At 42.6% G+C, this 288,358-nt stretch overlaps 3 protein-coding genes, 1 long non-coding RNA gene and 3 pseudogenes across 8 annotated transcripts; 4 read left to right on the top strand and 3 right to left on the bottom strand.

Annotated features, from left to right (window-relative positions):
• Positions 1 to 45,824: 45,824 nt before the first annotated feature.
• On the bottom strand, positions 45,825 to 46,215 carry LOC118656071 (annotated as a pseudogene).
• A 16,469-nt stretch (positions 46,216 to 62,684) lies between these two features.
• LHFPL2 (LHFPL tetraspan subfamily member 2) lies at positions 62,685 to 197,516 on the top strand. Of its 2 annotated transcripts, XM_036308832.1 has the most exons (4): positions 62,685 to 62,758; positions 117,651 to 117,708; positions 171,227 to 171,862; positions 193,449 to 197,516. In XM_036308832.1, the coding sequence occupies exons 3-4, from the start codon at positions 171,427 to 171,429 to the stop codon at positions 193,703 to 193,705; spliced, it is 693 nt and encodes a 230-aa protein (XP_036164725.1). In that variant the 5' UTR covers positions 62,685 to 62,758; positions 117,651 to 117,708; positions 171,227 to 171,426; the 3' UTR covers positions 193,706 to 197,516. The 2 variants fall into 2 exon arrangements, with proteins under 2 accessions (XP_036164725.1, XP_036164727.1); XM_036308834.1 differs by lacking the exons at positions 62,685 to 62,758; positions 117,651 to 117,708 and adding an exon at positions 170,918 to 171,035.
• Positions 62,696 to 129,412, top strand: LOC118656070 (ADP-ribosylation factor-like protein 2). Its single transcript, XM_036308835.1, is given in 3 exon segments — positions 62,696 to 62,758; positions 117,651 to 117,708; positions 126,266 to 129,412. A coding segment is annotated over 1 exon segment (522 nt). The 5' UTR covers positions 62,696 to 62,758; positions 117,651 to 117,708; positions 126,266 to 126,303; the 3' UTR covers positions 126,826 to 129,412.
• On the bottom strand, positions 154,802 to 203,691 carry LOC118656073. Its single transcript, XR_004967484.1, has 3 exons — positions 201,803 to 203,691; positions 200,056 to 200,147; positions 154,802 to 163,960 (listed from the first exon to the last, which is right to left on the bottom strand). It is a non-coding gene; the product is annotated as an uncharacterized LOC118656073 (long non-coding RNA).
• Positions 203,692 to 204,759: 1,068 nt separating this feature from the next.
• On the bottom strand, positions 204,760 to 276,392 carry SCAMP1 (secretory carrier membrane protein 1). Of its 4 annotated transcripts, XM_036308828.1 has the most exons (10): positions 276,173 to 276,390; positions 258,978 to 259,055; positions 237,645 to 237,743; positions 236,613 to 236,721; positions 234,390 to 234,518; positions 228,490 to 228,649; positions 224,003 to 224,104; positions 220,111 to 220,228; positions 207,403 to 207,553; positions 204,760 to 205,467 (listed from the first exon to the last, which is right to left on the bottom strand). In XM_036308828.1, exons 1-10 carry the CDS (start codon positions 276,227 to 276,229, stop codon positions 205,445 to 205,447), a joined length of 1,026 nt encoding a protein of 341 aa, XP_036164721.1. In that variant the 5' UTR covers positions 276,230 to 276,390; the 3' UTR covers positions 204,760 to 205,444. The 4 variants fall into 4 exon arrangements, with proteins under 4 accessions (XP_036164721.1, XP_036164723.1, XP_036164722.1 ...); XM_036308830.1 differs by lacking the exon at positions 258,978 to 259,055 and having other exon boundaries at positions 276,173 to 276,392; XM_036308829.1 differs by having other exon boundaries at positions 204,760 to 207,553; positions 276,173 to 276,388.
• On the top strand, positions 208,563 to 210,764 carry LOC118656072 (annotated as a pseudogene).
• LOC118655897 lies at positions 252,092 to 253,200 on the top strand (annotated as a pseudogene).
• Positions 276,393 to 288,358: the final 11,966 nt, after the last annotated feature.

Here is a 288,358-nt window from a genome sequence, read left to right as displayed (position 1 = left end):
TGGGAGGTAACCTGGCCTCTGAGAAAGTAGACTGGCACTCAGAGGAGCTAATGTCCATTTCAAATCTACAGACTATTCTGTAACCCTGATCCAAGCCATGATGATACTTAACAGAAATGACCCAAAGTGGTGAAGATTAATGAGGGGGGAGGAACCCTAACTTTTTATAAGATCATTTCCTTGTTTTAATAATTTTATTATGCCAAATCGCTCAGAGTAATCAAACCTTTCCTTAGTGATCAGGAATCATGCATAATTTCTGATTGTTCTTCTGTGGTATCATTTGGGTATAATTTTCCAAAAAGCAAATTTTTCCTAAAAGCCTGGTATGGGAGTGGTGGATAGGATTTAGTCATTAGAGGTTTTATTCACAAGTACTGTGTTAGGCTTTTCGATATTTTTCAACAAACCCATGAATCTAATGAAAATCTCCTAGAACCGCATTTTTGTTACTTTTCCATTTTAGTTTCAGGATTGTAAACATTCACATTTCTATGCTCTGACTAATGTACAACAATTTTAAAAGCATAGGGTTTGGCTCTTATTGAAACTCTTCTACTGAAGGGATCAAAGGCGTTTTGCTATTGTTTCTTTCCGATTCTCCTGGGACACTGGGAGCTCCTGCAGCCTCCTGAGGTGCACACTTGTAACATGCCTTGGGTTTGCAGAGCTGCTGCTATTATTGTTTAATAATGGATCTCAGGAGTTCTGTCACGAGAAAAAGCACAGCTCAAAAGTTCAAGTAAAGCATGGGTAAGAAGCCAGCAGAACTGAAAATGTGAGAACCCTATATATTGAATTGTGGCACCAAAGAGATATATCCAAGTCCTAAACCGTGTACTTGCGAATGTGACCTTATTTAGAAATAGATTCTTTTAAAAAATATTTTTAAAGTGAGATATAATTTACATATAACATCATATGAGTTTAATTTGTACAGCGTGTTGATTTGATACACTTATGTATTGCAATCTGATTGCTGCCATAACTTTAGCTTATACCTCTATCAATCATATAATTACCCTTTCTTTTTTGTGGTGAGAACACTTAAGATCTGGTGTCTTAGCAGTTTCAAAGTATCTAAGTCAGTTTGTTGCCTGGAAAATAGGGTCACTGCAGATGTAACTAAGTTAAGGTTCTCGAGATGAGGTCATTCTGCATTTAGAGTGGGTCCCACATCGAATGACTGCTGTGCTTACAGGAAAAGGGTAAGGGAGCCTGGACACACAGAGACGCAGGGGAGACGAAGGGAAGATGGAGGCAAAGACTGCAATGATGTGTTTACAACCCAAGGAATGCTAATGCCAGGCAGAGACCAGAAGCTAGGAAACAGGCATGGGATGGATTCTCTGCCTGAGCCTCCGGAAGGACCAGCCCTGCTGACACCTGATTTCAGTCTTCTTGTCCACAGAACTGTATAAGAATCAGTTTCTGTTGTCTTAAGCCACCCAGGTTGTAGTCATGTTTTACTGGCAAAACTATATATATATATATATATATATATATATATATATATATATATATATATCCTCCACAAGAAACTAATTCAAACCCCTTTGCATGTCAAGAGAGGCTGAGCTGCCCTGGCCAGTGGTGCTAAGTGGTTAGAATGGTGGCCTGTGGATGGAAGGGTCATGGGTTGGATTCCTGGCCCAGGGCACATGCCTGGCTTGTGGTTCACTCTTTGTCCTCTGATCAGGGCACGTGTGGAGGCAACCAGTGGATATGTCTCTCTTGCATCGATGTTTCTCTCTCTCTCTCTCTCTCTCTCTCTCTCTCTCTCTCTCTCTCTCTCTCTTTCCCTTTCACTCTCTCTGAAAAAAAAAAGTAATGGATAAAAATATCCTTTGGGGACGATTAACAAAAAACCTCAAGAAAACAAGAGAGGCTGAGCTGAACAGCTTTTGTTCAAGTCCAGCAAAATTGTGAACTAGAAGAAATACTCCTTCAGCGGCTTCCTCCCTTCCCACAGTCCCATTCCATCCTGAGCCCCATGCCTATTCTGCAGCGCCCCTCAGATTTCTCCTTTGTGATTTCCCCTCCTCCAAGTTCCAAAAGCATCCTCCCTCCCTCCTCAAATAGCCCCCGTGCCAAGCCTCCACCAGTGCTCAGCTCACAACAGCTTGCACACTTGCTCACAGCATGGTGGAGGCCAATAATATGGGGTGTCGACCCCCTCAGGAATAGTCTTATTTTTAAAACAGTTGGAAAGGGCTTTACCACAAAGGGCTTCTCTGTACGGATGGAATCTCTGGAATTGGCATGTGGGTGGGGTGGGTGGTTGGGCAGGGGCTCTTCTCCCATCCCCACACCTCTCTGCCTCTCCTCCACCCACCCCTGCCTTCCCCAAGACCCTGGTTTCTGTGGTCTCATTAGAACAAAGGACGGGCCCGCCATCTCCATCTGCACAGCTGCCTGTCCAGGCCCAGCTTCCGCGATGAGCAGGGGCCAGGTTGGCCACAGCAGATGGCCCTGGAGATGAAGGCTTATGGGGAGTGTGGAGAAACTGCTTGTGAGGAAGGGAGATTTGCCATGAGGTCCATGTGTTGAGAGAACTGGCTATGTAATGTTCAGGGCCTGGTGCAAATGAAAACGCAGGGCCCCTTGTTCAAACTGAATAAGAATTTCTGGATGGTGACAGCAGAACATCAAACTATGCCGGGGCCCTTCAAAGCGCTGGGCTCTGTGCCACCACGTAGGCTGCACACCCATGAGGGGGTCACCAAAAGCTTTGACTCAGAACTTTGACTCAGGCTGTGCTGATGTGGGTCCATGAGTGTCTGTTTGTAGAATCGAGTTCATCCCAGAAGTTGGTGCAACACAAAGAGAAGCTGCCTCCATCAGAAATGTGGACGGGCAAGGGAACCTCGAGGGAGGTTCCAATGAGTTTAACGAAAAAACATAAAACAGAAAAGTGATGAGATATTTAAAATTCCTCCACCAGGAGGGGTCCTGGTGGCCGGGCAGCTCTTATTTTTGGCCCTCACACAGTCATCCTGCCTCTGCAGGCCCAGGACCTAAATGACTTTGCATAAGCAAAGAAGGAAGAGGGTCGGAATGGGGAGTTTGGGGTGAGGGAGAAGGTTAGGATGCTGATGCTGAGGGGACCGATGGGGGAAAGGTCCAAAGGGAAGGAAAGGACTTGGGGGGAAAGAGACAAGTTAGGGGACTTTTTTATGTGAAATTCTGTGTGTGGGTGATGTAACCCCCACCTCCATACCCCCAACCCCACTCCCACCCCTCACCTCAGGGAGTCTTTAGTAAGAGAATGATTTCTCAGGAGTCTGTGGAGTGAGCTTCCTTGGAGGGGACCAAGAGAGGGGTGAGAGCCCAGGCTTGGGGGTGAGGGGCAGTGTACGGTAGCCTCGTTAAAATGGAGAAGCACAAGCTTCCACAGAACTGACTGAAATAAAGGGGGTAGTTGGGCTAAGCAGCCTCAGGAAAATCATGATAAAAATTGTTCTGCCCTTTCATTTAGTCCATTAGCTATGAAAAATCATGAAGAAGAAGAAGAAGAAGAAAGGTTGGTAGGCAGAGTCTGGCTGGGGTGGGTCCAGTTACTGAGGAGGGGCGGGTATGCAAGACTGAAGGCGGGTGAGCGCTGGCGGCAGTGTATGGAAGCCCAGGCTCCTTCCTGGCTGATAGCAGATAAGGCCCTGCTGGTCCCCCGGCTAAAGTCATGCGGTTCATTTTCCTCCTGGATCGCCTTGGACTTTAACCCTAACCATATTCAAAATTACTGTCATGTTATATCCCCTCTGGCTCCTGGATATTTTGCTGATGAGTATAACTACATTATTTTTCTAGTCAATAAACACTAGTGAATGACATTTTAGTCTCAAAAGTGCTATCTCCAGAGATCTGTAGATGGAGGGATGTAAGTAAGTCTGGTGGAACTCACCTGTGGTTGAGTTGGTCTGAAGCCAAAGTGCATGCAGTGGAAACGGCCAGTTCTGGAAAGGAACACAGCATAGTTTCTCTTTCCAGTTGCACGCAAAGAAGTTTTATTTGTCCTAAGTAAGTGTCCAACAATGTCCACCTAAATAGGCTCTTCAGGTGAGATGCCTCAAGATACAATGTGTCCCCTAGAAACCCTGGGAGTGTTCCCACTGGTGTTGTTCCATTTCCATAAACTACACAGGTGTGGGTGAAGGGGGGAACATGTTTGATGTTTGGCATTCTTGTGTAGGGTGGGGAAAGGTGCTTCCAGTCACCTGGTTCCCCTCCGAGGCCCCCTCTCTGAGAAACACCACCATTTCTTACCACTCTTTCAATCTGAAATCTCAGCTGACCTCCTCTCTGGGGAGGGTCCCAGGCACAGCACACTTGCACAGGACAAAGCAAAAACCAGACATTCACTCCTCGCCTGTGGTTTCACCTTCAGTTCTCAGGCATAGAATTAACTCAGGTGTGTAATCTTCTAAAGGTATCACTTCAGATCTACTGTACGTGCCTTGGTCTCTGCTTATGGAACTGCTATTTGTATTCATTCAAGTAGGCCAGAAAATATTAATGTTATGAACTCCTAATATGTCACTGTGTTTTTTAAAGTATTGTTTCCTTATACTACAAAAATATAGCAACACTTGATTATAGAACTTTATATTGTAAGTTAGGGTTACATGTGGCATTTGATCCCTGAAAAGGGTGTTTGCTAGTTTAAAATAATTTTCTTTTTCATCCTTTAATACTTGTTGTCCCTCCATTCCAGCCCACCACTCCTCCTGCACCCCCCACCAAGAGAAAGCTGCTGGAGACCAGGGGTCTCATTCCATTGTTGAAAGGACTGAGTGAGATCATCCACTTGGGGATTCCAGCCATCAAGTCAAATGTTTGGGTTTGTTTTGTTTGGTAGATGAAAAAGCCCAAATTGGCTGTCTCCCAGCCATTCTATATAACACTGTGTGAAAGCCAAGACCAACCGTCCTCCCAAGAAACAACAGAAAGTGGATAATCCTGTGAGCGAGGAAGCCAACATTCTCCATCACTTCCCACCAAAGCTTTTCAAATTCCAGCACGTTTGCTTGTCGATATCCCCAGAAGTAGTGGGCGAAGGAACAACCACAGGTGCCAGGTTCATTGACTCATTCATTATTCATTCATTCATTCATTCATTCATTCATTCCAACAAACATTTACTGAGCACCTACCATGTGCCAGATGCTGTTCTGAGCTGTGTGTCTGTAGCTGTGATCAAGATGTTGATATGGAAATAAAAGGTTCAGGACACTCATAAATCATACCATATAGATAAAAAGTCAACCCTGGAGAGAGAGAGTCTTAGAACCTTATGACAAGGCCACTGTCATCAACTGTCTCTGACCTCTACCCTCTATCCCACAACCATCCTGACAAGTGAATATAGCCAATGGCAGAAAATTCACTTCTCAGATAAGACTGCTCTTCCCATCCATCCCAGCTTTATTCCCTAGAATTACCAGAACCACGGTGTCCCTTCTCCTACACGATCACCCTGCCAAACTTAGAAGGCAGCTGCCATTTTCTGTAATTCAATGTGGGGACAAGGATGTGGGAGGCTGGCCTAGACCAAGTCCAAACCGAAGTGCAGAAATGCCAGGGCTTCTCCAGAAATTGCTGGTGTGTGTCCCCACCAGAAGTCTGTTTGAATGAGACTGTGAAGATCCTATCAGGAATTAATTCATCCAGAGAGAGGAATAAAACTGGGGTGCCAGCTCCACCCAGTCACCAAGCCTGGTTCATTCAGAAAGGGGCAAACCTGATCAGAGCTCTGGGTCCCAAAACAGATTTTCTTGTATGTGTACCTACTACAGGAACGGAGTGAGGCAAAATGTCGATTTTTTTCTTTCTTTCTAGGAGGTGGGATTATAATATTTTAATATTTTCTTCATATTTCTTATTATTTTCTGCAGTGAATGTATAATATTCACTGTAGTGATTTTAATATTTCTTAATATTTTATACAGTGAATGTATAAAACCTATTAATAGATTATAATTTTATTTTAAAAATCTTTTAGGAACTGATTTTCTACAGCAATGGAATGAATGTTCTTTTTCACTGTAGGACAAAGGCCCTTTAGTTTCTATAAAAACAACATTCTGTTAATATTAGCAAACATGCATTATAGAAAATGCTGTGAAGGTTAGTAATGATGCATTATAGAATGGCTCCTGTGTTATCTGTGCTATCTGTTGGTATTAGCTCTCTCTCTCACCAACAGTGTGAAAGAAAAGTACCTGGAACCAGGCCCATAAAGACACTTCCAAATGCCTTCATGACTTTCTTTAAACAAACAACCAGCCAGTTTTCATTAGCATCTGTGTAGTTTGGAAAAATAAAAGTAACCACCAATAGCAACTCATTTTCCCTAAAGGACTGCAAAGGATCTCTCAGAGAAGGCTAGAGATGGGCATTAGGGCAGAATTTCTACAGCAGTTAAGCACTGCTTCTCAACACACAATCACATTCAATAAAATTGTTTTTCAGATGTTTAAGAGATTTATAAAACTGATCAAAGACATTCATACACATTAAAATTACTATCTAGACAATGTAGCTTATAGTTATAGTACTCAGGGAAATAGTAACTCGGCATTATATTTGGTGACCAGTCATTATTTAGTGTGTGGGGTAAGATTCCCAGTAAGCATCTAAATGTTTTCAAAACTATGAATCCCATTTTGCTTACCCCGTTGGTTGGGTGGTTATCAGATTTTGTTTCTTTCTAACATGATGAACATCACACAAACATGCTGCTTTCTATTTCAATACTAAGTCAAAGGCTACAGGGTGAAAATGTTCACGCTAAACTGCTTTCAAGACTGACTCACTTGAGATGCGTGTTTCCAGATGGGCCCCGGGATGGGATGGAGTCTCCGTGGAGACCAGAGGTACTGATGGGTTAGAAGTGAACTTGACTCATTGGCAGCTCATTGGCACTCTTTGATCTGGAAAGTGGCCTTTAATGTAACTGAAATAAATATTTCAAAACCAAAGAGGAGAGGGGAGGATTGAAAGCATTAAAATTATTGCCCAAGACTTGTGATTTTTATGGTCCAGTTTTCTTTTCTTCCCCAACTCTTAGTCTTATATAATGACTAGAGGCCCAGTGCACAAAAATTTGTGCACTCGGGGGGTCCCTCAGCCCGGCCTATGCCCTCTTGCAGTGTGGAACCCCTCAGAGGATGTCCACCCCAGTGGGGACCCTCACCCCATGGAGGTTTGGCCAGCCTGGGTGAGGGGCTGATGGCTGTTTTCAGGCTGGCCACACCCCCTTTAGGATGGGGGTCCCCACTGGGGTGCCTGGCCAGTCTGGGTGAGGGGTTGCGGGCCATTTTCAGGCTGGCCAAGCCCTCTGGCGACGTAAGTTCCCAGCCTCTCCTTTTTTTCTTTTTCTTTTTTTAATTTATTCTGGGATTTATTTACCTTCTATAATTGAAACTTTGTTGCCTTTAGCAGAGGCCTGCGGAAAGCTTCGCTTCCTCCATCACCAGGGGCAACCCACTCCTGCTCGCTCCAGCTCTGTGGCCATGGCTGGCTGAAAGCAGGTATCTGGGGTTCATTTACCTTCTACAATTGAAACTTTGTTGTTTTCAGTGGAGCTCAGAGCTAGCCACGGCAGGCAGGGAAGCTTGGTTTCCTCCATCACTGGAGCAAGCAAGCCTCCTGCTCGCTCTAGCTCCGTAGCTGCCGGCCGCCATCGTGGTTGGGTTAATTTGCATATAGTCGCTCTGATTGGCTGGTGGGTGTGGCTTAAGGTGTGGCGAAGGTACGGACAATTTGCATGTTTGTCTTTTATTAGTGTAGATAGCTCCTTCACAGTTGCTACAGAAATATCTGACTTAAGTGTGACACACTGAGGTGACTGCCTGGTTCCTAGAAGGAAGTAAACCTACACTGGGGATTGCTCTTATCTCAGAAGAAAGATAACTTTAGAGAAAAGAAAACATGGAAAAGTTGACTCTGTAGGTTTTTTGATAAAGTATTTGGGGTCCTCTAATATTAACTTTAAATGAACCCTATGTTGCAGCTTAGCTTGTAATCTGATAGTTCACCCAAACATGTGTTAAAGTCAAATCTCTACTGTTAGCACGAGTTCCTCTGTGTGTTGCAGGGCGTCCTTGCTAGAGGCAGAGTTCACTGTTCCAAAGCTCAGGCTCTGGAACCAGACAACCTAGGTTCAAATCCCAGCTTCACTACTCAGTAGTTGTGTGACCTTGAACAAGCCCCTTCATCTCTGTGCTTTGGTTTTCTACATTTGTAAAGAAACAATGACAGTCGTTACCTCATACAATTGGTGTTAGGATTAAGAGTTAATATACATAAACCATAGAGCAGCAGTTCTCAACCTGTGGGTCACGACCCCTTTGGGGGTTGAATGACCCTTTCACAGGGGTCGCCTAAGACCATCAGAAAACACATATATAATTACATATTGTTTTTGTGATTAATCACTATGCTTTAATTATGTTCAATTTGTAACAATGAAAATACATCCTGCATATAAGATATTTACATTAGGATTCATAACAGTAGCAAAATTACAGTTATGAAGTAGCAACGAAAATAATTTTATGGTTGGGGGTCACCACAACATGAGGAACTGTATTGCCGGAAGCTGGTCCATCCTTGCTGCTTGACACAGTCTCTTCAGGGAAGAAACATCTGCACAGCTTATGTTTCAAGGGACCTGGCATATATGGCATATGTTTGCTCCCCCCCACCCCTTAGCGCTATGTGTTTTAAACAGGACCACCTCCCTGAGAAAGGTTGTTTCCCCAGGTGAGGATTTTTTCCCTGGAGTTAGGGATTAACAGGACTAAGGAAGAGAATAAATCAGTGAAACCCCCTAGTGTTACAGAAATACCATGTACTACTTATGAAGAACTTGGACTAAGACTGTTGGCAATAAATTTGGGACTTGTTGGGCCCACATCCCCAGGGGTCTGCCCACCAGGGAAAGCACCAAAGCCTATACCCCTGGAGACTCACCGACACAGGACAGTCCCAGGGAAGGCAAGCAGCAAGGTAAGTGAGAGGACATAACCTTTTCTGGGTAGGATAATCTCCTTCAGTCACTTCCTTGTAGCTTATCAGTAGAGCAGTAACCTTAGAATAGCCCTTATAATGAAAAACAGAGATTAACCTAGACAGGATTAAACTCAACAGAACTAGATTAACAAACTCCCTAGCCTTTGGAATAGAATGGATAGGATTAAAATCAACTGGTATAAATACAGATGTAACAGGACAATAAAGACTGAACCTGACTAGGCTGCTGATCAACTGAACGCTGTCTCCGTGTCATTCCTTCTTCGCCGACTCCGTCCACACCTTTGGGAACCCTTAGACCTGCTGGGGCTGGACCCCAACACTGTATTAAAGGGTCATGGCATTAGGAAGGTTGAGAACCACTGCCATAGAGAATAGTGCTTAGTATACAGTAAATGCCACATAAAAACTCTCTCTTTTTTTGGGGGGGGGGGGGGGGGAGAGGGTGGCAGAGGGGAGAGTACCTAGCTCCCTTTCTACAATGTATGAGAAAATCAGAATAACCACTGTTGTTATTGTGGCTGTTACTGTGATGTAAAGAATGAATATTATTCTCCTTGAAGTTTCTAATTTGTTATCAAACAGAAAATCTGGCATCCAAGAGAATGCAATTCCATATTTTAAAATCACAGCTATGCTTGTTTCTTCATCGGTGTGTGCGTGTGTGTACACTTTCAAATGTGATAGATGTGACTTCTTTAAAGGGAGATTTCATAAATTCTCTACATGGGAAAAAAGGCTGAAAATGTGTCAGCTTCTTTCAAGCTAGTAAAGCAGTGAACCTAAATGAGATTTTAATCTAAACCTTATATAGGAATAACAGCGCTTCCTATAATATTATATCATCTCCAGTTCCCTCCAGCATCCTGTTTACCTTTTTCCCTGCAGCTGTTTGCTGGGTGTTGGCACTGGGAAACCACCTACTAACAAGACCATTTGGCCTTCCTGCTCTGCGTGAAGATCATTCTCCCTTATGACGTGAACTTATTTTTCATTTGTTTTGTGTGGGGGTTTTTTCGTGCACTTTTCCTTCCAACTTTTAGTTCCCTTTAGCTCCTCCGAAAGTCCTAGTGAGATTCTCTTCTCTTTCATTCCCTTCAGTAGTTACGTGGCATTTCCTGCGTGTGGGCCTCACTTCCCCGAATTCTGATGCGCGGCACCAATTTGGAAGGCCTTTTATTTTTCCTGTCCAGGTCGTCTGTGCAAATCATTAAAGCAGGAGGCTGCTATTAGTGACTGGTCAGCACCATGAATGTAGTCTCCCCTCTGTAAAAGTTTACTTTTCGGTTCAGGGTCTTTTATGGGAGAGCTTGTTAAGAGTCTTTACTGCTTAAAAAGGTTGCCTCCTAAAATCTTAAGATTTCCTGTTTCTATACAGGGCAGGGCCCTGAACTCTCAATGGTCCGGCAGCTCCTGAACTTTGCCAGGGGCTCTGAGTGGCACCCAAGAGGAACTGCCTGGGAATTTAAAAGCAAGTGTCTGCTTAGCTGCTATGGCTCTGCCCCATGTAGGGCTGGGACAGAGGTGGTACTGCCAAGGGAGGGGCCTGCACCGATGTCGGGGTCCTGGCAGAGCTGAAGGGGTCTTGGTGGTTTATCAGTTGTGAACAAAGCCACAGTGTGTGTAACATTCGCTTGTGTCCCTCAGCATTGCCCCTGTGGAACTGGGGGCAGTCGGGGGGAGAGGGAGAGAGGGAGCAATGCAGATATGGAGCTCGTGCTGCTTGCTGTGCTGTGAGCAACAAGATTGTCATGAGCAACAGGAGTCTCAGGTCTTCTGCCAGCATCCATGAAACTACGCAAGCTAACTTATAAGTTTGCAATTAGGGCAAAGCTCTCAGACCCCTTGTGACTCATGACAAGTCCTAGCAGGCTGTCCCTGGATCTTGCTCCTAGAAACACCAGGATCTATTTGCTGTCATGATGCTGAGATCCAACTCCCCAACCTCGCTCACATATTCTTCCCAGGCCCAGCCCTGACTCAGGTTCTCTGTGCTCTTATTCTCTGTGCACATTTAGGAGGTGGTTTATTGAAATGTGAGCCCCTTTACCCACCCCACTTCCCTAAAGACCTCCTCCAATAGTGCTTCCTAGAGGCATACACCCTCCCCGGGACCAAATGCAGGGCTTGAAGTACTTCTCTTGTTCAAGTTCTCAGAATAAGTTCTGAGGTTTGATGTTTTTCTCCAACTAATGTCAAATAGCAGGCCTGTAATTTTCCTAAATTTAAGAGTATTTTCCCCTGGCTTTCTGGCTGGCGCAGACTTGTGAAAATATTCTCCATTTCAACCTCACTTCCTCTAACATTGTGCAAGACAGTGTGTGGCAAAGGCTTAGAATATAAAATGTTTCTGACATTTCACTCTGACTTGCCAATTTTTCATTCAATTCTTTTCCTTTTTATTAAGACAAATTAGAAAGCAATCGCTCCATAACCTTTGGCTTTGTTATTTCTTTACCCTTTGTGCTACCCAGTCCTATTTCCCTGTCCATCACTCTTTTCTATTGATTTTGGATGGTTTGGTGTTTGCCTTTGTGCTTTGCAAAGAGAGTCATTGATTTTGAATAGATCTAGAAATGTTGGGAACTGTTGGCGACATAGCCAGTCTTAGTTTTGCTACTGAAAGCATTAGACATTGTTTTGCAAGTGAGTTTATTGTCTCAGTCTGTGATTATGGAAATAAAGACTGCTGACAGCTAGCTGTTGGCAAAGACCTTTAGAGTTATCTGCATAGTCATGACAACGAGAGGCAGGAGTGACCTGTTGAATGTCCTACTGAACCACTGATAGCAAATGTGTCTTCAATTTCAACTCTAGGAAAAAAAAAAAAAGGATATGGCTTAATGCAGTGGTTCTCAACCTTCCTAATGCCGCGACCCTTTAATACAGTTCCTCATGTTGTGGTGACCCCCAACCATAAAATTATTTTCGTTACTACTTTATAACTGTAATTTTGCAACTGTTATGAATCGTAATATAAATATCTGATATGCAGGATGTATTTTCATTGTTACAAATTGAACATAATTAAAGCATAGTGATTAATCACAAAAACAATATGTAATTATATATGTGTTTTCTGATGGTCTTAGGCGACCCCTGTGAAAGGGTTGTTCGACCCCCAGATTGAGAACTGCTGGCTTAATGGAAAGAAAAGTTTGGATGGAGAACCAGGAGATCTGAATGTAGGTGGAGTTCCTCACCAGGCTCTGGAGAGAAAGGCTGCTGAATAACTCACAAATAGAAGGTTTTAGCATACAGACTATTCTAGAATGTCCCTACAGGATCATAGGTTTAGTGAAGGCTACCTTATGTTTTTATCTTCTCACAAATCATCCCCCAGATTCTTACCCAGTCTCTGGAGTACAGCACATGAGTAATTAGTGGCCAAAGGGTAAGCAATGGAAAAGAGTGAAGGAAAAAATTTAAATCATCTTCAGGCTGGACAATTAGATGCTAATCAGTTGAAAACCTATGAGTATATAGGAAGGACGATGTGCGATGAGCTCAGCCAGCTCCCCTGCCCCAAAGATGGCGCCATGAGGATGACCAGAAGGAAGACTTTGATCAGGAAGCTCTCTCAGGTGTTTGCTCTGACTCATCTGGATGCTGCCAGGCTGACCTGCCCAGTGTCTCCATTACTAAGGTCATCCCTGTCAGTGCTCTACCTCTGCAGAAGGAAGGAACTGTTCCTCTCTGTAAGTGCTTACAGGGGCCCAGCAGGTGTGCCTCAGTGACTGAGCATTGACCCATGAACCAAGAGGTCACAGCTGGATTCCAGTCAGGGCACATGCCCGGGTTGTGGGCTTGATCCCCAGGGCTGGGGGTGCAGGAGGCAGCCAATCAAGGATTCTCTCTCATCATTGATGTTTCTCTCTCTCCCTCTCCCTTCCTCTCTGAAATCAATACAAATATTTTTTAAAAAAGAAAGAAATGGGTGACTGAATAATGACAGCTGAGATTACAACCCACAGGTTTATAAGCTAATTCACCTGCCAGTCAAGCAAGACTGTTCAGGGCAAACCTTCTGAGAACTAAGAAATATCTCAGGAACATTCACCCATTTCATTCCAGGAGGAGTCACCCTGGGTTCATTCAGATTCATTCATGCCTTTTATCCTCCTGAATATTCAGGGGAAGCCGGGGTCCTGTGACTGACTAGAAGCCAAAATCTTTTTGAGGTCATTTTATTCTTGATGTTCATCTACTGGGTCATTCTCACATTGGCGAGTCACTGTGTCTCAGGCCAGCCTGCTAGGCACCTCTGCCTCTCCCTCAACTAATCACAGCAGTGGGTAGGGGTCGGGATGCAGGGATGGGGATGCAGGGGTGGGGATGCAGGGGTGGGGGTCGGGCAGAGCAAGCCTTCTCTGGTTGACCACGTGTACAGGTGACTGAGGAGAGACCCTGCTCACACCACACCCAAATTTACCTTACCCAGCTCTTCCTCCCTGTTGCTGAGGTGACTCACATTTACTCCTGGTGGAGTATCTGAAATCCCATAATCTTATAACATTCATTTCAGTTTGTTATCTTCCACAATTTTTATCTCACCCAATATTTGAAGTAAAAGAACCTAGGAAGTGAGTCATCCTGGGTGTAAACTCATTTCAGTGGGGAAAAAACAAAAATAGTCGATTTTAATCTGATAAAGGATACCTACCAAATTCCTACTGAGAATGGATAAGTACATAATGGAATGTTACCCAGAAGTGAAAATAAATGAATTACAGCGATGCAAGAAAATGGCTGTATTAGAAACAATGTTGAGCGAAAAAAAAAAAAAATGATTCCCAGTCTACATATATGCTACAGTCTTTTTATGAGTTATTCAGCATCCTTTCTCTCCAGAGCCTGATGAGGAATTCCACCCACCCTGAGCACATCAAAAAAAGTAATTATCTACATACTGTATACAATAACACAGCAATTTTATTAGGATAAAATCTAGCTAAATGAGCTAGCTAAATAGATATTTTCATAGTACATGTGTGTGAAACACCGTGTATGTGTGTGCATTTCCTGTGGCTGCTGTAACAAATAACCACAAACGTTGTGTCTTAAAATAGCAGATTATCATTCTTTCACAGTTCTGGAGGCCAAAAGCCAGAAATCAGTTTCATGAGGCTAAAATCAAGGTGTGTCCACAGAGCTGTGCTTCCTCCGGAGGCCCTAGGGAAGAATTCATCCTTTGCTTCTTCCAAGCTCCCTGTGGCTGCCAACATTCCTTGGCCACATCGACCCAACGTCTGCCTCCCGGTCACATTACTTTCCCCTCTGCTAGAGTCAAATCTCTCCCTGCCTCCATTTCATAAAAGACACTTGTGATTGCATTTAGGGCCCACTGGGTTGATCCAAGATAATCTCCACATCTCAAGATCCTTACCTTAACCCGATCTTCGGACTCTGCCATGTAAAGTAACATTCACAGGCTCCAGGTGTTAGGGTGTTTTAGGGGTCTATTTTTCAGCCTACCTCTAGGCTGGGTAAAAATACTAAATTCAGGATCAGTGGTCCTGGAACCGGCTTGCACAGTCTTGCAAGAGTTGATTCTGTACATCTCGTCCCAGCTCCACGCTCCAGTTACTTCCGGTTGGTAGCTTGAAATCAGTCCTGTGGGGAAATTTACACCACAGAAATTGACGAGCATTATAAATCAGAGCTTTCTCCCCCCAGAGACCTGGTTTACACTACCAGGAGTGCAGTTACTCTCTCAGAGGAGTTACTCTCTTAGGCAGAGGGTGAAATTGGCTTGGGTAATATTCTAGTTTTTAAATTGTGTAGTTTAAGATCTTTGTCTTATTATTTTTTAAGATTTTTAAATTTTATTTTTCAATTACAGTTTGCATGTTTGTTTAATTATTATGACAACTTTAAATAGATTTACGTATATGTGTGTGTATACCCACACACTATATAGAATATTGAAATTTTTTTATTTGAAGAGATAAAAGGGAAGGAGCAGGAAGTTCCTGATCTTTCAAAAAAAAAAGAACTAAAATAATACCAACTGCTGGGGAGAATGTGAAGATATTAAACCTTTCATATATTGCTGGTAGGAATGTAAAATGGGACAGCCATTCTGGACAATAGTATGGTGATGTTTTACAAAACTAACATACTCTTATGGTACAACTCAGCAATTGCTCTCCTGGGAATTTATCCCAAAGAAATGCTAATTTCTGCTCACACAAAACCTAGGCACAATGTTCATAGCAGTTTTATTTGCAATAGCTAAAAATTGGAAACCACCAAAATGTCCTTCCTTCAATTGGTTCCTGGTTACACATGCTATTGTATTAATTGTTGATACATGTGAAGACTCAAATAAAATTCAAAGGCTTTATACTGAGTGTAAAAAGCCAATCATAAAAGTTCCCATATTGTGTGAGTCCTTTTATATTATATTCTCAAAATAACAAAATTATAGAGATGGAGAACATATTAGCGATTGCAAGAGGCGAGGGAGGGTGGGGGAGAGGGGTGGTGAGACTATAAACAAGTAGCAAGAAGGAGACCTTTGTGGTGATGGGATATTTGGTGTCTTGATCTTGGCAGTGGTTTCATGAATCTGTGCACGTGAAAAAATGGAATAAAACAGAATTACATATACAAATGTGCCCATGTAATTTTCAAGGTTCTGATATTATACTATAGTTACCTAAGATGTAACCATTGAGGAAAACTGGGTAAAAGGTACATGGGGTCTCTCTATTCTATCTTTGCAATTTTCTGTGAACCAATAAGTCAATTCACAAAACTAAACAAAGATAAAAGAAAGTTAAAGTTTCAAAAGGAAAAAAAATAAGTGAAAAGCTGTGATCGCTTTTTATACTCCCCGCCCCCCCCCCCCCCAAATTCAACACAAAACCTAACTTTCATGCTAATATCTCCTTTCATTTTCCCGAAATCACCCTTCAAAATAGGGTCATTTCCAAATCAAACACCCACAACTGTATAGTCTGTTTCTTCGGAGAGCCCGCGTTTCAGATGCCTCTCACCGGTTTCTCCCTGTCTGGCGGCTGCGTATGTACCCTGTGTCTGGCTCCCTCCACCAGGCCTGATCTGGAGCAAGCATCCCTCTGATCTCCCTATGACAATCTGTTCATCAGCACGAGGAGCCAACACAGGGTTTCTGCCTCATCCTGATCTGCTGGAACTTTCCTCCTCTGCAACCTGCTGTTAAATCTCTGTCCAGGTCTGCCTGGCTGACCTTTATCACAGACATGGACCACTGGGCCACAGGTTAAACACATTTTCTGGCGATAGAAGTCACCGAATTTGATGTATCTTCCTTCTGTTTTATTATCATATTTGCATTTTCCCTAGCCAGCTGGTTAATAATAATCATTTGTTCTTCTCTTCTGATAAGTAAATTCCAGCCAGGATCAATAACATTCCCTGAACCGGCCAGAAAATTCCTACTTTGATTAACCAGGAGTAGGATTTACTAATCATGGGCTCTCATTTACTAACCTTGCAGCCCTCACACTGCATTGGAGACTGCCCTGGGATGAGGGAAATTTCAGGCTGATTCTCTTCCCACTGTTTTTCCCTTCCTATTTTCTGCCTGTTGATGAGGCTTCTACTTCTTGCCTATGAATTTTCTTTCTCTTTGGAAATGCATTTTTTTTTTATCTATGTGCCAAAGTTAAAGTAAAATTGTATTATAAGCCTTGTGATGGAAAACGGTGCTCCTCCACCTCCCACTTCATCCCATTCCCCTGAGACACACATTGCAACTCTTTGCTATTTGCCATATGTATACTGCTATTACAGAAATATCGATTTTAGACACGTCAACATTACCTGTTGACTTTCTAACCAATGGTAGAATGGGGATTTAACTTTCACTACCATCCCTACTTCCTCCGATAGAGTAGCATAACTTTTAAAAATTAAATTGATATTTAGTTTTTATATTTTACTAGAGGCCCAGTGCATGAAATCGCACGTGGTAGCTCTCTGCTGCTTGCAGCCCTACCCACCCACCCACCTCCCCGCCATGCTTGCCGCCCTGCCCACCTGCCCTCATGGTGACTGGTTGTTTGGTCGTCACGGTCCTCACAGACACTGGCTTTTTATATATATATGTAGATGTTCTCAGCCAAGCAAAGTAGTATAGAGTGATTATATTTCTGCCTTTTACAACTTATCTGTAGTTATTTGAATTTTCTTTTTCTTAGTCTTGTATATACAGTCATTTGCCGTATAATGATGTTTGGTCAATAATGAACTGCATATATATCGGTGGTCCCATAAGATTTTAACAGAGCTGAAAAATTCCCATCGCCTAGTGGCATCATAGCCATTGTAACATTGTGGCACAATGCAGTCCTCACATGTTTGTGGTGATGTTGGTGTAAACAGACTGGCCAATCATATAAAAGTATAGTATGTACGATTATGTACAGTACATGCTGCTTTATAATGATAATAAATAAATGTTACTAGTTTAAACATTTACTAGCCCTGACCGGTTTGGCTCAGTGGATAGAGAGCATCGGCCTGTGGACTCAAGGGTCCCAGGTTTGATTCCAGTCAAGGGCATGTACCTTGGTTTCGGGCACATCCCCAGTGGGGAGTGTGCAGGAGGCAGCTGATCAATGTTTCTCTCTCATCGATGTTTCTAACTCTCTATCCCTCTCCCTTCCTCTCTGTAAAAAATCAATAAAATATATTTTTTTAAAGAATTATAAACATTTACTATACTGTACTTTTTATTGTGTTTTAGTGTCTACTTTTTCACCTTATGAAAAAAGAAGTTTGTTGTAAATAGCCTCATATATTCCATGTTTACTACATCTCTTGTTTGCATCATTTTCTCTTGCACTTGCTTTAATCTCATGTTGTTTTGTACAGTAACATGCCCAGGAGCAGCAGGCTGTATCTATAGCCTAGGTGTGTCGCAGGCTATGCCCTCTAGGTTTGTGTAAGCGCCCTCTATGATGCTCACACTAGGATGAAATCACCGAACAACGCATTTCTCAGGACGTATCTTTCCTGTTAAGTGGCGTTATCCTTGTCACTGAAATTGTTCTAGGCTCTCCCACAGAACTGTAAAATTCCACTTAAGGGAATTTCCCACGTCTTTAAGTCTATCAGATTGTCTAATCAATTTTTGTTGTTTGTTTGTTTTAACCTGGAGGTTACCTTATACCCTAGAAGGCTTTCTGTCCTAATCTGGGCTGGTTACTCCTCGGGCTCGGGCTTGCTGAACAACCATCCTACTGAGCTTCTACTTCTCTCCTGTGTTAGGCCCCGTGCAGTGGCATTCTTTGAGAAGACACTAAGAGTTAAGAGTGCAAAAATGTATTGAGGAGTGATACCTATGCCAGGGAAGGGCAGAGCAGGGTCAGACAAGAGAGCTGTCAGACTGGGCTGCAAATCTGACAAGGACTCTCAGCCCCACGGGGAGTACCAGCACATGGTGTTCTTTTGAGAGGCCCCATCATGGTAGAAACGCTAGGTCTTTTATCACCACCTTGCTCAGTTGTTGACAAAGGGCCACTCAAAAGCTGAGGCATATCCCAAAGGAGTTCCCAGCTAGAGGCGGTCAGCTGTGACCTCGCTGCCTTCAGTTGAGTAACAAGTCATTTCCTAGAAGAGATCTGAGCAGTTTCTTCCAGGTCTGCATGGATCTTGTTTTGTCAATGCTATCTTTCTTATTCTTGTTTTACGCCCTCATTTTGGTGGAGCATGTTCTCAGTAGTTCCTTAGAGCACTTAGACTGAAAAGTTTTTGAGACCTCAGATGTCTTAAAATGTCATTATTCTATCTCATACTTGACAGTTTGCTTGGGTATAGAATTCGACATCCCTTTGATCCATGATTTTAATGGCACTGCTCTATTGTCTTCTAGATCCTGGTGTTGCTATTGATAACTCAGATGCCATTCTGCCTATTGCTCCTGAAAGTCTCACTTTTTTCCCTACACTTTTTCTCTCTCTGAAAGCTTTTAGATCTTTATTCCCAATATAATTCCCATGGTAATTTAAAATAATATGACTTAGTGGACATTTTTTATTAATTAGGTTGGACACACAATGGGCATGTTCAGTCAGGAAAATAATGCCATTATAAATGAAGAAATATCTTATATTACCTATTTGATCATTTTCTTCAGTCAATATTTTTTCAGTTCTCTCTTTCTTGAACCTCTATTAGTCAGCTATAGAACACTCTGGATTGACTCTATTTTTTTTTTAATTTTTTAACTCCTATTGCCTGTTTTTTAATCTTTTTTCATCAACTCTTTGGAAGATATTTTGTCTTCTAGTCTTTCCATTGAATTTTTAATTTTATCCATTATGGCTTAACTACCCAAGGTATTTTTTTCTATTCTCTAATTGTTCCTTCATAGTATCCAGTTCTGCCGGGGTCCAACCCCAGCAGGTCCAGGGGTCCCCAAAGGTGTAGACGGAGTCGGCGAAGAAGGAAGGACACGGAGACAGTGTTCAGTTGATCAGCAGCCTAGCCAGGATCTCCAGCCAGGATCTCCAGCCAAGTTCTGGTCTGGATCTCCAGAGAGGTTCTGCTTAGGATCTCCAGCTAGGTTCTGTGTCCATGTTCTCTTGCTAGGTTCTCCAGCCAGGTTCTGTAGCCATGTTCCCTCGCTAGGTTCTCCAGCCAGGTTCTGTCCAGGTTCTCCAGCCAGGTTCAGTCACCAGGTTCTAGTCAGGTTCTCTTGCCCATTTCTGTAGTCAGGTTCAGTCCAGGATCTTTTGCCATGTTCTCTCGCTAGGTTCTGTCTCTAGGTTCTGAGGCCAGTTTCTGTCCAGGATCTTTTGCCATGTTCTCTCCAGCGAAGTTCTTCTGTCTCTAGAGAACGTTCTGTGGAGGTTCTGTGCCTCCTGGTTCTGTGCTCTTCTGTCTTCTTACATCTGTATTTATACCAGTTGATTCCAATCCTATCAATCTCTATTCCAAAGGTTAGGGCGTTTCTTATCTCCATTCCAGGGAGTAAAGATTATGTAGCTTAAGCATGATTGTTCATAGTTAAAGTGATTAATTACCCACCTGGCACTTAGTTAAGAGGTTTTATTCCCTCCCTAACTTCAGGGGAAAATCCCTACCTGGGGAAACAACCTTTCTCAGAGACCTTGGTTAAAACACATAGTGCCAAGAAGGTGAGCAAACATATTAAGAACAGTATGCCATATATGCCAGGTCCCTTGAAACAGCAAGCATGGACCGGCTCCCGGCACAGTTCTTGTTTCATAGACCAGATATCTTCTCCCATTTCTTTGAGCTTGTTAGAGTTGTTTTGTGTGTGTGTGTGTGTGTGTGTGTGTGTGTGTGTGGTTTTGTTTGCTTTTTTCAGTTCTGCTCTCTGTATTATCTTAATTTTTTTTGCTTGTATGTTTTGTTTTCTTACAAGTTGGAGATTTTCCTCAAGTATCTGGCAATTCTTAGTTGTCTGGTCAGATTTAAGAGTGAGATATTATAAAGATCATTGAAATGGGTACAGGCGGGGCTTTTTAAATGGTAGGCTCTGCACTAGGGAGATCAAGAGGTGAGCTGGCCTTTTAAAAGGCCAGAATCTGTAGAATTTTTCTTTGGAATCTTTCAGTTTCTTACAAAGAAGAAAACTCCAATCTTCTCTCTGTGTGCTACAATGTTGGCTGTTTTGTTCTGAAAGCTAGGAGGGAAAGGGATGTGGGGCTCTCTATTTAGTATATAGATTTTTACTCAGCTTCCCTATTTTCAATAGGGCATCTTCCTCCCATCCGCCCCTGAGATCTACTGTGTTCTGATATCCTAGAGTGGGGAGCTCCTGGTGTTCCAATTTTCCAGAGAATAAACAGATAATTTCCAAACTGGGGAAAGGGAAGCATACGAGGTATGCTTGCTAGGTGGGGGAGGGGAAAGACATGGGATTTTTAATTCTCTTTATACAACTTTGACTAGCCCTCAGTTTTCATTTCCATAATTAGCCTACATCCTCCATAATACCTGGTACTTCGATTGCTGAGCCTTTCCAGGGTCCTGTCCTGTGAACTGGCTTGCTTCTCACTCACCTGCAGTACTTAGAGTTCAGCTTTCTCAGCTCTGCTGTACCAGTCACTGCTCCCACATCCACTTCTTCCAATAGTTTTATTCCTCCAAGTGGCTATTGTCTTCTATTCTTTGGAAGATATATATGGTGTCTTTACAGCACCCTTCTAGACAGAAGGCATATAAATGCATATGTAATGTACCACGTTTCACTGAAATCCCTGACATGCATTTCCAGCAAAGTTACAGGCAGATCACAGTCATTTCCCTTTACCTTTATTCCAACTCTTGCAAGTATTTGGGCACCCTTATGACACATCTAGTGGGAATTAAAGTTCCAGTTCCTATTTTTAATAGGTGTCCCAGCATCCTATGACTCCCTGAAAATGCTGCCTCCTTCATTGTCCCGGATGTAACACAGTGTTCTTTACACCGCGTGCATGCCCGTCAGGACTCCGGTTCAGTTATTTTCCTTGCTGTTGGGGAGTGTATTCTGCTGTCAGTTTGTCTTGTGATTCATATTCCCAGCTTTGGTATTAAGGTTGGGATAGGGGTAAGCATTGTGTAATGTCACAACTTCCCTGTAGAAATCCACATCATAAGCCCTCAGATTTTTATACTCAAAGGCAAAGGGTTGGCTGCCCAGAGAGAGTAAATGTTTTCACTAAAAGCAAAGGAGCAATTGTTTTACAAACACAAAACTGTGTTCTCTACCTCTCCTAAGAGCCATAAAATAGCTCAGAGGGAAAAGGACTTCAAAAGTTGTCCAATCCAACCACTCATGCTATTCTTAAAGCCTCCCCCACATCCCCCCCCATTGTCCCCTCTACCCTCAAAAGGAGGGTTGGGGCTATACTTGAGCACCCCTGCTGTTTGCTCCTCCTTAGGCAATCTCTTTGCCCTTCATCTACAGCTTATTTGGCACCAAAAATGGGCCCAGGTCTCTGCTAAGAGCTTCACAAACATCTCATTGGATCCTCATCACAGCCCTGGAAGTGTTATTATTCCCATTTTGCAATTCAGAAAACTCAGATTACCTGCTTGCCCAAGATCCCACAGCTGTGAGTGGCAGGGCCTCAGGTGAACAGCCATCTATCTAGCTGTAACTCCTTGTTTTTTTCTATTCGTTCCTTCTTTTGTCAAGCCCACAGAGCCCCTCTCTATAGCCTCCACCCATTTGGGCTATTTCTGTTTCTTGAGAGCCAAACCTCTCTTCCACTTAAGCACTCTTCAGCTATTTCAAGATATTTATCTGATGCCCTTTCCACTCCAGCCTAAAGCTTTCTTTCAAAAAAAAGATCAGTGCATGTTTTAGAGGTATGAGGTGTACTTCTGCCTTCAGTTTCTAAGTTCTTTTCCTGCTTATGGCACTGCAGGGCCACTGGTCCAGTCCTCAGAGGGGGGCAGACACTGGATCTCTTCAGTGTGTGGTTAGAAGCTGGTACCCAGAAAATACCTCTTATTGTCCCCAAATCCATCTTCGTGAACGGCCATGGTGGGCCCTGGATAAGCTGGGAACATCTGGCAGATCAGGCTCTCAAGCTACAGCACACTCAGGAGTGCCTTCAGGAGGAGACCAGCTGAGTCCTGGGCGGGATTAATTGCTTAATAAAAGGGTTCTTAAACAGACTTTGTTGTGTGCCATTAAAGCATCTTCGAATGATAGGATTCACATTGAGCAAATGCCCATGTAAATCCCACCAGCTAGTCTGGTTCCTTGGCTGCAAATAGGTTATTTTCCTGTGCTGTTGCCCAAATTTGCCTAATCATCATCCCGTAGGGAGCTCATTTAAACTACACGGCCCTGGACCTCACCCAGGCCCCCTAACTCAGAATCTGCAGGGGAGGGAGCCTACTGGGTATTTTTTTTGTGTGTGTTTTAACATACTTTTTAATTGATTCAGAGAGGAAGGGACAGGGAGGAAGAGATAGAAACATCAGTGATGAAAGAGAATCATTGATCGACTGCCTCCTGCACACCTCGCACTGGGGATCGACCCTGCAACCAGGGCAGGTACCCTGACTGGGAATCAAACCGTGACCTCCTGGTTCATAGGTCGACACTCAACCACTGAGCCACACTGGTCAGGGACCTGCCATTTTAATAAGTGTCTCCAAGAGATTCTTATCATCACCCAAGTCAGGAAGACAGTTTTGAGAGTTCTCTGCCGGAAATTCTATTTCTTTTCTTTACAAACTGTGGGACAAACAGAGACGAATAAAGATAGTGATGGTTAATTTTATGTATCCACTTGGCTGGGCCATGGTGCCCAGATATGTGGTCCAATATCATTCTGGCTGTTCCTGGGAGGGTGGTGTTGGGTAAGTGGACTTGGAGGAAGGCAGATTGTCCTCCGTGATGTGGGTGGGCACATCCGCATTAGGCCTGAGTAGAACAAAAAGGCAAGAGGGAGTTCAACAGCAACCCTGGCTGTTCCCTGAGTGGGTGGGATATTTGAGAAGAAATAAAGAGAGTTACAGTGTTTTCTGAAGGGATGAGGGGAGTTGAGAGGTAGTTACTACTCTCTGAGTGAGCAAAAGCTCTATGACAACCACGATGTTACCCTGGCCTGACAACCGCTCACACTCCAATGCTTTTGGAAAGCAGCAGGACAGGAGCCGAGGCCTATTTTAACACTTGATTTGTTTTTTAGTCAGACTAACGGAGGTATAACTGACATACAGTAACACTCACCTTTTAAGTAGAATGATGGATGAGTTCTGATGTCTGTAAACACTGCCACGATAAAGGCAGAGTACTTCCATTATCACAACTGTCCCTGAACCCTTTCCAGTCACTTCCCTCTGCCATTCCCAGCCCTCCCATCCCCCAACCTGGCAACAACTGATTTGCTTTGTCCTTCTAGTTTTACATTTTCTAGAATCCCATTTGAATGGAATCACACTGGATGTAGCTTTTTGTGTCTGGCTTCTTTGAGCATAATGCTCTTGAGATTTATCTAATGCTGTTGCATTTCTCAGTAGGTTTTTATTTCGATTGCTGACGAGTATTCCATCCTATGGATGTACCACAGTTTATCCATTCATCAGTCATAGACCCCGGTTGTTCCCAGGTTGGGACTAGTATGAATAACGCTGCTATGAGTATTCCCATTCAGGTCTTGGTGCAGACACGTGTTTTCATTTCTCCTGAGTAAATACCTGGAGTGGGAAGACTGCTTCATAGACCAAGCGTATGTTTACCTTTGCACAAAATTGACCAACTGTTGCTCAAAGTGACTGTACCATTTTGCTCTCACACCAGCAGTACAATGTATGTTTTTTGACAAAGACAATTCATTGTAGAACGAAACACAAACACATGTATTTTGTGCCCTCAGCAGGGACAGAAACTTAGCTTTGTATAAAGCACTGCTTGAGAGTGCCGAACCTGGCGTCCGGCTGGGATGGGTGCATACTAGGCTCAACTAGGGTCAGTATTGCCTCTGTAACTCTGGGAACGTCACTAGGTCTCTCTAAGCCCATTTCACTCATTGGACATGTGGAGATAACACTTTCTCCTGCTTGGGGATGTTGTGAGGATTAAATGAGACAAAACACATGAAGCATTTAATGCAGAACCTGGTGCATCATAAATGATAAATATAAATTATTCTTATCATTCTAATGACCTTCTCTGGAATAGTATGTGTTGCAGCAGGGTTTAACCATATGGAAATATGTATAATAAATTTTACGTCTCTGGGGTTTCTTTGGGGCAATAATTTACAATTCAAGAAAGCCACAGGAAGTTGAAAAGGATGCTTTGTCATTGAAAGAAGATATTTGTAGTTATTTGGAATGAACAACCAGCGAGTCTCTATAAACTTTCTGACCTCAGTTTTCTACTCAGTGAAGCAGGCATTAGAATCCTTGTCCTGCCTCTCTCACAGGCTTGATATGCAGATTGAAGAAAAAACTGAACATTATACACTGGACAGTGTTACAGAAATAGTTGCCACCAATAAAAGTTTTAGAAGAAAACTTTCATGAGAGAAGATTTAGTTAGAAATTATTAGATAAAAGTATCATTTAATTTTTTTTCTTTTTTCTAACTTTACATAGTAAACAATAAACTGAAAGTTGGGAGACATTGCAAGAAAGTGCTATTAACATAAAAGATGTAAGAAACTGGTACCAAAGAGACGGAGCTACTGCTTATGTCTCAAACCAGCACTCATGGTACCTGCAATGTAAAAAGGACCACATGGCGCCGTCATGCCCTACCGCAGGTTAACCGGCTGGATGCACCTCAGTACTTTAGTAGCTATAGGAGAATGGTTTGTCTGTAAAAGCATCTAAACATCTGCTTTCAGTTGCTTACTTGGATGACACATGAGTTTGAACACTTGAGATCCTTTTGGGGGAGCCTATTCATGGCATGAGAAGAGCTGTTTCACAATGGCATTTTTGACAGCACCAGGAACGTTTTAATAGAAATGGAAATTATTTAAGTCTCCATTGGAACCATGTGGGGAGAACAGAACACAAAGTCCACAACTGCACTTGGGAACAGAAGGTTATGAGTGCTCAGCATGGGAGAGAATGAATTGTACCTTCCATAATTTATGAGCAGCGCCAGCAGCGAGCCTGCGCTCCTAAGTCACATTCTTCCTCAGACCTCTGTCTCCAGGGTTTGGTCCTCCCTGGTGGAGGAAGTCTAATTTCACCTCCACTACCCAACAGGAAGCGGAGGGAGAGAAGGCAGGCTTTGACACACCTGCCCCTCAGCCTTATGTAGCTGATGTGGGCTCTCATATGTAGGCACTTAGCATTTCCTATTTAATAAGTTGCTTTTCTACTAAACAAAGTCAGAGCACTTATCATAATTTTTTAAAAACTCAGAAATAAGTGAATTAAGTTGTATTTTTAATTTGCTAGCGGATAAATGTTTTCACTCATTATTTTTTCCATTTTTAGTGTTAACATTCTGATATTACTGTGTAGAATGAAATTATTACGTGTGGACAGACATACAGAACACATGGTTTATTCACAACTCACGAAATATCATGATTCAGAGACACCCACCTTATGATAGTCACTCTCACAAACATGGTCATATTTCATTCTCATGATAATTCTGTGATAAGTACTACATATATAGGGTGTCCCAAAAATACATACACATTTTAATAGGGGATACCTATAGATTCTATTACATTTTGAAAATGAAATGTATTTTGCCCTGGCTGGTGTGGCTCAGTTGGTTTAGCATCATCCCATGCACCACGAGGTCATAGGTTCAATTCCCAGTCAGGGCACATGCCCAGTTTGTGAGCTCAATCCCAGTAGGGGACATGCAGGAGGCAGCTGATGGATGTTACTCTCTCCCATTGATGTTTCTCTCTCCCTCTCTCTTCTTCTCTCTCTCTAAAAATCAATAAAAACATATTTTAAAAAAGAAAATGAAATGTATTTTAATAAACACTGCCTTCAAATTGTGTATACATTTTGGGGGGTAGTATATAATTATAATTATTCAAATAATTATATACATTTTTTGAGACACCTTGTATATATAATTTTACAGATGAGAAAACTGAGGCCCAGAGAGGTAAAATAACTTACCCAACATTTCACAGCTGGTACGCAGGAGAAAATTGAAATTCAGGTCCAGTTATATGGCTGCTGCCAAATTAACAGATGTCTACCCCCAGAGAACTAAGGGCATAAAACATCCTGTTTTTGGTCTATGATCCCAAGGAAAATAGCTGGAATACCTCAATTGTTCTTCAAGGAAATTAACCTCAAAATTGGGGATGCATTTCAAATATCAGTAATTTTCTTAATAATCTGATATAGGTCTGCAATCCCTAATGTCTTAATATCTATAATTTATTTATTTGAAATTATTTATGGCCTATCTCTTAGGATAATGAGTACTTTAAGCTTACTACTAGTTGTGTTATTTACTATTACTTTTATATACATCTAAAACATTTTTCAAACTTCAGTGGGTATTCCCCATTTTTAGTGTTCAGAATGTTGGGGTGCACATTCTTTCTCTATCCATACTTTATGAACTTCATAAAATTTGCTCTTATCTTTCTCCTAAGTGGAGAATACTCGATTTCTGAGTCTCTCCCCATAAGCAATACTCTTCATTGCGAAGTTGATGGGGAACATTTTGCAGAGGAAAGGAAAGCTAAAGCCCGCCCTTCCCAGCCTCCTCTCAGGCCTCCTCTTGTTGGATGTTGTCTGCCCGCCGCTGCCCTGCAGGTCTGCCTTTCGAGCACTTGCTCCTCTCTCTCTTCGCTCAAGAAACTGATAACTAAGTAGACTTCAGGTTTTTCTTGCCCTTCAGTAAGTAGATCTCACTGTTAATAGGCCAAAATACATCCTACCTTTCTGATGGGTGCTATCATCTTAGAAAGCTGTATTACAAAAAAAGTTACGCTACAAAAAAAAAATTCTGAGCAGAATTAAGCAAAGGAGGTAGGAGAGTGAGAAAATGACCACTTTATTTGGCAACCAGTAGTTTTGTGGCCCGCAGAAATACCTTCGGGCTCCTGGGCAGGACCCAGACCGAATGAATGAGGCTCTCTGGGGCGGAGCCCAGGAAACTCTGATTTAACTGGGTGTCCAGTGTGATTCTGAGGCAAGTGGTCAGAAGCCCTGCAATGGTGATGTGGTCAGTCCAACCATTCTCTTCTGGGAAGATGCAGTGCTGCACATTGCAAGCTAATGTTACTTGTGACACCTCACTTGTGATAGAAAATCCTACTTAAAACTAGGGGCAATCTAAGAAAGCCAATCAAATACATGTAAACAATCAAAACAAACAAACAAAACAATGAGCAATAATAAATAAATAAGATTTAAGCCTAAAACATAAACAGACTAAATTTAAACCTAAAAAAAATAAAGATCAGTAGTATTGGAGGCTCTTCTTTTTTTTTTAAATAGTCTAAAACAACCAAACAAAACCCAAAACAAACAAAAACATCCACCCATCTAATCAAATAAATGCTGCCTGAAGGAAGAGCAGTAGCTGCTGTATCTGCCTGCCCATGATTTGGAGAAAGCATTTTAGTTCTTCTCCATAAAGTAGTAGAAAAAAGGTGATATGATTAGAGGTCTGTGGCTCCTCCTTGATGGACCCTCTAGAAAACCTTTGGTTTTTGACCTGCCTGAGGAATGTTTAATTGTCCACATGTACAATCAGATAATCCCCCAAATACCTTTCCCCTGGTCTAACTCAATTCAGATAACTGTTTGTAAGAAACCCTCAGAGAAAACATTCAGGCCAAATGAGCTCATGCCTGGAGTTTGTAAAACAACATGTGCACAAGACCAGAATTTATATCATCATCGAATATGTGCCATTGCCCAGTCCAGCGCCAGGGTGTTCCTTAACAACGTGGCTCCCTTGCCACGGCTGAGTCACTTCCTGGGCCTGGATCCAGGACAGCCTGCAGACCCCTGGCCACCACACAGGCCCCACAAGGAAGCAGTTCTGTACTATTTCTAGGAATGGCGTCTTTTAAAGTTATTTTACACTTATCTCACCCATTTTGCTATCCCAAATGTTTTAAAAAGGAGGGCCAGCAATGCTGAAAGTGATGTTTTATTTTTCCTCAAAATAATTAAAATTTTCTGTTGTGTCCAACTGAGGGAAAAATCAAAGATGTGCTGTGGTGATAATGCCTGACAACCCTGGAGATATTGAGCTAGTCTCTTGGGGCAAAATCCTGGAGATGGATTTGCTTCTTTGGGGGATTAGCCACCTTTGCGCCCTGTTTGGGGGAGGATTAAGACTCTACTTCTTTTCCAGAGAAATTGAAGATGTAGGAAAAGTTGTTCTGGATTAAACCTGCAACCACAAACAATGGATGGTGGCACTTCTGGGTGCTTGAGTTTAGGAGACCACATGACTGTGGTTGAAAGCTCTCACATTACCTTCCCGGTTGTCACTCCTGGAAGGGCTGCCCTCTACCGGGACATGTGACCTATGTGTATACATTCCTATGGAGGAGAAGACTCAGGGAATTACTCTGGGCTCTGCCTCTAGAGCAGTGATGGAGAACCTATGACACCTCTGACACGCGAACTCATTTTTTTGGTTGATTTTTCTTTGTTAAATGGCATTTAAATATATAAAATAAATATCAAAAATATAAGTCTTTGTTTTACTATGGTTGCAAATATCAAAAAATTTCTATATGTGACACGGCACCAGAGTTAAGTTAGGGTTTTTCAAAATGCTGACATGCCAAGTTCAAAAGGTTCGCCATCACTGCTCTAGAGAGAAGGCCACTGTTTTCAGACAGGCCTGCTCAGAAGTGCCCTGGAGGCTGGTCTGGGCTCCCCAGAAGGAGGCACATCCATCCCGGGGACTACAGCATATGCCTGGGCCCAACGACCCCACATGTTGCCTGCCCAAGGACCTCTTTTGGCTTTGTTATAGGTCTGAAATCCCACCATTAGAAATTCATTTGAATTGATAGGTCTCTTTATGAGGTCAAATAAGAATGACCTGGGGGCCTAGAACGTTCTTCCTGTAGCTCTTGTTACCTTTCTAACCTGGTCCTATAAAAACCAGGTAACACTTATTGCAGAAAGCTTTTCCATTCTTGGTCATTGGGCCTTCTATGGGCCTTCACAGTTTAGGGCTGTGTTGCTACTTCCTGTTTGTGGTTAGTGTTCTCTATTGGACTAACTGAGGGTACGAACTGTGTATTGTTCACAGTTGTAGCCCCACTGGGTGGGCACATAGTATTTTCTCTATAAGATCAGTTGAATGAGCCCCAGCATCTTGAACTGTAAAGTGGGATGACAATGGTGATGAGGCCCTTCTCAGAGTGTCTGGGAGTATGAGATGAGATCATCCGTGTCAAAATGTTGGTCGACTGTAAAGAACTGTGCAAATGGAAGTCCCTATAATAACTTGTCAGGAGATGGGAGAGGAGTCCCAAAGGGGGGACATCACAAACCTCAGCATGTGGAATACTTTCCTGGGGCAGTTCTAAGTGGTTACATCACTACACACAGGACTTGCTCTGTCTTTATCCTAAGATTCTTTGCCCTGTGTAAACCTGAAAGAACTTAACCCCAGAGGTGTGCCCAGAGTTCATTTTTTTATAGAATAAACTAGAGGTCTGGTGCATGAGATTTGTGCACTGGCGGGGAGGGGCTCTGTCAGCCCAACCTGTGCCCTTTTGCAGTCTGGAGCCATTGGAGGATGTCTGACTACCGGATGTCCAGGGAGCGGGCCTAAGCTGCTAGTTGAACATCCTTAGCGCTGCCGCGGAGGTTCAGAGCTTCTGGCTTGCCGGAGTCCAACCCCAGCAGGTCCAGGGGTCCCCAAAGGTGTAGACGGAGTCGGCGAAGAAGGAAGGACACGGAGACAGTGTTCAGTTGATCAGCAGCCTAGCCAGGATCTCCAGCCAGGATCTCCAGCCAAGTTCTGGTCTGGATCTCCAGAGAAGTTCTGCTGTTTATTGTCTTGTTACATCCATATTTATACCAGTTGATTTTAATCCTGTCAATTTCTATTACAAAGGTTAGGGCGTTTCTTATCTCCATTCCAGGGAGTAAAGATTATGTAGCTTAAGCATGATTGTTTGTAGTGATTAACTGCCCGCCTGGCACTTAGTTAAGGAGTTTCATCCCCTCCCTGACTTCAGGGAAAAATTCCTACCTGGGGAAACAACCTTTCTAGGAGAGGCAGCCCCTCCCTGACTTCAGGGAAAAATTCCTACCTGGGGAAACAACCTTTCTTGGAGAGGTGACCTTGGTTAAAACACACAGCGCTAAGGGGAGCAAACATATTAAGAACAGTATGCTATATACGCCAGGTCCCTTGAAACATATGCTGTGCAGATGTTTCTTTCCTGCAGCGACTGTGTCAAGCAGCAAGGATGGACCGGCTTCTGGCACTGGCTGAGCGAAGCTTCCCCTGTGGGAGCACACTGACCACCAGGGGGCAGATCCGGCATTGAGTGTCTGCCCCCTGGTGGTCAGTGTGCATCATAGTGATCGGTCATTCTGTTGATTTGCATATTAGCCTTTTATTATACATGTATAGGATAACCCAAGGTTGGAAAATCAGACACTAAGAATCTGTTTGAGGAGAGCATTATGCTAAGTGAAATAAGCCAGTCAATGAAGGAAAAATACCACATGATCTCACTCATTCATGGATAATAGAGACCATTATAAACTTTTGAACAATAATAGATACAGAGGCAGAGCTGCCTCAAACAGATTGTCAAACTGCAGCAGGAAGGCTGGGGAAGGTTGCGGGGCAGGAGGTAGGGGGGTAAGAGATCAACTAAAGGACTTGTATGCATGCATATAAGCATAACCAGTGGACATAAGACATTGGGGGATAGGGGAGGCTAGGGGACTGTCTAGGGCGGGGGGATAAAATGGACACATATGTAATACCCTTTGTAATACTTTAAGCAATAAAAATTAAAAAAAAAAAAAAAAAAAAGAATTTTCCCTTGACATCCCTGAACATAGGTTTCCAATAAAGCAGATCCCCTCCCCCTCAAAAAAAAAAAAAAAAAAAAAAAAAAAAGAATCTGTTTGAGAACTAGTTTGGTAGATAACTGCATTAAATATTAAGGTTAAGAGCCTAAGGTGAAAGGAAATAAGAATTTACTTGTTACCTAGGTGGACCATGATAGAGTGGGGAACTGTAGTGAATTATAAAAAAAATACCACTTGCTTCCTCCCCACTCATCTCCCCTCAGAGAATTTGCTTCCCCTCCCAGCTCTTTCTGTTCTCAGATGTTTGAACAGGGATGGAAAGGCATAGGGTCAAGCCTTCTCACCTTAGAGAAGCAAAGCTGATGCCATTTGGATTGTTAAGAGTTTTGAACAGAGACACTGAGGAGTCTACCTTGGAAATATTAACAGGAAGTCCATGTTGGGCTAGACTGAAGGCCTGGTTCCCACTGACAAAAGACAGCTGGATAAAGTGCCTTAGCCCTGATACAACATTTCACCAGGCCCTGTCTATATGTCAAGGTCAATTCTCAGAAAGAATATTTCATTTAAAAGGTACCTAAATGTAATGGGAATCAAGAGGATTAGAAAGTAATACACCTGGCTCTAGCCAGTTTGGCTCAGTGGATAGAGCATCGGCCTGTGGACTGAAGGATCATGGGTTCCATTCTAGTCAAGGGCACATGCCCAGGTTGTGGGCTTGATCCCCAGTAGGGGGCATGCAGGAGGCAGCCGATCAATGATCTCTCTCTCTCATCATTGATGTTTCTATTTCTCTCTCCCTCTCCCTTCCTCTCTAATATCAATAAAATATATATTTTTAAAAAAGAAAGTAACACACCTGTATTTAAACAAGACAGAAAAATTAATGTTGTTTACTTATGGTAGAACCAAAAGAGATTTTTGTAGAAATTCTGGAGGGACTTTCTAGGCTGGTTCAAGTTCTTTAGAGACTGATGATGCTGGTGTCTTATTATATTTGTCAAGTTTGTATGAAAAATAAATCGCCTGAGGTAAAAGCCAATGTCCTCTGAATGGTGGGAATGGAGGTTAAAAACAGAAAGGGCTCATGTGCAAGAATAAAATCTAGGCATTGAAGGAAGGGGTGAGGAAGGAACAGAGGAAATTTATTATCCATGCTTCTCATCTAGGCATTTAGTTGGGCTACTGTCTGGAGTTGGTGGGAAGAAGGACTTGGATGGGGTTGGGGGTGACAGAGTTGGCTATGGCCATATAATCCAGGTACAGCTTTCTAAGTCATATTTAAAATTGGGTTTTGCCTATTTGGAGTGTGTATTCGTCTTTGAGAGGTGGGAGTCATGGGAAATCTGGACTGTGTCACACTGTAAAACATAAAACACCAGGCTGTGCCTACAAGACTTGAAAATCATATATCTTTAAATACCAAGACTTCCCAAAGACTCTGCTCCATGGTTATGTTTTTACTATTTTTGCAGAGATCTTCAGAGTCCTCCTCCTTAGGCCCATAAGATCCTAGAATCCTTACTTGTATTTGTGCTTTCTTTTCTATTGCTTGTCCTTCATCATTTTTATTTTTTCAAATGTTATATATTGCTTCACTTTCGCTTTTCAGAAAATTTCCTTTTGGATTTTTTTCCATTTTGAAAAATAGTTGGTTCTCTGAAGCCTGCAGCCAGAGAGAAAGAAGGTAATCATCTCCTTCCCAGCGTCTCCACCGTGCTTCGCCTTTGGGCACAGTCCACACACCAGTGTGGTACTCCAGGCCCACCACATCTCAGAGCAACGTGAAGAGTTTGAAAGACCTATAACCCTCAGGCCATTTGCAAAGTGTTCATGCTGTAAGTACAAAGTTTAAGTGCATTTCAATGTCAGCTTATCTCAGATTCCCATTTGTTGTTCATTTAAATGATAAATACACTTAGTTTATTGCTCTAATCTTGTACGGGCTGAACTCAGGATCTGCCTGAACACTCTGGTCCTTTTCCAAGTCCACACACTTTCCAGCGATTGCCTCCTCAGAGCTCTTCGCTGTGATCCAAGGTTCTTCTTTACTTGCCAAGCTGTAGATTATGTGGGGAGGTCGGTGGTGCTGGTGGTTTTCTTTTTGGCTACTTCTTTACTTTCATAAATAAAAAATAAGCTATGCAATACTCTCAGGCAGTAGGTAATCAAATCCATCCATCCTTTCTCTAATCAAATGCTCAGTGAGTGCCCACTGTGAGCCAGGCACAGTGCTTGATCCTGGGGGAGAGGTGATGACAACCATAGAAGTGGCGGCCACAATGTACCCGCTCTCATGGTGCTCACAGCCTAGCACAGGTATCAGAGAGAGAGGTAATACTAGGCCTAAGGTGCAACCCAGTTTGACATCAACCTCAAAGAGGAGGATTGCATTATTCAGAGCTTTCATTTTATTACATCCTCCTGCAGGTCATTCTTGACATCATTGTTAGATTAAAGGCAGTTTCTTCTTATTCTCAGCAGTGATGAAGACCTTTGGCCTGGCTCACCCCTGACCCCCTGCCTTAGTCACCCATGACACTTTGAAAAAAGAAGAAATTGGCGACTATACCCCACCGCAGACCTAGGTATCAAATCTCAGAGCGGAGAGCCCAATTCATATCTTTCTTTAAAATGCATTGAGAGCCACTGTCCTGCCTAATCCTTTCATGCGCAGTTCAAGTCCCACCTCTTCTGAGAAGCCTTCCCTGACCATGCCAGGGAAGAAGTCTTTTCTACCTGCCATTAGGAGTGCACTCAATGGCACCTGACACTCGCACCTTAGATGTTGGCTCGGGAGCTCTGAGACTGCGAAGCCAAGTCTTACCACCTTCTGCTCTCAGGCCACTAGCACAGTGCCTTGCCCACAGTGGCCTTTGTAAATATTTACCAATTATTGGCCCCCGGCTGGAGGGACAAGTGTGACCAAAAATAGATATGGAGCGATGAGGGAAGAAAACCAATACTGGGATCCAGGGCCAGGTGTAGGCCTATAAACAAAGGCAAGCTTCATGAGGGCAGGGCAGGATTGCCAAGGAGCAGGTCGGGTCCAAGTGAGAGGAGAATGGGGTCCTCAGCAGTGGGGAGAGGTGCAGTGAGAGACCGTGATGATGCAGGGGGGCTATGAGCTGCATTTCAGGGTTTGGGCAGACGGCTTTCAACTGGAGAGAGGCTGTCATCTGACCCAGGCAAATAATTGGAGTCCCCACAGGTGCAAAGGTTCTAGAGGAGAGATCCTAGACTTGGGTGGGGGCTGGAAGTAAGGTGAGATGCAGAAAAGGGGCTGCTCCAAGATGGAGTTGGAGGAGGAATCCAGAGTTTGGAGGGAGTGAGCCTCAGAGAGACAGATAAACTTCCTGAGTCATGTTTTAAACATGCATGACTTACTTGAGTATCAGACTTACATATTAATTGTTCCTTTTATTCCCTTACCTAATTCCCAAAGTAGTAGGTCCTTTAAAATGGCTGAGCACACATAAACAGGGCAGGGAGGGCCCGGCTGCCTGCCCGGGACCCTGTCTATTGAGAACTGCCTGTTCTCCCACCGGAGGGAGGACTTGCCTGGGCCAGACCAGCCAGGCAGGAGCCTTTGAAAAGGACCCAAAGAAAACTCGACAAAGGAGCCTTCTGTTTGGGAACAGGCCTGGGGTGCCTGTTTCATCATAAACCCTTCCATTTCTGTGATCCCACAAGTGATAGATATTTTTTAAACAGAGGAACTAGATCTTCCTGATAACACAGTCATTGAAACAGTCCCACCCTTCCACAGCTGGAGAAGTCCTCCAGCCGGAACATTTGATTAGAAGCAAATTAAGAAAACTCAAACAGCCTGCTGTCTTAGGGGGTCCCTCTCTTCTAGATGGGTGGGTCTCCAGGTAGTGGGGACTCTCAGGCCTCTATACTCCGAGATCTGTGGACTCTTAGAAGGAAACCACGCAAATGCCAGCATCTATGCCTCCCTTCCTGCCCTTAAAGTCCTCTGTCCCCAAAGCTCTCCACTTGGTTTGCTGGGCACCTGCTCTGTGGTGTTGGGGGTGGGCTTATACCATGAGCCTGAGGCATAACAACCATTTCCTGCCTGCCCATGGTGAGCAAGCCTTAGCTGTTCTGCATTGAGCCCCTTTAAATGTCTAACAACTATGTGAGATAGGTTTTATAATGCTGATTTTATTTTTAAATGTTTTTATTGATTTTAGAGAGAAAGGAAGAAAGAGGGGGAGAGAGAACATCGATGTGAGAGAAATATTGATTGGTTGTCCTTCCCCCCCCCCCCCCCCCACCCCCGCCAGCCCCGCAACACACACACACACACACACACACACACACACACACACCCCAAATGGAGATTGAGCCCACAACCTGGAATGTGCCCTGACCAAGAATCGAGCCGGTGAACTTTTGGTGCATGGGACGACGCTCAACCAACTGAGCCACACTGGCCAGCGCATATATTACCAATTTTAGAGGGGAGAAAACCAAAGCATTGAAAGGTTAAGCAAGGTGCCCGCTGACATTGGAGGCAAGTTGAAAATAGAGGCTTCCAACCCAAGGCCGTCTGATTGTAATTAATAATAATGATACCAGCTAACATGTATTAAGCATTTATTACCTGTCAAGCATTGTGTCTTTTCTTTCTTTATTTTTATTGAGATATAATTGACATATAGCCTTGTGTATCTTTAAGGTGTACTTGTTGATTTGATACATGTATACATTGCAATATGATTACCACCATGGCGTTAGCTAACACTTCTATCACCTCACATAAGTATCTTTTCTTTTTTATTGTGTGAACAATTAAAATCTGGTCTCTTAGAAGTTTATAATGCAGTCTTGTTGTCTATAATCACTACGCTGTGCATTAGATCTGCAAAACTTACTGGTTGCAAGTTTGTACCTTCAACATCTCCCCAAGTCCCCCAGCCCCAAGCATGGTTATAAGCATTCCGCATGTGCCCACTCGCAACAGTCCTACAAGTAACATTACTGTTATCATTTCCTCCTTTTACTTATGATAAACTGCAGTACAGATCGATTAAATAACTTGTCTTACGTCACAGTATTCCGTGGCATGGCTGGGTTTGAAGATAGACAAGTGGTCCAAGCGCTTCCCCACGGGAATCCTGGATCTTCCTTATTCTTCTTGGCCTACATTGGCCTCTCAGTCTTGTTAAATGGCGTCATTAAATGGCAATGCAGGATGCACAGTGTGACAGGAAATTGAATTGTTTTAGAAAAATGATTATTGGAGTATTTGGGGTCTTAACAGAGAAGCCTGAAACCCTGAGGATTCCCAGTGGAGTGGGCGCTCTGGGCTGGTCACTAGCAAGTATAGAAACAGGCCTTGCTTAGAGTGCAGGACCCAAAATTGGAGCAGACAGAATTTTTACTGACATGAGGAAATGCTCAGCTCAAGGTGTTGAGTGGGAAAAAAAAGAAAGCTAAAAGGCTGTCTACAGTAAGATCTCAGTGATATGGGAAGATGCATAAAATGATAAACTAAGTGAACTTGCAGGGTTTTGTTTTTTTTAAGGATTTTTTTAATTTTTTAAGTCAAGAAAAAAATTCCACTGGGGTACATTTTTCCTCATTCAGAATAGTTCAACAAGGATTTCTGAGCACCTACTGTGCCAGTGGCTCAATGACACAGGTACCTCAGCCTTAATCTCAGCCTTGACCTCAGCCTTGCCCTGAGAAATCTGTGTTCTGATGCTTGCTGGGCTATCTTTTTTTACTTTTTGATAGTGTCTTTTGATCACAAAAGTTTTACATTTTGTTGAAGTGTAATTTATCTATTTTTCTTTTGTTTCTTTAGGGTGCCATATCTAAGAATCTATTTCCAAATCCAAGCTTATGAAGACTTATTCCCATGTTTTCTTCTAAGAGTTTTATAGTTTTAGCTCTTACCAATACAGCTTTAACCCATTTTGAATTAATTATTCTATATGGTGTGAGGTAAGGGTCTAACTTACCCTTCCACTTGGGAGTTTTCTATAAATTGATCATGAGATTTTGACTGGAGAGTATCAGAGAACCTCCCACTCTGCAAATTATTTCATCGTGAATTTATCTCAATGGGGAATATATGCTAATGTAAGTTCTCTCAAGATATAAATAAAATGAAACCTGGAAATGAACCCTTTAAAAGCATTTCCTTACCATCCAACTGCCATGCAGAATGTTTGCTTAGATTACTTTATTAGAAAAAAATGGCCAACAATTAAATCATGGTCCTGCCTAAGGCTTGGACAATAAACTGTGAGATAAGAAACCAACGTTTGGTTCTCTCACTGAATCACTACCTGAAATAGCCTGTGATAATAATTGAACTACCACAGCTGCAGTTTATACTTTGCAAAATGCTATAAACTATTGCTAATAATTTCCATGAAGACTCATGAGATTCAGGGTTTTAAAAGTATAATAAAACTGTGAAGTCATAAAATTCAATTTATGCATATGAACAAGCATTATTAAACGGCTTCATTTTGCAATGCTGAGAAGTGAGAGAAATGAATACATTTTCCCATTGTGATTTCATAAGCTAGCTCCTCGAAAAACATAGTAAATGCACAAACAACCTCTCACACTACAATGTTAGCAGGTTGTTGGCGTTGCTACCTTCAGGCATTGGCAACGTTCCTTTGCTTACGATATCACGAGCTTGGAAGCTTTGGGAAGTGTTCTGGGCTGAGAGAAAGAGAAGCTATGCTTCTGGACCACAGCCAGTTTCAGACAAAGAATAAGAAAGATTTAACAATTTGTTTTGTAAGCTTGAAATGTTTCTCTTGAATTCCTTTTGCGTTATCAGTAGACGTGGTAGTTGCTTTTTTCTTTTGAGGTCTCTGAGGTTAAAATGCACTTTAAAGAATTGTTTATTTTTGAACACGCATATCATCATATTGTCTTTCATCCTATGCTGAAGTGGCTGCTTTCTATCAGGTCAAAGAGAGTTCAGGTTTCTCGGGGAACTCTGCACTGACAGATAAAATCCCACTTTGGAAGTCAGAGAGATAGTTTCTGATGTTAGCTTTATTTTTAGGATGTGTTATCGATTATTTTCTCCATTTTAATTTTGATTCCAGTCAATAAATGCATTAAGAGTTGCACTGAAACTTTATTTTGACTTGAAAATCAATAATCCCATTAGAAATTGAAGGCCTTATCTGGTTTACAAAGTTATAAAGATTTCCAAGGTAGCATTTTGTAGAACTGCAAAAGAGTAAGTCAGGAGATGGAACATTTCCTTTAACTTGTTATTAAGTTGTTGAATTAGCTAATGAGGTGATACCCACAAAGGATACTGATTTAGAGCACGGGTGCATTTCACATGTCCCCATAATAAGTGACAATGATATTTTATTCAACCCAACGTGGATGAACTTCTACAGAGTCTCCCAGCCTCCATCAGAACCTGGGTCATGAAATCTGCTGGGAGAGTCTTTCCCACAGCCTGTTCAAGCTGACATTTTCCATTTGGCTGGAAAGCATTTAGTACAGCAATATTTATCAGCACTATCTACTGTTGGTGTAATTCAAGTGATTGAGACAGAAGTTGGCATCTTCTAGTGCCTGCAGGCCTGTCCTTGGCTTGGGTACCAAAGAAGGTACACCTAGGCCCACCTCCACAATCTGGTGCCAAAAGGAAGGTTTTGACACTGGTCTTTAAAATTTGGGGAGTGGGGGTTGGTGCTCCAGTTTTGCATATCTGTGGCCTATGGCCTTTTCTAGTCTTTGAGGGATAGTCACACTCACCATGCCCCACAGGAATCTGGCCGCTTGTCCCATATTCACTGCCTCTGTGGCTGGCACGATCCTGCCAAGCATTACCCAGCCTAGAAAACTGGGGGTCACCCTTAACCTTCTTTTCTTCACTGACCAGCCAGTCGGTACCGCAAGCCCACCACCGCCAGTGACCTAGGTCCTCATCCCCATGCTCCTGGAAGACAGATCTCTCCATTCCTGCTCTTGCTCTCACGAAATCCATCTCCTTATGTAGCAAGCAGAGCAATCTTTCTAAAACAAGATCTGGCCATTGCTGAGATTTAAAACCTTCAATGGCTCCTTGGGGATCACAGATGGAACTTCATAGGACTTTGCGGAGTACCACTAATACCTACCCTTCCTCCTCAAGTCATTTCTTCTCACCTCTCAATTTTCCTCTCTCTGTGTTCCATCACGAGCTCTCGGTTGCTATGGGGGCCTTTGTGCATGCAGTCTCCTTTGTCTGGGTGGACTGTACCCTACCTTGCACCTTGTGACTTTCTACGTATCCTTGAAACAATGTTATAACTAACTCCCGGAGAACCTTCTCTAACATCTTCTCCTTCCACTGCTTGTTTTCAGTGCCGATGGGCTCCAGTGGCACCTGCTCTTATCTTTAGCACAGTGCTTTTACCTAGATCCTTCTCTGTCATTCCCAAAGCCCGGGTGCCTGTAGAGGACTGGGACAGACACACTTTATGTCCCTAAGCTTAGTACAGTGTATTAGATGAATACTATATATTACAGCTATTTATTTAATGCTGGTCCCATTGGCAATTAAAATATGCATTGCTCTTCATTGAACTACATTCAGCCACTGGATTTTAGATTCTTTGAGGATGGAGTCCATGCTTAGTCATTGTTGTATCCCTCTTACACAGAGCTAATGTTTACTGCAATTATTCCTGGTTGTTGACAGCACAACCATTTCTCCTAGCATTTTTTGTCTTAATTTCTTTTTAGAATTAAGATATTTTTCGCACGTCATAAAATCTACTCATTTCAAGTATATAGTTCAGTTGTTTTTAGTATATTAAGAGTTGAGCAACCATCACCACAATCTAATTTTAGGACATTTTTGTCCCCTCCCCAAAAGAAGTCATACCCATTTTCAAACACTTCTCACTTCCCTCTACCCCCAACCTCCTCTTTAGCCCTAGGCAACTGGTAATCTATTTTCTGTCTCTATAGATTTGCATATTTGAGACATTTTTATAAATGGAATCATACAATATATAGCCTTTGCTACTGGCTTCTTTCACTTAACATAACGTTTTCAAAGTTCATCTGGATTGCAGCATGAATTAGGACTTTATTTTTATGGCTGAAAATGAAATTAATGTATATGAATAATAAAATAAATGTATACATAGCTTTTTGCTTGTTCCTTCATCGGTTGACAGGTATCTGGCTTTTATCTTTGTCTATTATGAAGAATACTGCTTGAACATTTCTATAGGTTTTTCTGTAGACAGGTTTTTATTTCTCTTCAGCATATATCAAGAGAGGAATGTCTGGGACACATGATATTTCTATGTTTCACTTTTTAAGGAGATATCAACTGTTTCTCAAAGTTGCTGCACCACTTACAATCCTATAATCAATGTATGAAGATTTCAACTTCTCCACATTCTTATCAACACATGCTATTATCTGTCTTCTTTATCTTTTTCATACCGGTACAAATAGTGTGGTTTTCATTTGCATTCCCCTGTTAAATATGATGTTGAGCATCTTTTCAGGTACTTACTGAACATTCATATAATTATTTGGAAAAATTATCTCTTAAGATTCTTTGCCCATTTTTTAAATTGGGTTGTCTTTTCATTATTGACTTCCCTTGTCAGATACATGTTTTGTAAATACTTATATCCATTGTATGGTTTTCCCTTCCCCCACATGAATGGTATTTTCTTGTCACACAAAAGTTTTTAGTTTTTATGAAGTACAATTTATGGATGTGGTTTTTTTTGTTACTTGTGATTTTGATGTCATACCTAAGAAATTATTGCCTAACCCAAGATCATGAAGATTTACTTCGGTATGTTCTTCTAGGAGTTGTATAATTTAGCTTTTACATTTAGGTCAATGATCCATTTTGAGCTAATATTTTTGTATGGTGTGAGGTAGGGGTTTTATTCATTTTTTTGCAGGTGCATGTGCATGTGCATGTGCATGTCCACTTGTCCCATTTATTGAAGAGACATCTCTGCATTGAAATGTCTTGGCACTCTTGTTCAATATCAGTTGACCATAAATGTGAGAGTTTATTTCTGGACTTTCAATTTTATTCCATTGATCTATAGGTCTATCCTTATGCCAGTGCCTCAGTGTTTTGATTCTCATATATATATTTTTTTAAAACAAAAAGCATAGGAAAGCTATGTAATTGGCAAATTGGGGAGAGTGGTCTTTTTGAATGGGGAGAAAATTCTTTTGCAGGAATATAAATGTGAAGGGGAGGGAATAAATATTTATTGAGCACTATTATATGTTGGCGTTATAGTAGAGACCTTCACTTGCATTGTAATAACAATCATTTAAGAGTCATAATATCCCCATGTGATAGATAGTATTATCATCATGGAAACTAAATTTTGGAGAGGTTAAATGACTTGCCTAAAATTATTTAGTAACTAATCATGGAACAAATGGAATTTATACATAGTCACTAGGAATTGAGAGCCCACGGTTTTTCTTTTCTTATCATATATCTAGTCAATACAAACTATATCTGAAGGTAGTGGAGGGTTTTGAATTCATTAATATCAAACTTTTGTTTTCATGACACTCTAGGAAATTAAAGAGGCACTTATATAAGTCCTCACCTGAGGATATTTTTTCCATTGATTTTTAGCAAGGATGGGAGGGAGGGAGGGAAGGAGAGAGGAAAGGAGGGAGGAAAGGAGGGAGGGAGGGGAACATTGATGTGAGAAAGACACATGGATTGGTTGCCTCCCACACATGCCCTGCCCAGGGGCAGGGATTGAGCCTGCAACCTAGGTATGTGTCCTTGACTGGGAGTCCAGCCTGTGACCCTTCAGTGAACGGGCCAACACTCTAACCACTGAAAACACCAGCCAGGGCTTATATAAACTATTTTTAAGATAGTTGTCTACCAGCAAAATTTTACAGAATATTTAAAGAACTTACTCTTCAACAATAAAAACTAGTTTTATAGTTCATTTTAATTACATGGCTTATGCTATTCTCATTTATATGACCTCAAAAGTGATTGAACATTATTTCGTATACTTAGCATAGCACAATGCCATTCTGTTGGAAGAAAAGCTAGAACTAATCTAAATTGTGTAGATTGGCCTTGCTCTTAATTCTTGTTTTCTTTGAACACCTTCCCAAGGTTGTTCTGACATGAACTCAGGTTATAGTTGTCAAGTGGGTTCTACGTGAAATAATAGATTAAGAATTGAGAAAGATTTGTGAAGTCAGTGAAAAAATGTTGTTTTGTTGTTGGTTTTTGTTTGCATAATTTGTTTAAGATTCCTTTATTTTTCTTTTCTTAATTGAGGTCACAGAGAGCATCCTTGGGGTCCCAGGGTCTAGGCGGATGTTAAGTTCAGATAATGCAGTTTCAGCCGTGATAGAAACACAGACACTTGTGTTATCTCTTGTCAACTTTTTACCTTCTCTGCTCCACAGGGCAAGGGTTTATTGCTTTCTCTCAGTAAAGATGCTGCACCTAGAAGTGTAGATTGTCCAGTGTTTCTTATGTAAGAATTTCCATGATTCAATTCCTCTCAGAAGTTAGTGCCAGGAAAAACTTTGCCTAACTTGAGAAACAACTATGATTCTTTCACCAGATCGTGGGAACTATATTATTCATTGTATGTCATTCTTACCTTGGCTCTGGAAAGCCCAGAGCTAAACTTAATGCTCAGCTATGGTAAACCGGGACCCTGCTAAGAGGATCCCTTACTTCCTATTATTTTAAATAACGAGTCACCCCAAGACCATTTGGAAGTAGGCAGAATAATTAATAATACCCGATATTTTTATTATCAATAGAAAATAATATATTTTCTAATTCTAGCACTATGTGAAAATAAGGTGCCCAAGAATTGGTGGTTTTACAGATATGCATGCTTGTGCTTCTTGTTTTAAGGAAGAGGACTGACAGAGAAAGTTAGAGAAAAAAGTTCCTTACAGGCAAGGTTTTCAGATTGAAGACTACGTGTTTGAGTCTGGGACAGATTAGGGACAAGCACCCTCTTCACAGTGCATAAATAACTAAATAAATGGCAGTGGTTTTCTCAAATTCTCATCTTCGCATTTTCCAAATAATATTGTAGGCACTAATGAGGGTAATAGTTTTGAGAGCAACACGTAATTCATCATAGTAAAAGACAAAGCTGGAAACACAAGTCGGGGGCCAGATGCACAGTACTGTTGCTTTAAAGGGCTAACACACTGTTTCTCTGGGTGCTTTTATGCCCGTCAGGAATACCGTTAAGAAGCTAATCCCCCAAGCTTCTTTGTATTTTGGACCTCTTCCGAGAGAAAGTTTTGTAATCCAGAAACATGTCTGCAGGTGAAGGTTTGGAGTGAGTAAAGATTCAGCGAATTGAGTTTGTCAGTTACATGTTATCGAGCAGCTAAGAATGTTGCATAAATTGCATGCAACCTATAAAAGGATATTGCAGGAAAACATTCTCACTATATGGAAATTTCCACCTCATTTCAGGGGTAAGTTCATTTGGACGAGGGCCAGATGGATTTGTTCATGGTGGTGGTGACATAATAGGAGGAAATGAATGGAGCACCTTCTTGGGTTGAGTTTAACCAGAGTCACATGGAGTCTAGTTTTGGAACTAGAGGCAGGAAAGCAGACTACTGCTTTAGAAGTTAGTAGCAAATTAAAGTTATTGCTTTGTTTATAGAAGAAAGGAAGACCAAGAAGTAGAGACTATGGCCTGAAGATAAAAGTGGCCAACAGCCCTCAGATTTTACCAGGAGAGACCAAATGCCCAACGTTCTGAGTGTTTGTTTCTTCCACGACTTAGTCACGGTGTATTCTGAGGGCCCTGTTTCTCATTGGCTCTGTTGTCGATGCTTCCTTAATAGATGTGAGTGGAAAGTGGACGTTTTTTTCTATAGATCATTGAGATTTTATCGGGCGCTCACGGCCCCTTATATATGGCTTGGTCCCCCTGCTGCCCCATTAGGTGCCCATTGGTACTTGTAATATGTGTTCCTATTAGAGACATTTAGCTATCCTCATTTATCAGATAGCCTAGCACCTTGGTAATGGGGTTTCAATAAAAACGAAGGAATTTTTTTTGTACATACAGGCTTCATTTTCACTCTTGACTTAGAAACTGCCAGTTGGCAGCAGAAATTGAAATATGACATTACTGTCTTTTGGAGACCTTAGCCAGGCCATTTCTGTGGCCCAAAAGATGGCTTCTGTCTCACGTAGACCAGAACACTGATTTTAATAGGCAGAGCCCTTTTCAATCAGGAGAGGCCCTTCAAGTTTTTGTGCTCAAAATTGCCATTTCTCCACCCATATTTGTCAAGGAAAATGGAGTCTTATAATTTTAGATGGCTTCTTTATACAATTCAATCCATGGACTAAAAAAAAGCAGAATGATAATTTTATGAGACTGATTTTTCATAGGACCCCAAGTTGGTAAACCGTAATTTTGCTAGTTTCCCGGAAGATATTTGCAGTTTAAATAATTTAATTTTATATGTGATTTTTAAAGGACATTGATTTCCAAGTTTGTGTCTGGCACTGAAATTCTGTGATCACAGTATGAGGAAATCTCAGTCTCTCAAAATGGGTGGTGGTGGATTTGAGAGGTAGGGTGTTTTGAAGGTGAATAGGCAAATTTAATCAATCTTTAGTATGCTGACAATCATGAAAACATATCAAGTGTGTCTGCTATAAATGCATATTTTATTTAAATCCCAAACAGATTCATACTCAGAATAGGAAACAAAGTGTTCACACATGAAAACTGTCTAGCCCTGTTGCTCTAAGTTACACCAGGTGGGGTATAGCGTTCAGGAGGCTGAGTGATCTGCACAGGCAAGTGCATTCAGAATCACATTTTCGCCAGGCCCAGGGTAATTTTACCTCATGGCCCATCCGATGGCTCATAATTATCTTCCAAGACCTTGTCATTTGACTAAACTTGGCAGGTTCCCTTTAATTTCTTTCTCATTTATGCCTCATAGTAAGTGTTTCTTGAAAATGTAGCTGAAGCACATGATAAAAACAGCATGCACAATCCCCCAAAGTTCCTGTAATTACCCTTCTTTCCCCCAGTCTGCCTTTCCAGAGAACGTAGCAGGTACTTTCTTCTTGGACTATACCTTTTATCCTGTCTCTCCTTCTCTATTCTCCCTCCCCTTCCAACCCCTAGTTTCTTGATTCCTATTAAGTGTGCTTTATCTATTCTTCAGGTCCAAATGATCCTACCTGGGGATACTTGCTTTGATTTTAGCTCAAATAGCAATAAACATGGTTCTGAGAAAACTTTTTTTTTTTTTTTTTTTTGGTTGCTGACATTTAGCTCTCCTCCTTCATCAGAGGGTTTATTGGTATTAGAGCACAGCAGAAAGGTTCACATGGCTCCACGTGGTGTTTGGAACGTCATTCCAATGGTAGGCTGAGTGATCTGTAGGCTGGACAGACTGCCAAACTCCAAGAGCTTCAGCATTTCCTTAGTTTCAGAATAAACTCCATGATCTGATCTTGGACTGAGACCTCAGGGACATAATTATCTCTCCTCTCGTATCTTCCTGAAGCTTCATGGAAACACCCCTCTCAGGGCCTCTCTGAACCTGCCTCATCTGATGGGTGACACACAGCACCAGCTATCTTGTTGCAGATCTTCTGCTGGGGATAACGGCGATCTCCTCGCACACGTGCTTGTTGGTGTGGAATCATTGCCCAGGTACGTGCAGTATTGCTCGTACTGCCTTCTTCAGTGTCTTGGTATGAACTCGGCCCATCTTGGCTGGTCCCTGGTGAACGAGCCTGAGAGAACTTTAGTTTTAGATCCCAAGTGGTTCTCCTGTGAATTTAATAGCACAAGGGATACATGGGTGTAAATTCCCTAATTTACACATCCCAGTAGGCATTTGCTATGTCAGACATTGTGAAGATACAAAAACATAAGGCTCAACCCTAGCCCTCAAAGAGAATAAAATGTAGCCCTAGCCAGTTTGGCTCAGTGGGTAGAGCGTCAGCCTGCAGACTGAGGGGTCCCGGGTTCGATTCTGGCCAGGGGCACATGCCGGGGTTGTGGGCTTGGTCCTCTGTGTGGGGCATGCATGAGGCAGCCAATCAGTGATTCTCTCTCATCATTGATGTTTCTATCTCTCTCTCCCTCTCCCTTCCTCTCTGAAATCAATAAAAACATATATTTTTTAAAAGAGAATAAAATGTAGATGCGGCATCAATTCAAGTTGCATCCATATGAAACGTGTAATACCACCAAATAATACAAACCATCTGTGATGCCCTGTTCATGTATCCATATCCATTAGGGAAGACATTTTTGTGTTTCTCTTTGTCCACCGATGCATCCCAGTGCCTGAACTGTCCCTTGCACACAGTGAGTGCTCACTAGGTGTGTGGAATGAAGTACAGTCTGCTTCTAAGCATAGACGTAAGTACAGTCTGCTCTATACCCAGCATATTTCTGTAATGAGAGCATATGTAACACAGATTAGCTCATTCATTATTGATATGTAAGGAAAGGATATTAGGAAAATGGGGTGGTTGTGTTGGTCACATGCAATTGTTTTCAGCACCTCATATTTTGCACCATTAAGAGCAGCTGCAAGCAAAAGACACAGCAGAATGTGAGTTGTGGGAGCACCCAATGCTATGCCTGGTGCCCATTCACTCTATATTCTTTCTCTTAGATTGAGTTAGCCATGAGTTCTAACTTGGAAAAGCTTATTGGAAAGGGGGAATGTACCTCTTATTTGTATATTTTGTGCTTATCTTCCTAACTCTGCACCCTCAAACAACATTCAATCTCCTCATCCATTACCTCATCTTTTTATAAAGGTCAGGTCCTATATTTATGTTTACTGTAATATTTCTTAGGAATTTAACATGGCTCATAAATTCTTGCTGGAATGGTTTTTTGGAATGGTTACTGGGGTAGAGTGTGTGTGTGTGTGTGTTTGTGTGTGTGTGTGCGCGCGCGCACTGAGGTCCTGTTCTACCAAGGGAACTTCACTGGGTATTTGGGGAGCTACAAAGAAATATAAGACTTAGGTCCTGCCTTCGAAGAACGACAGCGCTGTTGAGGAGACTGTCACTGTAACCCTCGTGCGTTAGGCCTGCGATAAGCACCTATTTGCATTCGTCTGCTAGGGCTGCCATAACAAAATACGCAGAGCAGGGGGCTTAAGCAACAGACAGGCATTTTCTCTCAGTTCTGGAGACTGGACGTCCAAGAGCAAGGTGTTGGGAGGCTGATTTTAATGAGGCCTCTCTCCTCAACGTGCAGAGAGCCACCTCTCACTGTGTCTTCGCCTGGTTTCTCCTGTGCATGAGTGCGTCCCCGGTGTCTCTCTTTTTAAAATTTTGACTTTTATTTTTTTATTGAATGTGTTGGGTGACATTGGTTGATAACAGTATATAGGTTTCAGGTGTGTAATTCTACAGTGCATCATCTGTATGTTGTATTGTGTTCACCGCGCCAGGAATGGTTGCTGTTTTCTAGGTGTTCTGGTTGCAAGGTTACATAGCTTTTGAGTACTTTGTTCCGAACCCTGTTCCCCCCATAAGTCTTGTTATTTCTAGTGTATGATTTCAAAAATGGGAGGAATGCACACATCCTTTTATAGAAGAAATGTTGTATTACAAACTTCATTTGCAATAAAGATAAGGGGGACTTGGCTCTAAGAGAGATGGAAGAGAGCATTCCAGTTCTGGCAAGCGCATCAGGAACTCCCATGTGGATACAATATGGAACCTTCGCGGGGTGGGGAGGATACCCGGCTGGTGAGAGCACCCAGCTCCTGGGAGCCGGTAGGTGGGTGGCTTTGAATGGAAAAGCTTTTCAGTAATTCAGAATTTTCTGTGTCAGAGTGCTTCTAGAACAGGACGTGGCCTGCCTGAGCGAACCTTTCACTGGAAGGCTTGTACAGATAGATCCAGTGCAAAGAGGGGACCAAGGAGGAGGCCACTGAAAACATGCCGCCTCTAAGAGCACTGAGAACCAGGAAAGTGGCAGTGAGTGGTCTTGCAAAGGACAGGCTACTGGAAAGACCTTGAAAGTGAAGAATCAATGGGATCGCCTATTGGCAGTGCAGGGGAGAGGCCACGCGTTGACTGACTGCGTCCAGGCCACTGGGTGCAGGTGTCCCTGACGATGGGCGGAGTTAGGAACAGGAGGCAGGGGAAAAAGATAAGAAGGGTTTGCTTGGCTAAGTGCCACGTCCCTACGTTTAAATCACAAGGAATATTGTCTCCTTAACTCGGGCCCTTGAACTCTGTGCTCTTTGCCCCGGGGCGGTGTGGGCGTTAGTGAGTCCCTCTCTGGGCAAGGATTCTTCTCAGACTGTCGGCAAAAACGCCTAGGAAATTCACCCCGAAACCTTCATTTGAGGCAGGGGAGGTTGGTGGCTTTGAATAGAAGTGTGTTACCCCAAGCGGTCTATTCACAAATATCCTTCCGGACTGCTCTCCCTTAATTCCTAACCTGGAGACTCGCAGGTCAAGGAAACTTACGCCCCAGCCTCCTCTCCGGAGAGGAAAGCTAGCGCGGGGTCCAGGCAACCCCCCTCCCGCTTCGGGTTCCCGGGATCAGCCGACGGACACCCCCGCTTGGGCCCCGCCTGGGGAACTGCCCGCGCCCTCCGGGGCCCGCTCTCCGCCGGAGTCCGCCTCTCACCCCGACGCCGGCCGGGCGCTGCGCTCTCGCCCCGGGCCGGTTCTGGACACGGTCCCTAGAGGTTCCCCGCGCGCTCGGGGGACCTGAGCTGGACTCCGGAGGCGCCGCCGGACGGAGGGCGCAGTGACCGGCTCCCAGGCCCCCGCCCCTCCCCCGGGGATCCCCTTTCGCCCACACCCTCCCGGGCCCGCAGGACACTCCCCTCCGGAGGCCGGGCCTGCTCCGCCCGCCCGCCGTCGCCCGCCCGCGCCGGGGGAGTCCCGAGCCGACCCCTCCCCCGGACGCCCGGCCGAGAGCGGGACCGCGGCGGCGATGGTGACTGGGCAGCGGCGCGGGGCCGGGTCCTGGGCGGGGAGGCGCGGCGGCCTCTTTCTTTCTCTGCCCCCGCCCCTCTTTCTCCTCCCTCCGCGCTAGCCGGCGGCGGCCCAGGTCGGCGCTCGCTCGCCCGCTCCTCCTCCCCCACCCGCGGACCCTCTCCCCACCCTCCCTCGCCCCCTCCTCTCGCCGCCGCCTCTCTCTCCTCCCGCCTCCTCCTTCCCGAGCGCCGGCGGGGCCGGAGTGAGCGGCTGCGAGGAGGCGTAACGGAAAGCCCCGCTGGGAAGCCTGCGCGCTCGGGGACGCCGAGCCGGGCGGTGAGTGGGCGCCGGACCCCGCGCGCCCTGGGAGGGAGAGCTGCACCCCGGGCGGCGGGGCTGCGGGGTCCCCGCGCGGGTGCCGGCGGAGCCCTGGCGGGGTGCGCGGCGGCTGGAGCGGGAACTCTGCTCCGGCGCCCGCGGAGCCCGCGGGGAGGGAAGGGGACCGGGCGGGGAGCTGCAGGGACGGGTGTTGGACACTGGAGAGGGAGGGAACGGCTGCGTCTGCTCTCGCCGCGCCGGCCGCCGGCAGCAGAAGTGGAAAAAAGTTGTGCCTGGAACTGCGGTTCCCGGGAAGCCGGCGCGACCGGCGACGACCGCGGGCCAGGAGGCGCGCGGGTCGGGGGCGCAGCTCGGCGGGTCTGGGGCGCAGCTCGGCGCGCCTGGTACCGCGCCCGGGGGCCTGGTCTGTGGCGTGTGGGTCGCGCCGGCCACAGACATCAGCTGCTCCTCAGGTCTGGGCTGCATTTTTGTGGGCAGCCAGTGATTTGGGGTGCGGGCTGGAGGAGGTGGGCGGCGAGTGGGGAAGACCACATCTGGAATGGGTGGGTTGAGCCCAGGGGATGGGGCGAAGGACCGGGGGAGACTGTGTGTGCGTTTCTGGGTGTATTTATGTACAAAGTTTCCTCCCTTCTTTCCTTTCCCCTGCCATTCAGCGGTCTAGTGTTCTTTGAACTCGAAGAAGCAGAAGGATTTGCTACAGTCCCGTTCACCTTTTATTTCAGGAGGGTCATGGATTTCAGGAGCGTCCATGAGCTGTTTCAATGGGAGTGAAGACAAGTCGGATCCCCCACCCCCACCCCCATCCTCGCTCCCATCCCGGGCATTTCCTGTATTTCCCGTTTTCTCTGCTTTGATTGTGTGCGTGCCTGTAGGTTGCTATCAGTGACCCACATGTACAAGCAGAACTGTTTGAAATCGCAAAGCGGCCTCTATAGACAACTGTGCGTTGGAACCTGAGGGAGAAGTGTGGGCGGGAGGGGGAGGGGGAGGGGGAGGGGCCCAGGGAGGGGGAGCGGTACGAACCCAGTCCTGGGAGTTAAACCTGAGTCACCCCGAGTGGAGGGAGGGACCTTTGTCGTCTGCAGGTTACTTTTACTTCCCCCACTGCCTGAGCGCTCCAAGCCAGGGCCGAATGGTCATTTCTTTGGCATCGCCCTTTCCTGATCTTTTCTACCGGTCCTCTGTAAAAACGTTTCCTTTTCAAATTTAAGAGATAGGGAACGCATGCTGGTGGGGAGATGAAATGTTTTAAAGACAGGGAAAAGAAATAAAACCCAGGATTCTCATTTCTTTTTGTTGTCATACTGTGATAGCCTTGTTATTCATCTATGTCAGAAATCTGGTTCTGATGAAATAATATTTGAGGAGTTTGAAGTAATACCAGATAAAGCCCCATGTTACAATACTATTTTCCCCAAGGGGTCACACAGAGAGCAGGTGTGTGGCTGGCTGTGGTTTGCAAAGGGTGCAGCAAACATTTTATACTAAAAAAGAAGACAGTGCATATTACTAGAGATGATGGGGGGGGGGGGCGGGGAGCGGGAATCATCTGTCCTCAGAGCGGTCCAATTAGGAATAATTACACTGCAAACAAACATTCTTGAATATAATTTGAGTCATGATACATAAATCAGTAATTTGTCAATAGGAAGGAACAAGGATATTTGTGGAGGAGAGCAATGTGATGCCTTCTGGTAAAATGTAGACTGTTCATCCATGTGATGGGCCCAGAATTGATGGCACCTGCCTACAGAGATGTGTGGACTGATGAATTAAAGAGATTTTACGGAATATAGTGTTTGGGCGAGGCAGGAAGGAGAAGTCCATAGCAGAGACAGAAAAACGATATATAGAAAAGTACATATTTCTTTTAATGAGCAGTGTATATATACAGCTTCTCAACTTTTTTTATTGCAAAGAATTGACAAAGTTGGAGACCAAATATAGGAGACCCAAATTGAGGCTGTTGAGTCCCCAGAGTGCCATGAAAGCAAGTTATTTAATTGTAGCCTTGATTTTTGTGTTTGTAAAATGGTAGTGATAAGAGTTCAAGTGAAAGAATCACCTTGAAGGTTAACTGTGATTACTTTTGTATAGGACTTGGGTGGTGTCTTGGGCTAAGTACTCAGAAATGTTAATGATGGTTGTCAAGTATTTCAAACAGCCTGGAAAAAGCAGTGCCTTTCTAAGAGGTGGAATGTAAAGACACTTGATTTTAGAGTGAGCAACTGCTGCTTACAACAGACCCTGAGTTGAGGCTGTACCCATGCCCCTGCAGTCCCCACCAGGGGTTTTCTGGAACTTGCAGGCTGCATCCTTAGGCCCATTCTGGTCAGCTTTTTCTGGAACTCCGGTTCCAGGGAATGTGTAGTGCAGGCTCTGTGTGGATCTGAGGACCAGAGCACAGGTGTGGTTTGCAATTCCAGGCTTCGCTGCCCTCTTGCAATGGCAAATTCTCAGGTTCCAGGGTCCACCAAAGTAAATATCTTAATTGTATTTGAGGCAAAAAAAAAAAAAAAAAAACCACCCCAAAAAACCAAAAACACTTTACTGGTGGACATTGTGAGTGCTTCTCTTGGGAATCTTAAAAGCAATGTTTGTACTCAAAGCTTACTTCTCTTAGAAAGATACAAATAGTAAGTAAATATCTAATCTCCAGAATTTATTCCGAAGAGCAACTTTAAAGTATCTCTTGAGGTTAATGACACATTGTTCCGTTTTTTACCAAGGTTGTACCTAAGAGCAGAGTAAACAAAAGACATTCTTAGCAAAACAGTATTTTTTGAGCTGGGGAACTATGCTGTATATTGCCTTTCTACTTTGGGAGGAATGCCTGTTTGCTCAATCATCCATTCTTTTATCCTGTCCTTCAGCAAATATCCCTGCAGCCTCTCCCATGGGCTAGGCTGTTCTGGCTTCTGGTAACACAGCAAGAACCAAGAACAAGTCTCTCTCACAGGGCACACATTTCAGTTGGGGAAGCAAAGGACCTCCACAAACCCTGGAAGCTCCCTTTTGGATTCAGGAGAGCCTGCCCCCGGAAAGCAGCCTGCTGGGTGTACCTCTTTCCCACAAGCTCGCCTGATTAGAGGGGAGCAATCTGTGGGGAGGAGGCGAGATGGCAGGGGGCAGCCAGTCCTCCGGGTCCTCCATGGGGATAAGGGACACAGGGAGGCCTATTTCTTCTTGTGCTTTATAAAAGTATGTGTCCAGCCCTAGCTGGTTTGGCTCAGTGGATAGAGCATCGGCCTGCGGACTGAAGGGTCCCCGGTTCAATTCCGGTCAAGGGCACATGCCTGAGTTGCGGGCTCGATCCCCAGTGGGGGGCATGCAGGAGGCAGCCCATCAATGGTTCTCTCTCATCATGGATGTTTCTATCTCTCTCTCCTTCTCCTTTCCTCTCTGAAATCAATAAAAAATATATATTTTTTAAAAAGTACGTGTCCAGTATGTGAGTAGTGGCTGACCAGAACCACCAGCCAACGTGCCATGAAAGCAAGCAGTTTTCCTCAGAGGTGAAACTTCTCAGACTTAGCAAGGCAAAGAAGGAATCAAAGGTCAGATCTTATCATCAACTTATAAAACCTGTGTCCAGGGAAGAGTCTGGTCTGGCATTTGAAATATTTGATGCTCTCTTGTGGTAGAAGGCACGACTGAAAGAGTAAAGGAAAGAGTGCCAACTTGGTTCTTCATGGACCTTCAAGGTTTTGTTGGTTTTTCACTACTTTTAAAATCACGGTAACACCTGATGCAATAATTATGCATATATTTGGAGTCTAGAAGGCTTGCAAAGGTCTGAGGTAGAGAGGACACTCACTGGTAGTGGCTGGGACTGGAGGCATGGTTGTACAGGGAGGGACCTTAGGTTGTAGGGTCTTAGGTGCTGAGCTGGGGAGTAGGAACTTTATCTCAGAAGCTGTGTGGAAGATGGAGAATTTGCAGCAGGTGAATGATATGATCATATTGTACTTCAGGAAGAACTCAGTGACCGCGAGGTGGGCTAGGCGACAAGGTGGCCAGGGCAGGGGACAGAAGGTGAGGTTGGAGGCTGGTGCAGGAATCCCAAGGGCACTTGGTGTGGGAGTGAGGATGGGGCAGATCTGGAGAGACTCCCCATACTTCCTTGGTCATCTCCTGGGCTGGGCACTTAGGAAGAGGGAGTCAGGGTGACTGGTATGGGTCATGGTGCCATTCACTGAGGTAAGCAGCTGTGAGGAACCTCAGTTTGGAGAGATGACAAGGAGTAGTGAGTTGAGTGGAATCCAAAACTGAACTGCGAGCCTTCCAGAGAGAGAGATGCCTGGCAGAGAGTTGGCTACACAGGCAGGAAGGGAGGTCTAGAGCTAGAGATGAGAGATGGAATTATTTTCACAGTAGTGGCCAGTGGTTGCCTGGTTCTGTCAAGATTTACTAAATAGTGCTCAGGGCGAGAGTCATCTGTGTCCTTGCAACTGAGTTTCTTTTCTTTCATCTTTTCAACAGGCCTGACTGGGGATAATCAGGCCCCTGACCTTGACCTTAAATGACCAGGCTCTTACTGGTGTTATTTTGTAGACTTTGTGAGATCTGTTTATGCTCTTTTGAACTGAGATAGTTACAAGGAATGTGTATAGAATGGCTTTGAACATATTTAAACAGCTGGGATGTAAACTGATAAAATTGGTACTCTCCAACCTGCACCCCAGGACACACACATATTTTATGAATAGAACTAGAGGCTCGTTGCATAAATTCATGCATGGGTGGGGTCCCTCGGCCTGGCTGGCAATCAGGGCTGATCCAGCAGGGCCATCTTGCCCAGTCCCAATCAGGGGCTGATTGGGGCCAGCCCAGGGGAAGGGACCGTGGGAGGTTGGCCAGCCACAGGAGGTAGGCTGTGGGAGTGCACTGACCACCAGGGGGCAGCTCCTGCATTGAGCATCTGCCCCCTGGTGGTCAGTGCGTGTCATAGCAACTGGTCGACCGGTAGTCCAGTCAACCGGTCGTAATGGTCACTAAGGTTTTTATATATATAGATGTTTGTGTTCTTCCAAAAAGTCATGTGCTGGATGAAGCCCTAATCCCCAAGGTGTTTGGTATTTGGAGGTGGGCCTTTGGGAGGTAATTAAGTTTAGATGAGGTCACGAAGGTCAAGCCCCCATGATGGGATTAGTGTCCTCACAAGAAGAGGAAGAGAGACCAGGGCACTCCCTCGGCCACGGTGAGAAGGTGGCTGGCCCACTACCAGCCAGGAAGAGGCCCCTCACCTGGAACTGCATCTGACACCTTGATCTTGGTGCCAGCTTCCAGAACAGTGAAAAATAACTGTCTGTTGTGTAAGGACCCCAGTCTGTGGTATTTTGTTATGGCAGCCTGAGCTGATTAACCCACAGGTATATGTTGTATTTAAGAAAACAGTCACCTATGACCCCCCTCTCCCTTGTAAGATGGCCTTCACTTGCAGAGAATGTAAACTAGTTTTGTGTGCATTTATAAAACACTGAACATAGCCAAACAGGTATGTTATCTGCATGTTTTCTTCAACTGTATTACCACCAGCTAGGCCAAGAGAAACACCTAACTTTGACCTTGATTTGACAGGTAAGGAAGGAGAACCTCAGTGTATTTTGGCGTTTTCTTCATGTGGGTTTGTTCTGATTTTGACTTACTACCACAATTAAAGTGGCATTATTGGCATTTAAAATTTTTCCAGTCAAAATTAAGTAAGGCTTCTGATGTGTTTAGTGAGGCTGAACATTTGAGGTTCTATTTAGGTCAGTGCAAACAAACTAACTTTTAAAACTCTTCACGTGGTTTCTAAAATAATAAGTACTAAACTCTGTACTCAGAGTAGTATCTGAATGAAGAGCATTGGGGGTTTCAGCAGGGTCATAACAATGTTTAACATGGAGTGAGGTGACATTAGTATCAAAAGCAGTTCTTTTCTTATGTCTCCTTTATGCACAGAATAGTTCAATAAGGTATTGGTTGAAAAGGTAATACAGTATTTGCCACGCAGGCTGCTGTATGAAGCTAGGATGTTATAACAGTTACTATGTGGTCCTTTAAAGAACTAAGAGCATTTGGTTGTGGATTGAATCTTTCTGATCCTAAAAGCGCACAGACTCTTGGGGACCCCTGGATTGCTGGTGGGCAGCTGCACACATGTTTGTGGTTCTCAAGTCTTTATCTACAACTGCTCAACACTCCTTTCTCCCCAACATTAATTTTCCACCTTAGAGAGGATGGTCGGGTGTCTCCTGGTCTCTATGTGAAGACAGCAAGAAGGCAACCGTCTGCAAGCCACAGAAAAGGGCTCTCACCAGGAACCTTGAGAACTTGTACTAGGCGGCCTGACTTTTGTTTTCATGTCCACAAGGGGCAAGGCTTATCCGCCTTTTTATTTGAAGTTACCATATGGCCCTCAGGGGCTATTGCTGTTAATTTGAATTTCATTCATTTGTGGGATAAATAAAAGAGTGCAAAGTAGACCCCAATGAATGCTTGTTGAATTGCAGGCGGTAGTATTTGATTTGTGCACAACCAGACCATTATTCCTCTTACTGCTGTGGGTTTAGGGGAAGGCCAGTAGGGAGTATCAATCATTATCAGTCTGTGTAACAAGCAATAATGCCTCACCTCACCCATGCCTTTCTAACTAGGGTGCCATTAAAAGGCACACTGGTAGCCACAGACAGACTGGAAGAATGTAGACTGAAATTTTAATTGGTTATCTTGGACTAGTGGGGTCACAGGTGGCTGTTTTCTTATTTTCCTTTTTTCAGAATTTCAATAAGTAGCATGCTACTTTTAAAATCAGAACAAAACTGTTCTTGGTGGTTTTGTGTGTGTGGTGTGTGTGTGTGACAACACTATACATCATCTAACATCTGTGGTACATGCATTATGCAACAGTTCTCTGTCTTGAAAAAGAAATGGAAATTCCTGTTTGTATAACTGCAGTTACCAATCCTGGAAGGCTGGGGGACTGGAACCAGGACTGGGTGCTGTGCCCACAGCAGAGTGGGGCAGCTTCCTCCCAACAATAGGGAAGAACCCACTCCTTATGGGGCAGGGGGTGCTTTGTACGTTTTCATAAACATCGTTGGTGTGATCTGGGATGTGTTTCATTTCTGTATCTAAATGGGTGAACATCTGTTTGATAAGTACTGAGCTAAATCTGACTGATAGGAAGTACTGAATTAAATATGCATTATACTGACATGTTAGGTTTTTTCTTTTTAAAAATTGTTTCAGTGTTCAGCAGAACTTGAACTAGCAGTACGATCTTAAATATCCCTTTAGCAGCAACTCCTCTGCACGCCCGGGAGATTAGAGGGGCTCTCCTTCCTCTGCTGAGTCTATTGTTCAGCATGTTCTTTCTTTCCACATCCAGCCGTGTTGTCAGGGGCACCTGGAGTTCAAGCTTCCTTTCTCCCGGGGCAGGCCGCAGTCGGGCTGAATTTCATATGTTGTTTTCCAGTTTTGAGGCAGTTAGCCAGTAATTTAAGGATGGCTGTAACTGCATAGATAGTAGCCTCCTTTCATCTTCAGATAAGTGGTACATGGCACACACTTACTCGGGACAAATTAACCTCTTAAATTTTTTTTCTTTTGCCCAGGGATCAAAATTTCTCTTCTCTCTCTCTCTCTCTCTCTCTCTCTCTTTTTTTTGCATTTTATTCATTTTTTAAATTTACTTTTTAACTACAGTTGACATACAATATCATATTAGTTTCAGGTATACCGCATAGTGATTAGACATTTATGAATCTTTCGAAGGGATCAAAATTTCTGAAATTAAAAGTAATAACCTGGATAGTCTGGGAATTACAAACTTACCAGTGAGCAGTCTTCTTTTTTAAAGTAAATGACTGACCATTTGTATATGAAATATACGCTTTAGAAAAACATGGCTCCCAACTTTAAAAACAATCTAAAATCACACCCATTTTTTTAAATGGCTGTCTATTCCTAGAAGATGGTTCTACATAGAGAAGTATGTCTCAGCAGATACTTACTCTGTCATTTGCTCATTCTTAGAGCAGTCTTTTCAGGGTTCTTCTGTAGTGGAAGCTTATAATTTACCAGCCTAATTACTGATTCTGCATGGACTCATGCTGTAATATGTAGCATGGTGTGCCGGCTTAGACAGGTGACTGCAGGTCATTTTTTATCTGAATCCTTTTGGTAAATGTGTATGCTTAAGTTGTCTTGTCTGTTTACATGTATTTTTCACTTTGTGCTTAGGTATATAGTTCTTTTCTTGGTTAGTAAAAAAAAGGGGGGGGGAGGGGGCTAGCATCAGAGGGAGCGAAGCTGATGTGTGGAATGCTTAAACTATAATCCAAGCCCCAAAGAGCTGTAGCCATTAGCGGCCACACTGAATGATTTGAGCCCAAGTGGTGGTGGTGATGAAAAGGTGACAAGGTAGTGTGTGTACCGGCTGGAGCGGTGGCGGGCAAACTCGCTAGGTTGGTCTGGTCAGTTATGCTACGGGGACCACTGCTCTCGTGGTCTGGAAACTAGACTCAGGGACACTAAGGGTATGTTAGCTTTCTTAGCAACTACATAGTCAACATAATTTACATGTCTTTAAAAAAATTTCAAACATTTTTAAACAAGAATTGCCACCAGGTTAGATTTCCTCTAGCTTATTATATATTTGTATTGAATTTTTAAAATCTTGGCCACGAGACTTCCCATTTCTTTCGGTGCAATTTCAGCTTTCTCATTCTGTTCTGTTGTTTCAGCCTGTCTGGCTGACGTTGAATTCTGACCCGTCATCTGTCACATCCCCGTGCTGCTCCTCTGTACTCTCTGCTCATCAGTCATTCAAGCTCTTTGAGTCACTGCCTGGTGCTTCTCTGTTCAGCCTCCCCTCGTCATTCTCCGAGTCCTCTTAGTAACCAAGGGTGCATCAGCCTTTGTCGGCAGCTGGAGGGCAGAGGGTTGGGGTCTGTGCCAAGATACAGAGGAAGCTAATCGTACCCGTGACCTCGACCTCATTAACAATGTGCTGGAACCAAGAGAGCCAGCATTCCACAGTATTGTTTGACTTTGGATTGTCTCTACTGATTTATGGTCATGGGTCCCTGCTCCTGCCTTCTAAGGGAGGCAGATGTAAGAGCCAGATGAGAATGTAAGAGACGATCAGTACTTACTGCCTCCTTTTCACTGCCTACGAGTTGGGCTTTGGATTGTCAGCTGGTCCTTGGGCTCTGCTGATGGTGATTTGGCCTCACGACAAACTCAGACTGACAAGACGTGAGTACAGAGTGTGAGGGAAGAAGGCCTCTTAGAGCCTGGAGCATAAGCAGGTGGCTGGTGGCCTGGATGTCCCACAGGTGGGAGTGGTGGCCTGAATGTCCACAGGTGGGAGTGGTGGCCTGGATGTCCCACAGGTGGGAGTGGTGGCCGGGATGTCCACAGGTGGGAGTGGTGGCCTGGATGTCCACAGGTGGGAGTGGTGGCCTGGATGTCCACAGGTGGGAGTGGTGGCCTGGCTGTCCACAGGTGGGGCTGGTGGCCTGGATGTCCACAGGTGGGAGTGGTGGCCTGGATGTCCACAGGTGGGGCTGCTGGCCTGGATGTCCACAGGTGGGAGTGGTGGCCTGGATGTCCACAGGTGGGGTATAGCGTGGCACTCTCCACGCTTTAAAGCAGGCTCCTCAAACTTGGATGTGCAAAAGATTTAGCTGGAATCTTTTCAAAGTGCAGATGGATTCAGCAGGCCTGGGTGGGGCCTGGGGCTCTGAGTTTCTAACCAGCTCCCCCTGAAGTTGATGCTGCTGGTTCTGTGGAACACATGAGTAGCAGGGCCTCACATGAAGCCCAGCGGCGGACAAGACTATGGAATCATCCCCTGGACGCTGAAAGCTGAAAAGGCTGAGATCAGGAAGGCGCCTGTGGGGTCTGACATGGAATTGGTTGCCTGCTACTTAGGGCTGCTCTCTACTGGGAGGAGCCTGCAGGCTCTCTGCCTGTCCCTTCCATTCCGGCTGTGCCCACTGTGCCTGCTGTCAGGAGTAGCAGCTCTGCAGGGAGGGAGGTGGTGGAGGGTCTTCCAGGCAGGATGTAGTTAAAGGGAGAGGTTTTGTTTTGCTAAGTTTTAGTTGCATTGATTTCCTCATTACATGTTGATTATATTCCATATTTAACTAAATGAAAAAGGCTCCAACTTCCTCCAATTAAGCCTGCATTTTTCTCATACACCCTAGCACTTTGAAGTTACGTGATTACCAAGTTTTTTAAAGTTACCTATTGTTTCATTTAGAGCATTTCTTTCTAAAACTCGCCTGACACTCTGCTGGGGTGCTGGCTGGACATACACACTCCCAGACCCCACCCCTGCAGATTTCACCTTCTAGGCCTGGAGTGGGTCCCGGGAGTCTGTATTTCTTAAGCAGAGTGTCTAGATGGTTCTGATCAGGCAGGTGTTAGAAACACCAGGTTAGAGGAACATGCTTTAGAAACCCATCCCTCTGAGCCTGTGGCACTGGTGGTGGGAGGGGCGCCCTTCCCTGTTCCTTTTTTGGCCTCTTGGATACTTGGTGGCAAAGGCTGGCTTCTGCCCTTGGCCCCACTTCCATTTTCATCGTGACACGTGCTTCTATTCTCACAGAGAGGCTCTTTCTTATCTTGCTTGGATGGGACCAAATCAGAGAGCCCTTTGTCAGCAGTGTAAAAAGTCAGTTCTGAGGCCGTTCTTTTTAGGAAGGTTTTACAGACACTGATTATTAACTGCTTTCGGGGTTTCTTGAAAAAACTGGGCTATAAGCCTTGGGCCTCTGCAGAGGTCTTAGGAAAGTCTTGAGGCCGACTTTCCCCACTTTCTCCCCACTTTCTCCCCTACTGTGGTTCAGATGCTGGGGATAATGCACATCCCTTTCCTAAGTAAATGCTGACAGAGATGGATGAAGGGCCCTCACCCTCCACGGGCAGTTTGGTTCTGATCCAGGTGAATTGACAGATTGAGGAGTCGGACTTTCTACATCATTGTATCAATGTTCATCTTCGTTTCTACAAATGCAGGATCCATCTCAGCCCCCCCACCCCACCCCAACCCCCTGGTAGGGGCAGAGTCAGCTTATAAAACAGGGGAAGAGGGAAATGGTCCATGTGATGGGATTGGAGGGCTGTAGAAAGGGTTCCTGACCCAAAAGGTGGAACTCACTGACTGCTATGCCTAAAATCTACCATTAGAGGAATGTGGGTGAAACATTTCTCTTTAAACGTCCTATTCAACATGTAAGCATCCATAGGACAGGTAATATAATAATTATTTATACCTTAACAGGAATAATTTCATAAAATGCTTGTCCAGATCAGCTTGCTAAGGGGGTGGCTTTGATGGGGTGATGGGCACTGTGCAAGGAGTGCAGGCCTGCGTGCAGGGCCACAGCGGGCACTGGGGGCTGGGGCAGCTCATGAAGAGCCCAGGATACCGGGAGGACACTAGGCAGAACTGACTCTCATTCACTGTGTGTGTGTGTGTGAGTGTGTGAGTGTGTGAGTGTGTGTGTGTGTGTGAGTGTGTGTGTGTGTGAGTGTGTGTGTGCGTGTGTGTGTGTGAGTGTGTGTGAATGTGTGTGTGAGTGTGTGCGTGCGTGTGTGTGTGTGAATGTGTGTGTGTGAATGTGTGTGTGTGTGAGTGAGTGTGTGTGTGTGTGAGTGAGTGTGTGTGTGTGTGAGTGTGTGAATGTGTGTGTGTGAGTGTGTGTGTGTGAGTGTGAGCGTGAGTGTGTTGTGTGCGTGTGTGTGTGTGAGTGTGTGTGAATGTGTGTGTGAGTGTGTGAGTGTGTGAGTGTGTGTGTGTGTGAGTGTGTGTGTGTGTGAGTGTGTGTGTGCGTGTGTGTGTGTGAGTGTGTGTGAATGTGTGTGTGAGTGTGTGTGTGTGTGAGTGAGTGTGTGTGTGTGAGTGAGTGTGTGTGTGTGAGTGTGTGAATGTGTGTGTGTGAGTGTGTGTGTGTGAGCGTGAGTGTGTGTGTGCGTGTGTGTGTGTGAGTGTGTGTGAATGTGTGTGTGAGTGTGTGAGTGTGTGAGTGTGTGTGTGTGTGTGAGTGTGTGTGTGTGTGAGTGTGTGTGTGCGTGTGTGTGTGTGAGTGTGTGTGAATGTGTGTGTGAGTGTGTGTGTGTGTGAGTGAGTGTGTGTAGTAGGGACTTTAGTATTCTTGATGACTCTGGCATACTTCTATATAACGTGGCCAGTCACATACACTTGCCCAGTTGAACTGAAAAGCCAGGTGATTTATATGTGAAAATTAAGGTTAAACACCATCATTGCACTTGGGATTGTTTTACTCTTCATCTATTTCATTTTGAGAGAGAAGCTTGGGAAATGACCCTGTTTCTGTGCTGCTCACCAGGGGGACTTGGCCAGCGGCAGAAACCGTCCTTCCTCCCCCGAGAGGCTCTTCCCAGTCAGTTTTGAGGACGAGGGCATGCCTCTTCCGAGACCCTGTGGCACTCAGAAAGGGTGCCTCCGTGCATGTTTTCTCTCCAGCCACGCACACACTTACAGCTTCCAGGAGCCCTCGGCTGCCTCTGGGCGGCTGGGACCTCTGCAAAGGCTCCCCGCTCCTCACCTGCATTTTCCTCACTTCAGCTCCTGCCAGCGGCCTCAGGCCTGCTTACCACCTCTTCACCTCTGTGCCTCCTGGGCTGTCAGCTCCCTGGAGCAGGGAGCGTGCCACATCCGTGCGGCTGCGGGCGTGGCATGGCTATGTCAGCTAGAAGGCCTTCCGAAGCGCTCCGAGGAGGCCGTGGCAGGGGGAACTGTGAGCAGGTGGCAAGGGCCTGGCTCAGTCACCCTGCTGCTGAGTTGTAACACCAGCATTCTGGCCAGGGCTCTTTGACCCAAGCGACACGGTCCGCGGGTCTCCACTGGGACTGTTAAAAGACTGGCTGCTCCCCGTTAACAAACACGGCCCTTTCCTGTTGTTTTTCAGGTGAACTGGGAAGCAGGCTCCGGCGTTCACGGCTGGCACCGGCTGTGCCTCTCGTTAAGCAGCCCCTTCTCGACAGGTAAGGGTTGGCTCCGGGGCCTCCTCATGCTCAGGTTGGTTGTGGGGAAACTCTAGCCACGACGATGCACTCTGGTCACCACCCAACATTCTCATTCATTTAAAAGAAAATTCTTAAATGTAGGGCAGCGTCCCCTCTCAGGAAAGTGTAAGGTGGTCCCTGCCCCTTGGGCAGTTACCGGGTGAAGAGGCTTACCCGGCCGGCTTTCTCCTGGGCATGGCTGGCCTTCTCATCACCGACTGCTCTTCCTTTGTGCTGGGCACCCTCTCCCCTCCACCTGAATAGGTGCGTTAGAATCCTTTCCTCATGAAGACCTTGCCCCAATTTCACTTGTTGTTTATCAAACTGTCTGCTTCTCTGCTCAGCCCACAGGCTGCACCGGCCATGGTGAGCTTTCCTCTCTGGTTTGTGCCTGCCTCTCTCCTCTAGTCTGTGCGGTTCTTTTTGCTGCCAGCTCCCATCTACCATGGTTGCTGGCATGGAACAGACTTTCAATAAATGAATGAATGTTAGTCTGAGAGGGGGAAAATGCCCCAGTAAACTAAACTGTGGCACACACACAAAAAAAATCCTAATGTATTCCTGAGCCCATGAAATGATTTGTAGAGTGCCTTTTTGGATTAATTACATGGTTGTTTGCTCACATTAGCACGCTTAATTGAGAATTTATCATAATATAGTCAGTCAATAGGAGTTTGGATTCTTACCCCTATTGAAAAGGATGTCAGGAGTTGTTGTGCCATTGTTTTCCTCTTGAGTCGTAAGTGATGCTGGGAGGGATCAGTCATGTATTCAGTGACAACCTGCCGCCCTGAGCATCCAGCCCTCTTGGCTGCCCTGGGTGAGACATCTGTCAGCCAGACCCTGGGAGCTGGTCCGCCCTAGGATTGAACATGGATCTAAAGGTAGAGGCCAGGGGTGGGCAAACTTTTTGACTCGAGGGCCACAGTGGGTTCTTAAACTGGGCGGAAGGCCGGAACAAAAGCATGGATGGAGTGTTTGTGTGAACTAATATAAATTCAAAGTACACATCGTTACATAAAAGGGTATGGTCTTTTTTTTCAATAGTTTTATTCATTTCAAAGGGGCCGGATCCGGCCCGCGGGCCGTAGTTTGCCCACGGCTGGTATAGGCAGTAAGGGAGCAAGCGAAAGACTTTCCCAGTTAAAACCCAGAGGGAATAAAAGTATTTCTGAGTGGCTTGAGCATTTGTTTTAAAACACAGTTTAGGTTTAAATAATTTTTTAACAAACACCCTTTAAGTCAGTGCATTTCAGTTTCCCCCGTACTTCTTAGTACGTTGGGTTCTTTGCGAGGTGTGCTGATTGGCTCGACACCATTTTGCTTCATCCTGTGGCTTGGGACTAGCAACCCCCTGGGTGGTGTTTCGCTTGAATGTTGGAGCCAGAATGGGCCTGGGTCCCTTTCAGAAACTGGTTGGTGCCCGAGTTCCTGGAAGCTGGGGGAGGGAGGGTACTTAAATCTAACCAAAGACCCCTCTCACTTAGGAGAACATGGTCTTGTGGTTTTGCTCCTGCATCTTATCCTGTTTTTCCCCGAACACTGCTCGTTATTCAGCCTTTCCAGTTGCTTGGTTCGGGTGTGCGCAGCACTAGAGCAAAGAGAGAGAAGTTATCTTTTGGTTTCTGCATGTGCTTTCCACAGCCTAGTAGAGGCACCAGCCAACAGGTCCCAGGGAAAAGCAGCCACATAACTGTGTGTTCCTCTGCCTGGTGCAGACCCAGCAGTGCAGCTGCTGGAAGGAGCATTTAGTGAGAGACAAGGCAGAAATGTGACTCTCAGCTGACCCCGCTCATGTTCTTCAAGTCCCCTAGGGCTCACATGGAGCGCGGGCTTTAGCTTTCCCCAGGAATTTCCAGTCTCCACGGAGTCAGTTCGTCGGTCACACTTGAAAAATAAACTAAGAAAACGAATTGCCATTTAAAAGCCCAGATGTTAAAATATGAGTGTGTTTGAGCTTTTTGGTGGGTTTTGGAATTTGCGGTATTGCTAAGTATCTGGTGTCGCACCATCTGTGCAGAAACTGAAGGCAGGGTGGTGGTTGCATGTCTGGTCTGCACGCTGCCGAACGCGAGGGGAGTGCTTACCAGGTAACACGAGTTAGCAACGTGCTTGGCTCCTAGGAGGCTCTGTCTCAGGGCCTCCTATTTTAGAATACAGTCGCAGTCAGGCTGGGAAAATGAGTTCGGGCAAGTCATCAAGCTTGTCCCCCTCCACCCAGGGTTCTCACTCGCAGATATGCACTTAGCACACGGCACACCTCTCTGTCGTGGAGCCCTGACGACCCCACATCATCCTAATTAGAGGGGCCAACAAGCGATATCATTCCTGAATGTCCTTAGAGCTTCTAGAGTTTGGTTTTGGACTTCTAAGATGGTGCTCTTCTTTCATGCAGTGAAATGGGCACTGTTCTAAAGACGGGGCTGCTAGTGCCTCCGCAGTAGAACTGTGTATCGGGATGGGTGTGTGATTTAGCTGTTCTGGAGTGCCGGCTTTGAGCCAAAGACACTGTCCAGCATGGGCCCCTGTGTCCAGGGTAGACATTTGAGAACCATCAGAGCACAGGCAACTAGTGGGCACAGCGATTGGTCTGCTGGTCTCAGACTCCAGTGTCATTTAATATATGGATCTCTGACTGGTGATTTCCGTGATTGCCGAAATGCAGACTGCAGTTGGCGACAGACAGACACACACACATACACACATACACACCCTCTCTGTCTCTTTCTCTAAATAAATAAATGGCACATACCACGCGGGTGTCTTGGTGTTTTCAGGTGAGGCCTTTCTCTTTTCTTCTTCTTACAGAAGTAAAGTCTCCAAAATAGGCCTGTGAAGTTGCCCCCAGATGTTGACAGCTCTAGGAGGAGTTTGCCTTTTTCCATTTTCCGAGCACAGTCAATGCACAATGTGACTGGCTGGCTGGTGTGTCCCATACACACTGTTTTATTGATTTGAAAGAAAACGTTCAAGTTCCTGTTTCTAGGAAAAGTTGGTTTTAAATGGACTATCTTGGGCTTTTGCTTTACGGGAGGGTTGGAGGTGGTGTTGTGATCACTCCCATGTCCTCTTTCAGCTAAGAAAGGAAGGACTGTTTCCTATTCCTTTGCATCTTTTTACAATTATGGGCCTGAGTTGGAAGGAAGCCATTGGATGACTAGCGAATCAAGCAACTTCTCCAAATAGGCCAAAGAGAGTGAAAAAACTTCCTCTTCCACTTCTTTTAATGATAACAAGCAACTACCCTTCGTTTTAAATGATGCTTTTTCTCCCTAGAGCATTCCTTACGTGGAGGAGTTTCTGAGGCTTCCAGAATTCTGTTCTCTCAGGTTCCTTCTTGAAGCTGAAGGAAGCTGGCTCCCTTTAGACCGACCCCACCCCACCGATGCTTATCTTTCCTGCCCTTTATTTCCTGGTGGGCAGTCTCCGTGCTCATCTCGCCTGCATTCTATCTGCCTGCCTGGGGTTGCCGCAGGGAAGTCTTCCACCCTTTCTGGTGACAACCTGCAAAAGAAAACAAACAGCAGGAGCTCCCAGGCGGCCCAGCAGGCTGGGGAAATAGTTCCCATTCTCCTTGTTCCTGGGTTCAAAGTGCACGTGACTTTTTATGAGGGTGACCAGCCCTCCCAAGGTGCTGGTTGGAGGGCCTGGGGTTAGCCTGGTGGACAATTAAGCAGTGACCTCCATTTGCCTTGCTTTCTGGCTGAGCTGACATTAATGCTCTGAGTGAGAAGGGGCTGCTGCTCCTTTGAGCATAGCACCAGGCTGGGTGGGGAAACATTTGATCTTGTTCAAAGGGACGTCTCTGAAGCATGAAGATTGAACTGACTGTGACCCCACCCGGGGAAGGAGAAGCGCCTCTGGGGAACCGCCTGGAACCAGCCTGGAGGGAGAAGCCTGCAATTACTAATCCCATTGGCCTGCGGGTCTTCAGGGTCTCATATCCGTTTAAAAGAGAGAGAATTGGGGTTGTAGGTAATAAAATCGGCCTTAAATTAGAGGATCAGGGGGTCATTTCATCTAATTTTGTGGTTGTTACTGAGGAATAAAAGGCAGAGGAGATAATTTCATTAGCTCCTTTGAGATCTTTATCACAGTGAGATGGCCTTTGGGGTTGCAGCGAGCCTCAGCGGGGTGGGGCTGGCCACTTCCTTCTTGGTAAACCTGGAACAGATTTCCATAGCACCAGGGAGGCTTGGGGAGGCACAGGGGTCAGTTAGGCACTGCGGTCAGGAACATGGCGTTTCTCCTGCCCTAATGGAGAGAGAGTGAGGGGCTTACAGAGATTGCTATCGGTCCTGGTCCTGCCATACCACTCTGCCAGTTACTCAAGAACATGCATTCACCCCCAAAATAGAGAAATCCGCCAGACCAGAGAGCCTGCTGCAAGTTGGGGTGGTGTCTCACGTCTGAGGGAGGCTTGCTGTCATCTGTTGTTGACGTGACTTATTTGACGCATGATGGTCATCAAATTCCTTTGAGCTGAGCCGTTTGCAAAGTGTTAGACCACGTGGTGGGGAGTTAACAGAATGATGAGACTGTGCCTTCTGTTTGGCGCTGTTCTGTTCACAGCGCATGTTCATTTCTGTTGCCTCATAGGAGCCCTGCTGGGTAGGCAGGTATTTCTACCCACGTTTACAGAGAAGAGAGGACAGCCCAGAAAGGTTACACTTGCCTTAGGTCTTGCCAGTAGGGAAGGGGGATCTGGGATTCTGTCTGCAGACTTTTTTTTTTCAAATTAAGTCCTCAGTGATCATAATTAGAAGAAACGGAGCAAAGCGGAGGAGGAAGTGAATGATAAAGTGTCCTCCAAGAGAAGAGAGAGGAAATGTGTTTAATCGATAGTTCCCTGGACCAGCCAGCAGCAGGCAGCATTCCCCGGAGCAGCATGCCTGCCTTATGAAGGGAGAAAAGTGATCAAGATGGGCAGGGCAAGGGAGGTGGGAGATGGGGGAGACCAGAGAAGGGTGGATGGAAGGCTGTTTGTATGTCAGAAACAGCCATAGGCAAAGTGTTGAGCAACTTCTGGAGAGCCTGGGTCTGCGATCAGAAAAGTCAGAGGCATCAGTTGTGCACATCACTGCCTCCTGCTGGTTTATTTCTGGGCCCAGCCTGTTCCACACCCATCATCATTCACACCGACTCTCTCATGTCGGATTGCTTCCTAGTCTCCAGCATCTCCCTCTGGACTGCATAAAGTACTGCCTAATATTTGTGAACTTAGCTCTGATTTAAAAAAAAAAAAACCACACACACACACCACAAAAGAACTATTAAGATGTGCTACTAAAATCCTTAACTACCAATAAGTGCATTTAATCATAACTTCGGTTTGTGTAGTTCTTATAAAAATCGATTCCCCCCATTGATTCAAGGGCTGTTACTTCCCTGTACACGTGGATGATGGAGACTGTAGACGTCTCCCTTTCTGGTGGATGTGGTGCCATTGGGAACTCCCAGAAGGTAAAACTCCAGCCAAGTGCTTTCCTGAAATGTTATCTGAGAGGAATTGGTGGTGGGGAGGAGGCGGTTGGGAGGGGCAGACTTCACTTGCTCACTAATGCTTCTCTGCCCTGCGATGCTCCGAGGCGAGAGCCCACTCGCCTTGGCCACGTGCTCTTCCTTTCCTTCATTACTGTGGCTAATCAGGAGTTGGCTGTACTTCAGTGCCTCTTGAAAGCTTTTCTCTCTAGCTGTGTCCTGGAAGTTGAAATGCAGTGTCAGAAATGATGTGAGTTGATGAAGAAGAAATAAACAAACCCAGGCAACACGTGAGGAAGCCTTGGCAGCCCTGCTTCTGTTTTTCTGTAGTTTTGATCTGAAGGCACCAGATTTCCTCCATGTGGAAGGAATAAGGCTGGGAGGGTCCCTGTGCCAGGCAGCCTGAGCTGGGCCTGCCCATGGGCCTTCTAGATTAGGGCTCCACTTAGTCTAATAAACACAGGGATGAAAATGAGTTGTTTATGCTTGGCAGAATGGATATAAGTCACACATGTGCAGCCCAAGCTATATGTATGTGGAGTAAAAATAGCATCTGTTCAGGGAAGTAGAACATTCCAGAATGCTTCAGTCCCCTCCTGGCACCAACGCAGAGCGGAGGTTAGGTGAGCTGGGAGGCACTGGAAAGAGCTTCCTGTCCAAGCCCTTTACTTTCAGTTAATGACACTAAATGACTTGATTAAGCCCCATGAGGGCAGGGACCCTGGTCTGTCTTGTTTATTCACCTTCATGCCTTTGGCCCCTGGCCTGTATTAGGTGCTCAATATGCACTTGTTCTGTGCATGGGTGATACGCATGAAGGTGTGACTTCTGACTCCTCGCCCAGTGCTCTTCGAGGTGTTTTTATAGGCTGAAGAGTCTGGAAGAAGTGGTGCCAAGTGGCTTTTGTGTACTTGAGGCTTTCCTGTGATTACAGGTAGATTAGAAAATTGAGATGCAGCAAGATTAAATGATTCTTTAAAATTATTGGGGAAGACAGGCTTTCTCAGGCGTGGGGTATGGGTGGGGGGCAGGGCTGCCACACGAGGGTCTGGGTCAGAGGTGGGCAGAGGAGAGCTGATGGCCCCAATCGCTCAGCCTCGGATGAATCAAGACAACTGTGGAACAAACAGGCTGGACGTTGCCCCTCTCCCAATGGCTGGGGCCCCAACGCTCCTACTGTGGCCCAGGTGGCCGTGCCCCCTGCAGCGCATCAGACTTGCAGGCTGTGTGTGGAAGGTGCTGTGGATGTGACTGGAAGGTGAGGAGGACTCAGTTCCCTACACTGATGGAGAGATGCCGCTAGCCAGTAGATCAGGATCCCCACCGCTGCCCGGCCTCCTTTGGGAAATTGCAGCCCTGCTGCCAGCAGCCTCAGCCAAGGAACCCGGGTCGTGCTGTGTGCTGTGCTTAGGAACCCACGATGGCCAGCCACGCTGCTTCTTCGTGGCTGGTGAGGAGAAGAATTAAATTATCTCCCAATTTAACTTCCCAGTTACTTCCCCAAAAAAGACTTTGCATTACAAAGGAGTTTTGAAATTTAGAATATTACAGGACTTTAATTCAAGATGAAAGTTGCCAAAGAGATTTTGTAAGGCCAGGAAATTTTGTCTAGACTCACAAACATTAAGAGGTGTCATTACTTGCGTCTTGGGGTTTCATCCACCCACCCTGGTCCTGGCTGGGGGTGTGTATCTCTTTAAATTGACCTGTCGGCTTCACCACCTGGCCTTGAGGTCCAGGGATGAGTGTGCTTCCTCTGGAACCCATGGCAATGGGCTACTTTCAGTTGGAATTTCTGTGCCTCCTCTGGGAGAAAACCCATTTCCTTCTGGAAATCCATTCCTCCCAACAATGCCTCTTGGCGGTTCACCTGACTTCTGCAGATACTGACTTTGTAGGGCGTTTCCTTGCTTCTCTCCAGGAAATGCACAGTGGGGCATCCAATCTCCTGCTGGGGCTTAAGACAAGCTGCAGGCTAACTCTGATTGATGACTAGGGAAAGAGTCAGCTGGGTTATTGGCTTCTGCTCTGCTTTAAAGATCACAGGGCTTATTGATCGAAAGCTGGCAGGCATTCTGTGGGCCAGAGGTGGGTGTCCCAGTCTCTGGAGCAGCCAGAGGAAAGATTGCCATTGCTTCATATTAGAGCTCGAGTAAGAAGAGTCACTTAGTCTTACACAGTGTCATCGATCACACCTTGTTTTCAGTGAAAATCAGGCCTTGGGAAGGATCTCTGCTAGTGCCCTCCTGGTTGAGTTTGAGCGGCTCATGGACACTGCTCCTTGGCCCTGGTGTCATTATTAGTGAGCCTGTGCTGTTGTAGGTTCTAGCATAGTTCTTTGGAAGAGAAGAGTAAATATTTTACTTGAACCCCAAGTATTCTGTGTGCAAAACCATGCAAACGAGAAACATGTTTAATTTTCAAGAAAACATGTGTGTTGATAAAAAGCATATTTGGAAAATCTGGTTTCTTGAACTCATTTACATGTGGGGAGAATCTGATTATTTTCTTCAGGTTTCTTGAAAGTACAAGCAAAAGGGAGGTGGGCTTGTCCGACTTCCCAGCTATGAGCCTCGAGCTTTTGTGAAGGGTAATGTAGAAAGCATTTGTGAAGGGTAATGTAGAAAGGGTAAAGTGGGAAAGCATTTCACATCGTCTCTTGAGGAAGGTACACTTTTTATTTATTTACTTACTGTGTTGCATGTGACAGGGTTTCAGTTCAGTATTTTTGTGTTTTTTAAGCAATCTAGGGGGGACTGTAGAATGTTCATGGAGATTTACAGTACAGTGTTCATGTTTACAAAATTAAAAGCTGAAATGTAACAATTCTGTATTCAGAGGGTTCCAGGTTGCTATACAAAATCGAATGTTGGAAGATTGGTTCGTATTTGTAATTTTCTTATTGCAAAATGAAATAGTATATATGCATTCATTAATTATTCCTCAAATCAGGTGTAAATCACGTAAGTACAGTTTTATGGGGAGTGGGAGTATAAAACTCGAAGTTTGTGGTTATTTTGGAAGCATTTTGCTCCTGATTTTACAACACAAACCAGAGAGGTCTTGGATGTGCCCTGTCGCTCTTTCCTTCCATTTATACCTTCCGTGTTTCCTCTAGAGCAGCGGTTCTCAACCTGTGGGTCGCGACCCCTTTGGGGGTCGAACAACCCTTTCACAGGGGTTGCCTAAGACCATCGGAAAACACATATATAATTACATATTGTTTTTGTGATTAATCACTATGCTTTAATTATGTTCAATTTGTAACAATGAAATTGGGGGTCACCACAACATGAGGAACTATATTAAAGGGTCGCGGCATTAGGAAGGTTGAGAACCACTGCTCTAGAGGCTGTCCTCCCCTGCTGTGCTCTTTCCCAGCACAAGGATTGAATCTCTGGTGATCACCCCAGTTTAATCACTCCATTTGCAGGGCCAGGACCAGAGGGTCTTCAGGAGAGGGCCAAGCTCTTCTCCCAGTGGATGGCCAGGCTCCAAGGATGTCTCAGCCGTGCCTGAGGGCCCTTGCTGGAGCCCAGTTGTACCTCACAGGCAGCCCAGCTCACCCTGAATCTAAAGAGCATGCATTGTCTGTGGCCTAAAAATGTTAATGATTAAATACACAGGGTTGGATTTCGTTTGGTGACTGGGCTGCCTGTTGACGTATCTGAACCAGTTAGCGTTAGAGAGCTAGATGTCATGTTCTTTGGAGAAGAGAGTGTTTGGGAGACAGCCCTTTTCTGCCCCATTTTGCCGCAGGCGGAAGGGACTCCGTGTTTAGGCGGGAGCTATGGTGGGGAAGACCCAGCCTTGAGTCAGGCAGGCCTGGTTCCAGCCCTGCTCCCCACACTCAGGATCTATGATCTTAGTCAGATTACTAGTCTCCAGGGCTTAGTTTTCTCATCTGTAAAATGGGGATGATCATACCCACTTTCTAGAATTGTTATATGAAATGACAAAACCTATGTAAGGCGTACCTGGGGCACAGCAAGTGGTCGTTATCACCACTGTTACCAAAGGAGCAAGTCTCTTTAAGTAGTCCAATAACTTTGGGAAGTGTCCTGAATTATTGCTGGGGGGCTGAGGTGCCCAGTGCATTTTTGTAGTTGTTTTCAGGCATCTCTTTCCATATCAAAGCTGCTGCAGACTCAGCTTCCTGTGTTTACCCTTCCTCTGTAGCAGACAGCTTCTGCACACTGGTATTTCTCAGGGCATCCTTTGCCTTTAGGATCAGAGGAGTTCTAGAGTGTGTGTTTTGACACACTTAAGATTAAATTAGTCCTGTACTCGGATTTATAAGGAGGTGTTTCTTGAGAAGAAAGCCTACCGAATGAAGGCCGTTCTCAGCGGTGATCTGCTCTGTAGGACAGCTAAGATACCTCCTGGGGTAAAATCTTCGTTGCAAAGGGGGTGCAAAGCCAAACAAATTGTATGAAAAGTGTTTATGTTTGACCTGGGAGAACGGCAACACATCACACACCATTAACAGGCCTGGCCTGCTACCAGTCCTTTGCACCAACCCAGCAATGTAATTTATTTCACTGAGGGGATTGTGGTTTTATGTGCCATGTACTGGTGTCATTGAGACCTTATTTTAAGAGGAAAATAGCAATTAATGTTAGATCTAGCAAATAGCTTTACAAATTTGTGGTGGAAGAGACCCAATAAAAAGGATCATTAGGAGTTCCCCAAAGGTGTTCGGAAGAGTTTATAAATGGTGTTTTCAGTCTGGTGAGTGGTCAGCTTTTGGTTTATAAGGATAAACCAGTGTGTGACCACCACAAACAGCAGGACACGTGGGAGTGCTCCTGCAGGGAGGGACGTAACTCCACGGACATGTAGGCAGGCATCTGGGCTGACTTGGGGGCAGGTGGCAGGGGACAGGGCGTGTGTGGTCAGAGTAGGCCACTGTGTGTCATTGCTGCTATTGTTCTCCTGTTGGGAGATGACAGATGGAAGAGCCTGCAGCGAGAGTGCCCTGTTCCTCTGTAACCTGGCTTTGCTTGCATCCATGCATAAGCATTTCAGCTCATTATTCTGAGAAACAAAAGACCAGAGCATATGGCTGGGAGCCACTGAAGTCGGAATCCTCTATGTGTTTTTTGTGTGTGTTTTGTTTGCCTTTAGTATTACTGATGTGGCTGGGCCATCTAAATTAAAAGTGACTCTTAAAATTAAGTTAAAGATTGGTTTTGTGATGAGGATGATGACTTTTCAGACTTTTAGAAGAACTCCTCTTTTAAAGTGGGATATTCCAGTGGAGCCATAGCGTTATGTGCATTTAATTCATAGAGACTCAACTTTACATGTGTCGTTCAAAAACAGGGAGAGGAGCCTAGTGTCTACTCAGTTAGAGCCATGTTTCTCAGCCTTGGTGTTACTGACATTTTGTGCCGAGTAAATCTTTGTTGGGGGCTGTCATGTGCATCACAGGCTGTTTAGCCGAATCCTTGGCCTCTACCAACGAGATGCCAGTAGAACGCCCCTCCCCCAGGCGTGACCATCCAGAATGGCTCCAGACCTTGCCACATGTACTCTGGTGGCTGAGGGAAGGGTGATGGGAAGGGCAAATCATCTTGGCCTTGAACCACTGCCTTAGAGAGTGAGATTGTTACCGATTGGGGTTATCAGCTGGGACCTCATTTCTTCTTGTCAAAGCAAAAAAGATTTTAAGGTCAACGAAAAATGAAAGTAAAGCAAAGTGAGGCTTATTAAAGATACACTCCGAATGAGGAGCGGGCCAGTTGCGAGAGGCAATGGCCGGGCTGCTTTAGCTCACCGGGAAGTCAGAGAAAAGGGGCCTTGGAGACAGGTTCATGGAGTTAGCCAGGGACGAGCTGCTGCCGCCCAGTGCTCCCCGGGTTGTAAGTCTCATGGGGTCCCTTAGAGGTTGGGGGGATGGCGTGGGTGTGCTCTGGGAGGGAGAGCACACCTTCGGTCCTTTGTCCTGAGTGTATTTATCTCTCTCTTGCAGGTGGACATGTCAGGGGAGGATCTTAATAGAATATTCATCAGCTTTCCAGGTGTCTTCTTTCAGGGTCTTGGTCTCCACTGATGGGTTGGTGTCAGGACAGGGGGTCATGAGTCAATGTAGTGGGTCCTGAGGCAGCTGCAGTGTCACTTGTCTGGTTTTGCTGCTGTTCTCGGCCTGGAGCTGAACTACAACTGAGGCCTAGATGTTATCTCTAGGGAGGAATAGGTCAGGGGGTCTAAACCACCTGGCCAGCGATAGGAAAGATCCAGGGGGTCCAAACCGCATGACCAGTGATATGCGAGGGGAGGGGAGGCTCCCTGGGGGTGGGGTTCTTGTGTCCTAGTTTTGCCCTGCTAGGCGTCCGGGGCTTTCTGCCCTGGCCCATCATCCTGTCCTCGCGCTGCCCCTGTCTAACAGCACGAGGCACTTTTCAATCTCTGTTCCCTCAGGTGACATTGGTTCCAGGTCCTCTCCTACAGCATCTTGCCTTACTGAGTACGACTGAGTGAATAAAAGAAAATAAAAACTTAGAGGCACGGCGAGTGCACATTGCAAAGGATCGCTCAGGGACGACGGGCTTTAGGATTTTATTCCTGCGGGGAGTGGGGAGGGGTTATCGGGAGGACGGGCTGCCTCTGTGAAATCTCTCTCTCTCTCGAGGTTTCTGAAGGCCAGAGCTGTAAAAGTGACTGGTCCTTGTACACAAATTCTTGCCTCCTCAGTTCAGAACTTCTTGGGAATGGTGGGGCGCACGGCCAATTTCTAAGCTCCACGTCTGTTTGCTGAGCCTGGATCACACCAAGGGGCTAGTTCCTCACTGTTTCTGACCGATTTTCTGAAGAGCAGTCCCTCGGGTTCCTTCCTCTCAGGCTCGGTGTCCTGAAACGGGCAATCCTGAATATATATGTTCCCGGCTCAGTGCAAAGTACGTTTATCAGAGTGTCTGTATTTTTTTTTCATCCAGTATGGCGGGGGAGGTTCTGGATCTTAAAGCAAGGTTCCTCGCCTGGAATGAGGGCGGGCCTGTCCCCACGCTGACCAGTGGAGTGTGAGAAAAAGGGTCATCATGTGGCTTCCAAGGCCAGGCCTTAAGAGACCATGCAGTTCCCACCTTGCTCGTGGGAGCACCGCCCTTCAAGCCCAGAGCCGCCATGTAAGATGTCCACCCTGTGGCCCCCACCGAACCCAGCCTCCAGCCTCCCCACTGACACGTGAGGGGACCGTCTCTGTCGGGTCCTCCCGCCCAGCCCTCCCGCGCACTGGCACCACCCGGTGAACTCTGCCACTGCCAGAGTGAACAGAGCCTCGCCCGCTGCTGCTTTTTTTTTTTTTTTTTGCTGCTTCTTGCCCAAATTCCTGACCCACAAAATGTGAGGCCCTACAAAAAGGTGTTGGTTTAAGTGACCCCTGAACAATCAGTCACTTTGTCTAGCGTTCCACCACAACCATCTGTCCTAGAAGCTTCTTGAGAGATGGCTTGTTGGTCTTTCTAAAGAACTCTTGAAGGGTAGTCACGACCGTGCACATGTTCTGCCTCACCCGCTGACTTTAATGCCTCTCCCACATAGTCTATTAAACTATGAACAAATATTTTAATCTTAATAAACAGTGCTTAGTAATGACTATTAAACAAATAAAAGTGAAGTCACTCTGGCTGCATGTGGGGAAAGGGTCAGAGTCCTTGCCTTCATGTGGTACCTCATCCCAGATTATTGCTCTCGTGTCCCCGGGCAGCGCTTTGGACCCTCCCTGAAGTCAACAGTTGCACAGAGATTTGTGGTTTTTCTTACAAGGTTACGTCAGTTTGTCCTAAACCCAGTGCTGGGGTTGTGGGCACTCTAAAAAGTGCGTCTCCTGGAAGTGAACAGCACTAAAGTGTAGGTTGTAACCACTGCATCTTTGGGTGTAGGGATGCATTCTGTGTGCTCATGAACACAGAACCACTGATCCTTAAGCTCAGCGGTCGGCAAACTCATTAGTCAACAGCCAAGTATCAACAGTACAACAATTGAAATTTCTTTTGAGAGCCAAATTTTTTAAACTTAAAACTATATAGGTTGGTACATTGTTATTAACTTAATTAGGGTACTCCTAAGGCTTAGGAAGAGCCACACTCAAGGGGCCAAAGAGCCGCATGTGGCTCGTGAGCCGCAGTTTGCCGACCACTGCTTAAGCTGAGCTGATTAGGGAGGAAAAATATACAGTTCTTTGAACTTACCTCTTTTAAACATGAGAACTAAGAGAAACTGTAAATGTGAAATTACTGGCCCTTTTAGGAAAGCCTGGAAGTAGCATAGTATGCATCAGCAAAAGGGAGTCGTGACATTCGGATTCTGAGGTCTGCATGATGAAGCCAGGGTTTGCTTCAGGAAAGTCAGAACTGACCACCCACAGGCAGTGTCATTTCTCCTTAAGTAGGGCAGGTGAGTTGGGGAAGCCGACTTTTTGCAGATGGGTGCAAACATACAAACAAGTCCCGGATGCCGGGAGTATGGACCTGCAGGGTGTCACTATTAATGCTGGTGTCAGGGAGAATAGTCGGACTGATGTCAGGAACTCTCAGCTGTAATATCGCAAGGAGAGGCCGTGCGGAACAGCCAGTGAACATCAGGCTTCCTGAGGGTGAGCTGTGAGGGTCACCCACATTGTGTCCCTTTTAGCACGCTGTCCTTTCTCTCTGGGACGGGTCCGGACACAGACCCGGGGTGAAGGAGGTTGAGCAGCTGTTGGCATGGCTCTGAAATCGGGGTGTGGCTGTCTTGGAAACCTTGCCCAAGCCCTTTTCTTGGCCTTGTGATTTTTGTGTCAAGTGTGCTCAGTAGCAATTCATAGTCAGGGTGGTTACAGTGTTAACCTAGGACAGTGATGGCGAACCTTTTGAGCTCGGCGTGTCAGCATTTTGAAAAACCCTAACTTAACTCTGTCACATATAGAAATTTTTTGATATTTGCAACCATAGCAAAACAAAGACTTATATTTTTGATATTTATTTTATATATTTAAATGCCATTTAACAAAGAAAAATCAACCAAAAAAATGAGTTTGCGTGTCACCTCTGACACGTGTGTCATAGGTTCGCCATCACTGATCTAGGACAAGTGGTTTGGATTTGCCAAGGGAATGGGAGAAAGGGGAAGAGAAGACCAGATAGCAGAGGAGGGGGAGTGGGGAGTAGGTAGTGGGTGGTGGAGGAGACGGTGTGACTGTTTTGTAAGGTTTCCTGGTCTTGAGAGCATGAGCACCATTGGGCACTTCAAATCCCGCGCCCTGGCAGCAGCTTTGCAAAGTCATCTAGGTGAGTCACCTTTGGATGGTCTTTCCAGACTGGCACCCCTTCAGATGGTGGCACCCCTTCAGATGGTGGGGAAGAGGGGGTGGACTGAGGGAGGAGTGTGGGTGTTGTATCTGTTGCATATCCATCAGCTTGACCTTGGTTGTTTATATTTTTAGAACCAAAGGAGTGATCCCTTTGTGTCAGACTATCGGTTCTTATTCATTGTAGCACCAGGTTTTGAAACCGAATTTGATTTTTTTTTGGTGGGGGGCAATCTGTTTTTTTAGATTAGGCTGAATAAAGGGAATGGCTTCTCACCACACTCCCATCAAGAGAACTGATGTGTGCATTGAAGATTGTCTGGCAGGTCCTAAGTTAATTTGAAATCTGGGGTTTAGAGTTTATGAAAGAACAGATTACGAATGCCTACCATATATGGATTTGTTTTTGGAAAACAGTTTTCTGTTAGCTGCTGGAGTTTTAGTCTCATTACCAGTTTAGCAATGCAGAAAAAGGCAGGAGATCTGGGATGTGTCTTCCCTTTGTTTCTCCTTTCTTTTCTTTTTTCTTTTTCTTTTTTTTTAATTTCATCTGCCTTTGCTTTTTAACAGCTACTTCTTGTTTAAATGTTCTTGATGTCCTCTTCTGTTTACTCAACTGGGGCAGGGCTGACCCTCCCCTCTCCCCTTCCCTCCTCCACCACATAGCCGGAGAAGGGGGTTGGATCTGGGAGGGAGATTAGTCTGCCCAAAGACTTTTAGGGAATAGGGACGGGGAATCCTAAATGCCTGCTTAGGCACCACTCCTGAAATGTTAATACTACACGCATTGGAGATATAAGTCAGAGGCTCTTATGCAATTTATGGTGGAGAAAGAGTCTTGAACCTTGATTTATAAACTAACTTGCTAAGATAGAACCAGCTCTGGAGTCAGTTGGTAGTTACAAGGCCAGGCTGCCTGCTTTTGAAACCAGCTCTTAACATTTAGTCGCTGGGTGATCTTTGGGAAGTTACTTGAAGTCTCTTTGCTTCAGTCCCTCATCTATAAACTGGGGTTAATAATACCTCATAGGTTTTTGTGGTGATCAAATGGATTAGAGCAATACTTGGCATGTTTTAAGTATTCAATAGCTACTTCTTATAAAATATCTAAAGGACCCTAAGGCCTTCTCCCTGTTTCTAAACCTTTTAGACTTATTTTTTTCTTTTCCTAAACAGGAGTTATGTGGATGCCTGTATTTTTATATTTACAGAGCCAATATGGGTTTTACTATGATTTTAAGTTCAAATATAATAGAAAGATTTTGGAGTTTTTCTTAGAGACTTATAATGAAATGGATCGAATCTTGTAATGGGAATTGTGTTTGGGTGCCAAATCCTGTGAGAAACAATCGTCATCGTCTGATTGAGGGCTGCTTTTCTAATTCCAGAGGTGGAGCTAGAAAGTAGACTATTTCTCCTTAAAATGAGTGGGTTTTACCCAGAGGCTCAGACACTCCGAGTTTGATAAGAACAAGCTTCCTGACTTTGCCCACCCTCCTGAGACCCACTGGAGATGGAAGGAGACTCGCTGGCCAGTAGAAGGTAGGTAGGGTTGGTCTTGTAACATTTTTCCATTAGACCCTTTTTCCTAGGGGCCAGCTAGATGTGGTCCTGATTCTTTGGCAAGGGCCCAGGCAAGCCAGGCCAGTCTGCCCAGGGGCATTGAGGGAGGCCAGACTAGATTCAGGGCCAGGACTGCCCAGGCATATTTTCCCCACAAATGCTTTTAAAACTCAGGACCTAAAAAAAGAGCCACCCCATCCATCCTCAGGTATGCATGTAGTGGAGCTCAGAGGAGAGAGGCTGGGGTGAGTGTGTCTGTCCTCGAGCAATTAGTGGACCATCCCACATGCATTATGAAGGATGGCTCAGCCTTAATTCATTAGGAAATCACTACCTCCCCAGCTCCTTGGTGCCAGCTTTAAGGGCACTTTAAATGTAGCACCAAATGCTGCTTTAAAGTGGAGTCCAGTGCCTTCGATTTAGGCCCTGGCACCAGGCCTCGGGGCCATTGTGACTCACAGGGCCTGGTTTCATAGAAGTAATTCTGGGTACCGGGGCCGGGAATGGCAGCCTTTGTGTGGAGGAAATGTGCCGTGGGTAAGCATTTGACTGCTTATTAGTTTACTCTTTCAGCCAAATTATTTTCGTTGCTGTTAAAAATTAATTTTAATAATTGCTTTTGGACCAAGCTGTGAATAGCTGAGCCAAGTTTTCATGCCCAATGAACTTTTATAGCAGACTCTCCTCTCTTTATGTGTTATTATGAGGACGGTATTTGTAAAGACTCTAACTGTTTAACAGAAGGCACTAGATAAATAGTACTCATATTTTCAGAGTTTTGGAAGGATGATTATACAGTGCATTCCGTTTCTAAAAGATGCAAATCATACTCCACTACTAACTATTTGCTTTACTGGCTGTTTTCCTATTGTGGATTTCTAAAGAGAAAACTGTGCAAAAGACTAGGGTGGCTTTTATACTTCCATAACATTATTCAACTAGTTTAAAAAGACTCTCTTTAATCTGAGAGGAGATGTTTCCACAGTATCAGAGTTTGAATAGTAATTAGAGAGTAGGAAATGCTCCATTATCAATGGGCAGCTAACTTTGCATTAATTTATAACAAAATGTCTAGTGAAAGCACAGTTCATTACTATAAAAGAATATATTTTTTCTTACTATTCTGTTTCACCTTTTGAAGGAAAAACTCCTTCCTCCCCTCCCCCACAAAAAATTGTTATTTTTCTTGTTTCTGAGAAACATACACTCTCTAGAAAGGAGCATTTTTTTTTTTAGTATATTTTATTGATTTTTTACAGAGAGGAAGGGCGAGAGATAGAGAGTTAGAAACATCGATGAGAGAGAAACATCGATCAGCTGCCTCCTGCACATCTCCTACTGGGGATATGCCCGCAACCCAGGTACATGCCCTTGACCGGAACCGAACCTGGGACCTCTCAGTCCGCAGGCCGACGCTCTATCCACTGAGCCAAACCGGTTTCGGCCTAGAAAGGAGCATTTTACAGTGTCTCGTGGGTTTTTAAAGAGTAAAGCACCTACTGAGTGTGTGTGTGTGTGTGTGTGTGTGTGTGTGTGTGTGTTCTCAGAGCTTGTCTGTACCACATGTGCATTCTGAGTTTTAACAATAGATTTTTAGTATAACTTTAAGTTTGAGCTTCCACACCATCCATATACAGCAGCTGTCAGGATTCTTAAAAATATAAATTAGGCTGCAAATTAGACTACATTTACTCCCTGCTTAAAATCTAATCCTGGCCTGTTGCACATAAGGTAAAATCTAAATTTCTTGTCTAGACACACCAGGACCCGTTGCTCGGCAGCCCCAGCTCATTCTGCCCCAGCCCTGAGACCTTCCTGATCCTCGGCCACCAAGCTCCTGCCCCACTCAGGGCCTTCGCATGGGGCTGTTTCCCCTGAAAAGCTCTTGACCGCAGTCTCTGGTGGTTCCTGGGGCTGGGGCTCAGCTCAGCACCTCCTCCTCAGGCTCTGGTGTATCAGTTATTGAGAACCAGAAGCCTCATGGGCCAAGGTCAGGTGGTGGTTCTTACCCTGTCATGGTGTAGAAACTAACAAGGAACAGAGTCCAAAGTCCAGGCTGAGTTCCACTTTGAAAGGCTTTGTTAGTGCCTCAGCCCAATTTGACCTTGCCCTCCTCCTCACTGTCCTTGGAGCCAGACCACACAGTGTACAGCTACCCGTGCTCTGGCCCAATCGACTGCCCGCTCTGGGGCAGGAACTGGTATCCCTTGCTTGATGAAAACTGCATGTTTTGTTTGGTTTTAAGAACTACTAGTACCTTGGAAGAATTTATACATCCTCCCATTTATTTGATGGCTTGTAGCAATTCATAAACTTTTTTTTTTTTTGCAATAATTAAGCAATAAAACATTAACTGAATCTGAGCTGCACTGAAGATAATTATTGCTCATATTTTTATGATCATCACGCACATGTACACACTCACGACCTTAGGTATAAAGCATTGTTTTATTTTATTTTTGTAGATTGTGGTAATCTTTCCATGTCGATAAATTTAGACACCTTTTTTTAATATCTGAAGACTATTCCATTGTATGAATATGTATGATTTGTTTAACTGATCTCTTATAGGTGAAATATTTCCCTGTTATGAATAGTGCTCCATTAAACATCCTTGTACTATACCTGTCTAATTATCTCATACGGTAAATGGATTAAAACTACTGAGTCACGGTATAACTATTTTGGATTTTCATACAGGTTGACTACCTGCAGAAAGGTTGAATCATTTTTTATTACTCCATAATGAAAGAAAGCCTCGTGTTGATTTTAAATGATAATATTTCCTAAACGTTTTAGCTACTTTTTTTTCTCTCTTGGCAAATAGACTTTGGATAAGTAATTAAGGACAGGTTTAATGATTAATTTTGTAGCTTCTGTGGTTGAAAACCAACAACGTATATCCAATATGAATGTTCCCTTACATTATTCTAGTATGGTTATGTCTTTTTTTTACTTAAAAAAAAAATCATCACATCAGAGGTTATGCAATTACAATAGTGCCCCTTTCAGTCTTTATTTTGGACAATCTGTTGTGTTCACTATTTTCATATTACTCCTAAAACTTTGCTAAAGAGAACTTTTTGACAGTAAAAGTAGCAAATACTATTTTGTAATTTGATAGGATTTTAAAAATTAACTCTTGAGTTCTTCTTTGGAGGTGTAATCTTCAGGGGAGTAGCCTGGCATTTCTACTACAAAGCACCTGCTTTCATGACTGTCTCTGGTTTCTTCCAAAATGTTTTCTCCCTTTGCTTCAGTCTGGGAGCGTTTTCCGAGATTCCTGTGATTAATGACCTGTTGTTCCACTTCTTTGAACTCTATCTCCTTGATCTCATTTGTCCATCCCCTGGTGTCACCTGAAACTTTTTACCAGTTCATTGGTTAATTGCTTATCTTCCTTTTACACTTTCTTGAGTTCATCTAATAATAAGGATATCAGGTATCTTCTTTAAAAAACTTTTTTTAGAGTGTGTTTTTTTTTACTATCCAGAGTGAGTCAGTATTTCAAGTTCATTATGTGCACTCCATGGGCATTGCATAGATCTAGGAAACCTGGACTTTGCCTGATGAGATTATTGCAATAACAAGGTGCAGGCACCTTTAGCTTAGGAGAAAAAAAACACCAATTTAGGATTTCTTTTTTTGAAACTTATCTGGAATTTGAAGGATGACTTTTAAGATAGTTTTGGAGAGTCTTGTCTCCCCATCAGATCAAGCCTTCTAGAGTAGATGACTTCTTCCTGTTGAGTTTTGATTTAAAGCCTGGGCTCACTGACTGGAGGGAAGGGACAGCTATGCGGAGGCTAGTCTAGAGTGAAATGGGCATGAGAGGTGGGAACCGAGAGGAGGGGAGTGATGAGGGTGCACAGAAGAGACATTTTGGAGGAGGTTGGAATAAACGCTGCACATTTTATTTGTGATTAGATCATAGTTTATCTTTAAATGTCCTTTGTTCACAACAAAATGGCAAAATATAAACCTATGGGAGAAGACACACCACGGCTTTGGATGTGGATTGGTGAACACAGACAGGATTGTGATACTCAGGGGGCTGCTGTCTCGTCAGTATTCAGGTCACAGGGGGTCAGAATGCAGGCACTTCCGAGGGGGCACAGTGCATACAGTGCCTCAGGGTTACAGGCTGGGGCTGGCGAGTGTGTGACCATTTATGTTGTTCCCAGTGAACAGCTGGAGCCCCCCAGAGCCTAAGTATGCTCATGGTGAGTCGTGTGGCAATGACTCTTTCAGGACACTAAGGTACCATTTAATGAACTGTTCCTTCAGTGCCATTTAATAACTCACAATCTTATTGCAGTAAGTGGTGGTTAATTACTGATTCTTTGCGCCACCGGGGAACCATTTGGTAATTACTACTTCATTGCTATTTAATAAATTTCTGTCTTGTACATTAAAGAGCCCTGAGCAGTAATTCACGACCTAGTCCCCGGTGGTATAAAAAGTTAATGCTGCTTCTCCAGACGCTCATCGGAAACCAGATGGCCACTTAGGCTCAGGGAAAGGAGAGAGGCAGTCAAATCTTTCAAATCAGTGTCCCCAGGCCTTTGGGTTTCATGGACCAGTTTTTTTTTTCTTTTAAATGTTTAAGGATATACATAAGGTTGTTACATTTTTAATTTTGTCTATTTCTGTTTTCTTAAAGAAGCCTGTCTTGAGGACACTACCTAGAAAGTGGGCTCTTGGTAAATATCAAGTGAGTTGAATCAAGTTATACATTTTAGGACAGAATTGTTGCTGGTGACAACAGTTTAATCTTATTATTGCTTCATCAGAGCTCATATTGGACTTGTTAATTTTGCTAACTGTGCTCTTGAAGGTGGCTGAGTAAAGAAATTTCACTTTATATGGGGATTGTGAGGGTTAAATAGCAACTCTGAAAGCTTTGGAAGGACCTCAAACTAGATTGTAAGCAGAAGGTAAACAATATTGTCTGCTGACAGTTCTATACAGAAATGATTAATCTTTGGATCATATTAAATTGTGAGGAATTCTAACATGTAGAGCTAATTAATCTAAAGATAACCGATCTACAGGTTGTTGTGTCTTGATTCCTAAGTTAAGTTTATGAACGATCAAAGGAGAAAGTATGTCAGTAAGAATGATTTAGTTAAAATTGAGACTTTAACGTAGAAGCGTAAAGACACTGCCTTTCTGAGAATTTGCCTGTCGCAGAAGCCAGGTATGTGAGGTGACCTGTACGAAGTGGTATTGTGATCTTGGTGGGTGTCATGCTGACGTAGAAGATCCTAAAACACCTGGTGAGATCCTGAAGGATGGTGGCAGTAATGAGTGACAGAGAAGTGGCCATGCCACAGGTTCCTGGAATGGCTGATGCCCCCATCAATGCCATCTCTTTCCCATCATGTCACCCTGTCCAGAGGCTGGTGCTGCCTCAGTGGGTGGCTTGCTCCTGATCCCGCCAGCTTTGGAAGTTGCATCGATTGCCTGGATGCCCTGTAGAATGTCTGATTTTGTCAGCTAATCAACAGTTAATGGAAAGACTTTCATCAAACGTCTCCTCCTAATAATGTGCAAAACGTAATTTAAGCCCCAGGCGAGCCGTGGCTTCTGCCACCTGTCTTCAGAAGCCCATGGACACGGGCGAAGCCTGCAGTGGGGCTGGGGGACCTCCTACGGAAGGAATGGAAACGTCTTGCCACATTTTCTGACAAAACACATTTTTAAAAATGAGTTTTCGGACACATTATTTTGTAAGAGCTCATTCAGCATTTACTAAACTATGAAATTGTATAAACACATTTCTCAGGCATAGGGTTAAGTACATTCTGGTAGAAACCTCAGCATGTGTTTAGTCCTAGCAGTTTAGGAGTATGGTTTAAGTAGAAGGGATTTAGAGAATTCATAAATGCAGGGCCTAGAATAAACAGACAGGACTAAAGGAATGTTTCCTGAGCAGCACTGAGGTAGAACCTCAGACCTCAATACTCTCCCTGGGATACTATTGACTTTATTTTAAAGCCAGCCTTCAAGAAGCTACAGAGCAGACAGGTATGTTAATGATGCAAATTCAGAAATTAATTTCAGTGCTCAGAGTGTGCCTGTGATGTTAGCATGAAGACACACGTTTCTTTGATCACATAACAATCTTCTTATTGGTCTCTTTCTGACATTTTACAGTTGGTATTTTCCTTTTCAGCAGCTATATGACCACCATAGCAACAAACTATCGCAGATTGAATTGTCATGCATATCTTCTTCTTTTGGTTCTGAACTTGTATCTGTGTGGGACCATTTTGTGGTTTTAAGCGGTGGGTTAATACTATTGCATTTGCAATATTTAACACGGTTAGGACTTTACATTCCATATAGCTGCATTGCCCATGTGCTGCTCATTTTGCATAGCCCATTTGGTATTTCATCATTTTGTACGTCGTAGTGTGTTGTTCAGCTAACCCCATGTTAGGACATTTGAATTTTCTCCAGTTTGAGGCTGGCATGAATAAGCCTGCTGCAAACATCTCTAAACAGACTGCTTTCCCTCCGTCAGGGTCCCTTCTTGGGGAGATATTTGCCTGAAGAGAAATGCTAGTGAAGAGTATAAACCCTTGTAGCACCTGTCCCTTGTTGCTGCTTCCCTTGCTGCTGGGGCCTTCTGAGGGGCTGTAATGAGGAAGAGAGAAATGACTGGAAGGAAAAGGGATTGTCTCTGAGGTTTGAAACCTTTTGCTGGTAAGAGGACAGTAGTTTTCAGATCTCTAAATGGAGACTTTGCTTGCTGTCAGCTAATCAATAAGTTAGTTCAGTGTGGTGGTTAAGAGCACAGGCTGTGGAGCTGGCCAGGCATGGGTTCCAACCTGTTACTTCACTCCTCTGAGCCTGTTTAGCTTCATGACGTGCACCTGCCTCATTGTGGGTGGTGAGGTTTGAGTGAAATAAGGTGCTGTACAGTGATTAATTGGCACAGGCTTGCCTCGTATTCGGTGCTCAGTGCGCGAGAGCGGCTGGGATTTGCTCTGCCGGCGGGGGGGCCTGTGGCAGCAGACCTCTGGCTTGGGGTTTACAAAGCATTGGCAGGTTGTTCCCCAACGTCCGTGAGCTCTAGGAGTCGTCTTGGGTGCATTCACTGAGCTCCAGGCCTGCGTCCTCTGACCGAGGTAAGCGCTCACCACTGGGCTCATCCTCAGGTTTATATGTGATGCCTGTTGGTGGCGAAGGGTCTAAAGCAAGCATGTCAAATTCACGGCCTCGTTTACTCCCCCACAGACAGCTGTACTCTCTCTAAGAACATAGAAATAAATCTAATAAAGGTATCGACCATCTCTGTGTAGCAAAATTTATGCCATTCTTTTCTGGTGCCATATTTTTTTTTTGTTTGAGTAAAAAAAGGAAGAATTTGAGACGGATGTGTTCCTTTCCAGGCTGTGTTTCCTCAACTTGAATAAAACACCTTTAGAGAAGCTGGCAGATACAAATTTTAGGTTGTTTGGTTTTGTAAGGAAATGTACTTTTTTTGTGTGACATAATCAGGAGTCTTTCTGTCTTGCAGCCACCTAGTTATAACGAGTCACAGAAATGTCAGTGTCATTTGGGCCTTAATTTTTTTTTTTCTATTTCCCATCTTCATTGCTGTCATCATCCCCTTTAACTGTGTGTATTTCTGAATCAATGACTTGCCGTTCTCCAGGGTATGTGTCAAATATGTTCTCCTTTTCTGGTGGAAATTTCAGTGGAAACACTTTTTAAATGAGGTGCCATATTTCCTTAGTATTTTTAGGGGGAAGAGTCTAATAAACTTTTTGTGTTCCACATAAATATATTTTTAAAACAGTTTTTAATTTTTTGTGAGGAGTTTACTCCTCGCATTAAATGCATGTGTTGAGGTCCAGCCGCAACATTTACAACTGTTCTGCAGTGTTTAGGGATGTGGTGACGAGATACCCCTGTGCTTTGGTTCACCTGCTGGATGAACTGGATGACTTCAAGGGCTGGAGAAGTAGCCCCCCTCTCCCCCCTCTCCCCCCTCTCCCCCCTCTCCCCCCTCTCCCCCCTCTCCCCCCTCTCCCCCCTCTCCCCCCTCTCCTTCCCCCTCTCCTCCCTCTCCTCCCTCTCCCCCCTCTCCTTCCCCCTCTCCCCCCTCTCCCTCCTCTCCCCACTCTTCCCCTCCGTCCTCTGGCTTCTGTTTTTTCTCCTGCCCGCCCTGAGGAGTGAGTGTGAGGGGTGGAAGGTGTTGGTGGTTTTGTTTTGTTTTTTCCCTTCTAATGCTGCTGAATTCATTGGTGGTATAAGTTTGCTACATGGGGATGTTGACACTCTAATTAGATTTAGTCTTTACCTGTTAGTTTTTTAAGTACAAACATCTCCGTGTTAAAGAGCCGGTCCCTCACTGTGAATCTGAGAATCATTAGGGTTGTTTGTGGGCACTTGTCCTGCGCAGAGGCTTCCCGAGTGATCATGACTGCACTCCCGCCACCGTCCGCTCTGGGGCCTGCGTGGTCCGAGGGGGTTTTGTGAACATGGTAGAACCATCTCGGCTTCCATCTGAAGGCAAAGCCAATCAGCCCTTCACGGAGAGGCATTCGCGCTGTTACCTTATCCTCACAGAGAAGTCAGGGGTCCAGATATCTATCATCCGCGGTGACATCTCACTTCTCCTTTCATCACCAGACCAAATGGCGGGAGTCGTTGGATGTCATTGTATTTTCACAGGTTTTCCCTTGGCGGCTTCCCCGCCTGGTGTTACTTGATCTTTCTGACTTGGGTGCCCTGTTGGCCTGCAGGGTCTGGCAAATGGCAAACGTGCTGGTCAAGTGTGGCGCCAATTTAAATGTGGTTCCTTTTACTTTTTAGTGTTTTTGGTGTTTCGGTTAGTTTTTCCTTTAAGCGGCTAGTTGGAGTTCAGACACAGGCCATCACAGAGCGCTGTCCTGGCCATTTGCTATTTATGTTCCCCCGTGGGAAGTATTTTCTCAGCCGTCGCATTTACTTGAGTTACCAACTTCATTGTGTTTTGTTAGTGATATCCCACTGAGAGGGTCTGCTTGCATTCGTTAGTCATTTTGTTTCTCCAAAAGATTTATGATTTGGTTTTTGAAACTCAGAAAGTAGAGAAAGTATCTTTTGACTCAGGCAGTAATTTTAGCTTCTCTTTTCATTAACCCCAAACTGAAGCTGTTCACTGATTAACTTTTGCTCTGAAACTTTGGTATGGCCATATATTTGGTTAATATGAAATAACAAGGCTTTTGTTAGAATTGGTATCTAGTTTGCTCACTTGACAAGAATATATCTAAATTTTATTTTATTTTTTACTTGAAAGCCTCATTTCAAAGTGGAAAACCTCCCCTTTAAAATGTCAAAACTATAGGAATTGAGTAGGTGCGCTGCTCTCAACTTTCAAAATAACCTCACGTGTGGAAACGCTCCTTTAATTGAGCTCCCCTGTTGCCTGAAGAAGCTGCTCTTCCTGACAGTATATTGCATGCTCAGTACTAATCTAGGTGAGAGATAAATTGCTGCAAGGCTCAGTTAAGATTTGCTTGGTAACTTAAAAAAATTTTCTTCTAGTCAGAGACTCGACTCTGAATAATCACTTCAAAAATTGTGTTTTTTTTCAAGCGTTTTCTAAAGAGAACTCCGAAAGCTGTCAATTTAAAAATTCCCAGATTGCAGGGCTCAGCGTTCAGAATGGCTGAGGCAGTGACACTGCAGAGGAGGTCTCCCTCACTCTGGCCACTGCGCTGTCGCCTGAGCCACGTCCAGTCGACAGGTGCCCAGGGTAGGCAGTCAGTCCTGAGGGGTGTTATTTGTTTAAGCCTTGAACTGGCAGGCCGAGCCCGTGTTAGACATACGGTCTCCTCTCATTAAAGTTCTGCCTGCTGAGAGGAGGGTTTACCCTCGGCTTTTTAATCTTGGGAAGTTTTTATCTCTAGGAATCATGTAAGACTCAAAATCCAATTCACATAAATTGAGAAAATAAAACTCATAACATTAATTACACCTGTGAGGACAGAGGACCCACCGATGTATCATAAACAAACAAAAAAATACCACTGCCAGAAAAAGGCTGGAGATCAGTTCGGGGGGGGGGGGGGGCTCGGGAGTCGGGTATTCCAGCTGTTAGAGAGCCCCACACTTCCTGCTGCTTGAGAACCTAGGATAACTGGACTTGGAGTGTCTAACAAGTCGGTGACTGAAACTACTGTATGTTCAAATTTTGTGAAATGAGACTCGCTTGTGTTTGAAGACCCCACAAATATAATCATGTGTATCATGAAAACAAGATTTTTTTTTTTTTACTTTGGAATGTGATTTGAAATATAACATGGAAGAAGAGAATTCATGAGGTTAGTGGCCAATTAGTGGATAGACATTCGTGATTACCCATTGCTCTCATGTGTACCAGGAGAAGCACTCTGTGGAACGCAGCTAGAATGCTTTCTCTACTGAATGCGACATAAGCAGGTCTGTTTTGATCAAGTGAATTAAGTTGTCTATGAAAAGCATCTCGTCGTAAGGTTGCCTTGACCCACAGTGCCCAGAGCATCTCTGTTCATGGTGTTCTAAGTGTCTTCATAATTTTTTCCAAAGAAATACTGAACAGTCCTATTTATTAAGTAGTTAAGTACAAACAACCTATTAAGTCTTTGTCCCAGCAACTTAGTTGCCATTGGAAAATGTAATACATATAAATGAAAAAGAATGTTTTTCACTTTATAAAATTTTAAAATTTATTTCATTCTTAAATAACCACTGTTATTTACTAGCGAGTTGTGTCCACCCATTCAGCACTCAAACCTTGGAATTAGCTTGGACATTTCCATTCTCATTTCCTGCTCCACATTGATTTTCAAATATACTTGACTTTTTATCATAACAATTGCAAAAAAAACCCACCAAAAAAACAATTTCACAAAGATGCTGTCATCAAAAGGAATGTAATGCAATCTGCGAATTAACTTGATCTAGTTGTAAGGGGCCAACATTTCACTTATTTTTTATTTGTTTTAAATGATTTTATTGATTTTAGAGAGAGGAAGGGAGAGGGAGAGAGAAATATCAATGATGAAAGAGAATCATTGATTGGCTGCCTCCTGCACGCCCCTTACTGGGGATTAAGCCTACAACCCTAGGCATGTGCCCTGACTGGGAATCAAATTGTGGTCCCCTGGTTCATAGATCAACATTCAACCACTGAGCAACACCGGCCCGGCAACAGTTCACTTATTTTTTCTTTGAAAAAATGTAAATACCGCTTCACTCTCCTGTGAGTTCACTGTGGCTCTTCTGGGCACCTTGCCATATAGTGTTGGGAAAGTTAGTCTTAACCTGTATTTGTTCCTTGTAACTAAATCAGAGTTGCCTTTAAAAGCCTGTGTATTTAACTGCATTATCCAACACTTGTCTTCCATTGTTATTTAGTTGTTGTCAAATTGTCCTGAGTAACAAAAACATTTTGATTCTGCCTCCTAGAAATTCTGACTCTTTGTTTGGGATGGGTGGGTGGAACCAGGCAGCTGTGTTTTTTAAACAAGCTTGCCTGGCATTGCTAATGCATATGAAGTTTGAGAACCACTGAATTCCATCACAAATCTTTAGAGTTTAGGGACCATGTGGCTCTTCACTGAAACCCTTTTCTGCTCTATAATATAGCATAACGTTCATTTGACAGATGTTCATTGTCTTTTACTTCACTTCTCTCTCCTTGCCAACTTTTCTTTTGTTTGGTGCCTTAAAAGGTTGGGGGGCGGGGGCGGAGAGAATGAAGAATTAGAGTTTGTGAGTTTCCAAGCTTCTTATGCACTGTCTTCCCTAATCTGCCCTGCCAATTCCTCTCTCTCCCACATCCTTTTATCCTATTGGGTCAGTCTGTTCATGTCCCCTGAGATGCGCTTGGCACATTTCTCTTCACTTTTCCTTGCTTCTGTCCCATACTAAGAGATGTTAAGATTCCTAAGTGAGAAAAACTCTAGGATTGGGAGAAAATGGAAAAAAATGTATGTGTTAGGATGGAAGAGACTTAGATTATGTTTGACACAGTGCTTCCAGTTTAGAATTGAGGGAACAGGGAAGAGATGTCATGCACCTGAGATCACACAGGAAGTGAAAAGCCAGGCTTATAAGTTCATCTCCTGGCTCCATGCCCAGGGCGGTCCTCCCCCCGCCCCGCCAGGCCATCTGGCTTATTGCGGGTGGATCTTCTGTGAGTTTCCAGATCCCATAGGTGACTCTGTATGGAACAAGGGCTGGGATTTTGCTTGTCATTTGCATTGCTTACAAAATGCTCATGTTTGGTATGTTAAATATTATTTTGTGATTTATGAAGTCAGTACTTACAAATTGAATTTCCTTTTAAATGTTTGGTTTTATAGGAATTTACAGACTGGAACATAAACAACTTAAAATCACTCTTTAAAAAATCCTCACCTGAGGATATGTTTTTATTGATTTTTTTTTAGAGAGAGAGGAAGAAGGGGGAAAGAGAAAAAGAGAAACAGCAATCTGTTGCCTCCTGTATGTGCCCTGACAAGGGATCGAACCTAAAATGTAGGTAAGTGTCCTGACTTGGAATCGAACTTGCAACCTTTTCATGTACGAGATGATGATCCAGTCAACTGAGCCACCTGACCAGGGCAAAGTCAATTACTTTTTGTGTTTTAAAGGGAAGAGGGCAAAAACTTGAGAACAGAAGAGACTATCAACATGATCATAAAAGGAGGAATTGCTTTTTCTGGATGTTTATTTATAAATTGTGTTCTGCCAGTGTCAGAATGTGGTTTGCTGGTCTTGGACAACCATTCCCTGCTGAGAGCCTCTTCCTCCTTCTGGGTTCCTGGTTGGGTTTTGAGTGCTTGGACTCCGGGGGACCTGATGTCTGGGCAGTTGGGACAGGGCTGCAGGGGACAGTTGCAGACAGGCATACGACTCCTTCACCCAGGATTGGAGGGAGGAGATGAAAATCACCAGGACTGCCCAAAGATCAGTAATTTTTTCTGTGCGTCTCTTCCTCACGTTTCTGGTATGATTTAGAAGAGGTAAAAGTGATGTACGGTAAAGGAAAACTGGGCACTGTGAGACTCATGAAAAATACTCTTGGAACTTCTCCATCCCAGGGCTACTTCACTCAGATGTTGGATCATTCATGTCTGCATGCTTCACCCGTTTACTCAGCAGAGGTGAAGTACCTCCGAGGGGTCTCCCTCTGGGTGCTCTTATCTCCTGCGAGATCACCCACACGGCCCTAGCTTAGCTCAGGCGGGCTGGTGTGTGCTGGAAGTCGTCTTGTGGAATGAGGACCCGTTCTCATTGCATCTTCCCTGAGACATAATCTTGTAGCTGTGTGTCTTCTCAAGTCAGTTTCCAATAATGTTTATTTGGCTTTAATTGTAGACACACTATCATGAAGGAGGGAAAAATGTATAATTTGGATGTCATATGATATTGGTTATAATTTATTATAACTCTTGCAACCCATTTCTTCATTTCGGTGCAGAACAGCTGGAGAATTGTGACACTTTCCCCCCTAAAACTGATGAAAGAACATTTCAAATTTATTACCTACTGTAATCAAGAACAACAAATTTAACTTAAATCCACAAATAAGGGTGATATTCCTTAATACCATTGTTGTTCAGGAAAACCCCCCTTTCTCCCAGCGTACCCTTTGCCAGAAATGCTTATAAGGAAAAAATGCAATCAGTTTGAGTTTCTTTTCTGGCTTTTCTTGTCTGGAATCCCCTCTAAGGAGGGGCACTTCAGAAACCTGGAGTGCCGTGGATTGTCCTCATGCCATGCTGAACTGCCAGGACAGCTCTCCGTACCTCTTGTTCCCAAGACACCATCCCCCCTGATAGAAAGTCTGTGTACACTGTGGGGGTGGGGGGTGCGGGGGTGCAGAAATTCGTCCACTCACTGTACTCACATTGCTGTTAAGCACTGATGTGGCTTAAACTGGATTTGACCCGGTGTTTCGGATTCAAGCCAATAGGTGACTCATTATTTCAGATGTTTGGTTTGTGCTGTTATAGTTGAAGCCGTCTGTAAGGAAAATAGAAAAGCCTGCTGTAACAATATAGCCTGTCTCCAGGAAGGAGAATCCTGCGTCCTGCCCGGGGGTGGGGCATCTGCACATGGCTTGTCTAGCTTGTTTTACCTTAGATCCTGGTTTGAAGCAGCCCTGGAACATGTCCATCTGTGCCCCTGTAGGTGGTGTTGCCCAATACTTTTATGTTCTTGCGTGTGAGTGCAGAACATGCTGACATGCTGGGTACACATGAAGTTTGCTGTCTGGTCACTGAGGGATAGCTGTTCCCAGGGGGATAGCCCAGCCAAGGGCTGGTCAGCAGGCTCCCCTCTGGGGGAGGAGAGAACGCGGTGCTCGCACCCATTCAGAAGGTTAACCTCACCAGATGGTTTCCTCTGAAGTTTGACATGTGATGTGTAATATATGTTCTTTCTTTGGTCTTTGGAGACTGCCCATTTTCTATATGTGATTTACTAATTTTGAAATGTTTGGCTTTCTAGAATCAAAGACTTGTAAAATGTTTTTAAATTAACTTTTAAACTATGTTTAAAATTTGTTTGATTGATTGATTTTGAGAGTGAGAGAGCTATAGAGAGATAGATATCAATTTGTTCCATTTATTTATGCATTCATTGGTTGATTCTTTTATGTGCCCTGACCAAGTTTCGAACCCTTGATATGTATATATAGGGAAGACGCTCAAACCAACTGAGCTATCCAGGCAGGACTAAACTATGTTTTTAACTAAAACGTTCTGCTAACTAACACATCGGTGTACTACCCATTGGTTCCTTCCTTCCTTCCTTCCTTCCTTCCTTCCTTCCTTCCTTCCTTCCTTCCTTCCTTCCTGGTTCTTAACTATCCCAGGGAACACTTAGGAAAAATTATTGGAATCTTCCCCAAACAGTATGGCAAAGAAACTGTTCAAGATTTGTAGTGGTGTGGCTATGAATCTACTGTTGCATGCCAGTTTAGACTTATAGCCATTATTTATTATAAAATTTTGATTAACGTATTAGGTGGTGACTATGTGTCTGATGCCTGTTTTGAGAGCTTTCAGCTGAGTGAATACTAGCTATTACCTATTAAGTATTTGCCAGGAGCCATACTTAATCCTCACAGAAGCAATAGACATCATATACTTACTACAGATGCAGTGAATAGCTAATACTCAGAGAGGTTAATTCACATGCCCAAGGCCACTCAGCTAGTAAGAGCTGACATCTACCCATGTCAGCCTGACTTGAAGGCTGTCTCTACACAAACCTCTACTGCGCCTGTCACCCTAAAAACAAGGGGGGGCAGAGCTACCATGCTACCTAGTGCTGAACGTACCTCAGCCTCTCGGCTTGACTAGTGTGACATATACATAGCTGTTCTTTCAGAGAAGCAGGAGAGCATAATAGTTAACCTTGGACAAGCTCCTTAACCTTTTTATGTCTTGCTTTCTCAATCAGTGGTTAAGACAGTGCCTATGGTTGTGAGACTAAAGCAGAGGTGGGCAAACTTTTTGACTCGAGGGCCACAATGGGTTCTTAAACTGGACCGGAGGGCCGGAACAAAAGCATGGATGGAGTGTTTGTGTGAACTAATATAAATTCAAAGTAAACATCATTACATAAAAGGGTACGGTCTTTTATTTTTTTTAGTTTTATTCATTTCAAACGGGCCGGATCCGGCCCGTGGGCCATAGTTTGCCCACGGCTGGACTAAAGTGTTAGAAGAATGGCTCATAATAAGCACTATAAAAGTGTTTGCTATTGTTGTCTATACGCTTGAAGACTGATAGGAATGAGGTCTCTCTCCACCTCCTGTCTTTCTTGCCTCATCAAGCAAGGTGCCCTGGGTCAGCTTGCAGGGATGCTTTAGAGTCAGGCAGGTCATGACAGCTGGCTCGTGAGAGAGGCCTTCTCAGAAACCTGATCTGGTCTTTCCCCTCCAGTCTAGACTGTGCTTGTCGCTCCCAGGTTCTTCACATACTTGTTCTATTCATTCTCTGGTCCCGTTGCCTCTTCTCCCCAAAATGGGTATGCCCTCAACCTCTACCACATGTGCTGTAAGTATATCATTGCCCACTCAAACACTGATTTAGCATCCCAGCCTGTTGGCCATATGTTTCAGCTGGTGTGGCCACAGTGGTATATCATAAATTATGACTTCCTGGAGAAAAGGACCAAGTCTGTGAGGACCTTGTAGAGCAATTTTTTTAAAAGGGCTTTTGATCATGGAAATGATACTGTTATGGGAGCATGAATGGGGAAGCTGGAGGTACATTGGGGAGGCAGCTGGTGCCTTTAAGGTCCCAGCCCCCATCTTCCTCAGGCATAAAACTACAAGGTGGAAATGCTTCCCTAGGGATCTCAGGGCCTTGGGCTCCTGACTTGAATGCATCCCCTTCCTTAATTCAGGGAAGCAGGGGTCTTATTACCCATCCCACTTCAGGGCAGTGAGCTGCTTCTCTTCTGATCCCCACAGGAAGGGAAGTGAGTCAGGCACTCCTGGTGCAGACCCTGTGCTCCCAGGGAAAGGACTCCCTATGGGCAGCCCCTTTGGCATCTCCTTTAGCCCCTGCAATTGTCAGAAACTGGTAGTGACGCAGCCCTGCTGTGCAGTGATGGCTCCCAACCAGTGATGCAGATTATGTGCAAATTGCCGAAACCACATGTGGAAACTGCCTGTTGGTGTTCGTTTTTAATTGTGGTAAAATACACATAACATAAAATCAACCATCTTAACACTTTCAAGTGTACAGTCCAGTGGCATTAAGTACATTTGTGTTTTTGTGCAACCATCTTCACCATCCATCTCCAGAACTCTTTCATCTTGCAAAGTGGAATTCTATACCCATTAAGCAGTAACTCCCCATCCCCCCTCCCCCAGCCCCTGGCAACCATCCTTCTATTTTCTGTTTCTATGAATGTGATTACTCTAAGAATTTGGTATAGGAGGAGTCATACAGTATTTGTGCTTTTGTGACTAGCTTATTTCACCTAGCACGTGTTCCACGGTTCATCCATGTTGTAGCATGTGTCATGATTTCCTTCCTTTTTAAGGTTGAATAATATTCCATTGTACGTGTGAACCACATTTTGTATGTCCACTCATCTGTTGCTTCCACCTTTGGCTACTGCGATTGATGCTGCTATGACTGTGGTGTACTGCCCGTGGGTTTTTGCTCTGATGGACATGGGGAACCTGGGAGTAGATTCTGTTCTGATTGTGTGAAGGAAACTCTGTTTGTACAGTTTGGAATCTTGTGTGAAATTCAGAAAGAACAACCCCCTGAATCACCACGAGTAATTCAGCCGCGTGTGTGTTTACATGTACCTGGATTTTTACCTGGGTGGAGTGATCAGGCAGAAATTACTGTAGATGAAATTAGAAGTGAAGAAAGTGAAAGATGTTCAAAAGGGGTCAGTTTGGTACATAATAGTGAAGCTTTTGTAGAGAGAAAGGGAAAAGAACTCCCCTCTCCCCACCGAGTGGAGTCACCTTGAGAGTAGAAACCACACAGGGACAAACCCAGCTGAGCTCTGGCATTAAAGAACCACTGGCGTGCCTTTTGGAGACAGGAACTCCCTCAGCAGAGTGTGCTGTGGGTTTATAGAGGCCTCTCTGCCCCTCCTCTGGGCACCAGTGAGGGTGGGTGCGCTCTGTCCTTCCTGTCCTATAGGGACAGAATGCCTTCCCATCTCTGGGTACTTCTGGCCTCTCCAGTTCCTTGGCTGAAATTCCACTAACACATGTGTCACTTCCCTTTGACTTCTAACTATAGGTCTGCGTTGCTTGTTAAAAACACTATTGTACTATTTGCTGATTCGGTTATTATGTGCTCCTGACCACTGTGAAAAGACCACCAAGTGGAAATGATTCCAAGGGAACCATTTCTTTTTAGAAACTTTCCAGATGTTGTACACAGCACACCCTTCTCGGCTCTCCTTTGTGGTGCTCAGTCTGGAGTCCAGTTAGAACCAGTCTCTCAGACCGGCGACCACATGTTCACGGCCTCTGGGGGCCCAGAAAGAACCCTAGGAAAATGGGATGAATGTGCATGTTGCCCTTTGTTTTTTTCTCTCCATGCTTTAAATGTTGCTTCAATTAACAAGATGCCTTTTTGTTCCCTGAAGTCCTCACAGCACAAGGTTTCCACTGACTTCTACTCTCCTCACGTACCTTTCACAATGTGTGGTTTTAGCAATGCTGACTTTTCCCAAACAGTGCCTTGATAGTTGTCAGGAAGAAAGAGCTCCCTAAGGCTAGGAGGGTAGGGATGGTGATGGTAAGGATTACAGGGCCAAAAGGATTGCTGACACTTTCTTTGCATTGGTCTCAGGATTTACTTTGGATTTTACATGTCATCCTGTGTTTCTCTCCCAGCTCTTCTGCCTGGCTTTTCCCAGATGATTTCATTGAAAAGCAATGGCAAATTATGGCTTGTCTCTTCTGCTAGACCTTTAACGGAGAGTTTCTTCCCACTAAATGTAAACATTTTAGTAAGCCTTCTGTTTAGTGACTCATTAATTTGATGAGGAAAATGTCCTAATAAAGATAAAGGAACTGTAAACCAGTTTCAAAGCTGCAGAGGGAAAAATGTTAGGGCTCTGCAGGTCAACGACTCCCCCCTGTTCTTTGCATTTCATTTGTTGCTTGTTCCTGGGAACAGACAAACTGGTTTTAGGGGTTATATCCTCATCTTAATTCTCTTCTGTCAACTTGTACTTATACCAAGTCAAGGGGGTTTTACTTCTGTAGAGTGCCTATCCATATGGACAGGGACTGTGTCTGAGGGGATTTTATGAAAACTAGTAACTGAGATTGTCCTCTTTTGCCACCAACTAGTGCATTAAATGTGTCACTAGGTTAGCATCAAGAAAGCTTGGTTAATGTTTACTAGTCAACAGAAATGTCACACATCCTCAGATATAAAGGGTCAGAGATCCCTAAATAGAACCAAAAGCTTGAGAGAATCAGAAACTTCCTTGTGGTTATGTAAGGCATAGTCTGTTACCATGTGCATACCCTTCTTCCGAGGGTATCAACCTTACGCTCTGCATCATTTTGGTAAGACTGTTCCATCATGGATGTAACTATTTTGTGTAATGAAGTATAAACTTATTCCATGTAAAATACCCTTTGTAATAAAAGTATATTGATCTTTATTAAATCCAGGAATAAACCTCATAGATGTTTTAAGCACAATTGTCCAGCAATTTTTTCACTTAAATTTCAAGAGGCAAATGTATGCCTCAGTGATTTTCAACTTTCCTATGAGGGAAGACTGAATTGAATACTAGAGCTGGGGGGAATTGAATAACACTCTGCAAACTTTCTTTGATAGAAACTTTTCTTGCAGTGTTCATTGGTTATAAAAATATATTAAGTGAGAAGGGAAAAAACTAATAACAAATAGTAAAAGAAAATCGAAAGACCAGGTAAATTGACTTTGAGGCTCTAGGTACACTACGAAGAATTTGGATTCAGTTTTATTTACATAATGAATGAGTTAATGCCTTTATCTAAGTTTGTATCTGTTCTCTTGCCAGATACTTATCAAAAGAAAAATATAATAATCCAAAGGTAACCTTTCAATACAACATGCCTTTAAAGCGATCTCCCCCCCTTTTTTGTGTGCTATTACTGACCGAGTCTTCCTAGACTACACCCCCACGCCTCCGAAAGTAAGCTATAATGAGGCAGTAGCTATCATACAGCTGTGTGTGTGAAAGCGGGTGCATTTGTATAACGATGAAGAGCATTTCATAACACATAAGTCAGTTTTCATGATGATAGAAATGTGTTAGCTAGATGTCTTTCTAATTACTTAGACTTATATAAAATGTCCTTTGTAAGGTGTAGTCTTGCATACTATATAGATCGTATTCTGCAGTGACACCTTGCAGGGGCAGGTTTAATGCTGGGCCCCTTTAACTTGCTCATGGGGGTGCAGGTTAAGGAGAGGTGGGGAAGAGAAGTCGAGAGTAGGTGCCATTCAAGCCATTAAAGCCGAGTCTTGACTGATTAAGTCCAAATCTGAAGCTGTTTTTTGCAGTAGACTTTGAACCACACTGTGTATGTAAATTAGATGACTTTCTAATTTTTTTAGGGAAACCTTTATTTTTCTGCTGATTCATATCTAAATGGAAACAATGCAATGGAAAGCATAGTCTGGGTCATTCAGGCCCGACTCTGAATTCTGGCTGCCACCTAACTGCCACTTGACCTTTATGAACTTCACATAAAGAGGGGACAATAAATTATGCCACACACACACACACACACACACACACACACACACAGGTTGGTTGGCAGCATTAAATGAGATAGGATAAACAACACTGTTAGTCCCTCCTCTTTAACACATTAAAGTTGAGTGCCTTGGAAAAGGTGATTTATTTTAAAAGGTCTCCAATGAAATAAGAAAAAGCAAGGCTAATTATAGGATAATGAGAGTGATTCATGCTCTAAGTGCTTTCTCACAATAATTCTGAATTAGGTGCTGTTATTTCATCCCCACTTTACAGATGAGTAAATTGAGGCCAGAGCAGTTAGATAACTGGAGTTAACCACCTGTCTGGCTCCAGAGCTGTTAACTCCCAGCATGGAGCTTTTGAAGAGGATAATGAGGATGGCAGTAATGATAATACCTAGATTTTGACAATGCTTTATCTTTGAGGACTTCTGTGCTCCTTGTTGCTTTTGTTCCTCATAAAGAAAAGAAGAGATGGCCAGATGTTGGATGAGAAAACTGAGATTCCCAGAGGGAGGCTGATGTGCCAGGGTTACTGGATCAGTGTGTGGCTAAAGGTGCAAGAACTTTTCCCCCTTGGTCCTTGTGAGTGTTTATAGAATGAAAGATAGAACAGTACAAAAATCCTTTTAAGAAGTGGGTGCTGTCAATTTTTTAAAATATGGAACAGACACAGGGAGGTTAGTTGTGTCGTTCAAGGTCACATGTCGTGCCGGTGGCCAGCCATAATTAGAAAGGGCAGCTGCAGCCCCGGAGCCACGGCTTCTGAGCGACCGGAGTGGGAGAGTTGAAGTCCTGGCGCATCTCCTTTCTGATGCACTTGGAGCCAGGGTGCATCCCTATGCCTCCTTCTAGGCTTTAGAAACCACCAGGGGGAACTGGCACAGAGGCCCTCATTTGCCAGGAGCTCAAACTGCCCCAGCCACAGCCAGGCGGCCTTTTGCTGAAGGTACCAGGGAGGCCACAGCCAGAAGGGAGATGATAAGGACTCACCCGGCCTGTGGGGGGAGGATGATACAGAGGACCCAGCCTTCGTCTTCCAGGGCTAGCCAGCTCTCTCTGCAATCTGAAGGCTCAGCAGTGTTTTAAAGAAAGCGAGAGAGACAAGAAACCAAATAAGGTTGGACCCAAAGCCTCTTGGAATTATGTGGTGTTTTGCCCTGTAGCCGGGATCCGGTTACAGATGCCTGTGATTATGGCCTTTGCAAACAGTTGTCAGAGAAATTCATACGATGTCCAAAGGCTGCAGAAGAGCAGATGTGTAATTAAATTTCAAGCACAGTTACTCATAATAGCTTACATGTGGACATGGAGTATTTAGGATTCAGGCCCGGGTCCCTATGTCTGGGAGGTGTGGGACGTAGAGACAAAAGCAGAGGGTGAAGATGTCAGCATGTTCTGGTGGTCTTTTCCTGTTGTATCATTTACTCTTGGCTCACAAGCCCTTAAAAGTGGTGAAATTCTTTCATAATAGTTAGCTTGCAGTGTCTAACATTGTCATCACTTGTCCTAGTTACTAAGAAGGCACCAATTGGCTTCTTTGGCCAACAAGCATCAACCATTGCAGCAGGCTATGGAAAATGAGTCTCTGTAGCCAACTTTAATTGGCTGTGCAGCAGACATTTTAATATTGTTAGCAAAATTCAAGGTATCCGGGATTGCCTTGCTTAATATCTGTTTTTCACAATTCATATGGTAAGGACTTTAGTGACTGTAAGCATTACCTTTATTTGATTACTAATACTGAAGGTCAAGATTGAAAGGAAAGAGTAATTATAATAATCTGATAGTTCTTTTGAAGCAACAGCTATAAGGTTTCTTTCTACCTCCAATCAAGAAATAAACTTACTGAATTTGAAAACCCAGTAAGTGCTCATTAGGCGACAAAAACAATTAGAAAGAACATTCCACTATATATAGAATATTCTAGTTCTTGTTAAATTGAAATGCCCTTTTCTGCTGCTTTTCAAATAATAATTGCTAGAAAACACAGCTTATCCTATGTTAATAAGCAGAGGACCCCAAATTGGGTCATGGGACAGATTTTTAGAATAAACTTAACTTTTCTATAAAATCTGAAAGTTCTTGCTGCTGTTTTTTAACGTGCATACCCCCGACATGGGGGACAGCAGTGGGCTGAGCGCCAGCCTTGCGTGGGATCGCCACTGGGACACAAACATGAGTGGGAGTCCTCTTCACAGGCTCAGTGGTCAGAGCGTGCTGTGGTTTTGTGGTGACTGGGACAGAGGGTGGAGGAGGGCGCGGAGCAGGAGGGGCCTGTGGCATCACCACTGGTGTGATGGCCCCGTGCACTGGGCTTCCCTTCCGGCATCTGTGACCCGAGGACACTGCTGTTCCTGTATCCCCCAGAGCTTCTGGAAAGCCAGCGGGGATGGCGCTCCAGAGCCAGTGAGACAACGTGAAAATCAAACGGGACGAGGTGAAAGGACAGTCGGTGTTTGCGTCCTGCTTTATCATCACAGAATCATGATACTTAATCCCACAGCTGCCCGTGGGGTAGCGTGACGATGATCCCGGTTAGAGGCGAGGAATAAAGTCTTAGAGGTTTGAGTAACTGGCCCCTGGGAGAGGAGAGTAAATGGACAGCAATCGGCTATCCTAGAGTCATTCCACCCCCAAACCACAAATGGTGAAGCTGGTACTTAAAGCGAGGAATTTGTTCTCCGGAGTTGGTGCTGTTCCTCCTCCTCAAGCCCTTTAAGGAGGTGAAAATGCTGTGTAAAAATGGCTTATAATTCCCTCCGCTTTGAGCTCTGAGATCCCACAGCCTTTTAGACCACTGGGAGGTGGTACACACAGGATCTGTGCTACTGTTAGCTGTCTGACCTTGGGCAAGGTATTTCTCCGTCTCCCCACGCCCCCCGCCCCAGGGTCCCCATCTGTAAAACAGAGTTAACAGCACAGTGCCTGGCACCTTGAAAGAGCTCAGTCAATTCATGATGATGATGAGGAGGACAATCATTGCTAACGGAGATTTTGGTTTCTGAGGATTCTGTCTCCCTGGACCTGTGCATGGCTGGAATGTTTCTGGGATGTTCCCAGATGGGGAGGAAGAAACCCCTGAAATACATACGACCCAGCTGTGTGTGTATGTGTAGTAGCCCAAGCCGAACAGAGGTACATGTGACTACTTGAAATGGAACTCCATACCAGGAACCTTCCTTCTTGCAAAAAAAAAAAAAAAAGTGGGGGTGGGGCGCGGAGGGAAATTATCAACTAAACCCAGATTGTAGGTGCCCAATTCCAAAACTCCCCGTGTGCTCCCTGCCGGACAGAGCCGGGGCGTGGCCTCATTCGGATCCTTTGTCAAAAAGTGGTCTCCCGCCTCCCCCTCTCTGCCCCTTAGGTGATTGTTTTTTCTGCTCTCTTCTTTGCTTTTGCAAAATCCATAATATTCCCTATTCTTCCTGTGATTGACATTTTGTTTTTTTGTCACAAAGATAATGTGCTGGCATTTCCTGTCTTTACAATGATCCTCCAAAGAGGTGAAGTGCAAAGGACCATGCCCGAGAAGGGAGCATAATGAATATCTTTGTGCTGCTGTCCAAGTTCTTGAGAAACTATTAGAACTGGATTTCTTGGTGTTTGCCAGTTGAGGTCAAGCCAACATCTGTACTTGTCTTTCTTTCCCAGAGGGCATGGCAAGAAAAGAGAAAGGGAAGAGTTCAAGGAATTAAAAACAGAGTTTTCATTAGGATAACATTTGGGGTCAGGTAAATATCTCTGAATTTCATTGAAGAATTCCAAGAGGCCAAGGGCAGAATCTCCAAAAGACTTGTTTCAAGGGCGTAGTTCAGTGGAACATTCCTTTAGACCAGTGGTTCTCAACCTTCTGGCCCTTTAAATACAGTTCCTCATGTTGTGACCCCCAACCATAAAATTATTTTCATTGCTACTTCATAACTGTCATGTTGTTACTGTTATGAATCGTAATGTAAATATCTGATATGCAGGATGGTCTTAGGCGACCCCTGTGAAAGGATCGTTCGACCGCCAAAAGGGTCGCGACCCACAGGTTGAGAACCGCTGCTCTAGACCAATGAAGGAAATCTGAGCATGTTATTGCTTAGGAGACCCTTAGGAAACAGAAATGGAAAAGGATACCAAACCCCACATTTTCTTTTCCTCATTTGGAAGGCGTGGAAGGCCTGGGAAAGAGTTTCCCCAGTGAGCAGGAAATACTTCTTCATTGCACATGAGCTGCTTTCCTTCCAGGAGCAGGAGAGTCGTTTCTTAACCTTGTGGACTTTGGTCGCTAATGTGGACACCCAGGGTGTGTGCAGACGCATCCGGGCGGAGAGCAGCATGACCATCCTCAGGAAGTCAGGCCCGTTTCCCAGCCTGTGGGTCAGCCTGTAGCCTTGCTCTTGGTGGTTCACGTTTGTGTTGTTTAGTTACCAGTTTCAGGGTTCAAATGACCTGGTTTAAAAAGAGGTAAGCTCTTGTTTAACTTCTTAAAGTTGAGAGAAGCAGTCCCCTTTGACTCTGAAGGAAATGAAACCACAAGTCAGGCTACTGGTGGCAATTGTGGAATTTGTGTTCTGGAGATCTTTAAAAGTGGAACATAAGAATTAGGTCACTTAAGTAAGTCGGCTTGGAGGCTAACCAGGATGGCCTCTCGTAGCATTCCAAGTTTATAAAACAACTCATATTAATATTCACGTGTCCTTAGAGCATAAGGGAAATCAGTACTTTGTGGCATTATCTTTTGACTTCTTAAAAACGTGTTGCGTACTCCATGCCTAGAAATGGCTGTGTCTCTCATTTGCATTGTATGCTAATGCTGCTTGTGGAAAGTTAGGAGTGAGTGGGAGTGAATGGGGGGGAAAGGAAGTCAGAAGGGTTGTTGGTTTAGAAGATGACATTCGATCTTCTCAGAGGATAGCACTGAGAGGACACTTGGCTTAGACCGAGCTGACTTGACTGAGCCTATTAACAAACTCCCCAAAGAACTGTACTTAGTGGGAGGGCACTTCCTGTAAAGAATGACTGCATTACTGACTGATCAAGTTTGCTGGATTTAAATGGCCTCTAAAATGCAAAGAGGTTGTTTGGTTCAATGTTATTGGAAGCTATTACCTTAAAAAAGTTAAGAAGATTGTCTGAAGCAAGATTTTTAAATCATCTGGCTCCAGTTTGAGTCTAGAATGACAAACATTAAAAAGTCAAAGAAATGGTTCCTTGTGGAATGTCAAACCACAGTGAACATAGTTCTTGGTGACCTGTTGAATTCCCAGTGTCCCCAGGGCTGTCTACTCCTTCTGCAAATGGCAGCCAGCTCTCTCCTACCACATAGTGACAGACAGTTTCCTCCCTTTCACTGACCTTAAAGAGACACCGTTCAGGGGCTTGCGAGCACCTGTAAGGACTTTTGTTTTTTTAGGAATGGGAGAAATTGAAAGCCATTAAAGATGTTCAGCAGATGGGAAAGCAGAAGATAAAATTGGGAGCCTTGCTTTGTTGGGTTTTTTTTTGCACAGGTAATTTATGAAAACTCTTCTTCCTTTTTATTTAGTAAAGATGTATCTTAGGAATTTAAAATAGGAGGTTAATGTCCTTTGTACTCTGTTTCTTGAAATTGTGCAGTCAATGCAATATGGATTTAAGACTTTCCCAGGGACCTAGGAGCTAAATATGTTATCTTCCCTTTGTTTTTCTCCTCTTCGTCTTTGTTTGTTTGTGTGCTTTCCCTGGGGCGGCAAAAAAAAGGGGGAGAACTCTTAAGCTATAACATTTGGTTTTAGTGCTGTTTTCTTTCCTTGTTCCGTTTATGAAAGGACACATTCATTAAAATAAGACCCTATGTTTTTAGTTCTTTCTCTTTTTCTAACTTTCCTTTTATTTGAAGTTAGTTCTGCCATGTGGTGGTTTTCAAGATGTTTATTTACTATGAAACCCTTTCTTTCAAATGAAATCTTGTGTTTAACCCTAATATACGAAGAAGGTAAACTAGCTGTCCCAGGCCCTCAGCCCCTTCTGCCCAGGGTTCCTGGGTGCCTGAGGCACATCTGATTGGTGGGGGCTGGAGACGGGCCTGGGGGAACCTGATTCTAATCCCCTGGCCTGAACACAGGATTAGGAGGGAGTGCCTCGTTTGCCATCCTCGACTACGCCACCAAGACTTTCTTGTCACTTCTCTTTTCTGGACTCGAGTCCCCTCTTTGATGAAATGATGGCTTTGCACGGACCATCTCCGAGGCCCGTCCTGTGCGGCAGTCGGCAGCTCTGGGTTACATTGAGGGAGCGTTGGGGCAGTGAGAGCAGAAGGCCTGGCACAGGGAAGAATTGTCCTGTTCTATCGTGAAGGGTCTTCAGTTCATGCCAGGGAAAGCTCAGGAACCAAAACTGATTCCTCAGCAGAATGGTCTCAGGAAAACGTCTTCCGGAGATTTCGGTGAGGGACCTGTCACCCGCTTTACAGAAGCATCTTGTGGAGAAAGGGATTTAAGTCAGTTGTGAGCTGTTGTTCATCATGGATTGTAGTAACATTTGTTGGTAAGTGGTGCGCTATTAAAGAGGAAAGGTTTTCTCTCCCTAGAGAAATTATGCCCTATCCCCTTTTCTGTGTGTGTGAGTTTGGAAATGCATCTGAGGCCTAGCTCAGGAATCTGGAGTCAGTCAGCGCATTTGCTTAGGGATGGGGGTGGTGAGGCCCAGGGCAGGGTTCAGTCCTCTGCGGGTCAGCTAGCCGGGTGGGGCTCTGTGGCCAGACTGTACTTTTAGCCCCGACCAACTGCCTCTCCCATGTGTGCCGGGGGTCAGAGGAGCGGGAGAGCGTGGGAGGGCCTGGGGTCCGGCTTTTCCTCCTGGGACCCAGCAGTGCAGGGCTTGGCTTCCCCGCCCAGGGGGATGGAAGGTACCGGCCTCCATCTTTACAAGGAAAACCTGAAAAACTCCCTGTGAGCCAGAGTCTCAGTGTCTGCTGTTTGTGGGTCTCAGACTGAAGACAAAACTCGCCAGGCCAGGTTAGAGCAGAGGTGATTGACTAGCGCTCCATAGTGCTTGGCGCGCATGTACCCTCCTCCTCGCTGGGGATTGGCAGGAGGGCTGGCATGAGAAACCCACTCCTGTTTTAACTCCTTCAAGTCCATGGTTCTCTGCAGGTGTTCTTGCTGCTTCACGGAAACAGTTGTGTGATTAAAACATGAAACACTTGATTTTCATCTGAAACAGAATAGTGTACAGGCATCTTATGAAAGTTGTTTGGGGAAAAAAAATGTTTCCAATGTACACAATTCCCCTAAATAATTGTTCTCTACGAATAGGTTTTTACTATTGACTACAGATGGAACATTTTTCTCTTGTTTCTTAGCATAAATGCAGTCATGTCTGGAGCCTCGTTAGAATTTCACTGTTGCTCAGGAAGCAACTAGATGTAGCTAAAATCTGTTTTCTATGAAAAATAGGAAAGACGAGTAGTCTGAAGTAAAGTATCTCTGACATTTGTCTGATGAGAAAAGTATTAGTTTTTGTTAATACAAAATTCAAACATTACAGAATTATAAAATTTACATCCCTCTTTTTTTTTTTAAAAAAAAATATATTTTATTGACTTTTCCACAGAGAGGAAGGGAGAGAGATAGAGAGTTAGAAACATCGATGAGAGAGAAACATCGACCAGCTGCCTCCTGCACATCCCCTACTGGGGACGTGCCCGCAACCCAGGTACATGCCCTTGACCGGAATCGAACCCGGGACCCTTCAGTCCGCAGGCCGACGCTCTATCCACTGAGCCAAACCGGTTTTGGCATTTACATCCCTCTTAATCTCAGCACCAACCAACCCTTGTGGTAATCACCATCAAGGTACTTTTGATTCGGTTGTGAAGATGGGTATAAAAATTAAAAATTTTAAACTTTTGTTTTTGTTTATCCCCAGAATTAATTTGCTCTAGGTCAGTAGCTACCAAAGGGTTTTAACAGTGAGTGTTTCCTTCAAACAAACTTTAAGTGGAATTCTCATACAGAAAAATGAAAGATAAAAGCAGGGACGTGCTAGTTGTTGTTGGGGAAGAACTGTGCTCACTTCCTCTGGGGCCCTCGCTGCAGACCCCCTGCTGCAGCACCTACCTCGGCGCCCAGCCCCGTTGCTTCAGGGGTTGGGTGGTGCTGAACCTTCACCTCCTGGACTAGCTCCTAACAGGCCACTCAGAGTGCCGTCGGTTTCTCCATCATTGACTTGGGTGGTTATTTTTAGTTAAGCTACAGTTAGTCACAAACTTAAAAGCAAACCGCCTCAGTCAACCAGTGACTTTTTTTCTATCTTGAAATTGGACCATTACATTTAACTCAGCCTTTGAGTTGAGCTCAGTTGCCATATTTGTCACTGCGTTTCAGTCTGTGCCAGGAAGACTTTCTCCGTGTGGATTTAAGTTTTAAAGCTGTGACTACAGTGCTTGCGCCACAGTAAACACTCATGTTCATGGGCATGGTAGGAACGAGTAATTGTGTTCCTGCTTGTTTTCTTCCCCCTGCTAGATAATAAACAATCAGACAGAATTATTTCATGCTGTAGATCATGCCAGAGTGTCTTGTTATCTTTGATCAGACTAGAGGAACTCAGAGTCCTGCAAAAGGAAAAACACAGCCTTGGTGAGCGTGCATTCTTGAATCCATGCTGTGCCCAAATGCTATGAAGATAAGATGGCACTGAAAATTATCTTTCTTAGCATTAAAAGATGTTCATATACAGTGAGTATTTATCAGGCTCTTGCTGTCTAGTGTAGTTTGGCTAAGCCTTGAGATAGAGATCAGATATTTCAATGCACTGGCTCCTTTAATACACATCTCTACTTTTTTATTAGACAATAGCCAGCTCTTCCCTTATTTCAGGGGTAATCTCACCTTTACCCGTGGCTTCAGTCACCTCCTATAAGCTGATCATTTCCCAAATTATATCACCTGCTCTAAACTTTCCTTGGTTCCTGACCAGTTGCCCACTGGAATCCCCCCGACCTGATTGCCCAACAAGATACTTCAAACTTAAAACGTCTCAGTGAGAAAATTTGTCTTTCTACCCTCATCTGATCTCCCTCACCTACTCCTCCCCCCTGCACCCAGTTTCCTGTCTTGGTTGGGACATTATCATCTGCCCACACATGTATTTGTCAACTGACACTTACTGAGAACTCACTCTGTCCAAGGTACTATTCCAGATATTTAGGGGGCAGTACAGCACAGACTAACACATATTAAAGGCCTTGCCTCAATGGCACTTACATTTTAAGTGGACAAACAACTAACTTAAAAATCTGTATCTAGATATGTCTACAGCTTCCTGTCCATCTATCTTTGTGGATGGCTATCAGGCAGTAGTGAGAGCTATGGAGAAAATAAACCAGGGTAAGGATAGCGGATGGAGCTGGAGACCTAAGGATGTGCACTGTGGTTTTTTTGTTTGTTTGTTTTATGTTTTGTTTTGTTTTGTTTTAGCTAAGGCAGTCAGGGAAGGAGGTGGCATTTGAACGGAGACTTGAATGAAGTGAGGGGACAAGCCATATGAATATCTGTGATTTGAGGAGGGCCTGCCTCAAAGGGCCTAGCCCTTCTTAGCCAAGGACTGAGTCATGGCCATTTTTGTCATGATGCTCGAGCTGCACTTTGTAAACATTAGCCAGCAGATGGATGGAGCTGGGTGTGACAGAGGCCATGCCCAGAGCTCTGCCTGAGCTCAGAGAAGGGAGGGTAGGAGGAGGGCAAAGGCAAGAGTCAGTTTCCAGAAGGCTTCCCGGAAGATGACACTTGAGTTGGGTCTTGAGCAGAGTCTCATGTGTGGAGTGAGGAGGCTATAGAGGCAAATGGGGACAGGACAGGCAGAAGCCCTGGGGCCTCAACACTGAGCTTTAGATTTGGGGTGAAAGCCACACGAGGGGGGAGCACCCAACCATGGCCTGTGATGGGGAGTGGTCAACAAAACCCTGGACAAGTGAGCTGGGGACAGGTGTGTTCTAACAGGACAACTTAACCTGATTTGAGTGCTGTCCTCAGGGAAGGAGAGATTAGAGAAAGAACCTCAGGTTTCCTCTCTCTCTCTCCTTCCCAGGTGCCTCCCCGAGGGCATTCATCCAGATCCTCCTTATCCTGTGTCTTTTTTTTTCTGTTTATAAGGACAGTCACAGCGAGGTTCTGCTTCTGAGGGCTGTTACAGGAGCCTCTGCCATCCTGGCTAGAAGATCAGTCATTTATGTTTTGAAAAAGAATATTGCCGTCCGGTGCCTCTGAGAAGGGCCCTGACTGTGAGGTCTGAAAGCTTGAGGGAGGGAAGGCAGGTCTCAGTCTTGGCTTCTGACCCAGAGTGAGGATGGGGAGGCGGGTACCTTGACCTAGACGAGGGAGGACATGCGGTGGCTCCTACAGGGAGGAGCTGGGGCTCTGGGGGTCAGCCGTGGTCTGGGCGCTCATTAGGAATGGGCTGAATGTGTGGTGGGGAGCCTCCTCCCCAGAAAGCTCTGGCTTTCTCCACATGCAGTGTTGGCATTATTTCAGTTTTAGTGTTTATTTGGAAGACTTTATAAATACAGTGATTCGGTGATAAGATTTCCGTTATGTATAATAGTGTTTACTCTTTAATCCTAATTCACTCTGTTTATTTGTGGTGAGGTATATTCCTCTGCTAGGGTAAGCAGAGTTGTTCTAGGACATTTCAGAAGTACGTACCCCCTCTTTATCTCCCTGCTTAGAGGGTAATGCTGTGCTTTTGTTCTCCTTGTGGGGTAGCAGTTGTACTGAGTAGGGTCACTACAGGGCTCCACCGCCAAGGCGTTTTATGGATTTATTTTTATTGATAAATATATTGTACGTTACTGAGCAGCACTTACACTATCATAAGCTTTATGAAGATATTTTATTAAAGGTTTATGTACCTTTGTTTTGTTACAATACAGATTTTTTACAAATTTCTTTTGCAATGTCTTTCCCTGAAAGTAGTAAATGCCTAACCACCCTGCTCTCGTGCAGCTCGTGTTTGCCGTGGTTTTGCTCCTCTGACATTCATTCAGAGGCTGTCCTCACTCAGGCCTACAGGACACAGGCCTCTGGGCTTCCTGTGGTAATTGAGGCTGTCCTCCGGCCCTGCGTCACCCACATGTAACACTGCGTCACTAGCATTAAAGTTTTAGGAAAGCTCAAAGCCTTGATGACATAGACTGACCCTTAAGATACAAATCGCCCTGAGAAGATAGCGGTGACCCTGCTTGTTGTGGCCTGTGTGGTGGCTGCCAGGCCCTTCCTCAGTAGAGGTGGGGGAGGGAGAGGCGCCAGGGCCCCGGGCGGGCGGGCAGGATGGGGAGCAGCCTGCTTGGCTAGAGAGGACCCTTCCTCGGCAGCAGCAAATCAGACCTTGTGTGTTTGGGTCTCTGGTGCCTGGCAGGGACTCAGGTGCCCAATAGGTATTTTTTTGACTGGGGTGAGTCAAATAATGGACAGATAAGTGAAAACGGTAAATTTTTTATTTTTATTTTTTATTTTGTTAAACCTCACTTGAGGATATTTTTCTGTTGATTTCTTGAGAGAGTGGAAGGGACGGGGAGAGATAGAGAGAGAAACATCAATGCAAGAGAGACACATCTATTGGTTGCCTTCTGTACACGTCCCGCCCAGGGCTGGGGATTGAGCCTGCAACCGAGGTACATACCCTTGAACAGGACTCTTCAGTTCGAAGGCTGATGCTCTATCCACTGAGCCAAACTGACCAGCGCACAAAACAGTAAATATTTTAGCGAGGGGAGCCAGACCTCTGAAAGCAAACACTCCATTTCTCCACTAGAGCTGGCTTTGCTTGGAGGCAGATTCCCTTTCTCTGGTTTCTTTCCTTAAATCCTTTAAAGGAAAAGTGTTTCCAAAATCGTGAGTTGGCCTGTCTTGATGGTGTGACCTCTCTGTGCCTTTAACAAGCTTCAGCTGTGTGAAGGTGACGCTACGAAGGTCAAGCAGGCTCACTTCCTGGGCTGCAGGGGGTTTATCATTGACGCCAGTCTGGGAGCAGGGCCTCTACTGCTCAGATACAGGGTGGGGCACAAGTAGGTTTACAGTTGTTCCCATGGAAAATAATACAATAGCTAATAAATGATAATGCAAGAAATAAACTGTGTTTTACATGCTCACAACTGTAAACCTACTTGTGCCCTACCCTGCGTGCTTCAGCCTGCCTGTGTCCATATTACCCTGTTTGGAAATCTTAATGGTACTTTCTTTCCTTCTAGTTATAATCTTGGCATCTGTTTTTCAGAAACATTGTCTGTTACTACTTAAAGCTTATGCCCAGAATTTGAATGCCGACTGCTAAGCAATGTCAACCAGAGGAAAGGCTTGTCAGTGCTTCCCGTCCAAGTTATTCTCGGCCGCCTCTTTGCCTCGCTGCTCTCACCTGTCCGCCTGCACCGACCTGCGCGTGCCCGTCTTCAGTGACCTGCTCTCAAACAAGGGGCGGGGTATTGTGAGACTTACGCATTGCTGGTGCACGACCACGTTCACAGCAGCTCCTGGCTTGCAAAATGATCACATATCTATAGTCAAGGTGTTTTTGTTTTTTTTTAAAAGCCAGGGAATTAAGAGCAGTTTTCATCTGGGAGGATGGTTTCTCAGAATTACCTCGAGTGCTCTTTAATTATGCACACTTGCCCCTCACCCTTCTCCACCGTCCATATTTTAAGGATATTTCAGGATGGAAGGAGTTCACGGAGGGTGGTCCAGACACTGGCATTTTGAAAACACCCACTGAGGAGTCCCCTGGGTGGATATCACCCAGCTTCTCCCGTGCCTGCCGAGCCGTCATTTGTCTCTTATGCTTTCTCCTCATTCTGGAACCCTTGCTGTCACCTTTGCTTGGAGATTTTCTCCATCTTAATAATGCAGCGTTCCTCTCTTCCTCATATTCTGCCTTTGGCCGTCCTGATGCAGGCATCCAATTGTTTATTTAGTAAACAATTATGCAGTGTCCACTCCACGCTGGGCACTGTGCTCAGTGCAGCAGATACAGAGACGAGTCAGCGAGAGTTGGTTATAGTCTCAAGGAGCTTCGGGCCCAGTAGATTTACAGGGAAAGGTTAACAGTTGTGTGAATAAATGTGGTCCTGGCTACGTGTGTGTAACAATAGCAGTGTTTGGATGCACGAACCTGATGAGTTGAAAAATGCAGTTTAATGAGTCTGACTAGTTGCTGCCACATTGGTAGGCTATTCTGTTGTAGCCGGATATTTAAAATTGACCCGTTAACAGCTTCATGTTGATGTGATTTTTTAATCAGGTAGTTTCTCCTTCCTTAAGAGTAAAAGGAAGTTTCTGTGATGAACAGCGTTTGGCTCAAAGTCTATGAGGCCTCTGGAAACTGGAACGTCAGTCATCCGCTCTGGCTGAGTGGCAGGGCAGGCATTGTGGAGGTTCAGGTTCCCAGCATTTCACAGGGGTTAGTTAACGCAGCCCAGCCGTTGGCAGCCTGCCACTCTCTCTACGTGGTAGACAGTTTCGGGAAATTTGACACTCTCGTGTCTTTCCTTGAAAATCTTGCAGGGTTCAGCAGTCCTTCAGTGGCTGACCCATTTCTGTTAAACTCCGGTTGTCAGACTCAAATGTGAGGTTATCCTGGACCTGTTGTCAGAATGGAGTCAATGCATTTCATTAACTTTCAAAAAACAAAATAAAACAAAACAAAAAACCCTACCGTCCTGGTCTTTGAGAAATTTCTACTTTAGCTGCGGAAATGGGACACTGCTCTTTGTGCTTATTATGCTGTCACCAATTCCCCTCAAAGTGGGAACCAATTTCCTGAAGCATTTATTGTATCAACAGGCCATACACCGTCAGGCTGGATTTGGACAGTTATTTGTTTAGTTGACACACGTAAGCAGAGCATTAGAGAGAGTGTCTACTGAACATATAGGGTGCTTCTTAGTGAGGTAGAGGGGTGGTTTGTGAGAGGAGTAGGCCTCTTACAGTATCTTGCTTTTAGCTTATCTCCTTTGGTATTCATTTCCATGCTTCAAGTTTTGGGGGCTCGTTCATGCCCCTGTCCTTGATGAATAAGTTTGATGGTTGGAAACCATCATGTCTTGGTTGTTGCAACATCATTTCGCTGGCAATAGCCTGGACTTGGGAACCAGAAGTCCTAGGTTGGAGCCCAGATTATAACATTTACTAATTGTGTGATTCCCCTTAAGTTGTTCAAATTCCCCCCCGTAAAATGGAAATAATAAACGATGTGTCTGCCCTCACCCCCACTTACCCAGCTACCCATCTACTCACAGTGTGGGTCAAATGAGAATGTGAATTGGAAAATGTCATGTGTGGCTCGGCCATGGGCATTCCCTTGCTTGCCAAAGATGGCGTAGTGAACTAACTATTGCAGGGGGCCTGAAAGGACGCTATGTTGGAGGACAGTTATCAAGACTTTCCCCTTTTACAGCTTCTGTGATCATGGGCAGCTGCCTCTTAACCCACCCTAGTGGCAACCTGGACCACTGGGAGGTGACTCTGCTTAAAAGGACATTCTTTCTTTAGTTAAGTTGAAATTTATCCTTATAACTAACTTCCAAGATAATTTACACTTCTTGGTTCTAGTTGCATGGAGTAATATGAAACAATTCAAATCAGTGTATTTCAAGTCATAAAAAGTTATCATTGAGAAAGGGGTCTTATAACTAACTCTGCTTCCTGTTTTTAGCAATTCTATTCAGTAAGAGCTGGTGCCTATCACATGGGTGTTTAGGCTTTAAAGGCAGCTATTGTTTCTCCTCCTGATCTCCGGAAGTGGACCAGAAGGGCATGAGACTCAAATGGAGTTGAATGGGAAGGAAACATTTTTAACTCAAAAATAACGGTGATTTTAATTTTATTTAGAATACAGTACTTGCAAGAGTAAACAATGCCTCCATTTATTGGGCTATGAATAATTTAAATGGCCAAGTAGACTACTGAGCTGTAAAAATGAAGACAAAATATTGATAAAGAAAAATATTTCTAATTTTTATAAGCTCCCATGTGTTTAACAACCAGTAAGGGAAGAACATTAATTGCACATAAAGAAATGGAAAAATGGTGATAGGGCAGCGTGACAGTGCCTTTGTGCGCACTACACTGATGTTCTTACAGTTGCCACAGGCCACGGGAGGACCCTTAAGTGTCTCATCAGAGATGAAAGGCAGGACCCACTCTCTACATTGAGTTCCATATTGATTACAGAATTTAAAATAAAAACAAGCAAACAAAAAAGCAGCACTGGCCTTGTTGTTTGATGCCCCGGGTTCTGTTCTTGACCCTGTTGCTGTCTAGCAGTGTGACTTTGGGGAAATCAGTCTTTACTCCTCAGAATTAGTTTTTTCTCAAATTAAACTGGGGAACATTTTTCTGCCCTGCCTGTATTATATAGTTTTTAGGATTAAATGTGACAATGTATATGGATTCAAATCTTCACTTACTTGCAGCCATCTAACTTCTGGAAAGTTCTTTAAACGTCTCTGTGCCTGCTACTTTATCTTTAATTTGGGGATAATACTAGCTAGTTTTTTGGGAAGTAAGTGGGTTCATTCCCATGAAGTACATAGAACAGTGCCTGAGAGTTCATGCCTAATGCAATCGCTATTATTTTGTGAAATTTTGAGTGCTGTGTGACTTAGTATATGTTTAGTCTACTATATTTTTTGAAATAATATCTAAAAATAAAAATTATTATAACAACCTATTTAATGACCAAACCCAATCACAGAATTGGCACGTTTTATCTTTTTTTTTTTTTTTTTATCACTTTGGTGGTTTCCCAAGATATGACTTTGTTGTCAGAAAAGCTTAATCATGATACCAAAACTTAATCCCAAGTGCTTTTAACCAGCAGTGTGAGTTTGGACAGCAGTAGGTGGGGGCCAGCATTTGACCCCGCCTTCTCTGTTACTGTTAGGGTCTTGAGATCTGCCTTAACTGTCTAGAGCAGCCGTGGGCAAACTACAGCCCGCGGGCCAGATCCGGCCCGTTTGAAATGAATAAAACTAAAAAAAAAAAAGACCGTACCCTTTTATGTAATGATGTTTACTTTGAATTTATATTAGTTCACACAAACACTCCATCCATGCTTTTGTTCCGGCCCTCCGGTCCAGTTTAAGAACCCATTGTGGCCCTCGAGTCAAAAAGTTTGCCCACCCCTGGTCTAGAGCTTGGCTTGTGTTGTATGTAACAGCCTGGAGTTTAAAAATGTTATCTTTGATTTGAGCTGTTCAAGTTGGGGTATTTTTTGAGCCATGTAACGTTTAGTGGTACTGAAATGTTGATCAAGAACTCCATTTATAGCAGACCCATTCATAATAATCCTAGTGACTTATTTCCCAGAAGCCACTTCTAGATAAAAATACTGATCATGATGTCCCATGACTTTCCCTAAAGGAGTAATATTAAATTGTGGGAAATGCTTGGAATTTAACTAGTAATTAACTTATTAAGAACCATGTTTTTAAAAAAATCACATCTCCCCTAAGCTATTATAAAAAAGGAACTAATGAGTTCAGAATTCTTTTTATATTTATTTTTTTATAAAGTGAAACCCAGTAATGATTGTACAGTATCTTCAAGTCTGTTACTGAACTAAAATAGTTTCTGTAGATAGAGGAGACTTGGAGCCCAGTGCTGGCTTTTTAGCCCCAGGTCCAGTTTGGATAAACACTGCTGCTGCTGCCTAACTAGTTACCGGTTAGAAGTGTAGACTTTCATTGTCAAAGTTTGATGATGGGTATATTTGGAAGTTTGATTATAGAAGATGGGCACATGGCCTTTTCCTATTTTCCTGTTTATCAATAGAATTGAGATTGTTGAATGTTTTCTGTTTGATCCATCTTGGATGGAGCTAAAAATATCTCTTCATTCTTAATTGTCTTTTTACTATTTCTTGCACCCTAAACCCTTTATTTCTAAAGTTTTACTCATATGCTATATTCCATTATAGTCCTAAGTAACATGATTAGGCTAATCATTTTGAAATGAAGAAATTACTTTGAAACATGTAAAAAGCACAAGTTAATTTTTATCTGCTGGTCAATTTCTTTTCCATAGTTTTTCATGAGGGACTGCCAGGTTTCTGTTTGGGAGTTAATGAAGAGACTGTATTGTGAAGGGGTGCTTTCATGGGGCCACTTGGCAGGGAAAGGAGTGCTATGTGGAGACCCTGGATCTGTGTGTGATACGGGGAAAGGTTCTCTGCTTCTTTCAACATCAGGTTCCTCCTCTGTCAGTGGCACTGCCTTTCTGGAAGGTTACAGTCTGATGCCACACATTCCTAGGTGCACCACAGATTTCCAACAAATGGTTAACTGTGATATTTTATGTTAGGAACTCGTTCCATATCTGTTGAATATTTCCAAGCAATTCTGAACAGACATTTTGGGATTCTCTGTTTGTGAATGTATTAATAGACTTAGCATTTTTGAGGTTACCTGAAGACTCTGAGAACACCGAAAGGAACACTTGATTTTTGAATAGACTAATCACTCAATAAATTCTTACTTCTTGCTTCCTCTATTTACTGTGTTAAGAGTTTTAATGACCATTTTTCATTTCTCCAGTTTTGACATCCTTGTGAATTTCGCTTTTAAAAAAGTTAAAGAGCTCTGGCCAGGTAGCTCAGTTGATTAGAGCATCATCCTGATGTGCCAAGGTTGCAGTTCCATCCCTGGTCAGGACAGACAAGAATCAACCAATGCATGCATAAATAAGTGAAATACAAATCAATCAATCTCTCTCTCTCTCTCTCTCTCTCTCTCTCTCTCTCTCTCTCGCTCTCCCTCTCCCTCCCTCCCTCCCTCCCCCCTCCCCTTTCTCCTCCCCTCTCTCTCCCTCCCTCTCTTTGAAATCAATAAATAAAAAAATAAAAAGTTAACAGAGTAACTGAAAAGGATATAAAGTACTGCCAGGATATTTCCTCATTCACAATATCATATTTCATTCCTTAATTTGCTTCTGGGTTACTTGAGCCTGATGGTGGTTACAAAGTGCCCTCCAGGACACAAGTTGCATTTTCATACTGGTGCCCTTGTGAGGGGAAAGGAAGGCATCCTCAGTGCATGTTCTTGGGCTGCACCTCCCCCACTGCCTCTCGGTTTTTCTGGCTCATCAGTGGGTTGGACCCTGTGTTGGTGGTCAGTGCTCCCGGTGGCTGTGTTCTAACGCAAGTTGAAGGGTATACTGCTTGGGAACCAGTATTTGAAACATTACATATTTTAATGAGCCATAAAATTGCACAATGTCTTCTTTGTGTTGTTTTATAACCCAACATGTTGTTCGATTTGTTTCTCCAGGTGGCATTTTTCTGAAATTGTTCACTGCGAATTCCTGGCATTCCCGCAGATACACTAGGTAAGTAAATGAAATCAGATGCCCTTATTGTCAGTGATTCTTTGGAAATGCTTTCCAGGTTGGTAGCAACTTACTTGAAAGAGGTGCAGTGTTTCAAACTTCGGGGCCATGAATGGTAAACACTAGGTGTTGTTATTTTATTTTTTGTTTTTTTTTGGGGGGGGGGGAGACGGTTAGATTGAAACACCACTTGATGATCATACACGAATGTTGTAAAGGACCCTGTAAAGTTTCAACGTGGTATTAAATTTAATGCTATAGTTTCCATGCTTCAGTTCTGACATGATCTGTTCTGTTACTATTCATAAAAACCAGTTTCAGGGCTCTTTATAGTGGGCCTAGCTGGCTAAGTTCTCTTTCCTTTTGAGCTTCTCTGTGGACCATTTCACTGTTTGTTATCTTTTCTCTCTGAAAGGCGAAGTAGAGATGGCCAGTTCAGATTACCCCTTTTATGACTGAGTGTCCACTCAGGTAGAGGAATTGCCTAAATAAAAGTTGAAAACAGTTAACTAACAGGTGATTTATGATTAACTCTATGGATTTTAATTTTTAAAGGCCACTTTTGGGAAATATTAGTAACAATAATGGGGGCTAAGCACGCATTCAAGAAAAGCAAGTCTTGTTCAACCTGTAGTGGTCTCCTTATGAACTTGAGGATGTAGCACAGGCCAAGGGAGCCAGCTTGAGGTATGGATTTGGGACCAATTGATACCCTCCTACAAAGGAGAGTCTGCCATGTGCAGGGGATTTGTAGAGCATCTTCACAGACACCGTGTCATTTGTGGGAAGGTGATTGTTTAAGCTTACAGATTCTGGAGGAGGGAAAATTGGTGTTTTGTCATAAATTGAACTTTGACTTTTCAAATGTTACTAAATTGTTCTAACAACTGCTTGCATTAGATTAGGAAACTTGGTTCTTTATGTGTTGTTTTTTTTTATGGGAACTGTAAACACTTGTGAGTTATGAAATTATTTGAGCACAGTTCTTTATCATGGGAAAGCCATGGCTGGTCTGAGACAGGTGGGTATCCTGAGAAGGCTGATCGTTGGCACCGTTACTGATAATCTTTAATCTGCTCCATATGTATTTAGTGGCGGTGGAAGAAACTGATTTTCCATTAATAAAACTATTAATTAAAAATACATATACCTTTTCCTATATGTTGAAAATAAGGATTTATTGCACGTTTTTCTGAACCAGGTGCTCATAAACCTGTCGAAAATTCGGCTAATAACACTCTGTCATGCATGGTTCAGATCCAGAATTTCAGGTGCCCATCAGCCAGCTGACTTTGGGGTTGGTAGGGAGGCCTGTTTTTTACTCAGTCAGTTCTACGAGCAAAAACAGTCTCAAACAGAAACAGGTCTGTACTGGTGAGGGTGTCCTGGTGAGGGGCGTGTTTATTTCTATTCGGAGGCACTGTCTGCCATCTCGCCCCTTATATAAGGAGTGCCATGTTCACCCCTGAGTTAAGTGGCTCCATATTTCCGATGTATCCCAATGATGATTTAGTCCCCCATGGTGGCTGTTGCCCTGGATTGCTGCCAGGCTGGCCTGTTTATCCAGCTCTGGGGAACAGCCAATTCCTTGCTGCCGTGCCCTCGGGAGCTGCATCACAGTCACCCTTGAAATCCCCATCTCTGAGGATTTAACCAGATAAAACCAGCCTTCTCGGAATCTTTTTAAATTTTGACCGTGAATTCATCCCAGACAAGTACAATAAAACTTGACCAAGTCACACAGACACAGGCACGGCCATTCTGAATTTACAGCGTCTGAATTACAGAGAAATCTGACCTTACCTTCTGTTATACACAGTCACTCACATGCTATCAGCTGGTGGAAGGTTTCTTGTATTGCGGCTGGGGGAGAGCCTCGCTGTCAGGCGGTCCCAGGCTGTAGCCCCGCCTCTGCTGGACTCAGACCTGGGCCGGGATCCCAGCTGTGGGGCGCATTGGCTGTGTGACCTACAGCAGGTTTCTCTACCTGATGGAACTCCCACCTCTTTACACGTGGACGCCGCTTCCTCCCAAAGTGGTTTGGAAGATTGAACGAGGCAAAGAGGGCAATGTGTGGTACACAGTAGACAACAAAGTACTCCCTGTCTGGCTCCCTGATCCTGAGGATCTTGGAAGGAACTGCCCTGCCAGGCACCTGTGCCCTCACTGGTAAAGTGGCAAGGTGACACCTACTCTGTTCTACTCTGTGAAAATTGGGAGTAGCCTTTGAAAATCATGAATTTAGGGTATGTGTTGATATTAGGGACCTTCTAATGGGCAGACTTTAAAAAAATGTAATCAGAACTTCCTGGGCTTGAATCCCAGCCCTATACCTTATAATTAGGTGTATGATCCTGAACAAGTTACTAACACCCTCTCTGGCTCTCACCTGTCTCACAGGTTTGCTGTGAGAGTAAATGATAGAATGGGGCATACAGAAGTAGTACCTAGTGAATCTCAATAAATATGGCTTTTCCTTGCATATAGTTTGACTGTTAATAATATCGAGGTTTTTAAATGCCAGTTTTAGGGTATAGAATTCATTCCCACTAGCATCTTGGAAGAAGATAATTGAAGAGGGGAAGCACTTAATAAGAGAGGGTGTAACAGCCTTCCCCCTTTACTGAGGGGAAAGTGAGTCAAATATGTGGTCTCTGAATAGGAAACTGGTAAAAATAGAATAGAAACAAGACAGTGGTTTTTCAAGATTTGTAAAAAAGCAAATCAAAGTAATCGCATATACTAAAAGCTTAAGGGAATGCAGTTCTGTTCCTACTTTTGTTACTCCTATGTTGACGGCTTGTCTTTTTTCTGGAAAGACGTTCTGCTAGACCTGGGCCTGCCTGAGAGAGGAGTATGGGAGATGCTCCCAGCAGGAGTGCTCTCTTTCTATAGAAAGTTGCTCCCCTTAGGAGACCCTAAACTTACTGAGGGTTGTTCTGAGTCTTTTGTTACATCCTTGGTGCCCAGTACAATGTGTGGCGCTCAGTGAGTATTGGGTGAATGGCTAAAGGATAGGTGATGGTTAGGCTGTAGAGCTGGTTCTATAACATTTCTGTTACTCCTCACCCGAGGATATTTTTCCATTGATTTTTTAGGGGGAGAGAAGAGAGAAGGAAAGACAGAGAGAAACATCAGTGTGAGAGAAACACATCAATTGGTTGCCTCCTGCATGAGCCCTTACCAGGGCCTGGGCTGGGTAGGAGCCTGCAACCGAGGTATGTGCCCTTGACCAGAATTGAACCTGGGACCTTTTGGTCCGCAGGCCGACTCTCTATCCACTGAGTCTAACTGGCTAGGGCCATTTCTGTAACAGTCTCTGAAGAGACCTCTACTTCAGGCACATTGTAGGTTGCCCAGCATAGTGCCTGACACATATCATGTGCCCAGTAAATGTTGGGCAAATGGAGGAGTGAGTATGAGCTTAAGTATAACTCCCAATTTGTTAAGGAGTTTTGGCAGAATGACCCGTTTATAATTTGGGAAGCCATGAAAATTCTTTTAAGCAGAGAAGTAAAGTTGAACATTAAGAAGGCACCACAAGTGGCATATTGACCAGGAGACCAGGTAGGAAGGGGTCATTGGCAAGAAACAATGAGGGCTGGGGGGGCAGGTGGGCGGAGCTGCAGCTAACTGCTCAGTCCCGGGGGCAGTGTCCATGGGTTAGCTTTGGACAGGAGCTGGCAGAGAAAGGGTGTGATTGCCATAGACAAGCTTAAACTACAAGGAATGGATGTTAAGGGAATTCTCATGTACTGGCTTTTGTTCTTTTGAGAAGTGGAAGAAATCATTTGTCTTGGGGAGAGGAGGTGAAGGCGGCGGGGGGTGGGGAGGTTTAAAGAAGAATGAATACTTCCCTACTTGGAAAGGAACTATTCTCTGTGCTGATGTGGCCAGAGTCCATCTTCCTGTGAACTCTGGTGCTCTGAGGGATTACGCCACAGGGGATTCCAGTCCTCTGTTCAATGGGATTGGTCCATAGGACGTTCTGGATTTCACATTAGTAACCACAGTTTTGTTTTGATCAAATGCCAAAGTCTATGAAAAAGACTTTACACAAATCCTGCAGCAGGTGGATTTGGAATACCAGTTGGCACTCCTCTTGTCATTCCGTCTACACCAAGAAATGCCCTTGATCCTTCCATAGACAGCTTGTTACTTTAATGATCCACTTTTAAATTGCTGTTTGAGAGGGAAATGAACTGACCTCAGCTGACTGAATATGCACTGGGATGGAATGGAGGTGTTTCCCTCATTGTCACTGTAAAGTGTACTTATCCTATATAATAAAAGGCTAATATGCAAATCGACCAAATAGCGGAACAACCAGTTACTATGACATGCACTGATCACCAGGGGGCAGATGCTCAATGCAGGAGCTGCCCCCTGTGGTCATTGTGTTCCCACAGGGGGAGCACCACTAGGCCAGAAGCCGGGCTCACAGCTAGCCAGCACAGCTGTGGTGGCGGGAGCCTCTCCTGCCTCTGTGGCAGTGCTAAGGATGTCCGACTGCGGGCTTAGGCCTAAGCCATCAGTTGGACATCCCCCGAGGGTTCCTGGACTGCAAAAGGGTGCAGGCCGGGCTGAGAAACCCCCCTCCCCCCAAGTGCACAAATTTCATGCACTGGGCTTCTAGTGCTTTTATATGATGCTTGTTCAGTTAGGTAAGTAGTACTTGTATACAGTTTTATTTTGTATCCCCTTTTACTTCCCCTGCCAAACCATGGCAGTCCTGCTTACCACCAAACAAAGCTCAAAAGTTCCAAGATCCTTCCCCCATAAACACCCTCTCTGCTCTTTGAAATTTCGTCATGATTTCCTAGCATAAACTGACTTCTTCTGAACTAAATATTGATTTTATCTGCATTCCCTTTTGGATTAATTTAATAACCAAAATAAAGTTTGTGTAATCTTTTTCCTATCTTGTACTCACACGCTGGGGGCAACCACTAGTTACCAGGCGAGGGTCCCATGCAACCTGTAAAGATGGGGTTGGTCCCCCATATCTGTACCTTACATTACCAGCCCAGAACAGCCTATGAGAAACTCTTAAAGCTACTTGGCAAGCTCAGATGGACTTGGAAATGTACCTGATTTTGATCCAAATTATTCTATGCACACAGCCAAGTTGTGTTAGGAAATGGACACTTCCTGTCATTAACTCACAGCTTAGGTCATCTCTTTCAAGTAATGAAGGCAAATAGGACTGAAAATCCACTTTAGACATCTAGTGTGACTAATCTGAAAGAGCTGGTTTCTTTCTTGTTTCCTCACCACCACATTTCTCCCTTCTTGCTTCATTTTCAAACTGCATACCTGACTCAGTTGCAATTCAGTTCATTCCCTCTACCTCCCTTATATTCATGCAGTGGCTATGGATTGGAAAGACAGTCACCCTGTGGTCAACTGCTTTCTTGGATTCTGTCTCATTATTCAAGGTCATGGTAACTAGTTTATTGGCCATTTACAACCACATCAGGTACAGTTAAAGTCTATTCTAGAAATTGCCAGGCATTTTGCTAAGAAGGTAGTTGCAGAGAAAGCCACTGGGGCAAACCCCTAGGAGTTACAGTTTTCTTTAGCTGCTGTATATTCTCTTTCATGCTTGCAGTATTGATATCTGCACATCTCAAAGCAAAGATGGTTTTTCACCTGCCCTCAGGTGTACATTCCTTTCTTCACATAGTTGAGCGCTTAGTCTGTATACAATTTTATGTTCAGTTATTTTTTTGTTTTGTTTAATATGGCATGAAATTTCCCCATATCGTTAAAAGTTTCTTGTTAAAAAAAAGCATTTTGATGGTTGGATATTCTATCTTATGGTACATATTTAAATCATTTGAACCTTCTATTTTTGACAACTAAGTTGTTTTCTGATTTATTTTAAACCATTAAATATAAACTTTGAATATCCTTTTACAGACATCTGTTCAGTTTTTAAAATACTGTATATCTAGGCAAGTTGGGCTCCCATTGGCAGTCTAAGAGTTTTCTTTTATCCCACCCTAAAGATCATCGGATCCTTAAATCTTTGACAATTTGGGAAGTGAGAATGGCATCTCATTTTAATTCTTACTGTTTTTGTTACTAATGAAATTGAATGCTTTTCATAAGTAGAATAGCCATTTATATTTTCTCTTTTGTGATTGTGTCCTCCTTTTCAGGTGAGATTGTCATTTATGACAGCTGATTTATGATCTCACCCTGCATCCTGCCCTAGTACTTCTGTTTCCCCTTTGCCTGTCCAGGGCAGACATGATATAACTCCTGTTGACAGAATACTAATAATAAACACAATATGCTGGCTCATAATAAAGTGTTCACTGACCCCATGAAGTGAATCTTACCTGCTTCTCTTCTAATGTTTCTTGTCACACTGCTTGGCTGACTTTTCTTGCCGGCCTCTTAGTCGTTGTTTCCTTGACCCTCTTCTCCTTTAGCTCCTTGCCTTCTCCAAGTTATCTAGTCCACTCCGGGACTCCAGCTGCCACCCACAGCCCAGACCTCCCCAGACCAAACTCTCCCCCAGGCTGCAGACCCACATAGCCAACTGCCCAGTGGTGGTCGTCCCCTGGTGTCCCACTGGCACTTCTAATGCAGTGTGCCCCAAAATGAACCCGTTCCTCCTCCTGGCTAGAATTATTCTTTATTAGCTAGCTTTTCAACTTCACCTCCCAGGGAACTCGGGCAAGGAATACAAATATTTTCATAAGATTCTTTCAGGGAGTAGAATTAATATTTTTGAGAATGAAAATATGGTGAATTGTCTCCCAAGGATTGAAAGACTTTATTAAGATTGCGAAATATCCTTCCCCAGGGGTACATTTCTTCAGGGGTTATGGGAAATATGGTGCTGGGAAGAATAAAGGGAAATTTAAGACCATGGAAGTTGGAAACAACCAATGAAATTCAATCCATTTTTAGAACACATATGACACACTAACTCCCAGAGATTTAAGACAGCTCAGTTTGCTTCCTGAGCCTTTCAGGCTCATTATGACTATGACACAGAAAGGTTCTTCTGCATGAATATGCTGTGACCGTGTTTTATTTACTGTGTATGTTTACTGCACCTGAATATAGGTGTCCCCATGGGTCTGCCTTCCCTTATCAGTATCAAGTGGTTTTACTGTTGGTACTTTTCCTAGACTGGGTTTCCCCCAAAACAGATTCTACGATAAGGATCTAAGCACAAGTAGTTATTAGGGAGTAATCCTGGCAACCATTGAAGGAATAGGGATTGGGATATGGAGAGAAGAGAGCCAATGAAGGGATGTGTTTGAACGGGTTGCTCAGTCCCTGGTGAATTCCATGAAACAGCCTTTAGAATCATCCCCTCTGAGGAGCTGACAAGCTGGGGTATGTCTCCTCCAACTCACATCTGCCACTGACTGACGTCTGCTCTTGAGGCCAGCCCTGAAGGTGTGCTCCTGCAGGTAGAGGGTCTGCAGGCGGAGGGCCTGGGTGCTTGCTGCATGTACTGGAGTGGGAGCTGAGGGGACATTGGTAGGCACTGGCAGTGCCTGCTGAGTGCACTGCTCTACGTTTTTAACAAGTTCACTTTAGAGGCAGCTCAGAGGGTCAGATACAAAGCATGTGCAGTTTGTTAGCAGTGTGTACTTAAATTACATCAGTACCTGCTAGAAGTCAGAGTGAATTTAAAAGCTATTGAGAATTTGATACTACTGATCCTGACCCTGATACTGGGAAGGGAAGATATAGGGAGAGTCTCTGAGAGGCGTCTTGATGTTGTTTCTCGTGCCTTGGTAGCAAACACCGATAGGCCATTAGAGTAACAAATCGGACAACTGGATTGTTAGGCTCCTTATAGTTGAGGTTTCCTCACTGCTAACCAGCCTACGGAATTATAACTCGGCCTATAAGGAAATTACGAGATTTTTTCCATACACTCAGATCTGGAAGAAAACAAAAATCTGAGGGAAATCTGTGGCCAGCCAAGTCTGAACAGAGCCACCTTCATTAGTTTGAGAAATTCCTGGGGAAAGAAAGAAGGTAGAATCCAGTGCTGTTCGTGGACTTTCTCCGCTATATGCATTTTGATGTTCCCTTTTGTTATACTCACACAACAGTCTTGATGACATATCTTAACATGGAAAAGGTGTCCTACTGTCCTGTTGACTGTGCTGTTAGTGTCCTTTAGGGGATGAGGGGATAAGATCTCGAAGCTATCAGATACGTAATCATTGAGACCTATTGTGTGATGCTGGCAACAAAGAATAGGATTTTATGGGAACAAAGAAAGGAACAATTATGCCATTTGGGGAAGGCATCCAGAACTGAGACATTTGACTTGGGCTTTAAGAATGACTAGTTTTCACTAAGGGATGAAGGAGGAGAAAGGAAGTCCAGGCAGAGAGGAGGGTTGGCAAAGGTAAGGGCCTGAAAGTGCAGAGCCAGCTCAGGAGGCCATGAGTAGTTTGATGTGACTGAAATACCAGTGTAGTGAGGTTGTAAGGCCGGTGGGAGAAGTCCGCTTGTGGAAGTCGTGAGGGCCTTGCCCCTGCTGTCACCGTCTCTCCCACATTAATGTCAAAAGGTGGAAGAAATGGCAGCTGGGAGGGGGCTCTGGGGACCATGAACCTTCTGACCATCTTGAAGAAGATGAAGCAGAAAGAGTGGGAGCTTCGATTGCTCATGCTCGGCCTGGACAACTCTGGCAAAACAACCATCTTCAAGAAGTTCAGCGGGGAAGACATCGACAACACCTCCCAGACACTGGGCTTCAGCATCAAGACCCTGGAGCACCGGGGATTCAAGAACATCTGGGATGTTGTGCAGGAGTCCCTGTGGTCCTACTGGCAGAAAGAGCTACTGAGAGCAGTAGTTCTTGTCTGGGTGGTGGGCAGCACCGACTGCCGGCGCATATAGAACTGCTAGCAGGAGCCCCTGGCTGGAGGCATCCTCATCTTGGCTAACAGGCAGGACCGGCCCGGAGCACTGTCTTCTAATGCCACTCGTGAGGCCCTGGAGCTGGACTCTGTCTGCAGCCACTACTGGTGCATCCAGGGCTGCAGCACTGGCACCAGGGATAACCTGCTGCCCAGCATCGACTGGCTCCTGGATGACCTTTCCCGCCTCATCTTCATGGCTGACTGAGCCACGCCAGGTGCCCCTACCTTGCAGTCTGCTCCCCTACCCACCCACCCAGGCACTCACCAAGCACCACCCGTGGTGGGTGGGAATCAGCCAGCCCAACGAACACTTCCTGTCTCCCTTTATGACCTGCTGCTGACCACTGCTGCTCTATGACCAGCCCCGCTCCCATGGCAGGCGGGCTGCCACCCTGGCTGCTGACCCAGCCAGCCCACCTGCAGGGCTGGGGCTGGGCGGGGGCTGCCTCTGCTGCTATCAGGGCTGGGCCTCACCCTTTGCTCGGCTGTGAGAATAAACTGTTCCTTGTCCAGAAAAAAAAAATGGATACCATTTCTATTGGCTCATGTTCAAGTTCCCACCAAACATCCTGCCATTGTAGAAACAACATAGGTGCAGGATGATGAATGGAGCTTGTAGAACCTGTGTGGTGCACTCATGATTCTTTCTGCCTTAGGAATTTCCACTTCCTCTTTTATCACCCAGGGACTGTTTTTCTGTCATGGAATTCCCCATTCCTCTGCAGATACACTCTTATCCCATCCTTTGAAACTGCATTCAGGCTTCCAAGGAAATGTTTCCCTGATGACTTCATGGCATAAGATGAAGACTTAAAAGTATTTGACACCAAATAAAGAAATGCTGGGCTATCTTGATTCTAATGTAGTAAATTGGCCCCTGATTTGCTGTGTATCTTTGGGAGAATCTCTGTCCTTGAATAAAATGAGTGTAAGAACAATCAATTGTGAGAACCAGTTACAGCAACCAGATCCATAGATGCTTTTGTCTACCCCTTGTCAGTCACTCTCCCCAGTACAAGAGCAAATAGAAAACGTACATGGCTTGTTTTTTCGTTTTGTGTGTAGCATCCAGTGTTGCAGCATGCCTTCGCTGTGCACTGGTGCTCTTCTCCACGTGCAGGGGCTGAGACGGGGGTCTCATCCTTGAATTGGAGGAGACGCTTTTGCTGTTCCTGTCTTGTGAGTGCTCTTGTCATAACTGCCCTAAACGCTGACTTGACTCTGCCCATCCCACGTGACTCTTCACTCTCCACTGGGACCATTATGCTCCCACCAGAGCATTAGATCATTCCCCCCCGCCCCCATATCATAGCTATTGAGAGCTTTCGATGGAGAACCTGGTTTTGAGGATGGGTGAGCTTTTTCTTTCTGATTCAGCAGAAAATTGTGTGGGAGGGTACAGATTGGTGGCCAAATAGGCAGGTTAAGAAATCGTGGTTCTTTAGTGGTTTGTCAGCCCCTTGCGGAAGGATAGCTTTTGGCCTCCTGTTCTGCTATTGGTTATGTTACTTACACTGAATTTTAAACTTGGGAAGTTTAGTCAGAGTGAATCTTAGCATGTATTCTGTATGTCACTCTGGGGAGATGCTGACATGTGGTAGATTTACAAAGGCCACACATCCACTTGGCTCTTCCCACCCAGAGCTGGAGCTGTGCTTTCCTGCCCTTGGAGTCTGGGTAGGCCTTCTGACTTGCTTGGAGTGATAGACGCAGCACAAGTGAGTGCCAGAGCCTTGACCCCAAGAGGTCTGTCAGCGTCTGCCTCGCCCTGTTGGAACTCCCCGAGGCTCTCATCGGCAAGAGGAGGAGCGCTGTGGTGGCCCCTCGCCAGGCAGTGTCAATCGCCAGGCATGTGAATGAAACCTTCGCCAGCTGACTAAATTTTGAGGAGCTTCGTTACACAACAATAGTTAACGGATATAGTAACTTAAGCAGTCGCACCCAACAAAAACTCTGAAATAAGAAAAAAAAAATGGATGTTTAATCAGATACTTTCCATGAGGCTCTTCTGGCTTACAACGAAATTTCTGGACAGGAATTTTCCAGAAACCTGAGGCAAGTGAACAGTTAACAAGAACATAATGTGTTTGGCACGTGATGAACAGCATCAGAAAATGGCGCCTAATTGCAGCCTGAGGGGTCGGGTGAGGGTCGTGCCAGTGCTGGCTCAGGAGCCGGTGGAGAAGCTGTCCCTCCCACCTGCGCTCAGCGACATCGTGCTGAGGGCTGGCGACAGCTATCTGAAGGTGACCAGTGTCACTGGGGCTTCATTCTTTCTGCTTAATGATTAGATTGAAGCAGACACAGCTTCAGGTGTGGCCCACCTGCTCCACTCGCCGGCCAGCTGTGGGATGTGAGACTTGCCCGTGTTCCCATCGTAGGGTAGCTTTAATTATTATTGCTTCCTAAGAGCAAATCTGATGAGCAGATGTTGAAAGGGACACGTTTTCAGCAGCCCCCTGGTGAGGGGCTTCGGGCCGTGCTCCTTGCTGAGCCCTGATTGCTGAGTGCCTGGGCCTGGCAGCACCACGTCCAGGGACACTACACCCTCCATCTTCTCAACACCCCAAGTCCAGGTGGGGCTGTTCACATGCTGGGACTTCGGGCTCCTCTGCCGCAGCTGGGAGGCCTCAGAGCCATGTCCATAGCTACACCCAGGCCTTAAAATGCTCAGACCGGAAGATCCTCACGGTCATGCTTCGGCCGGACTGGCCACTGTGATCTGGGAAGAAGCAGAAGGCTCCAGAAATCATGGGAGTTGGAGCTGGACAAGACCCACTTGGTCGTGAAGCCTCCCCTTCATCACGGCCAATCGCTCCCCTGGGAAACTCTGGAGCGCTTTGTAAAGTCTGTTTCCAAATGACTTCCAGCCGGTCCCCCGGGAGGCGAAACGGCTTTTTCTGGGGAGGGAACTGTGTTCCTCACGATTGGTTGGGATCTTTGGTTGGTTGGCTCCAGCCCCATCACTCCTGGCTGGTCTCCCTCAGACCACCCTGAACAAGCCCCCCTCTGCCTCTCGCCTTCCCACAGTTAAGTCGATGTCATGCTTCCGCTGAGCAGCAATTAAACAGGGAGGAGGGGCCTGCTTCCTTGTCTGGGGCTTTCTGCAGAGATGACTTTGCCCAGCTGCTCCAGTGTTCTGATCCCCTGGTCCGGATTTCTCTCTAATTTTTTGTCCCTGGAACATTTCATATGTGTGGAAACTGCTGGTGCTTCATAAGCACTGTAAGGAGCGTGTATTTCACCAGAGGAACGGCATTTTCATGGATAATTATTTGAAAAATTCTTTTGAGTCTTTGCCTTGAGCTTGGTTTGCATGGCATGGCCTAATGGGTGCAGAGAACTGTAAGTGGAACATGGCTTCTCCAGAAGCCAGTAATAATGATATCATGCATCCTGCACACCGGTGGGCACAGCCATGTAAACACTGTGGTCCCGGGGCATTTTGCGGGGGGAGTTGCTGTAACTCAGTGTTCAGTCAGTAAACAAAGAAAATCAGGGTCTGGGTATCTGCACTGACCACAGCCACGCTAGGAACGCCAGTGAGCAAGGGATCGTGGTTTGTGGGCCTCTGACTGTTGTTCCTGATGAAGCTAGGAGATGAAAGGCAGGAGCTCACCAGTGAGACTCAAGTTCAGGCCATGTGGCCAGATCCAGATTGGGAGAGCCATTTAGGTCAGTGTTTTCTGAGCATGCTCCACAGAATGCTACAGTTCCTAGGGGCATTTTAGGGGCTGCCTGGCGTGGTGGGATCAAGGTGGCCCTTGTCAACCCTTTGTTTTATAGTCGGCACAGCTCCGCTTTTATCTGTTTCATATGCAGAACTGGAGTTGCTTGTCAGATCCTGTTTGATAGTGTTCCATGCTCAGAAAGAAAGTTTGCAAACCGCAGGTTCAGAGGACTGACTTCTAGTAAAAACAAACACAGAGAGAAGCCTCCTTAGCCAAGCAACTAACGATTACATTTCTAGGATCCACATAGATCAATCCACAGGCATTTGGAAGCAGCAAAAAGCAAAGAGCTAAACAAATAGATGTTACGGTGTGACTGCTATGTCATCAGGAAACTCTTAGTCAGTATAAACGGAACATGCAGACAGTGACCTCTGAGTGGCAAGGTGAACAAGAGGCCAATTCTGGTCATTGATGCAGGTGACTCTGCCAGACTGTGTTGTTTGCGGCAGCACCAGCAAGTCCTGGAGTTGAGGTTACTGAGAATCACGTGATAAAGGCGACCATTTATTGAGAGCTTTTCGTTTGCTGAGCACTATGCCTCAGGTGCATGGTCCATGCTAGGAAATGCAGGTTCTGTTATTATTCCCATCTCACACATTAGGAAACTGAGGCTCAGAGATTGAGTAATTTGCCCAAGGACACACAGCTAATACAGTGATGGAGCTGGAGATAGGTCATTTGGTCCTATTCTGGTTAAATGTTCTGTATTGATGTTCTCTGTTAATCCCTTTTAATTTTGTCTCTGTGTGGGTATTCTCTCCCCCTACCCCCAGCCCCCACCCCCAATGGTTTTGGTAAATGGACTACCTAAAGATACCTAGTTTGAGAAAATGTCTTATTGTAGTTACAACTTAATGGTCATTCCACTCAAAGATTGCTCCATATAAAGTTGAAATTTAGTATTACATGTAAATGATCTCATTGATAGAAAAAAGAATGTAGAGAAAAGGAGGTGATAGGCTAACCTCAGCAGTGTGTACTAACACTACAGGCATGTGCAGCTCTGGGAGTATGTCTGTGCCTGGATTTAGTGGCTCCCGAGTCGAGTTGTATTGGTGCAGTGGAAAATAGAAGTCTTGAAGTCCATTGCTAAGGCACATGAGAATAACCTTTGCACAGGTTTTAAGTTTTTAAATGTTGAGTGTTCTTCTGATTTTGCCTTAGCTTCTCCAACTCATCCTCTGTATAATGGCCTTACTTAGCAAAGGCTGGGTAAGGAGGGGTCTCTCTTGAGGGTCTGCTCTTGACTTGGTTCATGCCCCTTCAGATGCATGTGAACCTAGTCCTATTCTTGTCATTCACCGGAAGTTTCTGCTGAAACTTCTCTCTGCTGTGTTGTTGACTCATATGGAGCCAAGTAGATCTGCTAAAGAGTGAATTGAGCAGGCGTTTAGTTTTGTTTTTATAGGTGCATTTGGAAAAGCTGGAACTGTTTGAGAAACTATTTCACAGCACATCCAGGTGGCTCGAATGATCTGCCTCCATGCATCACACCCATTTTAAACAAGACTAAAGCTGGTCGTACGTTTCTCTTCTGGAGCGAGTGAGGCCCTCAGGGAGAAACATGAACTTATGTGGGTGCTTAGGAAGTACTGAGTAATAATTCTTTCAAGCCAGGAGGGCCCCATTTGCCCAGCTGAAATTTATGAACACTGCCCCAGTGGCTTATAAAAGTTCATTTTCTTTCCCAGGTGCCCAGCTCACTTCCTGAAAGTAACCATTTCATTGAAGGACTTGACTGTGCTAGGTCTTTACAGAGACACGCCTGAAAAAGCCCATTCTTGATTCTTCAGCAGATGATGATGCCGTTGCTGAGATAGAGCCTTAGATGTGACCTCCCAGGGAGGCCTGTGTTGGTGAAAGGGAACATGGAGAAAACGTTGCTCAATTGCAGATACTTATCCGATCTGAGGTGGCAGATAGCTAAGACTGTACAGGTCATAGTAGAGATGGTTGTGCAGAAACACCTCAAACCCAACTGGCTGGAAGTGTGTGTGATTGGCCTTAGAGTGACAGGCGGCTTGTCAGTGGTTTCCAAAACATCTGTCTCAGAGAGGGCGGTTGAAATTCCTACAGGGGAGTGTTTCCATTCATTGTCCATGAGAAACAAGATCGAGTGGGAGTAAGTGAAACAGATCAAGAGGAAATGAGTCTGCTCTCCACTTGGGATTACAATGCAGATGAATTCCATATTTTGGTTAGGGAATGTTTTCTTTTAGAAAAGAAAAGAAAGAAAAGTTTAGATTCTGACCCAGTTATTGAAAAGCAGACCAAGACGCAGCTCAATGCCTGCCAAAACAGTTTCTTCCATTGGTTGTATTTTTGTTTTTGTGTTTTGTTGTGTGTGTGTGCATGTGCGTGTGTGTGTGTGCATGCGCGTATGCACATCCGTGCGCACAAGAAAATGGCCCAAGACTCACTGGCATGCTTTTCTGCCCTTGGCCTGGCTTTCACGCCAAGGTGGCCTGACCTTGCCAGAACAAGCACCTTTAAAACTGCTGCAGTCAGCAAGGCTGTGGATCCTCACCACATCTGCACATCGGCAACTTGAGGATGCAGACCAATAATACATATTAATCCTATCGACTAAAATCACAACTGATGTTTTCCTGGCTAAGTTTTTCTTGTAAAAATGGTGGGCCTATAAGGAAGCAACGCTCGATTTTGATTTAGAGTTTATATATGCCCACCTCATCCCCTCCTGCATCAGGAATGGACCAGGCCGGTTTGCCCTTCGCACATTGTGTTTAAAATGTGCTCCCTCTGATGATTCCCAACCAAAGATCTGAGCTGTTTTACCTTCTGAGGTGTCACGTAGCAGGGAGGTATTGGACACCTGCTCTGTGCAGGTTATGATAGCAAGTAGGGGAGACACACAGTTCCTGCTCTCGTGGGGTTTACTGTCTGCAGCAGCCTGGGTGCTCAGAGAGCTGGGAGGCTCTCCATCGGCAAGTCAAGCATCTCTTTCTCATGGCTATCCTGGCACTGCGGGCTGGTCAGTGACTTTGATCAGCCACCCTCAGCCCCCCATCCTGGTCCTAGGTAGGTCAGCCATGCTTAGGTTCCAGCCCCTCACAACAGCCCAGAGGGAGTGCTTGCAGCCTGCCCCTCCCACCTGCCTGGCCACTGGAAGTGGGTCTGCAGCCAGCATTTGGCTTCATCTGCTGCTTCCATTTCTAATTTCCTTATATTCAGGAAAATGTACAAAATGATTTTATGCCAATATCACATGCCCAAATGCTTTCCTGAATATAAGGAAATTAGAAATGGAAGCAGCAGATGAAGCAGCAGGTCCTCTAAGGCAGGCTCCTGCCACGCCTCCCAAGTCACCTTCTCTGCCTCCAGTTTGCCTGTAACGGTGGCTTTATGTCTTGCCCTGGCCCCCTGATATTTTGTCCTCGTTGTCACTGTGCACAGATCTCCCTGTTTCCTACAGTCCTTGGCTGGGTACCTGAAGGCGACTTGACTGGCTGAGGAAAGACTCTTCAGCCCCACCGTGGCCTCCCTGGGCTACTGTGCTTCTGGGGCCTGTGCAGCAACCAGGTCTCCTTGCCTTCTCCCGCTGCACCCAGGAGGCCAGGCCCCCAGTCTAGGATTGTATCTCAGGGACAGGGCTGAGGGCATGACTGTCCTGCCATGCTCTGCCCTCTCAGAACGGCAGCAGAGAAAGTGGGAAACCCAGAGAGCTCAGCAGGAAGGATGGGAGACCGCCATCCAGTGCTGCCCAGGACACACACTCCCTCCCATGGGCAGGGCAGAGCTCTGGGAGGTGCCCATCGGCACTTTCGGAGCAGATACGGAGCGCGCATCCCGGTGGGGATGTGACAGTGTGATGGGCGAGGCGGAGCCCGAGGAGTGTGGGGACTGTCTAATAAGGGGGAATGACGTGCTCTTCAGGCCTGTGCTGTGGGAAGTGCTGCACGCTGAAGGGCACAGGTAAAGGCGCGGTCCTCAGTGGGGAGTAGCCTAGAGGGAAAGGCTTCCATGGACGAGGTGGCGTCCGCACTCGACCCTGGAGGACAGGTGGAGGTGAGAAGGAGTGAGGAGGTGAGCACGTGCAGGAGGTCCACTTGGCTGGAGCTCCGAGAGCAGCAGGACAGGCTCAGCGTGTCCGCTGCCTCCCAAACACTGGCCGCAGCAGGGAGGAGCCAGCAGGCGATTCCTGGAAGTCCCCGGAAACCATTCGCAAGCGCCTTTGCTAGTAGATTCCGGTGGGACTAGGACAAGGGCTTGGCAGCGCTGTAAAAATGGGTGTTTGGGCATCCTCCTGCCTGGGCCACAGCACGTTTCCCATTCCAACAGAGCGCGCCTCCCCCGGGACCCTGCTGGAGAGCGCGAGCCCTGGGTAACACGAGGCCCCTGGGAGGCTGTTAGCTTTTCTCTTCCTGATGGCGAATCAGAGCCCTCACACCACGCTGCAGAGTATTTCCCGAGGATGTGAAGGTAGCTGGACAAAAACCTTGACTTCAATGTTTTTTGTGGGGTTTTTTTTTTCTAAAAGACAACTACAAAGGTCACAGAGCTATTAAGTTTCTGCAATTTAAGGGTTCTAGAATTACAAATGGCTTTCCTCTTAAAGTGGACCCTCGTCATAACTCAAACTCAAAGCATTCTAATGTTATTTCTACTACAGAAATATATTTTTTACATGGAGATGCTTTTTATTTTCTTTAGTTTAACAGCCTCAACGGTTCTGGTTTCTGCCGCCTGTGGGCGAGGTGGGCACAGCTGACAGCTGCCCCCGCTAAGCAGGTAGGCACGCACTCGCCGCGGCCTTAATGATCACCATTTTCCTGCCATGCACGTCTGAACTGAAAGTTCTCTTTTGTGTGGGTTCTGCAGCACAGTATTACTTTATGGGTTTCTTTTTTACGTGCCCCCCTTTGGAGTGTTACTGGATCCCCAGCCACCGGAAGGCCGGGATCTGTTTCAGTAACTGATTTATCAGGTGCTGGGGCCGTCACACACTTCACTGCAAGAGTTTATGAAAGGGACCCCTGCCTCCCTCCCTGAGGACTCTGTGACTGGCTCGGCCACGAGCCCGCCACCGAGTGTGACAGGCCGTGGCTGCCTTTATGTTTTCCACACGGCAGTAAATGTGAAGTGGCTTCTACAAGCCACAGCACATGTGAAATACGAGCACTGTAACCTCCACGGCGGCCCCAGGCCTCACGGCTGCTGCACTCTGGCTGCCTTGGGCGTGGGCAGGAGGCCTCAGGAGTGGGCGAGAGATGTAAAGAAAGTGCTCCTAAGGCCCTTGGGCCTCCGGTCAGTTCAGATTTTATCAATAAGTGCTTGGAGGATGCTGTCCCCACGTTCTCCCCCTCCCTCCGGTTCCCCAGATGTTTCACCTCTCCCACCTTCACTACTCGCCAGCTGAGAGGTCGGCTAGACTCCTTTCCAGGCAGCTGATTTAGAGTCGGTGCTGAGAGCAGCACCGTGCAGGTCTGGAGCAGGCGGGGTGATGGATGGTGGGGAGGTGGTGGTGGGGAGGTGGGGCAGCCACTCACTGGTGATGTATCAAGCAGTTAATCAGGAGACCCGCTTCCTCTCAGTGGGAGGTAAGGGGTTTTCTGTGCTTTGTTCCTACTGCTAATATTCATTCCCGTTTCCCTCTTGGAGACCTCAGGCTCTGCTCTAAACCTTCCATGATTTCCTCTGGCAATGCCAGAGGCCAGCATTGTTCCCTCACCAAAGACACAGGAGATCACAGACCTTGGGGTTTCCTTGTTGCTAAAGGCCAAGGTTGTGGGAGGACAGTTCTGTGTCCCCATAACAAGGCAGTGCTGCTGGCAGGGCCTGTGGTTTATTCAGACAAGCAGGTGGTTCCAGATCAGCCCCAGAGAGCACTTCAAGGGGAGCACTGTCTGACTCTCAGGCAGGAGGACCTGTTGCCCAGCTCTGCTATTAAATAGTGAACTTCGTAGCTGCTGTAATGTGCCACGTAGAAGTCGAAGCTGGTTATGGAGGGGCAGCAGCGACAGGATGCTTAAATCCACGCCACAGAACACAGGTGCCAGGAATGATCCCAAACACCTCCACTTCCTCCCCATCTCAGGGAGACTACACATGGCAGGCGTGGTCCTCCTCCCGCCAGCCCCTCCTCCCCACCAGTTCCCTCCCGTGACCCTTCCACTTTCCAAAGACTGAGACTGTGAGGCCAGCATGGTTCCCACCAAGGACAGCTGAGGCCAAGGGCTATGGCCAAGGGCTATGATCGTTTAGAACTGAAAGGAGGAACTCGAATGGAAACCATTATTTTGGGAAAGACGCATCATGTTTCTCCCATCAGTTTTGCAGCGTTGGCAGATAAAAGGCTGCAGCACAGAGATTGTCACCAATCCCTCTTTAAGGAAACAAACAGGACAGTGACCCAGTTCTGTCCCTTTTCATTTACTGTCCCGGGTATGGTTCAGACATTACCAAAGAGAACTGGAACAGTTCCATTTCATAGTTTAGTCAAGCATGAAACATGTCTCTTAGCACACAAGGGAATGCATATCGATGGGCATGGCGTGTATTATGTTTGTTACATTGCTTAACACTTTGCTGGTACAACATCAATGCAAAAAAAAGATTGTTTTGTCTGAGATAAGGAAACGGGGGTGTGTGTGCGCGCACACGCGTGCGCGTACTTTTTAAAGCACTTGTGTTGGCCACACACCGTGCTAATCACCTTTAGAGGCCACTGAGAGCTGTCCTGGAGAGTTGTGGGCCTCTGTGATACATTGTGAGAGCATTAATGCTGACCTGTGTGGTCCTCACCAAGAGCAGTGTGAGATCAGAGAAGAGAGATTTGTGTGGCTTAGAATGGAATTTAAAAATATATCTTATCAACTTCAAAGGGAGGCCTATGGAAATGCTAATCACTTTTTTTAAAAGCAAAACATTTGGCTGGTTTGTGTAGAAGTGGGGGAGGGGGGAGCAGGGTTTATGGAAAATGCCCAGCATATGGTCTTAGGTCTGCTCCCACCACTCCACCTCCTTGGATCCTGATGTGGGCAGCCAGTCCAGAGACCAGTCCGCATGGACTGTCATGCATGACTCCCTATCCCAGGGGACAGTGCAGAGGGCCTGCCTGGAAGCTCTCAGTTTCTCTGGGAAGTGGGGGAGTCAGAGGTGATGGGAAAGTCAATCATTAAGGAATTTTTTGAGCACCAACTGTGTATAATAATAGCAATAACCACCTTTACTGAGTGCGTACGTATGCTAGGTCTTTGCTAAGCACTTCACAGACAGTCTTTTGTTTGTTTCCCACAGTAGCCCTGGAGTACTGGGTTTAGTGCTTCCCACAATTTCACAGACAGGGAAACAGGCTGCGGGGGGGGGGGGGGGGCGGGGGGAGTGAGCAGCTTGCCTAGGGTCATCACATGGCTATTGAGAGGCGGGGCTAGGAATTGGAACTCTGTTGCAGACCTACAGTTCGTGCCCTTAAGGATTGTGGTTCCTGGTGTGTGCTTCACGCTGGGAACTAGACGATAGAAAAGATCTATGTGGGGGGGTATGTGCAGACCTCAGACAACCTGTGGGTTTCAAACAGGACAGGAACTAGATGACAAGGCAGCTCACACTGCAGGCGCTCCTCTCCCCAGCACAGGCATCAGGTGCGGAAGAGAAGCTGTGCCAGTGCAGGTGGGGCTCACCTTCAGAAGTAGAGAAAAGAGTTGGATGTGACGGGGATGGTGTCATGGGTGATGGTTCTTGTTGGTTTTGGAAATAACTATGGTCTATGGTATAGTCACACATTCAGGTTCACAGCCAGAACGAGTGAAAATGGGCTGCTGTAAAGCAATAGGGAGGAGTGGAGACTGGGGTAAATTGGAGACTCTAGAGAGCAGCTGCTACTTAGCTCTAATCACCTATTATCATTTGGAAATATAGGCCCATTATTTACAGGAATACTGATCCCCCCCCAAGAAAAGCCACAAATTGGGTCATCTTTAGTCTATAAGCTTCCAGATTGAGACCTCAGGAGATGTTGGAATAGAAATGGGGATGTAGCGTTGAGAAACCAGTAAAATAGACCGGGGGTAGATAGTCCGTTTCACTTTGGTGCGGCTTGCACCAGCACTTCTCAGACTTCGGTGTGCAAACTTCAGTGAAGGGGAGTGGGGGGGTCGAATTCAAATGTCCGTGCTGATCCAGGAGCCATGGGGTGGGCTTTGAGATTCTGCAGGATTGGGCTTTGTGGAGAAGGACCCTAAGGCAGCATCTAGATTTGGTTGGGAAAAGCACTGTGATAAATTAGTGCCATCTACTGTAAGCAAAAAAAAAAAAAAGGGAAATGGCCAGACATATTTGCCCTCCCTGTAGCACACCAAGATAATAAGGTAAATTCTGTTGTTGATGGTCATTCCCAGTGTCCCCCTAAAAAGTCAGAATTTGAGAACACAGATAGGTCAGAAGTTTCTGAATTTTACACCCTTCCTTCTTAGGCACAGTCCTGCATATAAGGGAAAAAAACTTGGATTCATCTATCATCTGGGAAATTGGGGTTAGACTATTAAGTTTTCAACTTGGGTGGGATAAAGAGAGAGTTAACTGATTGGCTCTCCCTTCTTTCTGCTGTGTTCTGAGGATGCAGAAATATGTCTTGCATATGCTGGTGTTCCGTTACTTCCACGTGGCCTTGGCGTCCCTTCAGCATGGGGTCCGTGATGGGAGGAAAGGGTGGGTGCTGAGGAAATTACTTTGAGCAGAAATCATCTTGTTTCCATTCACTGAGAGCTGTTCTTGGAGCCCTCTCCGGGTCCCCTGCCTGTGCTCAGTGCCCTTGGAATTGTATGCCAGGAAACAATATGATCTTTCTAATTGGGCAAGTGGGAGGAGAGGCACTGGGTGAGCCAGGATACCCTGGCAGTTGACACCTAAAAATAGATCTTTTTCCTCATGAATAAATGAACGTTTTGGGGGACAAAATGCCTTGCGCGTTTCTAGCCATCTCGGACATTCTGCAGGGAGGCCAGCGGGGCCCAGGGTGCAGCCAGGCGGGTGGACTGCCAGCCATGACAGCTTGGCCCCCCGGAGAAAACTTCAGTGGCCTCCCGGGAGCAGAGGCTGATCTCAGATCTGAGGCCAATGTACATGTGCTAGTGAGGTGGGGGTGTTGGGGGTGGGAGGAGAGGGCCTTGGCGCAGTGCTTACACTGTGCGTGCCTGAGAGTGCTGGGTGCAGGTTCCGATTCAGGAGCTCTGCCTGGGAGGCTCTGCAGTTCTGATGAGTTCCCTGGTGATGCCCATACTGCTGGTCCAGGGAGCGTCAGACTTTGAGTGACATAGTTCACCATGACCTAGTTCACCATGACCTTCAGGACTCTGAGGAAGGGTGAAGGCACACAGACTGGGGAGTTACCCACTCCATTTTTACCATCTTGTATTTGGCCTAAGCTGAGAACAGGCAAGTGCTTTGGCAGGTGTTTCTCATCATCCCAACGACATTTTCCATGCACGGTGTGGTGGTGACACTTCAATATTCCTAGTATTGTGTATCATGATTTTGCTAGTCAAAATGCGTATGGTTTGGAGACCCTGAACACTGTAGACGTAATATGTACTATCCTATATAATAAAACCCTATATGCAAATTGACCAAATAGCAGAACAACCGGTCGCTAGGATGTGCACTGACCACCGGGAGGCAAACGCTCTATACCTTGCATTAAGTGTCTGCCCCCCAAAAGGGAGGCAACCAGCGGCAGCGGCCAAGGCAGGAGGGGGCGGGGACCTGATGGCCCCGCCTGCCAGTCACCCCACAGATGGCCCTGATCACTAGCCAGGCCTAGGGACCTTACCCTATATATTGGGAACAGTCTCTTAGATTTAAAAATTAAAACCTGGCAAGGCTACTCTAACATTGAAAAAACAGGATGATGCAGCGATGACATGCATGGACTCTGGCTTGCGCATTTTGTGGTAAGCTCTGATTCTGACACTTATAACTGTGTGACAAAGCCAATTACTTAACTTCTCTCTGCTTCAGTTTTTCCACCCATGAGATAGGGAAAATGGTACTACTGCCTCAGAAGGATCGTGTTATGTACTACTTTTTATAATCAGGGCAAAAAATGTAGCTGTTCATACAGCAGCCTTTCCCCTGTGTGAAAAGCATGGTCACTGGTACATGCAGCGTCCCAGATTCCGAGAGGGATATCCGAATGCTGGTTTAGGCCCAACATCCCCCGAGGTGTTCTGGATTGCAAGAGGACGCAGGCCGGGCTGAGGGGACCCCCTCCCTTCAAATTTCATGCACCAGGCCTCTAGTTTGGTGACTAACGGAGCAGACTTTACCAAAATTGTCAGGGAAAAAAAAAAAAAAAAAAAAAAAAAAAAAATAGCCCAGACATAAAAGCTGTGAATAAATTATTTCGATAATTTTAAAACTTTCCTGAGGCTGAAGGTAGATAGTGCAGTGGGAGGAATAAAACCATCCCGTGAGAGGAGGCTCCTTACCCGGCCTTTTGGAGAACAGCAGGACAGAGCTGACAGAGTGACGAGGGCAGAGCTGGCACCGGCTCCATAAGCTGCAGAGGTTTCTTCTCAAGGCGGGAAAATGGCACTCCTCTATCTCTTTGGGGGAATCTTTTTGGGGGACATCTGGCTGACTGTGTTGAAGAGGTACCAACCTCCTACTGGCCAAGTTCTGTTTGAATAACAGAATCCTTCCCCACCCCCATGTGAGTTCGTTCGTTCGTTCGTTCATTCATTCATTCATTCATTCATTCATTCATTCCATACAGGGGTGGGGAAAGTAGGTTTAAGGTATAATACGAACAAATAATACAATAATTAACCAATAATAACACAAGAGCCTGACTGGCATTGCTCAGTGGTTGAGCGTCAGGGTGTTGTGGGTACCCCCCACTCTCCCATAATCCCGTGTGCTCTCCAGAGCTGTTTTCAGCCCGTGGAATTGGTGTGTTCTTGGCATGGGCTCCTCAGAACCTACAGTGAAGTTTGGCAGCAGAGCCATGACTGAGCGATCTTCACAGATGAAAACCCAGTGAGCTCCTTTGTGGGTCTGTGATGGACCCTCGCCTCCCTGAGGGAGAAGGCCCAAGTCCTGCTCAAGGGTATGACCAGTTGTCTGATCACTAAAATTCTGAGACCGGAGGCCCCGGCTTGTGCTTTTGATTGAATTCCAGAAATCGCTGTCCATCTGTGTTGTGTGGAAATGGTGTGGTCACGTCTGTGGAGGAGCTCTGGGATAAGCTGCAGTAACAGAGACCAGCGGGCAGCAGTCGTGATGTGTCTGTGGTTAGGGATGGAGTTCAGGGGCACCCAGCAGGCTTGTCAGGGGAGCGAGGACTCAGCCTCCCCACTCCCCGTGCAGGGGGCTCAGGGCCTGGAGGGCATCAGCAGCCTGGGTGGGGCTGGGAGTTAGCAGGCAGAGCTCACATACTGTCTCCTGCCCCCTCCCTCTCCCCTGGCTGTGCCAGTTCTGGGCAGCTCTGCTGGGGAAGGGGCCCTAGGTGTTTGCACTTCTTAGTTCCTCCCTCCCTCATGCAGGCACTGTGGCCAGCCAGCCCCTCTCCCGTGGGGAGCACTGAGGAAATGAGACGAGCAGGAGTAGGACTGAGATGTGAAGGAGGTCTCTGCACCAGGGGGCTTGCTGAGGTTTGCTTTTATCTCTGGATGGAAGGCCAGGGTCCTCACGCACTTAGTGCAGAGCTGCTCTCTGGTTCCTCGGCCAAACCATTCCTGTGTGTCCTAACCTGTGGTGTCTCCCAGGGCTCAGGCGAAGCCCGTTTCCTTTTGTGGGATACAAAGAACTAAAGCGTCATGGGAGGGGCCCACACCAGAAAATGGGTTTTCTTCCCTTTTATCCTATGAAGTTGAAGGCTTTTCTTCCCTCGTTCTAGCAAACCTGCTCAACTTGAAACAAAATGCCATTGAAGCTTTCACATTTTTTCTGTGGACTTTACAGTAGAGGGCAAACCATAATATTCTAAGATGTGAGACGCTCGCGTGGAGGCGGCTGTGTGACTTCAGCCGTGTTCCTCTGCGTGAAATGCCTGGGCCGTGTCTGGGCTCTGTCCCGCCCCCCCCCCCCCCCCCGCCAGGTTGGCAGGAATGGGCAGCTTTGTCAGAGCCATGGGGGTGGTGAGGGCCTGCCTGGGCAGAGGAGGCCCTGGACTTGATCCTGGACTTGATGAGGTCCCGAGGGCCGAAGCTTAGGCCATTGCTCTCCCAAGGATCTGCAGGCGCTTCAGTACCGTGGAAAGTAGGGACAGTGAGCCCACATCTGGAGTTCTGCTTTTGGGTTCTTGTTTTGTTTTAAATCCAAATGATGGTCAGAAAAAGAAAGCCCAGCAGTGGCCATGCGGCCGAGTGAGTCAGCGTGGGTGGGTGAGGCGCGAGGACAGTTCGTCACTGAGTCACAGCCGTCGGAGCTGTGAGTGGCCCCGGACACCTCACTTTCTAATTGCCTCCGGTCTGGAGGAGCCACGGAGGCCAGAGCACCCTCCCCAGGGACACAGCCGGCTCAGGGAGGGGCTGGACGAGGAGCAGGCGCCTGGGCTGCGCGTCCAGGGCTCCTCCTGTGCACCAGGCTGATTCCAGGTCCCACTGACTTCCTGCTCCTCTCTGGGCCCGAGCACACTGCTGGGCCAGGACTGGGAAGCTGCCCTTCCTGTGGTTTCGGCCTTTGGCCCCCGAGAAACCCCTCTGCTTTCCCTTCAGGGTTCCCTGAGTCCAGGTGTCTGGCCCCCACTTTCCCTCCTCAGGGCCACGGCGTCCAGAGCCATTGTCCTCTCCCTCCATCAGCATCCAGCCGGTGTCACATGTTGGTTTGGCCCCAGCTGCCCAGCTTCTCCCTCCTAGGGTGCCTTCTGGGTGCTGCTCCCTGGGCTGTGCAGAGAGGCTGAGCGAGGAGCAGCCTTGCTGAGGCTCGGAGGAGCTGGGGCATGGTGCCTGCACCCCTGCATGGCAGGGCAGGGCAGGGCTCTGGGCCTCCACTTTTTTTGTTCTAATTGCCTCACTGGCATTTGTTTTCCTTTCTTTCCTTGAGCAATGGCTTAAAATCTGAGGTAGTACCTACACCGTTTGGAGGGGAGCGGCGAACTTCAGGTTTAAAATATTTAATAAAACAGCTTTAGTTCTGAGAATGAAAAGAAACAATTTTAGGTGTTGATAAATGCTTGGCAGAGTGCTTTTCCTCTTTTCAGAGCTGATCCTGCAGATTAGCGTTTTGGCACATGGGTTATTACTTAACAACCCAGACAAGCAGGGAGAACCATAAGCAACGCTTTCTTTACTTCTCTTCTGCTGAGAAGGGGGCTCTGACCTTGGAATAGGAGCCTTAAGTTCCAGCACTGACATCTTCCCAGCCCCAGTGGGCTTCTCCCCCCGCCCCCTCCATTTCCTTTGTTCAAAGAGATTGACAAGTTGTGCTTTTCCTTACCTTTCCCACGGTGTCCCGCACCTCCCACCCCCTACCCACAGTGTGTACAGTACATTGACCAACTAATACTGACTATGGTTTGTCCGATTTACTCCCATATATATCTGTCACACATCCGCTAAGGAATGTCACCAGGCAATACTTGGTTCATATGGTTTGAATTACTGTCATACCTAATAGAACAAAGCTTCATTTGTTTAAAAATATTCTATAGTGTAGCCTTAATGTGTAGTACTCGCAACGTGTCTTTGTAAAGGGGAGGTACTCTTTTCTGGGGGAGCGGCAGTATCAGGAATGTGAGCAGCGTCTTCTGACTTTTGGAAAGATAATGGACTGGGTTAGACCTAAGTTAGCTTTTCCCGCAGCTGAGCGGCGACTCCCTCGTGTCCCTAAGAAGCAGAGGCTTTCAGTCTGCTGGTCCCGCTGGGAAGGATGTCCATGGCTGTGGTGGCAGAGAGAACAGGAGCTGTGTCCCCTGACGCACTGCCTGGTGTGGGACGCTGGCTTGGCCGGCTGTGCCCACCTGTCAGCGGGCAGCAGGGCAGAGTGCTGTGGCCTTGCACCGGCACCCTGCTCACCATCCATCGGGTGGCGGCGTCTCCTCCATGCCTTTCCCGGATTTGCGTCTCTGGGCTTACGTGGAAGGACAGGGAGTGAGATGGACTTCCTAGTAGTAAGCTGACACTAGAATCACTTGGGTGGAAACATTACTGTGTATTTTCCCCACTTTTTCTGGTTTCCAGAAATATCATCTTCACGTAGATTTCGTTAATTGTTTGTACAGATTGCTAGCGGAGTCAATACCTAAAGCAAAAAGGCAAGTGCTTTTAGAGAGTTGCTACATTCATAGGCTGGTTTTTACAAGGATGTTGGAAAACATTTGTGGCTATGATTCATACTCCGATGCTTTGATAAATTCTTGCATTGCACAAATTCATGATTCAGTCTGTCAGATGATTTCCCTTCCCTTCATGAAGCTCTATAGTAATGCAAAAATGCAGTGATTTGTTTCATGAATCCTTTTATCTGTCTCCTCGTGTAATGTCCTCTGTTTTTAAAGCTGTGAGCGTCTTATCCAGCTCCACACAAGCCTCGCTGCGAGGCCGGGCTCCATCCTACGCTCAAGCCCTGGTGTCTGTAGATTGCAACACTCTCTTCAGAGCCAGTCTGTGGCTTCATGCTTCAGGGGAAGACGATGCGCTCCACCAGCCCCTTGCAGCCTTTCCCAGGATGCTGTGGCGGTAGAATGAGATCACCAGTGAAAGTACTCAGTTCTTACGAAGGCATCTGTTGTAGGGCTCCAGGTGTTGGTATGGGCAAACTTTTTAAAGACAGGCATTCTTTGTTTTTCATTTTTTTAAAGTTTTTTTTTGTTGTTGTTAATCCTCACCTAAGGATACTTTTTCCATTGCTTTTCAGAAAGAGTGGAAGAAGGAAGGGAGGGAAGGAGGGAGGGAGGGAGGGAGAGAGAGAGAAATAGAGAGAGAGAGAGAGAGAGAGAGAGAGAGAGAGAGAGAGAGAAACATCAATGTGAGAGAGGCACATCAACTAGTTGCCTCTTGTACACACGCTGAACAGAGATGGGGACGGAGCTCGAAACCCTTTGCTGCGTGGGGAGAATCTAACCACTTAGCCAGGGCAGGTGTTTTTTTAATTTAATTGATTTTAGAGAGTTAGAGGAAAGAGAGAGAGAGAGAGAGAGAGAGAGAGAGAGAGAGAGAGAGAGAGAGAGAGAGAGAGAGAGAAGAGATATCAATTTGTTGTTCCACTTATTTATGCATTTATTGGTTGATACTTGTATGTGTGCCCTGACCGGGGATCAAACCCACAGCCTTGCTGTATAGCAGGGGTCCTCAAACTTTTTAAACAGGGGGCCAGTTCACTGTCCCTCAGACCGTTGGAGGGCCGGACTATAGTTTAAAAAAAAACACTATGAACAAATTCCTATGCACACTGCACATATCTTATTTTGAAGTAAAAAAACAAAACAGGAACAAATACAATATTTGTATTTGCATGTGGCCCACGGGCCGTAGTTTGAGGACCCCTCGTGTATAGGGACAACGCTCTACTGAGCTACCTGGCCAGGATGGTATGGGTAAATTTTTAATTTTAAGGTATGAAGGTGCTTGCTTTTGAAAAAGCTCTGCCAATGAACATTGTGCTGTTGGCATTCAGTAGATGAATGTGTTTTTAAAAAGCAATTTTTCAAAATTTGTTAGCATTAGGCTTGTTAAAATGGAAGTTTGGTTCTCAGTATTTTTTAGCCTCTTTTGAATGTGGGTGCTGTATCTTGGATGTTGGAGGGACTTCTCTATTTTTATTGATTTACTTAAACAGCCCATCCCTCAGTAGCCCCATCCGTGAAACAAGATAATAGCACTTCCCTCAAAGTGGTGAGGATGTTCAACAGTCGTGCATTCGTGGTAAACACTTAGCACATGCCTGTCGCTTGTGTGAGACTGTGATTTCACCACCATGGTTAGTTACTGCTGCATACCCACCGTCTGCACCAAACGCACAAATACGGCGATGAGTTGGGAAGGACACAGTAGACCTTCAAAGAGATGAAGATGGGGGTGTGGAAACAGCACTGAGTTAGGACAATGGTGCTTATCTCACAAGTGTATTTTAACTCAGAAGGGCACAGCAGATACGGTTCTGTGGCAAATGCTGGCTGGAAATGCATCCGTTTAAACAGCAGGATCTTTGTTTTCTGGGAGCACAATTGCCCTAAAGAAAGTTCCTATTGTAGACAGATGGTGGTGGTTCAGAGATCGATTGTAATCAATAAGAAGTCCTAGCAGCTGTCAGGTTCAGAAAGTAAAAAGGGTTGTTAGACTGAGAAACGAGAGAGATGAAAGGCAGAGATTGATGAGTATTGGATGTTACTGCTCATCACGCCAGCTCGCGTCCATCCTTTCTCTCTCCAGCACTCAGGGCAGGAAGCGTCCTGCCTTCAGTCTTACCCAGGCAGTTCAATAAGCAGTGGGTGTCTGGACAAATAACACTGGGGCAGGTGGAGGGGAGTTGGCTGATTTTTCCTGTTGAATGACATTGTTCAGTTACTCCTGATGGCACTAAAAACTGTTGTAATAATGAAATTTGAAAATTCCATAATCTTTTTTTCCCTTCCTTTGCATGTAAATAAAGTAAAATCTGAAATCCTTCATTCCTTGGCTTCATTAGAAGTACAATAAGTCTTCAATGCCGTCGGTAGGTTCTTGGAAACAAAACCAGTTTTACCCTAGGCTAATTGATATAAATAAGAGTTAAGTTCCTATAGCATATTTCTGGTCACAAAGCCTTCACCAAACTTCTAAATAAAGACCCAAAACACTTCCACTATTAAACACTGAAATAAATGTGAGCTATACCTACCTTTAAGAAAGGTGAATAAAAACAAGTAAGATTATTCTTTTCCAAACCACTAATTCTAGTTCATGGTTATGGGCGGCCAGAGCCCCTCCCAACAGCCCAGGGCACAAGGCGGGTACCCAGCCTGGACAGGACACCCTTCCATCGCAGGGCCACTCACACCCACACTTACTCAGATGGGACAGTGGAGATACACCAAGTTACTCGTGCGCATCTTTGGGAAGCGAGAGGAAACCAGAGTCCCTGGAGAAAACCCACACACAGCAAACTTCACACAGACAGTGGCCCCTGCTGGAAACCGATTGTCCTTTCTCGTCAACATTATAACGAAATGGTGTGGATTGAAGTGGCATTACTCAAGGACCTGCTGTACAGTGATACTGGCCATGTCCTCCAGCTTTAGGCAGGGACTTTGTATATAAAACCTGCAAACACAAGGGTCAGGTAAAATAATGGGACAGGAAGCCAATCCAAATTTCCGATCCTTTTGAATTAAACATGACCCCAGCGATGGGGGTGGACTGTGTCTCCCAGGGGGCAATCCGAAAGTCAGGTTGCCATTTGTTAGTCTTCTTCACTCCTGAACTCTCGGTGACTTCTCATTTGAACTTTTAGGGGAAAATCTCAGCATTAAGAGCTTCCCCGAAGGTTGATCTTCAGTCTTGCTTCCTGATTTCCAGACAGAGCTGAGTTAAAAACCTAAGTGAGTCTGTTTGTTTTTCTGTCTCCAAGGTGTTTGGCCCCATGTTCGTCCTCGCGGCCAAGGTGGGAGAGAAACACTTCGTTACTCAGACAGAACACTGACAGGAACTAACCCTGGGAATGGTGACTTGACACAATGTTGGCTGGGGAAGTCCAGTTCTCCTTCAGGCAGGACTGAATGTTTCCCAAATCAGTTCTGACAAAGTGAGGTTAGCATTCAACTTTCTGGAGTTTCTCAAAATGGTTTAGGAGATTTCAAGTGAACTATATATTTGTTGCCTGTTTCTCAAATGTCTAACCTCTACTACCTGTTGAGTACTTCATTTATGTCAAACATTCTACTTGCTAAGCTGTGCTGTGGATGTTTTTGTCTTGTAAAAGTTACCCCAGAATGTAAATACCATGTGATGTCTTTGATTTGATGTTGGGGTCAAATGGAGGGCAGTGTGGGCCTTCCTCTGGGAAAGAATGGAGGGTTGTCTTGTTTTCCTCATTTGGTTCTTAGAGTGCATTCAACTGGCAGTAGTGTAATAGCATAACAGGGTAAAAAATCACTCGCCTCCACTGGGTTCTGTGTGGACAAGACTTGGGCTCAGAGATGACAGATGTGTGGGTGGGTGCATTGTTGAATGTTAATGTGTGCGGCCCTAAATGCTGGGCACAAACCTACTACTCTTCTGGGTTATTTATTTTACTTTAGCAAGAAAGGAAAAATATGGTGCGCTTGAATGACATGAAGAGACAACTGCATGTTATGGAGATAAAAGTAAAATGTGGGTCAGAAAAAAAGACAATGAAGAGGATATTTCACTGTTTCCAGGCTTTGTCTCACAAAGACTTGGTTGTGTTTTTGAATGACTGGTTAGAAGAGATACCCAATTTAATGTGTGGCGTTCTCTGTGAGTCAGATGACTGTTTTAAGCAGCTTAATTTAGACTTCAGCTACCGGGTAAAGCCACATTTTTCCAAACAAAAAGGTTTGGATGCTGATTGACTCATAGTGTTTGCGTTCTGATTGTTCCATCCAAACCCAGCCTGTGCGTGAACCTCGAATGTGGGGCTGAGTGGGAGAGACAGATGTTCTGTTCCCATGTGAGGAGGGGGTGGAGGTGGGCTCAGGGCTGCAGAGGCTGGTGGAGGAGGCTGAGAGGGGGCTTTTCTGACTGGTACAGTTTCCCACTGAGAGGTTTTTAAATCCCACCAGCCCCACTGAGGGGCCAGGAAACAGCTCGTGGGAGAGATCTGGCCGGAGGCTCCCACTTGCTTTCCTCAAGGGCAGAGGACTCTGGGAAGGTGCCTCTGCCCCCCACTTCCCAGGCTCCTCTGAGCTGACAGGAGCAAGCTGTGAGACAGCTCCTGGCTAGAGAGATGCAGAGCTCGCAGCTTCATGCTCCTTTGAAGTCTGTGCCTCTATTACTTGCCTGTTGCTGCATCAACTGAGGGCTGTCCTCTCCCCCTCAGGTGACCCTCTTTAATGGTGTAGGTATTCACCAACTCTTACCAGGGTACCCTCTCCCCAAATTTAGCATATTTATTTTAGGTTGTGGCCCAGGTAGTTGTTAAAAGGTGTAATTTTTTTTAAAAAAATCTGTTTTTATTGGTTTCAGAGAGGAAGGGAGAGAGAGATAGAAACATCAATGATGAGAGGGAATCGTAGATCAGTTGCCTCCTGCACGCCCCCTACTATGGCTCGAGCCTGCAACCTCTCCATGTGCCCTGACCGGGAATCGATCTGTGACCTCTCCTGGTTCATAGGTCGGCACTCAACCACTGAACCATGCTGGCCAGGCTAAATTTTTACCTTTACCTCTTTGTGGCAGGATAGTTCTATTTGGTCTGTAGCTATTTTTCCTTTGCACTTACTTTTCCTTTATTCCTACCTTTCATTCCAAAAGGGATTAATGCAGCATGGTTTCCATCAAGGTTAGCATTGACCTGTCGTTGTGTTTCTAGCATACTAACCTAAGTGCCCTCGTATGGGCAGTTCAGACATGAGCTCTGTGAGCGGTTTGTTTTTAACCAGATGGCCATATGAATGACCTACCTGATTCTGTCTTCCAAGGTCATGGGTCAACAACTCTCTTCTTTAGCCGTTATCATTACTACCATTTACTAAATGCTTACTATGTGCCAGGCTCTGTGTAAAGCATTTTACATGAATTTTTTCATTTAATGTTCATATCAACCAGTGAAGTAGGTAGTATCATCCCTGTTTACAGCTAGGCGAATTGAGGCATCAGGAGGTTAGTTACTTGTTCAACTTCATTCTGCTAGTATGTGCCATAGCCAGGGCTTGAACCTCATCTCAGTCTAGATCCTGTATCTTAACCAGAAGTGGGTACCTTCTAGAGCAGAATTGTCCCCTAGGGGCATTTTTTAGTACCTAAAAGTATTTTTTATTGTCACAACTAGGAGATGCTACTGGCATATAAAGGGAAGAGGCCACAGGTCCTGCTAAATATCACACGATGTACAGGACAAGCACCCATGAGAAAGAATTATCTGGCCCCGAATATTGAAAGTGCCAAGGTTGAGAAACCCTGTTAGAGACGTAGCAGGGTATTTGTGTTTAATAGTTAAGGGTGCCACTCAGGTGAGGTTCCGGAACCTTAGTTATTTTAAGAACTATTCCTCGTTTGCATCGTTTTAGAATTTATTTTTACATTGCTGAATAGGGAAAACATATACCTGATTAGTAGGAGAAGGCACTTCATGCTATTCCTAGCTTTTGAAGCGCAGAGGATGTCTAATCACTCTTACACTGCTCTGGTGATGTGGCTGTTGGAGTAGGCGTGGTGTTTGGATAATTGCACCAGGCATTTTTTTCCTTTGGTTCTCACTCAGAGACTTCAGTGCACATAAGTTCTGCTAGATGTCAGCAGGAAATGTTTAAATTGTGAAACTGTAGTGCCTTGGCCCTGTTTGGGTCCCATGAGTGGGTGCAGCTCACATGACCCCACAGACCATGAGCTCAGACCCCATGGACCAGCGGTGGGGAGGCCCGAGGGCTCAGGGAGCGTGGTCTGGGCACAGGGTAAGCCTGCTCCAGTTTCTTTGCCCACGAGGCTGATGTAGGTTCTGTGGGGAGGAATTCTCAAAGCCTTAATCACAACCTTCTGTTTTGTGTCCAGTCACGTGCTCTGCCCTCTGCTAGTTGGGCAAACTGAGCGCCCCAGTTGGAGAAGTTTAAGGTCTTCCTGTTTGTCTGAACTCCTGGCAGTGAAAACGTAGACATCTGTGCATTGTCCAGCTGTTTCCTCTCCTCCAGCCCCCTCCTCACGCCCCAGCAGCATCTCCAGCGCGGTATTGTTCACATTCTTCCTCAGCCTGACCTTGTGCTAACTGCCTGTTGATTGTAATGACTCTTCAGATAAAGTATCCTTGGGACTTTTTTCTTTTAATGAAATTGCAGGGGGTGGGGAGGGCGGGGCGGGGAGTGAATCATGGACCCAGCCAGAATACATTTTGAAGTGTATCTCGGACCACAGTGAGACACTTTAGTTCCTGCTCAGCGATCCCCTTACTGCATTTTAGGATAAAATGTTTGTATGGCAGGACGTGAACGGCACTGTTGGCTGCTGGACTCCAAGGACACCCCTCTGTTCTCTCTCTGCCTTGCCTTCCAGAACACTCCGCCTCCTGTTCCTCCCCCTTGGCCTGCTCTTTGGTCCCTTTGGTGTTATCTCCGTTCCCAGGGTGGGTCCTCCTATCTTCTCATTCCGCCTCACCCTGGGAGATCACGTTCAGACCCCTGGCGTTCCTTACCACAGAGCCCTCCAGGGCTGCCTGATCCAGACTTGACTCATGACCTTGCCAAGCACATCCCGTCTCCCCTATTCGTACTCCAGGGAATAGAAATATTCAAGTGTTTGTTCGAGACTGTGTCATTCTTGACCTATGGAGCCTGTAGCCGCCGAGTCCTGTTGTCTCCCCTGTACAGTTCTTAACCACGGCCCCTCCACGCGGTTCGTCTGGGCCTTTCCCTTTCTTGCCTGGTTCACTGCAAGGTCGTCCTGACTGGCCTTCCTGACCCTCCAGGTGCATTCCCCCCATTCCTGCCCCTTCCACACCCCCGGCAGCAGTCCCCAGGATCGGGGGCTCAGCTGCCCGCCTTCAAACAGCTCGCTGCAGAGCCTGTGCACGCCTCTGTGTGTGCAAGGTGCTTGTGCAGCAGACACACTTACTCAGGAGGTCTACTCCCTCCTGGTACTCGCCTAACCCTTGCAGGTATCCCACAGGCGACTGTGTCTAAAATGCAAGTCTGACTTTGTCACTTTTACGCTGAAAATATTGTAGGGGCCCCTCATCATTATGTATTGGACACACAGATCCAGCCCCTCTGAGGACATGTGTTCCTCAGTGTGTTCAGGGGCGACACTGATCTGAGCCGGGCAGGCACTCGGGACTGTTCCTGGCGGCCTTCTCTCACTCCAGACAGGACTGTTGCCATGGCAGGGCCGCTCTGTGCTGTGCCCACCTACCGCCCTGTCCATCACCCCATGAGCCAGTGACCCTTTTGAGGATGGTCACTTGCTGTCCCAGCGCCAACTCAGAACCAGGCTCGTGAATGGACGTCAGAAGTTCCTGTTGGTGGTATGTGAATGTGGCCTGTCTTTCACTCTGTCTAGAGGCAAAATGACATCAGTCCACCGCTTGGTTTCAGGATTTGGCTGGGTGGTTTCTGAGGAATGGCCACTGCCAGCCAGGCCGCTTCAGCTTTGCTTTCTTTCCGTTGAGGAAATTAGGGTTCTCATAGCATCAAATATCTTACACGATGAAATGCTTGTTGTTTTCTCAGCTACAGCCGTTGGAGCACCTTCTACTCTGAGAAGGCCCCACATGGTCAGGACCTGAGAGAGAATTTAGTGGGAAGGGACAGGTTGCAAAAAGAGGTGTAAATTTCTTTTGGGGATCACACTTTATTTCCCAGACTCTTCCCTGAGTGTGGTCATTCGCTTTTTCCTGAGCCAGATTAATACATATTTATTCTATCAAATGCAGATTACCACTTTAAATGATAACAGCTGCCACTCACCGCAGTCTTGGGACCAGAGGAGACTGTGCTCCAGGACGGAAGTCACCGAGGGCAAACAGCCCTGCCAGGGTCCCCAGGCCTCCGCACCGAGTGCATTTGATGGCAAACGGAGCACGTTTGTCTCTTAAATGCAGTGTCGCCGAGGAATTTTTCTTCATAGAATTTGGACCAGAAACCCAGAGTCACTTAAAAGTCACCCTAGTTCCTTGAAATCATTTTTAAAAGTTCACAATAATCCTGTAATTTAAAAACTAAATTTGAATAGGTACGAGGAGTTAGAACATAAGGTTAATTTTCATTCTTCTATTTAAATTCGTCATAATAACTAGCTAGCGGATATGCCTGGATTAAATATCCTTCACCCTTTCAGACATCATTTCTACTTACAGACACACACACACACACACACACACACACACACAACCCTGAGTGTTATTTGCCACTTCACTTTGGCTCAGAAAACAAGCAATGCCCGCATGATCCCATGATCCAGCCCGTTAGCCGTCTTGTAAGAAGGGTTTTTGTGCAACCATCCTGGGGTTATCCAACAGAAGCAGAAAAACTCCAATCTTCCCACCCCCATCCCAACTGCAGCTCTCTGATATGAATGAACGAACTGTTAATTTACTTCACAGTTATTATATTCCTGATAAAACCTTACAGTTTTCTCAAGATTCTTCCCCTCCCATGCTGCCCCCCTCCACTCAGCATGCCCATTTCTGTGGCTAGTCATGCTCCTCGGTGGCCTCAGTATCTGAGCTTCCTGATTCCAACTTCAGTGACAGTTTCTTGAGGAAGTAAGAGTATCTTTGTGTCTCCACCTGCCCTCGCCACCCCACCCCACCCCCCAGCATGTTGCTCTACACACCCTGGACAGTCAGATCTTGAACATGGCGTTGGCTCCTAGAGGCACCTGCCTGGCCTCTCCTCTTTAGAACCTCAGTGCTTAGTCCAGCTGAAGTTGGCTGTTGCTGCTCACTATGGCCAATAAGGCTCAACAAATGCATATCCACAGGAATTCTCCAGTTGGGGAAGCTGGCAATGTCAGACTCTTTTTTAAGTGCGTTAGTTGTAGCAGCTATTTAATGAGCATTACTTTCAAAGAAGGGTGCAGTTTAACAAGACAAAACAAAGGAAAAATCAAGACATCACATATTCTGGGTCCTGGGAAAAATAAGAGCTATTTTTGCAGAATTGGTACAGTTTCACCCATTATCTCAGAAATCCATTGCTTCTGTCCTTTTAAGCCTCTGGGCCCTTGGTTTCTTTTCGGGGAGGGAGGTGTTCCTACGCCTGCGCGCGCGCGCGCACACACACACACACACACACACACACACACACTCTCACACAACTGGTTTCCCACCTACACATAGCCAGCCTTCCAACTCTGCATTTTGGTTCCTGCCCACATGACAAAGGCTCAGTGGGGTTTAGCCCTTGCTTTTATGAATAGCCACCTCCACCAAAGGGCAGTTTGGGACAAAGGTCAGGAAGTTAGGAGTGAAACTGGACTTACTTGTGAGTATTTTTGCTGTTGATATAGCTTTGTTCTCACAGTCCGTGCCTGCAGCCTGCTTACTAATTTGGGATATGTGTGGTTGACCACCAAATAATTTGTCTTGCCAGAACCTCTCATCGCTGGCCTCTGCTAACTGTGCTTATCATTATAATCAAATCAATTTTACTGAACCTTGGTAAAACATTGCCTTTGATAGCATTGGGGCCATATTTTTTTTAAGTATATTTTTATTGATTTCAAAAAGGAAGGGAGACAGAAAGAGAGATAGGAACATCAACGATGAAAAACATTGATTGGCTGTCTCCTGCATGCTCTCTACTGGGGATCAAGCCCAGAAGCCAGGAATGTGCCCTGACTGGGAATTAAACCATGACCTCCTGGTTCATAGGTCCATGCTCAACCACTTAGCCATGCCGGCTGGGCAGGACCAAATTTGATTAAAAAAAAAATGTTTTAGAAAAAAGTCTATCCATGATCTCGCTGATAATGCCACGTAAAATTGAAAATCACTTTAAATTAATGTCAGCCCAGCAGATTCATCAGCAGGCTATTGGGTTGGAGTGTAAATTTTTAAATATCGTTTAAATCATTTGGTTGATCATAACAAAATGAGACGTTTTATTAGGTCATTAATAAGAATACTCATCAGAAATAAGTGCCCCTGGATAGATGCAACTCAGTGTTCTGGGGCCATTTATAACTGATGAGAGAATTGCACTTTCATAATTCACCACGGAGCAGAGAATAACAGCAGCAAATACTAATTTTATGGGACAGTTTCATACGGTTTATGTTTTGAAATAAAAGGGGTATGACTTTTGACTCCTGCCTGAAACCAAAGCACTTAAAATGGGTTCTCTGTGTTCAGTTTCTCCCGCTGGAGAAACTCCCACTGAGATGCTTTTGTTCATCAGTTGTCACCCTTTATTAAAGAGTGATTGAAACTCTGCACCCTACCATGTCCTCTGGCTTATGGATATGAAATTCTTCATGATCAAGCATTTTACTTCTCCAGAATAGGGAGCAAAAGCACCCTAAGAAAGGAAAGACCCGTTTAGGAGTGTGGATTTTCAGAACTGAGAAGGGTTCTGAGCAGGCGCCATCTTGGATGATGAGGACAGGGGAGGCCTCATTTCCAACTGTTACAAGACTGGAGTGGAACTTCTCTGCTGTGTTTCCAAGACTTGGAGACACTCGGGAACTGGGAGTGAAGGGCTAGAGGTGGGTTCTCCACCCCAGGAATAAAGGCGCGAGGAGGAGCCAGTCTAGCCCAGGCCCTTTGGCCATGGCCCTGTGCAGTGCCCACGGGTATGCCCCAGCCCCTGGTTTACTTGCTCTGTGGTCAGGTAAGATCCTTCTACCCCTGCACTTGGCATTCGTCATAATCTAAGGGGGTCCCTGTCTCCCATCCAGCAGAGGCGTGGGTCTTGGAGAGCCACCTGCTCCAGGGGAGCCGCTGGTCTGGGAGAAAGTGGTGAAGGTGGTCATGTGCTTGAAATGACTGACTTTGGGAGCCCAGAGTGACGGTGGTGATCGCCAGAACCTCCCCTCTCACTCTGTACTTGAGACACTGAAGCCAGAGTAGTTAGGGGGCTGTACATGCTCACACCCCAGTTAGTTGAGAGCCGAGAGCAGAAACCACATTTCCCCCCTGCTTCCTATCTGGTGTTTCCCCGCCCCCCACATATGACTTTGCCATTTAACAAACTTCAGACTATAGTGAGTTAATGATATTAGAAGATGATTTTGTATGTGTGGCCGTGTGGAGATAGACAGACCTTCAAGAACAGAAACATAAATGTTAACCACTATGATGATTATAGTATTGATTCCCACCACCTATCGAGTACTTACTTTTATACCTTGCTTTACATGCATGGGTTTTGTAATCCTGTAGCGCCCTGGGAGGTAGATACTTTGGTCACTCCCACTTCAGGGAAGTTCATTGTCCGAAGGCTTGAGCTGGTTGAGGGTCCGGCAGGGTGATGGCACTGAAGTAGGTCTGGCTCCATTTTGTGTGCTTTCTGCCGCAGGACTCCTTTTCCAGGGGAAATTGGTATGTGAAGGTGAGGCCAATTGCCCACATGCCAGGTGGCCCCGGACAGGAAGTCCTAAATGGCAGTGCCGGAGTGTGACCTCAGGTGGCCGTGCTGATGTGGGGTTGGGGGGCGAGAGGCCGGAGCCTGTTCCGAGAAGAGTAGGCTACGTGAATGGGATACTTGTCATGTGCCAAACGCTGTTCTAAACTTGTTATTTTATTTAATTGATCTTCACAACAAGCCTATGTGGTCGGCACCATTAGCACCCCACTTGACAAACGGGAACTGAGGTGCAAAGGTGCCCGAGGATTCAAGCCAGGATTCAAATCCAGACAGTCTGGCTCCAGGCTGAACCACTCCCGATGCTGCCTTTCTGGATGAGCTCACTGGTCTGCAAGGGTGGAGCAGCGGGTTGGTAGCAGCCTTGAGAAGGGTGGCTGTTGAGCTCACCCGTAACCTGGGGGTGAGACCTTCCCCCAAACATCGCCTGGCCCGTATTTCATGCTGGGACCCAGAATTGTCATGGGAGAGCTTGGCACTGGGATGCGGGGACTTTCCCTGCCCCTGTGGGTGTTCTCTCCCGAGCCCGTGGGGAGCAGGACTGTGGGAAGTCGTGTGCTGTAATGACTCTGGTAGTTCAGAGAACGGTGTCAGCACTCCGGGCATGCTCCTGTTTATCACCCAACCAAAACACAGTCTGTGTTTTCCCCTTCATTCATCCTCCGGGCTCTTCTGCCTGGCACCTGTCGGTTACCGAGCCATGCGGGTTCTAGTGAGTCATCCACTCTGGCCTGGCGCATGCCAGGAGGATGGTGGCAGGAGCCCACTGTGGCACCTGGAGTGCATGGCACGGGGAGGCTTCCTCTTCACCCGCCGTGGTTAGCAGCCCTGGCAGTTGGGCTGGGGAAGAGGGAGTTAGGGCTGTCTCTTCTTAAGGAAGTGAACCAAAAACCATTCTCTCCCAGCCTTCCCAGGGATTTCTCTTTCGTTTTTTAATGGCTTGGTCTTCTGATACATACTCTCTTTCCTGTGAGACATCCAGTTGAACTGTATCTCTATTTACTATGCCTCACTATTGTTAAAGCTGTTAACAGTGAGTCCCTGTTTCCAGAAAGAGAATAGTGGAGCTTATGAACAAGTACCAGGGCTCAGATTTCCAGAACAGGGTTTCTCTGACTGCCTTGAACTCTGAGTCTGCACTGATTCATCTAGGCTCATTGGACCTCCTCCTGCTGCCTGGAACATTCCTGAGTCATTAGGCCAGTTCAGCGACGCAGGCCAAGACTGTTGTCTGCATTTACAGATTGTCCCGTATCTGCAAGTACCTGAAGCTATTGGCAACTGTACAGTGTTCCGTATCTGCAAGTACCTGAAGCTACTGGCAACTGTACAATGAACTTGCTTTTCCTCGAAGAGCGTGTTGTTCTGGGAATGACACATAAGCATCTGTTTGCAAAACACAGTTTGAATCCTAAATATCTGGGGAATTCCTCTAGTTAATAGATGAGGAAAGTTTAAGCCTGCCTGCCATTTTGAGTTTGGCATTCTAGTTAGGGAGAGTTGAAAACCACCAGGTAACTTGATCTCTGGCTATGAAATCACTGAGATGGACAGTGTTTAATGAACTGAGTGTAGTTTCAGTGGACAAGTCTGTCTTGCTGATTTTTTAGATGTTTAAAAATCAACAGTTATGTGTGTGTGTGTATGTGTCTGCATGCAGTCCTGATCACACCGTATTTCATGGGTTTAAATATGAGACGGCACTAGAGAGGGGAAATCTCCTATACATAAATTAAGTTATAAAGAGTCATGTTTGCACACATGTACGTTGTACATTTTGTTCTTTATTGCATGTGTGTTTGATGTGTAAATACTCAGGCTGTTTTCAGATCCTTCTCTAAGCTCGCTGTCAGGCAGTGTGTACTGTGGACACAGCACAGGCCGGTTTAGACCATAGGCCTGCAGGTTGTAAAAGCCAGCATCAAAACACAAAACAACAACAAGAAACCCAGTGAGACTGAACTTTTCAGTGATGCTTTTATAAATATGAACATAGTCTACACTAGACTTTGGCCTTTTACTTTAAATCGTTTTAAAACCCTTAATCCCACTACTGCTTAGCAGTACGGGCTAGAAACAGAAGTGACCTCAGTGAGAAGGTAGGAGTTTTTTAAGGTGGTGAGCAATGACTAGCATTGCCTTGATCCCAGGGCAGATACCCAGTTAGGCTCTTGGTTTTTAAGGGTATGGGTTGCTTTGGTTATTAGGCCCCGTTCATATCCTGTAGTGAGTAACTAGAAACGCTTCACTCCCCTGAAAGCTTTGCAAGCAAACCTGTGGCTGCTGGGAGCTTTGTGATGTGCTTGTTTTAATGGGATCCTGGGCGAAGGCCACTCTGTGGGCTGATCCTGCCCTATGCCCTCCAGGAGGTTCTTGGGCTGGAGTTTCACTGGCCTGTCCCCTGGGCCACTCTGGGATGAGGTTTCTGCTGTGTACACATCACCTCCTGAACGGTTGCTTGGAACCTTGGCACCGAGGGGCAGTTTTCACATGAACCACTCCTGTTTCCTTCTGTCGGTAGCATTAATGGTTCTGGTGTTCAGGGCCAGGGGAGGGGCAGGGAAAGAAAAGCTTTTCTGCCATTTTTAAAGTACATGTGGCTACTTCCAGATTAACATTTTTAGTTTGTACTAATTATTGAGTTTGTAAAGTGACACTTTATTGCTGTGTTTGTTTGTTTTTAAAGAACTAGGTTCAAAAGGAGTCAATACCTAACTGAAAACAACTTCAGTTTTGTGGCATCTAAAGAGCAACACAAGCAAACAAAAACAGAAACAGACTCGTAGATACAGAGAACAGACTGATGTTTGCCAAGTGGAGGCGAGGTTGGCGGGGGGAGGGGGGAGAGAAAAAAGTGAAGGGACGAAAATGTACAAATTGGTAGTTAGAAAATAGTCCCGGGATGTAAAGCACAGCACAGGGACTATAGTAAATAATATTGTCATAACTATGCGTGGTGTCAGGTGGGTACTAGACTTATCAGGGGCATCACTTCATAAAATCATGTAAACGTCTAATCACTATGCTATTCATCTGAAACCAATATAAAATAATGTTAAGTGTCAATTGTAATTGAAAAATAACAAATTTCAGTCTTAACATGGCAGGCACACTCATGAGCTGATGAGGGTCTCCCAGAAATCCACCAGTTTTCACCCTATTGTATGTCTCCTCCTTCCACTCTGAAATGTCCTTATTTATAGAAGGAATATTCTGATTCTCATGGAGACTAGGCGAAAAAATTTAAGTGGGGTCATGGCGGATGGCGAACCTGCGACTCCCTGCTTCCGCCTGGTGCCGGAGGCATTGGCGCAGCGTCTCATGCTCTCTGCTTTGCTTGGTCTATGTCCCCGCTGCCATTACCTCCCGTTCGGTAGCCAGAGACCGAGGCCTGTCATCCTCCCGTTCTCCTCCATGATCTCTTGCCCCTCTGCTAGTTGAGACCCTCACTCTAGCCCCGTGGTCTCCATTGTTTGGGAAGTCCTGGCCTGGCCCATGTTGGCGACAGGCCTGCGGGCAGCCCTGCACCTTTGCTCTGTGGCAACACCTGGTACCCGCTGGTCCTAGAAGTGTCTCCGGAGCTGCCATTTGACTGAGGCTTCTCCTTCAGACAAAGCTCAGATCTTCCTGTGCTTATTAGGAGCAGACTTCCAATTTGCAGTCCTAACCGGTGGCTGCAGGAGGTGGCTGGGGCCACCCTGGGATGGAAGAAACAGAAGCAGAGGGAGGAAAGCAGGGGCAGCTCCAAGTGAGTCGGCCATTTGGTAAGAGGCCTCAGGGCAGCCTGGCATGGGAAGTGATTCTTCGAGCTGCCTCTCGCAGTGGCTTCTGATGATCTCGTTGACTCAACGGGGGTTTCCTTACTTCCCAGCGCTTCCATCCATTAACCCTAAAGTAAATATATTAGAAGAGCAAAGCCTTTATTGCAGCAGTGACTAACAATATGGCACATGCTTCTGAGATAGTTGCCAGGCTGTAATGTGTGTCACGAGATGATGTTTATTACTGTTTGATTTCAAAAAGCTCTGTGCCATGTACGTGGTAGGGGATGGTGAAGTTGAATTTAACCTGACACCAAAGAGAGGCAGGATGGGTGGGCAGGCACTCAGACTCTGCCGGGAGCCGAGCCCTCAGAAGAGGTGGGTCGTGCTGTGACCCTGAAATCTCAGCACTGGCCGCAGAGCGTTGGTTTCTCGCCCACCCGGCGTGTCTGTGCATCAGGTCCGCGGTGCCTCTGCTTCGTGTTGTCGGGCCCCCGGCCGAGGAGAGGGCTCTGTCTGGGGTTTTTCTGATCTCGTGGGATAGGGAAGAGAGCTGGACAGCAAAGCACCAGCTCCGGACGCGTCTGCTCAGAAGCGGCAGATTGGCTGAAGCAGGGCCCGTGGTCAGGCCTGACGTCAATGGGCTGGGAAAATGTAACCTCTGAAGAGGAGGCACGGAGAGTATTGGAAATAATAACCCCGTCTTCCACAAGGGCTTTTCCAGAAGCTTCCAGTACGGAAGGGCCTCTGGTTCTAGTTGATTCATGGTTTTTCGGGTGTTTTATGGATTTGTGAGAGAGACTCAAATAACAGGTGGCATAATCCTCTCCATTTATCATGTTTGGGCTCTTAAGCTGTTGGAAGGGAACCTGGTGGCACTGATCTTACGAACAAGCAGTTATTATTTCTGCCTCTGCACAGAGGGCCTGGGAGGCCTGCAGTTGCTGTGAGAACAACCATGGTGCTCCCAGCCCTGGGAGAGGCTGCCCAGCTGTCCTCTAGACGGGCTGGAAGCCCATCTTTCCCAGGTTGTTTATGCTCAGAGTGGAGCCACTTAAACAGAGGGCATTAATTGTGTATCTTGATTTTTATGTATAAGTTCTTTGTTTTCCACTCTTTGATACTTTTCTCTATTAAAACTCTGTACTTCCTTACTAATCCTGAAAAGACTAATGAGGCTCACTTTAAGATGTACATTTTGCCTGATATCACAGAATTCATTATGAATGTGAAAAATACATTTTGTTTAAAAGTACATAAAACAGTGGCATTAAAAGGCAACTCTTCAAGTTCTTATTCCATCTAAATAAACGGTAAAACCTTTTGACCCCACAATACGTACAGGGCATCGGCATATCACCCCTGGCTTATAGGATCTGAGTCAAATCAAACTTCAGCACCTACCTGGAGAGCTGGATTTTCGGTCTCTCCGGTCTAATGAAGCAGCAGGGCACATAAAGGTAGACTAGCCTCCTAATGACTTTTAGATGACACTTGTAGAAGGGAAAGGTTAGTTTTTAGAAATCAGGACCAGACAGGTGGACGGACCTGCTCTCTGGCTGCCGATGCCTCAGGACGGAAATGTAAAAATGACCCCTCTCGAAAAGAAAAGGTGCTCAGAGCGTGATTGACTGGATAAGGAGGAGTCGGAATGGGCACCTGGAAGGAAATGTGACTGGCCTGGGCCAGTGATTTAACAAACTTGACAATGAGCAGAAGCTCACTGGGAGCTCCGGGCCGAGAAATAAAAGAGGCTAGTTCAGGTGGTTTGAAGAATTAGGACCTTTCTGCCCCGAGAAGCCACACAGCAGCAGAAAGCGCCGAGGGGTGCAAGGGAGAGAGAAGCGTGGAGGGGCGGGGAGCCACGCTGGGGGGAGGGAATCACCAGAAGGCCTGAACTCAAGCAGCCTACGTGGTAAGCTCCTGACAGTGCGAGTGGCCCAGGCCAACTCGAGGGGATGGGAGTTCAAGAGACATCAAGGCCGTGTGGCCGACCTTGGTGTTTTCTGAGTTCAGGACCTTCAGGTGGAATGGAGGTGAAGAATGTTAACAGCAAGTGCACTCCCCGTCTTAATAACTGGGGTAAGGGTGGGGATTTTGCCATTTTGCAGAATAGAGATTATAGGAAACAAAAGCTGACTTTGGTCTGTGATTGGGAGAAGCTGCTGGGACCCAGAAGCCGGTCAAGGTCTGTCCCCTCTGACAAGTCAGATCCTGCATCCCACCAGCCTGCCAGCCTGGACACACAGATTGGCACAGACCTTAAAATTTTTCAGAAAAACAACAGAAGGTTTGCTTAATTTAGTAAATACTGTGAAATACTGTGAATGTCCATCCAGATGAGACTGTGTTACTTGACTCTTTAGAATATACCTTTTTAAAATGTAAAGGTTTTAGAAACCTGTTTTAAGTTGCACCTACAAATGTAAAAACTGCTCTCGGCTGGAAGCTGCCAGAGCAGGGTTCTCACTTGACTGCGGACACCGCTTTTTCCTGGGGGCGGGCTGTGCCCTGCGGGGTGGTAGGTAGCAACCTCGGCCTCTCCCACTAGATACCAGTAGCCCCATCCCCTCCTACCCCCAAGGTGTGGCAACCAAAGTGTCTTCAGGCTTTGCCAGATGCCCCCTTCGAGGGGAGCAGAGGCAAAACTGCCCCCGGTTGAGAACCACAGAGTGAGTTTTCCCAGGAGTGTCTGGAGGAAAGGGAACTATCGAGACCATGGGGTGGATGTTGGCAATAAACAGGAAGTGTTGAGCATGTTGAGCTGGTAACTCAGAGAACAATATAATTACTAGTTATTAGTGCATTAGGACCCTCTTCTTGAATAGTCAAAATGTGTGCTTTTCCATAGCGTGTATTATAGGGGGTGGCCAGGGCTGGTGAGAGTTTCTAAAACCTCCTTTGGTCGCTGTATTTTTTTTTCCCTAAAGTCACGCAATGTGCTAAGACGTGTGTCTCAGCCCTGTCCCTACAGCTCCAAAGCTTCTTTTGTGCTCGGAAAGAGGAGGTCCTGAATGTGTGGGCAGCCCCTTCATGCCCTGAGAGGATTATGGGACAACACATGAGCCAGGGGGACAGCTGGTTCCCCTGCACAATCGCTGGTCCCTGTGACTTGTGTGGCTGGAGAGCTGTGCTGAGGACAGGTGGTTGGCTCTGTCCTGACGGGCTGGGCCACACTTCCCTGCCTCTTCTCTTCAGTCTCTCCCTCCCCCGCACCAAGCGCAGGCCCACCTCAGGGCTCCTGAGGCTTCCTTCCTCCTGGTGCTGAGATGTAGCTGCCGGGACTCTCCTGGGGGCTTGTAAAAAATGCAGTTTCTGGCAACACCTCCAGAAAGTTTGATTCAGTGTGTGTGGGAGGGGGACCAAGTATACTTGGTGTTTTGAGCAGGTGGCCTAGGCCCCCGGAGGAGGCGGGTGGTCCGGGACCACACTGGAAGCAGCGGCACTCTAGAGGCTCTCCGTCCTGGGGAAGTGAGAGCACGTACTTCTCCTATCCAGGCCCCCAGAAGACACGTGATGTCCAAGGAGATGGAGACATGAGAACAGGCATCAGCCAAGAAACTGCCAGTGAGGGAGGAGCAGCATACGTCCTTCTTCGAAGTGTACTGATGGTCTGGACCACATGGGTCCGTGAAGCAAAGTTATCATTAATAAGAGGAGTTGTCTCTCCGTCCGGGGTCGCCACAGCCTCTGCCACTTTTCGGGCTCAGTAGCCTGAAGAAAAAGAGAGAAAAAGATTAAAAACAAAACTGAAAACACTTTCTCTCTTTCTTTCTTTTTTTAAAAAAAAAGATTTTAAAGAAAAAGCGAATCCTCCTCCGGGAAGTCACCTTTGCAGCCTCAGGCCTGCCCACCGCACCTGGCGGTCCCGTCTGTGGATCCTGTGGGTGGTGAGCTGCCATGTCCACGCACTCCCCGCCTCCCCTCCCCCCAACACCGACAGATATTTTGCATCCCTCTTCCTTGGCGGCTGTAACCTTAAACCCTTTAACTGCCAGGAGCCCGAGGCCTCTATTTAAAGAGAAACCTGTATCCCAGAGGCTGCATAGGCACCATTTTGTTGGCTCTTTAGGAATTTTTGTAATTTGGAGGGAAGGCCCCCATTTAATAAACTTATTTTGGAAATTTGGAGCTTCAGACCAGGACAGCTGAAAGTTACAAACTCCCAGGGAGGGCCATGATGTTTTTGAGAGCCTCTTGTCTGTGGCCCTGTGGTCTCCTGGTGCCTCCTGCTTCCGAGCTGCGCCAGCCCTGCCACCTGTGAGCCAGCTGCGCGGCCCTGCTCCGGGAAGAACCCCTTTGTCCTGTGTGGTCCCTGTAAAAAGTCCGGGCAGTGGGGCGGTGGGGCAGGTAGCCAGCAGCTACCCCACGGCCTCCCTGTGCGTGGGTGACCTGCACGCGGACGTCACCGAGGTCAGGCCGTGTGAAGGGCTCAGCCCTGCGGGCGGCACTATCCATGCGGGTCGCCGCGATATGATCACCGGCCCCTGGGCTGTGCCTAGGTCAGTTTCCAGCAGCTGGCTGAGGCTGAGGGGGCCTTGGAGACTATGAGCTTGGATGTAATTAGGGGAAAGCCAGTCTGCACCATGTAGTCTCAGAGGGGGCCCTCTGAGAAAACCTGGTGTGGGAACCGTCTTCATCAAGAACCTGGATAAGTCGGTAGATAACGAGGCACGTGAGGATACTTTTCTGCTTTTGGAAACATTCTGCCCTGCCAGGTGCGGTGTGATGAGAACGGCTCTATGGGTTATGCCTTTGTTCACTTTGAGACCCAAGAGGCTGCAGACAAGGCCATTCCCCCTCCGCAGGCACCCAGCCTGCGGTCCGTGTGCAGGGCAGGAGCCCCTGACCGCCTCCATGCTGGCCGCAGCACCCCCGCCAGGAACAGAAGCAGGTGCTAGGAGACCGTTTGTTTCCACTCATCCAAACCGTGCATGCGAACCTGGCTGGAGAGACTACGGGAATGCGTCTAGAGATCGACAGTTCTGAGTGCTGCACGTGCTGGAGTCCCCGAGTCTCTCCGCTCCGGGTGGATGAAGCTGTGGCGGTTCTACAGGCTCATCATGCCGAGCAAGAAGCTGCCCAGAAGGTGGGCGCTGTTGCTGCCACTACCTCTTAGGCAGGGACAAAATGATTCAAAAGCCAAATTACCCCTCATGGAATTCAGCTCAAGATTTGAAGACTTCCTAGCTTGTCCTATGGACCTTAACACCAAGAACCACAAACTGCAAATCTAATAGGTCATTTTGTAACAAAAGGTCAATTATGAAACACCTAGGATTTTTCAATTTAAAGAATATAGTCTCTGGGTTCTGCTATGGTCCACACCGTGTTAACTTTTTTCCCCCTATTGTGGATTTTGATTCCTTCCCCCTCCCCGCCCCCCGAAATAGGTTTTATTTGATGTACCCAAGTGTTCAGTTTCTCAATAAAGAAAAAAATTCTCCATTAAAAAAATAATAGGAGTTAACATTTTTGAGTACTCACTGAACCACAAATACTTCAAGCTAATCATGGATAATGATTGATAATAGTTAAGATATGTCGAGCACAATGAATTGGAAGCCTTGCTGATGATTTTACATACACTTTCTCTCTTAATCCTCATGGTAGTCTCGTGAGGAAGATGCTGTTAGCCTTATTTTACAGATGAGGAAACTGAAGCTGGCAGAGGTTAAATATAAAGGACACACAGCTGTTTAGTGGCAAAGTGGAGATTTTATCCCAGGCCTGTTTACCCAGCTCTTAAAACACCGCCACCCCACCTCACACAGCTCAGTGCCCTTTCCCAACATGGCTGGGTCCACTGCCGAATGCCCCGTCCACATGGCTGAGTGGAGGGCAGAGAGCAAGACAGGAGAGAAGCGTTGGCAGCCCAGGTTGGTCCTTTTTATTTTCATTTATTTATTTATTTATTTTTAAATATATTTTTCTTGATTTCAGAGAGGAAGGGAGAGGGAGAGAAATAGAAACATCGATGGTGAGAAAGAATCACTTATCGGCTGCCTCCTGCACACCCTACACTGGGGATTGAGCCCACAACCTGGGCATATGCCCTGACCAGGAATCAAACCATGACCTCTTGGTTCAAAGGCCGACACTCAACCATTGAGCCACACCAGCCAGGCCCAGGTTGTTCCTCTTTTAAAGGAAGGCTCTGCAGTTAGAGGAAGGATGGCCCTTCCTTATGGTCACACAAATCTTTCCTCATCGTGACAAGCTGTGCCCTCCGGAGAAGGTCGGCCGCTTGAAAGTTGTAGCTCCCTCCCTCGATCTGCAGATCTCTCTGTGTTTTTATAAGTTACATAGAAAATGTGGTTCCATCTCCAAGAAACACAGCAAACCTATCTTAGGAATGAAAGTCCTGTGGAAAAAGACTTTGTCAGCTTCTGGGATGGCATCTCTCAGGACAGGGCTTCTCAGCCGAGGCATCAGAATCTACCCAAGGAGCCTTCAAAACAGAATCCTGCCCAAGTCCACCTTCTAACCACTTCCTCACAACAATTCGGATTCTTTAGGACCATAGAGGACCTGTGCATGTTCTCTCTAGATAGATAGACGGCAAGATACACACGCACGTATGTGTATGCATCCGTAAAGTTATTCTGATTCGGAAGTGTAGCCCCAGTCATTTTCCTCCCAGATATGATACACTAGGAATTATACAGCATCACCTGCCAAGGTTTCTCCCCTAAATATTGAAGCTGAATCTAAACTAGCCTTTAGATTTAACCTCCAGTTTCTATAAAACAGGATAGAGAGCAATTTTAAATGGCCGTGTGAGGAAATAGACAAATCCAGACTGTTGGGTATTCCATAAGACAGCTGGCCTGGTAGCTTCAAAAAGGTCAGTATCAGGGGAACATGGGCAGGGAGGGATAGATTAGTGTTGGAAGGACTATTTTTGACTAAAAGGAACTGAAGACACATAACTAAATGTAGTGCATGAGCTTTGATTGAGTCATGGTTTTAAGAAAACAGCTATTAAAATGGGGCAGGGTAGAGAAATTTGAATGTGGACTATGCTTTGAATATAAGGGGTTATTGTTAGTTTTCTTGGGCGTGTTAATTTTATTGTGGTTACGTAGGAGAATGTCCTTATTTTTAGGAGGTGTATGCTAAAGTACTTAGAAGTGAAGTGTCAAGACATCTGAAACTCATTTTCAGAAACTCATTTTCAAACAGTCCACAAATGTCTGTGTGTGAGTGCTGGTGAGTGTGTATACCACAGTGACAGAAATGTCTGTGTGTGAGTGCTGGTGAGTGTGTAGACCACAGTGACAGAGCAAGCGTGGCAAAATGCTAACAGCAGTCTGGGTGTTCATTGTTCTTTTTAGCTTATGTCTGTGTTGCGAAGTTTCATAATAAACTTGAAAACCAGACCCAGGTGAGCAAGCAAGGTAGTGTTCTTCAGAACTGTGTCTGCCGTGGGCTCATTCGTGGGCCTGGCTGCTCTGCAATGTGGACAGTGTGGTTTCTGGTGCAGCTTTGATTGCAGTGCATTCAGGGTGCCTCTGCCTTTCCAGGGGAAGGGAACCTGGCTCCTGGTTTCTTTAGGGAGCCTCCTAGCCAGGTGGCACTGGGGGCTCTCCTCACACGCACTTTCTTCCCTTCTCACTGACAGTGAAGCTGCCAGAGATAGGATCCCATGATATGCATGACAGAGCAGGCCTGGCTCTGCGTAGCACCTTCACCCTCTGTAACTATCAGGGCTCTGAGGATAACACAGGGATAATCGACCGCACGGACCAACCATTTATCAGCTCCTCCACTACTCTAGGTTTCTGGCAGAATTCTCATTTGTTCGGTGTTTTTCTCTTACTTGCCAAGAGCTTTACTCAGTGGATCATTAGGACAAGCATAGCATCATTTTCTGAACGTCAGAGGGCATCCAATGACCCGTAACCATCAGTGATGTGATAGTAAAGTCAGGTGCCCTGGAGGGGAATGAATTGGGTAGCCCATGGATAGAAGACTTTTATAGGGAATGTCAGTGAGGGCCTGGTTTTACTAACTGAGTTTTGAAGAAGCAGGAAGTGCACTGAGCAGCAGTGGATTGCATGCTCAGACTTTGTGTGCCCGAATCCCTGTGGTTAACAAGGATCTACTTCCGCTTTGATGCAGATGCTGTGTCAGCAGGCATCCCTGCATGTGGGGCACAGCCAGAGTGGGACACGTTCCAGAACACAGACCGCTCTGGAGCCCTTGCTGTGCTGTTTCCAGGTTTTCCCTTGTTCCTGCAACCTGAGGACTTTCCTTGGATGCTCCGTTTTTGTCAGCCTTGCTATCCTGGCTCTTTCTTTCATAGCAGTAATTAGCAAACTAGCTTGGGAGAACAAACAAAGAAGAATAAAGGCCTCACCCCAGCCACTCAGGCGTGAATATAAGGTTTTGGTGCAGTGGATTGTTTTAGCGCAAAAGGACAGGGAACTATCTAGCCTACACGAAGCACACGGGTCCCTAAATAATCCTGCCTTAAGTTTGGCATGGACCATTTTGCTAAGCCCGTGAGTGCCATCTTCCCTTCTGAAGTTTCACATCCTTTTTCTTCAGAAGTTGCAAACTAATTGTATTCCTGACTTTAAGCAGAGCTCGTTGGCCAAGACAGTGGACACTTGGCATATTAATTAGCATCCATGTCACCTAAGAAGTAGCAGAGTCCTGAGGTTCTCCCAAAGGACAAATATGTAGAGGTTTATATTCACTGAGCAATTGCCATTAAACAGAAGAGGGGCAGGGATGGAGATCGGCTGGCATAACAGTAAATTGGTTTTCTAGCCAAATTGGAAGACTTTGTAGAAGCCTCATTTTCTCCTAACAGGCTGGGCTCCCACCTGCTGGCTCCAAGTGTTCATGAGGGTGGAAGGGACTCTGGGGAGTTGTGGACCTGTGTTCTTGTTCTCATCCAGAATGGCCAGTTCATTATAAACAGTCTCCAAGGCTCTGTTGTATTGTTAAGTTTTCTTCAAAGGCGTTTCTATTTGGTGATATTTGGGGATGGGGACTCGAGAATCAGTGAGTAGGAGTAGGTTATACTTCTGGCCTGATGCTAATTGATTTTCCACAGTGGAATTTCGCAGCTGGAGTAGGCAGTGGGGAAACAGAAAGTCAGACCAGTACCCCACCCTGAAAGCCCACCAGGGAAGCTTAGACACAGTGACCTCATTCATCTCTAAATAGCCTGTGCTTAATCGTTCTCTGTGTGCAATGGCCAAGTTTCTGTTATCTATTGAGCAGCTCCTTCAGTTAAATTGTTGTCTGACCGGTGTCATCCACGTTAGGGGAAAACTCCTGAGGGAAAGGAGTTGGTATTTATTGAGCACTTACTATGCCATGCACTTAGCAAGGTGCTTGAACAGGTTCTTGTTTACTCCTCACAAGTTCGTGAGGCAGGATACTCTTACTGTCCCCATCTGGCAGATGAGGAAGCAGAGCATGGTCAGTCAGTGGTGCTACTGGAGTGGGAACCCAGATCTGGTGGATTCTGAAACTCTTGCAGTTGAACACACGACCCAGAACAGCCTCATTACACACACACTTACAATTATTAAGTGCCTATGTTTCTAGTATTGCGCTAATTTCCTAAAATAGTACGTTGCAAAACTACAATGGGTGAGGACTTTCAAATGCATTTGTGCTTTGTGAGATAAGTAGTCACCCCTCACCAGACATCAGCTGGCATGATGCAGAAACTCGGCACTGGGCTGTCCTATTTCCCCACTTCCTCCATCTTCCCTCACTCCCTGCCCTACCAGCTGCCAACATGCCATGGGGCTTTGTAGTTCTTATGCAGTTGACATGACCTGGGTTAATAAGATCTAATCGTTCAGAACAGAGTCATGCACCCAAATGTCAGATGTGAGCTGTGCAGTGCTTCCTGACCTTGGAGAAGGGGCAGAAAACGGAGCTACCAATGAGCACTATGGCCCCTGTCAGGGTTCAGGCTCCTCTGAAGGGGGGGCTGAGCTGTTAGAGCAAAGCCCTCTGGTAATGAAGCCATTTGTCCTTGGGAAGAGAATGAGTCCTTGTGAGATCAGAAACAATGGGCATGCTGAGTTCCAGACCTGGGGTGAGTGGACGCTCAGGCAGAGGCCCATGTGATGAATTGGGACAGTTCATTCTTTACAGGCAAGTTTCTGTTGTCAACAAATCCACTCAGTGGGAAAGACACTTAGTCAATAGTCATTTTTAAATAATTTCTCAAAGTGACTAAGTCACGAACTCTTGAGTTTCTTTTTTTCTTGCATTTTAATTAGTATAGTTTATTTTATCTAAAAATGACTGAGAAAATGGGTGAAAAAGCAGTTTGTGTAGCAATGTGTTATTTTTTTTTTATGGCATTGTTTCCTTTTATTCTCTTTTACCCATGAAGCAAATACTCTTATGTCTCTGTTGGTAATTTGATTCCCAGGCAATAAAATTAGGTGTTGCTGCTCTCTGCTGTTAAGCAAAAACTTTTGGTGCAAGTTTTTCAAAGTTAGCTGCTCTAGTACCAAGACAGCAGGCAAAGAGACCTGTGAACTTTTAAAAGCGCAAGCCCGCCTGTTGATGGTTCACTGCCAGTATGTCTAGATCTGTCTGGATCCCTGTGCTGTTCGACTTTTTCTAAAAAGATGATGGAGCGGCGCCCCTGGGGCGGGTGGAGGGGCTGGCAGGGCCTCTTGCCTTTGTCACGCTGCCTGGAGATAAGGGGAACCACCAGTCAGTTCGGAGAGTTCGGGAAGGAAACAAAGACCACAAACTCAGGAGAAGGGCCGCGTGCTGGCTGGGGGCCGGACCCGCTCCACAGGTTCTGTGGGGACCTGGTGGTGGCCGGTGGGAGGGTAGGGGGTGGGAGTGGAAGACTGCGGGAAGGTCAGCAGCGCAGGCAGTCGGGCGGCGGCGCAGCCAGCGCTCACACTGGGGTTTGGGGACCGGCAAGTTTGCCGCTGCAGGGGCGGGGCCTGGCGCTGCTGACCGCCTCCTCCTCTTCTCCCTTAGGTGAGGCTGCTGAGCTCAGAGCCCGGACATGGCAGCATGACAGCCCAGGACCGGCGCCAGGATCCCGGAGAAAGGAGCCCTGGGCTGTAGGAGTGAGTCCCCCCAGCAGCGACTTCCTGCTGAGGCCGCCCGAGCCTCCTTCTCCACCGGCTTTTTATTAACTCCGTGGACTCCTGCCTCTTTCCGCCTTGAACAGCAATATGTGTCATGTCATTGTCACCTGTCGCTCGATGCTCTGGACCCTCCTGAGTATTGTGGTGGCGTTTGCAGAGCTCATCGCCTTCATGAGCGCAGACTGGCTGATTGGGAAAGCCAAGACCCGCGGCGGCGGCGGCGGCACGGATCCCGAGGAGCGGGGTGGCCTCTCGGAGCCCCACCACCCGACCCTGGGCATCTACGCCCGCTGCATCCGCAACCCCGGGGTGCAGCATGTCCCGCGAGAGACGCTGTGCGGGCCCTACGCGGAGAACTTCGGGGAGATCGCCAGCGGCTTCTGGCAGGCCACTGCCATCTTCTTAGCCGCGGGCATCTTCATCCTCTGCATGGTGGCCCTGGTGTCTGTCTTCACCATGTGTGTGCAGAGCATCATGAAGAAAAGTATTTTCAACGTTTGTGGGCTGTTGCAAGGAATTGCAGGTAAGCGTGTGAGGAGGGACGGGGCCTGGGAGCGGGAGGGGCTCTGTGCAGGGCGCACACACTTGCTTACTAACTGCACGTTTTGAAGACCCTCTTCTGTCTGGTCAGGTTGATTTTGCAAAAGTCTGTCCTCAGCACCGTGGGCGCGCTGTCCTGGTCACTCCCCTTTCCCCGTTTTACTCTGTCTTTGGGGGAAGTGTCTGTTCTCTGCTCTCATGCTCCTGTTCATTGCTGTTTCCTCGGGTTCTAAGTTGTTGGATTTTGTTGAAGAAACTACTGCGACTCTGCTTTTCCCATTAAATTAAAAGCATGTTTTCTACATAGTGCATCCACTGAGGAGTTAGGTCCCACCTGCAGCAAGCACTCTATGCTGAGGAGGAATGTGAGTGTGGGGTGTCCATTCAGGGAGGGGAGCTGGGAGCTGGTTGCCATCAGTCAGCCCAACCCCATGATTTCAGCTTTGGTAGGGGAAGCAGCAAGCTGGGAAGGAGTTGGTATCAGCTAGCTGCTCTGAGTTTCATGTGCTGGTTTAAATTGTCTGTCTCCTGGAGCCTGGAGAATGTTCCGTGCAGATCAGAAAATATAAACTAACTTCCACTTTCTGGGGATTTTTCACTGATGAGCTGGTTAGAAATTGGTGGAGAGAAAAGTATGAGCTCCTTACAGTGATTGAGAGGGGAGGCTGTGAGCTGCAAGAAACTTCCAAGGCCAACAGTTCTTTCATGGACTTTGCCACGTGGCTTTGAAAGGTGCATCCTGAGCCAAGAGGGAGGGAGTCAGTTTGTCTGGGCTCAAGGGACTTGGTCTAGATGGCAGAAACACGCGCACATGCGAGGCAGAGTGAAGACATCCTCAAGGAAGCAGAGGGATAGACTCTTGCTTTTTCAGAAAAGAAATGAACATTTCAACAATCATAACCAAGCTGTTTATTGTTCTGAACTCTTAACAGGAGAAACAGCAATCCACCTACAACCCTAACTGAAGGGCACAATGACTCATCCCTCAGCAAATTCTAAAGTGTGTGCACAGAACTCCTTGACAGTGAGGATAAGCGCTGGGCCTGGTGTCCAGGCCTGGAAAGAAACAGCCTAAATTAATTCACTCTGGTCTGCCTGATAGCAAACTCTTGAGCTCAGCAGGCTGGCTTCCAAGTAAATAGATCAAACACAGGTTTTCCCCCCCAAAAAACAGCTGATAAGATAAATATTTTCCTTCTTCAAATCTTAAGGGGGGGAGTATGTGTGTGTAGGGGGTAATGGGCCCAGAGATAAATGTACCACCTCTCTGTATCCCGGCATTCCTCTTCTGAAAAATACGGAGTTTGGAAAATATGACTTTACCTTAGATTTTTTTTTTTTACCTTAGACTTTTGATTTCAGCTTTGGTTAGAGGAAGAAGAAACTTTGTCCTCTTTTTTATTCACTTCTGAAATTTGAAGTTTATCTTTACTCCCTTCAGACACACAGGGCCTCAAGGATTTGTGTTTATATTCATGTGTATATCTTCAAACTTTTGTTGAGAAGTATTACCAAAAGCTCTTAGGAATCAGTGTGAACATGCAGATGACGGGAAGCCAGCACACAATTTATTAGTCCTATTGAAGAGTTCTGGTTGACCAGAGAGGCAATTTTCCATGCATTTACAGTGAGCTTTATCAATATGCTGGTATGCAGGTGAAATGGGTTTGTCATTCCTAGGAATGCTTTTCATCCTGAGAAACAGTATCTTCTAGCAAATTAGTGGCCATTTAGAGTAAGGGCTGGGACTTCTTGGGCTATACCACCACACCTGTTTTTACAGTCATGCAGAAACAACTTTAGATACCCTTCAGTCTTAAAGACTATTTGCATGCAGTTTTTAATAGAGTGTTTAGTCCATTGAATTCAGTCTCTAAGAAAGTGGACTAGTCCAACAATTTTTTTGGTGCTCTTGTTGGCTGTTTCACATAAATGGCAAGAACGTTCATTTTGGCACAAAGATTAGTACATATCTTCAGTATTATTCACACACTCCAATGAGCTATTTCTGACTTCTCTATCTCTCTCCCTCTTTCTCTCTCTGACTGTATCAGGCCTCTGGGAAGAAGGGTTGAAGAGAAGAAAGTAGCAGCATATCCCCATTGCAAGTCTGTTGGTCACAGGTTTCCTCCAAAGTTTAGATTTCCTAAAAGAAATCTTAACTTTCTCCCAACCCCCATCACTTATGTTCCCTCTGCATACACACAGGATCTTAAGTCTGAAATTACTAAAAATTTTAAATTGGCAGGAGGCAGAAATTCCTGTATAATCAGACTATCTCTCTAGGGCCCACTGATCTAAGACTAAGCACTGAAATACAGGGAAAGCTGTTGCTTTTCTCCTTCCAGTTGAGCATCTCTCTGAGAAGTCGTCACAGGAAAGAAGGACTAGTCCGCCGACTCCCTCGTGTTGGGGTTGGGTGAGAGGCATCTGTAAGGGATGCTCAGTGGGCTCTTTCTCCCCTCAAGGAGGTCTACACCAGGCAGTTCAAGCCAACATAAATGACAGCCATGGTCCTTGGATCTATGGCTGAGAAAGTGTGTCGAAGCAGCTGACTTGCTTTCTCTCCTCTTGGCCAGTCTGTAACAGCATGTGGTCAGCCTCAGCCAAGGACTTGCCGCAGCTGTGAGCATCAGTCTTTTCTCTCCTCTTGCCTGCTTTCTCTCAGCCCTGCCTGGATCTATTTGACACCGAAACAAATGGTGAGAAAGGAGGCTGTTGCCAGCATAACTCTTTGGAAATACATTCAGACTGTTTGTTCTTGCACCTTTCATTTTGGCAAAAATGGCAATTTTGTAAAATGCAATTGGTTGAGCAATTACAAGATTTGTAAGAATATTCCTTTATTATACCTAATTTTAAAGAATAGGCCACAGGTGTTATAGCCTTCGTTGTCTATAAAAATGCATAACATAAATAATCTTGATATTTTTACTTTAGAAGCTGGTGTGAAAGAACCTGCTACTTCAGTGAAAATCTCAAGATCTGGGTTACTTATAAAATAATAATAAAATACAACTCTTCACGGTTAAGTTAACCCTGATAGCAGGATTTACTTTCAAGGCCCATTATGTGGACACCCAGCTGACATTTCCTAAGTATTTGTGCATAAATGCCCTCAGTGTTCCATACTCACTCTTAATAGCAATTAAAAATTCAAGTCTGGATCAGTCCTGATCTCACCTTAACGTGGCTGTGATGTGTTGCCCAATTTACCTCACTTCTCTAAGCCTCAGTTTTCTCACCTGTAAAATGGGTATAATGTTTTGAGAATTAAATTAGATAATATATGAGATAGGCTTAAATACAGGTCTTGGCACATAATAAATAATAAGTGGTAGGTATATGTGATAAAACTTAAAGTATTTCTGTTTTCTTGGCAGGTTTTAGTACATTTTTTATGTTTCCTAGAATTGCTGCATTCTAAGGAATAGGGGTGTCTTTTATAAAAGCCTTTATAATTGACCTTGCTCTGTTGAAATTAACCACTGTATAGTGCTATTCTCTGGCCCCTTAAAAGCCTGCCTGAGTTAAGGCTGAAGAGTACAGAGCAGTTCTCTGACTTTGGTGTGACTAAGGTATCCTCAGAGCATTTTTTTTTTAAAAAAGCAGAAGATAGCAGTTGAATTGAGAGGGAAGCAAAGAACCTCTTTCACTCCTCTTCCCCTTGACTTATACATTCTCCATTCCTTTCCTTTCTGGAGCAGGTTCTAGCAGCTGAGTCTTGATTGCAGGTGGCTTCTCAGGCTTCCCTCGCAGAATAAATCTCAGACTGATTGGTCTTTATTGGTGAGGACTTGTCCAGGACTTGGCAGAGCCAGAAACACACATCGGCTCATAGCCCTCTGGGATTCATTACAAAAGCTGGGTAATCGCCCAGCAGGGTGATTTGCCAGCTGTCTTCCTTAGGTTGTGACCTGGATGTAATCCATAGTGAAACCATAGAATGCAAAGATCCAGGTTTTCCATGACAGCATCAAGCAGTTTGTTTTTGGAAATGCATGAAGGGCTGTCTTGAAATCTGTGGAATCCCCAGTGACTCAGGTTTGGGACAGAAGCCATTAAAATGAGCTCAGGATTTGGCTCACTTGTGCTGGCTTGGCCTATTCCACTGGGGTTGCCATGAGGGTTGAACTAGCTCATGAGATGCCGGCCTGGCTGCCTGTTGTCTTCCGTCTCCCCTCCTAGGCCTATTTGCATCTTTGTGTCTGGTTGGCTCTCATGCTCTCTACTCCCTGTAGCCCTCTGTCTACAGCCGTCTCAGTCCAGCAGGATTGCTTCACAAGCTGCTCCACCAGTCTGACCAGATAGATTGCTGGGGGCTGAACTCTGCCTCTACTGGGCTGGGGTAGACAGTGTGCTCATGGGAACTGCTCCTGGCTGTGGCGGCTCAGGACTTGGTGTGTGCAGACTCAGCTTTATTGCAAGTGAGCAATAATTGAGGATGAAGGAGGACATTATGAAGAGGGGAAAAGGGGAGGAATAAAAGGGTAAGAATCAGAAGAGTGGAGAGTTTTGCCTTTGCTGCTTGTGGAACTGCTTTGTCATGAAACAGAATGTATGTGGAAGTATGGATATAGGCATATAAAATATACCTGGTCATTATCCAGGACTTGATATTCTAATTGTCATTTTTCACAGGGTAAACCACATCTCAACCCGGTCCCAGCAACCTTTCTGACTTATCCCATGCCCTACCCATTCACTCCCAGGCCAAAAAGATCAGATCAGGCAGGCACTATGGAAGGGAGAGAGATAAGAAGAGGGGCTTAAAAAGCAGACAGAAAGGGGAAGAGATTCCTGACTTTCACAGGGACTTTGCCCCATAAATTTACACCTGAAAAGTCCACCTGGCTTTCTCTGAGAAGGTAGTGCGACCTTGGTTGCCCAACTTCAAAATATCCTCAAAGAAAATGCATGGGGAAATTATAGGGAGCATCCCCTGGTTTTCCTTCTGAGAAAGAGGCACTGGGAGCTTCTGACCGTCAAAATGAGGCTCTTGATTTCTGGCTCTCCAGACAGATAACACCTCCACCAGAAATCAGTTCTAATAGTTCTATGTCTAAATCAGTGTAAGAATGCACTGATTATGGCACATTTACTAATTCATCAACCTTCAGTAATCCCTTGGTAAAAACTAAAGAATGCTGAACTGCTATAAGGCAGCCAGAATTAAATTTCAACTCAAGGAGTTTCTATGGGATGCCTACTAAGTGCAAAGACCTGTAGACTCAGGTCTACAATTTTTTGAGTTTCCACACCCAGGCCTGTATTATAATTTACATACACACACACACACATAAAGAGAACAAAGAACTCAACTGTGTCATTAGATAAAAAAGCTACTATTTGAAAGCAAGTGGACCAAGCAGGCATTAATTTAAGTAAATCTAGGGATTGGGATCTATTTTTAAAAAATCAGTTGGAAGATCTAGAAAAAAACTGCAACTCTCTTAAAATTCAGATATAGCAATTGATATGCAAATAAAATGTGGAAAGTGGTTTGCCATGGTAACCACTTAATTGCAGCCATAAATTATCACAGAGACATGGATGGTCTATGTTCAGGTTGCATTAACAAATAATCCCTTAAGTGTGGCTCTGAATATTCACAGAGTCCAGGCACTCTTAATGCAATGGTCGTATTCTCAGCTGTGACGCTACTTCAAACGTGACCTGCATCTCCAATGAAGAACTGGGCTGTCGCACAGGCAGCCATATCTGTAAATGAGTTCAGTCCTGTATACAATCTTCCCAGTAGCTTTATTGAATGGCCAGCAATCTTTTTCTCTTTTTAATGATAGCCCCAGTACAGATGAAATAAAAAATACATATAGCCAATATTAAAAATTTCAAAGTACAATGCAGTGGCTGTGTTCAGTGTTTCAAGGCTGACCGCAGGGACCTCGTGCTGAAAAGATGGTGCCTGCTTTATTAGTTAACATTATCTGGACCCCAAGACCTTAGCAGGCAAGAAATTTACTTATTATCCTGAATATTTCATAGCTCAGTAACTAAATTTTTTGTGTCTTTTACTCTACAATATACTGCATTTTATTTATTTTGGCAGCTTATTTTGAAATATCAATGTATTTTGGTTATAGTCAAACAGGAGCACTTTCTTGACCCCACATGTCAGATGAATAATTTATCAAGACAGTGTTTCATAAATTTCTCCCAGTTGTAGGTAAATAGTTCAGAAAACAGATGCTCACTTGGAATGTGAAGTACAACTTTATTATTCACTCACTGGAAAGAATAATCTGGCTAAATTAGCTTGTTGGGATGCAATTTAACAGTTAGGAATTAAGGCTGTAGAAACTGTCAGTAAAGTAATCCTATCCTATATATAATAAAAGCCTAATATGCTAAGTGTCTGACTGTCGACCAGTCGCTATGACATGAACTGACCAGTAAGTTAGTTTGCTGCTGGGGCCCGGCTAATCGGGACTGGGCGAGACGGGCCAGACACGCCCTGGAGCCCTCCCACGGTCCTTCCCCAGCCCGCTTGTGCACCAGGTCTCTAGTGTGCATATAAACATGAATCAGTGCTGAGAAAGATTTCAGCAGGGGAGAAATGCATCTTATAGATTGTTTCGCCACATATTCTAAGGGCATCTGACAATTCTTAACTGGTGGTCATTAATTCTGAGTAATCGTAACAGAAACTTCCTCTTGGGGCTGTGGTTGCCAACTATGCTCTGATTGTCTTCCAAAGAATTCTCTTTATGTTGCTGTCATCTGCTCTCTAGCCCCCACCCTGGAAGAGTATTTTTCTTGCAATTATAATTCTATGGGAATGTTTTTAGTAGAAAACAAGTACCCTACTAGATTTTTCTAGGGAGATAGTGTGAGCATTCATACAAGCATTTTTTAAAAATTGACACCTGATCCTTCACTTTTCCTCTCTTTCCCCTCAGAATCTTGCTGGTTCAAAACCTTTTTATTGATCATGCACTAAGCTGGCTCTGCTCTACAAGGATACTGTGGTCATCTGCTGAAAACCCCTTTCATTACCATGAACCCTCTGACCTCCAGTTCCTGACCTGGCTGTCAAAGCATTTATTAAATATCAACCTTAGGCCCAGGCTAGCCTGTCCATAAACTCTTGAAACTTTAAAATGAGGTACAATGAAAACAAGTTTAGATTTTAGACTACTCAGAGAAAGAGGCTCTTTACTCTGTTTACTGTGCAAGCAACAGGGTAAAAAGAGGATTCTTAGATGGGGCCCCATCCCGAAGGGCCTCTCAGTAGTTACTCCCTTGAACAAGGGCAGGTCCACTCTGTGCCGAGTGGACCTGAGTAAGATTTTATAGAGCTCAATGTATTCAATGTAAAGAACTGTCCATTGTTCTTAGATTATATCTTTTAGCCTTTTGGTCTTCAAAATATATGATGATGAGAGGAGATAATAGTTATTTTCAGTGTCCTTAGATTAGCAAAATAAATATATTAACCTCCCAACTTTTCTGGCTATTGTATTAGTGTGTAAAATCCAGAAGTGTGGGGGAAACACTATTCTAGAATATAAGCAGAGGAATAGATTGTGTCTTTTTCAAGGTTTTATCTTTAGTGTTCAGAATAGGGCCTGCTGCATACATAATAGGTGCTCAGTAAATCTATGTTCACTGTGCTAGCACAACTGTAACTTGGCAGGTATTTGAAAAGTGTAAAGGATTTAGCAAAGGCTGGTTAAGTCTCAATTCTAAGCAAAATTAATGGAGCCATCTTATGAAGTTCCAATAAGAATCATTTCAGAACCAGCAGTCACTAAAACCAAATTCTATTTGGGCTTTATAGAATAAATTTTCATTAAGAAGTTGAAAAAACTTAATAGGCAAAGTAATTTCAAAGGTATAGACTAACAAACAGTTCTTGGACAGAAATCCTTGATTCATGTTATAATACTTTATATTCCTCTTTTTTATAAATATCATTCAAATATGCTTGACTCTGAATGGCTAATGAATTTTGGTCCTGAGGTTAGTGGCCTGTCCTGGCATCTGGAGAGGTCGAGCAGGTGAATATCAACACAAATCAGCTTTGGGGCTTGGGAGGCAGAGGCCCAGCACTCTCCTTGGGTGGAGGAAGAGGCCTGGGGACCACCAGTTGTCTGGTTGTTATAAGCAGTTGTTATAAGCAAGATTTCATGAGTGCCAGATGCCTAAGATTGAGAGCAACATCTTCTGCATGTGGACACTGAGATGAGCAGGAGGAACTCAAACCTACCATGTATGAATAATGGCTCGAAGAGGTCAGGAAAGACAAAGGGGTCATCAGCTCTGTTCTGTGAATTAAGAAGCGCTGTTTGAAGGGATGTAATTTGGGGGCCTAAGAATGCTGTCAGCACTGGATTTGGTCTGATCGGCAACATCCATCTGTCCTGGAGAGGACAGAGGGCGTTTTCCCTGTGGGTAGCAGTCATGTTCTAGGTGGATGTGCGAGTTTAGAGGGTTCCCAACCGTACAGAATCTCAGAGCAAAGACTACAATGTAAGCAGATTATACTGCCTATCTTTGCCCCTCTGGTACCTGAGGGTTTTGTGCTTTATTGCAGTTTTCTTTCATCCTGCAGAAGAGGACATCATAGCAAACCTGCATTGTTCTGTCCTGTTCACTAGACTTTCTTTCTAGAAGCTACTTTGGCCAAAGGCAGCCAAGCCAAAGTGGCATCTATGTTGCAGTACGTAGGCTGGCGACACTTAACTTGTAATGGAAGAGAAGGTGTGCATGGAACTTCTTTATCTTGTCTTACTGTTAGGTTAGTAAATCAACCTGACTGACAACAGGTGACCCTATATTGGGTGCAGCCTTCCCCTCCCCACAGCCCTTCACAGCACTCAGGGTTTTTCACTTGATAACTCTTCATCATTTGCTCTCTAACCTCTCAGTAGGTTTGAGTATATATCAGTTTCCCATCTTCAGTTGGACAAATGCTTTTGTTTTAGAAGTTAGTCTCTGGTTTGCAGTAAAGCAGCAGTCTAGTGTGATGGCTTAGGAGAGGGCTCTGCAGACATATTGCCTGGTTTAAGTCCCAGCTCCACCACTGATTAGCTGTGTAATCTTACTTAATCCCTCTGTGCCTCAGTTTCTTCATCTCTCAAATAAGACTGTCACAAGAACTAAATGAGTTATATTTAATGTTTAGTCAGTGCCTGGCACACTGTAGTTCTCATAGCATGAATTGCTGCCATTGTTATTATAACAATTACCAGTATGATTATTAAAAGACTCTAATCACCTGTACAAACTTCCAGCTTTAGTGTATTAGTGAATTTATAAAATTCACTACTAATAACTCCATGTCATCTTTACTTGGAATTTATCATTTTTTATCATAGAAAACCTTTCAAAGATGTGAAGACTGGAAAGGAATGGGAACCAGAAATGACACATGAAGTTGATCAATAACACTGTGTGTAGAGAACTGAGTGTGGGTTTGGGATGGAGACACAGAAGCCAAGGAATAGGGAACACACTCCTCACCTCTGTCAGTAAGTTGACCATTGAATAGGAATTCGTATGAGTGTAAAATACATACGAATTTGAGGCATCTAGGCAGCCTTGGAACCAATGCTATTTTATATGAGACAAATATATATTATGTCATAATAAGACTTCTATTTTTTACTATCATTGTTCTAGTTAGTTTTCCAGGTAGTTGATGAACCATTTACTTGTAATTTTTATTTCTTATTTCACCCATGAAATTCTTTAAGTTGAATCTTTTCTTTCTTAAAATAGCGTAAGGAACTTAGTTTAGCCTTGTCTTGGTGAGTGAGAATGATCACTAGAGTGTTTCCCAAGTCCCTGAACATGAGAACTGACAGGTGCATACCATGATCTCTGGGTGGAAAGTAGCTCCATAGCAAATTCAATGGATAGGGAAGTGGATGTGATGCACCTTCCTACAAGCACAGCCTCAATAATACTGACCTTTTGCCACATGCGGCTCTTTGGCTCCTTGAGTGTGGCTCTTCTACAAAATACCACGTTCAGGCACGCACGTACAGTGTGATTGAAACTTCGTGGCACACGCGCCTTAAGGTATTGTGAAAGAGAAAATGTCCCCACCCAACAACAGTTAATGACCCACAAATAGCTATTACAGACTGCCAAAATGATTTCCAATGTCAGCATAGGAGATAACGGGGGGGGGGGGGGGGGGAGAAGACAGGGAGGCAATTTAAACAGAAAAGAGGAGTCAGTATACAGATAAATGTCAACTAACATGCATAAGGTTGTTGCATAACTCTGTACATCAACTGTCCCAATTGATGGTCCCAGGCTTAGAGTTAGCATAGGACCATCAATAACTAACATGTTATTCCTCTACTGGAAGCACAGAAACACCCTCCCCCACAACCCCTGGGATTGAGATATTGCCCTCTGTGCTGCTGACAGGAGTGGATCTTTTCCTGGGCTATAGAGAAGTTCTACATTCTTGCCTTCAGTGTTAACTCCTTCAGTTAATTTTTCCATTCTCCAGGCTCATGCTGCTTCTAGAAACCACCCTTACCTCTCTGCAAACTGCCATGGCCCATCTCCTTCATTTCCCCTGTCTATCCTCTGCCTCTGTCATTTTCCTGCACTTCTCCAGGTTTACCCCTGCCCTGCTACTCCCGCCCAGTTGGTGTCTTGGGCAGTTCCCACGAGTTAGCCACAGCCTGTCTTTTCAGCTGTCCTCACCGCAGCCAAGCATAGTTGGAAACATTCAGACTTTTGAGGCTCAACTAAGGTTGATCTCTAGATAACTTAAAACTGATTACATTTAATTGACTTACTACTTTTTCCTGTGAGATCTCCACAAACAGCTATTTCTGTAGCCAGAAAGGAAGTTTGCAGTGCTTGCAGTCTAATAAAAGGCCAGCCCCATGGTTAGAGCCTGTGTGTGTTTCGCCAGTAAGTATGGCTGGTGTTTGTTCTGTTAGCCAAAATTGTCAACCCCTGGGATTCACGTTATCAGATGAAGCCTTTCCTCTAACCACTTACAACACTTGGCAAGAACTTTCCACACTAGCTTCAGTTAAAAATAGAACATAATCTGTATCACAGCTCCTCTCCTTTCATTCATCCAATAAATATTTACTGAACACCTTATTACATGTCAGATATTGTCCTAAGCAATTGGGATACATAAAGAATAAGCCATAAGGTTCTCTATTCTCATGGAGTTTACGTTTAGACTGATGGAGACAGACAGTAAATCAAAAAAGTATATTATATAGTGTGTTAAAGGTGATGGGTGCTGTGGAAGGAAAGAAAAAAGGTATAGCCAGGGTAAGAGAGATTGCATATGCTGAGGTGATAAGGGGAGGGAAGTGTAATACTAAATAGGAAGTCAGGGTAGGGTTCAGTGAAAAAAGATTTAATCAAAAACTTGAAAGAGATCAAGGAGTTGGCCATGTGGGAAATCAGAAGAAAGAGCTTTCTAGGCAAAGGGAACAGCGAGAATGAAGGCCAGTGCTTTGCTGATGGAGTAATGTAGGCTCTGAGAGAGAAAGGAGTCAAAGATGATTCTAAGGTTTTTGACCTTACTGGATATAACTAAACTCCCATGTGCTAAGATGAGGCCCACAGGATAAAGACCAGGTTTTAAAGTGAGGAGTGGGAATCAAAAGTTAGGTTTGGACACAATTTTCAAGCACTTTGTTAGATATCCAAGTAGAGGTTGGAGGTCAAGAGTAAACAGTTGGATATGCAAATCTAGAGTTCAAAGCTGGAGAAAATTCAGGAGACCTCAGCCTAGACGTAGTATTTTAAGCTGTAGGATCAAGTGTGATCAATAAGGAGAATGTAGAGAAGAGGACAGAGGATTGAGCCTAGCTCCCCAGTGCATAGATGTTGGGAAGATAAGGAAGAACAAACAGCAAAGGATACTAAAATGGAAAAGCCAATGAGGCCACCTTCTCACCTGGAGCTAGAACACTGGCAGATGATCTGAAACTCATGCGAGGACTATTCCTGTCTTAGTTTTACATTAATCCAGTACTGACAATACTTTTTCAAGCTATCACCCCCGTAAGCCTGGAATGCTCTTGGAGCTCTGTCCCAGAATGGGGATGAGATACAGGAAGCTAGTCACCCTCTTGCTTTATTTGCCTTTGCTTCCTGCTACAGAGATGGCTGCCTGAGAAGGGGGAAGGGGAAGGGTGGTGGTGGCCGAACAGCCCCCTGGGCGTATGCTATAGTGAATTGAGCTGGGTCAACAAAACCAAAGCAAAGGCTTAGCTAGGCCCATATTCCAGACCTGTGAGTCACAGGGTAGGCCTGGTGGGATAATCAACACTGGGTGACTTTTTTGGTGTTTTGTGTTTTTATTTTATTTTTTTTTCATTTTCTCAGAGATATGTTGAAAGGGGAATGGAGTCTCTTGCTATGTTCCTATGTGAGTCAATGGCTGTTTCAAAGCCAGAAATAAGTTGCATTCTTGACCTTTTTAACCTGTAACACACCCATGAGGCTTATTATGGTAAATGCTAAGACAAAACTGTGACATATACCATGAAGAATAAAACTTTTTTGCCCTCAAAGGACTAGATTACTGCTATATTCTCAGGGCTAAAAATAATGCCTGGCACTTAGTAGGTAACTTAGTAAAAATCTGCTGATTAAATATACAAAAATAACAATGTGATAAAGAGCTGAAAAGAGATGTTCACAGAGAATAACATTCTGGTAGGAAGTGGTGACATGTGAACTAGGATGAGGGCCCTGGTTCAGGGAATGGTGATGTGTATTATGTGACCAGATTCCTTGAGTAGCACTGGCCTGAAAATGTTTAGCCTATGGAACCCAGTGCTCTCCTACTCTTCTCATCACGGCCACTCATTGCTATGCCTAGTGTCAGAACAGGCACCTGAGTGCACTCAGTGGACACACCTCAGGAATTACCTAGTTGGAACCCAGGTTTATCAAGATACTAAGCTTGCTACTAGCTGTCTGCTGTGAATGCACCCTCCAGACAGTAGGAAATTTCATAGCTTTAGTATGAGCTTCCTGATTACAACCCTGTGGAAGCTGTCGTGTCTCTCACTATGGGCCTCTGCATATTGCCAGTTGCACTAACAGATGGCGCTTTCTTCCTGTCCGTAGTAAATTTCCTTTGCAAACCAGGGCTAGTCACTCTTTACTATTTAGTCTAGAAGTCTGTCTGAAGAGGAAGTAGAAGTGTGATGTCCAAAGACCTGCTTGTTATTCTGTAGAAAGGAGCCAGCCTTTCTTTAGTTTTTACATTTTTCAGAACAGGAACAATGGCGTTCTTCTGTACCCATAAAAAAACAAGCAAACTTTGAGTCCCTTCCCTTGGCCAGCAGGTTGTAAAACTGTGACTGATCGGGAGGGAAAGATGAGAAATAGCCATGGAGCCTTTGCCCACTTTTTCACAAACTTAGGAGCTGTGGTTCAGACTTGGGTCCTCCATTCCTAGCATCCCATGTCCTTAAAGCTTGAGGTGGCAATCTTTAGACCAAGCAAAATATTATTTAATGCATTTAGCAATGCTTCATCTTTCCAAAATTGGGGACTTGGCTAGATTATGGAGATGTTTTTCTTTCCACCTAAGGGATTTGATATCACATTGTTTAAATCCAGGGCAGTAGCAAAAAAGTTACCTAAGAGCTATACTTTTGTGGCTGGTCTAATCATAGTGCTGAATGTTGATAAGAAAGCAGGAAGACCATGACTTTACTTTTCCTGGTGGGTTTCATTCATTTTTTTTTCAACACCTTCTATGTTTTTTGGCACTGGAAATGCAGTGATGAGACACAGCTCATGGAATCTAATTATTTGAGTTAAACCCAAACCACATGTTTAAGTTGCCCATAGAGGCTCTGAAAATTCCTGTGCAGCAAGATGGGAATCCAGGATTGAGTCCAAAAGCTCATTCCAGGTAGGGGGAAATATTACTAAAATAGCAGAGGGGCAAGATAAACATTGCATTGTATTAGCTGGTGCCCAGCTGATCATGAGAAAGCCACTATAAGGTGGGCCTCTGAAGTTGTCAGGGTTCTATCTCCAGTGTGTGGTGGCATCTGTAGGGGAGTCCAAGTGACTAACCATCAGTTCCTTTTATTTTTTCTTCCCCAAGTAAGGTTGAGTCATTCCCCAGGTGGCCCCCACAATGAACAGATGCTGGCATCTTCTTGGTATAGTGAACTGGGAGGTGGTTAGTAAGAGAAGATAGAGGACCCAAGGATTAGGATAGTTTTTAAGGTTGTGGAAAGTGGTATGACTCTGGGTGCATCCTATCAAGTTGAACCATGGCAGAGATGACAAGCCCTCTGAGTTCCTTTCAGGAGTAGCCATTTTCTTTGGTTACTGGCCAGTATCATCGTGTCTACTTTTCCTTCTCCTCCCAGCTGGGCCCTCTCCCTGGGAGAGGTGCCAGTCAAAAGAATATCAAATGCCCACTATCTTAGTCCTACTTTCTCTATTGCTTTCCACATAACAAACACACCCTGAAACGATGCAGTAAGGCAGTAGAAAGGCCCCAAACACCACTACGGGCTGGCCTAACTTTAGGAACTGCCTTTTTAAAAAATATATTTTTATTGATTTCAGAGAGGAAGGGAGAGGGAAAGAGAGAGAAACATCAATGATAAGACTTGAGAACCACTGATCAGCTGCCTCCTGCATGCCCCACACTGGGAATTGAGCCCACAACCTGGGCATGTGCCCTGACTGGGAATCAAACCGTGACCTTCTGGTTCATAGGTCGATGCTCAACCACTGAGCCATGAGAGTCAGGCAGGAACTGCCTTTTTAAAGCTGCATAGGAAAATCAGATCATATCCTGGCTCAGCTCTTATGTGAAACTCAATCCTGAGCACTAGCTTTATAACAAATATACAAAAATCCCTCCCCCCGTGGAGCTTAAAAGTTTAGGATAACAATCAAAATAATTAAGTAAAATAGTAGGTTGAGCCATATAAACTGACCATTTATTCAGGTTAAAAAAAAGGTCAAATATTGACAGCTTCATATGACTCAAAGTAATATAGTCTGTGTCTGTAGTAAGTGCTAAGAAGAAAGAACAAAGCAAGGAAGGAGGACAGCATGCAGGGGAGAGGTAGGTGGTTGAATTTTAAATAGTTTGGAACAGAAGACCACACTGAGGAAGTGGCATTTGAAGACGACCTGAAAGCTTCCTGGTAGGAGGGCACAACAGGTGAGAGGAATAGCAAGTACAAAGGCCGGAGTATGCCTGGTGTGTCCAAGGAAGAGCCAGGTGGCCAGAGCAGAGAACAAGGGTGTAAAAGGCAGAGGTGAGTTTAGACAGGTAGTAAGGAGTTGAATCACATGGGGCCTTAAGGCCAGGGAGAGGGGGCTGGACTTTACTCTGAGAGATGGGAAAACTTAATGGGCTTTTTCTCTGTAATTTTACTAGTTAGCAAAAGATTATGTTCAGATGATGTTTGTGCTTCATTAAGGGATGCTTATTAGGACCAGAAAAGCTGCTTAGAAGCTGTGCTGGGCCCCAAGAGCAGTGTGGCAGTCAGCTGAAAGGTCCACCTGAGTCACTAAACTGTCTGGAATTCCTTTGCTAGAAGGGCCTTTTTCTAAACACCCAGACTGATGATCAAGGTGACTTTCATTTTTTGCTTACCCGTAGGCCCTCTTTTCTTTCCCTTGACCTAGGGCTTGCATTTTCATGGCATCAACCATGCTAATAACAACTCTGATGAATGCTGGGAGCAAAGGTCAGCAACCAGGGTAGGGTAGACAGCGGCAACTTCTCTGCCCCGTGGAGAATTTGGATAAGGCACTGTGTTTGTCTAGGCTGGCTGCCCAGGTTGAGAGCGTGTGGTTTCGGCACACATCACAGCCACTAAGACTTGGAGACATACCACAGTCCACTATTTATTACTCTCCCATGTGAAATGCCCTGTGGGCTTATAAATATTCAAGCTGAGGCTTTTGCATAACTCATAAGCATGTCTCCCTATTGTCATTCACATTTGGCCAGTAGCAGCCACTAGATTTTCAGGTGGCCTAAACAATTTTGGGAACTTTAGCTGAGCTATCATAAAAGGAAGCACCTAAGAGAGCTAGGAAGAACTAAAGTGAATGTTCCTGGCTGTACTCATTATTTTAAGTCTGCCTACTTCCCTGAAGGATCTGAGACAACCAAATTAAGGTATTTTGTGAGCCTGGCAGAGGGTAGCAGAGCTGCTATGTGACAACAAACTCCATGCTTTCTGTCTTCTGTCCCTATCATATTAAAATGCATTAATTTTGCTTACTGGGCTTGTTTAAGCCATGTAATACTAACAACATGTGTAACTAATATTTAATTGGAGCCACGATTAAAATACGAACACACTGGTCTTTATAAGGCAGAGCAGTTCACACTTCCTTGCCCGGGGCCTGCATGCCAGAGAGCACCTCTGAATCTAAGTCCCAGGGTGGTAACTTAGGACCTGAGGGAGAAAGTACAAGATTCCAGGTACCTTGCTTGGTGATGTTTCCTAGGGAACAAGGTGGGGATTAATTAGGATTTATCACAGGCTTTGGGAACATAAAAAAATTAGCTCAGTAATTTTTGGATCTCCCACCTAAGTAAGATCTGTTCAGATGAGAATGGTTTAGTCTTTCAAGGGGACTAAATTGTAGTCTGGGTTCTCCCTCTCCCCAAATCATTACACCTTTCAAAATATACCCTAAAAAATAAGCTGACCCACTTACTCATAACTGGTACACTTTTTTTTTTTTTTTTTTATTGCTTAAAGTATTACAAAGGGTATTACATATGTGTCCATTTTATCCCCCCGCCCTAGACAGTCCCCTAGCCTCCCCTATCCCCCAATGTCTTATGTCCACTGGTTATGCTTCTATGCATGCATACAAGTCTTTTAGTTGATCTCTTACCCCCCTACCTCCTGCCCCGCAACCCTCCCCGGCCTTCCTGCTGCAGTTTGACAATCTGTTTGAGGCAGCTCTGCCTCTGTATCTATTATTGTTCAAAAGTTTATAATGGTCTCTATTATCCATGAATGAGTGAGATCATGTGGTATTTTTCCTTCATTGACTGGCTTATTTCACTTAGCATAATGCTCTCCAGTTCCATCCATGACGTTGCAAATGGTAAGAGTTCCTTCCTTTTTAGAGCAGCATAGTATTCCATCGCGTAGATGTACCACAGTTTTCTAATCCATTCATCTACTGATGGGCACTTAGGCTGTTTCCAGATCTTAGCTATGGTGAATTGTGCTGCTATGAACATAGGGGTGCATATATCCTTTCTGATTGGTGTTTCTGGTTTCTTGGGATATATTCCTAGAAGTGGGATCACAGGGTCAAATGGGAGTTCCATTTTCAGTTTTTTAAGGAAACTCCATACTGTCTTCCATAGTGGCTGCACCAGTCTGCATTCCCACCAGCAGTGCACAAGTGTTCCTTTTTCTCCACATCCTCTCCAGCACTTGTCGTTTGTTGATTTGTTGATGATAGCCAGTCTGACAGGTGTGAGATGGTACCTCATTGTTGTTTTGATTTGCATCTCTCGGATGATTAGTGACTTTGAGCATGTTTTCATATGTCTCTTGGCTTTCTGAATGTCCTCTTTTGAAAGGTGTCTATTTAGGTCCTTTGCCCATTTTTTGATTGGATTGTTTATCTTCCTTTTGTTAAGTTGTATGAGTTCCCTATAAATTTTGGAGATTAGGCCCTTATCAGATATGACATTGGCAAATATGTTTTCCCACACAGTGGGTTTTCTCGTTGTTTTGTTGATGGTTTCTTTTGCTGTGCAGAAGCTTTTTATTTTGATGTAGTCCCATTTGTTCATTTTCTCTTTCGTTTCAAGTGCCCTAGGAGCTGTATCAGTGAAGAAATTGCTTCAGCATATGTCTGAGATTTTGTTGCCTTTGGATTCTTCTAGAATTTTTATGGTTTCCTGTCGTACATTTAAGTCCTTTATCCATTTTGAGTTTATTTTTGTGTATGGTGTAAGTTGGTGGTCTAGTTTCATTTTCTTGCATATATCTGTCCAATTTTCCCAGCACCATTTATTGAAGAGACTATCTTGGCTCCATTGTATGTTCTTGCCTCCTTTGTCAAATATTAATTGAGCATATTGGTTCGGGCCGATTTCTGGGCTCTCTATTCTATTCCATTGATCTATATGCCTATTCTTGTGCCAGTACCAGGCAGTTTTGAGAACAGTGGCTTTGTAATACATCTTGATATCTGGTATTGAGATCCCACCTACTTTGGTCTTTTTCAGGATTGCTGCAGCTATTCGAGGTCTTTTTTTATTCCAGATGAATTTTTGGAGAGTTCGTTCTAGATCTCTGAAGTATGCCGTTGGTATTTTAATGGGAAGTGCGTTGAATTTATAGATTGCTTTGGGTAGTATGGACATTTTAATGATGTTGATTCTACCAATCCATGAACACGGTATGTTCTTCCATCTGTTTATGTCTTCCTCTATATCTTTTTTCAACGTCCTGTAGTTTTCTGAGTAGAGGTCTTTTACCTCTTTAGTTAAGTTTATTCCTAGGTAGCTTAATTTTTTTGGTGCGATGGTAAACGGGATTGTTTTTATAATCTCTCTTTCTGAAAGTTCACTATTGGTGTATAGAAATGCCTCGGATTTCTTGGGGTTAATTTTGTATCCTGCTACATTGCCAAATTCATGTATTAAGTCCAGTAGCTTTTTGATGGAGTCTCTAGGGTTTTGTATGTATAATATCATGTCGTCTGCAAATAAGGACAGTTTTACTTCCTCTTTTCCAATTTGGATGCCTTTTATTTCTTCTTCTTGCCGAATTGCAATGGCTACCACTTCCAGTACTATGTTGAACAGGAGTGGTGAGAGGGGGCATCCCTGTCTTGTTCCTGTTCTTAGGGGAAATGGTGTTAGTTTTTGTCCATTGAGTATGATGTTGGCTGTGGGCCTGTCATATATGGCTTTTATTATGTTGAGGTATGATCCTTCTACTCCCACCTTGCTGAGAGCTTTTATCAAAAATGGGTGTTGAATTTTGTCAAATGCTTTTTCTGCATCAATTGATATGACCATGTGGTTTTTTTCTTTCAATTTGTTTATGTGATGTATCACGTTTATTGATTTGCGGATATTGTACCATCCTTGCATCCCTGGGATAAATCCTACTTGGTCATGGTGTATGATCTTTCTGATGTACTGCTGGATCCGATTTGCTAAGATTTTGTTGAGGATTTTGGCATCTATGTTCATGAGGGATATTGGCCTGTAATTCTCTTTCATTGTGTTGTCTTTACCTGGTTTTGGTATTAGGGTGATGCTGGCTTCATAGAATGAGCTTGGAAGTGTTCCTTCCTCTTGAATTTTTTGTAGTAGTCTGAGGAGGATAGGTTTTAGTTCTTCCTTGAATGTTTGGTAAAACTCCCCTGTGAAGCCGTCTGGTCCTGGGCTTTTGTTTGCTGGAAGCTTTTTGATGACTGCTTCAATTTCTTCCATAGTTATTGGCCTGTTGAGATTTTTAGATTCTTCCTGATTGAGTTTTGGAATGTTGTATTTTTCTAGGAATTTGTCCATTTCCTCCAGGTTGTCTAGTTTGTTGGAGTAGAGCTGTCCATAGTATTTTTTAACAATCATTTGTATTTCTGTGGGGTCTGTTGTTATTTCGCCTCTATCGTTTCTGATTTTGTTTATTTGGGTCCTCTCTCTTTGCTTCTTGGTGAGTCTGGCTAGAGGTTTGTCAATCTTGTTTATCCTTTCAAAGAACCAGCTCTTGGTTTCATTGATTTTCTGTATTGTTTTTTTGGTCTCTATGTCATTTATTTCTGCTCTAATCTTTATTATCTCCTTCCTTCTGCTCACTCTGGGGTTTTCTTGTTGCTCTCTTTCTAATTCTTTGAGTTGTAGAGTTAGATGATTTACTACCATTTTTTCTTGTTTGTTGAGATAGGCCTGTAGAGCTATAAACTTCCCTCTCAGGACTGCTTTCATTGTGTCCCATAGGTTTTGGATTGTTGTGTTTTCATTGTCATTATAACTGGTACACTTTAAACCAGCGGTTCTCAACCTGTGGGTCGCGACCCCTTTGGGGGTCGAACAACCCTTTCACAGGGGTCGCCTAAGACCATCGGAAAACACGTATATAATTACATATTGTTTTTGTGATTAATCACTATGCTTTAATTATGTTCAATTTGTAACAATGAAATTGGGGGTCACCACAACATGAGGAACTGTATTAAAGGGTTGCGGCATTAGGAAAGTTGAGAACCACTGCTTTAAACTGTGCTATACAGCCTCCTATACAGGAGGGGTCTGCAAAAAACTATATCCTGTTGTCAGGTACTAGTCTGTGTTCCAGTTCTGTTGTTACTGCTGTTATTGTTATGGGTGTAGAAAGTACTCTGTACATACTTCAATACTCACAACCACTTTATGAATTAAACATTAGCCCATTTTACAGGTGAGGAATCATACTTAGGTTAAGATTTTCTAAGGTCACCCAGTTTATAAATGTCAGAGCTGAATTCAAACCTCTATCTTAATCCCAATTTTGAGCTCTTAACTACTAACTGACCATCTCAATTTAGTGCGTCTTTGCTGTGGTCATTATCTTGCTATTTGTGTTCTAGCTCACACTAGACCAGTGGTCGGCCAACTGCAGCTCTTTGGCCCCTTGAGTGTGGCTCTTTCACAAAATACCAACTTCTGCGCATGGGCCACGAAGTTTCAATCACACTGTACATGCGCGCCCGCATGTGGTATTTTGTGGAAGAGCCACACTCAAGGGCCAAAGAGCTGCATGTGGCTCGCGAGCCGCCGTTTGCCGACCACTGGACTAGAACATTGGGATTAATTTGGGAGGTAGTGAACTGCCATGGTTGGTGAGAAGATACTATCACAGGATGAAGACAGCGCTATGAAATTGTGACCTGTGGTTTTAAACACTGTCCCTCATCTTCCTTCACACCTAATATTACCACAGATTCAGTCATGTTCTTTCTGTGGGGAAGTTGCTTTAAGTAACTTGGAAGCTTTGGTATGATAAACCCAGAGAATTTTAGTAAAGGTAGGAAAAGAAAATTGAGCCAAGATTAGTTTATAAGGATAGAACTCCTTGGTATTTAAAAATCAGGTCTTTGTAACCTTATTAAATATTTTCAATTTGGCAGGCCATAGGGTCTGTAGCAACTGCTCACTCTGCTGTTCCAGCACAAAAGCAGCCCTAGGCAATCCATAAATGAATGGGCAGAGCTCTGTTCCAATAAAACTTTGTTTACAAAAACAAGGCCACAGTTACTTGGCCTCAGTTTGCTGATTTCTGCCTTAGACCAAGGGAAATTCTCACCTCAATAAGAGCCCTGTGAGAAGAAACAAGTTTATTTGCTTTCCTGGAAGGGAAATGATTAGTGGGTGTACATGCCACCATGTACAGAAGAGGCTAAAAATATTTCTGATAAAGTGGTAATAGTTCTTGATCAGGCTAGATTACTTGTATAAAACAGCCCCTAACACTTGCTATTGCAGAAAGGATGCCATAGCCCAAAGAAGGTAAATCAAGTAACAATGACAACAAATCTGTGGAGCCACGGGGTGGTCACCTCTTTTCTCTTCTGCCCTGCAGGCCTGTTCCTTATCCTCGGCTTGATACTCTACCCTGCTGGCTGGGGCTGCCAGAAGGCCGTTGCCTACTGTGGACACTATGCATCGGCCTACAAACCTGGAGACTGCTCCTTGGGCTGGGCCTTTTATACTGCCATCGGTGGGATGGTCCTCACCTTCATCTGTGCCATCTTCTCCGCACAAGCAGAAATTGCAACCTCCAGTGACAAAGTACAGGAAGAGATTGAAGAGGGGAAAAACCTCATCTGCCTCCTTTAATTTGGAAGAGACATTTATACCATTTTCTTCCATGTTTATCCTTGTGAAACAGTTCACCTCTGGTTTCATCATCTGAGTCAAGTGAAGAACTAGCCTTTAACTACCAAATCCACATTCCACAGCCCTGAGCCTTAACAGGACCAATGAGAGGCAACATCCAGCCAAGCAAAGTGGCTGCACATGAGGGCCACAGTGCAAATTGTAAGAGATGGAACATGAAAACAGTACATAAACCCTGACATGTGTCAGACAGCATCACCCCCAAGGCACAGTGAAGGAGAATGCTCTCAACCATGAAAGCAGCATTTCTCTGGTAACCAGAAGAGACTGTTAGCCAGATTTGCTGGCTATTCAGAGGTGTGGGGTTTTTGTTTCCTCCTGGTTCTTTCAAGTGTCTCAGTTGAAGACTACACACTTACTGGGAGTGGGATGTGTGCTAAAAGGCATCATAGCAAGACACGATCTTTCTTAGCTCACCAACGGGATCAAGCAGGGACTGTGGAATTCTGTTGTGGAACTTATTGGAAGCTAAATTCCAGGGTCAGGTGAATCAATTGAACTGTCACTCCAAGATTAAAGCAAAAAATAAGGGCCTATAAGATTATGAGAATTAAAAAATCCTGCTAGTGGAGACAAATGCATTCCACTTCCCAGCAGCCAAGCTAGCGCCAGTACTGGCCCAGCCTCCTCTTCCACCAGAGATCACATGTTTTTCTCCTAGGCTTGGGATTGCACTGACTGCCAAAGGAAACCTCACTGTTTCCTCATTCCAGGACAGAGGTCTCCAAACCAGATGTGGCTCATTCAGATATTCACTGGGAGAAACTGCCAGAACCTCAGCACTTACGGGGAGACCTTTTCCCACTGTTTGGTAACCATGCTGTAGTCAGCTATATTTTCAACCCCAACAGCAAAATGCTATTCTGTGCATTAACCCTTTGCGGTCCAATTTTATTTTTGGAATTCAAACAGGCTGGTCCAAATTAATTGACGGGATTGAATGTTGAATCGGTTTGCAGTGTCGACCTCAGCCTCGACGTTGGACCTGCTCTTAGCGCCTGGTCTGTCGAGTCAGCCTCCATGTTGGACCGAAAAGGGTTAAAAAAAGAGCTAATCATGGGACTTAAGTTTTTTTAGTTACTGGTTGATCCTGAAAGCAGACTAAAATAACATTAAATTGTTGCAAATGCTGAGCTGCATCAAAGGCTTCATTCCCAGGAAAACAGAGTAGAAATTTAATGCAAAATAAGAGAGCTAGACCAAACTTACAGCACCTGCCTGTACCTGTTTACAAAAAGAATCAACTACCACTATTAAAAAAGTTTTGGGTGCTTTTAATCTAGTTTCTATAAATTAACAATATCATTGATTCAGGAAAATGGTATTAGCCATCACCTCATATTTACTTTGAAATGATCGAAGTGGCCAGAAAGAACCTAGTCTGATATTATCCTAAGATTAGAATTGAAGAAATACAGAAACACTCTATAACAACTTAAGCAAGTGGGATGGACCTGCCAGATTTCTGGAAGGATTAGGTCTCTTTTGGTTTATGAATCTGCTCACTTGAGGGCTTGCTTCATTTTGAAAATTTAACAAATAATTACATACATTGTTTGGGCAAGGTATTATGTACTAAGTGCCACCAGACATAGAACCCTGATTCAGATTTTACAGCCATGCCTAGTGCAGAAAAACTAATTCCTTTATGTGTTGATGGAATGGAACAACTAAAGTCTCATTCTCTTCTGGCCTTTGGCCTATACCAGAAACGATCTTTTCTTATAGATTAAGAGTTAAGGGCAGGAGAAGAAAGGGTGTAGAACCAGGCCTTAATGAGCTCACCACTCTTAGTCCAAAGTTCAGAATAAGCAAAATGTAAATCCTATGACTTTCCTTAACAAGAGAAGGGTTCAGGAAACATTAATCTATCTCTGACACCACACAGAAATAGGTTATGGCAGCCACTGGATTTGGCTCCTGTACCTGATGGAGTGTTTATATGCTCTAACCAAGTCCCGATGCCAGCAAGCCCTGGCAATAATTTTCATTTAAAAAAAGAAATTTGCTTCATCAGGCAAATAATTTTGATAAAAACACCAATTTTTCTTAAATGTATCATCAGAAGATTCACTCTACTGTTTTTTGGTATAAGATAAAGAACCCATTTTCTAACACGAATTTTACGTTCTCACTCTCCTTACAGACAAGTTGTCATAGCCCAGAGGATCCTTTGAGCAAGTCCCTCATCCCTACTGCCCAACTGCTCCTTGGTTAAGGTGGCAGTGTATCCCTAGATCACCTTGATAATAAAAGTCACTTGACAGTGTCTACTTCATTAGTCTCAATGCTCAGAAGACAAAAAGCACATGCACACACAAAACCCCAAACCACTGAAACTACTCAAACACTGGCCTAGTAAGCGGTAATGTTGGGCCTTTTAAACCTTCAGTTCACTAGCCAAGCTTTGGTTGGAAGGAATGGAACATTCAAAATCATGCAAATCTAGACCAAAACTGCATAGCTGATTAAAAAGAACAACACACTAAATATGAGGAATATGGTGAAATAAATGTGTACAAAATAATTAGACTGATTGACCCACACCTATTTTTCTAATTTCTATCCCCTAATTGCCTCAGTCTAAAAATCTAATATACCTGCACCATTACAACTACCAGAAAAGTCTTATTTATTTTTGCCTGCATTTGTGCTTAAAGTTTGTGATGGCTGGGCTTCTCAATGGACTCCAAAAAGGCAGAAATACTTGTTTTGGACTCTGTGGATTCTTTAAACCTGTGTGCTAATTCAACAATGTTACATTAATTGTGTAAGGGTTTTTGTATAGTTTTCAAACATCTGTGGTGTAATGATCTTTGTTAAAACACGTATTCTGTAAAGTGCCATAGTCTTTTTTTATGTGTAGCATATTTAAAATATATATATATTATACATACACAAGTCTGTGTGAAAGATGTGCAATAACAAAGGTGTATGTATGTTTTGTTTTTTGGAAACTGGACAGGCGTCAGAACAGGGCTTGTTTCTGTTTTGGCAAAGGAGAGTTAAACAGTTTTGCCTTTATGGCCTAGTATTTAACCCATAATGATTTTAATGCTACACAAACCTATGTGAAGAAAAGACTGGTATGAAATAATTTTTTCTGGGTCTAAATTAAAATAGTCACTAGATTCATGTGAACGTTAAGCTGGCAAGCAGGCCCAGTTAATGCTAGTCTTTCATGTGAAATGTGAAGCTGCCCTTTTGCCTTTTCTGTTAGTGTGATAACTAGTAGCTGGTACATAATCACTAAGGAGCTATTTCTTAACATGCTTTGATAGACCATGTTAATGCTAGACCACTATTTAAGGGCTGATCTCACACCTTCTTAGCCATAAGAGTCTGGCCTAGAACAGACTTCTCTGTGCAATAACACGTGGCCACTGGAAATCCCTGGCCTGCATTTGTATTTGGGCAGCAATGACTCCCAAGGGCCAAAAGAGTTACAGGCACGACTGGGATTTCTTCTGAGACTGTGGTGAAACTCCTTCCAAGTCTGGGGGGAGTCATTAGGTGCTTTGGAGGAACTCAGCACCACTTGATAATTCAACAGCCACTTGAGCCAAATATGAAATTGTATTTACCGCTGATGGACTAGATTTGAGCCTTCAAATTTGTGGTTATTCTATTATATTGTAAACTAATACATTGTTTGTCTAGCATTGATTAGGTCCCTGTGCATATGTATTTTCACAACATGTTGCTCCCTTCCTTTCCCCAGATCTGAATTAAACCAGATTTTGCAAACTCATTTTGATTCTTTTAAGTCTATTTCTTTCAATTATGATGTATATAATTTGATCAGGAAAAAAAGATATTCAGGTATTTCAACTATTCCATTCATTAGTAACAGATATATATACCTACCTTAGGTTAGCTTTAACTTCAAAATAGGTACTATATATATTTATTCCTCAGAGAAGCATCAATGTCATTATAAAGAGGGAGAAAAACCCTCTCAAATACTATACAAATGTCTTAATTTTAAAGTAAAACTAAGAATTATGAAAATGCTCCAAAGCACTCAAGGCTTTACAAAAAAAGAAATATGTATAATAATGACAAAGAAAAAGGTCTACTGAAGGTCACACTCTCCTATTCCAACAAAAACACCAAAATTAAAAGCCAAACATGGAACAGTTCCATATCCACATTTCCTGAAAGTAACCTGCCCATAAAGAGCCTCATCCAGAAGCCGAATTCTCAAAGATGACACCAACAACCCTTTTCATAAACTCTTACTCAACTCTATCTCTCATGAAGCACTCACTTGATAGAATAAACAAAAATGGTTATTCTCCTGATCTAAGGCGTGTGACACCTGAAACTACATTTATGCTTTGGTTTCCAAACATACCTGACAACTTCCAGGTTTCTAATAGAAACCAAAATTAAAAGCTGACAGAATTATCCAAATCACTAAAGAAAAAATTTTTCAAATTATGATCTAAATTACCTGTGCAAAATTGGAAATTTCAAGTTACTTTTTCAGCTGTTACTACATCATTCTGAAGAGTTAATCCACAAAAGAGGACTCTGGCTTTAAATTTCAGCAGAGGCTGGGAACCCTCGCGTGTGCTTCCCGCTCATCCTTAGTTTTTAGCAATTTTGCTGCTGGATGAACTTGCCATGACTGCCCTTCCGGAACACATTCAACTTACTCCTAGTTCTCCTTAAAGTCTTTGCTTTACATAAAGCCACTTAAGCACAGTCTTGACTATGCCTGACATTTCCTTTAAGTGGGTCATTTCAGTAGTTTCCAATAATTCAGTACCTTTTTCAACTCAAACGCTAAAGAATAAGATCATCAAAGTAAACTTTTGCCTACTCTTTAAATCAGCAAGAACCAATAATTGTCTTTATTTCATAACCCCTATCAGCTGCTTAGTCATGTGTTTGGGACCATCCTACTGCTGTCCCTACCACTATCTTCTTCCTTGCAGCTTCCTTCTCACCCTGAAGAGTTCTGCAAGATAAATCTTTAAGACATGAACTGTTCACTTTGCTTAGGGACACAGGATATAGATAAAAACATAAATAAATAAGAGGAAGTAGCAAAACCACACAGGAAAAGAAAAATCAATCAAAAATTAGATATTAACAGCTCTTTGGCTTTTTGTAGTCAAATAGCCACAAAAGTCTAACACCTGAAGGCAAGCAGTCCACCAACTGCCTGTGTTTGGGGAAAACCACTATAATGTATTCTCAAGAGAATACAGCCTGAATTAAGGCAAGTGACGGCAAAGATAATGAGATGCATTAGGTAAATGTTAGGGGGAAAGAATGGATAGTCAGGTGACTGACTAGAAGGGGTAAAGGGAGAAAAGGAAAGAGTCCAACATGTCTCCCAGGTATTTCGTTTAGGCACAGGAAGGAAAGTGATGCCACCACCAAGATCAGGAATTCAAGAGAAACAGAGACAGGGAAGGTGGGAAGGTCCAGCTTAAGCTGCCAATGGAGAAGTCCCTTGTGCAGCTAGGAACATACTTTGGAGAGAAGACCACGTTGGAGATAAGAGAATTGGGAGCCATCAATACACATGGGTAGACAGCAAGAGTTTTTAATTATTGAGCACATTCTATGTGGAAGTACTGTGCTAAGCACTTCATATAATTCATTTATTCATCAAAACCCGATGAATAGAAACTATTATCCTCATTTTATAGATAAATTAACTGTCACTAAGTAACTTAACTGAAATTAAGTAATTTGTCCCAGGTAAAAAAAAAAGCTAGTAAGTGGCAAAGCCAAGGCTCAAATACAGGTTTGACACCAAAGTCTACATTCTCAAACAGCTGTCATTTCCTTCTACCTGGAATATTTAGGGTGAAAAGCAGGCCCATACAGAACCCTTAGGATGCCAACATCTCTGTGTAGTAAACTGCTAAAATAATTTCCAATTATAATTCAAAAAAGGCCACACCAAAGGATGACAACTGATGAAAACACTACTCTTTCTTTCTTTTTCAGAGAAAAACCTAGTCATTTTTCATACTTCTGAAGATGGACCATGTGTCTCAGTTTACTCAATCCTGAAAACAGTCACTAAAAATCCATTGGGTTTATGACAGTAGTAAAACAAATGACAGTTTGACAAGTTTTTGTTATTTTCTTATAATCTCTTATCCAGGATAAGCAGCTGTTATAATTAAATAAAAGGCATATTTTCTTCAGAGTTAAACTAATAATTAGGGATTTGTCTTCAATTAAAGTTTCTCCAAACACACATACAGAAGCAAAAGACCATTTAGTCAGTTAATACTGCTGGAGAGCAGGCAGCAGGTACTCACACATTATGGAGGTAGGCCTTGGTCTGGAGACATCAGAAATATATGCTGTAATTTTTTTCTTGGTTGATTTTTTTCCCTAGGATCCACTGTCCCTAAAAGATGGATATGAATTACTGGAAATGTGGAAGGATGGAAAAGAAACAGGGTCTTGGAGAGAGGTGGCACCACATGGCGGCAGCAGCCTCACACTTGGCAGGAGTCAGGGGACATGGGTCTAGCTGCCTCTCCCAGAAGAGACAGGCATTCTGTTCTCTCACTGGGTGATCAGGATAATTTCCTACTCTATAAGAATTGGGTCAATAATAGAAATCACACCACAGGTTTGGTGTGAGGAGTAAATACCATAAGTAAAGCATTTAGTATAGTTTCTGATATACAGTATGCCCTCAATGAGTAAAAGTTATTAGAAGTAAATTAAGAAAATCGTCTGTCTGTCCAGACAGAATATCATTTAGAATTGATCTCAAAAATTAAGAGTTCTAAAAAAATTGTGAAGATTAACATCACCTGGTGTTAAAACCAATCTAATTTTACCTAGAGAGGCTCAATGGCTGGCTGCCTAAGGCCGCCTTTTCTTTTTCCAACTTGTACTAATCATCTTTAGCTTCGAGCTTCAGGAAGTAGAAGATTTCACTGTGGATGTAGGCTACCTGGTCACTCCTCCTTATCAAAACCAAGAAAAAACAAACAGGTAGTATTGGACGAGTCCATCTATGAGAAACCAGAATGCTCAGAAAATAAATCACCTGATTATCTGTCAAAACCTACAATAGGGAAGACTTTTTAGAAAAGGGGCATCCGATGTTGGTAGAGTGTGGATAAAGAGGTCCTTTCGTACACTGCTGATGGAGATATAAATTGATACAATTTTCTGGAGAGCAATTTGGCAATGCACATCATAGCTCTCAAAAAAGTGAAACTATGCTTTGACCCAGCAATCTGTCCTAAGAAAAGAAAAAAAGCCTGGGTCCCCAAATTTAGCTACAATATATTCCTTGATAAATTATTTATAATAAAAAAATGAAAAAACAGAACCTGAAGGAATAACAGGACTTCAAAAATAGTTTATGATACACGTATATAAAGGTAGCTAGCCGTACAGCTATTAAATGTTATAGAAATGCATTCAGCAATCCTATCCTCTATCATAAAAGCTCAGCGACCGAACAGCGGAACGACCAGAACGACCTGTTGACTAGTATCTATGACGCGCACTGTCCACCAGGGGGAAGACACTTAATGCAGGAGCTGCCCCCCGGTGGTCAGTGCACTACCACAGTGGGAGCACCGCTCAGCTGACCAGAATGAGCAGCTGCTCCCGTTGCAAACCCCGGGCCAACAGGCAGGAACTCGGGTTGCAATCATCGCCTCCTCGCCCCTGCCACCTCCTCCAGACACCTGTAGGCTGCGCAGCACCACCGCTGGGCTCGCAGAGCTGACCCGGGAGGCTGGAAGGCAGATTTGTGGCTGCTGTGGGACTAAGGCCTACACCACCTCTCCATGCTATTGTCCCTGGACCCAGCCCCTACCGGGTCCCCTAGAGAGGTGAGTGCTCCGGCTCCATGGAAGATGCCGGACCAGGGAGCGGCCACAGCCACTTGGCTGACTGGGATGAGCAGCGCTCCCACAGGGGCTGATCCCCGCAGGCCACGCCCCCCACCAGTGCATGAATCCCGTGCACCAGGACTCTAGTGTGAAATAAAGTTCAACATATAATTTACATCATAATTGCAAAAAGATTACAAACCTTTGTGTTTGTTAAAATTCTCCAGTTGAAAGTAACAGGAAACCAATTCAAACTAGCTCAGGGAGAAAACAGAATAAAAATATTACTGGGATTAATGGGACAAAATATGGGTGAGCAGTCAGGCCCCATACAGGAAATGCAAAGCTATCAAGGTTTTTTTCCTATGTCCTTCCATCCCACTTGTCCTTGATGTCTGCTTCATTCTTCAGCTTGATGGTGACTCCTTCCTCATGGAAGAATGTGGTACAGCTAAAACCATCTTGCCACTAAAACAGTATAGTTGTGGACACATCTACCCAGGAAAAAAATGTAATGAGCCAAGCATGGGTCCACCATGGCTAGATGACATCCAGTACCAATGTAATGTTCAGGGGCCCCAAAGAAATGGGCATGTGAGAGCTCGATAAACATCCCTAAAAGGATCTATGACAATATAGAGGGAAATCTTATTTTTTGATTTTAGGGAAAAAGTTGTCTTCTGAGAAAATTGAAAGATATAAACCAAATATTAATAGTAGTTATTTATGGGTATAAAATTATGAGCAGTTTTACCTTCTTTGCTTACAAATATTTCCTATAATTTAGACTAAAGTGTATTAATTTTATCAATTCAAAAAGTTAAACATTGCTATATCCCTTCACTCCATAAACTATGTATGCATAGAAAAAGAATGGGAAAAATCCAATAAAATATTGGCAGTGCTATTACTAAATGAAAAATTATTTTTATTTTCTCATTTATCATTTTCCATATTTCTCAATTGTTCAACATATATTACTTTCATACCAGAAAAAAATGAGTTTGAGAAATGTGTATGCCCAGTATGCTCAGTTTTCATGGAGATGACTATAACATTGTAGGAATCACCCTGATCACCAGATAAAACACAGTGATTTGGGGCAATTTTTTTTCCTAGCCCCGAAACACCTGAAGAATCGTACAAATTGCCAATAGTAACAACTACCACAACCATGATTTATCTTGAGAATCACTGACCCACAAAATATTTTTAAAGTTATGGAGAATTGTGGGATTATATCTAAGTGTTAAAAAAAATAAAATTTGCATACTATTATAAATTAGGACTGTTTAAATGAAAAGAAGATAATACATAACGTATGTGAAACATTACTAGGTAGAAGAGACTTAACTATTTTCTGTCCCCATTAGAGAAAAGATAAAATGGGTTTTAGTGGCAAGATGGTTTTAATTACATCAGCCATGCCAAGCCCAGAAAGATATGAGCCGAACAACAAATCAAGATTTAGATAAACATAAAATTTAACACTCACTGCATTGCTACATGGTGGCTCCCATGTCCCTTGCCATTTGAAAACATTAACAGTGCCAATGAAAATTCTACAGTTTGTAAGTTTTGTCCTATCAAAATCACAAGGTTAAACTGTAAATATGGAACCCTCAGGAATGGTAGGAACACAAGAGAAAAGTCTTTCCCTATTTTCCTAGAATCTTTCAATGAAAGATACTGTATCTACTAGTATCTAGGACAGAACAGTGGCAATGCCTGGCTTAGTAAATTTTGATAGATTTCTTTCTTGCTCTCTATATACTGTGATAAAGCCATAAAATAGGTTTAAAAATACCAATCAATAACCTAATCTCTAATGGAAATACTTCACTTTACATAATATTTAACCATTGAGATACAACTTTTTAGTTTAATAAACAAGCACTTAAAACAACACTGTTTTAAAACATATTATTCTAAATAAATTTATAGTATGGTACTTCAAAATTTATCAAATAAGGTATTTTTTAAAAATATATTTTATTGATTTTTTACAGAGAGGAAGAGAGAGGGATAGAGAGCTAAAAACATCGATCAGCTGCCTCCTGTACACCTCCTACTGGGGATGTGCCCACAACCAAGGTACATGCCCCTGACCAGAATCGAACCTGGGACCTTTCAGACCGCAGGCTGACACTCTATCCACTGAGCCAAACCAGTTAGGGCATCAAATAAGGTATTTTTTTATTTTTAACCATCATTAATTTATTAGCCACTTTTATTTCACTCCTAAAGGTCTTAATCACAGGAAATCAACAGATTCCTCTAAACATATTCCTTAAGGAAAAAATGGAAGGAGATACAGTGAAATGGTGTGTGACAGCCATAGTAGTTCTAATGGGGATATATGGATAAAATGATAAGTTCTATATAGTAACAGTCTAAACATACATTTTTTACCAAGAAAGATAAAATTAAATGCTAATTTCAGTGTTTTCAGAAAAAGATAAAAACATTATGCTACTACAAATAATTTACAGAAACAACTAATAAATTTAACATAAATTCCCTCAAAAATGCAAACTACACATTATCACAACATGATTTATAGAAGGAGATACATCCAATGACAATTCAAACTCATTTTTTAGGTAAACCCAGCAAATTGAAAATGCTGTTCCTATTTTAATTGAACACATATTTCTCAATATAAGATTCATCATGAACATGATTTAACACCCTCTTTAAATAACCAGTGAAAAATCAAACAGGTATTTTCACTGATACATAAAACAGCAATAGATAGCGAGGTTAGGAAACAGAACACGAGTTCACTCACATCAATGACCTATTAATACACAGGCACTTATTCTAACCCACTAGGAAAAATCTGAACCACAAAACACATTTTTCCATTTTAAATCTCTAGGCAGTCTGTGTATATTGACCTTAAAGTGGTCAAAATATTTACTATGAGTGAAGCTCATATCCCTCTACCTATAAAGGTCTAATGCAACAGAAAAGTTGTCATTTTATGTTGATGAGAGTTTTTAACTAATCTTTTTTATGTTTATTTTGTTAGCAAATGACAGAATTATACAGATTCTTTTTTAAATTCAAATGTGGAATTTCTATATACATTAAACCCTCAGCATAATTTCTGCCTCTGAAATGCTAATGAAGTATTTAAAATTATACAAACAAACATCCATTAAACAGCATTTTATTTTAGAACACTCTGTGTTAATACAATAAATATACAAAACTTCCAAACCACCGGAGACATGCAACATTAGAGGGACAGATGGAGGGCATTTATATAGAACCATGACAGTCACCATGATGGCAGCGCAGTATTACTCACTGACAAAATATACAAACATCCCTACATAAATAATCCAAGTCCCAAATTACAAGTCACTGAGGAAGGATTTTCCAGTGTTCCAACTTCAGTTTTAAATAAAAACAGCCACCACTTAATATTGCAGACTAAAAAATGACATGGGTGCTTACACTGTAAAAAACCATTTCATGATTCTGATAATGGGTAATGTTAATATGAAGCATAAAACACTAACAAATGCCAATCTTTTGCTGGGTGAAAATGTGACTACTGATTTTGTTAATAGAAAATATAAGAATTTAAAATCCCTACACCTTATCAATCTGTAAGCATTGCCCTCATTTTAATGCACATTTATGTTCTTAAGAAACAATTCTCTCATAAGCTTGTATTAACCCAGATAACTGAATTTATAACAACATTTTCCCCATCTACACAAAAAGATACTGTTGGTTGTAATTATTCTTTGCTATTTAGCAATGGGGAGTTCTACAGGATAAAGGTATTCCTGTTCTTGAAGGAAAGTATCTCAGCATTTTTCAAAAGTCTCTATGATGTAGCTTTCATTTGCACTTTAAAGAAAAATAAAAAATGGGCTTGAGATATGGACATGGTGTTCTTGTTGTATTTTGTGGTGAACATTTTCAATATATGTAAAATCCACACTCAATAGAGCACACTGATGAAACAAATTTTCAATAAGACTATAGATTCTGAAAAACTTGACTGGCTTATTTGGTTGAGAAAGTAGGTGGAGATTATCGCTGATCAGAAATATTCACAAACAGCTTTAAATTCATACTCTGAAGCCTATTTTCATTAAAATAAAAGAAATACATTCCAAGTATATTACTTCAATAAAGTCCCAAATAAATCTGTAAACACCACTGGGATGGATCTATGTCACCTAGTAGCACTATCATGCCAAGCTTCTTTCATAAATAGTAAGAACTCACCATCCAGCCCCAGCATGGACTTCATTTTAACTTCAGATTTGGGGAGAAAATGAAAATAATTTAACCATTTATGCCCATCTGATTTTTTTAAGGGATGTGCCATATCAAATAATATAATCCAATAAATGATCCTTACTTAAAATCAAGTTGAATAAATCACTATTATTCTGTAATCTTAAATTAGCTAATTACTTGTAAAACACAATATAATGACTTTACAAATGTATTGAGTCTCTTAATCAGTATTAAAGATGATTCAAACTTTCAACCCAAATATACTATAAGAATGAATTCCTGTGCTGCATAGTAATAATTTTAAAGTGATTATATTCATAATGAATACATTCAACTGTATATTTTCTTGCTTGGTGCAAATTAAATGTTTTCTTTTTTTCTATTACTGAAAAATTTTAATATATTCAGTCTGTCTCAAAATTTGAAAGACTGATATGTATTAGAAATTCAATTATATGTAAAATGCCAGGGTCTTTTAATATTTAATGCCACTAAAGATGAGATACTAAAAAAAAAATCCCTTAAATACTGTATGTTCTTTATGGACAAGGAGTTAAGACTAGACTTTAATACCTCTGTTAAAAATTACACACACACACACAAAAAGAGCTGCCAAACATAATCTCAGTTCAATTAAAAAGAGTAGCCACAGAATATACCAAAGTTTCATACGGTAATATTTTACTATGATATGAATACTGAAAATTTAAAAAAAAAAAGGTATTCTCATCAGTACATTCTATTCCATCAATTTTCTACCTTTTCTTTTGGATAATGCACTACATATTATATTCTCATATTGCACCCCAATAAACTTTTATTTAAAAGAAACTATTACAGAAAATCACTTTTAAAATTTTACAAATGACTCCCCAATTGTACAACCATAAGCAGTGCAGAACCCAAAATACTAATTATTTTAATTTAAAAAACCTGGTGCCCATGCAAGATCATGGAATGATATCAAAATATCAGCTACTCTAAAAAAAGAAAATAAAAAGATAAAATTTACATTATCTACTACGAAATGCACATAGGCTCTTCACTGGTGACAAACTGCTAAAAAAAGCAAGTCAATCTAAAAATCCACAAGTCTCTGATGGTCTATTTCTTGCAATATAAATAAGAAAAAAGAAATGAAGCATCTATTTACTGCTCCAATGTGTAATCCTTAAGTCTAAGATTCTTGAAAGAATGACTGCAGCTATTACTAAGTGCATTTTTAATCATAAGTACCATATTAATTTTAGTGTCTTGTCACTGAAATAATTTGCTGAACATTCATCGCCCCCAAAATATGGAGAATATTTATTTAGCATGTAATATTTTTTTCTGCAAGGGGCACTAAAATCTTAAGAAACTGTTAGGTAAATAATAAGACAAGGAAGTTTTTCTGGTTTTTGCCCATGCAACAATAGGAGATATACATGCTGTGTGTACTGAACATAAAAATATTTATAGAATACAGTAAGTGGAGAAAAAAGTACAGTCAAAAGGTAACAGTGTATTGTTTGCAGATTCTCTAAATTTGGTTACCCTTGAAAGCATTCTGAGCTGCACTAGTTGCTGCAGTCGAAGCTGCGTTTGCAGCTGCGGTCTGGACAGTTTTGTTGGACATCACACCTGATGCGAACTCTTGTTGGGCCTTCTCAAAACTAGCACCTGTTGTGCGATACAGTCCATGTACCTACATAGGCACAAAAAAGCAGAAGAAGATAAGTGGTCATCTATACATTCACTTTCAATAGCTCTTTAATTAATTATAACATGACTCAGAAAAAAGGAGTAGATTCTAGGCATGATTCCTAAGATCAAAAACATCAGCGATCACATTGACACAAAATATTGTATTTAAATATTTTCTTAACATAGATTTTCCTTTTAATCCCCAATCCAGAAAAAATAATTATGCCTACACCAAACCAAAAATAATTTAAAGAACTTAATCAAATGAAAAAAGCTTTGTTTTCTGCTGTACCTAATTAGTTTAACATAACAAGATACATTCTGACTTTAATACATTAATTTACTACCCTAGACAAATCAAAGAAAATAACACCTTACCTATTTCTATATTGGCTATATATACACCACTGACCATATTATAGTCCTCTGATATAATTTTATCATTTAATGTACCAAGCACTATTTATGTCCTCAAAGACACTTCTGCTGTCCACTCTGTACACATTTAACCTTTTGTGAATGGTCAAGTTTTAAAGGATTTACAAAGAAACAATTCTGTGAACTGTCTGTTCATACTGATCTATCACTCAAATCTTGGGATTTCTTTTCATGGGTAAGGATCAAAAATACTCTATTAGCATGTGTTTTAAGATGCATAAACAATGAAGCATATCAATACATATAACATCAGCCACTCAATTTAATACAAATTTGAGAAAGGAAATAATAAAGCCAATTGGAACAAATATTTATTATATGCCTACAAACCTGGGGAGGTGAGAGGAAGAGACCGAAAATCAAATCTGTAATTACACTGCACTGTGATTAGATCTAAATTAGAAGCCTGAATGAAATGCAATCAAAGCAGGTTTGGAGGATGGGGGCAGAGCACCAAAGTCAGTCCTTTCCCCCAACCTGGATAGGAACTCAGAATTATAGAGTAAATGTCAAGTGAAAAAAAGTAGAATGAGTCAAAGACATTCAAGTTAAGTATGGATACGAGGAAGTCATTTCAAAAAGAATAGAGAGGATAGGCTGATTTGGGGGAGAAGGGGAGATGCTTGGTTAGGTTCTAAACAGTCATATATTCTTACAAATGTTTACTGAATACCTACTCAGGTAATGATTTGGTTTAGAGCTCAAGAGAGGAATGGGCTAGAGACATGGACTTGGAAACCATTGGCATATACATGGTAGCTACAATTTTGACAAATGAAACTGTCCATGAAGAACACAAAGTAGAGGCTCCAGTGTGGTTCCAATTCTTGCGGTTATCCTGCTGGGGCTGAGTACTGAGTTCCATGGAGGCATCTGACCCCGCTGAGCTTCCCAAGCTGCTTAAGCTTTAGGAGCTCTTTCTCTTCACCTAATATTATCATTGGCTCAATTATGGCAGAGTGATAAAGAGAATTACTCTCAACACCATTAATTTTCATTCACACTAAAAGATGATATTTACATTTCGCTACCAATCCTTCAACAACCTTGAATCCATACAAGATTGATATAGGTACAGTATATTCCCACAAACTCAATAAACATAATACAGTGAAGCTGAGAGCTTTCCAGGATCATAAAAAAACAAACTGGTGTTTGACACTGACATAAACTATGATGATGTGAAGAGATGTTGTAGTTCTGCAGACATATATTCTAAGTGCTGGACCCTCATGACAATGGCCATACACATCATCAACCAAGCACTGAAAGAGGACTATGAATTTAAACATTGTCTCTGGGTATGTTCTAGACCAGTAGTTCTCAACCTTCTGGCCCTTTAAATATAGTTCCTCATGTTGTGACCCAACCATACATTATTTTCATTGCTACTTCATAACTGTAATGTTGCTACTGTTATGAATCGTAATGTAAATATCTGATATGCAGGATGGTCTTAGGCGACCCCTATGAAAGGGTCGTTCGCCAAAGGGGTTGCGACCCACAGGTTGAGAACTGCTGTTCTAGAAGAGGTGTTCACTGTTGGGTCTATAATGAATCAGTTAGAAAACTGTCCTCCACAGTACAGTCGGGAATAGTTGAGTATTTGAGTATTGTAAAGGGTGGTCAAGATATTAGAGAGAAATTGCACCAAAATGAAAAAATCCACCCTTTTGTCAGAAAATCTATAAACATAATAAATAAATACTTTGAAGAATATGCCTTGGTTGGTCAAGATAGATTTTAAGCTAGTATTCCTGAAACAAAATTCATGATGACCTTCAACAAAGCTTCTAAAACAGTGGTTCTCAACCTTCCTAATGCCGCAACCCTTTAATACCGTTCCTCATGTTGTGGTGACCCCCAACCATAAAATTATTTTCGTTGCTACTTCATAACTGTAATTTTGCTACTGTTATGAATCGTAATGTAAATATCTGATATGCAGGATGTATTTTCATTGTTACTAATTGAACATAATTAAAGTATAGTGGTTAATCACAAAACAATATGTAATTATATATGTGTTTTCCGATGGTCTTAGGTGACCCCTGTGAAAGGGTTGTTCGACCCTCAAAGGGGTCGTGACCCACAGGTTGAGAACCGCTGTTCTAAAAGGATCACAGTTCACTTCAGCAATGGGAGCATTTGAAGGACCATCTGAAGAAAGTAGCCAGATATCCAAATGACATAAAATATGACAAATGTGGAGCCTGGCTTGAGTGGGAGATCATGCTCCAGTACTGTTTTCCATAGCTGGATATCAGTGTTAGCTACGTAATTTCTGATCTAAGTATTCACTTCTACCAGTTGCTAAGAAGCCCTTCTAGTGTTCATCCTAAAACAGGTCAAATTTCAGTGTCTACTGATTTACAGAAAATGCATCAGTTTGATCCATTTATTGTTCCAACTGTAAGCTCCATCTGCCATGAATTAGATGCCATTTCCACTAATGAAGAGGAAAAAGAAGAGAACAAAGCTGAATCCCATATCAAACACAGAACCACAGATTATTAGACCAGTCTAGGTCTTCACGTAAAAGTATTTGAACAGTTTCTTGAAAACCTGGATAAATCCCAAAAGAACTTCTCCAGAAGATAACAAAAAAACTTCCGAAAATAACAAATCCCCTCCAATGTGGATAACTCCTTCCTTCAACCACGAATCAAATACTTCAAGAGATATTTAATAATAAATATGGCAGAACCAGGTATGTATTTTAATGCCCAAAGCAAAATCTCCTTTTCTTGAAAAATAACTATGTTAGAAAGATTCCTAAGACTACCAAAGAAGAATGTACAGGTTCCTGGAAGGAACAATATTGGGAGGAATAAATGGATTGCAGATAAATTTGTAAAATTTAATATTATACAAAGATAATTTTAAGATTTCTAATATAAATATCCACTTCTACCAGTTGCCATATATAGAGGTAACTGAGCAGTAATATGCCCATGACTTTAATTTCAGCTCACTAGATATAGCCTCCATATTTCTGGAGTCAATATTCTAGGTGAATGAGGGCTTTGTTCTTAAGTCTAAGATACTTAAGTTAATTATACCTAAAGTGTATATTCAGTCACTTCTTTGCTTACTGATATTTTTATAGGTCAGGCCACATCCCACTGCCCATCTTTTTAAAATAGTTTTAAACTGAACATCTAAATCTACCAAAACTTGAATTCAAAAGATGTGTTACTAGATAATAATATTAGGGCCTACTAGAGTATTGTTTACAACTGTTGCAATTGTAGCTCCTAACTTCTTCCCTTAGAAAACAACTGGAATGATTAGATTTGTCTACATCATAAAGTAGCAGCTTAGAAAAACTAACCAACTTTACCAACATAAAACCTATTATACTTGTCAAAACACTTGAACTTTCTATATATCCAGATACTTAAATTTAATTTTAAAGTTTTTATTTCCTCCATAGTTGATTTTCTGTGATAGATTCTGAAGTGTCAGATTTCTTCTGTCTGATTTTATAACCAATCTAAACATAACAGTCCTTCTGGTTTGCATTCTATCTTCTGAGAAACACTGGGAAGCAAGCTATCAGGCTGGTACTTTCTGTGATTTATGAAAATTTTCCTTCCTTTGCATTTCCTTTAACATTGTCTTCTCTATAGCTACACCATCTTAAAAAAAAAAAATTTTAGTTTACATAAACACTTTATAATGCAGTCAACACACTGAAATGTCTTGCATTTCTCTTTTTCAACTTTTTGAGAAAAATAAAGACTATTGTGCAATTTTTAAAACACCACACACGCAAAGTAGGAGGAAAGTCAAAGCCCTAACTGGTTTGGCTCAGTGGATAGAGCGTCGGCTTGCGGACTAAAGGGTCCAAGGTTCAATTCCGGTCAAGGGCATGTACCTGGGTTGTGGGCACATCCCCAGTAGGGGTGTGCATGAGGCAGCTGATCGATGTTTCTAACTACCTCTCTCCCTTCCTCTCTGTAAAAAATCAATAAAATATATATTTTTTAAAAAGTACCAAAGTCTATTTAAGACACCAATATTTAAGAGGTACCGACAGCAACAAGGAATGATTAGGAGAGGAAGGGGAAAAAAAACAAGGACTCTTCTACAGATGGCAAGGGAAGAAAGCATATTAAGGAATGAAGAACTGTCAGGGTAAAAGATAAAAATACCCAGGCACTCCTGAATTTTTCTGATATAGTGGTGCAAGGCCATGCAATATTATCGTGCATCCAAGTGTGAAAATGTTAGGGAGAAAAGGAGAGGACTGACAAGTACACATATTGGTAAACCCTAAAAGTCCTTTCTTCTAGTAACCATAGCACTATTATAAGTATAGATTATTTCTACTCCTCTTTCAAAATCACATTTTTAATGGAACATTAAGAATATGGTTAAATTACAATTCCTATGTTCAAGAAATTATCTCACAGTGAGTACATATGATTAGATTCTAGTAAATGAAGTACATTGTAGAAATCTAATAAACCTTTTCTTACTAGACCCAGTCACAGTGCAATGTAATTACAGGTTCACTAGGTCCCCCCAAGTTTATAGACATGTAATAAATAAACATTTGTTTGAATTTGCTTTGTTATTTCCTTTTTCAAATTCGTATTGAGTAGCTGATGTGATATATTCACAGGCTTCATAGTTTAAACACTTAAAATAAAATTCATAGCCCCACAAAGCACAGAGGCAAAATAAAGGTAGGATTAGCACACTTTTTCAATAGTCTATCTATATAGACCCAGAGAGCCACCTAGAGGGAAAAGACTTCATAAGTATTCAGTGCACAATGCTCATATACTATCACCACTCAAAACCTCCATAAAACAAGAATATTTGTTATCCTGTCTCTGGGAGTTTTCCTCAGGATAAAATAATTATGTAAATATGTTGCACTAATAAAACTTAAAATTAATTTTTAAATATCTGCATATGGGTCACTAACAAGATGCAATTCCAGAAGGGAACGCTGCTTCCTTAATGTATCTTCAAAAATATCTTAGTGGCCGAAACCGGTTTGGCTCAGTGGATAGAGCATCGGCCTGTGGACTGAAGGGTCTCAGGTTCGATTCCGGTCAAGGGCATGTACCTGGGTTGCGGGCACATCCCCAGTGGGAGATGTGCAGGAGGCGGCTGATCAATGTTTCTCTCCCATCGATGTTTCTAACTCTCTATCTCTCTCTCCCTTCCTCTCTGTAAAAAATCAATAAAATATATTTAAAAAAAAATATCTTAGTGTACACTGGGGTGGTGTATGACAACAACAACAACAAAAAAAATTAGATGGAAAGTAAAGAACCATGGTACTTTACTTAATCAAAATTTTCCAAACAGATTTTCATTAAAGCTTATAAAACACCATTTCAATAATTCATGCTTTTATTAATATAAGACCCCTGTCGTACCAAAATTATTTTAACTTTTATAAAAGCTGGAAAAATACAAATAAATGAGTTTTTGAAATATTTTTATTCTTATTTTGAGTTTTTAATAAACTACGGATCCATAAGCCCAATTTTTTCAATCAACCATTTCCAAGAAATCCTCTATAAAGCCTCTCGCCCATAGATCTAGGTCAGATATCCCCCTTCTGTAACCTCTTGAATTACCAACTTTAGTTTCATGCTATTGAAATCCCACTCATCCTTTGGAGCCTAACTCCAATACTGCTGTCCTCTTTCTGCGTGAACTAGCTGTGGCTTTCCCTATTGTGAGTACCTCCTACACTTAGTACATCTTTTAAGGATGCAAATTATGCTGCTTCTTTTGGAGGGCTTATCTACATGTCTGATACCCCACATGCTTTTAGTTCCTTTAGGGGAAGAACATTTCCATTTTTTGTTACACCCTTTAATAAAGACATAAATTGTGGCAGAAGCCCCTGAATAAGTATTTGTTTCTTTATCTGCTAGGAATTAAACAAATGGCCTAAAATTATCTTCGTTATTAAAAAGTTAGCAAATAAATGCTCTAGTAGACTATACGTACCTGTGTTACAAAGTAAAATGCTTAGTTTGTAATTACCTCAGAGCTTAATTTTTTAAAAAGTGAACATACTACTTCATACCTACTAGGATGGCTATAATTAGAAAAATGGAATATAACAAGTGTTGGCAAAGATGTGGAGAAATTGGAACCCTTGCTGGTGGTAATACAAAATAATGCAGCCACTATGGACAATAATTTGGTGGTTCCTCAAAAAGCTAAAAGGTGATCACCAAGCAACTCCATTCCTAGCTATATACCCAAAAAAACTGAAAGCAGAAACTCAAACAGATATGTGTACACCAATATTCACACGTAGCATTATTCACAATAGCGAAAAGGAGGAAACAACCGAAGTGACCAACAGATTAATAACACAATGTAGCATGTACATACAGTGGAATATTATTCGGCCATAACAAAGAAATTCTGATTCATACTACAACATGGCTGAACCTTGAAAACTTTATGCTAAGTGATATGAGTCAAACACAAAAGGAAAATATTGTATGATTCCACTTATATGAAATATCTAGAAGAGACAAATTCACTGATACAGAAAGTATATTAGTAGTTACCAGGATTAGGGAAATGGAGTTACTAAATGGCTACAGAGTTTCTGTTTGGTGTGATGAAAAAATTTTGGAAATAGACAATGGTAATGGTTACACAATGTTATGAATATAATTAATGTCACTGACTTGTACACTTAAAACTAATTAAAATGGCAAATTTTATGTAATATATTTTTCCCCACAATCTTTAAAGATTAATAATATATTCAAAACAACTGAACTGTACATTTTAAATGAGTAAACTGTATATTTAAATACCTCAATGAAGCTGTTAAAATATATATATAAAGATTTGAAAATATGTTATGTATAGCATTATAAATACTTGATTTACTAAATTACTATTAATAATTACCTGATGAATGTGGACACAAAAGTCTATACACAATTTTTAAAGTTTCATGGAAAAAATAATCATTCACAACTAGGACCCAAGAGGAATATAAATTATGTATTATCTATTTATGTCTTCCATACTAAGTTATTCTAGCTCTCACACAAATTTTAAAAAGGGGGAAATTTTGGATACCACTCATACATATTCCCCTGTGATTCATTCATTTATTATTTGACCCACTTATAACACCTCTGCCTTAGCCCCAAACTATTATTCAATTCTAATCATTTACTATAGAAAGAAGATATTTAAAAAACAAAACATCATTTAGAAATAATCTAATGAAAATTTTAAGAAATCTATCTGTGAAAGGTACGGCTGAACTATTCCCTCATTTAAGAAGAGGTACAAGAGACAGGTATTCTTGCATTTCAATTTTTTTAAAATTTGGATTGTAAGATGATGCTACGAGGGAAACAATGTTAAGTTACCATAATGTTCATACTGGGAATTCTACATACCAATGATTACCTACTCCAACTATACAAGATATCAGAATGCCAACAAAATTCTCAAAATTGTATTCACTGTAAGAGAAATAAACATATATCACAGAATGTGTTTAGCTAGGGATGGAAACACAAAATAGCCGAATAAAACATAACAATTCTAGAGTTAAAATAGTGTGTGCACAGATAATTTTTAGAGGGTTTATGAAGAGCCTGACCCCTAGTGGTTATAAACTATGGCTACATAATGCCAATTTTTTAATTTTTTTTTTTTTTGAGCAAGTGAAAAAGAAAAAATTAGGTGCTTTTATCGGATCTCAATTTCTATCAAAGAGAAATCTATGCCATTACAAATATGAAAGCTAGCTCAAATCACATTTTAGCTTATATTATCCCCATTGATTGTACGTCACAAAATCATCTCATCTAAATTCCTTCTTTCACAGATAAAGACTATGAGATTCAGATAAGTTTAAAAGCTTATACAGACTGAAAGACAGTGAACACATATAAAAAAGAAATAACTTGGAACTTCTTTAATTATGTAGTAACAGAAAAAAAAAGCCAACCAAAATATAGTATGTTGTACAATTTCCATATCAATATACTGATTTGAGAAGCAGTCATACTTCTTTTGAATGCCTGGAATACAACAAGCACAGCTCTAAAACCTTTCTTTTCATGCAACTGGATCCTGAAGAATTGTTACCTGGGGAAGAACATTGTAGGTCAAAGACCAGAGTGCTGTACACAGCAGTCAGTTACACAGCAGCTGCAAAATAAACACTTCCTCTACATTCTGACTCTATTAAGCATCTATGCCACACATTCCCCACCACCACCACTGCTGGTTAAAATTTCTTCCACATTCTTCCCTCAGTAGATTCTTAATTGCTGGGAGTATTCTACTCTAGACCCTCTTCTCACTTCATATTCACCTTCTATGTTCCATTTACATCAAGAAGTCAATACTTCCCAAGTCTAGAAATCCAGCCTAAAGCTCTTTCCTTTGCTCCCAACTTATTATCCAAAAGCCTACAAAGTGATTAATTACACTTTAAGGCCCCTCTAGAAGTTTAAACTCTCCGTGTGTAAAGTTGAAAACATCTTGATGCTCTCTTCCTGAATGACCCACCATCTAAAAGACTGGGTTGTCATCCTTGAGTCTTCCCTCATCCCCCACTTCCAGGCCCAAGTCAAATCAATCACTACCTGCTCATTTTCCCCATGCTACGGTTACTTTACTGCCACTTTCTCAGTTTAGGCTACCATCATTACTTTCTAGTAGTAACCAGCTTCCTAGCTTATCTCCAAGTCTTAATTTATCTAAGTACCACATTGGTGCCCCACAAATCCCAAATCTATTTCTGAATAGTCTTTCTAAAGTTCAAATCAGATCAATTCAACTGCTCTCCTCTTTGAACCTCTTCTATGGCTCACCACTACTCTTTGAAGATGATCCAAATTTCCTTTTTGTTATTATTACTTTTTTATTTATTTTTTTATTGTTTTCAGAGAGGAAGGAAGAGGGAGAGATAGAAACATCAATGATGAAAGAGAATCATTGATTGGCTGCCTCCTGCACGCCCCCTACTGGGGATCGAGCCCACAACCCGGGCATGTGCCCTTGCCCGGAATCAACCCTGGGACCCTTCAGTCCGCAAGCCGACGCTCTATCCACCAAGCCAAGCTGGCTGGGGCAAGATCCAAATTTCTTAACAAGGTTTCCTAGTTTATAAGACCTACAGAATAAAAGTACACTTACTTTTTCAGCCTCATATTTACCTCTCCTCTACCACCAACAGCTCACTTTCTCCTTGCAGGACTCAAGCACCAAGCTTATTTCCCATCCATTCTCAGCTACTTTTAATTCCCTGTATATACCATGCTATTCCCTGCAGCTAGATATGAAAATGGTATCCCTGCTACCTGGTACCTACTTATCTTCTCCTTCCCCGTTAATCCTTTACTTAGGTAACTCCTGTTCATCATGATCTCTCACCCAAGGCAATACAAAAAGACCTCACTACTAACTAAAAGAGATCTCCAAAACTTAGTTAGATGTCCCTCCTGTGTGCTCCCTATATTTGGCCACACAATGGCCACTAAATCATTGGATTTTGATACCCATTCATTTGTTTCTCTTCCACACCACAATGTGAACTCCTTGAGCATATGGCACACTAACACATACTCTTTAATGGTTGTTTAACAAATGAATGGAACCTGCAACATACCACAAAACCCTCTACTGTACTCTAAATTTATTACATTTCTAGTTTTAGAAAGTATCCCCTATGATATATTTGGAATAATAAATTGTCCAAAGAGATGTTATAATGGTCAGACTATACTCTCCAGTTACCAAACACTAATCTAGGTGTTGCTGTGAAGGTATTTTGCATATATGGTTATCATCTATAATCAGTTCACTCTGAGAAAAAGAGAATATCTTGAATGATCTGGGTGGGCCTGATTCAATTAGTTAAAATGCCTTATGAACAGAACGGAGGTTTTCCTGAGAAAGAAAAAAATCCCACCTGTGGACTAGAGCTTCAGCTTCTGCTTGAGCTTACAACCCTTCCTGACCGCCCATCTGTGGGTTTCAGACTGATCTGGCCAACCCCCACAACCATATAAGCCAATTCATCTCAATAAATAGCTTTATTCTGTTCTGTTTCTCTGATGGAACAGTGACTGATACAAGCACCTACTCAACAAAACTACACATCAGACCAGACCCTGAATATAACATGATAAAGAGGTCAAAAGACCAGAAAAGAACATTAATTTTAATTGAGGCCCTGTGCTATGCAATTTACATTCATTATTTCATTCAATCCTCACACCAACCCCATAAAAGTAGCAGTTATTCTCATTCATTCAACCTATGTATATACCTATCACTGCCAGTCACTGTTCTAAATGTGAGGAATACAGCCTGAAAGCACACAGACTAGGTCCCGCTGCCATGGAGCTTAGAGTATGGGTGAAGGTAATGAACCTGAGCGGTTACAGAAGCATGCCTCAGTCCATACAGCTGTATGTGAAGGTGTCAGATTTTTGACTTGAGTTGTGTGGTTCCGAAGCTCTTCTCATTTAATTCCAATGCAACAAGATATATTCACTGTGGAGGAATTTAACAAGCTGGGTACCCAGAAAATGTGCACTATAAGGTAAAGTGGCTTATGCCCAGATCCCAGTGTGTAATACAGACAGCAAGTTCCCCGATTAAAGAGAGGATGACATAATCCCTAAGAAAGATTCTGTGGAAGAGGCAGGAAGATTTGAACAAGTGCTTGAAAGAACACTAGTAGAGATGAAGCAACCTGAAAGTTAAGAAGCATAGCATGAACTGGGGCAAAGGAAGCTGCAGGATGTATTTTTAAGAAACTGAATACATAGTACAGTTTGACTAGAGTAGAAAGTCTGGATCCAGGAGCTGTGAAAAGGACTAGTCCTACCTCCCACATTCACCACAATTCCATTTCCCACCCCAGGTCCACTTCAAAAATCTTCAGAGTGCTAGGTTTGTTTGGAGGTCTTTAGATTTTACAGCACAAAAAGCAGTGAACTGACTGCATTTAAGAAGACTTTTACTAATGAAATGGACAAAGAAATAAATGAAGGAGAAAGAATAGGCTCAGAGGCAGAAGAATCAGAACACAATTATGAAGACTGAGGAAGAGGAGTCACCTATAGCACAGAAGGCTTCAAAGAGGAGGAAGAATGCAAAATGACTAGGATTCAGTAGCTTTAGAAAGCTGAGTTTCAATAGTATGTGTGTGTAGTTCAGAAAATAGAAGCTTTATTAACAGAAAATGAATAGCAAAATTTGGACAGAAAAAAAATAGTCTAACCTTCAGCGAGTTTTGAGGACAAAAGGCAAATGTACAAGTAAAATATTTCAAGAGTACAGAGTGTTCTTAAATATAAGGTATAATTATTTCTATCCACTCCTTGTACATATCTCAATTAACTGGGCATTAAAAATAAAGAAAAATGTTGTATAGACTTATTTTCTTCAGAGTGAGACCTATCAAAAGTCTATCATTTTAAAACATAGGTGTTATTCCAAGGGTTTCTATATCAAGTTTGAACACATGTAGAATAGAAAACATTTCTGTAATGCATCATAAAACACCATTAAGCTTTATATAAATAAATAAAAACACGGATTTCTCTCCTACACTATGTAATGATTTTTTTTTAAGGCTGTGAAAACAGCCATGGGAATTCAATAGGAAGAAGTGTAGAAAATTGAGCAGTCACTAAAAACAAAAATTCATGTCATAACCCGGCCTGAACCTGTCACTAGCTCACTTTACACCTTATATAAATAATTTAGTGTCTTTACATTTTAAATACAAATAAAATGCACACATCACACTTCATTAATCAGGCTAATATATTTAATATTCAAAAAAGAAATCAGAATATTTTTAAATAATCCAAATTTTAAAAATAAGGTTGACTCTTCAGTTAATGCAAAAAGCCTTCAGTTAACAGGATTTTAAAATATTTCCTTTTTACAGGAAGTTAAAAATGTGATGCAATTTTCAAAAATATATCTAAGCATTAACTATTAATTGTAAAAAGTAATCCTCAGAGAGCAAACTTGCACAAAAAGAACAAAAAAAAATGGCTTGAAGTTACAATAAGAGCAAAATAGGAAAATGAGTTTCACTATAAAAATTTGCAGACATAAAATTTCATTTACCTTTTTGAACATAACTAGTGAGATGACTGCTGATGCTGTGAAAAGTGCTGCTATGATTATCATCATGATTCCAACAGGAATACTTTTGTTGAGACCAGTAAGGGATGAAATCCAACCACTATGAAGTAACAAAAAGAAAGTATAATTAGGTAAATAAATCAATGCACATTAAAAAATAACATTAACAACTAACATATATTCAGCTCTTATGAACCAAGCAATGTTCTTGTTCTTTATACATGTTAACTCATTTAATTCTCACAACAATCCTATAAGATAATGTTGTTTTTAATCTCTATTTTATATGTGAGGAACTGAGTCACTGAGTTACTCAGTACCTGCCCAAGGTCATACAGCTAAATGGCATAGTATGAATTCAACCCCCAGCCTTAAGTGTATACCATCAGATTTTATATTTTTTAAGCCTAGGAGTTCATTATTACTTTCTTTTAAAGTTCATTTTAAATTCTGCTTAACTATGGAAGAAAATATTTGCAAACCATATATCCAACAAAGGGTTAGCATCCAGAATATATATAAAGAACTTTCAAACCTCAACAGTAAAAAAAAAAAAAAGATAGGAAAATGGGCAAAAAAACATGAAGAGATATTTCACAAAGAGGATACAAAGATCACAAATATGCACACGAAATGATGTTCAACATCATGAGTTATTAGGGAAATACAAATTAAAACCTCAATTAGATATCACTACACACCTATCAGGATGGCTAAAGTAAAATCAGTGACAATACTAAATGCTGGTGAAGATGTGGAGGCTGAATCACTCACACATAGTTTGTGGGAATGTAAAGTGGTACAGCCATTCTGGAAAACTCTCAGTTTCTTAAAAAACACTAAATATGCAACTTCCATATGAACCAACAATTACAATCTTCAGTATTTATCACAGAGAAATAAAAATTTATGTTCACAAATGTTTATAGTGACTTTATTCATAATAGCCCAAACACTAGGAACTCCAGAGTCCTTCAACTCTGGTTAAACAAACTGTGGTACATCCGTACCATGAAATACTACTCAGGAATAAATACACACAACAACCTGAATGAACCGTCTAAGAATGATGCTGAGGGGAAAAAAGCCAAAAGTTACACAATGTATAATTCCATTTATATAATTATATAATTTATATAATTCCATTTATATAATTCTTGAAATGACAAAATAACAGAAATGACGAACAGATTAGTGATTGCTGGCGTTAAGGAGGGAATCAGAGCAGGAGGAAAGTGAATGTGGCTATAAAAGGGCAGCATGAGGGATCCTTTGGTGATGAAGTGTTCTCTATCCTGACTTAATGTCATAATCCTGGTTTTGGTATTATACCATAGTTTGACCAAGATATTACCACTGGGGGAAACTAGGGAAAGAATACTTGGGATCTCTCTGAATTATTTTTTTTATAATTGTATGTGAATCTACAATTAACTCAAATAGTTTAAATCTGCTGAATTACATGAGATTCATCTTAAAATAGGTCATCCTATATGCACACTCACTTGCAGTCTCCTGTGCTATTTCATTACTGCACATGCTGTTGTGCTCAATTTTAACACTTTTTCACAGTTTGTGCTAAAGAGTAAGATATTACTTCAATTTCATAATAAAAAAAAAACTTGTGCTTTTAACATAAGCAGTGTATTTTAATTAAATATTTAAAACATTTCCTCAAATGCCAAAGACTAAGCACTATTTAAAATGGTAATGAAAGCACCGGCCTATGTGGCTCAGTGGTTGAGCATTGACCCATGAGCCAAGAGGTCACTGTTCGATTCCCAGTCAGGGCATATGCCTAGGTTGTGGGCTTGATCACCAATAGGGGGCATGCAGGAGGCAGCTGGGTGATGATCCTCTCTCATCATTAATGTTTCTATCTCTCTCTCCCTCTCCCTTCCTCTCTGAAATAAAAACATTTTTTTAAATCTTAAAAAATAAAAAAGATAATGCTTTTTCCTAGGACTTAAAATATCAATATATTATTTGCATTAGATCTGCAAAGCTACCGAAAGTTATCTGATTGCCAGTCACTACTCCAATTCAGTAGTAGCATACTAAATGTAAGTCCTCAATACACTGTAGTTACATGCTCATTTTAGTTTATGTACACTGCAGTAAATTTGCCCAGAATATGCTCTTATCTTATAAAAATTCAATTGTGCCAGGCCAGTGTTGCTCAGTGGTTGAATGTCCATCTATGAACCTGGGGGTCTCAGTTGGAATCTCAGTCAGGGGACATGCCTGGGTTGTGGGCTCAATCCCCAGTAGGGGGTATATAGGAGGCAGTCTCTCCAGTCTATCGATGATTCTCTCTTCTTTCTTTTATAACTTGAGTTACAAATTTAAAGTTGAATTCTTAAAAATAAATAAATATATATATATTGATTTCAGAGAGGGAGATAAATTTAGAGATGTGCTCTTTTCCACCTGTTGTTTCATTCAAGGAGTGTTTGCTCCACAGTGTATGAAGGGAGATATAAATCTGCTATTACCTCCTAGCCTGGGTCCAAATAGTGTCCACTTCTTAGGACCTCCTAATGAATGACCATTTTGTCATACGGAGAATGATTATATTATTTAAAAATATATGTATAGATTTGGAAGCAGATGAAGTGTCCATCAGTAGATAAGTGGATAAAAAAGCTGTGGCCCATTTATACAATGGAATACTACTTGGTTATAAAAAAGGAAGGAAATCTTACCTTGTGTGACAGCATGAATAGACCTGAAAAGTGTTATGCTAAGTGAAATAGCCCAGTCAGAGAAAGACAAGTACCATATGATTTCACTCATATGTAGAATCTAATCAGCAAAATAAACTAAAAAACAAAATCGAAACAGACTCACAGATAGAGAACAGACTGACAGCTGTAAGAGGGGAGGAGGGTTGTGGGGCTAGGTGAAAAAGGTAAAGAGATTAAGAAAAAAACAACAACAAGAAGAAAACTCATCGACATAGACAACAGTATGGAGATTACCAGAGGGAAGGGAAGTGGGGGAGGTAGAAGAGTTAGTATAAGGGAGATAAATGGTGATGGGAAGAGACTTGACTTGGGGTGGTGAACACACAATACAATATACAGATGATGTATTATAGAATTATACACCTGAAACCTATATAATTTTACTAACCAATGTCACCCTAATAAATTCAATAAAAAAGAAAATATAGCCCTGACCAGTTTGGCTCAGAGGATAGAGCATCAGCCTGCAGACTCAAGGGTCCCAGGTTCGGTTCCGGTCAAGGGCATGTACCTTAGTTGCGGTCACATCCCCAGTGGGGGGTGTGCAGGAGGCAGCTGATCGATGTTTCTCTCTCATCGATGTTTCAAACTCTCTATCCCTCTCCCTTCCTCTCCGTAAAAAATCAATAAAATATATTTTTTTAAAAAAAGAAAATACATATGTATGTATGTGATACAGTGATTCCACTCTTCAAAGACGTATGTCCATGCACATGTGTGTGTATATGAAAACAGGTTTGTAATACCTAAAATAGTGCTTTATACATAATAGGTCCCTTTTCCTTAAAACCCTTGAATTTCTTTTCTCTCCCTTCCACTGTCCTTGGCCTTCCTATCTGATCACTCCTCAGTCTCCTTTTTACAAATTTTCCTCTTAGTGCCCATGATATACACATTTATTTAAACTAGATATAATGTGCCAATTTTAAAAATGGGAACATAATTTTCAAATAAAATGGCTTTTCAAAAGGTTATATCTTAGAAAATTAAATACTAAAAACTGCAATTTTTACTTTTATTTATTTCCTTTTGCTAATGTGGCTTTTCTCTGTTAACTATTTTTAGGAAGCCAAAAATTACATAAACATACAAGATGAACAGATGAACTAGAGTAATAAATGACTTACCAGTTGCCCCAGTTGTGAAATCCTGCAGCCTGTAGTACATGAACGGCAAACTGACAAATATAGACGAAGAAGAATACAAAGAATCGGAATGAACTGTCACTCCTTTTTAAAAAGGCGGGGGGGGGGGGGGCACGGGAGGGAGAGAAGAAAGGAGACAATGTCATTTTTCTTAATACCTTTATATTCACATGCAGACTGACACTCAATGTTAAAAAATAAAATATTTTTAAATATACCAGCAGCAACTACCTGAGACTTGATATTACAATAACATAATTTATGTGAAACCATTATCCAAATACTAGATGATATTGTTTTTATTACCGCAACCTCACTTTTCAATTTCCAGCTGTACAACAAAATATCTTAACAAAAAAAATGTAGTTTTCCTTTTTTTTACTAGTTTCACTGAATTATAGTTAACATACAATAAACTGCAAATATTTTAATGTACAGTTCAATGGTTTGATATATGTATATACCCATGAACCTTCTCCAATAAAAATCATACTTATCCCGTTTCTTGTGCACATAAGTAATCCCTCCCTCTCCACCCCACCGTTTTCTGTCAGCATAGCTTTCATATTTTAGAGTTTTATATAAATGGGATCATACACTATATACTTTTTTCTTGTCTGCCTTTCACTCAGCAAAATTATTTTGAGATTCACTCAATGTTGCATGTGTCAAAAGTTCCTTCCTTTTCAATGTTATGTAGCAGTGCATTGTATAGATAGACCAATTTTATTCATTCACCTACTGATAGTATTGTTTCTGGAACACCTGGGAAGTTTATGTTTAACATTTTAAGAAACTGCCAAACTGTTTAATGAAGCATTTATTCCATTTTATATTCCCAACAGCAGTATATAAGTGTCCAGTTCCTCCACATCTACACTTGGTATGGTCAACCCTTTACATTTTAGCCGTGCTAACAGGTATATAGTGACATCTCCTCTGATTTCAATTTGCATTTCCCTAATACTTAATGTTGCTGAGCACTATTTCAAGTGCTTTTTGTCATCCATACATCTTTGGTGAACTGTTGACCACCCACAAAGCCAAAACTGTTGCATACATTATCTCTAATCCTCTTATCAACTCAGCAAATACTATCACCAATTTACACTCAACAAACAGAGGCACTGCTAGTTTTTACTGCATTTTCCTAGGAGCACACAATTTTTAAGTGGGGAAGCCAGAATTCTAACCTTTTCTCAGTATGTTTCCAATAGTTATACTTCTTCAACAACACACTGCCGCATTAATAACTGCCTAATAAATATTTTAAAGTATTTACATAATGCTTAGTGATTTGGGGAAGCATAAAATTAAGAACAGTTATAATCTTTTAAAAACATATAAATGAGCCCGGCCAGTGTGGCTCGATGTTTGAGCGTCCACCCATGAACCAGGAAGTCACAGTTCAATTCCTGGTCAGGGCACATGCCCAGGTTTCGGGCTTGATCCTCAGTAAGAGGTGTTCAGGAGGCAGCGGATCAATGATTCTCATCAGTGATGTTTCTACCTCTCACTCCTCCCTTCTTCTCTGAAATCAATAAAAATATATTTTTAAAAAACACACATATAAATGACAAAATGGCAACTCCAAGTTTAATTCTGATACCTAATAAACTTAACTTTTAAAATCACATATAGCCCTAGCTGGTTTGGCTCAGTGGATAGAGCATTGGCCTGCGGACTGAAGGGTCCCAGGTTTGAATCCAGTCAAGGGCACATACTTCGGTTGCAGACTCCTCCCCAGCCCGGGGCCCTGGTCGGGGTGCGTGCAGGAGGCAACCAATTATTGTTTCTCTCACATCAATGTTTCTCTCTGTCTTTCCCTGTCTCTTCCACTCTCTCTAAAAATCAATGGAAAAATATCGCCCTAACCGGTTTGGCTCAATGGATAGAACATCAGCCTGCGGACTGAAGGGTCCCAGGTTCAATTCCGGTCAAGGGCACACGCCCAGGTTGCGGGCTCAATCCCCAGTAGGGGGCGTGCAGGAGGTAGCCAATCAATGATTCTCTCTCATCATTGATATTTCAATCTCTCTCTCCCTCTCCCTTCCTCTCTCTGAAATCAATAAAAATGTATTTTTTAAAAAAGAAAGAAAAATATCCTCAAGTGAGGATTAAAAGATATATATATATATGTGTGTGTGTGTATATATACACACACACACATATACATATACATACATACATATGTAAGCCCAGCCTAAAAAGTTTTAGTTACCCATTATCTACGGACTTACATAGTATGTTCAGATGTTTGTTTCATTTCTTAATCATCGTTTTTAAAATATAATACAAAGCCCTTAAATATCCCGACTGCCCTTTCTCAAAGGCAGAAATCGCTATCAAAACCAATCTCAAATACTAGTAAAGCACCTACATGAATAAGTAAAATCTCTTTTTAAATCCTATATTTAATATAAATAATCATATCCAATGTATCTGGTTTGAGTTTCATATTTATGGAAGAAATCTGTGGTTAATAAATGTTTAACAAACTTTACTAACTACTTCCAAAGATACTTTGGCTCACCAACACTTGGCTTTCTGGATGAAGAAAATCCCGAAGTTATACACTGAGTAGGTATATTAATGATTTCAAATATTCTAATTTCAACTTTCCCCATAAAATTTTTTTCCTCAGTTCTGCTCCAAATAGTGAAACCCAGATAATTAGCATATTTGTGATATACTCTAAAGGCTTGCAATTCAGCTAAAAATCTAGCCGACAACTGGCAAAGAAAGAGAATAAAAGGAACTGAGTGATTTCAAGTAATAAATGGCAAAAGACTGGCTTTTTGTTTGTTTTGTCACTTGAGGACATTTTTCCATTACTTTTTTTAGAGAGAGTGGAAGGGGCGAATGGGAGGGAGAGAGAGAAAAACATAGATGTAAGAGAGACACATCGACTGATTGCCTCCCACTCATGCACTGACCGGGGCCAGGGATCAAACCCACAACCCAGGTACATGCCCTTGACTGGGAATCAAACCTGTGACCCTGTGGTCCCAGGGCCACTCTAACCACTTAACAACACCGGCCAGGGCAAAAACTGGTTTTTAATAGTCTGTTTGGCTACATTAGTCATAGAGGTTTAAAATCCAAAATCTCTAGTCTCAGGTCACTTTTAAAATTTCAAATTGATACATCCCCATTGCCACCCACCAGTTTCATTATGGTTATACTGGTAACATAACGAAAGTAGGCAGGCAGAAGCCAGATGTCAAAAAAATTAAAAAGTGATAAACCTTGTGGGCCAGGCTTATATAACAAGGAAAAGAACCCTCTTCCTACATCGTGCAAAAAAGTAAATAGTTCCTTTTAATTTCTCTCCAACCCACATTTACAGAGGTCCCTCGCCCCATTCCTTGACAACCAACCTCCCATATTTCAATATATACCCAAAGGTTCTTTCCTCATTTTCTCTCCTCCCACCTATTTTCCCCTGCATTTTATTTCTAATCAATTTAGTTTTCTGTTGAGTGACACCTTTTCTCTCCAAATTCTCAATCTTCTCTCTTTTCTTTCTGTCCCCCCAACCCCATCTGTTTACATATCTGGGTTTCTAATTCCATATTTTGTGTGTGTGAGGTGGGGATGGTAAACATTCTAGTTAACCAAAGAAATTTTATCTTGAAATGGAAAAAAAGTTAAATAATTGAATGTGACCCTCTCATTTTCCTAATATATCATCTGCACAATACTGGCACATGCCTATTTCTCAGTAATGCTACCTCTCATTCATGAGAATTGAAAGAGGTTCATTATTCATAAATTAGTTTATTCAAATAAAAATGAGTTGATAAAGAACTGAATATGTGGACTCAAACAGTGCTAGCATCTAAATCAGCATTTCCCAATGTTTATTTCTTAAAACAATAGTCTAAAAAGGTGCTTGACAAAATAATAAGTATAATAATAATGGTTTCATGGTCAAATCATAAAACACACTAGGCTCTTAAAGAGTCTAAGAAATCCTAAAATGAAGTAACTTGCTTAACTTTATTATCCAGCTATTCCCAAACGGAAAACTAATGAACTGTTTTTTTCCACAACACCTACTAATTGCCCACAGAATATGCATTTAGGAAATGTTACTCCTAACCAACAATTAAATATACCATGAAAAGTATTATACTTCATCTTATAGTCTAAGTAGTTTTAAAATGTTGCTGTCTTTTGAAAAACCAAAAGTGAATTTACACAGAACATACTTACAAAGTTGCTAGGTGAAAGTGATTCACTTTAAACATTGCATGCATTTACGTTACCTAGTTTCATTTTAGATTTAGGCTATAATGACCACTTGTGATTGAATACACATGCATATGATATATCGACTTTTCTGAAGGTGTTATACAATAATAAAAAATTTTTTTAATGAAAATGCCAATTTTCCCATTAAAGTGTACCATGAGTATTTACTTCACAGGTTTTAAAGAGCATATTTTAAAGTACACACATTTTACCTGAAAGCTCCGTAAAGTGGTCTGTACCAACAGACAAATGAACAAGGAGTAAAAAGCAAGAACCACAGGATACTCAATCCAAAATCAACCCCTCTTGTAGCATCAACACAAAACCAAGCCAAGCATCCGAAGATATTTAGAAACAGTGTTACCGTATGGACTGTGGAATCAAAAAACAAAATAGAAATGTTTACAATCAATTTATGAGTTCATTCAACAAAAATTATAAATGAAAAAAATACTTCCCAAGAGCGAATGTATTTTACACCATGTTTTCATTTAGTATTTTTCAAAACATTGTTGTTTCTTATGCATTTGATTTGAAAATAGAGTAATCACAGGAAAAGGTGTCCTAATACATGCACTGTTTGGCAAAAAATTTTTTGGCCCTTTTTTCAAGGGCAATTACACAGGTAAACCAGAGAAGCACTACCTAAAGGGCCTCTCCCCTGAGAAGGGAACATGTGATATGTCTCTTGATTGAAGACTCAGGAAGAAAGTAGTGCCTGCCAGGAAAGGAACCAGAACTTGGGAGGGAAAAGATCCTACACTCAGAACTATATTTTTACAGAGTGGGTCTGCAGACGTCTCTCCAAGCAGATTATACACAGAAGAGAAGTAACCTGTGCAATCTCATTATGACATTTTTAAACAATAAAACTGGAATCATTGGACTAAAAATAATCAGGATTTTTAATTCCTCTTCACTGAGTTGTCCATTTTTTTTTCAAGTCCTGGGATTCAAACTGTGTTTTGGTAGAAGATTACACTTATTAAAGAAAAAAAAGTACACTATGATGCATTTCAGCTCCAGTGGCAGACCTTTCTTTAGTTAACACAAATAGATCTTGGCAAACTCTTCATATGTTATTAATAATTACTTTCCCTGACAGACCAAAAACAAAAAGTCTTGATAACATATAACTATACACTATAATCCTAAAAACCACATTTACCCATTATAATCATTTTAAGCACTTTCAAAAATTTATTACTGGCTGAATTTATTATAGAAAATAAATTCTTGCAAAAGTGAAAATAATTTTTAATGCAAATTATCAATACAATAAAAGAATATTGACAAACTACTACTTGAATAAAAATAAATAAAAACCTAGTGAATCTAAATAAAAAACTCACATTAAAAACAAATTTTAAAATCTCTTTAAGTTATTAATCAAATAAGAGTAATGATTAATGAAACAGGACAAAAACACACATACGAGGATGCCTCATCTAATTTGCTCTCATCTAACAACTAGATAAATACACAATCTCTAGAATAGAAGAAAAAGCTCCAGAGGAAAAGATCTAGATAATAGTGATATAATACTATTGAGCTAATCAATCTCTGTGTATTTCAATTTTTCATCTATAAAAATGCAGCTCTTCCAGCCTTAAAATTCCATTCCCCTCTATTACACAAGAATGACTTACTAATAACTTCCTCTGTCCCATAATAATAGTAGCAAGTGAATATTTAAATGGGAATTATTGGCGAATGCAGCTGTGATATTGTAGCACAAAACTGCGAAGACTTCAAATAAAAATCAATGTTTCATGACATCTGTCATTTGTTTTGACACATCTTTCAATTTTTAGGTTAATCTAATTATTACAAATTATAACTATTTTTCTAATTTCATCCGCTGACAGAAATCAATTGTTTTATTTCAGTTGAATATCAACCCATTATAAAAGATGAAAAAAAGAGTTTTCAAGCAAAGATCAAGTTGCGATAGTCCAGTTCTTGATGCATCAAAAGAAAAAGGAAAAGTTGCAGAAAGGTGCAATTACGTTAGCTGCAAAACAATTTAACCCTTTGTGGTCGTATTAAATTTGGACATGGGGGTCGTACTGGTCGGAATTAATTTCCATTGAAAGAGCAGTGATACATAACATGCAAGATTATGAAGGATAAACAAGATTTATTAATTCTTTTTTGGAACTACGTCACTACTAGTAGAATCACTACAAACGTTATCACTTTCTACGTCAGAGTCAGCATTCAAGGTGCCAAAATAAAACTCTTCATCGTTACTTTCAGATTCACAGTATACTTTCTTTCGGTAACTTTCTTTTTGCCATTTTGGAGTATTATTTTGAAATATCTTAACAAGCGAGAATGCCTAATTACAGTTAAACGTAATTTGTAAAGCTTTATTTGAAATTCTGCGAAGTATCTCCGAAGCTTGTCGATTTCTTCACTCTCAAAAGGTGACTGACTCGCCACAGTGTTTTGCATGGCGAGTGTGGAACGACCGCGTTTGTTTATATTGAGTTTCGATATCTCCGATTTGTCGGGGCAATGTTTTGGTTCGTGACAAGGTCGCTTAGACACTTAAGAGCTTTCAGAGAAATTATGAACTGATACATGAATGAATAGAGTTAAGATTCGTACGGCTCCTTGCTGTGGTGGCTGAGAGCAGACATACGACCGGAACGGTAAAAAAGCTTTGGTGGCTGAGAGTAGACAAACGACCGCAAAGGGTTAAGTGCAACAGAATGACCATATCAAGAATTTGGAAATGTGCTTCCAAAAATAATTGTCAAGGAGAATCTTATGCTAATGTTGATTCTTTGTAAAAACAAAACTGTGGACGTAAATGCAAAGATTATGGAGAAAAACTTGAAAAACTTAGACATATTCCTCTTAGCAGAAGAGGCACCATATTAGCCTTTGATAATATTTCTCCCGAAATACTGGATAATACATTTCTGTCACTTCAACAAGTTATGCTGGAAGCAATGAAGAACGATGGCTCCAATAATTTTAAGCTCATGCACACAGGGAAAGCAAAGCTTCGCAGCCAAGGGATCCTACCTACAAGTTTAAAATGCAGTAACGAAATTACTGAAAAATCCAGAAACTATCTGAACACGCAAAATAAAAATTAGGAGTACTATTTTTAATTTATTGTTTAATTTAATCTAGTTTTTTTATAATAAATGTTACGTTCTATATTTATTTTCTTTTGCTACTATTATTATGGGACAAATTACATTCATCAACTGCTACTATTATTATGGGACAGAGGGAGTACTTTAGTCCCATTAGGATTTCTAACTCTCATGAAAGTTTCCTTACTAACAAATTTACTCAAAATATTTTGCCTCAAAATAAAAGTAGTTCTGTTAAGAAGGGCTTAAAAACAGAATTGAAAAGATTGTGAGATAGAAAAGTATTACTCTGTAACACTAAAATGGCATCTAACTGCCTTAAAAAGTATTAAATGTTCAGAACATTCTAAGTCAGTGATGGCAAACCTTTTGAGCTCGACGTGTCAACATTTTGAAAAACCCTAACTTAACTCTGGTGCCGTGTCACATACAGAAATTTTTTGATATTTGCAACCATAGTAAAACAAAGATTTATATTTTTGATATTTATTTTATATATTTAAATGCCATTTAACAAAGAAAAATCAACCAAAAAAAATGAGTTCACGTGTCACCTCTGACATGCGTGTCATAGGTTCGCCATCACTGTCCTAAGTCAAATATCAACCTTTAGAGAAATAATTTTTAAAGGTTTATCTACTTATCTATTTAAAAAAGAAAATATATGGGTATGAGAATTTTAAAGTTTATAGAAATTCTTCCAGGTTTAGATAAAAGATATCAATTTAAGTTTGTGTAATCTATTAAGATCTTTTTCAAAGTGTTTTTATAGTAACCAACAACTATAATCAAAAAGTCATTTATTTGCACTCCAATGAAGAATAAAATGTTTAGGCCTACTTACTAAACAATTGGTCCACTTTATAAAGATCAAAATACACAGAAAGGCAAGGTAATGTGAAATGAATGACTTTGTTGCTAATTTCTATCCAATTCCAAACCACTTGTTGGATTCCAAATGTAGGTAGAATACTAATGAAATATTTAGTCCATTTTGTTGACCTCATTTGCAAGCTGAATAACTCTTCTTCATATAAAATTTCAATTTGCTTTACTAAGCACTTTAAGTAAGGTATCTTTGAAAGCATATCTGTCGTATTTGTGTTTAAAATGTCAATTACTTCTTCATTTTTGGTACTCTGAAGGTGGTATAACATGTAACTCTAGACTCTGGGCTCTGGAGTCAAGCGATCCAACTCCAACCTTCCTTCCTGTGTAATCTTGGACAAGTAACTCATATTCTCTATCCTTTAGTTTCCCTATCTACAAAACTAAGTAATATAGTACCTGCTTCATAGTGTGGTTACAATTTAATAACACAATGTACATAAAAGTGATTATCATTGTGCCTTGCACAAAGTAAATCATCAATGAATGTTAGCTCATTGTAATTATCATTAGAGTGTAAAAGCATTAGTCAACTCTAAAATCAGTAACAAGTGGACACTTCTTAAAAAGAACTTATTTAAATACTTCTATTCTATGAAATTTAGAGGCATTACTGAGCTGGTACTAGATTTCACATTGTTCCAGGTTAACACTTCTTCAAATAAGAACCTTAACTGGAATCTTGGGCACTGTTTGAATACAGTTAACAGATCTGCCAACTGAACAGGATTAGGAAAAACTATAGCCAACTATATCATTTCTAAGAACCTCAAAGTTATATATTATTTCTAAGACAAAACAGACCTATTTTAAACAAATTGGCACTGGGAAACCAGTTAATCATTGGGTTAAAATTAATCATCTTCCCCATTCAATTTCTATTTACTAAATTCCTTATTGAATTTTCTTCCAACCCCCATCTCTACCATCAAAATATGGTTTTCACTAAGCCAAAGAACATATACCTAAAATGCTAAGCCAATTTCTGCCCATTGAAAAATAATTATTATATATTTGCATGTATATGATTAGGTTGATTAAATAAAATGAGTTGGTTAGCATGTACATACACAGAATCAAAACCTTTAATGTTAACAATATACTAGTATAATCCTTGCTGATACTAGGGATTCAGCAAAATATATTACATCAACAACAAACACAAACACAAAATGAGGGTTAAAAATGTACTATCCATAAGGAATCATTTCTCGCATTCCAGAGCAAGTTCACATTATATAAAGAATGCTCCTAAAAGATTTTGAGGAAAATTACCTCATATTTGAAGGGGGGAAAAGCTCCCTGATCATAAAAACACACAAATTTCCACCATCAAGAATGCACCCTACAAATTATCCATCAACCCAGAGGTTGTGCAGGTGAGAAGTTGTGACAGCTACCTCTCCTACTGACATGATGATATTAAATGGGACTGAGATGACTGGAATGAAAATGAAACAGAGTAAGTGGAAATTCTGTGTACATACAGCAAACTATTAACAGCTTGACATTTTATTATGGTATACCGTGAGTTGTAATTATACTCAAAGTAATGTGAGCATCATAACCTAAAATGTATGTCCTAATGTCCTGTTCAATAAAACCTCCTATATTAATTAGGTACTTTAAATAATATTAGTATTCATCCCCGCTTGAAAATGAAGTATAAATTGTACTCAAAGCTATAAGAAAAATAAGTTTATAATATTATAATATTTTAAGCCCCTTTTAAAAATAGTCATAATGCTTTAATAGAATGTTTAATGGCCTTCATTTACATAAAAATATATGCCTACTTTTTTCAAAGTAAATATTGCCCAGAGAAGATTTTTCAAGGAAAAGAAATAACTGCAAAATTCTACCTATGTAACAGAAAAGACCTTTCCTCAAGAGAATGACAGTTCTTAATATATGTTTTCTTCAGCTAAGAACTTAGATTGTCACATATAGTACAATTTTGAAGTACCCAAATATATATTTCGCTCTGAAAATTAGAAGATCTATAGAAAAAGACCAATTAATGATACTATCCTTAATATGAGTTCCAAAAAAGGTGAGTTTTGACAATAAAATATAAAATTTATTGAATATATAATTTATTCTGTACTCACACATCCACAAGTAGTACATAATCTTTACTGTCTTCTGGAATTCTACAGGAATGTCTACAGAAAAATCCTGATAGAAGCAAGGTCCCACAGGAAAATTGCCAGGAAGAGGTGGCCAATTATTTTTTCTGCCTGCAAAATTAAAAAAAAAAAAGTTATTTATATTAGGACAAATATGTGCTATTCTTATTTTTGGTTTCAGAATAAAGAACAGTATCTATTGTTTTAATAGGTGTTTTACAAATACAACATTATATTCTTTACATTGTTGGAGAACTCTAAAAGTCAGTCTTTATGTCTTTTAAAGCATTGGATGGTAAAATAATTTTCCAGGGTCATATAATATTTAGCAGGAACCATTTATGCACAGTTGAAATGAGAAAAGGAAAAAGAGCATAGGGACGCATACCCTGTGACTCTGCCCTAAAATATTTCTTTCAAAGTCCCAAGAGTCTGGCTCTCACATGCAGGTCATGCAGTTTTTAAATCTCTACAATTTCTTCCTCAGTGTCTTACATCTTTAAATATAATTTCTAACCCGTGTGGAGAGGGAAGACCAAGCTTTTGAATCTTTGGAATTTTCTACTGTTAGCTCCATGAAAAAAAAAAACACAAAAAATTAACCAATACCAAAAGTATCAAATTCAGAAATCCCAAAGTCTCAAAAAAAATCCAAAAGACATATAAGTAAATTACAAAACTATAAGAAAACATGAAACAGTCATGAGAAAGACACTAAGGAATTATAGCACCTTCAAAAACCTAGAGAAAAAACAAATTCAAACTGAGAAGGGGGAAGGTAAAGGGTCTATATAAAGCAATTAGACTGAAAATAAGGAAACAGAAAGGAAAATATAAAATTAAAGCAAGAAGTCAAACATTAAATATAAAGAGTAAAAATAACATCTAAAGGCCATTTTATCATTTTAGATATGATAATCTCACAACCTTTTAAAATTAGATTTTACTGACCAGAAAAAATTTCATAGCAGAAAAAAGCATGACCTATTTCTGATCCTCCCATACATGTCTCCACTGTTATCATTCTTTTCTAATTTCATGTAGTTCATGCATTTCTCATACAAGTCTCACACTATTTGAGATGCAACAGAGCACGAATGTAAAGAACAGGACTTGAAACCAGATGTGCCTGGCCACTTACTGTCTAGGAGGCCTTGGGCAACTTAAGCTTCTAAAGACTGTGTTTCTATATCTGAAAAATGAGAATAACAACTATACCACCCTTCAGAGAACTGTATTGAGGATTAAATGTATAACATACTACAAATCTAACTCTTAATTTCCCACTCTTCATTACAACCCTTACTAAAATGTCTCTCATAGAAATAACTTGTATTATTCAATGCTAAGGAAATAGGATAGCTTTTAGTTATAGGTATTTCAGAAATGTTGATCTCAATTACACCTTTAGTTTCTCCTTTTAGAGATGTCTCTGATGTTGCAAATAAGAAAATGGCCCATAATAAATGTATCCTCAGGAGCCCCTGGATTTACACATTCTAAGATAAGAAACAGATAATTTATTATTGCTGTCCAAGTCTTGTCATCCCATCACTATCCCAGACATACTAACAATGACTCAAGTCCTGTCTAGCTCTCTTATCACTTCATACCCAGAGACTGCTAGCTTTCCCTAAAATACTCTCTTGAAGTGGCCTTTGGTAATAATAGCCTGAGTAGATTTCATAGCTAATAATCAATTCAGCATTTATTTATTTCTTTGGCATCATCAAAATACCCTAAATTTTCTAGAGTCATCACAGACTTATTTCTTTCACATGATTTAACAGATACAAAATACTTGTGAGGACAGGGATAAATCATTTGAAAATACTGGTAGGCTAACTAAACTAGAAGAGTCAAATGTAGGGCACACTCCCATGTACTCATAAAATTTCATTAGAAGCAAAGACAGTTCAAGTGCATAATCAAAGGTTCCTGGCCTTAGAATAAACCAAAATTATCATATTTGAATTCACTTTCTGTGTGATAAGGCTAACACTGTTCTAATCTATCAAAAGACTATGCAAATCAGCCAATTTCAAAGAGCTACACAGTATCAAGTAGAATATCTGCTGTGTCTGATCTCCTTGTTAGAATGGAAAACAGGGAAGAATTTATTCACAAACCAAATGACCTAGAGCCAGTGCAGACATTATTTAAAGTGTTTAAAGTTATTTTTATTTCAAGCATCTTGGATACTACCATGTTGACTGAGGTTTTGCATTTCTCGTTCTCGACGGTCTAATTCTGCAGCTTTTCTTTCTAGTTCTTCCTGGCGCTTAAGAAGTTCAGCTTGGGCCAAGGCATGTTCCTACACAAAAAATAGTAAGTGAATAGGTTGTCATAAGCATAAAATATTGAAACATTGATATGCTATCTCTTCTCCCTCTACTATGCTAGAAACCTAATTCAAATGTTCTTCCAAAGTATAGGAATTTACTGAAGATTTCAGTTTCAGAAAATATTATATAGATATTTGATCCATTTGATCTTTTGGTTATGAAAACCTTCATGGAATATTGGGCACATTAGGACAGAAAAAATCCTAAGAGTGGTCAGAATCCTAAGGTAATCAGGAAAATGAAAATAAGCTGATGTCACCTCTGTGCCTAAATGAGTGAATAACAAAGACAAAGGGAAGTGTTGAGGAAAACAGACAAATGGAGAAAAGAGCAACTAAATGGACTCTTATGAATTGGATTAAATGGCATATAAGGGTCTCAATGCAAGAACTCATAACATCTTACGTTTTATAAAATAATGGCATGAAAGGACATGGTTCAGAAATTCTGATCTATAACTCCACCTGCCTTTATGTGATAGCAGCATTCCTAGTCATCTACTTTTATCTTGTATTTTTCTCATATTCCTACCAATGTCTCTTGCTTAGCCATTATAACTCTCTCTTCCAGTAATATTTATTATTCTGTCATTGTTACTGTAATGGAATTGTATATTAAAAAGTGATACCAAAGGCAATAAAATTTTCACTATAAAAACTGTATACCAAGGTAATAAATTCAATAATTGCTAATCATGGAATAAAGCAAATGTTATAAGCTGAAAAAGACATGTGAGCATTATAGAGTCTACAAGGTGGCTAACCTAGACTCAAAAGTAAGTTAAAAAGTAAACAATATGGAATGCAACAATTAAAAAATTATTTAGCTCTGGAAGTAAATGATACTGATATTATAATTTCCATATGAATTTGCAAATGTAACATGAACTAACCTTTGCAATCTGTGTATAAGGTGGAGGTTCCTCTGTTGGTTTCATTATTGCTGGCTGTGTACTGGGTACATTCGGCATTTTCACATTGCCTGGTGGAGGCTAGGAAAATTAAGAAAATGGCAAATTACATAACATAGAGATCCAACTTCAACTTCTTTCAAAAGGCAAAATACCGACAAAAACAAAATGCCAAGAACTGCCTCTCTTCTTCCCCTACCATCTCCTAGTCAAGTTGCGACAAAGACCTGCTTAAGCTCTCCATCTCCATTTTCTCCTTCATTTCTGTACTCTTCAATCTGGGTGCTACCTCTAACACTACACCACAAACAATCTCCTCTAGGATACCACATGTAACAAATAAACACCTTTGAGTATTTCTTTTTTTTTTATGTATTTTATTGATTTTTTACAGAGAGGAAGGGAGAGAGATAGAGAGTTAGAAACATCGATGAGAGAGAAACATCGATCAGCTGCCTCCTGCACATCTCCAACTGGGGATATGCCCGCAACCCAGGTACATGCCCTTGACCGGTATCGAACCTGGGACCTTTCAGTCTGCAGGCCGACGCTCTATCCACTGAGCCAAACCGGTTTCGGCAACACCTTTGAGTATTTCTTTTTAGTAAAATACACATAGCACCAAACTAAAGGTTTATACCAAGCTTAACTATCAACTCTTCCCTCTTAAGAAAGGTATATGCCAGTGCCCTAAGATGATAGCTCTTGACAGAAACCCACTAATACCCTTGAAAAGAGTTAAGAGGAGAGACCTTAGGTAATGTGAAATAAACTGCACAACCTCCACTTTGCTGATTAGGATCAGCAGTATTTGAAAGCTGCAAGATCAGAAAGTAGGTAGATATCTACAAACCCATAAAAAGGGAACTGGTTAAATTACTATATATACATATGAAATTAAAAGGAATACAATCATTAAAAGGAATGTGTTACAGTTATAGAAGAATGCATTTTTAAATACTAAATGAAAGAAAACAAACTATAAAACAGTATGTATATGACAATTTTTACTTTTATAAACACACATTTGTACATGTTCAGAAAAATTTCTGAAAGTTCTCAGCAAACTAATATCAGAAAATATTTTCTGATTTGTACCTTTTGCTTATATAGTTTTCTATTATTTGCTTTCTCCTCCCCAATATACTACACTAATTTTAAAGTACTTTTTTTTATTTATTGAGAGAGAGAGAGAGAGAGAGAGAGAGAGAGAGAGAGAGAGAGAGAGAGAGAAGGGAGAGCAGGGAAAGAAGGGGAAAAGGGGAGAGAGGGAGGACGAGAGAGGGACAGGGACATGGAGAGAGAGGGAGTGAGGGAGGGATGGAGGGGGAAGGGAGAGAGAAAGTTAGAGAGAGAGAGACATCGATTTGTTGTTCCACTTATTTATGCATTCATTGGTTGCTTCTTATATGTGCCCTGACCTTGGCATATCGGAACGATGCTCTAACCAACTGAGATACCTGGCCAGGGCTTTAACATACTTTTGTAATGACCATAAGAAAAAAATGACAAGATGACAGAGGAAGGAAAAGAAAACATAAAGAAGAAGCTGCTAAGGGAATTCAAAGATCAAAACTATTAAAGCTGGAAGACACCAATATAGCAGGATTTTATACTGACACAGCAAATAGCAGCTCGGAAAAGGAAGCCAGGCACAACAAAGATAAAATGTAGTATAGCTGATTCTTACATACATATGAAAAAACCAAGGCCTAAGAACAGGTAAAACAATTTTGAAGAAAAACAGGAAAGTTAATCAAGACTTATTTTAAGGATATAGTAATTAAGGGTGTGGTACAGATGCCAAAGATACAGAAATACCAATAAACAGAAAGGACACAGAAACAAACCTACACAAATACAGAAACTTGATAGCCAACAGTGGAGACACTATAAACATCATCTTTAAAAGATACAAATGGAACTTCTAAAAATGAAAACTGTAATAATTCAAATTACAATAGAGAAGTTAAACAGCAGACTACACAATGATAAAGATAAAGAGGTAATTAGAAAAATAGAAGTGGGTCTAAAGAAATTGCACAGAACATAGCAGAGGGGTGAGGGGAAGAAACACGATAGGTTAAGAGAGATAACAGAGTGAGAAAGTCTAAAAAACTAAAGAGTTCCAGAGAACAGAGAGAATGAGTCAATATCCAAACAGAATGTCAGGACACTGATTCTCAAATTTAAAACTCCAGAACCCAATCAAATTAAGAAAAAAATAATAACACTAGATACCTCATTGTGAAACTGATTCTCAAAGTCAAAACTCCAAAACCCAGCTAAATTACGAAAAAATAACACTAGATAGTTCATTGTGAAAGAGCAAATCCTAAAAACAAGAGATCCTAAAAACAGCAAGAGAAAAAAGACACAAACCTACATAAAAAAAAGTTACTAAGACTGAGAGCTAATTTCTCAACAGCAAAAATGGAAGTCCACACAGAATGCCAAGCTGATGAGAGAAAAAGTGTCAACGTAGATTTCTAAATCCCATAAATTACATTTGAGAACCAAGGTGATAGATATTGAAAAAGTTACTACCAATAGACCCTCACAAAAAACTTCTAATTTAGGAATAGGAACAATGATACCAGAAGGGAAATCTGAGATGCAAGAAGGAGTATCTTTCTGCCTCAATGGTAACTTCTAAGTACATCATCTTATTTTACACTCATCAAAAACTAAAAATTGGAAGGAAAGTGAACCTATCTATAGGGAAAAAGTGGCCACTCTAGTACAACTGAATGTACCAGAGTAAGATGAGGTCTTCTCTTGACAACCCTGAAACTGTGTCTGCTCTGGCAGACCCTAGGGAAAACCTTAGGTATTGAGAAAAACTGAAGGGCAGAGATGAAGGAAAACAATCAGACAAGTCAGGAGAACAGGAAGAAAGCTACTTTGGGGCAGAATAAAAAACAATGTCTGGCAGAGCAAAGCTGTATATCCTCCCTTGGTGGATGAAATTTCACCAGTTAGGAGTAGACTAAATTTTAAAACATCTCTGTGAAAGTTAAGGGTTATTTCTTTTATTTATTTTTTATTGAAGTATAATTGACATAAAACATTGTTAGTTTCAGGTATATAACATAATGATTCGATATTTGTATATACTGCTAAATGATCACCACAATAAGTCTAGTAAATCTATCCCCATGTAGTTACAATATTTTTTCTATGATGAGAACTTTTTAAATCTACTCTTTTAGTAACTTTCAAATATACTATACAGTATTATTAACTATAGTCACCATGCTATACATTATAACTCCATGACTTATAACTGGAAGTTTGTATCTTTTTACCTCCCCCTCTCCCCTTCACCTATTTTGCCCATCCCCACCTTGTCTCTGGCAACTAACAATCTGTTCTCTATATCTTTGAGCTCAATTGCTTGATAGTTTTTTTAAGATTCCACATATAAATGAGATCAAAAGGTATTTGTCTCTATCTTATGTCACTTAGCATAATGCCCTCCAGATCCATCCATGTTGTCACAAACGGCAAGATTTCCTTCTTTTTTATGGCTAAATAATATTTCATTGTGTGGGTCTACTAGTATGTATATATGTATGTGCATACGCACACAGACACACACACAATTTTATTTATCCAGTCATTCATTGATGGATACTTAGGTTGTTTCTAATTTTTACATTTTAACACAAATTACCATACTACAGTTGCCTGCTCTATGTGGCTTTGGAAAATTCAAGCAGGACCAATAAATAAAAGTTATAGTAAGATACATATTTTGGCTCAATAGACTTTAGAACATTATAACAATCATGGTAATACAATAATAGATGGACTGTTTATAATACAGTGAAATCTTTGCACTGAAAATTCCAAAATTAAATAAATTACTTAATGTTCTAGATTCGTTTAAGACATGGAGTGTCCTAGGGTGATTCTTAAACACCTTGAAATTTGAGAACTCCCCTCTAGTTTACAGTTTCTATAAACCACTGTCCTATCCTTTCCACCTAGTGGAGAGACTGCCAAAAGAAACATAAAACTTTCTTCAGCTTTCACTGACTTTATCAGCCTCTGATTGAGCAGACAAGAACTGACTGTGACTGTGCTTAACACAGATTCTCTTGTTATTAGTATGAAAATGATATATACTGCCCTGACCAGTTTGGCTCAATGGATAGAGCGTCAGCCTGCGGACTGAAGGGTCCCAGGTTCGATTCCGGTCAAGGGCATGTACCTTGGTTGCGGGCACATCCCCAGTAGGGGGTGTGCAGGAGGCAGCTGATCGATGTTTCTCTCTCACCAATGTTTCTAACTCTCTACCCCTCTCCCTTCCTCTCTGTAAAAAATCAATAAAATATATTTTTTTTTAAAAAGAAAAGAAAATGATATATACTAATGTTAGAATTGGGACAAACAGAAATAATTTTATCGGAATAGATAACCATTTTAAAACAAGACTTTTAAAGATGAGAATAATTGGGGGAGGAGATGCATAATGGAAAGAAGATATATGTGTGTATATACATATATATACACACACACATACATACACACTAGAGGCCCGGTGCATGAAATTTGTGTGTGTGGGGGGGGGTGGTCTCTCAGTCTGGCCTGCACCCTCTCCAATCCAGGACCCCTTGGGGGATGTCTGACTGCCTCTCGCAATCCAGGATCGCTGGCTCCTAACCGCTCACCTGCCTGCCTGATCGCCCCTAACCACCTCTGCCTGCCTGATCACCCCTAACCACTTCTGCCTGCCTGCCTGATCACCCCTAACTGCTCCCCTACTGACCTGATTGCCCTAACTGCTCCCCTGCTGGCCTGATTGCCCTAACTGCTCCCCTGCTGGCCTGATCACACCTAACCACCTCTGCCTTGCCCCGCACCTGGGACACAGGATTCCCTCCTCCGGCTGGTCACAGGCACTTAGGACCCAGGCTTCCCTTCCTCTGGCCGGCCACAGGCACCCAGGTCCCAGGCTGGTTTCGCTTGGGCTAGCCGCAAACACAGAGGACCATGGGCGGGCGGCTTCGCCCGGGGCCGCAGCCGCAGGTGCCCAGGACCAAAGGGCAGGTGGCTTATCCCTCTCCTGGGCCACAGGCACAGCCACTGGCACCCAGGACCGCAGGGACCATGAGGCGTGTGGATTGTCCCTCTCCCAGGCCACAGGAGCAGGTGCAGCCACTGGCGCCCAGGACCGCGAGGCAGGCGGCTTGTCCCTCTTACGGGCCGCAAGTGCAGCCGCTGGCACCTGGGACCGTGGGTGGACAGCTTGTCCCTCTCCCGGTTCACAGCCTGGCTGGTCCCCATTCCTCTCTCGTGAGTTCATTTGTGCCTGGCTGGTCCCCATTCCTCTCTTGCAAGCTCATTTGTGCCTGGCAAGTCCCCATTCCTCTCCCCACAGTGTTGAGGGTCTGAGCCGTTACAGCATGATGGCATGAGGGCATGACAACCATTTGCATATTAGCTTTTTATTATATAGGACTAGGGGCCCGGTGCACGAAATTCGTGCACTGGGTGTGTGTGTGGGGGGGGTCCCTCAGCCCAGCCTGCCCCCTCTCACATACTGGGAGCCCTCAGGCGTTGACCCCCATCACCCTCCAATCGCAGGATCGGCCCCTTGCCCAGGCCTGACTCCTCCGCCAGAGGTGTCAGGCTTGGCCAGGGACCCCCATCTCCCCCCGATCACTGGCTCTGGCCCCCGCCCAGGCCTGAGGCCTCTGGCCCAGGAATCATGCCTGGGCAGGGGACCCCCATCTCCCTCTGATCGCTTGCTCCACCCCCCCGCCCAAGCCTGACGTCTCTGACCCAGGCTTCAGGCCTGGGCAAGGGGACCATCATATCCCCCCAATCCCCAGCTCCGCCCCCCACCCAGGCCTGATGCCTCTGGCCCAGGCATCAGGCCTGGGCAGGGGCCCCGCCCAGGCCTGATGCCTCGGCCAGAGGAGTTGACCCTCATCACCCTCCAATCACCAATCACCGGATCGGTCCCTTGACCAGGCCTGAGGCCTCCGGCAGAGGTGTCAGGCCTGGGCAGGGGACACCCAGCTCCCCGCGGTTGCAGGCTCCGCCCCTGCCCAGGCCTAATGCCTCTGGCCTAGGCGTCCGGCCCGGGCAGCGGGGACCCACAGCTGCAGCGGCCCTGCGATTGTGGGCTTCGCTTTAGGCCCAGGCAAGGGATCCCTAGCTCCTGGGACTGCCAGCTTCGACTGTGCCCAGCTCCCATCGCTGGCTCCACCCCTACTTCCTGCTATCACTGGCCAGGGTGGAAAAGGCACCTGATTCTCCGATCATGGCTGGGGGGCAGGGCAAAGGCGGCCCCCCAGGGCTGCCTTTGCCCTGCCCCCCAGCTCTTAGCTCCCCCCTGGGTTTCAGATCACTGTCAGTGGCAGGGGGCTTCTTCCTGCTTTCCCTTTCGCCTCCCTGCATTGTGCCTACATATGCAAATTAACTGCCATCTTGTTGGCAGTTAACTGCCAATCTTAGTTGGCAGTTAATTTGCATATAGCCCTGATTAGCCAATGAAAAGGGTAGCGTCGTACGCCAATTACCATTTTTCTCTTTTATTAGTGTAGATATATATATATATGAATGGGAGTTTCCAAATAGAGAAAAGCACATAAAGAAACAGAAGCATGACCATAAATACTCATTCATAAATTCATCAAACACTTATTGACCAACTATAATGTATCAAAACCTGTTACAGACACTTGGAATATGTTAATGAACAAAACAGGTAAACATCCCTACCACCTTCACAGAGCTTACATTCTAGCAATGAAAGTTAAACAATACATATATTGAACACACACATTGTAGAGTATCTTAAGAAAGCAATAAATTTTACGGAACAACAACAACACAAACAGGATAAGTGGGTTGTGAGTAAAGGTGGAGTGGGGATAATTTTACAAATGTGATTAGGAAGTGAAGAAATCAGCCTTGCCAATATCTGGGGGAAAGATCATTTTTGGCAGAGGGAATGGTCAGTGCAAAGTCAGGAGAATGCCCAACATATATGAGAAAGACCAGTGTGCTGGATAGGAATACATGAGGGAATAGAGTGTAAGGAGATAAATAACAGAGATATTAGAGACCAAACTATAGGTTATTTTAAGGACTCTCGGTTTTTACCATAAAGAGTTCTAATCTGGGGACTGAAATGATCGACTTTTTTTAAGGAATCACTCTGGCTGCTGAGTTGAAAATAAATGAAAGTGAGGCAAAGATAGAGGTATGTTAGGAAACCACCACTGCAGTAATCCAGGCAAGGGATGACCACAGCTTAAGCCAAGTCATGACTATGGAGATAAGGAGTCAGTTCTGGATGTATTTTTAAGGAAGAGCCAACAGGATTTCCTGACAAAACAGTGTGAGAGATAAGGAAATGGAAATAGTGAAACAGTACCAATGTTTTGGACTAACCAACCAGTAGGACAGATATAAGAAAGAATTAAAATGAGCAGATTTACAAGCATGGGATTCAGTTCAGTTTTGACATGTTGAATTTGCAATTTCTAAGACATCCAGGTAGACATATCTACTAGGCAGTTGAATATATGAGTCTGGTGTTCAGAGTAGTGGTCTGTGCTGGAGGTGTAAATTTGGGAGTCACCAGCATATAGATAGTATTTAAAGCTGTAAGATTGGATGAAATCACCATTTGAGTGAGCATAAATAGATAAAAGAAGCAAAGCCTAACTCCTGATACACTCCAGTATTTGGGGTTAAGGGGAAGGAGTACGAGAAATACCAGCAAAGGAAAAACTCAAGTGCTCTGAAAGCCAAATGAAAGTGTCTCAAGAATGTGATACTGATTGAATGTCAGTACTGATTATAGACTGAGTAAGACTAAGACTGAAAATTTACCATTGGATAAGGTAATGTGGAAGTCAATGGCATTTTGGTACATTGTTGGGAACAAAACTCTTATTGAAGTATCTTTTAGGAGAAGGGACTGAGGAAAAAAAAAAAAACAAGTAGACAACTCTTCAGAGGAGTTCTGCAGCAATGGGGAACAAAGAAAATACTTCAGAGAAGAAAATGGATACCAGAATTGGATAGAAAGAAAATTAGGTCAAGATAAAGTCTTGATATAGAGTTACAGTAATCACAACAGTATGGTATTGGCTTAAGCATAGATATATATTAACACAATAAAACTGAGAATCCAAAAATAAATCCTTACATTTATCATCAATTGATTTTCACCAAGATAATACAATGAGAAAAAAAGTCTTTTCAACAACTGGTGCTGGAACAAGTAGAAAACCACATGAAAAAGAATGAATTTTTAAACATATCTCTTACCATACACAAAAATTAACTCAAAATGGATCATAAACCTAAATGTAAACTCTAAAACTATACACCTCTTGGAAGAAAGCACAGTAGTAAGTTTTTATGGCCTTCAGCTGAGCAATGGTTTCTTACACATAACACCAAATATATAAACAACCTAAGAAAAAATATCCTGAGAAACAACCAAGATGGCGGCATAGGTCAACACCTGTACTTGCTGCCTCTCACAACCACATCAAAACTACAACTAAAAGACAAAACAAATATCATCTAGAATCACGGGAAAGCTGGCTAAGTGGAAGTTCTACAACTAGAAGGAGAGAAAAAAGGGCATTGAAGCTGGTAGGAGGTGCAGAGGTGCAGAGGCGCACGCAAAATGGGCTGGCAACTGGGTGCGCTGTTGTTTTTTTTCAATCAGGAGGGAGATACAAGCTCCCAATTGCTCTGAACTCCAATTCCGGGCGAGACTCTGGGGACCCAGACTCATACAGGGAGAAACTGGACTGTCTGGCATCAGGCCAGAACACAAGGGCAGCTTTCTCTCAGAGGTGCTCGCAGCGATCATTGTTCCTGCACAGGGCCACAGGACACAGAGACCCGGGTACCTCTCCAGGGCAGGGCTGACTGACAGCCATTGCTGTTTGCTCTGCCCTGGTGATTCCCTGAGACCCCACCCAAGCCATGAGAAGAGGTTTTTGCATATGAATGGCCTGTTCTTTTGCAATCTAAAACCTAACAAACTGCAGCTGGGTCAAAGAGCGTCAAAGCCTCCAAAAGAACGCTTTAGACCATCCGTGGGCAAACTATGGCCCGCGGGCCGGATCCCGCCCATTTGAAATGCATAAAACTAAAAAAAAAAAAAAAAAAAGACCGTACCCTTTTATGTAATGATGTTTACTTTGAATTTATATTAGTTCACACAAACACTCCATCCATGCTTTTGTTCCAGCCCTCCGGTCCAGTTTAAGAACCCATGGTGGCCCTTGGGTCAAAAAGTTTGCCCACCCCTGCTTTAGACAGCAGCCTGCATTGCTTCACAGCTGGGCCTCATCTGGGCACTTACAAACCCAAAACAAAGAGGAGGAATCTGCAGATCTCTCTGTAGCTCCTGCTGGGTGGCCTCAGGCAGTGGCTGACTTTGCACCTTCTTGGAGGTCCAGGAGCCAGTGTACCCAGTGGTCAGTGTGAGACCATGCCAGATTACAACTCTGCACATCCATAAGGGACACACTCAGGGGGCAGACTCAGTGAGCGCCAAAGCCCCACTGAAGCAAGTCCTGCCCCATAAGGATGTCTTCAGCACAAAAGTTCTCCCATTGTAGACACAGCTGGTCCTCACAGCCAACTGGCCTGGAGGTCAATTCCTCCCAGTGATACCAACAGCAATCAAGGCTTAACTACAAGACTGTGCACACAGCCCACAAAGGGGTGCACCAAGAGTGTCCACCTCAAGTAATTGGGGAGGCTGAGCCACTGGGCCCTACAGGACACCTAGCACACAAGCCACTTTATCAACACAGGGAAGCAGCCAAAATGCGGAGACATAGAAACTGGTCACAAACGAAAGAAATGGGGGAAAGCAAACTACTGGATAGAGAGTTCAAAACCACAGTTATAAGGTTACTCAAGAATCTTCTAGAAACCTTCAAGAAATTTAGTGAGACCCTCAAAGATATGAAAAAGGACAAATCAGAAATTAAGCATAGACTGACTGAAATAAAGAATAATATACAGAGATCCAACAGCAGACTAGAGGATCCCCAAGATCAGTCAAAGATTTGAAATACAAAGAAGCAAAAAACACCCAACCGGAAAAGAAAAAAAAATCCAAAAATACGAAGACAGTAAGGAGCCTCTGGGACAACTTCAAGCGTACCAACATCCGAATTATGGGGGTGCTAGAAGAAGAGAGAGAGCAAGATATTGAAAACCTATTTGAAGAAATAATGACAGAAAACTTCCCCTACCTGGTGAAATAGACTTACAAGTCCAAGAAGCACAGAGAACCCCAAACAAGAGGAATCCAAAGAGGACCACACCAAGACACATCATAATTAAAATGCCAAGAGCAAAAGACAAAGAGGGAATCTTAAAAGCAGCAAGAGAAAAACATTTAGCTACCTACAAGGGAGTACTCATACGACTATAAGCTGATTTCTCAATAGAAACTATGCAGGCCAGAAGGAAGTGGCAAGAAATATTCAAAGTGATGAATAGCAAGAACCTACAACCAAGATTACTCTACCCAGCAAAGCTATCATTTAGAATTGAAGGTCAGATAAAGAGCTTCACAGATAAGAAAAAGCTAAAGGAGTTCATCACCACCAAACCAGTATTATATGAAATGCTAAAGGGTATTCTTTAAGAAGGGGAAGAAGAAGAAAAAGGTAAAGATAAAAATTATGAACAAAGTGACAACAAATACATATCTATCAACAAGTGAATCTAAAAATCAAAATGAATAAAAAAAATCTGACGAACACAAAAACTGGTGAATATAATAGGATCAGGGGCATAGAAGGGGAGTAGACTGACAATTCTCAGGGGGGAAAAGGGTGTGGGAGGTTCGGGAAGAGATTGGACAAAAATCTTACACCTATGGACAAGGACAGTGGGGGTGGTAAAGGCATGGGATGGGGTGGGAACTGGGTGGAGGGGAGCTATGGGGGGTGGGGGAGGAACAACTGTCATAATTTGAACAATAAAGATTTATTTAAAAAAATATCCTCAGGTGAGCATTAAAAATTTTTTTTTAATCAATAAAAAGAAATGAAGCACTGATACATGCCACAATATAGAACCTTTAAAACACCGTGCTAAGTGAAAAAAAGGAGACACAAAAGACCACATATTGTAGAATTCCATTTATATGAAATGTCCAGAATAGGCAAATCTATAGAGACAGAAAATAAATTAGTAGTTGTCTAGAGCTGAAAAGGGAGGGGGAATGTGAAGTGACGGCAAAATGGTAGAGTTTCTTTTGGAAGTGGGAGGAACAAAAATATTCTAAAATTAGAATTTGGTAATGCTTGTGCAACTCTATGACTACACTAAAACCAATGAATTGTACACTTTAAATGAGTGTATGTTATATTAATTATATTTTCAAAAATATCTGTTGAAACACATGAATAGAATTTTGTGGGGGTTTTTTTTCCCCTCAGATGGAAGAAAACACAACATACTTTTTATAGGAATAATCCAGCAGGAAGTGAAAAAAACAAATGATGCAGGTGGGGGCAATTTAGCAAAGTTCTTAAGGTGAGGAGGTATACAATCTAGTGCACAAATAGAAAGAATGGCTTTAGACAGAAGCACAGATAGTTCATCTGTAAATAAGTCAAGAAAGCAGCATATATGAGTGTAAATGCTGGTAGGTAGATGTGATGGTGGAAGTCCTTGCATGTTCTCTATTGACTGCTTTAACTTTCTCAGTAAAATAAGCAAGGTTATTAGCCAAGAATGAAGATGGGGAAAAGGTTTTAAAGATAAGGAAAGAGGAAGAAGAGAGTGGACAGTTAAATAACTAGAATATTCAGCACAATTCAGAGCTTGTCATGAACTGAAAGTGAGACCCTTTACATGGTTTCTCCAACCACATTTAGCTACTAGGGTATGGGAAGATAATAGAGTTGTATTTAACCAGTGCTTGGGTTTTAGCCAAGGGATTATGTTAAAATAAGGGAGTAGGGGGAATGCAAGGAGTTGAAGATGCATGCAAGGGAGTGATTATAATAACTGAATGTGGAATTTAAGTTGAGAGAAAACAAGAAGTGAATAAAGGGCAGTGGCAAAGTAGGATAAACAAACTAGAGGTCCTGGCAGAGTTTAAAGATGTGTTGATATTGAGGAACTAGAGGAATGACGAAAAAGAACCTGAATTTAAAATTATGGAAGAGTAAGTGACTATAATGAGTCTAGGATATGGCCAGAGGAGTGAATGACTTGAGATAACATGGAAGATAAAAATCAATGGAAGAAATGAGGTCAAGGCATTGAGAGGCAGAGTATTGGGTATACAACCACTAAGAATTCAAAATAAGAATAGAGTTAGAGCCCGGCTGGTGTTGCACAGTGGTTGAAGGTCATCCTATGAACCAGGAGATCATGGTTCAATTCCCGGTTGGGGCACATGCCTAGGTTGTGGGCTCGATCCCCAGTAGAGGTATGCAGGAGGAGGCTGATCAATGATTCTCTCTCATCATTGATGTTTCTATATCTCTCTTTCTCTCCCATACTCTCTGAAATCAGTAAAAATATATATTTTTTAATTTTTAAAAAATAATGTTAGAAAGAGTAATGGTAAATCAAGAACTAAAATTAAGACATTTTTAGAAAAAGAAATGAGGGTTAATAAAATTTAGGGCTCAGTAGATGATAGCCACAAAGAGTAGTGAGACCCAAATATAATCTGATGACATGAGATTCAAAGGTGGGTATTTTTTAGAGAAGAAAAAGGAAGAATGTCTGGAAGCAGAAATGAGAAATAACATATCTACCCTACCTTTATGCCCAATTGTCTGAGAACTGTGAGAGAAAAAACAGCTAGTTTTTAAGATGATTGCAAGGGAAGAGTGTCCTCATAAACAGACCAGTTTCCACAGAGCAAAAGAGAAAACACTCATAGAAAAGGATAAGGATACATGGGATTTTGATGAAAATGGACTGTGAGCCAATTGGCCTGGAGGTCATTCCCTCCCAGTGTTAACTACAACAATCAAGGCTTAACTAAAACAAGACTGTGCATAAAGACCACAAGGGGGTCCACCAAGAGTGTTCTCCTCAGGTAATTGGGGAGGCTGAACCACTGGGCCCTAGAGGACACTTAGCAGAGAAAACCACTTTATCAACACAGGGAAGCATAAAAAATGTGGAGACAAAGAAACAGGACACAAATGACAGAAATGAAGGAAAGCAAACTACTGGATATAGAGTTCAAAACCACACTTTTAAGGTTTTTCAAGAACTTTCTAGAAGCCACCGATAAATTTAGTAAGATCCTTGAAAAGACTGGTGAGACCACCGATAAATGTAGTGAGATCCTCAAGAAATCTAGTCAGACCCTCGATGTTATGATAAAGGACCAACTGGAAATTAAGCATACACTGTCTGAAATAGAGGATATTATACAGACTCCCAACAGCAGACTAGAGGATCACAAGAATCAAGTCAACGATTTGAAATACGAAGAAGCAAAAAACACCCAACCGGAAAAGCAAAATGAAAAAAGAATCCAAAAATACGAAGATAGTGTAAGGAGCCTCTGGGACAGCTTCAAGCATACCAACATCCGAATTATAGGGGTGCCAGAAGAAGAGAGAGAGCAAGATATTGAAAACCTATTTGAAGAAGTAATGACAGAAAACTTCCCCTACCTGGTCAAAGAAATAGACCTACAAGTCCAGGAAGCGCAGAGAACCCCAAACAAAAGGAATCCAAAGAGGACCACACCAAGACACATCATCATTAAAATGCCAAGAGCAAAAGACAAAGAGAGAATCTTAAAAGCAGCAAGAGAAAGAAAGTCAGTTACCTACAAGGGAGTACCCATACGACTGTCAGCTGATTTCTCAACAGAAACTTTGCAGGCCAGAAGGGAGTGGCAAGAAATATTCAAAGTGATGAATGCCAAGAACCTACAACCAAGATTACTTTATCCAGCAAAGCTATCATTCATAATTGAAGGTCAGATAAAGAGCTTCACAGATAAGAAAAAGCTAAAGGAGTTCATCACCACCAAACCAGGATTATATGAAATGCTGAAAGGTATCCTTTAAGAAGAGGAAGAAGAAGAAGAAGGTAAAGATACAAATTATGAACAACAAATACACATCTATCAACAAGTGAATCTAAAAATCAAGTGAATAAATAATCTGATGAACAGAATGAACTGGTGATTATAATAGAATCAGGGGCATAGAAAGGGAATGGACTGACTATTCTTAGGGGGGAAAGGGGTGTGGGGGATGCGGGAAGAGACTGAACAAAAATCGTGCACCTATGGATGAGGACAGTGGGTGGGGAGTGAGGGCGGAGGGTGGGGTGGGAACTGGGTGGAGGGGAGTTATGGGGGGAAAAAAGAGGAACAAATGTAATAATCGGAACAATAAAGATTTAATTAAAAAAAAGAAAAAAGAAAATGGACTGTGACATTTAGAGAGCACAATAGAAAGGTTCAGAAATTAAGGAAATAGAAGGGTACAGAATAAGGAATTTGCAGAGAACCATGAGGATTAAAATCCAGGAGATTAAAAGCACCCTGGGAGTATGGGACTTCTTATAGAGACTGACATAAATAGGAATAAAGGGCATAACGACAGTGCTCAGAGCATCTTCAAGCCCGGTGACTTCCCAGTGTTCAGATCCTCGGACTTTCCTCACCTCACAGCATGGCCCCCAAACGCCAGTCTTCGCTTCCACCCAAAATGAAGAAACCAAAAGCGCCTCCAGCCCCCAAGCTGGAGAAGAAGCCAACCCCTCAGGACTTGCCAAAAGGAGAAAAAGAATAGCAAGAAGCAATTGAACATATTGATGATGTACAAAATGAAATAGACTTAATGAACAATCGAGTGAGGAGATTTTGAAAGTAGAACAGAAATATAACAAACCCCGCCAACCATTTTTTCTGAAGAGGTCAGAATTGATCACCAAAACCCCAAATTTTGGGGTAACAATATTTGCCAACCATCCACAAGTGACTGCACTGCTTGGAGAAGAGGATGAAGAAGTGCTGCATTATTTGACAAGAGTTGAAGTGACAGAATTTGAAGATATTAAATCAGGTTACAGAATAGATTTTTTTTTTTAATGAAAATCCTTACTAAGAAAATAAAGCTCTCTCCAAAGAGTTTTACATGGTGATTCATTTTCAAAGTCCACTGAAATCATATGGAAATCTGGAAAGGATCTGACGAAACGTTCAAGTCAAACACAGAATACAGCCAGCAGGAAGAGACAGCATGAGGAACCTGAGAGCTTCTTTACCTGGCTTATTGACCATCCTGATGCAGGTGCAGATGAGTTAGGAGGAGTCATCAAAGATGACATTTGGCCAAATCCATTACAGTACTATTTGGTTCCTGACATGGATGATGAAGAAGGAAGGAGAAGATGATGATGATGATGATGAGGAGGAGGAGGAGGAGGAGGAGGAAGGGTTGAAAGATATTGTTGAAGAAGGGATGAGAATGAAGGTGAAGATGAAGATGATGAGGGGGAAGAAGAGGAAGTTGAAGGAGAAGATGACTACTGAACACTGATGGATTCCAACCTTTTTTAATTTTCTCCAGTCCCTGGGTTTGCAGTCTTCCCCCCCCCGCCCCGCCCCCCTCCCCCTTGTTCTCAGTCACCTTGTTTTTGAGGTCTCTTTTCTCTCCTTTACACAATGGTTCTCACCTTATTTGGAGGGCAGGGAGATACCTTCAGCAGAATACAATGGGAAAAGACTCTGTGCCCCTTTCTGTTCCAAATTCATTTTTACCCCTTCCTGTCTTAAGAAAAACGTTATGAAATCAACACCACCATGCTCTGTGGGAAAAAAGAAAACCTTCTGCTAACTTAGCTCTGCTGGAAGCTGGAGGTTCCTAGGCCCCAGTGTAGTAGTACACAGAATTCTAGCTTTGTTCTTCCTTTCTCTGTATATTGGGCTGAGAGATTACACTATGTCTCTATGTGAATATGGACAGTTAGCATTTACCAACATGTATTTGTCTACTTTCTCGTTTAAAAAAAGAAAAAAAAAAACTTTAAAAGAGGGAGGTAATAGAAGGTCAGCAAAAGGTGGGTTTGAGATGTTTGGGTGGATTAAGTGGGCATTTTGACAACATGGCTTCTCCTTTGGCATGTTTAATTGTGATGTTTACTGGACATCCTTGCAGGAAATACAATTCTCCTAATGATGACTTCAGCCATGCCACTCGATGGGACAATCAGCAAAACCTATAGGATCTTATTCGGAATTGACATTTCTCTATTGTAATTTTGTTCCTGTTTATTTTTAAATTTTATTTTTGTTTCACTGGAAAGATGCTGCTGTTTTAAACGTTAAAAGTGTACAAATTGCTTTGTTACATATAATAAAACTAAATGTATATATTAAACAAAGGGGGGGGGGATAATGAGATTAGTCCGGATGAATTTAGACAAATATTGGGGGTAGAAGGGATAAATGCTCGGGGGGCTCCACTTTGACCCTTTTAAATGGATGTGAAGAGATGATGAGCAACATATTCTTATTTCAGTGTAGTGTACAGACCCTAAAGTGAACCTTAATGATTATCCCCTCCTAGAGTCACATCTTTGAGTACAAGCAGGTCCATGACTTATTTCTAGCCAACAAAATATGATATATGTGATGGGATGTCATTCTCTTGGTTATGTTACATTATATAAGACTTCATCTTATCAGACTAGAGTGACAGATATTCTGAAGACCTGATGAAGTTAGGTGAGCATCAGGAGAAGGCTACATGCAAGGAACTGTGGATGGCATCTATGAACTAAGGGCTATCTCCAGCTGATAGCCAGCAATGTCAACAACTTGAATAAGCTTGGAAGCAGATTCCTCCACAATCAAGCCTCTAGATGAGAATACTGCCCAGATAACACCTTGATCACAGCCTCATGAAACCCTGAGCAAGTGACTCAGTTACTGATTCACAGTAACTGTGAAATAATAAATGTGCAGTTTTTCAAGCTGCTAAGTTTGTAGTGATTTATTACACAGCAATAGAAAAGTAATGTATATAGTATGAGAGGTTCATCTTGACCCAGTGAAGAAGGTGAAGACAATGTAGGGAAGCCAGGCAGTGTGACCACAGAGTCTCTCTTGACTCCATTCAATGACTGATAAAAGGCTAAGGGGTGGTGGTCTCAAAAGAGTTGGATGTTAGTCAGTAGATGACTTCAGCTGGAGCAAATGGCACATTAGATAGTAAAAAGACAGTTTAGTGGGTAGTACATGAAGACTCTATACATTCTGTTTAATTTTTCTGTAAACCTAAAACTGCTCTAAATAAGAGTCCAGAAAAAAATTTTTTTAAGGCAATCTGAGGTCAAATCATGTAGGGCCCCACATTGCCACACTACTAAATAGCCAATGCTTAATCCATGTGCACATTTCTAAGGAGAGTAGACCTAATAAGACCTCTGCTTTAGGAAAATAATTCTAATTCCAGTCACAGTGCAAAAAAGAAGAAAAAGGTAAGTGGATAGGCCACTATATTATTTCGCAGGAGTACCTGAATTAGGACAGTTTAGTAGGAATGAAAAGGACAGACCGGTAATCTCCTGGAGGTATAAGTGACAGGATGTGGCAGCTGATTAGGTGTTAAAAAAAAAAAAAAGAAAAGAAGAAGAAGAAGAAGAAGCTTTTGAGCTAAAGAGGACACAGGTATTTCTAACAAATGACACTAAGAGGACAGAAGGCAATATTTACCATTAATTGGGATTAGAAACAAAAAGACTGGTTCCAGAAAGGACAGATAATAAGCTCTAAAAAAACAAACAAAAACAAAACAAAACAAAATAGTAAAAAGAAAAGGAGAAAGGAAAAGATTTAAAAAAAGAAATGCACAACAAGAAAAAAATAAAGACAGGCATTACAGTACAGAAAATGTTTTTTCAGTATTAGAGATAGGTAAACTGCTAAATACAATTATATCTCCTCAATCCCTGGAGCTAAAATTTTTATCCATTTTCAAAAGAAAAACTTATATTAGAAATAATTCAACTCAACACTTTCCACCCTGCCTCTATTTTTACACATAAAAAAAAAAAAAATGAGCCCTGGCCGGTTTGGCTCAGTGGATAGAGCGTCGGCCTGTGGACTGAGGGGTCCCAGGTTCGATTCCGGTCAAGGGCATGTATGTTGGTTGCAGGCACATCCCCAGTAGGAGGTGTGCAGGAGGCAGCTGATCGATGTTTCTCTCTCATCGATGTTTCTGGTTCTCTACCCCTCTCCCTTCCTCTCTGTGGAAAATCAATAAAATATATTTAAAAAAAAAAAAAAGATGCCCAAAGAGATAAGATGGTTTGCCTAAAGTTACCAACTAATTAGCGCCAGTGTCTAGAATAGAATCCAGGTTTTATGACTCTCAGTATGAATTATCTTTATGTCCTGAATTATCTTAGAGGCAGCTCTTATTTTCATAAATCAATTACCTGTGTCCCTTTATGGTCAGAAATAACAATGTGGGCATACCAAAACGGGGCATTTTCTTCTCCTGGTTCTTCTTTCTGCCAGAAGGTACAGATCTTACTATATATACGACAGAAAGGATTCTTCTGTATAAATGACAGAAATTATATATGGCAAGAACTAGCAGAACAGAAAAGGTCCAGGTAGCCTATCCTTGACGAAAATCAATATGACAGTAAACTAAAGCCCTGAAAAATATCACTAATGATTTGTATCAGCAGCTCCACACTCCCCCCAACACATAGATGTCCCACCAGAAGATATGAATGCCATCCTGTCTGAAGCCATGAATGCCATCATCAGTGGCTGAAGCTAGTGAAAACCAAATTGCAGTATGCATTTTCAACTGTTACCTAATTTAAAAGGGAAACATTCTCCATAAATACATACCAAGTCTCAAAGATGAACTAATTCTTCTAGTAATTTATACATTAAATTTTAGAGGATAGGCCAGGGAACTCACCCATCATGCTCAACATAAGTTCATTAAGAAAATGCATTTTAGGTCGAACAAAAAAGTGATTTCAAAACTCAAAAGTATCCATTTTTTATAACACATCTCAATTCACACTAGCCATATGCAAGTGCTCAATAGCCTTCCATTATACTGCCAACAGACTTAGTTTATACTGTGACAACTCCCTTCTCTGAGTTTAGAATATAGAGTGAATATATAAATTATTTAAATTATTTGAATATTTAATTGTTGCTTTCCTTAAATACCCTAAAGCAGGGGTGGGGAACCTTTTTTCTGCCAAGGGTCATTTAGATATTTATAACATCATTCAAAGGCATACAAAATTATCAACTTAAAAATTAGCCTGCTATATTTGTTCAAACATTTGATTAATTCACCGTTAATGCCAGACAAATTATTTCACGGGCCTTTATACAGCCGCAGACCAAACATTCCCCACCCCTGCCCTAACATGTCCACTCAAACAGAAAACTAGATATAAAAGGAAATCTAAAGACACTACTAGCAAAATGGAAAAGGCAAAGGTTTTATAGAAAAAAAATGAGTTAGTAAACCAGTTCTGCCACTTACAAGCTGAATGGCCTTTGTCTCAGATTTTTTATTAGAAAATAGCCATTTTGAATGTTATAAGAATCCAATAAGATAATATAGATAAAGCACATGACACAAAGTAGACAACTTGATAAAGAATACCATCACTGATTTAAAAAAAAAAAAAAAGTAAAGTTGCTCCTGTCAAGGTTAAACCTATTTCTTGCTAGTAAAATCTTCTAAAAAATTACATGAAAACTTTGTTTTATTCTTTATCAGTAGACTTCAAGTCTTTTTCACATCTCCACCCCCCCCCCCCAATGAAACTGACATTTTTACATGTCAAAACTGGTCCACTTATTAGCCATTTAACATGGTTCAATCTGAAATTTACTTGCTCAATTAAATTGTAGTGATACCAGCCTGGGTTGCAGTTGCTACACATAAGCAAAGGATGCTAAATGAGGGCTTTAAATTTAAAAGTTCATTCCTATCTTAATGCTTTTACTTTATACAAAGCTCTTCCAAAAAATTAAAAGTTAATATAATAAATCTTGAAAAATATTTCCAAGTGAAATTCTATATAATATTTTTTAATCCTCACCTGAGGATATTTTTTATTGATTTTAGAGAGAGGAAGTGAGAAAGGAAGGTAGGAAGAGGGAGAGAGAAAGAGAGAAACATCAATATGAGAGAGAACATCAACTGGTTGCCTTCCTTATATGCCCCAACCAGGAATTGAACCCACAGCCTAGGTATGTGTCCTGACCAGGAATCGAACACACAACCTTTTTGGTGTATGGGACGATGCTCCAACCAACTGAACCACCTGACCGGAGCTCCTGCACAACCTTTTAAAATTATTTTCTATACTATGAAAACATATATCTGAAAAAGGTGATCAAATAAGGATCATTATCCTGATATGTACAACCAAGCATACAACTCTAGTATTGTTAAGAGGATAACTAATATTTCAAGAGCCAACAATTGTTTAAAATTAGAGACCTCATAAGTATGATATTTAAGTAAATACTCAAACAGAGAAGACAAAATTATTTGCCAGAGAAATTTTGAAGGAGAATTCTCAACAGAACCTACCTCAGTAGTTCTCGAAATTGGTTCACAATGAAAGGGCTAAAATAAAAACAAACAACAAAACTGCCCTAACTATAAGAGATTAGGGTACTAATGGATAGTATAATAAAGTTCCCCTGGTTTTTCTAATATGCATCTAGGGTACAGAATCCCTGTTCTACAAGGATTTTTACTCGTACTCCTACATTTTATAAATCAATGAATTTTGAAGAGAAGAATATGTTCCTAGGCCAGGTAAAGTTCCAGAGGTTCTAGTCTACCAGCAGCTAATACTATTTAGAATAACATAATTCAAATGACAATCATACAAATATTCATGGTACAGTTACATACACAGGTCTCTTTCATTGTAAGAAAACATCACCCTACATTACCATGAAGACAACACCTATACCCAAAAAACAAAAACAAACAAAAAAAACCTCTCTCTCCTATTTAAAGAACTGCAGTAAGATTTACATATTAGAGGGATTGTTAGCAACTTAATTTGTAGAACATAAAAGAAAATTTTCAGTATTTCACTAGGACCATCAAAGTAAGTTTCAATTACTACTGATATTACTTCCTGTTTAAAAAAATTAAATTGCTAAATTCTAAATAAAATACTAACAGCCTGTTTTAAATAAATTTAATCATTCAACTAAAAAAAACCATAATTGATATATAACTGCTATTTAATTTCACTTTTAACATTTAAAAGTAGTTCAATTAAGAATAATCTTACTGTTCTAGAATCCGAGAATGGATTGTATTCATCAAGTCCTGGTGGAACATTTCTTGTCACCTGTGTAACAGATGGGTCCTGGAATAAAATGTGAAGGGGAAAAAAATTTACTTATCCTTTAAGACACAATTTACAAAGCATTTGCTTTATCTGTACTTTTGGTCACCCAGCAAAGCTAACAGAGGAAAATAAAGAAGATTATCAGATTTACTTAGTTCCATTTCAACAAAGTTGAAATTTAAACACACAGCCTTTGCACCCTCAAAGAAAAACAAAAGGAGACTGGGTTAGATGCAAATCAGACGCCCGCAATTATATAAAGACTGAAAATAGACCACATCTTTTTTTTTTTTTTTATCATTTTATTTTTTTATTTTTTTATTTTTTATTGCTTAAAGTATTACAAAGGGTATTACATATGTGTCCATTTTATCCCCCCGCCCTAGACAGTCCCCTAGCCTCCCCTATCCCCCAATGTCTTATGTCCACTGGTTATGCTTATATGCATGCATACAAGTCCTTTAGTTGATCTCTTACCCCCCTACCTCCTGCCCCGCAACCCTCCCCGGCCTTCCTGCTGCAGTTTGACAATCTGTTTGAGGCAGCTCTGCCTCTGTATCTATTATTGTTCAAAATAGACCACATCTTAATAGCTGTGTAACTGATTGCACAAGAGCATCTTAACAAATCTTGGAAAAACCCACCATCTTTTCCTTCAGACTCCACACAGAGTTCAGGTCCCCCCCCCCCCCCCTTTTATAGCTTCCATCAGTTTTCCCTAATACAGATTCCAAGTACCACTTTACAAATCAATGTCTTGTACAGGTAACATCTAGAGCATTCAAAATTGAGTACCTCTTACTCGTTTATTCTACTCCAATACTTCCACTGACCATAGTTTATTTTCCCACATAACCCTGGACTGTCTCCCCTTTCCCAAGTATAATAGATTACCTACCACACTATCCCAGCTTTTCAAATCTTTTAATATTAGGCCTTCCTGCAAATAACTCAATCAAAAGAACCTAAATATTTACTCTACTAGAGGCCTGGTGCACAAATTCGTGCACTTGGAGGAGGTGTCCCTCAGCCCGGATTGCGAGAGGGTGCAGGTGCATGATCGGGGTCAGGGAGGGACATGAGAGATTGGCTGGAGAGGAACCACGGGAAGGCTCCAGGGCGTGTCTGGCCTATCTCGCTCAGTCCTGATCAGCCAGACCCCAGCAGCAAGCTAACTTACCAGTCGGAGCGTCTGGTGGTCAGTGCACTTCACAGTGACTGGTCAACTATCTGCCCCCTGGTGGTCAGTGCACGTTATAGCAGGCGGTTGAGCAGCCTTAGCATATCATTAGCATATTATGCTTTGATTGGTTGAATGGCCGACCGGACAACTGGACACTTAGAATATTAGGCTTTTATTATATAGGAGGATATATAGGATTTCTCTGATTGTGAATGTAATTATGAATATAAAACACAAAGAACATCTCAACTAAATCAACTACATAATTAATGTGAAAAACATTTGCAAACTGAAATGTAACCTCATTGGCCTCCATATCCTTACTTTCAAACGTTGGCATACATCAAAATCAAATAAAACACCGACTGTTGCACCCCACCCCCAGAATTTCTGATTCAATAGGTCTGGGGGAAGGCCTGAGAATCTGTATTTCCCAGGTGTTGTGGTGCTGCTAGTCTGAAGACCACTTCTCTCTTTTCTATAAGGTACCTTCTCCTATTTATCTTCCTCAACACAGATATCAAAATTACCTTTAAAAAATTAATAGCTAACCTTGTCATTCCCCTCTTCCAACCCCTCTCCTATGTCCCTCATCTATTTCAATTTTTTTAGAGGCTCTCCACTAACTATAAGATAACATACAAATTCCTTGAAATGAGATACAAGGCTCTGACCATCTAACCCAGCACCTGCCTACCTTTCCAGCCTTATCAACTTTCTCATAACCACCCTCACCTTGCCAAATCCTTCTGCCTTAACCAAATGAAACCAGCTACTGATTAAGGAACCTCAAACTTGGCAACAACAACAAAAATTCAAGTAGTAAGGATAAATTAAAAGTACAGCACAGACAAAAAATAAAGGTCCTAGGCTTGCTCCACAAGAACATGGGAAGGAGGGAATGAAATCATTCTACTTCCCAGGATTCCCCTCCCAAGCTTTCTAAAAATGAAGAGCAGGAAGATTATCAAGAGGGAATGTGTGCCTCAGGAGAAAATTAAGAAAATAAAAATATGAATATTTTAATCAAATTTTTAGATTTGGCATTGCTGCAGTTAATTTAGAACTGGGTTTATAGTCAGCAAGTGAAGACTTAGTAGATCCAGATAGTGACCAGAAAAAAGAGCAGTAGGTACAGCATCTGAAGGGAATGGCAATAACTAGAGTTGCCAATGAATCACCAAAGCAAAAACAGGGCACACAGAGTTACTAGCTATTCTAGTTAGTGAGTAATAACTTGTTACAGGAGTTTTCTTTCATATGGTACTGCAGAACCTTAAAAGGTCCTCAAAGTGAAGAGAAAAAGAGGAAGTGTGAGGGCACAAGAGGGAAAAGAGGGTAATAGATCAACCCTCTAATCTTCACTTGAATCAATGCAACTCAATTTTTCCCTGTTTTATACATATTGATTTCATGTGAAAATGACTTCCACCACTTGGTGGAAGGAAGTTGAGGGCAGGAAGGTGTGGATTGAGGAGACAACTTGTTAGCTTCCAGAGAATGAATTCAGTACAACTTCCGTGACTGTTGGGCTACCTTCCCTCCTACAAGAATCCTAACAATAGATTTCTATCACCTAAGGTAACCTGAGCCCATCTTCATGCCTTAAAACTGGAACAGGTGAAACCAATATTCTCTACCATTTTGTATTCCATTAAAGCTCTACATAAAAAGTTTGTGCCATTAACTACCTATAATAATAAAAGCATAATATGCTAATTAGACCGGACGGCTGAACAGTGGAATGACCGTCCAGACGACCTTCTGGACGAAGCCGGGGCTTCGAGGGCCTAGCCCCTTGCATGAATTTCGTGCATCAGGCCTCTAGTATTTAAATTTAGTAGGTATGAATACTTACTGCTCCCTAGCATACATACTGATCCACAACACACACACTAATCAAAAACTGCTGTTAAAATTACTGTTTAACTCATTTTACCTTTTCTCTCTTTCCCTTCAAAAAATGAGGGAGAATAACACAAATATAACTCTAGTCTTTAATTTATCCTTTATTTTTCTTCGTATTAGATACTCCCTACAGTTCAAAAGTTAAAGCCAACTTGACAAAACTTAGCTGAGGGGCTGGGCTGAGGGGAGACCTCTCTCGATAACTAAATTGCATCTCTACCTTCAGTTATCCTTTTCTCTATGTTCAACTGCTTCCTCTCAATAGGATGGCTCACACCTACATTTCAAGTCCCAGTCATACTTAAAATGCACACAATCAAATAAAAACAAAAACATTCATTCAACTATATATCACCCTCAAGCTTCTATCAGCCCCAGCTCTCTCCTTCCCTCCTTCCTTCCTTCCTTCCTTCCTTTCTTGCTTTTCCTTTCTATCCACTTCTCCACCTGCCCCCCAACCCTAGATCAAGATGCTACTATTTCTCACATGTAAATTACAATAGCCTTTTTACTTGTCTTCTTCCCATCTTCTGACCAGCTCCCCAATCTATTCTTCATGATAAACCAGAATGGGGAGTTTTTCAAAATGCAAACCTGCTCATGCCAGATTTGATTAATGTGAGAACAAATGTATATTAAGTTTGATTTATACTCTAAGTAATCAAAGAGCATATTTTAGGTCTTTAAAAATTTAAAAAAAAACACTTGGGAATGGACAATGAATGACTGGTGAAATGATTTATGGGACAGGAATTACAAAGATGGATAAATTCTTACCATCTAGATAAATGACTGCTAAAGAAGAAGGCGAACTTAAAATCAGCAGTGCCTATTGACTCTTTTATCACCCAGAGATTGCAGGATTTTTATGATTTCTAGTCTAACATTTAAGTCTTTAATCCACTTTGAGTTTATTCTTGTGAATGGTATAAGAAGGTGGTCTAGTTTCTTTTTCTTTTTTGCATGTACCTGTCCAATTTGCCCAAAACCATTTATTGAATAGCCTATCTTACCCAAATTTATGTTTTTGCCTTTTTGGTCAAATATTAGTTGAATATAGAGGCGTGGGTTTATTTCTGGGTTCTCTATTCTGTTCCATTGATCTATACGTCTGTTTTTATGCCAGTACCATGCATACATGCTGTTTTGATTATTATGGCCTTATAGTAGTTTGATATCAGAGAGAATTATTCCTCCAACTTTGTTCTTCTTTCTCAAGATTGCTGTGGCTATACAGGGTCTTTTGTGGCTCCATATAAACTTGTGGAATATTTGTTCTAGTTTCATGAAATACGCCGTTGGTATCTTGATAGGAACTGCGTTGAATCCATAGATTGCTTTGGGTAGTATAAACATTTTAATGATGGTAATTCTTTCTATCTATGAACATGGTACATGCTTCCACTTATTTGTATCTTCAATTTCTTTCTTCAGTATCTTATAATTTTCCAAGTATAGGCTATTTACATCCTTGGTTAAATTTATTCCTACGTGGGGTTTTTCGATGTAATTGTAAAGAGGATTGTTTTCTTAGTTTCCCTTTCTGAGAGCTCATTATTGGTGTATAAAAATGCAACTGATTTTTGGATATTTCTTTTGTATCCTGCTACTTTACTGAATTCACTTATCTTTAGGGTTCTCTATATACAGTATATCATGTCATCTGCTCCTTTAATATATGAAATACCAAAATACCACTAAATGTGCCAAGCAAAAATTATGTGAACAAATTTTAAAAGGTCTTAGTAATTAGGTCATATTATAAGTATTTAACTTTTAAATGTAGTTTTTCCACTTAAGAGTAAATGTATAGTTCATAGAAGATTTTCTTATGAAACAAATTCTGGCTAAACAAATAATCTACTCTTGATAACTTGGTAGGTAAGCTCCCCAGGTCAGTACTTAAAATCATAGTACCACCAAATCTAAGCATTCTCTACAACAATATATCTTGGGGGGGGGGGGGGGCGGAGGGGGAAATGTTCAGAATTACAGTTGTGAGACCAGAATTCACCTCCTGCTAGCTTTCCATGACTTCAAAAAGTAATCATAACATTAAGAACAGACACAAATATCATAAAAAGGACCTCTGGCAAGAATATAAAATGGTACAGCCACTTTGGAAAACAGTCCTCTTCAAAAATTACCGACATTAAACAAACAAGTGTGCACAACTTTCCAAAATTTAAAGAAAACTTACATCACAAGGTAATCTGAAATAAAAATAAACAGCTCTCATTATTACCCTCAGTTCTTATGATATATAAAAAGCCCTAAACTTTGTAAGACAACCAATAATTTGTATGTTTTGTCTTTGTTACTATTTCTGTTAATACCCAAAAGTTAATAAAAATTACAGTCTGCCTTAGAAAATATAGGCAATTTAGGGATGAAATAGGGAGGATAAATAATCACATGTTGCAACCAAAGATAATCTTGCACTGTTATTTTAAGAGCTTCCCATCTTTGTCTTGATTCAGCAGGGAAAAAACAACTCCTGGAACTGTAAAGAATGTAACAAACAAACAAAACAACTATATACAGAAGGCAGATAAATTAGGTAATTTGCCTAAAGTCACCTAGCTAGGAAGTAAGAGAAGCAAACTTGATAGGCGGCCTGGTTCTAGAGCCACCCTTTTACCTACTCCCCTCTGCTAGTGGAAGACAAAGCTCTGCAAAGTTCATTTACTCCTTCCTCTAACCCAGCCGTGGGCAAACTACGGCCCGCGGGCCGGATCCAGCCCGTCTGAAATGAATAAAACTAAAAAAAAAAAAAAAAAAAGACCGTACCCTTTTATGTAATGATGTTTACTTTGAATTTATATTAGTTCACACAAACACTCCATCCATGCTTTTGTTCAGGCCCTCCGGTCCAGTTTAAGAACCCATTGTGGCCCTTGAGTCAAAAAGTTTGCCCACCCATGCTCTAACCCCTCTAACACCAGGTTAAAGACACAGAAATGTTTGTCTGCAATACATATAGTTCATAGAATATTTTCCTGAAAACTCAACTCTACATGGTGGTTAAGTACCCCTGAGATTCAAGTATAAACATTTCCATAAAAAGTTGTTTTAATCAAATAGAAAAAGCATGTAATATACTTGTTTTTAGTTTTGAAAATACATTAATTTGCATTTTTATAATATGCCACTTACTTGCAAGCAAATTCACTAAAATTTATGACTCAGATGGCAAAAAATAAGATGACAAGATTGACTAAATCAACCTAAAACAAGTATTAACAGCTCTAGGGAAATTGCTAAATGGTAGTAAAATTACACTAGTATACCAACTCCTGGCCATGACTAGCCAATATTCCTACTCTTTTCCCACCACCTTCCACTTTCATTTCTCACCACTTTCTATATTTATTCCAAATCCCCATATGAGGACTCTAACCACCATTAGAGGATTCCCACAAGTAAAATGGCTGCCAACAGCATGCATACAACTAGGCCACTGTATTTATTGTGTAATAATGTTTCTACAATATCCATTGTTTTGACTGATAAGCAAAAACCTTTAATAGCTACACATTCTAAGTCACTTGCATTCAAGTGTTGTATTTATCTTTCCTTGTTTAACTTAACAATCAAGTTAAAATTATCAGTGTATAGCTATTACAAATCCCTTCTTCCTAGTTTTATCCCACCAATACTCAATGTTTGATCTCACAACACTCATGCAAAACACCTTACAATAATACACTTATTCCCTTGTTTTATTAGTTTAAGAGGTTCCAATATGTATTCAGTAATTCATCTGTATTTTGTAAAATAAATGGAAGTGTTTCTTTTATGGAAAAAGAAAAATCAAGTTGGTAATATTGATAGTGTGTTCAAAATTATATTCTAAAAACAAGTGTAAAACCCATTATCACATTGTTTCTTAAAAAAAAAAAATCTTAAAACAAGCAGAGATTTAGAAGCAGTTGCAACACTAGCTCTGGCAATTTTGAAAGCTGGGCAAGCTAACATATATATACTCTAAGGACAATCATCAGGTATTTGGGAGCCATTCTGCATGAAATATAAAGAGCTTTTGAGATAAAAATATTCCATTTGTTTAGCAAGATTAAGAAAAAGTACAGAGATTTTTGAAAAGGGTGCCAAGATCATTCAATGGGGGGGGGGGGGGGGGGAACAGTCTGTTCAACAAATGGTGTTAGAATAACTGGATATCCACATACAAAAGAATGAAGTTCGACCTTACCTCACACCATAAACAAAAATTAACTCAAAGAGCTATAACTATTAACTCTTAGGAGAAAACATATGATTAAATTTTCATTACCTCAGATTTAGCACAGGATTCATAGATACAATATCAAAATTCAAGCCACAAAATACAGATAATTTGTACTTAATCAAAGTTAAAACTTTTGTGCTTCAACACACATTAACAAGAAAGTAAAAAGACAATATCAACAAATAGAAAAAAATATTTGTAAGTCATACACCTGGATAAAGGTCTTGTACCCAGAATATATAAAATCTCTTACTACTTAATAACAAAAAAGTCAACCCAATTTTAAAATAAGCAAAGGATCTAAATAGATATTTTCCCAAAGATATACAAATAGCCAATAAGCACATAAGAATATGCTTCAACATCATATAGCCATCAAGGAAATGAAAACCAAAACCACAGCGGGATACTTCACACCCACTAATATGGCTAGAATAAAACACAGATAATAACAGGTGTTGACAAGGATGTAGAGAAAGCAGAACCCTCATACACCTCTGGCAAGAATGTAAAATAGTGCAGCCCCTTTGGAAAACAGTCCAACAGTTCCTCAAATGATTCAACAGTTACCATATGACCTAGCAATTCCACTCCTAGCTATATACCCAAGAGATTTTAATACATGTGTTGAAACAAAAACTTGTACACAAATACATATAGTAGCACTATTCATAATAGTCAAAAGGTAGAAACAACCCAAATATCCATCAACTGAAAAACTAATATTACTAATTCTTAAAAGCACCCACCAGGGAGAAGGAGATTATTGGATTGCTCTCTGTGTATAGGTCTACAAAGACTTCTTGTGGCAGTTCTTGCATAGGGAAGGAGAACAGGGGCTCCATGCTGGTCTACCATGTGAAGTCAGAAGTTATAGGGCAGTACAGGCTGCCTCAGGAGTAACAAAACAAACAAAATAAAGGTGGTAAGACTTGGCCCTGTCTGCATGGCTCATTGGTTGAGCACAGACCCAGAAACCAGGAGATCGAGGTTCAATCCCCCTTCAGAGCACAAGCCCGGGTTGTGGGCTCAATCCTAGAGGTGGCGGGGGAGGGCGGGCAGAAGGTGGGCAATCGATGATGTTTCTATCTCTCTCCCTTCCTCTCTCTCTAAAAATCAAAAACATATTTTTAAAATTTATCTTTATTGATGAAAGTATTACAGATGTCCCCTTTGTTTTTTTCCCATTGACCCCCTCTGCCCCGCACCCTCCACTCCCAAGCCTTCACCACACTATTGTCTGTGTCCATGGGCTATGTATATATGCATAAAGTGATAAGATTTGGTACAAAGTCAAATCCAATCACCCTCCACTTCATCTTTTACTTCCCACACCTATTGAAAGTTGGGAAATTTCCCCTATGTGATTTAAAAACATCTCTACCACCAAAAACTAAATACAGGTTTAATTCTATCATGTAGACCTATACTCTACCATTCAGATCTATATTAAGTCTAAATACAGATTTAACTCTATCATGGTTTTCACAAGAAAATGTTACCTTGCATTACCTTTTGGCAATTCTGGTTGAATGAAACAAATTCTGGTCACCTCAAATGCTGGGGGAAGGGAGGGATTATTTTTTTTAAAAAAAGATGCCAGGTTTCACAGAAGTTGGAATTCTTCAAGACATGGCAATATCTCTTGTAGCTCAAGATCAGTTCTAATAAGGGACAAGAATTCTAGAAAATAACCCTCAGAAGTCCAGGCCAGATGATTTCTACTCTAGTGTTTCATAATTAAGATAATTAGGCTCTTTCCTCATGTCTTTCCACAGTTATTCCCACTACAACTACCTGTCTTTCTCTCTCTTCTCTCTCTTCTCCCTCTCTCTCTGCTTTCATTCACTTTCCTGATAGCACAGTTAGCTATCTTTGTTCCTATTGGGGCAAAATTTTTGGACTAAACAATTTTATTTGCTTCTGATAAGCTCAGAGACTGGCTTTTCTTGGGCTGGGTACTTTTGGTAAGACCAGTCAGCTGAGGCCAGTGTGGCAAGGGTCACACAACAGAGGACATGATCACCTTTGTGTAAGCAACCACTAAGGGCTATTCCCTCAGCAGAAACTGAGGCTCAGAGCATAGCAGGCCCCTAAAACATGAAGCCTCCTTTCTAGCTGAGATGATCAGACTCAATCCTAATACCAACACATTAAAAGATAAGAGTTTATTAATTCACAAAATGGTCCATACTGGTACAAAAATGTAATTACAGAGTTCAAAGTACAAAAAACTTAAGATACAAAGATCTCTACCTCAGCCCTAGCCGCTGTGGCTCAGTTGGTCGAGCATCGTTCCATGTACCAAAAGTTCACCAGTTTGATTCCCAGTCAGGGCACAACCCGAGTTGTAAGTTCAATACCCAGTAGGGGTGTGCAGGAAGCAGCAGATCAATGTGCACCCCTTCCCCTCCCCTCCCCCTCCACTCTCCCATCCCCCTCTCTCTGTAAAATCAAAAACAACATAAAAAAAAATCTCTACCTCAGCATCTCTGATAGGTCATCCCAATTCTGCTTGAATTCCTTCAAGTACTGGGGAACTCCATTACCAAAAAAAGCATTGTCAGGCTATTCTAAAAGATGCTTTTAAATCTTTGTTAGGACAAAAGTATTTCAATGTAAACTCTGACAATTAGCCTTAGATCTTTCTTTTCTCTGAAGCAAAATCAGTTTATTTACTCAACCAATCAAGACTTTTCAAGTATCTGAATGCCTCGTACTTCCCTTTAGCCTCTGTAGACGGAAACCTACTGAGTAATCTAAACTTCAATTATTCTTCCTAGAGCTTGATTCCAGACTCATGACTATTCTGACTTCTTCTCTGGGCACATTCTACTTTGTTCAACCAACTCTTTAAATAAGTACTCAGCATGCCTGTGGGATAGATCAGAACAGAATATTATACTTTCATTTTTTAAAAATGATCACTAATTTCATTAATCCAATATATATTTCTCAGAAACTATATCACACTGGTGAATCATATTAAGAAAATACCCAATAAATTTCCTGAATCTGCATTTAGCACTACTGAATATTAATTGTACTCCCCCCAAAAAAACACACAAAACCTTTGTTTTGGTAATATCAGTGAAAGAGTTTAATTTCAAAATTTTTCAGTCACCATCATCTCCATTATGATTATTGTTAGACTCATGGGACCAAAATAAAACTGTGTTCAAATACTAGTATGGTAAAAAAAAAAATACCCCACCCCCATTAGCAGCTTCCCCTTATACCTGCCTGAGAGCTTTCACTGGCCATAGGAGATGCTCAACCTAGACAAAAGGTTTTCTAAATAACTTAAGAGTGTTGATCCAAAGCACCCTGACAATCTAGCCTACATAAAAACAATTGTCTCAAAAAGAATAATGGATGTGTCTTAAGGTACAGTTTGAACCCTGATAAGATTAACAAGAAATTGTTAAGAGAGTTGTGCCAATCTGAACTAAAAGGAACTGAGATTTCAAAATGAAAAGAGGCTTTTGAGCTCCCAACTTTCAACAGGTAGGAAGCTGACTGAAAATGCTACTCAGCTGCAAACAGGGGTCATTTATGACAGAGGAAAATGACTTCTCAGAAGGTGGAGCCAAAAGCAGAAGGAAGGAACATATTAAGGAAAGACTTCCAGGTAGTAGAACTGGTACCTAATCAAGGAACACTCACTGCCCCTGAAGTAGGGGACAATAAATACAGGAACCTGGCTGGATTTCAGACTTGCTATGGACCAGCAATCGTGCCTCCCCCTCCTCCCCTATTTGAATAGAAGTGTGTATTGAGGTTATCCTGTAACTGTCTCACCATTTGATTCTGGGTATATCTTTCCAGTCCTAGGTCTGTATCAAGAGGGACACAGCTGCTCTGATCAAGAAGTGGAATCTAATCCTCCCCTCTCCTTTTAATCTGGGCTAGCTTTGTGGCTTGTTTTGACTAACAATGTAGTTGAAGTGAAATGACTCAAGAAGCCTTGCAGCTTCAGCTCTTATCCTCATGGAACAATGTGGCCACTATGTAAACCACCTAAACTATTCCTAGTAGAGAGGCCACATGAAAGAGAACCAATTGCTGTCCCCCACTGACAGCCCCAGGTAACTGTGAGATACTTTAATGAGGACATCTTAAACAATCCAGCCTCGGTGAAGGGGCTAGATTAGCAATTTTCAACCTTCATCATCTCATGGCACACATAAACTAATTACAAAAATTCTACAGCACACACACACAAAAATTATATTTTTTGCCAATCTGACAAAAAACAGGTATAATTTTGATTTACAAAAAAATAATAATAGTAATTACCTCCCCTTTTTGCTCCAAAGTGACTTTTTTAAAAATCAGGTGCCTATACTTGTATATAAGGATTTCTGGTACCAAGAATTAACCAATCAGATGCAACCTTATTATGCGACATGACCAATAAGATGCAATTCTAATATGTGACCTATACATTTATGGTTCAAGACAGGGCATTCATGCCAGAGGACTACTGTTGTGTTGGCTGTTGTCATTTTTTTATTTGACAATCTAAGGGAAAAGGGGTCTGTGCCTCTGACTAAATTAGTCAAGTATTGCATATTTTAAAAACTCTTACAGCACACCGGTTGAAAATTGCTGGGCTAGATGATTGAAGCCATCTGAATGACTTCAACCACTAATATTCAAAAGTAAACAAACTGACCAGCTAAGCAAGAGAATAGTAAGCAAATAATTGTTTTAAGCCACTGCATTTTGGGACTATTTGTTTACAGTGACAGATAACAGACAATGGTAAATAATAATGCATCTTAATTTGATGAAATATAATCAGCAGCAGAACACAAGCTTTTTAAAAACATCAACCTAAGAAAAAAGAGTGGGAACTTACACAGTTGATCTGAATGTAAAATACCATAACTACTATCACTATGTCCATATTAATGTTGAAAGATAAAGCTTTGCAATGTTAAACTACTACAGAAGAAATCCTCAAAATCCTTTCCTAATGCTAAAACATCTCCAATCTTAAAATTTAAATGGATAAGGGAGGAGTGACATCAACTTAATGTAAATGAAAACAAAATAGATAACATCTTTGAATTATGGGTCACTTTTTAATGACGAGGTTTTCAATTTTTAACTTCAACTAAATTCTTAGAATACTTTCAACATTACTGTAACTTAAAAGATAACATAAATAAGAATGCTGAGTTGAGTTGTAAGCCATGTTTAAGAGATAGAGAATTAATTTTTGAGGCCAAAACAAAATGGACATTGTGCTCCATTTTAATAGAGTTACTTAATTAGAGAGGAAGCATATGCAGTGACAAAGCATTAGAATTCAGACAACCCAGAATTAGTCTAGCAGGGTGACTCAGGGTAAACCACTTCATTATTTTTTACCTTAATTCCTCAACTATGACCTCAACTATGCCAAAAAACTACTACTAGCACTCTAGAAGAGTCAAAAGGAACATGAACTTCACCAAATTAATAAGCTAAGAATAATATGGTTATATGCAATTAAATACAATTCCTTGAATTATTATTTATACTACTTATTATTATCAGATTAAAGCCATCATGCATTGAGCACTTATTACATGCTAAATGTATGTTCACCTAATCCTATTAACAATCCTATGGAGAAGGTAATGGTACCATTATCCTATTTTACAGAATAGTAAACTGAGATGTAGAGTGGCTAAGTAACTTTCCAAGGTTTCATGGTTGGTTAGTGACAAAGCCAAGATCAAATGCACCAAATACAAAACAAGAATTCTGTTGTGCAAAATGCAACCAAATAGAGTGCCTTGGAATCAGGAGATCTAAGTTCTAATGCCAATTCTGCACTACCTACACCTGGATATAATACAATGAGCAAACCCTGGCCAGGATTGCTCAGTGGTTGGAGCATTGGTCTGTGCACTAAAGGGTCTCGGGTTCGATTCCAGTCAAGGGCACACACCTGGGTTGCATCCCAGACCAGTAGGGGCCAATGCTGGCCGAAACCGATCAATGTGTCTCTCTCACATGGATGTTTCTTTCTCTTTCTCCCTCTCCCTCTTCCTCTCCCTCACCTTCTCCCTCAATGGAAAAAAATATCCTCGGGTGAGGATTTTTAAAAAAACAACAATGAGCAAGTTGCAAGCTAGCAATAGAAATCAAAAGGTTCTTAATCAAGAAGAAATTAGGGTCATTGTCAAATGTAAAATAGCATGTATCTAGGCTTTTTTTCATACATAGAATAAGCTCTAACTAAATACATTTTAAGATTTTCCTTTCCTAACTTTGAGATTTTTATTCTATTTTAAGAAATTACATTAACTGTTATTTCTACAGTGAATTTTCTAATACAATCAATTAGCACATTAATACCATATACTAAATCATATTAGGAGACATGAAAATTTTCTGGCCACTTACTGTTCCCTCCTTTGAACAAGTTACACTCATAATGACTTGTACTCATACACTCTTTCACTGACTTATAAGATCCTATATTACTGATCTCTCCTCTGGTTATTAAACTCTCTCCTTTTATTTCACTTTCCAAGCATGTTTGCTGCCATGTTAAGCTAATATCCATAAAAATAGAAATGTTTCTTAAATAGTTGTTGAAAGAATGATAACTGAAAAGAATAAATAACATTCAGCAATTACTCAATAAATACATTGACTATACAGAAAATATTTTTCCTCTCTAGCTTTAAAACCACATTTTACTAAAGATTGGATTATCAAAAACGACCATATAATAATCTTTTTTTCAGATTATTATACATTTCCAGTTATTCCAAGTTTCTTGATGCACAATGAAAATTAATCAAATGCCATAAACTCATTAACTGAGCCTATCACAACTCCTAAAATAAAGCAATCAATCAAAAAAATGAACTGAATCCAGCAAATAACTTTACAACAGCTAATAAAATCAAGTAAACCACTAGTCACATTACCTAAAGACATATCATCAGAAATTATTTTCATGACATGGCTCAAATGAAGATGCTGACAAAAAGTGTTCCTAAGCCGTGACTGGTTTGGCTCAGTGTATAGAGCGTCAGCCTGCGGACTGAAAGGTCCCAGGTTCGATTCCAGTCAAGGGCATGTACCTTGGTTGCCGGCACATCCCCAGTGGGAGGTGTGCAGAAGGCAGCTGATAGATGTTTCTCTCTCATCGATGTTTCTAACTCTCTATTCCTTTCTCTTCCTCTCTGTAAAAAAATCAATAAAATTTTTTAAAAAAGTGTTCCTAACATAAAAGTGAAGCAAAAGAAATATTTTAACACTCTGAAAAAGCAATGGAAATCAAGTAGCTTTTAATCAAGAAATTAGGTAGTTGCCAAATATAAAATATCATATATTTTGAAAATATGAACTTTATTTTATAATATTGAAAATATTAACATATTTGAAAAGAAAGGTGATTATAACATAATACAAAGATGGATCTAGAAACTTTTTATATTTAGGTAGAGAGGACCAGAAATGCTATTTCAAAAATGACATTTATATAGAAGGCAGGCAAAAGTGAAGGAAGAAAGAATATGCTATAGATGTCAAGTTTGACTTTGAAAGAGGAAGGGCAGCTGGAAACAAATGGAAAGATAAAGGGTCAGCTACACTGTGCTGGGACTGTCAATAAAAACAAGGAAAGACCATTAACAGGAACATGTGTGCAATCAGGTCTTCTTTAGGCCTAAATTATCCATCCCTTGAAATATTTTATGAACCTGAATAAAAATTATCCTCTGTATGCATCCACTTATAAAGAACAAAAAGTTTATAATTTTATGCCACTCTCAATGAGTATTTAAAACTATTCTGGGGGTTAGAATTAGTACAGAAACCTTATGTGTGGCAGAAGAGGAAAGTGTCATGGCAACACTAGCTGTCACAAAAGAGCATTCTGGGCTAAGAAGAAGACAATGTTGTGCAATAGCAAGAACACCAGCTATAGGAGTAGGGGGAGGTAGAGTAAGCTATAGGGGGCATAAATGATGATGGAAGACGACTTGCTTTGGAGTGGTGAACACACAATACAGTGTACAGATGACACGCTGTAGAATTGTGCACCTGAAACCTGTATAATTTTGTTAACCTCTGTCACCCCAATAAGTTCAATATAAAGGAAAAAAAATTAATAAATAAAAGAGAACCAGATATATAAAATATGGTATGAAATGGAATGACCAAATAGGAAACTGATAGCCACAATGTCAGACACTGAAAAATAGCATTAATGAATTAAGTGAATAGGAAAATCTAACAGGTTCTTAATATTATAACTTTAAAATAACACCCATTTGACAAGTTATGAAATCTCTCTTTAGAAGTTCTATGACTAAATAATCAGATTTTCCACAACATGGAATGATAGGACACTACATACTACACTTCTGAGAAAAATCTCCTTAAAATGCAACCATATCATCTGTAAAAACCTGAAAGTTTCATGCCAGTTGCACAGAATTATCTCAAGTGAAATTAGAGGCAAAGGATAGTGACAAATGGGTCCATTCTACGTTTATACAGAGTGCGTCCAATTGTCAATTATAACCAGGGTCATCTAATTAACACAATCCTCCATCAAATTATCAGGCGAAAAATCAAAATTGGGATATTTTTTTTTTCCTCTTCCAGATTCTTCATCAGAGATCAAACCAGGAGTCAAAAGAAGAAATGTAAACTCAACAAACCAAGGGTGGCACTCATGTGACCACAAATTAAAAGTTACGATTTCATTTTGTGAGACTACGAATTCAGGTTACTACCGCATATATCCAGGGGAAATTAAGAAACGACTTCCCTTCCAACCAACATTTGGGAACAACTTTCGCGTCCTAGGCAGCGGAGCTCATGGACAAGCCCGGCGTGCCTTTCGGGAGCTACTTGTTTAGCTACTGCACTCAGGGAAGCGCAGATCATGAACGCCTCCGTCTCCTTCCTTGGCCGTTCCTGAGCCAGACCCTTCCGGGGCTGCGGCTGATGAAGAAGGTTGTCTCCGAGAAGGACGGGAGCTCACGTGGGGAGGGAACGGTATCCTGATACAGCCCGGAGGACCGGTGACGCACGGGGAGCTTGGAACGCAGCCCGGCGCTCCCCTTCCCAGGAGCAGCTAGGTGGGCAGGTGATCGTCCGCCTGCACTATTCTTTGACAGGTGTGTTCATTTTTTACTTCGATAGCAGACCCTCCACCTCAGCCTAAATGTCGAAGGGGGTGGCAGCGCCACACAAGTATCTCTGAGCGCAACACAAGTTTAAGAAATAAAAATACCACCACCACCCCCTTTTTTTTTAATTGCAGCCTACTCGGTGCCCTCACCTCTTCTACACACCTCGGCCATCACTCCAGGCAGAGCTCCTCGGCGCCGCCTCGGGTCCCCATGACAACCCCACGGAGGGCAAGCTCCCTCCCTCCCCCTCCGCCGCCGGCCGGGCCGGGCCGGGCCAGCCGAGCCAGCCTGGCAGGTGACAACTCCACCTGCCAGGGCTCCCACCCGGGCCGCTCCCGACAGGAGGCCGGGAGCCCTCGGGCGCTCGGGCCCACTCCGGGGCCAGGGCATGACGCTCCTCCGTCGGGGACGTGGGGAAGGGGGTCCGGACGCGGAGGTGAAGAGATTCCGCTCCGACCCCCAAGCCAGTGACGCGGGGGCCCGGGCGCGAACCCCAAAAGGAGTGCCGCCGCGGCCCGGAGCCCCAGTCGAGGCGGCCGAGAGCGGCCGAGGGGCGGGCGCGGTGGGCGCGAAGGAACTTGTCGGTTTTCGCAAACAAGGACACCTCGCGGCGGCGGGAGAGGCTGGGGGCGACGCTCACCTTGAAGGGGTTGTTGAGGTCCGGGTCGGCAAACGGGTTACTGTCGAAATCCGACATCTCTCTCGCGCTCCGCGTCACCCACCCGACCCAGGCGCAGAGAAAGAGACGAGGCGAGGCCGCCGCCCCCCTGCGCGCTCACGTCGCCGCCGCGCCGAGCGCCGAGCAGATCCGGGTCCAGCTGCTGGGCCACCCAGCCGGCCGCGCCACTGAGCATGCCCCGTGCGCCGCTCCCGGCCGCGCCGCCGCTCCCGTGCGCCGTCCTGTTCCTCGGGGAAATCCCGCGCTCCGGGCTTTGGCGACAACTGCGTGGGGGCGGAGGAAGCCTGGAACGAGGACTCCGGAGCTGCTTGATCCGTCCTATATTCCTTGGGCCCGACTGAGATTCTGCATCTCATCTTTTTTTTACAACATGGGTATTTTATGTGTTTATATTTTTAAAATATGTTTATGGATTTCAGAGAGGAAGCCAGAGATAGAAACACCCATGATGCAAGAGAATCTTTGATTGGCTGCCTCCTGCACGCCCCCAACTGGGGAGGGATCCAGCCCGCAACCCCGGCAGTTGCTACCCGACCGCATCTCATCTTGAGCAGCAACTGGTTTAGGTGGACGTGATTGTGTTGTCATCGACTTAAAACCGGCCACATGTGATTCGGGGAAGAGGTGGTATTTTGTGGACAAAAAAAAGTATGTCCGCTGACACCTCGGCCGCAGGTCGGGAAGGTAGCCTGCGACGCAGGCTACACACCGGGGAGCCAGTGGCTATTTAACCACACTTACAGCTGCTTACGGAGAGGCGTGGGGAAGGGAGAAGCTCTGCAGCTGGCTCCAAACCCCCTGTCCTGGAGGCCCAGCCCTAGCTAATGGAGTTTGGCACACCCAGCCTCCCATCTTCCGGTCCCTCTGCTGCCAAATCGGAGATCAGCCGCGGGGCTACTAATCCGGATTGGCTCTGCAGAGGTTTAGGTCCAGCCCCAGCTCCCATCCTCTGGAATCTGCAAAATGGCTACTTCGGAAATGATTGGGGGGAGGGGGGAGGACAGGTGAGAAAGCGGGGGAAGGCCACAAGTCGAGAGATCAAGTTAATATTAGTGGACAACAAAGATGCCGTTTTGTTGACTTTCAAGCATTTGGGCACAAAATATACACCTCTGATTTTTCCCTATTCCCTCCCCAACACCAGGAATGAGCTTACTGAAAAATGGGCATGCATAAGGAATTTATTTGAACGATTCATTACCTTACCCCTGAACTAAGGGTATCTCTTTATTTTCATCTTCCTTCTGTACTAACAGAAAAGCACTTAGCAGATGAAGCTACAAAGAGCCAGAATTGGTAGGTGCGGAAGATTTGGAAGTTGCCTTGGCCTTTTGAAGGCTTGTGCTATGCAAAGTCAGCTGGGAAACACTATCTCCCTGCTGTGAAAACAAAAATCACATTTTGCTATGATCTGTTTTTGGCGGGATCCAGGTTAGGGTATATGACAAGCTGCTTCTAGGCAGCCGACTAGGAGTGTCGACTAATAACTCACAACAGACAGGGATGATCCTGGCAGAGCCACAAGATTCTAGATGTGAAAAAGAGCAAACAATCTGTTGTGCTCACCATCCTATTAGCAGCAGCCTCATATCTGGTTGATTCTTCGGTGCTCAAAACCCAATTATATGTTCAAATTCTAATTATGATATTACATGGGCTACTCACTTCACCTCTTTGGGTCTGAAAAGGATTATTGAAGAAGTAAATGAAATAAGACACAGAAAAATTCCCTCATGAATTTAGTGCCTAACATAGAGTATTTGTTGAATGTCTGCAAATGGCAAAGGGGCCCAGCCCATTGTTCCCAGGTGCTTTTCCTCATCTCTCCTAGGCTTGATCTAGCCCAGCTGATCTGCTTCTCTCACCTTCTCTCTTTGGCCTTCTCTCCCTCCATCTGTCCTCCAAATGACCCAAATAATCAGCAGCTATTTATTATGCATCTAATATGTTCCAAGACAATGAGGATAAGCTGAGCCTGCTTGGTGGAAATTGCAGAGTGGAAATTTCCAAATATGCTGTTTACCACTGGTGACATTAGCACCTAATGCAAAAATTTACAGACTTCATTGTTCCAGAATCACTTGAAATACTTGTTAATGTGCAAATCCCCACCTCTCCACATCTCCTATCCCTAAGATTCTGCTTTAAGGGATCTAAGATAGAGGCCCTGAATCTGAATTTTTTAAATGTCTTTATATACAAATACATTATTTTACATAAATGCATAAATAGATTCATAGCATTCATACGGTGTTTTTGCTTTTTTTTGTAAGTTTTTTATCCTTTGTCTTCTGTTGTCTCTTCCTTACATTAACAACCTGGTATGTTCCTTTTAATATTCTTATAATATTGTATATATATAAGTTACATAACACACATAATCATATACAATATATAACACATAATCATGCAGACATATACTCATACAAAGTTTTGGCATTGTCTTTAAAAAATGGTAACAGATACATGGGTGTTACAAAAAAATGTATACACACACTTTAAATAATTATAAAGGCAATGTTTATTAAAAATACATTTCATTTTCAAAATTGAACTATCAGCTGTTAAAGTGTGTATACATTTTTTGGGACACCCTGTATATTTTTCTGCAACTTATTTTTTTCATTTAATGATACTTAGGACAGAGTTTTCTGTGAGATGTACATTGGCAAAAAGTCTAAGGTTTCTTATCTCAGTAAACCACATAAGTATAATTATTTTTTATGGCTACTATTACTAGAGCGGTAAAAAGGGTTGAGAAGTATGGCCTAATGGAAATATTTCCAAATCAACAATTATTAATCAAATTCATTCTTTTTAACAATTGCAGAATCACCACAGGTGATTCTGATAGAGGTAATGTTCTGACGACACTTTAAGAAAGAACACTGATATAAAGATATTCAGGTGTATGCTGGGTCCACGGGTAAGCTTATTAATTCATTAGCTTTCATGAAATGTGGAGTTACAGGACATAAGAGCTGAAAGGAACCTTAGCATTTCTCATGATAAATGAACTGAGTTTGAACAGGAGAAGTAATTTGCTTCAGCCATAATGAAAATGAACAAACTGAGAACAGAACTCAGACCTCTTGACTCATGATGCAAACATTAAATTTATAGATTTGGTTAGCAATATTTTATAAAGAGGGAAGAAATGCTATGTGCAAGGTAGAAAGAAAGCATACAGGCGGCTTCATTTGTTGAACTAGTTCATTTTTCCAGGAGGTGCCTTCTAAATTTGATAGAACAATGAATGAAAAATCAAAACTAGTTTCTGATCCAGCTCTACCATAAACAAGCTGTGTGACCTTAATCATACCAATTCACCCTTCTGACCTGAGTTTCCACATAGTAAGTCAAGAAGTATTTACTGAACACCCACTAGGCAGTAAACAATATTTTATATGTTGGAGATAAATTAGGGTACTAGATATAAGAGTAGGGTCCATTCCCAAGAAATTTCCCGGAAGGTCTAGGACAGTGATGGCGAACCTTTTGAGCTCGGCGTGTCAGCATTTTGAAAAACCCTAACTTAACTCTGGTGCCATGTCACATATAGAAATTTTTTGATATTTGCAACCATAGTAAAACAAAGACTTCTATTTTTGATATTTATTTTATATATTTAAATGCCATTTAACAAAGAAAAATCAACCAAAAAATGAGTTCGCGTGTCACCTCTGACACGCATGTCATAGGTTCGCCATCACTGGTCTAGGACATGACTAAATGATATCTCGGGTCCTTTGGGCAGCTCTACCATTCGATTTATCTGTGGCAGTGGCTCACCCTCCCTAACTGTGCCCCGCCCCCTCTGTGACTACTGTTACTGATACCCAGACACCCTAACACAGTGGTTCTCAACCTTGGCTGCACATTAGAATCACCTGAGAATCTTTAAAATCCTGATTTCTGGGCCTCATCCTCCAGAAATTCTGTTTCTTTGTTATGGAGTGGGGCCACACATTAGTAACAAAGAAACAGAATTTCCGGAGGATGAGGCCCAGAAATCAGGATTTTAAAAAGATTCCCAGGTGATTCTAGTGTGCAGCCAAGGTTGGGAACCACTGCTCTAACAGGAGCATATGCCGCTCTCTATTCTGCCCCTGGCTACACTTCTAGGGGGTGGCAGAGGAGAGAAGGCACTGTGTGGTAGGCCAAATAATGGTACCCCAAAATTGTTCACACTCTAATCCTGGAACCTTCAAACATGTTACTTTACATGACAAAGGGGGACTTTGCAGATGTGATTAAGGTGAGGATTTTGAGAGGCGGAGATTATCCTGGATTATGCAGGTGGGCTCCATGGAATCAGATGAATCCTTAATAGTGGAAGGCAGAAGCATTGCTGGCTTCTAAGATGGAGGAAGGGGTTCATGAGTCAAGGCATTTGAGTGGTTTCTAAAAGCTGGGAACAGCCCTTAGCTGACAGCCAGCAAGGAAATGGAGATACCACAAGGAACTTAATTCTGCTAACAACCTAAACGAACAAGGAAATGATTCTCCCCGAGAGCCTCCAAGAAGGAACCTGGCCCTGCTGACATCTTTATTTTAGCCTAATGAGTTCTGACCTACAGAACTGTAAGGTAGTCACACTACCACCCATTATCCAGCTCACTGCCTTCCAAGCTCACCACCTAAGCTAACTCCAGCTAACTGTATCTAAAGTAATCACCCTTTCCCATATGATTATATGCTATTCAAAAGGCTGAATGGTCTGGGTAATCCTTCAGATAATTACATCACAGTGTCGTTCTTTTATGATTCATAGGACATAAGTATTCTGTAGTTCAGAACACAAGAAGCATAACAAAAATAAATGTATATTTTGAGTCTCAGTGTAACTAAGACTATACATGCACATAGAGTCCCTTCTACCAAGAATGTCCTCCTCCCTCTCATTTTCCACTTGTCAAAGTTCAATCAATCTTTCGTGGCCAGTTTCAAATAATATGTCCTGAATAGATCCATACTGGCTATCCCTAATCCAAATTTGTCTCTCCTTTCCCATAGTATCTAAAACAGTTTGAATCTTTCTTATAGAATTCATGATATACCATATCCTAGGGGTATCAATCATTAGTACATTCCCAGCATATATGGTAGCTCACAATATTTGGAATAAATGAATGTATCTCTCTTCTGAAGACAGGGAGAAATTTTATCTTTATAGTATTCACAGAGCTTAACACAGTATTCTGCTCAAAGAAGGTACTCAAGAAATAATTGTGTTTACTGTTACTTTGCTTATAAAAAGGATTGCCGCCCAGCTGGCATAGCTCAGTGGTTGAGCATCAACCTATGAACCAGGAGGTCACATTGATGATTCCCAGTCAGGGCACATGCCCAGGCTGCAGGCTCAATCCCCAGTGTGGGGCTTGCAGGAGGCAGCTGATCAATGATTCTCTCTCATCATTGATGTTTCTATGTCTCTTTTCTAATCCCTTCCCCTCTGAAATCAATAAAAAAATATTTAAAAGTAATTGCCACATAACATCTTTGGTCAGAGTGAGCCCAAATATAAGATTAAGAGCAACCAATTTATTAGTCAATACAAACAGAATTGTGCAGCTGCTATGATAAAATTTTCTGGACTGAGATTCTGAATTCTAAACGTTAACTTCATAGAAAGACCGTGGATGAATTTCAAAGGGTATTGGGCCAGTGCGACGCAAGAACTGCAGAGCTCATTTTATTTCCTAGAAGAGTGCATAAGAATGTTATGGTTCATGTATTATTTGCATGGATGAAATCCTTTTATCTATTCAATTATATATTCTATATTGTTCACTAATGTTAGCTTATTAATATTTCCTCATTATATAGCAGTTATTTCCTAGTTTAGCTATGAAATAGTTCATCGTGTAAATGTGCCATAATTTCTTAACCATTTTGCTTTCATTTAATGTGTTACCTTTAAATGTAACATTGAACATGGCAATAAACAACTTTGCACATATAAAAAAAAGAATGTTATGGTGAACTTATCCTTATTTTGCAAGACAGAAATATATTATTGTGTATATATACTAATATGTACATTATGAACATACAGATACATATACCTAAATATTAAAGAGGCATTTATCAGTGATCATATTTGAAATGCTATAAAAAATAAGAAAAAGTAAAATATAGTATTATAGTAAAATATATTATGTAGCATATAACATACTATATTATATGTACATAAATACTATATACAATTATACATAAATAGTAAAATATAAATGTAGTGATATATAAATGCAATATGCAAATGTAGTAAAATAAGTATTACAGGCTTGTGACTACATTGGATGGTTTGTGTAAAGAGATAGAAGGCAGACTACCATTATTTTTATCTAGGTACAATTCCAGAAAATTGATTTTGTTTGTTTCATGAGCCATAAATTATGTAATCATATTTGATATTACCTAATGTCTATGCAATTTCACAAAAGTCTTCAAAAGAAAAACAGTTTATAATTTTTAAATTTCAAACTATGTATATATCTTTAGGATACTATTGTAAGAAAGAAAATAATCACAGCAATCTAACTATTTTCTGATCTTCCCAAAGAAGTACCCCAAACCTGATTAGCAGGTCTTTTAAAAAAGAAAGGTTACTTTCAGATGCTCCCTCTTTACTTCAATGCTGAGGATTTTTAAAAAAGAAATCAGATTTATTTAGAAGAGTTATTCTCTTCCTTACCTTGCAGGAGGAGAGGGTAGAGATAGCTAAACTACCTGGAATGTCTGGCATTGTCAGGAACTGAGGTGCTGGAGGCTCAGCACACATTTTCTCATAGATGACATACCTTTGGAGATAAGTATTATTATCTCTCTTTTACAAATGAGAAAATGGGAACCCAGACAGGTGAAGTGAATCTGAAAGTTATTTTAAGAATTATTATGAACAGTAGACACCTCATATCTGGAGTTTTGTACTGTTTGTCATTGCATTCTATATTAGGTTTTATTATATTGCCCTAGGAGAAAATTTCATGTTGTTGTTCAACAACAGTGAGAGAAGTGCCATAATCTTGTTGGTTATGTTGACTACCAGATGACTGGGGAGAAACAGCCAGAAGGATGTGGATAACTATATCCATAGTCGCTGGGTCTGAGAGCCGGAGCTCTTGCCCATCTGTGTTGCATAACCACCTTCATCTGACCAGTCTGTGGGACAGCTGCCACAGTTGATTTCCCTCCATTTGTGACCTCTGGAACTTTGATAGTTGTGCCTGTCTCTTGGTATAGTTTAAGGCTCTGGAGCTGAGGGAGGACATTGTTCCTCCCATTAACACTAGTATGGACCTTCTCAAACCTCATACTCTTCAGAGATCTTAGCCAAAGATCTAGGTTCTGGTGAATGGGTTTCCCCAGAGAGGTTCTCATGATTTTAGTGTTTTACAATGCTTTGATGAATCACAACTTTTCCTTTTGACACTCTTTAAATATTCACAGCCCCTCTATCTTGGAATCTGGCACACATTGCCCTGGAAGCTTGGTTACAAGACAGTAGAAAGCCACCATATAGTGTTGCAAGCAAACTGTCCTTTTATCCCTGACCACAACCATTATCCTTGGACCAAGCCTGGGTTTTCTGACGTTCTCCTACCTCCAGACATCCTCCCTGTCCCAAGGAATGGTTTCAATGGTCAAAACATAGACCTGTCCTATTTGTTCTTCAATCTGCTTAGTTCAAGGATTGGGCATTAGCTCCAAATTATTTCATCCTTGACTCCTTCCAAAAGCCCATAAAAACTCAGGCATATGTAACTCACTCAAATAACAGGAAATATGCAAATTAGCCTTCATTATATCATCCAAGGACTACATATCCCATATTAAACTCTAGCTAAAGAAATTGGAGAACCTTATCTTTCAACTATAAATTTCAAATTTCTTCCTTTTTTTGGCTCCTGCAATTGACTTATAAACTTTCCTGGCAACTCCTACCCAAGAAATTAGTTGTTTTGTCCTCTATAGAACAAGAGAGTTCTACTTATATCTTTATCATCTATAGAAATTATTATTTTGTATTAAATACAAAAATTGGGTTCTGTCAAAAGCTGGACCTTGAGTAAAAGTGACAAGGAAACTGGATACAAGCAGTGTATGTGGATGGTGTTCCAAGGAAGCCAGAGTGAGGAAGAAGGAAGAACGAAGTAAATAAAGGAGAGCCAATAAAGGGGAAAGTATTAAGCAGTTTACAACTGTGGGTAATTGGGGCTCAAATCCCAGTGGGGATTCTCTGAGGAACCATGTAAAACGTTCCTTATAATTGTCCTTTGATGGATGAGAAGACGGAGGCATTTAGCTACCAATTCCTGTCCTCCATTGGTTGGGATTTTCCCTAGGGTGTTAATCACACACACACACACACACACACACACACACACACACACACGCAGTGCAGTAGCTTCAGGGAAATCCCTGATGGCACTAGGAGGAGCCATCAGTGTACGTGGTTACTGTCTACCACAGCTCAAGTTAGACATGGCCAAAGGAATGCCATACCTCTTGACACATCTCTGTCCCCCTCTAGATTATATATTCCTGTGGGGCATACACCACACCTTGATCATTTTCACATCCTTGATGGTCAGGGCATCTGACATAGGTGGAAGGTAAATGATTGCATGGATGGATAGATAAATGAATGGATTTACAGATGGATGGAGAGATAGATGGGTAGATCGATGGAGATAAAGCCAAAGAAATTTCTTTCACATCAAATTTGCACTCACCTAATGGCTTTTCTAATCTCTTTTTGTTACTTGCTTTGTTAATAGTAGTTTTCACCATACATTCTGAATTTTTGCCATATAATTCTATATTTTATTATAGTGCATAAAAGCTGTAGTAAGGCTTCTAAAATTTTTTAAATATTTTTATTGATTTCAGAGAGTAAGGGAGATGGGAAGCGAGATAGAAACATCAATGATGAGAGAGAATCATTGATCGGCTGTCTCCTGCATGCCCCCCACTAGGGAGCAAGCCCACAACCCAGGCATGTACCCTGGCCGGGAATCAAACCGTGACCTACTGGTTCATAGGTTGATGCCCAACCATTGAGCCATGCCAGCCACGCCTAAAAAGATTTTTCAGAAACAATAAAATTTCTGTAAAACAAATAAAATTAAAAAATAATTTGCCTTCCCTTTGCCTGCTTTGTCACCCACTTTCCACCATAAAGGGCAAAGAAACATCAATGATCATAAAATAAGAACAGAAAACAGCTACTTTGTCAGGCAAAGTTCTGAAGAAATAAATCACATTTCACAAGAGTATTAGACCAGTTTCCTGATTAAATTGTCTGGTACACAAATGAATTTAAAAAATAAAATCAATGGAGATTTAGCAATGTGAGAATTTAAACCTGTTAACACAAAAAAATCAAGTCCAATAATTTCTAAATCAGTGGAATCAGGATTCCAGAGCATTAGCGCAAGTTAAGAAGTTGAGATCTCAGACAGGTCCAACCATGTCAGGGTAGCCGGTAGACAGGCTCGCCAGGGAACAGCTTAAAGAGGATCAAGGAGCATCCTGGGAGGAGCAGTGGGAGATGCTGACAGCCAGCCTCTAAGCCTGAGGCCCTGAAGCCACTGGGGAACAGAAACTCTTTTTTTATCCTCTCATGGGCAATGTGGTTGGTGGGGAAAGAGTTCAGGCAAAGAGGAGGGAATAGGAGAACCCAGGTTTATCCTGTGGACATCGGCTGGGGTCTGAGAGGGAGGACAATTCTGGATGCAGTGTGAGATGCTTCCCTCGATTGCCTTCTGATGGAGCCCTCAGAAACTCATGCCAAATTTCTAGGGAGAAAAATGCTGTAATAGAAAGGAAGCTAAATAAAGAGCTATTATCACTAGAAGCACAGCAAGGAACTGACAACAGACAGCTCTGCCTTGCATGAGGAAAAAAATACCTCACTTCAGAACCTAGAACCTTGCCAATACTGAGAGAGTGGATTGAGGGGCCAGGCGGGGCAACAGAGGGCAGTGTCATGCACTTCTAGGTGGAAGGTGGAAGTCATGATAAAATGACCTGCAGAGAAAAGGCGACAGGGTGGAGGCATCCAGGACAACAGCTAGGAGGCAGAGCTGAGATTGAAACCACACTGGGTGGCCCAATTGTAAAGGGCATCCTCTAATCCTCTTACTCGGTGACTGCCCATTTCAGGCCAAACCACACTGACCAAGATAAGTTTCACTGATAGTTCCTAGACAACACTAATTTTTGTTCTTCCTCATATGAAACATTTCTGAAAATTCAATTGATTAAACATGCAAATGAATATAGTATTAAATACATCTTAGTATTTGCTAAGATAAAGGAAATTATAAATAAGAAACTTATTTGACTTGATTATGAAATTTAACTTATGTAAATACATGTGTTTTATTATATAAGCAATTGATATCCATTAGAGCAGTGGTTCTCAACCTTCCTAATGCCGCAACCTTTTAATACAGTTCCTCATGTTGTGGTGACCCCCAATTTCATTGTTACAAATTGAACATAATTAAAGCATAGTGATTAATCACAAAAATAATATGTAATTATTATATCATATTGTTATATATGTAATTATATATGTGTTTCTGATGGTCTTAGGTGACCCCTGTGAAAGGGTCATTGGACCCCCAAAGGGGTCGAGACCCCCAGGTTGAGAACCGCTGCATTAGAGGAAAGATTCTGGATTATCCTATCAGCTTGCATAATTTTATAAAAAGGATTTTGGAATGATATTCTGGTATATTACCCCACCAAACAAACAAAGAAACAAAAACACCATTTGAGAAAAATGTAGAAAGCAAAAGTCAAATGGTTAAATTAACAATGCTAAACCCATGCAAGGATTATTATATAGCAATTAAAATGTTTTTCTTAATCTGTAATAATTTGTAAGAACAAGTATAATAATAAATGGGAAAAGGTAAGTTACATAGAGCATGAAGAAGAAAGGCACACCTTCATTTTTAAGATCTAAAATTAGAAAAGAAGATAGATGAAATAATAGACTATTTTTCTTTTTCTACTTTACTTTCAATTTCTTTAATGATCATCTATTACTGTAACAACTTACAAATAAGTTCAGGAGAAAGAATATAGCTTAAATTTTATTTTAATAATATGTGTAAAAAAGGCCAAATCTTCACAGGGCTTAGAATTAGGAAGAAAAAAAAATTGACTTTACAAATCTAGAAAAAAACTGCTTTGAACCAATAACCTGTGCCTTAGCGTGTAAATCACCACTTTTTTCTCATCATTTTTTCTCCCACATTATCTGGAGCAGATAAGTGAACAATTGGAGAACTATGTGCCCGTTGGTTATCTTGCTGAAAGGAGGCTCTTGGTAAAAGTTTACTGATGGAACAATAAGGCCCTTACTGCTGGACCTTTCCCAAAATTTAATCAACCTACTCAATGCACAAAAGCACAAAACAATGTTCAGAGCTTTAAATCCAACCCTACCAAGGAGACTCCCTACATACCATCCTTTTTCTTACCAGTAACATTTGCCCATTAATGGCTTAGGACTAAACATTGATACTGGCATTAATTGTATGTTAAATGTGTAATTAATTTACTGTTGATCAACAGGTATAAAAATGCTTCTGGAAGGCGATCGATGCCATCATTAATAGGAGTGTCTTTGTTTAGGGTACTAGCTGGCCACGCCAGAAAGAACAACCATGTGATTTAGGGTGAAGAGTTTGAGTCATGTGGTATCAGTGGATGTGGAGACTGAATTCAATCATGTGGGTAATCAATCAATCCATTATTCCTATGAAATGAAGCTCCAACAAAACTCTGACACCAATTCATGGATATTGTCAAATACTGATGCTGGGATGGTAATGGATCATTACGCCATGGGAGAGGACAACGGAAGCTTTGCCTAAAGAACCCTCCCAAGCTGTGTCTAATGTTTCCCTTCCTTTGGCTGATTTTAATATGTATAATTTCCCTGTCATAAATCATGATTGTAAGTATAATAATAACTTTCAGTGAGTGCTATGAACCCTTCTAGTGAACTACTAAATTCACTAGGTTTGGGTGGTTTTTGGAATCTTCCAAACTTCCTGGTACTGTCAGAGTGATAGCAATCTTGGAGAGTGTGCCCTCTAACTTTGGAGTTTGACCAACTCCAGT

Source organism: Myotis myotis, unplaced genomic scaffold (assembly GCF_014108235.1).
Source record: "Myotis myotis isolate mMyoMyo1 unplaced genomic scaffold, mMyoMyo1.p scaffold_m19_p_5, whole genome shotgun sequence".
Classification (NCBI taxonomy): Eukaryota; Metazoa; Chordata; class Mammalia; order Chiroptera; family Vespertilionidae; genus Myotis; species Myotis myotis.
This window is presented reverse-complemented; position numbering and strand designations above follow the sequence as displayed.

Coding starts and splice junctions, on each gene's coding strand:
- SCAMP1 (XM_036308828.1), bottom strand. CDS start 276,229: ATGTCGGATTTCGACAGTAACCCGTTTGCCGACCCGGACCTCAACAAC. Junction 236,722..237,644: donor CTTATACACAGATTGCAAAG/GTTAGTTCATGT, acceptor TTTTTTGTGTAG/GAACATGCCTTGGCCCAAGC. Junction 207,554..220,110: donor CACTAGTTATGTTCAAAAAG/GTAAATGAAATT, acceptor GTGCCTATGTAG/GTACATGGACTGTATCGCAC.
- LHFPL2 (XM_036308832.1), top strand. CDS start 171,427: ATGTGTCATGTCATTGTCACCTGTCGCTCGATGCTCTGGACCCTCCTG. Junction 171,863..193,448: donor GCTGTTGCAAGGAATTGCAG/GTAAGCGTGTGA, acceptor TCTGCCCTGCAG/GCCTGTTCCTTATCCTCGGC.